The sequence below is a fragment of the Gambusia affinis genome, linkage group LG14, assembly GCF_019740435.1.
Source record: "Gambusia affinis linkage group LG14, SWU_Gaff_1.0, whole genome shotgun sequence".
NCBI lineage: Eukaryota > Metazoa > Chordata > Actinopteri > Cyprinodontiformes > Poeciliidae > Gambusia > Gambusia affinis.
In genome coordinates, this window is record NC_057881.1 from 26,901,163 (window position 1) to 27,183,575 (window position 282,413).

Consider the following 282,413-nt stretch of genomic DNA (forward strand, 5'->3'; position numbering starts at 1 on the left):
TAACTCCAGTACCAATGTTACACCCAATTTCAGCTACTTAATTATAAAACCCTAGAAAAAATAAGAAATTATAGATCATTTAAGCTCAAGTTCCTGCTGTCTTGACATCCTACCTACACATTTCTTATGAAAGTCCTCCCTGTCGTTGCAAATGATTGGATTAAATTGGATTAAACTACTCCCTCTTATCAGGCGTTTTCCCTCAGGCTTTAGAAACAGCAGTTATCAAACCACTGATCAAAAGAACCAAATGGACAACCTACTACTTCAAAATTACAGGTCAATCTCCAACCTCACATTCATCAGCAAAATGATTGAAAAAGGTGTTTAAAAAGTTTAAAAGTCCCTAACAGTAACCATCCACTTTGATGTCTTTCAGTCTGATTTTCATACTCGCCACAGTACCTTGTCAAAGTGTTCAATGGCATCCATATAAACACAGACTGTCGTAGGACCACAGTGCTGGTTCTGTTGGACCTCAGTGCAGATTTTGACACTGTTGACCACAACATATTCAGAGCTCGGACTCTCGGACAGGGTTGGACTCTCTAGGCCAGTACTCAACTGGTCTGAGTCTTACATAAAGAACTCAGATTTTTTTGTTTCTGTTGGGTAAATTGTATTATTGGTATTATCAATTATTTGTTGTTCATGTAGCCTTATAGTTATATCTTTAGAATGTTTTTACTTATATGCTTTTACTTCATTTTACTTCATTTTAATCTTAGTATAAAGAATGTTTCTGTGTGTTGAATAACTTTGATTCCTTCCTGAGGCCTTCCTGGGAGAAAGCAGCGACAACCACTTCCAGCAGAGTTTAGGGCCCGGCCGGAAACTCTGCTCTCCTTGACCTGTTAGATAGCAACAAAGCCGTCGCCGTGAAGACACAACTTGTTCTGCTCGACGCCGAGCCTGGGACAGAAGAATCTAGTGTGTAGATAACATGTGTCTAGATAGTGATTGTCATTAGCGCTGCAACTATGTGATGATTTGTTTTCCCCGCCCTTTGAGAGTTGCAGCGCCCAATGTGATAGGGATCCTAAATGCAATAAAAAGAGAGGAGCAGGCATATGTGATTTCAGAGCGGTAGGAGATTGTAACTGAAAGCACATCTCTGTCTGTTCTCCTCGCGAGTATACAGAATCCATCTCTCTTGTCTTTCTTGTGTTTAATTCATTTTGTCTTTAATAGGTGTTTGAACCTGACAGTCTCCTTAGACATTAAAAAACTAATGTCAGCAAGATCTGGAGAAACTCATCCATGTGTCTGTCTTTAGTTGTTTTGCAACAGGGTCGTTGCAGGTCTGATTAAAAAAATCTGTCTTCCAGCTGCAGCTGATCCAGAATGCTGCGACTCAAGTTCTCACTAAAACCAGAAAATTAGAGTACATCACCCAGTTCTGAAGTCCTTACACTAGTTCCATGTAGCTAAGAGAATAGACTTTAAAATATTGCTGGCAGTTTATAAATCACTGAGCAGCTCAGCACCACAATACATTAAAGATCTGCTGTTGTTGTATCAACCTTCCAGACCTCTGGTTCTGGTTCTGGTTCTGGTTACCAATCGCCTTAAGGGGAACCAGAATCAAACATGGAGAAGCAGCATTCAGCTGCATTCGTCACCACAAATCTGGAATAAACTTCCAGAAACTGCAAAATAGCTGAAACACTGAGTCTCTTTAAATATAGACCAAAAATCCATCCAGAGTTGTATCTGAAACATTATAAATGAAACATTAATAAACATTCTGATGTGTAACCATGGCACTTGACAAATTGTGATCCTTCTGTTGTTGACTCTGCTCTATGACTTTGTATTTTTGTGTTTTTATGGCATTAAGCACTTTGAACTGCCTTCTTGCTGAAAAGTGCTATAAAAATAAAATTTGATTTGATTTGAATATCAAGTAAATTTCAGACTGTGGAATTTGTAAAATGTAATATTAGATTTGTGATCAAACATATGGACTGTAAGGGCTGGTAACTTCTCCTTTTACCCTACAGACTGCAGAAACCTAAGTATGAAGATAAATGTAAAAATCTGCAGAGAGAAATAATCTTTTAGAAGTGATTCTGTTTCAGGTAAAATACAGGCTCTCGTGCAATCTCTTTATTTTTAATTAAAAATGTATGGCCTTATGTAAGTTGGCTGAGGGAGAGATTGAATTGCATAGAGGATTGCCTCATCTCTGCTTGGCCCTCCATTCTGCAGTCGTAGCTCTGGAGTAGATTCCAGACTGCTACCTTAAGGCGATTGGTAAACAAGTCAGTAATTCTGAAGAAATATTTTTTTAGGGGTGCGGGGGGTTAAGACTGCAGAGGCGTGCTATAGCTCCACTCATGAGATGTGGTAAGTTAAGATTCACAGAGTGTCCAAAGGATTTAGGTTAGGGATCAAAAAGTAGTAATATCAGCTTTAACCTGAAACTACAAAAAAGTGACTGAATTGTTGTTTTTGATATTTTGTTTCTACCTCATATATATTTCTTTTCATTCAGTGTGAATAGATCTTGCATGAGCCGTTGCTTAGTGTAGTCGTGTGAGAGAGCGCCCCCTGTATGCGGAAGCTATAAAAGTTGTCCAGGGTTCGAACCCAGACCTCAGTACTTTTGCCGCATGTCTCCTCCCTTTTAATTTCTCTCTACTTACAATTGTAAAAATGGAAAATATATCATAAAATCATAAAAAAATTAATCAATCAATCCTCAATGGATAGGAACATAGAAGATTTTAATTTAATAATAACACCTATTATATCAAATGCCTACTGGGCCTACATTGGTGTAGCCACAGTAGGTAGACTGTAATACTTGGTGGAAGTGGTGGAAAAAGTACTCAAACAATGTACTTAAGTAAAAGTACAAATAAACAGACAAAAATGTACTCTGGTAAAAGTAAAAGTACCACATTAACATTTTTACTTGAGTAAAATCTGTCTGAATAAAGTCTGAATTCAAACCCTGTAGGTCTTTTTATTTTCTTTTTATTGTAAGTCGTTCTTTCTGAATAGCATTAGTCAACCATTCTGTCATGTATTAGAAAGAATACAGTTACAAAGAAAAGTATTTATCCATGATTATACAAAATACAATGAAATGAAAATTTTAGCTATATAGATGAACTAAATAAATAATAGTTTACCACCTCATAATACTTTTCACACACCTTTTACCAGTGAAGCATGACTGGTCCATTTAAAAAATGAAAACCTTTGCTCTCTTCATGAGACTCATTAATTATTGGTCTCAATTGACTAAACATAATGAACAGCTTTTGATTCTTTCCATTGTTCATTTGGTCTGGGATTCATAAGCAAGAAAACTTAAAATAATTGTTTTGTATTTAATTTTTTAACAACTTGCATCTAGCCAGAGTTGTTGCTTTATAACTGGATGATTTATTTACAATACTTACTATATGCTGACCAAACTTTTTTTCCTTTTATTATTGTCATTAGCACTCATATCTTACAAAATAAATGGAACAAAAATGATTTCATAAAATGTATTTATTAGAATAACAAACACTCAGTTAATCAGCTGATGTGTTCAGGGAATCATGAGAAGATATTCCAATAATTTGGAATATCTTCTATTTTGATGAGGAGACAGTGAAGAAGTCGATGGCAGGTTAGGAGGAAGAAGAGGATCACTGGGAACTTCTGGGAAGCTGCATCCAAACCTGGAACTGTGGCCTCCTCCTGAAAAACTGTTTTCATTGTTTTATAGAAAACAATGAAAAATAAATAAAAAGATTCACACTGTACATACAAAAACCACACACACATACAAGCAGAAGTGAAACATGTTCTGTTTGATTATTAAGAGGTCCTGTCTTAAAATATTTTTCTTGCTATGACTTTACATACTAAAAAATTCCAAGGAAGGGAATATAAGTTAATTGTGGCAAAGTTTAAAAGATACTGGGGAGTATCAAAATCTCCAGAAAGTAATTGTATATTTTGATACAAGTATTAAATGACACATATTCAAATACAATAAACACTTACACGCTGGGCCACCTGCTGAGCCTGCAGCCGCCTAGCCCTGTTAGCAGAGCTATGCTGCTCTAAATATTCAGGTGTACATTTCAAAGAAGCCTCATTTTGGATGGACTGAGTGAGGATTACTTTCTCACCGGAAATCATCTTAAAACAACTTTTTGTGACAAATTAATAATGTACTCACCACTTACACTTCTTATTTTTACTGAGGATCTGGTCCGATATGATTTGTTTTTTGTTTTATTCTCCTCTGGGGCTCTTCTGTTTTGTGGAGTGAGTTTGCAAGTGGTTTTGCTATTTGCAGCATTTCTCCCCCTGGCTTCTTTGTCCTGTGATTGCAGTGCTTTATTTGTGATTCCAGCCCTTTTTGCTTGCATTTGTTTTGCTGATTGAAGGCTTTTGTTTTGCTTCTATTTGCTGTTATTCAACATTTTCCAGTTTGCAGCACTTTTCTGCGTCATTTGTTTTTTACATGTTTAATTTGTCTTGCAATTTGCTGTGCCTGTTTGCAGCTCATTTTGCCTCACATCTGTCAGCTGCTGTGCCATCCAGATCAAGCAATGACATTAAGCAAGTTCTTTTTCAGGGGCTCTGGTCAAAAAACAGCAACTTCCATTTTGTCAGAATGTAAAAGAAGAAAATTTATCCACATTTTAATGTCATCAAGACATACTTGAATATATAATTTGGTCAATTTAAAATGTCCTTATAATGTACACTTAAAGTATTTTTATAAACTTAAAAATGACCCAAATTAGTTAGAAGTATTTAATTAGTATACTTTCTATATTACATCAGTACACTACAATTACATGGTATTGATATACTTGTATTCAAGAATACATAAAAATGAAGTTATTGCTAAGGGGCAAAGAATGATGTAATAGCATTTAAATAATCTAGCCCAGTAAGTAGCTACTGGGTGGGCAGCTCCAGTCCTTGAGGACTTGTGTCCTGCAGCCTTTAAATGTATCTTTACTTAAACACAGTCAAATAATGAGGTCATTGGCAGGACTCTGAAGAACTTAACTGCACTTAGGGGGTGATCCGGTTATTTTATTGAAGTGTGTAGGACCAGGGATACGTCTAAGAGTTAAAGGATACGACCCTCGAGGACTGGGATTTCCTACCCCTGAGCTAGCCTATTAAAAACAAGGTAATTATCCAAAGGAGGTTTGTTCAGTCAGTTGAGTTTTCTGAGTTATCACAAATATTAACTGATTGTGTGGACCAAACCACACAATCAAATTATTTAAAGAAGTGTTCCCCTTCATTTGTATCCCTATTTTAGAAATCTACCTTTAGCAAATGAGCACATGCCACAAGATTTTAAAGTCTCTGTAGTTAAACCTTTAGAAACCTTCTCTCAATTAAGATGACAAAGTGAATTATAAACCGAGCGAATGATGGCAAGATGAAGCTTCCAGCCACACTGAGGCATTCCATCCAATTGTTCCACTCATGAGCCGATGCGCCGTGGTGCTTCGTTTGCTCTACTGGACAATATATGTAAAATAGGCCATGTGAAAACAACATGAAGCCTTTCAATGAATAAACAAGTAAATCAGGTTGGTTATTCTGATACATAAATTCTGATGATATTCTTAAGCTGTTTAACAGTTTAAGAATATCATCAGTTATATGTCAGAAGATATTGACAGATTCAACTTATGCAAAAACATACTTTTTAAAAAGTTATATACTACAGCTTTAACTCCAAGCAGTACTCTGAAGTACTCTGAAGTACTCTCATGTTTCTGGTGTCAGAGGAAACAAAGGAGATCCTGTGGGCTAGCTTATGACCCATTAGAACTTAAAAGTCATCATTGTTTTAAACGACCAATCAAATGAGATCACATGGACCTGCCCCAGGGCAGTCATACAATCTGCTAAACCTAGTGGTAGAAAAACAAATCATTATCCTGGCCAGCTCAGGATAATGACCACAAGAGGATTTACACTACAACTAGAACCTCCAACCACTATCTGATCTTACAACTGAAGAAACTCTTACTGTGGAACAGGAGCGAAAAAGTATCATCACTGATTCATTTATGCAGAGAGATGAGTATATGCATGAAAAATGTACACCAGGGACAGTTTTTGGACAGTTTTAATTGAGACATCGACACCACAGCTCTAATTTAAACTGATATCTGCCTTGACAGGGACACTGCTATTATTTTTTTAATCTCCTAATAACTAAATACTTAATATTAACAACACAGGCATAACCATTACATTGAAACCTGCTACATACACAGGGCAAGACAGTACTATTTACTGTTCTGTCAGATTGATCATATTGCTTGGTATACATTTAGGAGATTGATATAACACAAACACTGAAACATGAAAGGCAGCATGCTGGAGCTCATCCAGACACTAAGAATTACACAAGATCCAGGTGGACTTGTGATCTTCCTTTGAAATCAGAGGATGAGATCAAGGGCTGAGAAAGTAAAGGATGTCTGTGAGTGTGGTGACCACATAAACACAGACACACTCAGAATCAATTAAAAACCATTAATATTAATAATAAAAAAAATACTGATAGCACAAAAGTGGTCGTTTTTTTACGACTTGGGTCTTATTTAAAAACTTTGGATCTTAATAACAACGTTAATCACAGGATGAGGTACCATTTTATTTAATCACAGGATATATAAATGCTTAACACTGTTACTCATTTCCATCCAGTTTCCAACTTTAGCAGTAAACATTAGAGCTGGAGGTGTTGCACAATAGGTCAGATAGCATCCACAAAACCTCTAGGTCAGTGCTGTCAAACTCATTTTCATGTTGGGCCACATCAAAAATCTGAATATTCTTAAAGGGCCGGTTGTGTCAGAATGCATTGCTAAAACCAAAGAAACTGTTAAATTATCAATAAATAGATGTTCCTTCAAGATTTTGTGATTGTTGTTTTTTGTTTGTTTGGGGTTTTTTTTTTGCAATGACATTACAGATTTTGTGGTGCCAATTTAGAAACATTTGTAAGGAATTTTTATGATATTTGCTCTAATGTGTGCTCCTACAGGGGAGAGTGCTCCACCTGGGGACTCCCTTGTTCTGCTGGGGGACTTCAACTCTCACATGGGCAATGACAGTGAGACTGGAGGGGTGTGGTTGGGAGGGACTGCCCCCCCGATCTGAACTCGAGTGGGGTTCTGTTGGACTTCTGTGCTCGTCATGGATTGTCCATAACAAACACCATGTTCAAACATAAGGGTGTCCATATGTGCACTTGGCACCAGGACACCCTAGGCTGCAGTTCAATGATCGACTTTGTCATCGTTTCATCGGATCTGCAGCCGTATGTCTTGGACACTCGGGTGAAAAGAGGTGCGGAGCTGTTCACTGACCACTACCTGGTGGTGAGTTGGCCCCGCTGGTGGGGGAGGATACCGGTCAGACCTGGCAGGCCCAAACGTGTTGTGAGGGTCTGCTGGGAACGTCTGGCGTAATCCCCTGTGAGACGGAGCTTTAACTCCCATCTCCGGCAGAACTTCGAACACGTCCCGGGGAGGTGGGGACATGGAGTCTGAGTGGACCGTGTTCCATGCCTCCATTGTCGAGGCGGCTCATCTGAGCTGTGGCCGCAAGTTTGGTGCCTGTCGTGACGGCAACCCTCGAACCTGTTGGTGGACACCTTCGGTGAGGGAAGTTGTCAGGCTGAAGAAGGAGTCCTATCGGGCCTTTTTGACCTGTGGTACTCCGGAAACAGCTGATGGGTACCGGCGGGCGAAGCGGCATGCGGCTCGGGTGGTTGCTGAGGCAAAAACTCGGGCGTGGGAGGAGTTTGGAGAGGCCATGGAGAAAGACTTCCGTACGGCTTCGAGGCGATTCTGGTCCACCATCCGGCGTCTCAGGAGGGGGAAGCAGTACAGCACCAACACTGTCTATAGTGGGGATGGTGTGCTGCTGACCTCAATTCAGGATGTTGTGGGTCGGTGGGCAGAATACTTCGAAGACCTCCTCAATCCCACCAACATGCCTTCCATTGTGGAAGCTGAGCCTGGGGACTCTGGGTTGGGCTCTCCAATCTCTGGGGACGAGGTCACCGAGGTGGTCAAAAAGCTCCTCGGTGGCAGGGCCTTTGATACGGGCTGTCAGGTCCCTGTATGACCGGTGTCAGAGTCTGGTCCGCATTGCCGGCAGTAAGTCGGGCTCGTTTCCGGTGAGAGTTGGACTCCGCTAGGGCTGCCCTTTGTCACCGATTCTGTTCATTACTTTTATGGACAGAATTTCTAGGTGCAGCCAAGGTGTTGAGGGGATCCGTTTTGGTGGCCTTAGGATTGCATCTCTGCTTTTTGCGGATGATGTTCTCCTTTTGGCTTCATCGGCACGTGATCTGCAGCTCTCGCTGGAGCGGTTTGCAGCCGAGTCTGAAGCAGCTGGGATGGCGATCAGTGCCTCCAAATCCGAGGCCATGGGCCAAAAGGGTAGAGTGCCTTCTCCGGGTCAGGGGGGTGTCCTGCCCCAAGTTCAAGTATCTCAGGATCTTGTTCACGAATGAGGGAAGAAGGGAGCGGGAGATCGAAAGGCGGATTGGCGCAGCGTCTGCCGTCAAGTGGGCGCTGTACCTGACTGTCGTGGTGAAGAGAGAGCTGAGCCAAACAGCGAAGCTCTCGATTTACAGGTCGATCTACGTTCCCACCCTCATCTATGGTCATGAGCTTTGGGTCATGACCGAAAGAACGAGATCATGGATACAAGCGGCCGAAATGGGTTTTCTCCGTGGGGTGCCTGGGCTCATCCATCCATCCTCCCTGGATGGATGGATGGTGTTAAAAGTGACTTTTTGTTACTCGCCATATCAGTTACACACTATTGTGACATCAAGTAAGGCTGAGGCAGCTGTCACTTGAACTCTATGTTTCTGGACAATTTTGAGGAAATTTACAGCAAAATCTGAAATAAAAATGTGGAGAATCTGTTGATTTTGTGAGAATTTTGCAGATTTGTTAAAATCTGGAAGGATTGATTGATATAATTTGGAATCTAGAGGGCCATATGAAAAGCTATAGCGGGCCGGATTTGGCCCCTGGGCCCTGAGTTTGACACATATGACACATAAAGGAACTACTGTCCTTGAAAGGCATATAGAAAACAATTGCCCCTTCCAGTGACTGAATAGTAAAAGTCAACATCAGATTATGTCAAGTTACTTTAAAAAAAATCAAAAACAGAACTTTTTCACGTTTGTACAGGATGTAAAAACGTGAGCATTAACAGAGGTAAAAATACACCATTCATTCAGTAAAAACATACCTTCAGTGAAGTATGTTTGGTCAGGAGAGTTGTGTAGCTTCACTGATGTAAAAATAAAACAAAAGAGACATGTTTTATAAAGTGGCTCTCAAGGTCTACACACACATATTAAAATGTGTTTAAATAGTTTCTGCTTCAACAGTGTGAAATTTTAAGCCTGTAGACCCCTAATCAATCAGACTATTGCACTTTTTCATTATTTCAACTTTCCCTCCAAACTGATTTGTTTGTATTTTAATTGATTGGCTTAAGATAAATTACATGAGAAAGACATTCTTAAAAGTTCCATGATTAGTCAAACATGCTCGTTTAATTATATTGTAATTTTCCTATTAAATACAAAATTGCTGTTTGTGATATCAGACACAAATTCCAAAGGACCTAAGTGCATTTCTCTCCAGAAGACTGAGTCTTTTATACGAACAAAACTGGCACAGGCTCTAACAGGTGATTGTTACCTCCGCAAGCTAAAACCAAATGCCATGCTGACATTTTTTATCCACAAAGCACCTAAACCCTGCTGCCACCAGCTAGTGAGCTGATGATGATGGAAGAAACATCAGACGTGCAGCTCTGAAACCTATTTGAAATGTTACTATTACTGCTGTGGGTACCGAATGTGATACCACGGACTGACACCGGACTGAAGACCGGACCCTAAACAGCTGTTTAGAGTCCGGACACAGAACTACAGACACTGGGAGAAACATCAGAGACAAGCGGTCTCTTTTAGGGAGCTCTTTTAGATGATAACGGAGCAATTGCTACTGCTGCCGGTACTGAATGTGAAACCACAGACTGACATTAGACCAAAGATCGGATACAGAGTTATAAAACTACTTACTGGATCACAGTTACAACCGAGGTATGTGTCGTTCAGTGTTTCATTTATGAAGCTGAAGGTGGCAGAAGCAAAACACCAACTCTTTCCTCTTCCTCCATTTGCTCCTCCTCACCTTCATCTCTTGTGATTTCTACATTCCCACTGATTTCAATCTGCTTCAGTTCAATTTGAAAAGACTTAATGACATTACTCATCACTGTTTTGGTTGGACAGAGCTCTACCAAGTAACCAAGTAGACTTCATTTACCCAGACTGCATTGCAGTGTGAAAAATATGGTGATATATGTGTGACAATATTTGATTAAAATTTATAAAAACTAGTCAACCTGCAGTATTATTAGTGTGTTGTTTTTGCATGTAAAATAAATATTTCTCAAAAAAAGTCTATCGTTACAACTAATCATGGATCACTTTAAGAGCCACTTTTTCAGTTAACTGTACAATTTTCAAATCCATAGTTCAGCCAACTCACATGGACATGTTTAAATATGTCCACCTTTATTAGAAAATATTGAAAAAAGTTGGGTGCCAACCTCATCACTACACTCCCATGTTGTTCAAAGGTCAGCACTTAAAGGGAACGATAGCCAGTTATCACTCCCTTAAATGAGGGTCATACTGTTATATATATATATATATATATTATTCATCATATTGTTATATATATGACCTTGGAAGCTATGGGTTGATGCTGAGAAGACATCGGGGCTGAAAATCAGCAAAAAACAGGGAGCACGACTTATTGGTTGATGCAGGAAGTTGACAACTTAAATAGACTTCACAAATTGGTGAGGTATGTTTGACATGGAATTGACTGATTTTGTGTTAATTAGCAGCACAGGTTGCATTGCTGGCTTCAACCAGTTAGCAAACATTCCGTCATGCATTGAAGTGAATGCGATTTTAACATATTCACTTGTGGAAGATACTAACTTTTCTTTATTATTCATTATTATTGTGGATGTCATGGGGCAGAAAAAAATAAACACAGTCTTGCTGTCGGTTCAGTCCAGGAAGTGCCACAGGTTCTACATAGATAAAGGTGTGTAGAATGGCTGTGATGCCTGGGAGATTGGTGGAACTCTTATCCACATGATCCCAATACATGGACATACGGCGGATTGGGCGTGCTGAGGCATGAAAGACTCATTCCATCGATTCAGTTGCAGCGAATGTATTGGATGCCAGGTGACCTGAATATTGGACGCATACCCTAACGATGCACGGTGTGTCGCAATCTGACTGAGAGAGTTTGTGGGTCAAGGCCAGTGGTGATCCTGGTGGTGTGCCTGTGATGGGCAAAGGGGAAACCAACCCAGGTGATGCAGGAAGTTCGCCAGCCTACCCCGACTGGCGATGTGGTGAAAGCGTGGCTTTGGTGGCCCTAGAGGTCCAGGATGTCATTAATGGTTAGATTCAGTTATGAAAAATAATAAAAACAGAGTTGACACTTGCTCAAAACTTAGTCTTAAATTAAGTGTAAAATACTGAAGCACCAACATGCCTGAAGAAGCCAAGTCTTCTTTATGGTATAGACATGTCAGCTTATCATCCATCAACATCAAGAAGATGCTTTTCTTAGATCCCACCTTTTCCTGGATGTGTTGAAAATGATAAGTTTCACAAAGTGCAAGTTACAAGGAAACTATATTATGAGTGCATACTTAGAGGAGTAGCTCAAAGTTAAGTCAAAACATTGATGTCACAAGCTATTAGTACAGCATGCCATGTGAACTGGCAATAAGGGAGGACAAAAAGACACAACAATGGAATCAGAACTGATAGAAATATTTGCCAAACAAGAAAATAAGATCCAAGTTGTAGAAAAAGTTACAATTATTTTTGGACAAACAGCAGAACAACATTTCATTGACATTTAGTTTGCATATGTGGTCTGTTGTAACATGCATTGCATTTGTCATTAGAGACATAAGAAAAGATCTCCCATTTTATTTAGTAGTTCCATTTTTTGAGAGCTGTCAGCACTTTATGGCCTCATAAGCCCTGATAAATTGGTTCAGAAATGTTTATAGAGAAGTAACTCTACTGTGTGTCATTACTACCAGTGCACAATCTTTGTATGGGAGACAAGCCCATTCATTTGGCAAGAAATGGTAGTTTCTTGTTTTACTGCCAAACCAAACTGAAAAGGCAAGCAATATCTCCACTTTTCTTCAGCAGGCAGTTTGTGATGCTCCTCTTCTTTAAAAATGTAAAGCTTCAGCTACTTCTATCTAAATTAAAAAGTCATAGTTGCTCTTCAACACTGTACCCACAACAAAGCAATTTTTGAAAATTCTGCTGGTAAATAATTTAGTCTATATTGTATGACATCATTTATCTAAACCCAAATAATTTAAGACTAAAAATAGAAAAATATTTTATTTTATTATTTTTCAAGTGTTTTTAATCCAACACCTGTCACTGGAATGGCCCAGAGCCAAAACCCTTATCCCAGTAGGAACACTGATGCTCCAACTGGTTCAGGAGTTTGTCCACAGAGTCCTCTTTGTTCTCCAGTTTCAGGTACCGTCTCCCGTTTCCCAGTTCTAGTCGAGGCCAGCTTCCACCGGTTTGGTCCTCTTCTGCATCTGTCGTCTCTACGGGGATCCTCACACAACCCTGGGAACTTATTTCTTTTTTATTGATTTGGAGCTGATTTGTCTGAATGTTCTTCATGCGTGGGAAGTGTTCCTTCTCGAAGTGCAGTCCAATTTGGGTTTTGTAAGGCTTAGTCCTGTAGCTCATACTCTGACAACGCCTGTGTTGGGCAGCTGGAAAATCCACTTCTTCCAGCTTAAGGTTGGACATGGAGCTAGCAGACACAAGGCAGAAATTAAGCTTGAGGAGTGGGGCAGTCTGTAAACTGAAACAGTGTTTGCTCCACAGTTCTTCCCCTGTCTGCGAATTACCATCTACCTGGCAGTGATCACGTGACTTACACAAGGTTGAAGGGGGAGAGGGTACAGGCTCTGACTCTTTGTGATGAGTCAGAGCTTCTGTCTGCAGGTCTGTTTGCTGGTAGATGCCTTCCACATTGCCCTCCTCCGGATGCGAATCCCTGATGTAGGTGGTCTGCAGCAGGGGCTCAGAGCATGCCAGCTGCTGCAGACACATGATATTGAGATGAGCAGCAGGCAGACTGCTTACCCACTGATAGTGTTTGGTCATAGAGTTGGCTACTGCCAAGTCTCTGAGGCCTGCAGAGGGCACAGCTGCTGATACAGAGCAGATAACATTGCGCATCTGAGCTAGCAGCATCTGAGTCTCTCTATCTCTATTTTCATATAGGACAGTGTTTGCACATATCAGGATGAATAGTCCAACTCCCATGATTACTGGCCCCAGGAGCTTCATGCGGTCACCATGGAGGAGACTGACTGGAGAGAACAGCCCCTTGGTACCCAGGCTCCAACTGGATGGCTGTGGATCCGAAATGCTTTCTGGTTCTGTATCTTCTATTATGGATGACCTTGAAAACCGATAGGGCCAGTAACCAGCTACAGCCAGAGCAGTGCCAACAGCTACCACAATAACCCCCAGAACCAGGAATGCTCCAGGCATAGAACGGATGCGAAGCTTGCCTTGAATCATCCTGTCCTTCTTCATTCTGCCTCGTAGACAGAAACGCGGATTCCGTCTGCAGGGAGGAGATGGTGGTCTAAAACCTCGACACATCTCAGTCTTCATGGCACAGTTTGGTTCTGCTTAAACTCTGCCAGAAACCTGTGAGAAAAGTACATTTGAAGAATAAATGAAGCTATCACCTAATCTACCTGGCAGAACATAAAAATTAATTATAATAGAATTTATCTGAGTGTCTTTTCCAAACACAACTCTGGTGATAAGGATGCGAAATTGGATGAAAATATACACAGTATAGAAACATTTGATCATAATAATTAGGCTTACACCCTGTTCCAAATTATTTTGCAAGTGATATTTTCTCAGATTTTCTTAAATGTTCAATACAAATGATGGCCAGTATAATTTTCAAGTCATGAACTATTACATTATAAATCAAATTTTACTGAACAAAGCTCCCCATGAGAACAGTATTTTTTCAAAAAGAAACAACTCAATAGGTTCCAAATTATTTTGCACAGCAGATTTTCTAAACATTTTATGAATTATAAAGAACTGCAAATGGTCGTTCTTTGAATGTGCACCATTAAGTGGTCACATGTACTAAAATCCAAAACTATTTCAATCAAAAACATCTTAACAGACAGAGTTCCATGTTAACATAGGACTCTCTCTTTGATATCAGCGAATTCTTGATCCATTGAACTTGTGAGTTTGTTGAAAGTTTCTGCTGAAATTTCTCTGCAGGATGTCAGAATACCTTCCCAGAGCTGTTTTGATATGAACTGCATTCCACCCTCAGACCTTCCGCTTGAGGAAACGCCAAAGGTTCTCAATAGGGTTGAGGTCAGAGGAGGATGGTGACCACACCATGAGTTTCTCCCCTTTATACCCCTAACAGCCAATGACACTGTGGTATTCCTTGCAGCATGACATGGTGGATTGTCATGCATGAAGATTATTTTGCTACAGAAGGTACAGCTCTTCTTCATGAACCAGAAACATCTCTGGTTTCTGGTTCAAAATGCTATTTTCAGAAACATCACTTTTTTACAGATTTATCTTACTGCATAAAATGTATGATTTATAAATTGTTTTATGCTAGGAAAAGCAACATATATCACAAACTAATATAGGAATCCAGGAATATTTAGTGAAATGTATTGATTGATTTATTATAACCTATTATTAGAGTTCTTGCCAGAAAACTGAACAGATGAAGCTCATATTGGCGAGTTGTATCCAGGATCTTAATTTTTGTGTATGATCTGTATCTCCTGGTAATAGGTGCAGGTCAGAACATCAATAGACATTTGTAAATTTGGTAGATATTTGGTTTAAAAGTGATGGTTTCCTCTACATTTAGAATTCATTTTAGATAGTATTTGAAGTCTAAATAAACTTGGGTCATTTGAATTGCAAAATTTCATTTCTCTTTGGGAAAATATTTTTGATATGAACTGAATCTGGAGAAGCTGATAATATGCTTAACTGTTCTCCTATAAACAGATCATTTACTTTCAGATATGATTTTTTACCAAAACTATTACAGCATCTGAATGATATTTATGGACATGCTTTCAATCAGTTGGAGAAGGAAAAATATTTTCTGCAGTATATTTTGTTGAAGTGGAAAAAAAATTCATCAGTATGCTTTATATATTAATGCTAGAATTTTATCTCTTATAACCTTACTTGGGTAATGTAAACAGAAAAATAGCTCTGAAAAATGAGTTGAAAATTGGACTAGGTTCATACTATTAATCTTGTCAAAATGGAACAGCAGAAAAAGAGAAGAAACACTAAATGTTACACTTGGTTAGCCCATTTGATTGACCTTTACTTTTTAAACCGACATTAAAAATTTTGTAATATCCGCTTTTTACCTTTTACTTAGTTTTTAGATTAAATAAAACTTCCCCCTTCTCCATCTTTTTTTCTGCTATAGTTAATTTGTTTTAAAAGCTTTTTCCCATCTCACAACCTCAGGGACTTCCTTGTCGATCTTGAACTTGAGGTCACTAATTATTTTCAGGATGGTTTGTCAGTGGTAAGGAATAAAACATAATGGAAAAATGTCAAAATGTCATGCATTTACCAGTCCATTCATGGTTTCTTAAAAGCATAAATGGATTGAACACATACTTTTGTGGAGTATATAATGCCTTTGATTGTGTTGTTTGAGAAGTTAATCTAATCTTAGGTTTAAGTGATTTTTACATCATCACACTATGAGACTAAGGATATGTTTTAATTGCACTAATTGGTTCTCATCTACATTGATTATCAAAATCTGATTTTGACACTGCATGCCAATTTTCACTTAAAATGATTAAGGATGCATTCTGAGGTGCAACATTTTTTCAGAAGTATAACTTACTTAGGAAAAAATGTGTACAAAACATTGCATATTTTTTTTATAGTTCCATGACATTTAGATGCCCTTAGATTCTGACTGTAACATAAACATGTCTGTTGCAGCAGCGTTAATAAGATGATATATTTCACATCATACTGTTTATCTGAGCAGACAACTTTATACTATAAAGAATTGTCATGGGTGCTGAGCGCACTTGACAGTAACACGTCAAGAACACTTGAAAGCAGTGTCCAGACACTTTGACCCCCATTGAGCAGAATTGAGTGTGGCTTTATTTATTGTCTTCCCACTATGTGAGGCTGCTAATTAAAAGCCAGCTCGCTCCAAAGAAGCCACAAGTTGTGTTACATGACGGCAATAAATGTTTATGGAGAGCCCATTGTCTAACCTTGTTGGGTGGGATACGTCAATAAAACGTAATAATACTTATATATTTAGTTGTGTGCAATGCAAAAGCCTCATAAGCTTGCCTGAACGCCAGAGACGGCGATGCCGTAGGAACTAGCTTACTGCATAAAGTCCATAATGAAAAAATAGTCTACAGTTTCTTATTTGAAAGGACAAAATCGTTTTGTGTTTACCTTAGCGTTGACCAATCTTAGACTGTCGTACCGCGACGTGCAGTGCTAGGGTATCTCCTCGTGTTAGAGACCGAGCAGAATTTGACAGTCTGTCCGGGTTTGCACCATTCCCATACTTCTGCCTCCAGCAGCTCAATGATCACACCGACAATTCGGCATAATCCTCGGCAAGCGAGTTGATCTGACTGCAGTTCTTACTCTACTTGCTGATAAAAGAGGAATCTCTCTTCCTGAAATTATGATCGATTCAATTAGCAGCCGGACACTTGAGAAAACTTGGGTGCCCCTCTCCGATCTAAACTGACTGATAGCTTGTGGAATCCATCTAAATCAGGGGTCTCAGACTCGCGGCCCGCGGGCCAACTGCGGCCCTCGGGACGATAGTTTGTGGCCCCCACCTTAATATGAAAGTTTAATGTTAGTGTGGCCCGCGAGCAGTGATGTCAGTAACGCGTTAATTTGTAATGCGTTACTGACGTCAGACCACTTTTTTCAGTAACGAGTAATCTAATCCAGTAGTCAGACTACAGTTACTTATCAAAATCATTTTTGCGTTACTATCTTCTTTTGTTATTTAATCGTATTTCCTCTACTCGTCTTGTCGAGTGACCGACGTCTCTATGCGACAGAAATGTAAACAATGGAGGGAGATGCGCATTTTGTTGGTGGAAAAACTGACTATTTTGAGATTCTGCCGCCAAGTCCGATTATTATAAGCGGCTTTGGGCTTCATTTTTTAAAGTCGCTTGCCGATTTAATGAGTGGCGGGTTGCGCTTTTTGGGCTCGTTTTTGAACGTGAAGTTGCTCATTTGGGCTTGGAAATAAGCAGAGACTCATAATAAATCCCAGAATTTGTCCGTTATTAAGGTAGTTTTAGTCAGTCTCTCCTGTTCATCATTTCTCAGATGATCCGTCCGCTGTGTCTTTGTTAATGTCAAGTTAATGTATTACCACTGAATGACGTCGAGCCTAGCCCAGAAAACTACAAACATCGAGACCAATTTAAACAGCGCAATATAACGTGAAAACAGCCACGAATGAACGTGTCCGTAGTTTCCAATAATTATAATGGCAACTTAATTCTAATTATTAATACTAAGATAAGTGTCGCAAATCTGTGCAGCCATCTGAGCTGTGAGCTGCAGGAGGAGCTCTGTGCGCAGTGACACCAAATGCAGGGCCGTAACACAGAACCTGGAGGCTGGGGGGGAGGGAAGGGGGGGGGGCTTTAAAATCCTTCTTAGAGTTTTCCAGACAACAGTGGACCACACAAACTACTCACGTTTTTTATTTTTCTACAATCTCCTCTTCAGTTCAACCTTATCAGTGGAGACACATTGTTGATGTTACCATTATAAAATAGCTTACAAAAAAGTATTGGCAAAGCTCAATGTGATTTTCACAGGAGGCGGAGTGTTGTCAGCACCTGCTGAAAGTAACTAAAAAGTTACTTTTAGTGTAACTTAGTTACTTTCCAAATCAAGTAGTCAGTAATCTAACTAAGTTACTTTTTCAAGGAGTAATCAGTAGTTTGATTAAAGTTACTTTTTCAAAGTAACTATGCCAACACTGCCTGCGAGTTTGATATGATTGGCACTTTTCAGTGTTGTGTGCGGAGCTGAACTAACTTACCAATCACAGTGCTTCAAATGGAGCTCATTGACCCGCAGTGCCTCTCTGAACTCAAAGCCAAGTTCAGGGAGGTGAGTGGAAAAGCAGACAAGCTTGGGCAATTTTGAGAGAATTGCCACCCAGCTTCCTGAGCTTTCCCAAATGTTCAAGCGGACCATGTGTTTTTGGGAGCACATACTTGTCAGCTCTTCTCTACCTTGAACTTCAATAAGTCCAAGTACAGGTCCAGACTTACTGACGAGCATCTTCAAGCTCTACTTAGGGTCTCAACTGCCTCCTCCCTTAAGCCAAATGTGGCTCGGCTATGCGAGAGGAAGCGCTGCCAGACCTCTAGCAGTAAGAAGTAGGCAGAAGAAACAGTTTATAAACTGTTATATTCATAACAGTTTATGTTCAATGTTCCATTCATGTTCAGAAAGTTAAAGGTTAAAGAACTGTTAATACAGCCATTTGAATCTGAATTATAATAATTACATTTATCTAGTCTTCTATAGCTGCTGTGTTATTATTATATTTTATTTATTTATTACTGATTAATTTTTTTCTTATGAATTGTTAATTTATTTATTTTTTCATCTTATTTTGTGTTTAAAAAATAAAAATAAAGACATTTGATAACATTGGAATGTTTTTGTAAGAGCTTTTCTTGTGGAAAACCCGATGCGGCCCAGCCTCACCCAGACTCTACCTCCATCGGCCCCCAGGGAAATTGAGTTTGAGACCCCTGATCTAAATCAATGGCGATACATAAAGCCCAGGCTGAAGTCATTCCAACTGTTGCCCGTATTCCAAAACATCCTCATCAGTGTGAGAGTGAAGAAGGACAAAGCACCGTGTCTGCCAACTCGTTGTGCCCCACAGAGAGCTGCCCCTCCCGCTCTACTGAGTGCCTGCGGCCGTTGCCTGCATGATCCAGCAGTCAACTGAACAACATTCCTGATTCTGTGCACATTTTCGAAATAGGGTTTGCAGCATAACTCTCATTCAAAATGCAGCAAGCATTCTTAAAGCAGAACCTATCAGAACTGCTCTGCATTGTCACCCAAAAATGATTGATAAAGACTAAATGTGTTGAGAATTATAAGAAACAAATGAGAGACATAATTTATAAACTTGTGAAAAAAATGGGAATACATCGTCTAGCCAATAAGAAAATATTTTGGGTGAATACATCAAGAATTAAATTAATTAGTTAATGGTTAGGTATCAATTGTTCAGGACAGTGATAATCCTATTCAAATTAAACAAAATACGTTGAAATCAAACGAAAATTAAATGTAATAACTCAGCATGAATTTAGCATTTTTATGCAACAGGGTCTCATCTTCTGTAGTTGATTACTTAGCCATTACTTCCTCATTAACATAAGAAAATGTCTGGCAAAGACAGTACTTTTAAATTTATTCAGGTGGAAGCAAAATCTTTACTTTATAGTGTACTGATCTCATTTCATTAACTTATAAAATTCCAAAACCCAGCTGCTTTCAGTGTTGCTTACATTTCTAATAATGTGGCCAGTAACAAAGTACATCTGAATACTAAAGTATATTTTCTGGCAAATTTATTGATGTTGTGTTTTTATTGTTGATTCTATGTTGCATTGTATTTTGTGTTTGATTTGATGTAAAGCACTTTGAAATGCCTTGCTGCTGAAATGTGCTATACAAATAAAGTTTGATTGATTGATTAAGTATCTTTATTTCAGTGGGTTTTCCCCCCTTTTTGGAGAACTTACAACTTTCACCCTAATACATTTCAAAGACAAATGTTCTACTTTCGACTTCGCTACATTTCCTGTAAGCTTGTGGTTACTTGTTCCTTTTGGCTGCAGTCCGCTGTTGATTGTTTTCTTTACTAAAGTAGAACTGACCACATGCTACACTCCTCAGTCACAAGAAGCCTTTCTTAGAAACAAGTGGTATCCACAAATTCCCTACACATTAGCTCAGGACTTCAGGAAGATAAGTCAACATTAGGTACCATGTGAACCACGTGTCAAGCAAGGATGGGGATATGTCAGTCCCCAAAAAGGCATTATAAAAAGGGTGCCATCTGAAAATGTTGTTGTGGCCTTGAAAGAAATTTTGTCCTAGGGACATAATGAACAATAAGTTTTAATATAAACCTATTGCATCATTCTGTATACTTATTGCTAGGGAATCCTGGGATAAATGGGATTGATTTTGTAGAACAGTGTTTTACAGAAAGTCATGAACAATGCTATTTGCTTCCACCTAGTGGTAGAGGACAAGTGTTGCATAGTTCAAGTCTGAAGGGTTTAATATTTAAGGGTTTTATATGTTACATATGCTTTTAAATTCTTTCTTTTCACATGTAGCTGATTTATTTATGGTCTATATAAAGTAGAACTGATTTGGTCTGAATTCCTGGTTACTGTAGCTCCACAACCACAGCGCATTTACATCTGTTCTGACAGGAGGTTTTAGAGCAACTCATTTTTGTTGTTCTGTTTGTTTGTTTTTATTATTATTATTATTATTTTAATGTGAATGAGACATTTCATGCCAAGCTCCCTCCAGGTCGCGCAGTGTTCCCCTTCACCTCATTTGGCTATTTTTGTACTTTGAACTTGGACTACATCGCTGCAAGGGGAAAGTTATGAAGGGTTACCTGGACAGATTACCTGGAAGTCATAACCTTGTTTAGGAATCATAAAGAAAATGTTATAGGCAATAGAAAAAAAATGAACAGACTGGAAAAAAATATATACCCCCCCAAAATATAAAGATATGTGCAGGATCAGCATAGAATAAATGTTTTGTTTGGTTGGGTTTTTTTGGGGGGGTTTTTTTGTTGCATTTCTAGACACTTAAATGAACAAAAAAAAAAACTGCATTCAAGGACTAAAAAAGTTAATTTGGTCAATGAACTTCAAGGGTTTTGTTTCATACATTCTGGACCAAGGCAAGCCGTTAAAAAACTCAATTTTGTTGAGCTTGTACTTCTATCTTTTGTCTCTTCTGTTCAAAGGACATTCTCCCAGAAGCTGGCAGGTAAATTTGTATTGCTTACAAGGGAAAAATGAAACCTGGCAAAGAAAATGTGTGTGTGTGAGTGAGTGTGTGTGTGTGATGTTCTAGAAGAAAGTGTTTTAACATAAAAATGTACCAATATATTCCTTGTTCCTCTTGTTGCTCTAAAAATAACTTGGAATAACTTTTACATTTTCAGCAAATGTTTCAGTTCTGTAATTTATTGCATTAATATTGGTGACATACTATAGCAAATGTATGTTCACAATTCACAAACTCAATTCCCAACATGTAATCATTCTTTTGCTCAGACTTTATACCTATTGTTTAGCCTCCTGAATGTGTTCAATAAAATGCAGAGATGGTGACTGGTGAGATTAAGCTAATCTACTGAACTTTGGAGATTTCGCTCAACTCAGACCTTTTATGAATAAAAATCTATTTGTTTCCTCAGTGTTCTAGAAAATAAAACAAAAAGGAATTGAAAACAATGTCTTTTAGATAGAAATGGGGTCAGGCAGGTTTGAAACAATATAGTCTTGTTCTGCAGAGAACTCTGGAGGCTGCCAGTGGCAGTCAATGATGGCATCGTACAGTTCTTCACTGAGGTCAATAAAGCTTCTGTTAGTCTCCACTACGTCCACCACCAGGCTGGGATCTACAACACAAGCAACAAAGACCTGTGTTACAAACTGAACAGCCACCTCCCACTTCAGTTTTTATTACAAGTTAATGCATGTGACTAATATTAAAAGTTTAACGCATTAATATTGTATAGCGCAGAATAATCATATTAGATATTATTCTTTCTCCTGTGGGATAAAGGATAATTACCCAGTTAAAATTATCCTTTTGTACTTGTACTCCGTGCAACAATGCAAAGACAAATATTTGCTTAGTGACAAATTTCACTTAAAAACCCCCCCAACAAAACAGCAGTTAAGAGCGAGCATCCCCATATACAGAGGACACCTCCATGCAGCCATCCCAGCAAAGAATTTCATCCTCAGTTTCTTTGCAGCGTATCTTTTTCCTTTTTGCCAAATAAGGTCCACTTATGCCAAAACAGTTCTTAAAAAGAGAAAAACAAATTGATGGATGATTGGTTAAAACTAAGGCAGTATGTAGCCTAACTATTATCCTTCCATCAAATTACAACGATATTATAGTTAACATTTCTACAATACATTTAAACATGATGATCAATCACAGGATTGATGTATTAGTAATTTGGTTACATTTTTTAATTGATTGACAGCACTAGTTTTTATACAAAGCACTCAAAGTTATGAGAAGCAGCCATTTCTATTATTTCCTCAATATTAACCATATTGTCTTTTTTTTTATTTTTATGTAGAACAATACAGGAGCCAGAAAGAAGTTATCTCTTGCTGTTTTGCGGCAGCAACAATATTGTTTTGATATTCTTCTTGTGCCGTCATTAACATTTCTAAATCCACTGGCGAGAAGTATACACTGAGGGAGGATGCCAGTCAGACCTGGCAGGCCCAAATGTATTGTGAGGGTCTGTGGGGAACATCTGGCAGAGTCCCCTGTGAGACGGAGCTTTAACTCCCATCTCCAGAAGAGATGGGAGATATTCAGGGGTCCTAAAGAGGAGGGTCCGTTGGATAGTCGGATCTCGGATTCAGGAAGAGCAGTGTGGTTTTTGTCCTGGTTGTGAAACACTGGACCAGCTCTATACCTTCAGCTGGGTGTTGGGAGTTCACCAAACCAGTTTAGATGTCCTTTGTGGACTTGGAGAAGGTGTTCAACCATGTCCCGTGGGGAATCCTGTATGGGGTACTCCAAGAGTATGGGGTGCTCTTGGAGATCTGTGCTGTTAGGTCCCTACATGACCGGTGTCAAGAGTCTGGTTGGCACTGCCAGCATCAGGCTTGTTTTCAGTGAAAGTTGGACTCTGCCAAGGCTGCCCTTTGTCACCGATTCTGTTCATCGCTTTTGCGAACAGAATTTCAAAGTGCAGCCAACGTGTTGAGGGGATCCATTTTGGTGGCCTTAGGATTGCATCTCTGTTTTTTGCAGATCATGTGGCTTCATCGGGTCGCTGGAATTGATCACAGCTGAATGTGAAGTGGCCGGGATGAGGATCAGTGCCTCCAAGTCCAAGGTTATGGTCTTGAGCTGGTAAAGGACCCGGTCATCTCCGGGTCAGTGATGATGTCCTGCCCCAAGTGGAGGAATTCAAGTATCTCAGGATCTTGTTCGCAAATGAGGAAAGAATGGAGCGGGAGATTGACAGGCAGATTGATGCACGTCAGCAGTGAAGCGGGCGCTGCACTGGTCTGTCATGGTGAAGAAAGAGGCGAGTCAAAAAGCAAAGCTCTTTATTTACTGGTTGATGGACATTACTACTCTCATCTACGGAGGCCATGGATACAAGCGGCCAAAATGGGTTTTCTCCTTAGGGTGGCTGGGCTCTCCCTTAGAAATAGGGTGAGAAGCTCAGTCATGCAGGAGGGACTCAGAGAAAAGCCGCTGCTCTTTCACATCAAGAGGAACTAGTTGAGATGGCTCGGGCATCCTAACTAGACCCAGGACACGCTGGAGGGACTATGATTCTCAGCTGGTCTGGGAACGCCTTGAGATTCCCCAGAGGAGCTGGAACAAGTGGGTGGGGAGAGGGAAGTCTGGGCCTCCCTACTTGGGGTGCTATGCCTGCGACCCAACTCCGGATAAGTGGAAGAAGATGGATGAGAGAAGTATACACTTTTAGCCATGGTGAATTGTGTTGTCTGCCTTCCAATGATGAGGGGTTCTTGTGCTCACTCTTAACTCAGTCAAAACACTCTACAATACAAACACTTACCTTCAACTGCTTCTTCCTCTGGAACTGCTTCACTTTCCTGAAGCAAAAAAGGAGCAGAAAACATCAGAATGACTGCTGTCTATAAACAGTTGCTGTACAAGTTGCTTAGCACAGAGAGCTCACCTGTACTTGGGCATACTGTGAGTAATCATACTGAGGATAAGTGTAACCATACATTCCTGCAGTCTGATCATACCCCCATGAGGAGTAATACCCTGGATACGCTTGCTGCTGGTACTGGTCATACTGGTCGTAGCCATATCTGTATCCTGAGCTGGACTGCCATGACTGTTTGCTTTCTGACTGCTGTTGCTGCAGCTTGTTTCTTAAGCTGGGAGAGGGGGGGAAAAGGGCACACTGCTGAATTTCTCAGAAGGGCATTGATTCTACTCACATATTCATCTGCACACTGATGTGGCTCATTTGGAAATGACTCACTTATTAGCAGCCAGGCTTAGCCTCAGAGGTTTGCCCCCGAGTCCCACAGCACCCTGACACTCATCCAATGCCCGCTTCTGAAGCCGCTCATCTGGGAACTGAACAAAGCCACAGCCCCTGAAGTGAAATATAAGGGCAGAGTTCAGAATGTTATGAGGAAGGCACAGAGTTTACATGTTTCTTAATCAATCAATCAATTAAATTTTATTTGTATAGCACATTTCAGCAGCAAGGCATTTCAAAGTGCTTTACATCAAATCAAACACAAAAACACAATGCAACATAGAATCAACATTAAAAACAAAACATTAAGTCAGATTCCATCAATAAACTTGCAATTGATTACGTTTCAAATACAACTCTAAACTCTAAATTAACAACAAACATTTGCATGAGTCCTGACAAGAACCAATCAATCCTATACAATATGCTGAGCATGAGTATAATGAAGATTTTAGAGCAGTAACCTCAGACTGCACTCCTCAAGGGCCAGATGCCTTCCTTGGCCTACACTTGAATTAAATGGCTAAACTGCCTCACAAGGATGCAGTCAAGCTCTACGGAGCTTTACTAATGAGCTAATGTCAGAGCCAGTTGTGCTGAAGCAGAGACATCTAAAGGTTGTTGGACACTGGCCCTTGGCCCTTGGGGCCTGGAGTTTGTGACAATTTTTCTAGAGCAACCTGCGACACATTGCTCTGCCTCTCAATTATCAACTAGTCTCAGCTTCACTGATTTCTTTCCTTCCTATTCATACAGCACCATTTCACAACAAATATCTCACAGTAATGACACAAAAAACAAACAAAAAACAATAAGATATTTTTAAAGGGCTATCCATACAGGAGGTTACATCTCATTGTTAACTAGATTGCAAACATGTGGAGACAGCAGAAACTAAATTGCAAGGTCCCTGCAGCTGATGTTTGATTTGAATTGACACAACATAAAAACAGAATTAACTGAATTAACCTTTGAGAAAGAGATACCATCTATGGGTAAATAAAATATACATTCATCTACCGGCAGCTTCTTCAGTAGCTTTGTGTAGTTGGAATATATTATCATCTAACTTGCAGCACAGAAAAGAGGAAGCCCCAAGTCTTTCAGCAAATGAAGATAAATCATTATTTGCTCTACAGAGACTAACTTCCTCTAGGTGGAGATGCTACAGAGGGTGATTGGGTTCTCACTGTGAAAATGATCCTTTGAGTCTCAAAGTGAAAAACAAAGATTAATTAGTGGGTTTTCTTCAAATTGGACAACAGCTGCAACACTGTTCTGCACTGCATGTACATGTCAGCATTCATGAAAAACACAGTGACAAAAACCAAACCTGAAAATGTTACTTAAAGAATAATTCTATGGTCTTAAACCATTTCTGATTTATCTATTTAGGTTTTGAGACACAGAAGGCAGTATTTTCTCACAAACTTTGCAAAAAATAAGTGCAGTTTTGTAAAAATGAGTAGTAAGATGGATTGGCAGCAACATTTTTTGCACATAAATCAGTTCTGTGCCTCAGTCATACTTAGAGTTCCCCATGCTGTCAAGGACCACTTTCCCACCACGGCAGGACGGGTAACGGTTATAAAAGAACTCATAAAGCATCCCATCATCCACCTCTGGAGTCAGGTCTCCCACAAATAGAGAAAACATCTGACTGAAGGAGAGAAAAGGCAGCAAGACATCAGAAAGCATCCTCTGAGACTGATTCAATCTTTAAGTTTTTTGATACTTTAAATGGACTCACCCAGCCTCCTGTTTCCCAAATGTGGCTCTGTTCAACTTAAATCTTGTAGGCTACATCAAAGACATATAGCTACATTTTCAAAAGGATCTTCATCAAACAACACACAAAGGAAAATGTGTTCAGGAAAAACTTTTAATACCGGACTGGCTCCAGGCATGGATTTCCCATTTACTTTGCGCAGACATCTTTCAGCAGTGGCCTCATCCGACATCTCTACAAAACAGTAACCCAAAGCCCCCCTGGGAGATGGAGAACTGTTAAACGTGAAAATGAAAGCACTGCAAATGCTCTAGCTGGCTGTGGGCTCAACACTTACCCGGTCATCTTGTTCCGAATGATTCGCACATTCACCACCTGTTCCCCCATTGTGGAAAAGGCTCTGGTGATGAACTTCTCATCCATGTAAGTCTCAAGCTGAAGTGAAAAAAACCCAACAACAAATAAAACAGAAATGGATTCCAGAAATTAATGATTTAGTTTGCTGAGCACCATGTTCAAGTTCTGGTCTTTCACCACAACTTTCCATTTGGTCAGTTAAAAGAAGAGCTGGAACATACATTAATAATATTTATTGTTTGTGATAGGCATGCAGTCAATATCACTAGATATTGATCATGTGATCTGGTAGAATATTCTATATTAAGATATATGAAATAATCACTGAACATGCATTTATCTTCAGTCGTATTGATTATTGTAACAGCGTCTTCACAGGTCTGTCCAACAAATCAATCAAACAGCTGCAGCTGATCCAGAATGCTGCTGCTCGTGTTCTCACTAAAACTAGGAAGATAGAGCACATCATCCAGTTCTAAAGTCCCTCCACCGGCTCTGCAGCTCAGAGAATAGACTTTAAAATACTGTTAGTTTATAAATCACTGAGCGGCTTAGCACCACAATACATCAAAGATCTGCTGTTGTTGTACCAACCTTCTAGTAGGTTGCTGGCATCAACTAACTCACCCACTCTTTGGTTAACTAGCAACAACCTGTTGAGTAACTTGTGCAACGGCAGTTTGCCACCGTGCCTCATGACTGCTAAATAAACAAACAACAACAACAAACATGCTAGTGAAAACTGGATAAAACAGGGAAAGTTATGCCACCAGTTTGGCAGTATTTAAAATATTTAAAACAACAAAAAAATTAATTATTGATAGATAATTATCAACTGACTAATACAAAGAACTTATATTCTAATACGGTTTTCAGCTATATTGTCCAGCCCTAGTTAGAGGTAAATGAAACTGGTTCCAGTGTTTCTTACACATTCTGTACACTTATTAATGGGTTTACAGAAAAGACAAAAATGTAGAATAAAAAGTCGTAGTTGATTCCATTATAACAAAAATATTGAATTCTTCCAGTCTTAAGGGACAATTAGAAAGTTGTTTCACTTTTGGTGTAATATGTGGTATTATTATTTAACAACTGAACATTCTTTTCTTGTCAAAATCTAAAATTCTCCATTTTTACAAAAGATGTATTTTAAGTCTTGTCTTCCTTTTGTATACATATTAAAATAAAGATGTAGGAATTGTTCTGCAATTTACTTCTCAAACAAATCCTTTCAAAAATATAACAACACTACATATACTAGAAACAAATGAAGAATAACATATAAAAGTAATTCAAACATGGGTGAAAAGAAGTTCAACAAATATTTTTGGACCTATTTTGCAATTCCATCACAAGCAGAGTGGTGAAAACAGTTACCTAACACACACAGACACACAAAATAAAGAAAGCAAAAACAAAAGGATGCGAAAGCCTCACTAGAATGTAAAAAATACATTTCCTCAGTTTTTGTCTAATAAAAATGGAACGCAGTGTTCTGTGTGCCGAAGCGAACAAAATGCATATATGGGGTAATTTCATTCTCACTTAAAAAAATAAATAAAACATGGTTGGATCAGCAGATTAACTCCAAACAGATTTGATTAGTTTAAAGGTGATGGAGGTGTGTAGACAATCACACATATTTAAGCAGCTGCATAAAGGTGACTTGTGGAGCGCTTTGGCTCTGATGGAGAATATCACCAAGGGAAGGATTTAGAGGGAGCCTTTTATCATCTTGATCTGCTGGGAAATGTTGATGATGGTTTATTAGTGTTTAGATTAATCCAGACTGATTATCCTGGGGCTCTGAGCAGAATTTATAGAAGGAGCCGTGCGGTTCCGGTCCAGCTGCAGTCATCCTTCAGTGGAGCCACCAGCTTTGTGAATGCGCCTTTCTGGACAGAAATCATCTTTATTCTGTAAATGTACAACTTATGCACATGATTCAACTATTTATAATAAATGCCCATTTTACCCTCTAAAAGAACTCTCTGTCTTTAAACTCCAGCTGAACACTCTGCTGTTCAAACAGGCATTTGCACTCTCTCTTTTTTTTCTTATTATTTGGATTTTTTTTGTTTCTTTAAAATGTCTTATTTTTGTGAGGTTACCTGCTCCCTGAAAGCACCTTTTAAATAATAATAATAATAATAACTATTATTATTATAAATACTTGTACTGCTACAAACAAGGACGTTGCCATGATTATTGCTTCACGTGGAGGCAGACTTCCGGGTATTTAGACTAATTTACACATGTTTTTATGGAGGCGACAGGGCGGACCAGCAGCTGCGCTCAATATCCCGCAAACTTTGATGTATTAAGGAAAGGAGCGCGGCCACTGCGAGCGTACGGCTTTATACATCAGATTTTTTTTGTGCTCCGCACTTTTCTAAATTTTTCCGTACCCAAAGTTTTAGTGTGAAAACCGCGCACTCTTTTATGCATGAGGCTCCAGATGCTTCGGATTTGTCCTTGAGTGTTGATTTATGCGACGCAGCCAGGTATGCGGTGTTTTTTAATTTGTTTTAGATTGATTTGATGAGAGTGTTTTTATAAGCATTTAGTAATTTTTGTATTTTGTTTTTACATTTCTATCACTGCTTCCTCTTGTCCTTTAGAGTTTGATTTTCTTTGGATTGTTTATCTCCCCCTTAATATTAAGCGGACTAACAATTTTCCATTTATTTTGTTTGTATACAACAAACAAAATAAATGTTTGCTGGTATTTCTCCGTCTCGTCTTCGGGTCACTTCCCTGTCGCTTTAATCTTAAATGTCTGAGACCTGATCCTGTTTGGAGTGTGATCTTGTGATAGGTTTTATGTTAATTACAAATATAAATACTTAGAACTCTAAGATATTGTGTGTGCTTTTAAGTGATGTTCGCAGCAGAGAGCGTGCCAATTTGGGGAGCAGTAGGAGATTGTAACTGAAAACACATCTCTGTCTGTTCTCCTCGCGAGTACAAAGAATCTAACTCTCTTGTCTTTCCTGTGTTGTTTAATTTGTCTTTAATAGGTGTTTAAACCTGACATCTTGGGTTTGGATTGCATAAAATCTTTCTGCAGTGAACAGTGGTTTATGCGGGTTTGACCTCCTGAAGTGGTGTTTGAATTTGGGTCGAATGTTATCGGATTGACAACGAATGGATGAAGATAATGGGAAATCCCTTTATTTATGTAACAATAAATATGGTTAATTATTAACTTTATTCTTGTTGTTTATTACCCTTCGGTAACATTATTATTTATCTCTTTTTGGACACATATACACCATAAGGTATGTGATTTCAATTCCATTAAATATTTACTTATATGGAAATAAACACCGCTTGTTTCCTCTCTATCCACAACCTGATTTTCTTAGCGACGCGTATTGAGAGTACAGTGTCGCTGGATACGTTCAGAAACAGTGTGGTTGCATTACAGGATCTGACCCAAAAACACACACGAGGCTACAATTATTCTTAACAGGCAACTCACGCAACAGGTACTTGAAAGCCAATTCTAATATTTTCTGATTAATGCTGGTTACAAAAAGCAGAAACTATCCACTTAGGTGTACGTTGCAATTCATGAGTATAAATACATTTATTCTGATGAACCTGAAAGCGAATGGGATTGTATTGCTCACTGATTTGGTTATGGTCAAATGCGTTGTTTTCGAAGCGCCCTGAATGCTGTTATGTAGAAAGAATAGTTTCGAAACTATTTTTACGTGTGATATTACAAACATATGCCTCAACGATTTAAAACAGAGTTTTGGAAAGAGTTTCGATACACACGCAGTTTTTTTTTTCAAAAGGCACTGACGTAGCCACCTACAATTTAGAAACATCTGAGGTGCGCAGAGGTTTCAGCCAGTGAATTTCGCCACCAGTTAATCCATAACACCGGATGTGAACTATCTATAAAGAACAAACTTTAAACAGCGCTTTATATGGAAATAAACAGACAGTTTCCTCTCTAACCACAAGTGAAACAAGTGTGGGAGATATTCAATAGCGAAGTAGTTCAAGTTACCGCTAGTAAAATTATGCTAAGTTTCTATTGTCCGCACGGAACTCAAGCTGTGATAACTGCTAGATGCTACTGTTGTTTACACGGAAACAAAATAGAGCAGCTGTAAACTCACGTTCCCCATCCATAACGTGCTCATGATGCAATCCGCAGGAATTTCCCTCAGAACAAAGATTCTCAACTGGAATGCACACTGACGCTGAAATATAGACACTGCTAACACACAGCTCCACTCATACAAGACTTCTTCTTCTCGGCCTTTATTGGTTTAAAAAAAAAAAAAAAAAAAAGTTTGGTATGCCTTACCGCCACCTACTGGTATGAAATATCACTGAAAACGTCTTACGTTATACATGTATTATTGTACATGTATTATTATATATAAAAACCTTCTCACCCACCGCGCGTGGTCTTCTCTCTTTCTTCCTCTGAGCTCGGGTCCTCTACCAGGGGCCTGGGAGCTTGAGGGTTCAGTGCAGTATCTTGGCTGTGCCTAGGACTGCACATTTCTGGACTGAAATGTCTGATGTTGTTCCTGGGATCTGTTGTAGCCACTGCCCCAGTTTGGGGGTGACTGCCCCAAGGGCCCCGAGGGCCCCGATGACCACAGGCACCACTGTGGTCTTCACCTTCCGGGCCCTCTCCAGTTCCTCCCTTAGGCGCTGGTATTTCTCCAGTTTCTCATGCTCCTTTTTCCTGACGTTGCAGTCACTTGGTATTGCTACATCCACCACAACGGCTTTCCTCTGTTGTTTATCCACTACGACAATGTCCGGTTGGTTCGCCCTTACCATCTTATCTGTCTGGAACTGGAAGTCCCACAGGATCTTAGCTCGGGCATTCTCCACCACCTTTGGGGGTATTTCCCACTTTGATCTCGGGGGTTCCAGTCCATATTCTGCACAGATGTTTCTGTACACTATGCCTGCCACTTGGTTATGTCGTTCCATGTACTCTTTCCCTGCCAGTATCTTGCAACCTGCTGTTATGTGCTGGACTGTCTCAAGGGCCTCCTGGCACAACCTACACCTTGGGTCTCGTCTGGTGTGGTAGATCTGGGCCTCAATTGCTCTGTATATATATATATATAACTATATAGCTATATATATAACTATATATATAACTATATATATATATATATATATATATAACTATATAACTATATATATAACTATATATATATATATATATATATAACTATATAGCTATATATATAACTATATATATAACTATATATATAGCGCTGTATACATATATATGTATATATATATATAGCTATATATATATGCCCCCTTTAAGCAAAAAAATAGGGACATTAATAATAATGCACTGTAAAAATATATTTTTAAATACAATATATTTGTTCAAATGTGAAAGAAAACACATTAATCATGCTGGTTTAAACATCTGGCATGTTCTGACATATTTTATTTTTTTGTTTCTTGTGAAAGAACAAAAACTGAAACAATATTTAAGACATTCATCCTATGCTGTTGATTCCAACCAGCAATCTCATGCTAAAGACAAAGCAGCAGAAATGTGTTTTTTCTTTCCTCTTTGTAACGGTTCTAAATTAATTTTTATGAATCATATAGAGAAATTTTTAGAAATCTATTGGGTCTCCTTTTACACTATTACTGCTCAGTTTACTTCATGTTTCATATAAGTATTCAGAAAAAAACAGGACAAGAATACTTTATTTTAATATCACAAGTAAGCAATGTTTAAAATATAAATGAATAACCTCAGTTTTATGCAGGCAGCACAATTTATGGCTACGCAAATTAAGATAGTACTGAGGCCTTTGACAATATCAAATGTTCTCTTAATGAAACGTCATGGGAAGACTTTTACTCATATAGTAGGACCACATATTTATATTTCGCACACAATTTTGTAAATTTTGTTGCATTCAAAACTTTGTGTGTATACTTTATATAGTGTTGTTCTAAATGAAATACAGCAAATACATTTAAATATCTTCATGTTTGAGTCGCCACACCTTGGGGTGACAATTCAGGGTTAACAACATGATATCCCAGTAAAAGGTTTATAGCATTTCAACAGAAAATCCTACCCAAAAGGAATGAAACAGTAATGAATTACAAGAATTATTTGTTTTTATCAAAGGACAAACCAAGACAATTATAACAATCTAGTGAAACAAGAATTTTGGAATGATTAATAATGATTAATATAGGTACATAAATGTACAGAATGATTCACGGTTATGAACACATATTTGAAGAAGGTTGACTTCGTCATCAACAAACATTAGAAAAGCTAAAGTCTGGAGAACCACACAGAGGAGTTTACATCAGATCGGTGAAGATGAAGTAGTGGAGCACCTATTTGACTATGTCTCACCTCCCTCACACATACATATACACTTAGTCCATCTTTTCCTTGTGAACTAACTTCGGGGCGTCAACAAAATCTTGTCCGTTAAACAGGATGACAGTGGCTGTGATTGCACTGGCGCTCCCCCAGAACATTACATAAGCAAGAGTCTCTGTCCATGTGTCACCTAGAAGACAAACAGCATTTACATCAGCCATTTTCCGATGGAGGAGATTTCCTCAATAATGTTATTTGTTAATATTATTTTGTTTGTTGAAGTACTGCAGAGGGAATACGGTACATACTTCTTTTATGAAAACACAAAATTTTAAATAATTATCCAAAGTCTCAATTCAAAACACAATATAAGGACACAGTTAAAAATACCAATAAAGCCTTAGCAAAATCAAATCTCAGTTGGGTTGAAGACCAATGAGTAAAAATAACTTTTTAAAAGGATTTTAAAAGTGGACCGTTAAAGGTAGTGATGGTCTATCTGAAGTCAGGCTTTGAGGCTTGTACTGAGTAATAAGGGGGCGTGTCCGATGAAGCCCCGCTTCGAGGCTGGTGTCGTCTTGTTGAAAACCACGTGACTGACAAACGATGCCTCACATTACATGGGTCACGTGACTGCTTCAATTTGCGTGTCGGTTTTCAAAATAAAAGCGTGATGAGCCGCTGCTTGATCGCATCAGATTTGTATTAATGATTTTGATGATGTCACTCATCAAAATGTAATGTTTGTTACCAGTTTTCTCAATGGTTGATTATGGTATATTTTGTGACTTTATAATTATGTGTTTTTATTATGTAAATCATTTTGACACTGGATTGTTGCTGAAATGTGCTACACAAATAAACTTGATTGAAAAGGAGCCAGCAAGACGAAAAAAAATCTGACATCAAGGAATACTTGAGATGATTCACTCACAAGATTCTTAAATAACAATAATTAAACCTTTCACCTCTAAAATTCTCACCTTCTTGAAATTTCCACTATTTCTTTGTTCTGCAAAAATATATCAGTCTTACACAGCAGAAACAGACTTAAAGCTGTTGGAAAAGTAAAATCCTGGCTGATGAGTAAAAATATAAGGGATCACATCAGAGCCAACTAGGAATCCAAGAAAAAGAGAATTTTTGAAGAATTTAAATTTTTCAGGAAGCAAATCAAAACTGAAAGAAAACTGTCTGCCCCAACAAGCACTGCACTCCGAATGCACTAAAACAAACGTCTATTGTTCAATCAGTCGGTGACAAAAGAAAACAGTCACTGACCCTTAAATATGTCTGTCTGAGTGACAAGGCCACAGTTTCAGCAGCAGATGTCACTAGTGAGAAATGAATGACGCATTGAGTGATGAACTTTTGGGCAAAGCAATGGGCCGGGAAGCTTCATTGCTTCATGAGGCTTCATTTGGCCATCACTAGTTAAAGGGTCTGTCCAATGTGCAAAGATAGAGGGTTCCATATTTAAAAACACAAACAGAGAAGACTTTGTCCCCTCTAAGCTTCCATTTACAGGACATTCAGGTCTGCTAACCAGGAGCAGCTGGTCAGCAGACCTGAGTGACCGAGAGAGAGTGTAGCGGTGGAGAAGGTCTGTTAAATAAGGCAGGGAAAGGCTGTTTAAAATATTAAAAATAAACAAAAGGTAAGGCAAAACCCAGACAGCAAGAGATGGTAATTTTGAATTGTGGTCAAAAAGGTTAATTTTTGGTTAAGGTTGATGATTGACGGTGGATCAACCATCAAATAAACATCCAATTTTAGCCAATTAACTTGAAAAGATGTCATTGAATCAATGTTGTTTTATGATTGAATTATTATAATTGAAATACCAACGTCTCACCCAGTGTTTTTCAACACAGGTCCTAAAGGCACACTGCCCAGCAAATATTAGACATTCCCCTACATCAGCACACATGATTTCAGTTGATGGCTGATTAACAGAGTGTTGCAGTAATCTGAATGGGATGTGTTGAAGCAGAGGAACATCTAAAACATGCAGGTCAGTGTGCTTTGAGGACCAGGGTTGGGAAAACTGGTTATGTTGAATCAATGTATGCCTTTTTCCTCCTCAGTACATTTCTATACATTTTCTTCCCCGTCTGTAAATATTATTACTGACAGTGCATAATGTGTTGATACAAAAACATCTACAAGTCACTACAAGCGGTGGTGTGGTTCACCTCCCCCTTTTTATATTAGAGGTATGTCCCAACCACATAGCACCTTCGCAGCTGGCTTGTTTGCATCCTGCTTCTGAATTAAATTTTACTCTGAGAACTTCTGCAGTAGGTTTGGTGATTTTACTTTTTACTGTGTTTATTGAAAAATTACTACATTGTTTTGTGCCTATGCTGCAGGTCGATAAGCAAATGTGTATATATGTCAGCTAATATTAAGATAGATATTAATGAATAATCATTGGCATGTTCTTATTAATTTAACTGTGACCATACAAGTGGAACCATTGTATACAGTTTCTATGTCTGTTCTCAGACTCATAACCAGTACATTAATATTTCAAAGGTTTTCAAATGGCTTCATTGGGACGTGATCTGCAGCTCTCGCTGGAGCGGTTCGCAGCCGAGTGTGAAGCGCCTGGGAAGGCGATCAGTGCCTGCCGTCAAGCGGGCGCTGTACCTGACTGTCGTTGTGAAGAGAGAGCTGAGCCAAAAAGCGAAGCTCTCAATTTACCGGTCGATCTACGATCCCACCCTCATCTATGGTCATGAGCTTTGGGTCATGACCGAAAGAACGAGATCGCGGATACAAGTGGCCGAAATGGGTTTTCTCCGTAGGGTGTCTGAGCTCTCCCTTAGAGATAGGGTGAGAAGCTCAGTCATCCGGGAGGGACTCAGAGTAGAGCCGCTGCTCCTTCACGTCGAGAGGGGCCAGTTGAGGTGGCTCAGGCATCTGGTCAGGATGCCTCCTGGACGCCTCACTGGTGAGGTGTTCCGGGCACATCCCACCGGGAGGAGGCCCCGGGGAAGACCCAGAACACACTGGAGGGACTATGTCTCTCGGCTGGCCTGGGAACGCCTTGGGATTCCTCCAGAGGAGCTGGAAGAAGTGGCTGGGGAGAGGGAAGTCTGGGCCTCCCTTCTGAAGCTGCTACCCCCGCGACCCGACCCCGGATAAGCGAAAGAAGATGGATGGATGGATGGATGGAGGTTTTCAAATGTTTTTTCCTCTTTCTAACTGGCCCAAACCATCACCATCCTTACTCTTATTGTGTTTTTCAGCTGCTGCTCTGCAGTTTGACCCAAAGCTGACTGATGAGGACTACAGTAAAACTGGCTTCGTTATGCACCAGAACAGGAGGAAGGCATCAAGTATCCAAAGTGACACCAATCAGAGTCAAACTTGGATTACCCCAACTCATACCGTTTCCCTGGTTCATAGAGTACCAGGCTTAACCTCATAGATGCTGTTCTTCCATGGACAATAGAATTTTGTTCTGTCAGCCAAAAATTAGTCAAATATGTTTACATTTCTTACCAGTTTTCCTAAATAAATTGCAATATTAATGCCATGTTGTAAATTCTAAGTTTGTGTACACACCTTTTTGGAAATATGGTAATGTAAGATAATTTTGAACAAGATAATACCATACCAACACAATTGTGTGTTTAACACCAGTGAAGAAACTTTTAATGGTATGTTATGACGTAGACCAGGAGTGCCCAAAGTCGGCATCCTGCATGTTTTAGTTTTCTCCCTGCCTGTAATAATAACCTTTTCAGCAGGTCAATTTTCCTCTTAGACCCTCTAATGAGCCATTATTTGATCCAGGTGCATTAAACCAGAGGGAGAAATAAAACATGCAGGATGCCGGCCCTCGAGGACCCACTTTGCGCACCACTGATGTAGACCTATCAGACCAAAAAATGCACATGAATCAATATTGATTCTTTAACTTTGATTCAATACAAAATCAACACAAACGTGCATGCAGATCCAAATTCAGATGATGGTTGAATCAACATTGATATAGTGTTAGTTGTGGTTGAAACCCTAACGTTGATTCAACATGCAAGTTACCGACCACTTTCCAAATCATTCCAATGTCAGGCTTCAATGTGGATTCAATGTTTCTGTCTGACTATATTTCAATGTTTATTCACTCATTTTGCTATCTGGGATAGTCTCATCAAATGTCTTTGGTAATTCTGAGCTTCACTACTTTCACTATTACCACCATGTCTGTTTCTTTGGTGGTTTGATCCACCTAAGTGACACTTCAGCGTGTGTGGACCTGTCTTGCCATGGCGTGATGTCAATTTTCATCCCCAGTAATACAAGAGTATGAATGTTAAGCAGCAGGAACAAAATGACAGCAATGTTCACTTTGAGCTATTACTTACCAGCCAGAAGAAGAGAAACGATGCACATGGAGAATGCAACCAGCATGACGATGGGAAGCTTCAAAGACAAAATAGAACATTCAGTGTGTGAGAACACTCAGATTTTTTATTACTCCGTGAAAACACTGATGCACTCACTGTTAGGAACTTCCAGTCCTTCTTCATACGAAGAGGAGTGGGTCCCTCTGACTCATCAACAGCAAAGTTACCCAGGAAAAGGTCAATAGCATCCTAATGGGAAAAACAGCTGCTGGAGATATCCTTGTTTTTCTTTATGTATAAATCTATACTTAAGTTTTGACTCAAAAACACGTAGCATTTGTCTTAGGTGATAATTAACTTTTAAAATCTTTTTGGAAGAAAAGTGTTATACAAGGCATCTTTACTTTGATCCATAATAAATTGTGTCACAGAGGTACCTGTCTGAATCCATCTGAAAAGTTGTTTTTGTAGTAGCGAATCATGGAGTTCCAGCCATCCATCAGCAGTCCCCACCTGGTCCTCTTCCCTGTCCTGCTCAACAAATAACATTAAGGTCATATTCAATCAGTCTGAAGATGTTTCTGTTGACAGATGTTTGTTTTACCTCGTAAAGTCTGTTTTTAAAGCTCCAGTCCCAGCATACTGCACAGCGCATGCATTGGCATTGTCAGCCCAAGCTGTTAGAAAGCAAAAATAAAACACATGAGGACACACTAAAACTTTACAGGATGTACTAATCCCACAAAGCCTGCTGATAGTACAGCATGTATTGTCCTACCGTTTTTGTAGACTTTTTCAAACTCGGCCTGCTCTTCAATGCGCTGACCCACATTTAGAACTCCCATTCTCTGTTAAAGAGAGAAAAAGTATGGACTCAACCATTTACCATCACTACTGATTTATACAGAATTGGTTTTTCACACATTTAAGGACCAAACACATCCACAGCTTCATTTTTCCCCATTAAACTTAGATGCAGACCTATCACGACAATAAATTTTGCTAGGAAATAAATTGCCCCAGAAATGATTGAAATAAACAGTGATATTGTTGTTCTGAGACCATTTTAAAGTAATATAATAATAATAAAGCAAGAACACATTCTCAAAGACCAATAAATTCTAAATACTAAAGAACATTTAAACACTGGATGGAACTGGAATACATTTTCAATACCCCAAATAAGTCAACCAACAACAGAAACAAAAAATAAAATGAATTATGAAGTCTCTGTAAACAAAATTGTCCTTCACAAAGTGGCCCAAGTTGAGAGTAATGCACCAGACTGTTGTCATCCAGTTTTTGGTAGAAAGGGAGAGAGAAAAAACAATAAATTGTGCAAACGGCGATTATTGACCTTGTTTTAATTAATCATGTAATTAATTGATTTGCTGAAAACAAGTGCCCCTTTCACCAAGTTATTCTTTTTCTTAAAAAAAAAATTAAATAAAAGAAAGGTTAACATACCTGAAGCTGTGACTGAAGTGAGCGTCTGGCCAGCAGGCTCTGAATGACATTGGTCCTGTCTAGGCAGTCCATGCAATTACTTCTGAAAACTCCTCTCTGCTGGGTCAATATCTTTCCATCCGAGTTCACCATAAAGTAGCTAGACACACAAAAAATGCTCAGTACTCCTTCCAGTAGCCACCTTGAGGTAAACTACCAACAGGTGCTAGTCCAGCTACCTGTACTCATCTTGTGTCTCTGCGACAGCATCCACTAGGATCTGGAGACGGTCCCATCTCATGTGACTGCACTCTTTGTGAAAATCGAAGGCCAAGTAGCTAAGGATGTAATGTTAAAAGTTGAATGTTCATTTACAAATGCAGGTAATCTCATACTTCAAAAACAATAGGATAACTTTAATTGCTTCATTAGACATTCTGTTGACACTGAGTGACTATAAAATATGTACAAACAACAGTAGCTGTGTTTTCAACATGTAATAATTAATGTGCTGTCCTTGATTAAATAAATTTGACTTGAATTGAAAGTGAATGTAAAACTGAAAATGGTCGACACTTACTTGAGCATACCGTTGTTAAGACCAGAAGACATCTTGGCAAACTCCTCTTCCAGTGGCTTCTCTGACCCTTTTTGATTCACCTGGACAAGAGTCCAAATTGCCTTCAAATATGTACAGTTGGATCATTCCTAGCTCAGTGTTTAATAAAAGTTCCTCACCAGGTTCAGAACAGTTTGTTTTCCATAGATGAGTAGTTGTGAGTCAAAATGCCTCTGGAAACCATCCATCTGTGTACGGTGATCAAATGGTTAACATCAGATTCTGACTTCTATTCTAGTTGAAGCCTAAGAAATCAGGCATATGAGAGAATGGCAGCTCTTACGTGATTCATGGTTTTGCTGATTACAGGTTTAGGCTTGTACTTCAGATTGGGCCTCTGGCTCCAGTAAAACGGCATAGAGCCTCGTGTCTGTGGATGAAAGTACCTTGTAAAAAACTATTTATATGCAACACCTTTCATGAGACATTACAACAGTCAGAGAACAAGCCTACCTGAACAAAGGAAGCCTTTGCTCCCTCATACAGAACTATCTGCTCAGTCTCCACAAAGTTAGCAGCGTGGCCTTCAGAGTCAATACCTGTTGAGACAGAAACATTTGTCAAAGGATAGAGGAGAGGATAGAAAATGGAGTCCCTCCTTCCCATTGCTGCTCACCACAGCAGTGGTAGCAAAGATTCAGTTCTAGAAACAGTTAATTAATCATGTGATTAATTGATTTGCAGAAACAGTTCTAGCTAGTTTCTGCATTGGACTTCTACCTTCAGATCTGTTTCTTTGTTATTGTCTCTGCTTTTTTCTTTAAAATGTTATCGTCATCCAGGTTAGACACATCAAACAACTAACATTTTGTTCTTCTTGTCATGGACCACAATGTCTGGCCAGTCTGCAGCAAATAATTATTATGGTAATAATAATATCCAATAGATGGGAAGCTATGAACTTCAGCCATCAATATGAAGGCATAACTGCAAATATAGAGCCAATAAGGACCATCTAATACATATCCACAAGTAAACTAAAGCATAACAACTATTGCCATTTTTATTATTATTGATTAGTAGCTGATAAACCCGCTGGATTGATTGACAAATGCCAAGTCAATATGGCACCTACATTTAAACTCGGGCATTTCTGACAGGAACATATTGCCTTCCCTTTATTAGTCCAAATGTTTCACAGTTTAATCCTGCCAAGCAATGATTTTGCATGTTCACCTCTAACATAGTATCTCACACCAGCCCGGAAGCAGCTTCTCCTGGAGATGAGGATCCACTCAAAGATCTTCCCATTTATACGGCATGGCTTCATAACAATGACTGGAAGAAGAGGGTTAAAGAAAAGCTTGATCTCTGAGCTTCTGTTGGTCAGGTCATTTTTCAACAAAAACATTCAGGATTTTTGGGGCAAAGGATACATCCATGAATAACAGGTAGTGCAAATCTGTGAAGCTACAGAGAAACAGTGGTAGTTAGAAAATGTGAGTATAAAAGTGGTTAAGATGAGTGAAGCCATGTGACAGCAGTTACCTCAGGCTGTCCAGCAAGTTCTCTTAAAAGGTTACCATTCCAGACAAATCTCTGATCTGCCTGTAAACCACAAGAAACTAATTGTTAAACCATTCACCATTTAACACTTCTTTTATCCATCCATCCATCCATCCATTTCTGTTCACCCTTGTCCCTAATGTGGTCAGGAGGGTTGCTAGTTCCTCTCCAGCTACGTTCCGGACGAGAGGTGGGGTCACCCTGGACAGATCGCAGGTCAACACAGAGACATACAGGACACACAACCATTCACACACACACACACACACTCACACCTAGGGAGAATTTAGAGAGACCAGTTAATCTGACAGTCATGTTTTTGGACTGTGGGAGGAAGCCTGAGAACCCAGAGAGAACCCACCATGCACAGGGAGAACATGCAAACTCCATGCAGAAAGATCCCGGGCCGGGAATCGAACCCAGGACCTTCTTGCTGCAAGGCAACAGCTCTACCAACTGCGCCACTGTGCAGCCCCACTTCTTTTATGACATGCAAAAAAATATCAACCACCATTTCAAACCTTTTCCCACATGCACATTTAAAGAAAATATGACAACAAATTTTAACTTTAAACAACTGCAAGGGAAACATTTGTCAGTTTGGCCTCGACACCAGAGGCAGCAGTATCATTTCTGATGCTTTGATCTTAATTTCATTATCTTTGCCAGCTTCCACAAGAATCAACTTTTTTGCTGGCAAACTGTCTAAATACCTTATTTAGGGTTTAACCTTTATGTTTCTGTGCAAATTTTGACATTTTGGTGTAAATGTGTTTTGTTCCATGTTATTTTGCCTAAAACAGTCTCAGTGCTGGCTCTTTTGTTCAAACTGAAAGCACTGAATTTTCTTATTGTTTAAAACAGCACAGCAATTCGTCACTCACCCCTGTGTTCAGGTATAAAATCCTCCTACTCAAACACACACCACCTGAAGGTAAATTAGGAGTGGGAATAGGTGCGGTGAGCAGTGATTGATTGTAAACCCTGGGAGTGATATTAAGACCAGTTGCGGTTTCTGCTATTTGCAACATGGGCAGCCCCCCAACCCCTTGAACTTGCAGGGAGAGTTCACTGGGAAGTTGGAAAGGTGGTTCACTCAGGGTGCCAAACAGGCTAGGACCACCTCTGATTAAAATTAAATCTTTCCTAGAAAAGTACATTTTGGCTTTGCCTGCAAATCTGTCTGTACTTCTAGAAGTACCATCCCCCACAAACACAGATTTCTAAAATGTATTTTTGAAGTTAATTGGAAAACATATGTACATCTCTGGAGTTTGGAACAATATATTTAAAATATTAGTGTTGAATAATTTCTAATTGCATTTACCCTCCAAAACATTATGAAAAAAATCAGTTGGCAGTTCCATCTGACTGCTGCAAGTAAATGAATGAAATTAAATAGGCTTTACTCTGACACTTGATTTTGCCTTTGTTAGCTAATGTATGTGGGTCATTTTTTAAGCAGAATAGAAAATGTTAGGGGATGCACAGTGCACTGTAGCCTTGCAGCAAGAAGGTCCTGGGTTCGATTCCCGGTCCGTGGTCTTTCTACAAAGAGTTTGCATGTTCTTCCTGTGCATGCCGAGTTCTCTCCAGGTACTCCGGCTTCCTCCCACAGTCCGAAAACATGACTGTTAAATTAATTGGTTCTTCTAAAACAGGGGTGTCAAACTCCAGTCCTCGAGGGCCGCAGTCCTGCAACTTTTAGATGTGCCTCTGCTGCAGCACACCTGAATAGAATAATTAAGGCTCTGGAGAACTGGTCTACACAAGGTGGAGGTAATTAAACCATTTCATTCCAGTGTTTTGTACCTGTGGCACATCTAAAAACTGCAGGACACCGGCCCTCGAGGACTGGAGTTTGACACCCCTGTTCTAAAATCTCCTTACATGTGTGTGCATGGTTGTTTGTCCTGTCTGTCTCTATGAGATTGATTGGCAACCTGTCCAGGGTGACCCTGCCTCTCACCAGGAACGTGGCTGGAGAGGCATCAGCAACCCTCCCAACCCCATTAGAGACAAGGGTGAACAGAAAATGAATGGATGGATGGATGAACGAATGCTTATTAGCTTGCTCAGCAGATGAGAGTTTATCTGAAAAGCTTTTAAGCATAAAACAAGCAGAAATATTTTATGTTTAATACCATTGATGTTCCATTTTTAATAGTCATCATAGTGTGTTCATTTTCTCAGATGTTCTTGGAGCTGCCAAAACTCCAAATACCTCAGTATTCAAAGTAGGTAGATTTGATATAGTCATGTATGTCATAAATTTATTAAATTACTAAAAGGTAGGGCTGTACTGATTCCTTAAGTGATTCAAGTATTATTAAAATTCCTCAGGGCAAATTATCTGCCTTGAAGCTTTGTTAAATTATGTCTCATTATTTAGCGCACCATGGTACAGCCAGGTGATTGATTATGTTGCACAATGCTCTCACTTCCGCCTCTGAGCTGCTGCTATGCTGCAGCACTAAGGGCTGAGTGCTAGCAGCATAATATCTAATTTTTAAGTTGGTTCCGAGAGATTTTTTTGAAGGACATTAATGTCCGGATTAGTCGTTTTTTGGGGGAACAATAAGCATCCTTAAAGTGACCTTTCTCCTCCTGGAGAATATAGTATGATGATATGTCCTGTTTATATACAACACACAAAAATATAAAAATAATGCATTTCTAGTCAACCTATAAAAGCATTTTTAAATGAATTCAAATGCTTGACTTACTTTTAACAAAAATGTACAAGCCTTTAGTGCAAAAATTTGTAATAATCATTTACCCTCTCCAGCAGACTCATCTCCTGGAAGTCAGGACTGGTATTGGCCAGTCGCTGCAGCGTGTGTGTTAGGTCAAAATCAGTGCAGAAGTAGAATCCATCTGTATTCAGCACATTGCTAATCATAGCCAGGAAGGTCTTATTCTCCTGAGACTAAAGCAGAAAAACAAACATGGTTTCAGGATACACTTATGTACTCTGGGACAAGTACTAAAAAATAAATAAGAAATTTTTTTTTAATAAAAAATAAATTAATTAATTAAATCGTAAAAAATGTCTATCCACACCCATTTTGTTTGGGTCACAGAAGTAGCAGCAGTACACACATGTACAAACGTATACGCAAGTAAACGTACATACACGTTTTTATATATATATATATATATATATATACATACACATATATATATATATACACACACACACATATATATATATATACACACACACACATATATATATATATATATGATCATATGCATTTATGCATGATGTATATGATCATGCATCTTAACAGCATGATATACATGCTATACAAACAGCATGCATATCATGCTGTACAATACATGCGTTTTGATGAAACAAAAACAATTTTCTACACTTGCAGTTTTTCCAACTGCATAAATTTATATTATTGTCAAACCTTTGAGTCTAAAACAGGAGGTTGTTTTGGTAAACTACAAAAGGAACAATCTTGCTAACCTGGATCTCTGAGAGATGTAGCACCGTCTTCTTATAGGATATCACATCAAAGTCCACAGCCTTCCACACAGCATGCCCAAGGAGGTTGCCTACATTCCTCTTCCTGGTGATGACAATCAGGTACATCCCTGTGCAGTGAACGTTGTAAGTCAAATCGCAATCTTTTAGAAACTTTAAAGACATGCTAAACAGGACATTTTACGACATGCATACTGTAGTTATCATTAGTCACATACCTGCTACCAGACGAATAGTTCCCATGATCCCACAAATAGGTCTGGTGACAGCAGAGGGAGGAATATCATTTCTACCTATGAAACCGTGAACACAACAGGGAAGAAGTTGAAGAGAAATACATCTCCCTGTATATTATGTCCTTCTATTCCTTACTATTAAAAAATCGTTAACTGTTCACAGAATCACAGAGGTCTAGCCAAGAAGAGATGGCCAACAGCAGCTAATCATTAACTACATTCCCACCATAAAACATCCTGAAGCAATACTATAAAATCAGTGTGAGTACACTACAGATGTTCTACCTGTGAGGGTCATCTCGTTTGAAACCCGGTCAATGACCAGGACGGCATCAGCTCCTTCATCACAGGCCTCAATGAAGAACTTTTCAGGGGTTGTGTGCCTACAAAAACAAGTTGAAAATATTTGAAGACTTCAAATTCATCAAATGAAATGTACAAGATTCTCCAATATCCAACTATACAGTTTGGACAGGTTGGTAGACATTCACCTGCCCATAATTTACATTACATAAACCTATATAAATGTAATATGATCAAGAAAACACAATAATTAGATGGTCAGAAGCAAAAACAGAAATCGATAAACTGACATTTAGTCCTAGTCAGAAAGAACTTTCACATTCCCTTCTCTAAGCTTGTCTTCCATTTTATGTGAAGAAAAGGGGAATCAGCTCTGTTACCTTGGTAACAGAGGAGACCTGTTTTATCTAGATGTTTCTCTCCAGTGCTAGCCGCTACATCACAAAACCTTAAAACAGGTACAACACAGATTTATACAAAGTATAAACACAAGAGTCCATCTTGTTGATACAGTTGCATTTCCTCATAACTCATGTGATCCAGTTGACTTGAGTCTGAACTTCTTTTTAAATCACTGGCTCTGCTGCTGCCCCAAGAGATGACAGTAGAAGAGCTTACACTCAACAACAGACTTGTAGAAGACATGCGGAAAACCTTCATGGACCTTAGCTTCCTGTCTGCTCTGTTCTTTCTTAACCATGTCTTCACTGTTGAGTCTCCAGTTCAGATTGTTGTTGAAAAGAACACTGAGGTATTTATATTCCTCAACCACCTCCACTTCCATGAAAGAAAAAGGATTTAAAACAATGCTCTCCTTCATTTTGTTTACTTTCAAGATAATAGTTTATTAATAGCTCTTGCCTATTGTTGCTGACGTCACATAGGGTCGCCATCTTGGAGCTCATAACTCACTAAATACCAACTAGATTTTCAGGCTTTTTGCTGGAAACCCTATTCAGACAGCAGCCATCACAGCTACATGTACAAGGACATAATTTAAGTATTTTTCAATTGGATTGACACATGGTTGAACATATTTAAATATTCTTAATGGGGGAACAGAATATTCTGATAGTGATGTATGATGAGCATTTTACAAAGCACACTGCCACTCAATTTTTTATATTGCACAAAATAATACAAATATATATCAAAACAAAAACGGGAGATCTGGAAGGTATCTTACTTTGATAGTGTAAAAGAAATAAATATAAAAGAGTCTTTTACACCTGTGTATACTGGTGAATATTATATAATATTGTTTTATTTCACTCTTTTGTCAGGTAACCTAAATCACTGTTGGGGAATAATTAAAACTTTTTAAGATTTACGAAATCTCTATTAGGCTTCATTGCTGGAGCTGGACCCTGGTATACACCAAGCACTATAGCTAATATTAGCTGGCATTTCGCCAGTTGTGCTCCATGACCTTACATGACAAGCTATGACCCTAGAGTCTCACAAACTGTGGTCTGTCATATAGTCACTGATCCAAGTGATTGTTGAGGCCTCCTCCTGTGTCTTCTGAAGTTTCTCACAGAGCAGATCAGGCTGCATTGTGTTAGATTAGGGGTCCCCAAAGTGGGTCCTCGAGGGCCGGCATCCTGCATGTTTTAGTTCTCTCCCTGGTGGCACCAACAACCTTTTCAGCATGACAATATTCTTCTTAGGCCTTCTAATGAGCCATCATTTGATCCAGGTACGTTAAACCAGGGAGAGAACTAAAACATGCAGGAGGCCGGCCCTCGAGGACCCACTTTGGGGACCCCTGCTTTAGATACACTGGAGAAATCAAAGAACATGATCCTCACAGTATTGCCGGCTTTGTCCAGACAACAGTGGGTTTGTTGAAGAAGGTATATGATGGGGTCTTCAACTCCATAGCAATAATCAAACTGCAGGGGGTCTTGATATGTGCTTCTTTGCTTACTCAGGTGGGCCAACAGGAGTCTCTCCAGGACCTTCATGAAGTGGGATGTCAGGGCAACTGGTCTACAGTCAATAACTCAAAAATGACTTTTCTTCTATACTGGAGCCAAGCTGGATGTCTTCCACAGCAACGGAATCTACTGTGGGGTCAGGCTAAGGTTGAAGAGATCTTGCAGAATCCCACAGAACTACTCTGGAGCTTCAGGCCTTCAGAACTCTGGGGCTGACACCATCTGGACCTGCAGCCTTGTTCTGGTTGAGTCTCTCCAGCTGCCTCTTCACCTGACTTATACTTAATAATTGACAATAAATCTAATCTAATATAATATAATCTAGATACAGAAATGTGGGACGGGGAGGCAAAGGGACCAGCAACATGTCCTGATCTGGTTGAAGACAAACTTGTGGAAGCAGAAGAGTTCATGACTGAGGTGGAAGATGGAACAGCTGAGGTTCGACAGGAAAGCTGTGGGTCAGAGGAAGGTGGGATGTCCGTTTGTCTGGGGTCAGGAGAGGATGATGATGATAATGAGCTTGTTCCCCAACTAAATCTGTTGAAAAAAATGTGTTCAGCTCATTTGCTCTGTCCAAACATCTACCCATGCGATTCTCCCTTTGGTTGAAACCTGTGATGTGATCTTCATCCCTGCCCACACATCTTTTATATAATATTATTCTTGTGAGTTTATCCTCCAGCTTCTCCCTAAATACCTCATGATTGTGGTGATCTTCACTTTAAGCTGCTTGTGGATACTCTTCAATAGCTCCCCATCTTCCTGTGCACAGGCTTTTTTGTTTGTTTAACTGCTCAGTCAGATCATTGGTGACCCTAGGTTCCTAAATAGGGAAGCATCTCACTGTTCTGGTTTGAATGGTGTTGTCCACACAGAAGGTCACACGCCCAGTCAGTCATTGATGTCTTCTCCATGTGGCTGGCAAAGAGCAGCCCAGTCTGTAGCCTCCAAACAACCCTGCAGGACATCTTTAACTTTCTGTGACCACTTTTCATTACAGGTTGTCTGTGAATAAGAGGTTTATTTTCCGAGTAGAGTAAAATAAGGTTGTGATTTGATTTTCCCAGAGGAGGTCTTGATTACACATATGAGGAACTAGGTAATGCTTGTTTTTTGCAGTAAGTTTGCGGTCTCAAACGTTTTGGTGGTTCGCCACCAGAAGGATGTACCAGCAAGTGAAATTGGAGGCAAATTTTGTGTCAAAAGAACATGGGCCTCTTTGACTCCAGTGAGCTCACGGGGAAACAGGCTGAAATTGTATGCTGTACCAGAGCAGGTTATGAGTATTAGAAGTTTATTTCTAACTGACTGAAAGAAGCTCAACTTGACTAAAACAAGCTGCATATATGGCCAAACAGATGTAATTAAAGTTTTTAAGTCATATTAACTAATTTAAAGGCTGCGATTCATAGATTTTATCATCCCAAATGGGAAATCTTTTTTTCACAAACCAGCTCAATTCATTCTAAATAAACATGAACTCTCTTATGTTCAAGTTTGGTTACTGATGATTTGAGACTTAACAAGACTGACAAAAACGCCAGAAAATATATAACAAGTTCTGTTTTAATTTCCTGATCAAATTAAAAATCTGGTTTTTTAGTTGTTAAAGTAGATATGCCACTAAAGCTGAAAAACCAAAGCAGATTATGAGCTCATGTAATAATAGTCTGTCCATTCTGCTCATGAGCTAAACAATTCCTCATGAGTCTTTATTACGAGTAAAGGGCAGAGGTCCTAACCGATGGCTACTCAATTTATAGCAACCTTGAAGAACTTCTTCTTCACACAGAACAACAGTATGATCCCTTTCACAGAGACCTCAATTTCTATCATTTTGGCAAAAAGATGAGCTGAGCATGCCTGAACTGAGTTCAGGCATTCAGGGAGTGGTGGCAGCCAGAGGCTGAACAGCAAGAACTACTGAGGTTGAAGAACAAAAAAAAGTAGAGAATTATTGTGAAAGTTATTTGTTTGTCATAAAGAGACAAGACTTTGTCTCTATTTTGAATTGTTTAGCATTCATTCCATATAGTAGTGCTATATTGACTCTTAAGATGGTGAATGAAAAAGATGTCTGCCAAATTAGCAATGATAGGAGGAAAGGTCTGTCTAAATTCTTTTTTCTAATTATGAGAGAGTCCGGTAAGGTCATTCTGAAGACTACTGCTGAAGTGCAACTAAAGGTATCCCACTATCTGGTAAACTATGGGGTGCACCCATCTTTTCTTTCGACTGTGTACTAGACAATCACAGAAACCCGTTTCTCATCACTGTACAAATCAGGGGAACCAGAAAACATGGCTGAAAAGGTTTACTTTGTGTTTCTAACAATATCAGAATAAATTTTTTAAGACTTCCAAAATTAATACTTAATATTTTAATAAAAAAATTTTTTTTTGCTTTTTCAATTAGAAAAAGCAAATTGAAATAAAAACCATTGTGAGTTAATGATGAAAACAAGCAAGGCAGCCAACAGTGGAAATCCCTAAAGCAGTTACAGTAGCACAACTGCTCTTTGTTGGTCTTGCATAATATACACCAGTCTCCACAAGCATGCACTAAAATCGTCACAACACTCTCCTAAACCGAGAATTTCTCCAGAACCGGTTATTTCCAACCAACTGATAATTGATTATTTATTTAAAAGGGAGTAACATTTAGCTTTAAACTAGTGGCTACATCCTCCACACCATCTGTGACATGAGGTCCGACATTCAACTTCTTTAGGTTGCCTAACCCTAACCTACTGCAGAGGGCAGAAAATGAGGGATAACAGGTAGGACTGGATGACTCACACTGAATGGAGGTGTATACTACTAAAGGTGTGTCTTAAGAATAACACCTTTGTTTGGTCAAAAAAAAAAAACAAGGCTAACTGTCAACGGACAGTTACTCATAAAGCCTTTTGTTTTATGAGCGACGAGTGGGTATAGGCAAATCACGAAAGACAGCTTAACACAAACATTAAGCAAGAAGACACTCATTTCTTTTCGGTGTGATGAAGATTATGGACATGATTGATAGCAACTATGTACACCGCACACACCAAATGCTTTCATTAATCTCAGCCTTGTGTGTACTTTTCATTATAAATAAGTGAAATGCGAAGCTCAGATGACTCCTGCTCTGAATTTCGATCCTATCAGCAAACTTCAGACTGCCCTGCTGAACTTCTGCTTCAGTATTATCTTCGTTGGAAGCTCTTATCGTTGGAAGCTTCGTTTTTTTATTAAAGTCAGACTACAACAATAACTGCTACTAGGATAATTACCAAAGTTAAACGAAAATTACTTACAAATTGTATCTCTCATAGGCGGTCGCCATTTTCCTTCAGAATGGTTGACCTCAGTGACGACAGCATATATAGTTGCTTTCCTTTGTGTTGCCAGTTAAGTGTCTGAAAGCAGCTTTCCCGTCCAGCCCAGCACAACCTGGCATCCACACAAGGTGTGAGGATTTTTGGTATTTGTAGTTCAAAGCGACTAGAACCCTACAACTCATCATGGATCCAAGTGAGTTGCGGGATCCGCATGTTTAACACATGGTGGCACAAGGTTTACACGTATATGAGACTGCTATCTTTGACTTTGCTGCTTTTGACAAAAATGAACTGTGACTCCTTCATTATCATCAACCTCAGTTGTACTTCTTGTTAAATACTATACAAAAATGCAAGTTCAGTCATATACATCTGTATTATCTTCATGAAAGACTTGAACTGGTACTTCATGCTCGTTGTTTCATTCAATAATACAAAAGCTAGAGAAACTGTAAATTTTGTAAGAAATTGATTATGTTGTAGCCTCTTTTTGTTGGTTTTCATGTTGTCACTGCAAGTAAGGTCCTGCTGGTGGAGTCGGGCGTCCCCGTTTTCATGCCTATGGGCGTCACAAGGCTACGTGTTTTAATCTTACAAGTCGGCTGTTAAGAAGACGTAAAGTAGTAAATAAGAAACTAGATTAGGTTATGGCATTTATGTGACGTTTTATAGTTTTGAAGACCCCAATTACACAAAAGACAAAAAAAACTTGTTTAAAAAAAACAACAAAAAGACCCTGGCATTCCATAGGACACCTATGACTTTTGCTCTGAGAGGACCCTCGTATATAAACTTCTGACAGCCATGTTTTAGTCTCTGTCCTTTGGTGTGAGATAAGGGTATGTACGGAGAAGTTGTTCAAGCTTAAAGTCAAAGCAGAGTTCTAATCCTGTGTGATGCATTGCTTGTGTAAAACACAACAAGGACCTTCGTTCGGGTTTCTATTTCTTTTCACTGCTAGCTGAAAGAAAATTGCACCATGTGCACCGGCTTCGCGGTCCGAGCACGTGGGCTGGCAAGGACACAAGAAATGGAGGCTGACCAAATGGGGGTTAGTTGATAATCAGTTCATACAACCCGGCTGATTCTGAAGAACAAAGCAACAATCATGAGGTATTCCTAATAGTAGAGAACTTTATCCTTTATAAAACGTATTTTTCCATGTGTCTGTACGGAAAGCCTTGCTCACATCACTTCATGTCTATGGCATTAGTTAATTAGTTCTTAAACTGGATCGTTCACAAAGCCTCCAGTGAAGTAGAGCAAGCCTACTTCACTTAACGTCAACATAGATTCTAATTGAAACAACCTCCCCTTTGTGTTTCAGCTGATGATCCAATTGTTAAAAATGGCTTTACTTCAGATTGTAAAGCTAAATTTGTGCTATTTTGTTTTCAGAAAGTTTTCTATGTTTTATAGTACTCTTTTCAGTTATAAATCTGACTTTGTAAATAAAATGTGGGATTTGATGCGAATTTTTGTAGTTGCAAACTAAAATATCTAATCTGTCCCATATTTTCTACAGCATCAAGATGGATGCTGAGTGGCTGATGGTTAAGTCAGCAGTTATTAGTTGATGGTGAGTTATAATGAAATTTAACATCAGAAGGGCTGGGCAATAGTCATGCTGTTCATACTTATATCCTACATTACATCGATAGAATACCTTTTCTTTGTTGTTTTTTTTTTTTATTGCCCGTAGTTTGCAAGCATTTTGGGGGGGGTTTATCCTTCCTATTATGTTTTTGTGTCTGGAGAAAATCCATGTACACTCAAATTCTTGGTTTTGTTTTTCTAGTGAAAGCTACTTAAAGCTACAGAAAAACTATGGCTTTAAATGTTTGTTACAACTGTGACTTTGTCACGATCATATGGTATAAAACAAATAATTTGTTTTATAAATTAAGACAAACTTATACTATTTTTCAGTGTTTACCCTAGTATTAACAAAGTTGAGGTGTATTGTCATAATGCTACTCTGAACGTCTATATCTTAAACCTTGGAGCCTAAAGTCTTGTTCTCCCCTCTTTGTCAGGCATTTCAGCTGCAGTGTTTAATGAGAATCACATCTACTGATGTCATGTAAATTGCTCCTGTATGTTAGCCCACAGTTTCCAAGACTGCTTCCATAGTTACTGGAGAAAGGTCCTGTACAAATGTAACTTTACATTTGAATATATTGCCCAGCCCTACCACTGAATTATGGACTGTATTAAAATGCTGTAGTGATGAGTCATTAGACTAGAGTCTCTGATAACATGGTGATGCTATTTGAGATTGCACTGAATATGCATCCTGCAAACTTGCAATCCAAACTGATTTAGTAAAAATTTATACTAATTTATTATGATTATTTCAGGCACCTGTTTGGTGATGTAGCCATAGACGGAATGTCTTGCTTCAGGTAGGCCTGGAATCTACAAGCCTTTATTCTATTGGGTTAAGTGGAATGATGATCTTTAGACTAGAGTCTCTGAAAAAAAACATGAAGTTGTTTTCACAGTACACTGACCACATAACCACAGCTTAATTGCATGCTTTATCCATTAACTGCTTGTGTAGATCACTGTTGGCAATCTTTCAGCATGTGTTTACAATCAGCTTGCAGTTAATGGGCTAAAATACCTATTAAATCACTATAGTCCTTTTTAATTAGAATATATTTACCTATTTTAGTTTCTCCTTGTAGATCATCTGCTGTTGTCCATGGGGATGTTTAGGTAAGTATGTTAACATTAAAGTCTGTTTTAATAGTAGAATAAAATTACAACTTGTGTGGAGAACTTGTGTTCTCCTGTGCAGTCATGGTCACTTTTAGCTTTAAATTCTGATTAACTCAAATCAGAATTTAATGCATTGCTATATTTACGGCAATCAACATTTAATCAGTATTTACTGTAATAGACTTGACACCGAGGCCAGATTGCTCCCCCATGGGGAAGTAGAGCAAACCTCCGACAAACATGGTTATATGGTGAAGGTAGTGAAGCTCACCCATTTTGAAAAATATTGTGATCAACAAATTGTATGCATTCGATGGCATACAGATGAAGTCATGCAGACCTATGAATCAGGTATTCTGGAGCAGGGATGTGGCTAAAATATACAGGGCAGTGGCCTTTGATAACACTGCATTCATTCTGAGTAATACATTCAATTAAATATTTTTATATTTGAGTTTTTGTTTTACACTACAGAATTATACAGTGCTTTAAAAAATGGTTGAAGTAAATCACCTTTGTATGGGATGCAAAGCATCTATGAAACAGTGACTGCTCCATGGGTCTGATTGGTCAATGATGATGCACTTATTCGGTTCGACTGATGTTAACTGAAGTCTACTCGCAGCGCACTGAGACAATCAAGACCGCTGGAGTTTAGAGGAAACTGCTTGTTGAACATGTCTTTAGTCTCCTGACTGGCTGCAGAATAAGAATAGACATTAGCACACATTGATCAGTTTCAGTTCTTGTACAGAGGGATGTACTCAACCAAATAAGATTTCTTATTTTAAAGTGGGATTATAAGAATATTGTTTTTCAAAGTTGTAACTTCAGTTTCCAAACATCTCCAAGTAATACATTAACTTTAATGATTCTTGTCTTCTTGCAGGAAGTGAACTCTGAATGAAGCCTAAAGCTTCACTGATCGTCATTCTGGTTATATACAAACTAGAGGACTGTTTCACAAATCCAGGATAGCGGATTAAGCTGGGATTTCCTGGATATCCTGTATTAATTAAGCCTCAGTTAATTGAGGCTTAATTAATTGACCCCAACCCAGTGTTACAAGGGTTGGGGTGATTTATTTTGGGAAGCTTGCATGCTCCAGACCAGGCTGGCAGCCAGGCTTGGTTAAGCCTGGAACCTTTTCTGTTCAGTCAGCAGTCACAGCAATCAGAAACCAAGGAGTTTTGTCCATGATTCCGTTTTCTTATCTGCATGTACAGTTTTTTTGTTGTTGTTGTTTTTTTAATTACCCTGCATTAAAACACCTCTAATTCATTTTGGTATTCAATCAGGTACTGTTATTTTTACAGTATACCATTAGAAAACACAATTATCAATTTTAAAATGACCTATATGGACTCTGCATGGGTCAAACTGTGTTTCTGAAGAAACTTTCTAAAGACTGCTGTTCTATATGAAACAAAAATGTAAATGCCCCATGTCAAATATTGTTGCCATGTGGAGTTAACTGTAAATGAGCATTTGCTGACATTTTATTGTACAAAAGTAATATTTCTCCTGATTTTTTAATCCAACTTGCTGTCAGTGAGCATTACCCAGTTCATGGGTGGGGCATGTCCAGTGGGTGATCAGACAAAATGAGCAACAGCTGGATAATCCTTGGACTGGGTACAATAAAAGGCCACCCCAAAATGGAAAGTTTTGTCACAAGTCATAATGCCTCAGATGTCTCAAGTTATGCAGGAGCGTGACATTGGCATGTTGGATGTAGCGACTTCCACCAGAGCAGTAGCTGCATGGCTCAATGTCCATTATCGAACTATAGGCCGTTTAAGAGTTTGTTTCTAACAGACTGGCCCTCCTGCAAATCGACCTCATCACATGTCAGCCATGTGTAAAAACTCAGAACAAAAGCATCACAACTTAAAGGGGCAGTTAACTCCAGGTAAAATTAAAGACGATACTTCCCAGATATTGCATATTGTTATATTTTATTTTGGTCTGTATAAATATCTAGAATGTGGAACAAAACAGAGTAACATGAAGGAATTTGCTGTCAGTTCAACATGTTATAATATTGACTTTCTCTGTTAATTTATTAGGTTATAGTTTTTTTAATTTTTTTTATTTGTGAAAATCTCATGATTATAATGCGAATAATTGGGAAATACATATTTTAGGCTAGTTACGTATTCAATTGATCTGCTATTGTTCACTCTAGTAACAGCAATTTTTCTTTTGTATGATATACTTCAATTTCTCATGAATCTCAATAAAGATTTGTTTGTTTGGTGTGAGGTCTGGTGTACGCAGTTTATTTGGAGTAGCATTAATGGATCTGTGATTGATTTCTTTGGTCTCTTGAAGAAATCTGTTGACGCATATTCACCTAACCTTCAGGTGTCCAACCTGAAGGTTGTTTCACTTAGCTTAAGGTGAACTTTTTTTTAATCAACTTACTTAAATATATCAGAGTTAATGGTTTGTTATTCTTGAAGCAACAATTGTTTTTCAGTGTATGTTGATTGTATGTCAAATAAACACTACATGTCCACACCACACAGTGCATACTTTGCACAAGGCAAAGTATGTGTGAAATAAAGCCTGAGATAATTTAAAGTCTATATTTTTCTTTGTATGTGATTAGGAATATAGTTGATGCATTTACCTAAATATTCACAAACAAAGTTGAACAAAGGCAATATAGTAAACTACAAATGCAGTTATCTACTTGGGGCAGCAGAATCAGGGACTTAAAAAGACTCAACAGCCTGATAAAGAAGGCTTTTTGTGTTCTGGGGATTACTGCAGCCCCTGAAGATGATGATGCAAAGAAGAATTCTTCAAAAAATCAAGAAGATTATGGACAACTCTGACCCTTCTCTTCATGAGGCTGTCTTAGTAAAACTGTCTGTGAAAAACCTTTCCTGCCCACAGCCAACAAGACGGTCTGTGATGCGTTTTTAAGCTCCTGCGGGGTTGACAAAGATATTTCAGTCTAGGACGTCAGGTTAAAAGCGACTTCAATGCAACCTTTGGCTAAATTGTAATCTTTGCTTTTGCGGTTAAGGGTTTATATCTTCTGGATTTCATGCCACACAAGTCTTCCGGTGACTTTTATTTTGAAGGTTAATCTGTTGTGTCGCCTTTCTCCTGTAAGGCAGTAGACCTCTCTAGTTGGAAATGCGTGGCATCAGTCTTCTTCAGGTTGTCTATTTAGTTTCTCTTCAACTTCAGGCACTTTAAAACTACACGGCCCATATGTTAAGAATGTAACTGAGCTATCTGAGGGAAAACGTACAAGGGCAGCAGCAGATGTGATAAGCTAACCTGGCCGAAAAGGTAAGGATTTGGCGCTTTATAAACATATTAGCTACACTTAAAGAACATAAAAGCCTGAGGGGAAAAGGTTTAAGAGGAAATTTGACATAACATCGACATTTCTGGCTAAAACTTTCTTGCTAGTTGGTAATTATTAAGTCTTTTACGCCGCTAGCTTGGTAGCTCTGATGTTGACGTGGTACTAGACAACAAAACTATTAAAACTACAAATATTTCCTGTTTTTTTTTTCCCAGGTGTGAGATTCGGAGTAATGCCTTTCGGAATACCAGGAGTCCAGGAAGTTCGTCTCGAAACCCCCAAAATTGAACAGTAGCTGGGAATAAGCTTAGCTAGGTGTGATACTGACTTACTGAAAACAACCTGGAGAGCCCACAGTGTTATAAACATAGCAAAATGCTATGTTTATAACTGATGACTGATGGGTTTGTATAGGAGAGATACTGCTTGTCAAGGGCAGATTTAGCAATGTACAGAGGCCAAGTCGTCTCTTGAATTGCTGAACGGGTTCAACACGCCTTGCGGGTGTGTCTAGCCGGGATCGTTATTTTTGCCCTGGCTTGAATCTTCGAGGTTTATTGGCATTAGAGAAACTGCAGGGGGCGATTATCTCTCCAATTCGTTTTGGTTAAACTTTTAATAAGTAATGTCTTCTATAGTGGGAAGAGCGTGGGGGTGGGTGCGCTTCTGGGGTAATTGTACCTCACAAAATACCCCACCGTTGTGCCAAAAGCAGCATGCTAAAGGTAACTGGGGATCTTGGATGTGGGGAGGGTGGAGAAAAGGAAGTGACCAGAGTGCTCTAGGAGAGGAGTACTGGGAGGCACAGGAGAGATTGCAACCCATGGAAATAGAAGATCTTGGCTCAGGAAAACCAGAGACAGAGCTACAGGTGTCCAGTTGGTGGAGCAAATATCTCTCCACCTCATATCTGTGGTCAAGAAAAACTCCTCAAAGCAGCCTGAGACAAAGGAAAAGTGATGTTGATGGGGACTTTTCTGATTATGGAACCCCTCCCCCATCCCCCAATCCTTCTCAGCTGACCTCTCCATTCAGATTTTTCACAGATAGCTGGAATTTGGAGATTATACCAGAGCACTATGAGATTTGCTTCAACTTCCTTCGGCATTTGTTTGACCTATTTGTAGTTGCCTTCCTGTGGATTGTGTCCCCTCCTGCCAAACTGATCCTGGAGGTGTTTGGTGTCCAGGGAGCTCTGAGGCTGTGGTTTCATGGCATGGCCATGTTTTTTGTCTCAACAGCTGGAATGGCAGGATTGCTGTGGTTGATTCAGGAGTATCTCCCTCAGTTTGCTTTGATCTATGGCATCATACAAGCATTGGTGATCTCTGTCAGTGTACGACAAAGTGTAATCCTTGGAGTGGAAGAAGACAAAGAAAATATTCAGGAGGTGAAAGAGACTGGCGACACTGCAGACAATGGAGACAAGCTTTTGTCTAAGGAACTGCTGAAGACAAGCTTAGCTTAAGGTGAGCCTCTTCGGAAATGTTGAAATCCTGCCTAATAATAAATATTACCTATTGGTCTATTTTTAATACACAGAGTAAAACTGAAGCAGTACAACACTATAATTTCTTTCTCAAGAAATGTATATCACACCCTACTGTTTGCAGTGAGACTTACCAGTCAACTTCCAGTCATGACTCGTGTGACAAGCAACGTGTGTAGCAGCTAATGTCTGTAATGTCTTCATGTCATCAGACATGAAGACATTACAGGTGAAGGCAATAAAATTTAAAATAATATAAAAAAGTTGATTTATGTCAGCAATTCTGGTCAAAAAGTGAAACTTGGATGTTTGTTACACACAGACTGATATATTTCAATTGTTTATTTCTTTTAATGTTGATGTTTATAACTCACAACTAATGAAAAACATTCAGTATCTCAGAAAATGTGAATATTAAGACCAATACAAAAAATGGAATTTTAGAAAGCGGGCTGCACAGTGGTGCAGTTGGTAGAGCTGTTGCCTTGCAGCAAGAAGGTCCTGGGTTCGATTCCCGGCCCGGGATCTTTCTGCATGGAGTTTGCATGTTCTCCCTGTGCATGGTGGGTTCTCTCTGGGTTCTCCGGCTTCCTCCCACAGTCCAAAGACATGACTGTCAGGTTAATTGGTCTCTCTAAATTCTCCCTAGGTGTGTGTGTGTGTGTGTGTGAATGGTTGTGTGTCCTGCATGTCTCTGTGTTGACCTGCGATCTGTCCAGGGTGACTCTGCTTCTTGTCCGGAACATAGCTGGAGAAGAACCAGCAACCCTCCTGACCACATTAGGGACAAGGGTGAACAGAAAATGGATGGATGGAGGAAATTTTAGAAATATTGGCCAACTGAAAAGTATGAGCATGTACAACACTTAGCACTGAGTCGGGGCTCCTGGTCCCCAGATTAGTGCAGCAATTCAAGGATTCAAGGAGTTTTTATCACCTTTGCTTGTTTGTTGTACAAAATTCAGACTACACAAATAAAGAACGAAGTAATTTATGTGATATATGGATATGTCTATTAAAAGAAAGTCTGTATGTTGTAAATAATTTATAAGATGAAGCTCAATTAGTTGCAGCTTGAGTTCAGTAATCCGATGGGTAGAACTTGATCCTCAGCCTGGTGGAGCAGAGGAAGGGAGCAGCTGGAACAGTCAGTGTGCAGGATGGATGGAGTCCTTCATGAGGGCCCTCCTCCTGCATTGTGCTGTGTAGAGGGCCGAGGTGGAAGGAAGGTGCTCCTCACAGTCCTCTGTGCAGCCCTAACCGCCAGTCAGCAGAGTGAAGAGGAGCCCTACAGGGAGCCAGTGCTGAGGGTGATGGAGGAGGAGATGGTGTTGTGGATTCTGACAGATTGTTGGTCAGGAAGTCCAGAATCCAGCTCCCCAGTGTGGAACTTGGTCAGAGAGAAGAGAGCTTCTGTGCCAGGTTTGGTGGGAATGTTGTGTGACATGGAGCTGATCAGTCTGTGGCACTACTAAGGTGTTATGAGAGTCCAGGTTGCTTTGATGGTGACCTTCAGCTTTTCTGAATTGTTGGTTCTGGAGTATCACATCTTCCTCTTCACAATACCTCAGAGATTTTCCATGGGGTTAGGTCAGGTGAGTTTGCTAGCCAATTAAGAACAGGGATGCCATGGTCCTTGAACAAGGTACTGGTAACTTTGGCACTGTGTCACTGTGTGTCCAGGTGCCAAATCCTGTTGGAAAATTAAATCTGCATCTCCTAAAGTTGGTCAGCAGCAGGAAGCAAGAAGTGTTCTAAAACTTGCTGGTAGATGGCTGCATTGACCTTGGACTTCAGAAAACACAGTGGACCATCACCAGCAGATGACATGGCACCCTAAACCATCACTGACTGGAAACTTGAACTGGACCTCAAGCAACCTGAATTCTGTGCCTCTTCTCTCTTCCTCCAGACTCTGGAACCTTGATTTTCAAAGGAAATGCAAAATGTACTTTAATCAGAGAACATAACTTTGAATCATTCAGCAGTAGTCCAGTCTCTTGTTCAAGAGTGGCTCGACAAAAGGAATGTGACAACTGAAACCCATGTCTCTCAAATACCTGTGGTTCTTGAAGGACTGACTCCAGCTGCAGTCCACCCTTTGTGAATTTTCCCCATATTTTTAAATGTTGTTTTTTTTTTTTTTCCCCACAGTCCTCTCCAGGATTCGGTCATGTCCAGATTGCCTGTCCAAGGACTACACCTTTTCCTTCCCTTCACCTCTCTATGAATGTGTTTGTACACACTTGGCTTCTTTATCAATGACCTTTGAGTCTTGCCCTCTTGTGCAATATTTCAAAGGTCATCATTTGGACAACTGTCAGGTCAGCAGTTGTCCACATGATGGCGTAACCTACAGAACTGGACTGAAAGACAATTTAAAAGTGCTTGCGGGTGTTATCTGATTAGTTTGTGGCACCAGTGGGCTTCAATGTTGAACCTTTTCACAATATTCAGATTTTCTTAGATACTGAATTTGAAGTTTTCATTAGTTGTCAGTAATAATCATGAACACTAAAAGAAATTAAAAATGTAAATATATCTCTCTGTGTGTCGCGAATGAACAAATTTCACTTTTTGAATGGAATTACTGATTAAAATCAACTTTTTCATGATATTCTAATTTTATGACCAGCACCCGTGGAGTTAATAAAATGATAGAAACATATCAACTGTAGTTCTTGTTGCATCAGTTGTGCTCAGTGATGGATAAGAAAACGGAGAGAATTATGTCCAATTATTTTTCCAGATGCATGATTTTCTTTCACTTGATTGGTTTATACAGATGCTTTTGAGGTTTATCCCACTCCTATGTATTAGAAATGCATCATATTTGCATTATCACTGGGCAGAGTCTCTCTCATGGTGTAGCCCAGATCATTGGATATTTTCAAAGTATTTAAGTCACAACAGAAATTAGTAGAAAGTGTGGCCAAACACCCTAAGATGATCATCACTTTCTTACTGTTGAACTGTAACAGATGGTATTATTGAACTAAATTGAGCAAAAACGTTCAACAGAGTCAAATCAAGTTGCTTACCGTAGTACATCGAGGTACCACTTTACAAACATCTGTGGAAATATTAAACATAATTTATATTTATCTCATGTTTTCCCACTATAAAGAGCAATTGACAGTCTGTCAAGAATTTAAAGAATTGGATATTCTCTATAAGGTTTACAGAAAAGTGGTCATTTTAGTAACAATTGGTCTAGAAAACAAAGGAACAGCTAAGTAAGCCTTTATTAAAACAGAAGTTTTCTAAACTTCAGCTTCTAACATCCTTATTGATTTGTATAACATCTACAGCTCTTCAGTTGATCGTCTTCTAGCTGTTACCAGGTGGTGTGGTTCTAGTTAGGGAAGCTATTTTAAACCCAGACTCTACAAAGCACTGGTAGATTCATTTGTTGATTTATTTAATGTACCAAAAGCAACAAATGAATATGTAGAGAACTGAAGTCTGTCAGCGGTTGTAATCAGTTGTGGTTTCCTGATTTAAATGCTGAAAAGGATGTTCACTTTTCTACCTGTCTTGAACTCTTCTGGACTCTTTGCTGCAGTCTAATTGTGTTTTCATCCATGAAATTGATCTTTTCCACAGATGATGCAGGAATTCAGCTGATCAGCCTTTCTCCAAATGTTTGACTCCACAGACTGTCAGATTATACCACTAAATTCATTAGTTATAATCATAGTTCAGTTTGATTTAGTTTGGAGAAGTTGTTTCTCTTTGTTTTTGCCTTAAATAGTGTCTGTATTCTGCAAACATCTACTCATCCCCGTGAATGTTTAGAATCCAACCGTAAATGCTGAGAATGCTACTGTATGTCAAATAACAGTCAAGAAAATATCCAGGACTTGGTGGCTGTAATGGTATTTACATTTAATGTGTTGTCATTTACTATTCTCCTTGGCTCTCAAAAGTCTACTCCCACTGATTAAAATACCCATTATTGTGATGTAAAAATTCTGATCATGGTAAATCATTTAAATATTTTCCACATAATGATATATGTGCTGCACAGTTAAAGTGAACAATAAACAAATGTGTTAAAAGGAAATGTATAAAAGGTGCAATAACCCAGTTGCAGAAGTGTGTTTGTTCCACTCTTTTCTTTGCACAGTTAAATGCTTTGTTTCTTCTGCAAATTATGGCTTTAGCTAAAGGTGGAGAATGTTTAAAATAATTTGTCATTGTCTCACTTTACATCACAAAACCCTGCTGATGTAACAGGTTTGTAGACTTTTGAGAGCCACTGTGATGAACCAGCTGTAAGATTTGAAATTGAATCAAATTACAGGAAAATTCATAAGACACACAACATACACTCCAAATGTAAATCGTCACCTTGCCTCTTATTAATCTTACTTTCCCCCCAAGTGACATGCAATTAAGACGTTTTAGGATTGGTAAGCAGAGGATTTACTGAAGGTGAATTTGGGAAGCACTAACTGCATATTTAGTCTCACTACAAGTTGTAGTACTGAAAAATATAATGGTGCATCTAAAGTATGTAACTTTCATGAAAAATGTCATATATTTGTTGAAACTGTTACGACATAATGACAGTATGTATGAGATGAATAATCTGAAAGTATCGAGCTCTTCTGCCTTCTCCCAGTGTTTCCAACACCATTCTGCCAGAAACAAGCAATCAGAGCCTGGAGGAGGGTCTCTGTGCTGTCAATCACACATGTGCATGCAATGCTTTCTGCTACATCTTCCTCTCAAGAGGACAACCTGCCATGAATGCCAAGGCTTGTTGCATGGCCACCAATGACAGCAGATAAACAATTTTCCTTTAATGCTAAATTGTTTCTCCACCATTTGCACATTGAGTTGCACATACACTAGCATGGTTGACAGTGCTAAGACACTCCTCTTTCTGTTTTTGAACGAAAACAGTGCATTTCTTCAGATGCCAATAGCAGTACAGGAAGGAGGAGGCGGAGATCACAGATTATCTGTCTGCAAAAAAAAATGTTGTACATGTCGTGACAGTTAATGACGTACAATATTTTTTTTCTCATTTTAACAAAACAAAAAAAAATGTAAGTTACAAACTGCAGCTTTAAAAGTTTGTTTAACATAAGAGGACAATCCAGTTGAGCTTTAGTTTTGAACATCTTTTTGCTATTATTACACTCTGGTGTTGGAACTCTAACACTACACACTTCAAACTCGATTGTTTTCTTGTGATGTATTCTGTTGGACTGCGGTTTCATGTAAAGGTACCTTTGCTGTTGTGAATATCAGACTTTACTTCAGGAATTCAAAACCTCTGAGGCTTTTGGAGCATCCAGTACACACATTCCAAATCATACTGTTCATATTATCTAAATATGTCTTTTGCTTTCCATTGATTACATATTTGGATTATAATAACAATATAGATTATGTGAAAATACATGATTGGTTCATTGTTTTCCAAGCTACAGAAAAACTAGCTTTACCTGAAATAAATTCTGCTTTCTCAACATTTTAGAGGGTGCCTTGAACTTAATGTTTGAATATATTAAAGTATTGGTTCTTAAATGTTTCATTTTCATATGTTCATTCAAAACACGTTTTTACTGTTGAATGTTAAAGCAATTGTCTTTTTCAGAATTATTAAACTAACAAACAAGCAGCACACTAAATATTGTTGATTCTTCATGTTGACTCGAAGGCACCAAAATGGAAATTAATAAAATAATCTGGTTTTATGGCATGATTCCACTCAGCATTTTTTTTAGACTGAAGATATGGAATTATTTGGACCTGTGTTGATGCTTGTAAGACATTGAAGCCTGTCCAGTGAAAGTTATACATCATTGTTTTCAGGGCCAATAAGGCACAATAAAAACTAGAGTTCAATATTTTCCTGTGCACAAAAGTAATTGGATTAAATTGTTGTAATGTATGGTAGCAAACTATTGGCTATAGACTGTACCTTGAATTTCTGTTGGACTTTTTTTCTTAAATCACAAAAGGCTTGCTTATAGAAAGTGGATTTTTCATGTTCTGTAAATGTTTCTGAGTAAAACTGGAAGGAAAATTTAAAGTAAACCTATAAATTTGTCTCACAGATAAACCTTTGTAGCCTTTTCTCCACCTAAATTTCTCCTAACTGTTTCAGTACATTTAGGACATCCAACATCCTGTCTATGCTAACATTTTTTTATGTTGGCTTGTGGTTGTGAAACTTTTTTACAGTAAAAGATACTTTTACATGAGCACCTTGCAAGTGTGGATCACTATAGGGAGAGCCTCACTATTGGCTGCACTGTGAAGTTAACTGACGGACCTTAGTACAATATGTGCTTTATGTTGTTCTGTAATATCTGCATATGAAAGATGTGAATACTTGTAAATAAAGTCAATCTTTCTTTAGATTTACTTCTTTTCTGGTTTCTGAATTTCTGTTAATGAAATTATACACAATGTAGAAAAAATATATATTTCAGACCATTTTTTTGAAAATGGAAATGAAAATTTGTAGCTTTTAAAGATATATACTGCAGAAAAAAACCCTTCACAATACCTCAGAGATTTTCCATGGGGTTAGGTCAGGTGAGTTTGCTAGCCAATTAAGAACAGGGATGCCATGGTCCTTGAACAAGGTACTGGTAACTTTGGCACTGTGTCACTGTGTGTCCAGGTGCCAAATCCTGTTGGAAAATTAAATCTGCATCTCCTAAAGTTGGTCAGCAGCAGGAAGCAAGAAGTGTTCTAAAACTTGCTGGTAGATGGCTGCATTGACCTTGGACTTCAGAAAACACAGTGGACCATCACCAGCAGATGACATGGCACCCTAAACCATCACTGACTGGAAACTTGAACTGGACCTCAAGCAACCTGAATTCTGTGCCTCTTCTCTCTTCCTCCAGACTCTGGAACCTTGATTTTCAAAGGAAATGCAAAATGTACTTTAATCAGAGAACATAACTTTGAATCATTCAGCAGTAGTCCAGTCTCTTGTTCAAGAGTGGCTCGACAAAAGGAATGTGACAACTGAAACCCATGTCTCTCAAATACCTGTGGTTCTTGAAGGACTGACTCCAGCTGCAGTCCACCCTTTGTGAATTTTCCCCATATTTTTAAATGTTGTTTTTTTTGTTTTTTTTCCCACAGTCCTCTCCAGGATTCGGTCATGTCCAGATTGCCTGTCCAAGGACAACACCTTTTCCTTCCCTTCACCTCTCTATGAGTGTGTTTGGACACAGAGCTCTGTGAGCAGCCAGTCACGAGCTTTTGTGACTTGCCTTCTTGTGCCGGGTGTCAGTGGCCGTCTTTTGGACATTCAGTGGTCAGTTCAGCAGTCATCCTCACGATGACCTGAAAAACTAGACTGAGACCTTTTAAAGGCATTTAAGTGTGTTTCGGACTAATTAGATGTGTGGCACCAGGTATCTTCAATCTGCCCCTTTTCAAAATATTCTTATTTTCTGAGATACTGAATTAGGAGTTTTCATTAGTTGTCAGTTGTAATAACCAACATTAAAATAAACATTTGAAATGTATCAATCAGTGTAGTAAATATATTTTATATACAAGTTTCACTTTTTGAATGGAATTACTGACATAAGCCAACCTTTTATCTGATATTTTAATTTTATGACCAGCACCAGTATTTATGCAACCAGGTTATTTAAATTTTTTAATTTTATGTTTTTCTCCTTGAAAGATTTCAGTTTGTTTTTCTGTTTCTTTGTACCTTTTCCACATTAAAGGTGGAAAAATCTTGTGAAATTATTTGTCTTGCGGTAATTTTTTTACATCATGAAAACCTGGCGTTTGAACAAAGGTGTGTGGATTTTTTGTATTCACTGTATGTTGTAATGCTGACAAACAGGAGCACCTCAAAATGGTACACAACATTAGGTAGTTGAGTTCATTTATAGCATGAATGTGTTGATAGAATACAAGCCTACCACAAAACTGGTGGTTGATAGAATGTAGGTGTAGGTGAGGTGATCTTCACAATTCCTTTTCAGTACAGTGATGTTGTATTTAGGTAAACCAGAAAACAGAAATTATGCTGAATGTAAGTGAAAAGGTAAATACTTCTCTATATGCTATGAAATTATTTCAGCTCAGGAATGAACTTGTATTAAACCAGGAATAAACTAGACGAGTTCTTTTGGAACCATAAAAATGTAAACACTTAAGCCATGTTGATTGTGAGATTATTTTAGTTTTAATAAGTAAGTGCCTCTATAAAGAGTTCTATCTGCTGTATTTTTATCTTATGCAGAAGCTTTGTAACATTCATACTAAAAGTCAGAGGACTGAAACAATTTTATTATGGTTCATCATGTTTCACACCATTTGTGGATAAGTTGAAAATGTTTTACTTATGTCATGATACCAGAGGGAACACGTTGATACATACGTTGTAACTTTAATCACAGTTCAAAACTTGATTTCACATTATATCTCCTCCTTTATACTAACAATATATACAGGAAGGGGAGTTACCAGTACAAGAACAATGTATGTACTGAAGTCAGTTTGTAGCGATGGAACAGAAAGTGATATAAATGAGCTGACATAACTTCACATATCAAACTGAGGAAAGACGAAAATGATGAGTCATGACAATAGTCACAGCAGTCAGACCTTTCCTTCTGTTCTAAATGCAGAAATCTGTAAAAGAGTTCCACTAGTTCACTGACGGATCTCTGCTTGTTCAAGTCACAGTAATAAAACTCAGCACTAAAAACACAAGCAGAGTTTTTCTCTACTGCTTGTTGGTGGTAGAGAAATACTCTGATGGCAGCCTACAAGTTTGTCACTTTAGAAGTGAAACAAACACGACAGATACTTCCTGGTCAGCCATTCTTTATATTATTTGTAAACATCCAAACTCCTCCTCCCAATCTCTACTCAATTAAAATCCTGTTAAACTGGTGGACACAATGAGTTCTCCTCAGATTTAATCCAAACTCAATATGAATTTAATGACGATTACAGTTAGATTTTTATTGTTTAAATGTATTAGGTTAGACCTCCCTTCTTCATGCTAGTTTAAAACATTTTTTATATTTGAAAGAGATGAGCCATATACACTATGTTTAGTGAACTATTATCAACAAACTAAAACATACAAAGAATGGTTATTAGAATGCAAGCAAAATCAATCAGCTGCTCGTCTCAGTGATCCGTTCATCTGCATCTGATGAAATTGAGCCAAAATCACAACTCAAAGCCCAAACTGCATGTCCCTAAGAAACAGTTGGACTAAACAAAAGAAGTATTCAACTAATCGTCCTGCACCCAACTGAAACTAACATGAGCACTGGAGCTCAAGTTAAATTCCTTTTGAACTTTATTAGAAATACAATGACCACTAGTTGAGAATTGAAATCAAGACATACATTAAGAACGAGGGGTGAAAAAATGAAAAGAAACTCCCTGGATATTTCTGGATCGATGCATATCACAATTCAGAATTTCATAAATACAAAGCTTATGCCATGTTCAATAAAAACTGATTTACATAAAAAATAAAACACAAACATAAAAACTGATGTGTGCATTTGGTAGCTCTGTAAGCAGAGGTTATATGGCAGTAGCTTTTATCAGTTTATAATCACAGGAACATGCTTACAATCAAAAAGAAAAAAGATATTTTCAATCATTTTTCTCTCCCAAAAAACAATTTTAATAATTATTGCAAAACTAAAAAATAGATTGTCATCAGTTATGGGGAGGCCAGTGTTCCGGTTTGATTAAGTCCAACTTACCAACATAATTTAGATTTTCTGAAAGTTCTTCAGTTGCAGTTAGAAATTTACGCTTGCATTGAGTTGCTTGATGTCAATGGAAGTGTGTGTTTTTCAGTGCAGTGGTTGGATGGGAATAAAAAGCACCTTTATTTGAGTCAGGAGGTATTTTCCCCTCAGGTCTTGCTACTATGACAAATGTCCAATAAATTCTGATTTGAATAAGAAATGAATCAAGTAAATATTGTTAAACTAGATCATGCCTTGTGGAACAGTGAATACTTAAGATTTACATGTTGTGAGAGCACTAGAGACGAGTTTGACCAGGGGAAGGAAAACAAACCAACTGTTCTCATTGTCATCTTATGAACTTAAATGAACTGAAGATGTAAAATAACTGTATGTGTAGGTAAATATAAAGGGTTTTCTAAAAAACCCCAAAAATAAATTATTAAAACCTGACTTTTAATTATGTTTAATATGCTTTTATATTAGGTGGAGACAACAGAAGCCATCCTTGGTTTCAGTCAGAGAAACGGTAAATACTGCTTCACAATATTATAGATCTGTGTATGTCCACTCTCTTAAATTTCCCATACTTGCAAAAAGATAGTAAAGCAAATCCACATCAAAATATAATGGATTGCATGTATTAACCCAAGAAAAAAAACAGCATAAACTGAGACCAGCAAATAAACAGAATGATAATGCCATCAGTAGTGTACAATGGAGCATGCCGCCCGTCTATCTCACATCATGTTTGTTTCAGACACCTTGCAGTCAGAAAGTCCGATGAGCTGCTGGAGATTTGCAGCATGGCTCAATATTTTGCTGAAATGACAAAGTGAGTTTTTAGACCTGCATGGATCTTAATATAATAACTTTCCAGAAGTGTTAAACGTTGTTGTTAAATCTCTCAAAAAACATTTTTGCACTCAACTGCAGTTTTACAACAGTTTAATCAGTTAAAAGTAAATTACTTTTAACAGCGATTGAACGTTCTGTTTTCTAACATATTACAGTCAGAACAACTGCTTTACATAAAAGTTTGCCAGAATAACAAGTTTTCATCTCATTATCTCAATTTTTATCCACACAGATGATAACATTTGAGGCTAATGTATGTTTAAAAGCAGTGAAAATCTAACAAGAAAAGGAATGAAAAGAGAAAATACATTCTACCAGTGTATTCATGCAATGAAAATGCAGCAGCCACAGTTTTTGATGTGTGCCTTTTGTTGCTGCCAACATTGGTTTAAACTGAGCAAGTTTCAGGAATCTTGTCTTGGAGAGTGAAATCATAGAAACACAAACAATCCATTATCGAACATTTAATTACTTTGAGCTACTCATAAAATGAGCAGCTCATTTCAAACTACTGAGCTGCTGAGGGAAAGATGATTTAATAGTATCGCCCCACTCAGGATGCTCTCTGCTTTTGAACAGAGCAGCAGTAAGAGGTTGAAGCTGGACTCCAGCAGCTGGAACTTTCTGACTTCAGGTTTGTCTGTAGCTCTCTGAGGAAACTAAACTAAAACAACAGAGCAGTTTGTAATATGGAACCCTCCCAAACACACTTGGTGTTGCACGTTAATGGTTGTGTGTCCCTCCAGCACTTGGAGGTGCTCTGGTTCCTTCATCAGGACTCTGTCCGTGTCCTTTCCTGCCGTGGCCCAGGATGCAGTTGGCACTTCCGCACCCTTCGTCGTCATCATCTCCCTCACTTTCAGAAGATGACTCTCCAAACTGTCTCGGCTTTTCATAAATACAGCAACCTGGAACACAACATGCAGCTGGATCAGGATGGATATAAAAAACAACAATACCACCTTTTACAGCCAAGATGTGCTTATATAAACACTCAATAAGTGACAACTCTAGCATCACTACAACATAAATACCCCTCACCTTCTCCAAAAAGCCCCCCCAAGGTTGACAATTAATTTCTTGGGACAACATTCACTGTGGTATTGTTCTGATAAGCTTTTGCAACATCACAAGATTTATTTCCGTCTAGTGTTGCATTCATCTTTCACCATGGTCTTATATTGGTGATGGAAGAGTCTGACCACAATACAAAGCCTTCTCCAGCACATCCCAGAGATTCTCACTGGGTTAAGGTGTGAAGTCTGATGTTCCTGCTCCCTGAACCATTGCCTTCCTAGAACATGGTCCTGGCATCAGGCAGAAGAAAAGCCACCGATGGAACAACTAGGGCCTTCCTGATCTCCAGGTAGTCAGACAACCTCATAATGTTGCTGAAGCTGAACGTGACCAAGTGCAGTGACCCCAGAGCCCAGTGCTGCCTTCACAGGCTGCTACAGTAAACACTAGGGGTGATGGATCATCACTTCATCTGCCTCTCTTCTTACCCTGATGTACCAATGACTCTAGAAGACGGTCAATCTGAACTCAGACCTCATGACCTTCCTTCAATCTTTATGTTTCCTTGCAAGTTGAAGCCTTTTTCTCTAGTTAGTCTCACTGATTAGTGGCTTTTCCATGGCTGCACATGTTCAGATGATATCCTGGTTCTCCACATTTTTCTCATCACACATTAAACACATCAGTCAGAAGACCAGCAGCTTCTACAACCTTTATGCTGGCATTGCCCACAATCTGTATGCGTTTAGAGAATCAAATGCCAACATCTTCCTCTGACTAATCACTGAAATGACACCCCAGTGCACCCAGTAAAGGCTCCAGTTCTCATTTTACATCCTTAACTATAAATAAACTTTTTAAACCATAAAGATTTTGGATTTCTATTTCTTGCTATGACATGGTAAAAAGATGGAAATTATTGTCCTTTTAATGAAATATGTTCTTCAAATTCCTGTTTTTGCCATATTATTCCTGCCGGGTTGTCCTGGAGATCCTGCTCTGGGAGGGAGGGAGGGATGGATGGATGGATGGGAAAGCTGGCTTCAAAACAGAAACTCTAGATTATTTATGACTTTATTTTACCTAGATAACTGTAACACACTTTTCAAATGTATCAACAAATCCACCCAGAATATTACTAAAATTTGAAATTTCCTGTCCAGATATGGTACAAAAACAGTCAGTGCATTTGTTAATTACAAAGCAAGAACTTTATAATCCTTTACAACCAAGAAGTTTGATATATGTCATTTAAATATTTCCTAGATGTAACAAAATAAATCAAATAAAAATATTGAGTCTGTACATGGAAATATGTTAATCTGTTACTAGGCCATCAAATCCTTCATTTCTGCCAAATAACTCTTTGCTGTTTCCCATAAGCTATTTAAACTCACACTTGGAAGATCGTCTTCCCAGGTGCTCATTGTCAACTGTGTCACTGGACCACTCCACCTTCTTCTCAGTCTTCCTCTTCCTCAGCTTGATTGTCAAGCTTCGTCCTTCCTGTAAACAAGAGAAATAAACTTCCATAATAATGTCCAGTTACTCCAGTACTAATTTTTAAATCAGGCAACAAATTCAAACTAGAAACAATATTTTAATCAAAATGTTACTTTGGTAAGGAATAGTTGCTAGTTGTTTTTTTTTAATTACATAAGTCGATTTTAAATAGTTATTAAAAAGATATTCTAAAACGTTAATCACTTGGTAATATAACACTTCTTTCTAACTACCTAGATCAATCTGTGCAGTAATTTATCTGTAATTTTAACATACCTGTGTAATCTTATGTTGTGAATAGACTATCACACAATGACATTGAAAATACATTAATAAGGAGCAACAATGAGAAAGACCCTATTTTTATGAGCTGACCAATAGTAAAAAGTTATCTTTCGTTAGCAACAACAGTGCTTATAGGCCTCCCCTTCCTGGCGGTTCGGCTGAAAGGCGTGTGGACTGAGGTATCGCTAGCTGGATACCGATACCATTGGAGAATATTGTATCAGTACCAGAATTTTAGATCATGACCAGGGTAGTCATGAAATCCGTTCGAACAAATCCACAGAACCGCAGGAGCAACCTGTGAAGCTGCTCATGCCCACTATATTGCATAGTGACCTTCATTTATGGTCACTGGTTTTAATACGCATCTAGAGTTTAGTAATTAGGACTAACTAATAACGGCAGCATTAGGCTTCGTAAATTAATAAAGAGCGGCGATTTAATGGCTTCTTTTTTCACCTTCTAACATGAACACGGGCCTTGTTAGCAGTAATGGGTAGTTGGGTACATTACAAATTAATTACCCAGCAAAACAGCATTTGGCCCCGTTTTTGAGCATTTACCTGCTGTGGAGGCGGCGGTGTATTTGTCTGAACGGTCTCCGTTATCGTCTCACTGGATGTTCCGGGAACCTCCGCCATCCCTTTAGCTGCTCTGCTAACGCTACAGTTAGCTTATTTTAAGATCCAAACCACCTGGAATCCGGCCTTTGTGAGGTGAAAGTTGTAGTTATGGGGCAAGCTGAGAATGACCCTACTTGGTAACCTCACAAAATGTCAATTAAATTATTAATATAACCCCCAAGACTATGGATTTCTACAGATATACGCTTGAGACTACACAAATTATACCAAAAAAAATGAACCTGATTTGAACCGGATGTAGATTCTTCTTCTTGAAATTTCTTGGCGGTTGGCAAAAAAGCATTAGGTGAGTGTTACCGCCACTAACCGGTAAGGAGTGTGGACCACATGACAAAGACAAACAACAACAACAAAAAAACAACTACTTTATACAATTATACAACAACTTAAAATAAAATATATCCTGACATCCTCTGCTTCCTCAATCCTTCAGCAATAAATCAGCTATGTCAAATTTAATTTTTATATTACTAAGGTTCCTCATTAACTTGTTTCTCTGAATCCTTAATTCCTACAATGTAAAATAACATGTTCTATTCTGGATGTAGATTATTTTCACAAACGGAAATGTCAGAAATTCCTCTCTACCTAAGCAAACCACTGATTTATGTTTTAGTTGTTCAGTGTTTATCATTTACATCATTATTATTGCATTGTCTCATTATTGTTTTCAGAATACTTTTATATATGAGTAAATGTTTTATTATGAAGTACCTAGATAACTGTGGGCATCCTTATTCCTGAGAGGGTTTGTTTTTTTCAAAACTTTATCAATCAAAGTAAGCACAAACAAATATGGCAATTAGGATAGTGCAGATGTAGCAAGTGTCTAAAAAAGGTTACATAACTCTGTAGAGGACTAGCAGAGGCAAACTTTGAAATGGAAGCACAAAAGCAAAACTGATGTAAAAAAAAATAACAAACAAACTACAACAAAGAGATATCTATTTTAGGACAGCAATGCATCCACAACATGCATTGCTGTGATGTACTGGCGACCTGGCAACCTGACCAGAGTGTACCCCACCTCTTGCCTGTCCACAGTTGGAGACAGGCCCCCTCCCGATCTCAATGGAATAATGGTATAGGAAAATGGATGGATGGATTAACATGCAGTGGTGGGCAATTCCATTAATATTTCAGTCAGGTATTCATATGTTTCAACACATTTCAGAGACTTCAAATATAACTGGAAGTCAGATTAAAAAAGTGTTAAAACTGGGAGGATCTTAGCACTCTTTGTTTATGAATAACGAATTTTGCCAGACAAAATATCAGATTACAACAGAGTTGTATTGTTTTGCTTTTAGTAACACTCTAACAGTTACCACATCTCTAGAAATAGATGCAGGAAGTGCAATTTTCGGTTTGATCCGCCTTTCTAAGCAATTCCAAAATATTTTGGTTTGATTGCATTCATAGAAGACATGGTCTATTGTTTCAATGTCACTTTCACAGAATAAGCATTTATTGTAATTATATTAAAGCAACTTCTTAGTAGTTCTTTAGAGGGAAAATTGCATTTAAAATTTCAAGGTGTGTTTTTTTTAGCCTTTAGTTGTATGGGGAGTTTCATATATAGAGTTCTTTACCTTTCATTTGATTTTTTTGTTTCAAATTTGCAATAAATGTTTCATCCATCCATCCATCAATCCATTTTCTTTCACCCTTATCCCATTATATTTTTAATCTGAATAATAAATTGTTAAACAATCTGGAAAATTCACCTTTTGGGGAAAAATGATTTCTATTTTGCACAAAATTGTTCATACTTTAACATGCAGCCATTATCACCCATTAAGTGTATGCTTAAGGATGGAAAAGAGCAAATGTTATTTTCTATCCATTCTTTGTAAAATAATGACTTATTGTGAAGTAGTATGAATCTGTTATTCCATATGACAGCGGAGTGTGGCGAGTATTTATATACATGGAGCATTTTCTAGTATAGTCACACTTGTAAATATGTCACTATAAACAATTGACACATAAAAAAGTGTCACTTATTTATAACAATTATCATTCATAATAGTTGAATGGGCAATTTTTGTATACTGAAATCAGCTAGAAGTAGCAGTTTATAAAGTCATTTAACAAAACTATATATTTATTTGTTAAATATATAATTGAGAACACAATACCAAAATAATTGAGTACTCTTGAATCCATCCATTTCCTTACGCCCTTATCCCATTGGGGTCGGGAGAATTTTTGAATCTTAAGAGTTCTGATAAGGCACTCGAAGCCAATTACTTTCAGAACACTATCTCTAATTTCTTTGACCATGTGACCTGTGTAGTGTGCTCTGTTTCTCCAAATAAAGTTGAAGTTCATTTGATTGATAGTTTTACTTAATCCATTTACTTTATCCATCAAGTAAATGGATTAAGTCATCTCGACAAATTTTCCATTTTTAATGTGTACATTGGTCCTAAATTAGAAAGATTTACTTGGAGTCATAAGTTATATTTGGAATTGCATTCCATAATTTTATTTTCAAGAGTAAATTTTATTTCCATATCCTTATTACCATACATACATTCTCCTGTTGGTAAAATATGTTTTAACTCTCTTCCTTGTAATAATAATAAATCAGTTAGATCCCTTTTTCAAAAGGAGGTGACCTCTGTTTCTGGTGTTGTACCATAATGGAATCACTCTTATATTAATATGTCATGGAAATTTACATGGTTGCTGCCAAATCGCTTTCCTCTCACCCACAAGGTAAAGGAAGTGTCTTTTAAACTCGGAAATACTCAGTTAAAGTCTACCTAAAACGTTCAACTCTAGTATTGCTGTAAACTGTACTTTTGTGACCTTTGCCCAGAGTATATCACTCATTTGTTCTGGTAGTGTCCTGAAGTATTTTGACAACATTTTTGCAGCTATGTTGACTCAAAAAATATCATCAGGCTTCCAGTTATATTGTGAAAATGTCCTTTTTGGGTTTCAACAAAATTGAAAAATAAATCTGCAGGGTTTCTTCATAAAATTATTATTCCCTATTAATCAGCCAAATTTCACTTGCAGAAATGCTAATTTTTTCCAGAGAAAAGCAGATTTTTTTTTTTTTTTTTTTATTACTATCGAACTTAATCAGTATAATTACAATTCGACCTTCAACTAATCTAAAAGCAAAAATAATAATATGGGCTTGCACCCAACTTGGAATTATGGACGATTTATTGTTTTAATTTACTTTAACATGAGACTCTCTGGCACATATGTCACGATTTGTGCTATTATTTTCTTTGTGCAAGTTTATTGTGACTGTCTGTCCCTTAAAATTGATGACATTCCTGAGATAACCATCACCCATATTTTATATTATATTGATGGCCTTGATAGTAAAATATCTGACATGGTTAATATTATCTTTTTACTTGTTAAATATCACACACTGCTGTAAATGGAGAGGTTCTACTCCTTGTTTTGATTTTTTTTCTTAACCAATTTAAACTTTATTTCACCTCACTGAAACATTTGAAATCTGTTTCTGCAAGAAAAGTAACTGCCAGTATCTCAACTTTTCTTTTGTTTTAAAATCCTGCTCTATTATTATTCATTTGCCTTACTGTTTTATGTGCTTGTCTTTAGTCTTAGCCCCTTGTTTTTTGTTTAATTTTTCTACCTATGTTGCAATGTTCTTGCACCTCATCGAGACTTTGTATACAATTTGTTCAATAAAAAAAAAAAAAAGTTTATTGTGACTGTCACTTTCTTCTTCCTGTGTTTTAATATATGCTTCCCCTGCCAAAGTTCGTGAAAGAAATAAAGAAGTAATAATAAAATGGCACTTTCTGTCTATGGTTCCGGTTTGCGGCGGATGTTGCGGAAGATATTAACTGACGGACTTCCTTTCAGTCCGTCAGGTTAAAGCAGCCCGTCAATCTGAATCCGATGGCGTGAACTGACAGAGTTTATTAAATTTGCAATTAAAAGTATGAAGAAGAAGCCTTACGATATTGATTTATATTTAGTGCTACTCTTTCAGACGTTTTCTAAGGACGTTGAAGGGGTATTACAATAAGTCAGCTAAGTTAAAGGTAGTGTACTTTGAAAATACATGCATTCACGAAGTTAAATTTGTGACCTTAATTCCGTGTATATTAACTAAAAATTCTAACCTCTAAACAATGAAACTTACGTTAGAATTGATCAGGTTGTGCCTTTATATATATATATTTTTTTTTTATCTCTAGGGTGTTTCGTAGTTGAGGATGTGGACTAAAGGTCATTGTCCAAAGGCGAGGCTGGTAGTGAAGACAGCCACCAAACTGTGGTCCAGCAAGCCTCCAGAACCTTCTCGCCCTGTCTCTTCTGCTCAGCCGCGGCCACAAGTCCAAAAACGCAAACGCAGGCAAGAACGGGAAAAGACTATTCTGTCAGCTGAACATAATGTAAGCCGCGTAGACTAAGCACACAGACTGAACTACTAAAACGGAAACTTTATAAAGTGTGTCATTCCAGTCTATCAAATTTTTTAATAGTCAGAAAACTAACTTTAAGTGCATAAAATGCACAAGAGATTAAATTTAGTCAATGCTAATAGACAAGTTGCATCCAAATGATTTAACAGTTTGTGGAAGAACCCTTAGTGGCACTAATATGAGGAAACTGTACAGAGACAGCTACTCTCTAGTTAAGAGATGCTTGTTAGAGGTGTATGGACTTTTAGTTCACAGATAATTTGTCCAGTGGGGTTATTAAAGTATTCTGAATCTAAAATCTTGGTCATGTAATGGGTATTGAGAGCAGGACCCAAAATGCAGAAGGCACCAGGTAGGGAGGATCCAGGAATCAAGATGACCCAACTTTATTTTAACTTGGCAAGCTTCCACAATGCTGCAACTGAAAAACTTGACTGAAGGTTAAATTATTCACTTAAGGCAGGTGTATTGAATGGCAATTAGAAACAGGTGTGTGCCACACATAAAATTAGAAACAGGTGTGTGCCACACATAAATTTAAAAACATAGAGTAGGAGAAAAGTGCCACGACCTTGCAGTATCAGACTGGCACACTTGTGGGAAGTATGGGCACAGTCTTAATTATTTTCTTTCTAGGTGTAAAACAATAGACTTCAAATTGTCAAGAAATTACCTTATACCCCTTTTCAAAATACAGTTGCTTCTCGAATGTTATTGGTGGTTTCATTCCTTTGTAGCATTGTGTTATTGCAAAACTGACATACTCAAAAAACTCACATGCATACAAACCAGAAAAAATGAACTACTTTATAAAAGTATTTTCACTTGATAGTGATTAGTTAATTTAGAGTAAGATATCAGTGCTTTCTCTCACTGGGTGATTTCACTTTATCTGTCTGTCTGAATCTATCGATCTTATGTAACAAACTGACTTTATGTTGTCTTCTGTGTAGAGGCAAGGACCAGTTCGACAAGGGAACTAGCCCCTCTTTGTATCAATGATGTACACATCATTGATGGATACATGATTGCTACCAAAATATGATCACTATATCAGAAGAAACAGTGGCTGGTGAATACATGTTTTTGCTTTCAGAAAGTTGGAGATCAAACATTAAACTGGAGTGAAAAACAGAAAATAGTGTACACGACTCAAACACCTGCTGGGACAAAGAAAGGTGACTTTATGCACACATTGTATTAGTCTATGTAGTAATTTGTTCAGTTATTTGGGAATTTATGCGCTTGTTTTCAGATACCAGCTTGCCTTTCCCGTCTTCATACAGTCCAGATTATGTGGAGTCCTGCTGGTATCAGTGGTGGGAGAAAGAGGGATTTTTCAATCCTGACCAACATGTGAGAAATCTTCAAAAAAAAATTTTTTTTTAAATATTGATTCAGTTAAGTAAAGTGGTGACTTTTGGACGAGAAACATAATTTCTGTAAAATTTTTCATGTGCGTAATTAAAGGAAAAATTGTTGGGCATATGAGTGGTGAGGCAACAGGTAAGCTTGTGTAAGCTTACCTGTATGCAATCAGTTGGTTTGCAGTTGTATATTTTTTTTTGATAGTTTGTGGCCCTGTCGAGATGAAACATAAGATAAACAACCCAAAATTCTAGGTTTTACCTATTATTCCCAGGTGGCACAATCTAATATTTAACTTAGGTGTTGTTTTATTGTCCCTCCAAAATTGAAACCAGATGTTGACATACACAATATAGAAAAACAAGTCTGCATTTTTTTCACACTGTGATGTGAAATTAGCATAAACCTTTCCTGTTTAAATTAAATCGGATTACCAACATTTTTTTCTACTTGCACAATGGCGGATAATAAGAGATATTTTTTTTTATCTGAAAAGACATGTGCCAGCAAGGTGACCTACAGTTGATGTGGACCAAAATTCCTGCCTACTATTGTGAGAAGCCTGTGGAAGGGTATCCAAATACTAATGAAGTATATATAAACTTTTGACTTTAAAGAAAGTAATAAAAATTGCCTTAAAAATGATCTTCTACATTATTCTGGCATTTAACAAATAGATAAAAAATGGTAATCTTAACTGACTTAAACAGATAAATTTATTCTGATTTTACATCAGTTTGAAAAAAATTGTGTCTTTTTATATTGTATAACTTCTAGTTTCAACTGTATATTTGTAAATGTGCAAATTTGCTATTAACATGCCCAACAAATGGCTATCCATCCATCCATCCATTTTCTGTTCACCCTTGTCCCTAATGGGGTCAGGAGGGTTGCTGGTTCCTCTCCAGCTACATTCCGGGCGAGAGGCGGGGTCACCCTGGACAGGTCGCCAGTCTGTCGCAGGTCAACACAGAGACACACAGGACACACAACCATTCACACACACACTCACACCTAGGGAGAATTTAGAGAGACCAATTAACCTGACAGTCATGTTTTTGGACTGTGGGAGGAAGCCAGAGAACCCGGAGACAATCCACCATGAACAGGGAGAACATGCAAACTCCATGCAGAAAGACCCCGGGCCGGGAATCGAACCCAGGACCTTCTTGCTGCAAGGCAGCAGGTCTACCAAATGCGCCACTGTGCAGCCCCAAATGGCTAATAGGATATAAAATAATTATATAACAAACCTAAGTAGAGTACAAGATTGCACCAATTTTTGATCTATGCTCATAGTATCTTCAAACAATTTGCAGTTAGAAGTTAAAATTCCATTATACAACAAAGTAATTATCAGAAGTATTATTAACTGAGCCGGAAAAGGGTAGAGTGCCTTCTCCGGGTCAGGGGGGGTGTCCTGCCCCAAATGGAGGAGTTCAAGTATCTCGGGATCTTGTTCACGAATGGGGGAAGAAGGGAGCGGGAGATCGACAGGCGGATTGGTGCAGCGTCTGCCGTCAAGCGGGCGCTGTATCGGTCCATCGTGGTGAAGAGAGAGCTGAGCCAAAAAGGGAAGCTCTCGATTTACCGGTCGATCTACGTTCCCACCCTCATCTATGGTCATGAGCTTTGGGTCATGACCGAAAGAACGAGATCACGGATACAAGCGGCCGAAATGGGTTTTCTCCGTAGGGTGTCTGGGCTCTCCCTTAGAGATAGGGTGAGAAGCTCAGTCATCCGGGAGGGACTCAGAATAGAGCCGCTGCTCCTTCACGTCGAGAGGGGCCAGTTGAGGTGGCTCAGGCATCTGGTCAGGATGCCTCCTGGACGCCTCCCTGGTGAGGTGTTCCGGGCACGTCCCACCGGGAGGAGGCCCCGAGGAAGACCCAGGACACGCTGGAGGGACTATGTCTCTCGGCTGGCCTGGGAACGCCTTGGGATTCCTCCAGAGGAGCTGGTGGAAGTGGCTGGGGAGAGGGAAGTCTGGGCCTCCCTTCTGAAGCTGCTACCCCCGCGACCCGACCCCGGATAAGTGAAAGAAGATGGATGGATATTATTAACTGTGACTGGGTATTTAGGAAATGCATATGTAATTTCATTTTTCATATTGTGAAGTAACATCAAAAAACATCATATCCTTAATAGTCCCACCAGTACTCATTGATGTTATGTGACAATGATCATATAGACTAGAACAACAAAAAAGAGTTTTAGTGAAGAGTAAATAAAAACACAAGTCCATTTCATATATTTGCTGAGATTACTTTGAAAACTAAAAGCTCAATACCACCAAGAACAATCCAGATACCTCATAAATATAGTAAAACACACTCTGATAAATTACCCTTTTTTTTTCTTTTCAGCAAATCTGATTTTCCTTCCAAATATTGAGTCTATATGGGTTGACAACACAACATTCTTTTGTTAGGAAAAAAATAAGCCCTACATCATAACACTCACAAGGATGCCTGTTTTATATTTGGCATGTTACTGAACAAATTTTCACACTCACTCCTTGTTTATGACAAAAACAATTTTATGCAGCACTTTGCAAGCCCAATGGTTATAGGCAAGCATAATTAAACTTGAGATTCTTGTACTTTCTTTACACTACAAGTCTGTCTAAATGATATTGTGACAGTTTAGGTGCAACCTTAGGGTTTTTTTGAGTATACACATGGACAAAATTGTTGGTACCCCTCAGTTCATGAAAGAAAAACCCACTAATTCATGGACACATCTTGATTTAACATGTCCCTTTGGTCACATTATTTTCAGGGGTGCCATCATTTTTGTTCAACCCTGTTTCATGAGTTTATTTTTTTACGTAATTCTGTTGCAGCATGTTTGAAAAGCAATGTCTGACTTTCATTTGTTCATTTTCATAAAATCGTTATTCATTATTACCTTTGTCAGACCATTGGGTTTTTCTTTCATTAACCAACGAGTACCAACAGTTTTGTCCACGTGTGTAATTCAAATCAGTTCAGTAAGATTTTATTGTATCCACAGAGACACTACTAAGAAGCGTATGCCAATGATAAATTTAGGTTGTTCAGTCTCATCTCACAATAACAAATGATCCAAATATAATCTTACTCTGGATTAACTTTGTATTTTGGTGATATTGGAGATCTGGATTTCTGCCTGTTAATACATTCATTAATCTTTGTTATTGATTTCTATCTATGATGTATGTAAATTGGTCAGGAGAGATTGGCTCATCGTGTGGATCAGACGTTTTCTTTATGTATTCCTCCGCCAAACGTGACCGGTACTCTTCATCTGGGCCATGCTCTAACTGTAGCTGTACAGGACGCTCTGGTTCGATGGTAACAGTCAAAAACAAGCTTCATTAAGTCTCTGATCCTTAACATTTAGTCAAAAATATTTTTGAAATGTTTTCATTTTGTCATTTGCTAGGAGAAGGATGCAGGGTCACAGAGTCCTGTGGGTGCCTGGATGTGACCATGCAGGAATTGCAACTCAGGTATGACAACTTTGTCATCTTTTTTTGTCCTATGGCATAAGCCTGGGCGATGGACTGAAAATGATCCTACACTGAGATTTATGACAAAGACTGACATCATTTTATAGATAATTTTTGTGTTTTTTAAAAATGAAGAGTTGTTTTTGTCTTTTTTGACTGTAAATGTAGGATTTGCTCATGTTCCTTAAGACGCCGCGCTACTTGTGCAGTCTGTAGTCTCTACTCCATCCAATCTGTAACAAGAAGTAGACTCTGAGGCTGAGAAAATTGAGGAAATTTCAAATATATAAGTGACAGTAGTACTAGTATAAGCAAGACTCTATGTCTGCAGCCTGGAGACTTTCCATGTCTTAGCAGTTGTCGCATGGAGTTTGTCAGGTGACTTTAAGAATAGAATCAGAATTTGTCACTGATCATGTACATTGAGACAACATCCAACAACAAATATATACAATATAAAAACATAAATATGATGATATTTACAAAACCAACTAATACTTATATTTGGTATTTTGGTCATTCCTAGGAAAGGTCACCAATGTTTCATGTTTTCTCCAATTTTGGATAAAGCCTTCCATTGTGATTTGATTGAATCATAAAGCCTTAGAAATGTCTTGGCAACCTAAGACAAACTCATAGATATTATTGATTTTGTTTATGTGCTATTCTTTTTTCAATTGGAACATTGTGTTTCTGTTATGAGATCTCTTGGCGTACTTCAGTTTGTCCAATAAGTCATAGGTTGTATGATTTTCCCCAGATTTCTGCTGAGAGGGAATGAACAATATTCTTAGAAATAAACTGTTTGCTCTACCGTATATCTCTCCTTGTGCTTTCTAGGAGGCAGACAAAATTATCATGTGAGACACAATTACTAGGAAAACATAACAAGAGGCAATTGAAATCAAACTACATTTGAAATTTGGCTTGACATGACTCATCATATTCTAAACCTTGACCATGCTTACTATATCTTTGTTTGTTGAAACATTTGAAACATGTACTATATACTGCAGTGTTTTCTCACTCCAGTAAATGTTTTTTGTGCATTAGACAGTGGTGGAGAGAAGACTTCTGAGGGAGAAAGGGAAGCGCAGACAAGATTTTTCTAGAGAAGAATTTTTACAAGAAGTCTGGAAATGGAAAAATGAGTAAGTTTTATTTTTTTATATTTCTTCAAACCAATTTGGGGTAACACTTACTTTGAAGGGATGTGGATAAGTCTGACATGATTCTGTCATAAACATGACATAATATCTGTCATGAACATGGAGGCACTTCATGAATGTTTATGACTGTTATAATTAAAGGTACTTTTCCAATGGCAAGTCATGTTATAACTGGTTAATATCCGGTTCGGTTTTACCCCAGGTAGTGAGCTTTTCCATTACATAGTCTGTTCCTTGCTAATGCTGGCGTAACGTGACCGTGCAGCAACTGTGGTCAACTCTTTGCTGATGTTTGCAGTGACACAAAGGAGAACCTTGAGATTCTTTTTTTTTTTTTTTTTTTTTACTTTATTTATCAATTTTCACAGCATATTCTTTACAGCATTCAGGTTTTAAACAGCGCTGTCTTTCTTAACATACATAACCATTACACAAAACACACACAAAAAAAATAAATAAATAAAGTAAAAGCTTAAAAAACACATACACAAAAAAAAAAAAATAAAGACAAATGAAAACGCAAAAATCTGTTCATAGCTGACTAAAAGAATACAGCAGTAGTTTGTTTATGATAAGATACTCATCTTGAATGTTTCCATGTATTGTAAAAATGGCTGCCATGTTTTGATAAATGTAGCAGTTGAACCTGCCAGTGTTCACCTCATCTTTTCTAAATGCAAAAACCTCATGAGCTCTGAAAGCCACTGTTCATGTGTGGGTGGGGCCTTTTGTTTCCACCTCAAAAGTATCAAACGTCTCGCAATCAACGTAGCAAAAGCTGCTGTATTTGAATTATACTTGGAGAGGAAAATATTCGGGGGTATGATTCCAAAAACTGCAGTTAGAGCAGAAGGTTCAAATGTAACATTGTATATTTCTGAGAATGTATTGAATATAGATGTCCAATAGATGTGAAGTTTTGAACACGCCCAGAAAGCGTGAATAAGGGAGCCGACCTCTGACCTGCATCGGTTACATAAGGGATCAGTCTCTGGATAAAAGTTAGCTTTTCATTAGAGATATGCAACCGGTGCAGGACTTTGAACTGAAGGAGTCCATGTCTAGTGCATATTGAAGACAAGTGAACCCTGTGGAGAATGGATTGCCAGAGCTCATCTGTTAATGTAACTGCAAGATCTTTATCCCAACGCGACTTAATAATGGAGAGAGAAGGAGATTGTAGATCTAGCAGTATGGTATAGATCTTTTTAATCGCCCCCCTTTCATGGATGTTTATACCTATGATTTTATCCAGAGCTGTTTCTTCAGGCAGTTCAGGAAATGTGGGAAATCTATTTTTCACAAAATGCCGCAGTTGTAAATAGCGGAAAAAGTGTGTGTGCGGAATATTAAACTGTTCCATGAGTTGTGTGAACGAAGCAAAAATCCCATCAATGAAAAGGTGTTTAACTTTACTTAGTCCATTTCTTTTCCAAATTTTAAAGGCAGAATCAGACAGAGAAGGTGGGAACATATGATTTGAACAGATTGGAGTTTTAATCGACATAAAATGTTGTCCCAATTTTTTCCTACACTGCACCCAGATTCTCAGGGAATTATATAGCAGAGGGTTGCATTTATAGGTACAAACCTCTAACGGGAGAGCAGAGGTTAACAAAGCAGGTAAGCTAGTCTGGCCACAATTAGACGACTCAATCTGAAGCCAAGACGGGGTTTCTGTAGAAAAGTCACTCATCCAATATAACATGTTTTGTATATTTGCTGCCCAGTAATAAGACTGGAAATTTGGCAGAGCTAATCCGCCCAAAGGTCTAGGTCTCTGCATAAAATCTTTATGAATTCTGGGGGATTTACTATTCCAAATAAAAGCTGTTACGTGTTTATCTAGTGTCACAAAGAATTCCTTTGGGATGTAACATGGAATACACTGAAATAAATAAAGGAACTTGGGCAATATGTTCATTTTTATAGAGTTGACACGGCCCATTAACGATGGTGGCAGATCACTCCACCTCTGAAAATCTAGTTTAGTATTTTCAAGAAGTGGTACAAAATTTTTTTTAAAGAGATCTTTATATTTGCGAGTAACTTTGACCCCCAAATAGGTCACGTAATCTGATTTAACTTTAAAAGTAAACTTTACAAATGAAATCTTCCTGGCTTTAGAGTTTATACTAAATAATTCACTTTTATGTAAATTTAATTTATAACCCGAAATAGTGCCAAATTGTTAGAGTATGGTAAGAGCATGGGGAAGAGAGTCCAAAGGGTTTGATATATACAGCAGGAGGTCATCAGCATATAAAGATAATTTGTGCTCCTGATCAGCTCTGTAGATGCCCTTAACCTTATCTTCTGCTCGCAGCTTAATCGCCAACGGTTCAATTGCCAACGCAAATAAAAGAGGGGACAAAGGGCACCCCTGACTTGTTCCGCGATGGAGTGGGAAGTAACAGGAATATAATGAATTTGTTCGAACACACGCCATAGGTGAGGAGTAAAGTACCTGAATCCAAGAGATGAAATTAGGGCCAGATCCAAATTTATTTAATATGTAAAATAAGTAGTCCCACTCCACCCGATCAAAAGCCTTTTCAGCGTCAAGCGACACGGCGACTTCAGGGGTTGCAGTTGACTCCGTGTATAATATGTTAACAAATCTACGCAAGTTAAAAAAGCCATGCCTTCCCTTTACAAATCCTGTTTGATCAGAAGAAATAATATGAGGTAAACATCGTTCTAGTCTGTGAGCCAGGATCTTAGACAATATTTTTAAATCCACATTAAACAGCGATATTGGACGATATGATGAACATTCAGTTGGATCCTTATTTGGGTTTAATAACAGAGAAATAGTGGCTTGACGAAGCGTTGGGGGAGAGATTGCCAATTGAATGATTCAACAAACATGTTTCATAATAATGGAGACAAGCTATCTTTAAAGGTCTTGAAAAACTCAACTGGGTATCCGTCTGGTCCCGGAGATTTTGCATTCTGCATTGAGCCAATTGCAAATTTAATTTCTTCTACAGTAATCTGTTCCTCCAGTTGATCCCTAAATGTAGAGTCTAAAGTTGGGATCCTCATTTTTTCAAAAAATGTGTCAAACAAACCAGGCATTTTTAAAGACTCTGATTTATAAAGGTTAGAGTAAAACATTTTAAAACTCTCATTTATTTCTTGTGGATCTGTAGTAATCTGTCCAGATTGGGTTTTAATTTCAGGAATTAAGTGTGCAGTTTCAGATTTACGGAGCTGGTGTGCCAAAAGTCTAGACGCTTTCTCCCCATGCTCATACCACATACTCCTGGACTTAAGGATCATACGTTAAGACTGATCGGGAGAATTTAGATTAAACTCAGTTTGCAAGGTCAATCTTTGTTTATATAAATCTGGAGACAGAGTTATAGAGTGCTGTTTGTCTAATTGTGAAATCAGATCTGTCAATTCAGATAAACGTTTAACCTTTTGTTTTTTAATATGTGAGCAATAGGATATAATGTGACTGCGTAAAAATGCTTTCAAGCTTTCCCAAACTGTACTAAAAGCTATACCCGGTGAAATGTTTATTTTTAAGAAAAATTCAATTTGTTCCGAAACATATTGTACAAATTCTTTATCTGACAAAAGAAGAGGATTGAGTCACCAAGAATACACAGAACGTTTGTCTGGAAAACTAAGTTCCAAAATAAGTGGGCTATGATCAGATATAAGTATACTATCATATCTACAAGTTTTAATATTAGGAAGTAGTTTTTTATCTGCGAAAAAGTAATCTATGCGTGAATATGTTTGATGAACTGCAGAAAAAAAGGAATATTGTCGGGAATGTGGATATAAATATCTCCAAATATCTACAGCACCGTAATTCTGTAGAAAAGATTGTAAAACTATTGAAGACTTCAGGAGTGAAAAGTTTTTGGTCGAAGAGCGATCTAATACTGAGTCCATGACAGTGTTCATGTCTCCTCCAAGTATCAGTTGGTGAGTATCAATTAGAGGGAGGGAGTGAATCAAGGTATTGAAGAATTTAGAGTCATCAAAGTTAGGGGCATATATGTTTGCTAAAATAATAGGAGTGTTATAAAGTGACCCAGTCACAATTACTGGCCATTCGAGTCAGTCGAACCTTGAGATTCTTTTTCAGATGAACTCAGATAAACCCAGATATTTAATTCTGTTTGTATTGCTGGCCCAAACATAAGCTGCAAAACACGTCCCATATAAAACCCGCCGTCCTGTTCCTTGATGATGGTTTGACTGGTTAACTGCTAAGTCGGGATGTCATACAGCTAGCTGTTTATAACAAAGTGTTTGATGATATAACTTCTATGTCTGACACGGTTCAGGCATTGATGGACGCAAGGACTGAGCAGTGAATTCAGAACGTGTTTATTGAGGGATCGACTTTTTCACAGTCAGAAAGGCCAGAGTCAGAGCCAGCGACTCCAAATCCAGGTCAGGCAGTTCCTGACCTGTCTATCTGACCCTGTCACATCTCAGAGTCGGACAGATGAGGGATCAGAGCCAGGGAGTCCAAATCCAGGTCAGGCAGGTCCAGATCTCAGGGTCAGACGGAGGGTCAAAAGCCAGAAGGTCCAAATCCGATCAGAATCCAAGACAGCTAGCAATAGCTTAAATTATTGAAAGCTAACTTGTTTTAGGTAGGGGGCAAGATAAAGATTTCTTCATATTTTTGGCAGACTGCATGTAAGTTGGTGCTCTGCTGCCTCTGTCTGGTGGACATGTCAAGACTACAATTAAATAATGTCATGTTTCAAATGCAAAGTTCATAAGTGCTTTGTAGACATCTTGCTGGAATACTGTAGGATTAATTAGATGAAGAAAGTTATGACTAACAACAAATGACACAGTAATTTAATATAAACTCATAAAGTTACATGTCATAATATATATAGGACACAGAGGTTGCGCTCTAGACTGTTTTGTTATCCGTCATCTTGACAACATTTTAAAAAAATCAGTCAAATTCTATTTCTACCCGTCAAATTATAATAACATTAACATCAGCTATTTAGCCCCATTTTTATGTGCTTTAGTTAATATTCACCTAGTTGAACATCACAACCAGATCCCATCACACATAAAGCAGATAAACGCATCTAACGTTTTCTCCGTGGTGACAAAACCCACTGACTGTGGCCCCAATAACTTATAATAAATGAAATTAAATGATTCCGGTCTTGTCCAAAGCTAACCACATACTGGCATAATGTTAGCCTTATCTTGAAAAACATATTGGGATATGGAATACCCAGATCATGTAAAACACTCTACCTGGGATGCCTCACACACGATGTAATTCAAAAGGACGATGAATATCTGTTGAAAATATTACTTTCTGCATCAAGGAAAACCATCACAAAATTATGGTATAGACAAGACCCTCCTGCAGTGGAGCAGTGGCTGAGCATTGTGGAAGAGATTTTCATAATGGAGAAAATCACACATAGACTAAGACTGCAGGAGGACAAGTTTGATGTTAAATGGGAAAAATGGAGCGACTACAGACGCAAGGAGAATGCCACTCTTGTACCCAGCTAAATATGGACACGGTTGACCAACATTGTGTATGAAGTTGAATGTATTGATGCCTCTCCACTGTATGTGTTCAGAAATGTTCAATAAAAAATAAGTATAAAAAAAAAAAAAAAAAAAGAAATTAAATGATTCCACAAAGTACTTCACTCGCTGGGGTCTGAACACATAGTGCCTCACAAATTCCTTCTGGTCGCATCCGCAGAGAAATCAGCGGTAGTTCATCAGTCAGTTGGATCTGTCTGATCCAAACCGATCAATTGAACCTGTGCGCTTTTCTGATTTTTATTTATTTATTTATTTTATTTTTTTTGCGCGATTTCGCTTCTCCGAAACGGACAGATGTTATGTCTGCCGAGCTCCTGCTGAACGCCGCTCTCCTGATTGCGGGAGGGTAATGTGCACTGAGAAGGCTCCATTTTTAAAACCGCAGGATGAGTTACATTTAATTCGTCGCGTCTGCATAGATTGTGCAGCGCACTGCCCATGTTGAGTTCTAACTTCTGCACAGTTGTTTATTTCCTCAAGCTAAACTACCGGTTCCTCTGTTTAGACTATAAATGGATTAGCTCAACATTGCATTCTCTTTAGTTTTCTCTGATCTGTATGTACTGTAGACTGGAATTAAACGCGCTCTTTTTACTAAGACATTTTAAACAATGTCAACTTTGCATTAAAAGGGTCATTATTTACTGAATGACAGTTAATTGCAACAATCATAAACATTTATGAAGACTCCTTCATGTTTATGACAGTGTCATGTCACCTTTATTGCCATCCCTTCAAATAAAGTGTTATCTAATTTGGTTGAATGATGTGCTCAGTGTTTGCTTCAGTCTCCCTGACCTCTTCTCCTATGTCCCAGGAAAGGAGAAGAAATTTATCACCAGCTGAGGAGGCTTGGTGCTTCTCTGGACTGGAGCAGAGCCTGTTTCACTATGGATCCAGTGAGGCTTTTAATGACATATATTCCTACCCTGCAATATCACCCAGTGTTTAAAATGTTTGTGTGTAAAATTTACATCTGTTTGGCATTCTGAAGAAACGAAAATAGTAATAGCCTGTACTGTCAAATTGTCTTTAATGAAATAGTAAATAGGTGTCATACTACTTAATTGGCTACAAATTAATAGATTCTAGAAACTCAACAAATACACTTGTATTTCATTGTTGCAGGTCTGTGTGATACTACTTAGCAGTATGTCAAACATCATATGAAGCATCTCTAGTGCCACTTTCCATGTAGAAACCTAAGGCTGTTTCACGAAACTAGGGTAGCGGATTAAGAGGGGTTTTTTCTGGCTTAATTAAGCCTTGATTGGGTTTCATAAAAGCAGTAGCACATAAGTTACCCTGGCAATTTATTCTACGTAGCCAATCTGTTATAAACCAGGCTAACAGCCAGGCTTAGCTGGTGCCTTATCTGTTAAGTCAGCGGTAGCCTGTGTACTTTTTAAAGTCTAGTTAAAAAATTACAACACCTAGACTCTTCAAACCTGGAATAGGTTATTCTCAACTAGTAGACGAATATTTAAAACCAAGTGTGGGATTTGTGAAATTTTATGCGATTTGTGAAACTTCAATAGGGGTGACTTCAGCTCTCTTTGCATCTGGACCACATGAGAATTGAACTCCTCCTTCTCTGAAATGTCATTTATTTTTCAGTTTCAGCTTTTTGTTTTCTTTCAGAAAAGATGCTGTAGGTAGTGAAAAATTAGCTGAAATTGCCCTTTATTGAAGTTTCACAAATCACAATCTTGGTTTTAGATATTCTGCTATTAATTGACAATATTTCTAGTCCAGGTTTGAAGAGTCTAAGTGTAGTTTTTGAACTACAGCAGTTCTAGTGTGGTAAAGATACATAAAAAGTGCTGAGATTGCTCTTGCCCTCGATATTTTTTAACAAATGAGATAAAGATTTCACAAATCACAAGCCTGGTTTTAAATATTAGTTGACTATAATCAAGTCTAGATTTGAAGGGTCTAGGTTTTGGAATTATAGCAGTTTTAGTGTGGTCCAGGTACATAAAAAGTGGTGAAATCTCCTTCTATTGAAGATTCACAACTCACAAACTTGATTTTAAATATTACTATTTAAAATGCAGAATTATTACTTTTATGGGAAGTTATGCTGATTATTCTGGTCTATTACTATTAGATCAGAATAATCAGTTCAGGTTTGCAGAGCCTATATGTTATAGATTTTTAACTATAGTAGATAAAAGATGATGAAGGTAGTAAAAAACATTTAGTGGAATCACCCTTTACAGATTTTCCAAATTGGAAGCTGCAATCTGAAACCAATTTCAGCTTTGTATTGTAGCAGCAGTTTTCTTTTTATTTACTATGGTGTGCTTCAATTCCGCACCATGCAATAAAAGATTTTTGTATGGTGTTAGTGTAGCATCAGCAAATCTGTGATCAAACTCATGGTCTGCTGAAGAAATCTGTTGATGCACATTCACCTGAATTACTTTAAAGTGCATCTTCCACTTTCAATATTTGTTGAAACCTTTGTATCGTAACCGGTCTGGAATTCACATTTTTGGTTTCAAAATTTCCTTTATTTCTAAATAAAATATATTAGTACCTCCTCTACCTAGCCTGCTACTGCTCCACCTAAAAATGGCGCCCTTAGTGATGACCGTTAATGACGTAGATTGAGGTCGATTGAGGAGAACGTTCTTGTGCAGCTAAAAACAACAAATAAGACCTGGAGGAGTTGACCAATCCTTAGCATTAAATTGGTCACAAGTTTAAGATTGAAGGCTCACAGGTGAGCCAGAAGCCCCAACGGTTGACTACATAGTAAACAGAGATCATTTAAATGATAGAAGAGCAGATATTGGAATGGAAAGCAACATGCACACAGACCGGGAAATGCTAACTGCAGTGTTAACTTCTAAGAGAATTTTGGAAATGGATCTTTACATGTACAGATCTTTAGATATTTTTATGGGAATATATCTACCAACATAAGATAGATAAATAATAATCATACATACAAGTAGGCTAAAAAATATTAATATCTCTGGAAGATTTAACAACTCTTACTTTCTCCACCGACCTTCTTCCAGCTCAAAGTTTTGTTGTTTTCTCTGCTCTCCATCAGCGTTGTTCTTCAGCTCGCTGCCTCTGCTGTGTTATTGTGTTACTGCTGTGGATTTCAGTCTAATGTGGTCATTTCTTCTGGATCCCATCTAGTGTTCATTCAGGTCACTCTCTTTGTAAGCCTGTTGGTAGAAGTGGAAACTGCAGATTGCCATGTTAGTTGACATACTGTTGGTGGCAAAATCTTGCCTTCCCACCTGGATAAATCTCACCTAAGTAGTTATTTTTTTCCCTGTTGTTTTTGTCCCCTCACCATGTCCAGATCAATTGCAGCCTGACCAGCCAAACATAAACAGGTTTTAACCAACCCGAGAGAACAAAACCTCCTTGAGCTCAGGAATCAGACTGCAGCTGGTGGGCTCCATTCTCTGCTCTCTTCCAGTTACGTCACACAAACAGCGAGTTTAGTATTAGAGACCAAATGCAAAACACAAATTTGTAGTTTGGCCTCAGAAAATATTTTTCTACCATTTAAAAGAACCTTAAATATGCACTATAAGCTTGGCGCGACATAGCTGCACCTCCTGATCCTGGGTTGGCCTTTGTGAAACTGATAAAGCCAGGATGAACTGATGACACTATGTCAAGCCTGACTTTATGCCTTATCCTGGATTTTGTAATCTGACTTTTGTGTAACAGCCCTCTGCTAATGTTTGGACCAAAATACAAACAACTGCCATAATTAGCATTTTCACTTAAGATAAAGATTGAAATAATGGGAAAACAAAGGTATTCTCTGTATCAGGACAGAGTGATTTAAATGAAATCTTGCATGCTGCATGCTTAAACATTGGACTTCAAGAATGTGTTTTTGTCAGTTTTAGCATACGGGTTAGCTGGTTCATCCTATGTTGTGAAATATGGTAATTAAAATTTTACATAATTCATACTAAACCACATTACAATGTCACTAAAATTAGACCAAAATGGAAAAGTGGAAAAACTGAAGCATCCTCAAAGTGGTCCTTTCAGCATATGACATTGTCTTTTATTCCAAGTCTACAAAGATTACAAGTCCCCTGTTTCCACTTCCTGATTCACCAAAAGTTCCTCCAGAACTTCTTTGAGGCCAACCAAACATCTCTCTTCATAGCCTCTCTGAATTCTTCCCATATCCCAACTTAATACCAAGTGTTAAGGACTCGTGTTTCTTCACTCTTCGTCCAAGACATAATGCTACAGGTCTCATGATATTGTAATATCAGTCATCGACCTTTGGCCTATGGTGGCCTGCTACTAAGCCGTGAACCATGGTATTAAGTATTGATATCCCATGACAAACAACATTGACACACATGCCCATTATTAAGATACAACGTAGATTCAGTTCAGGTAGGCTGTTCTCTCTGATCTCACACCTCCATGTACCCCAATCATTGCCCACATAGACATCCAATTTCTTCAGAAGGACCACAGAATCCCTTTATGGCACAGCTTTCATAACACCATCTAGATCTGGTATTCTAAACTGCTGTTTGAAGAATCAGAGGGGTAGCATTCTATGTTCCAGGAAGCACCTTAAGCACCCAAGGATCAGAACACCAAGGTGCAGTGCACCTCCCACAAGTATATTGTCTCCTCCCACAAGTGGTGAATCCACAGGAAGGGGGATCCATGCCTGGTTCCTATGGGGAGTCCTGAAACCTGCATCCTCACGAGGGAACACTGTGTCTACAGGTATAACTTATCATAAGGGGTCTTTGGGCTGCACTTTGATTCCTTACCTAGGATTTAGGGTATGAAGCCCCAGACCACTTAGTGCTTAGGATCATTGTAACGCTCAAATCCCTCTACTATGATGAGGTTACTGTTTAGGAGCTGCACTCTGGTATGTTTTTTTCAGTAGTTCTGAGGAAGAGGATCCATTGGATAGTCAAACCTCTGATTCAAGAGAAACAGTGTGGTTTTCGTCCTGGCCATCGGACACTGAACAAACTTTATATTCTTAGCAGGGTCCTGGAGGGTGCATGATAGTTTACCCAACCAGTCTTCATATGTTAGGTTATGAAAAATATATTTCTTACATATTTGTTAAAACTGTTATTTTTTTGTGTCAGTGTGAGACGAGCTCTAGGTTTTCTGCTTTCTTCCACTGCTAACTACAGATAAACACCACTCAGCTTGTTTTTTTTCTTTTCAGATTTCAGAGTACTGCATATCTTCAGACAGCAATAGTAGCACTGGGAGGAGGTAGAAGAGCTTGATGTTTTCACATATTATCCGTCTCATACTGTTGCGACATAGTGGATATATAGATGTACATATTTATTTAACCTTTTTTTAACCAGTTAAATTAATTAAAAATAAATTCAAATTTTTTACAATATTGATGTTTTAATGTTCAGAAAACATTACACCATACAACAGAATATCATACAGAAGAATCAGAATACTTTTTATTGTTATTGTACAGAAGCATAAGAAAATGTCATTTCAGTACCACCCATCCAAAGAAGACAGAATCACTAAACAAAAACAGGAAAGACAGGTGCCTGGGGCCACAGACTGTCAGAGGCACTGCCATTTTCATTAAGTCAGAAAAGGAAAACATGAGGTTATGAGGAGGTGGGAAAAAAATCATGAGTCACACTCTATCCCTCTGATCTGGACAGTGTGTGAGGTTGCAAGGAAAAAAAAGACTCTTCACTAAAAAAGCTGTGATTCAGTCGCTGAATTGTTGTATCATGGTGATCCTTTCGACTTAGCTCTTGATTTACTGGCCAATCTACGTTCCTACCCTTATCTATAGTCATACTTGGGTAGTGACCAAAAGAATGGGATTGTGGATGCAAGTGCCTGAAAGGAGTTTTCTCCACAGGGCGTCTGGACTCTCCCTCAGAGATAGGGTGAGAAGCTCTGTCATTCGAGAGGGACTAAGCATAAAGCCACTGCTTCTCCCTTCAGAGAGGAACCGGTTAAAGTGGCTCAACACCTGGTTTGGATGGACACCACCCTTGTAAGGTGTTCCACTAGGAAGAGAATCAATAGAAGACGCAGGACACACTGGAGAGACTATGTTTTTCTGCTGGACTTAAAAACGCCCCGCTGTTCCCCTGGAGGAGCTGGCCCAAGTGGCTGGGAAGAGGGAAGCCTGGACTTCTGCTTAGACTGCTGCCTGAGACTAGACCCTGGATGAATAGAAGATGATGGCTGGATTTAATGAGGGAACCTAGTCTCCATCATTATTGACAGACTATTTTCATTGACAGTTTTTTCCTTCTTACTAATAACTGGTACTGATTTTTACTGTAAATTCAAATATCTTCTGAGGCTCTGCTGACTTCAATTCAATTGATTCAGTTGCTGTGTCATGGACAGGGTTGGTCTTTTTTTCAGTCAATTTACTGAGAGGTATTTGTTCTTCCTTGTGTAAGAAGTAGCAAACCCATTTACTACAGAAATTTCTATTTATGTTGTTTCAGTAACTACCAAATACAACATATTTCACATATTTATTTTTTTTTGTATGATTTCAGGGTTTTAGCGGAGCTGTAACTGAGGCTTTTGTCAGACTGTGTGATTCTGGTCTTATTTACCGCTCAGAGGGTTTGGTCAACTGGAGCTGTGCTCTTCAGTCTGCAATCTCTGACATAGAGGTAAGAAATTCCCTATATCAGACATTTTGCTCTGTCTTTATTTTGTCTAAGTTTTATGGTTTCAACTGGATGTTTTATAATATTAACTTCAAACCCAATTTTCCGAGTTTAAAAGATTTTTGAAATGCAGCTCATTTGTCATTGACTAACACTGTGAAAACGAACATTATTATTTCTTTCAGGTTGACAAATTCAGAATGCAGAATTATTACTTTTATGGGAAGTTATGCTGAACTGTGGAAACTGTGTAGTCTTTATGAAATGTAATTTTTTAAGGTAGCAGCAAGGAAAACAGACAAATTTATAATTTACATTCACAAGTTCACATATTTCATTTTGTTCATGTAGTGCACATTTTGAGTTAAGATTGAACACTATTGTAATTTTCTGTCCGAAGAGTAACTTTAAGTTTCTTAGGTGGAGACCAAGGATGTTTCTGGGCCAACCTTAATGTCTGTCCCTGGATATGAGAATAAGGTGGAATTTGGAACAATGTTCACCTTTGCATATACTGTTGAAGGCCATGGTGAGTATTGGTGGGTGGAGATGGCTGGTTTACCACTCAGAGGGTTTACACACACACACACATATAGCTGTGTGTGTGTGTATATATATGTGTGTGTGTGTGTGTGTGTATCAGATGGTGAAGTGGCAGTGTCCACGACTCGTCCTGAGACGATGCTTGGAGATGTGGCTGTAGCTGTTCACCCTGATGATCCTCGATATCAGGTGAGTACTTACAAGATGATATGAAGTTGTGTTGCTAAATACAGTATCATTGGTGTCTCTGCTGTGTGGACTATGCTTGCTCTCTCTCTCTCGAAATAACTGGATTTTCTTGTTACATTATGCAACAAAATAAAAGACCTTTGATTAAGCCTGGAATTCACGCATAACCACATTGAAAAACTCCGACATTCAATAATTCATTCCAAGACACAGCTAAACTTTAGCGGAAGATATGATCTTAGTTATTCAAGAAAACAAAACCATGAAAGAACTACATCATTTTTTTATGGTTGATCCACTGTCAATCGTCGACCTCAACCAATAATCAACCTTTTTGACCATAATTCAACGTTGAATTACCATTGTTTGCTATCTGGGGAGCATTATAAGAGGAAGCTAGAAAGGAAACTCCAGAAGGAAAACACCAGAAAGGCCTGGAGAGGGATGAGGAATATCACTGGGTACAGGTCAGCAGACAGTGGGGTGGTTTAGAGCATCATTGATAGAGCCGATGAACTCAAGCTGTTTTTAACAGATTTAACACTATGGCCCCTTCACCTCCCTCCCACATTCCTATCAATACTATTGGTGCTCTCCACCCACAGTTTGTGCGCCTCAGTCTCCCTCTTGCTCCTCATCCCCATGTGAGTTTCATCTTCACACCTCCTCTTCTACTCAGTGACCATGCTCCCATCCTTCAGCCAGCCACCTCTGAGGTAAACATCACCACTGATGGTGTTAGAAGATAATAGGTGTCACTCCACCCTGTCAAGGCTGCTGTGTTGTTGTGAGCCTGTGGGTGCTCAAAGCCTGTGTTATCCAGCTCTGTGGAGTCCTCCAGCATATCTTCAACATCAGCCTGCACCTACAGAAAGTCCCTTTAATGTGGAAAATATCCTGCATTGTTTCTGTGGCAAAGACCCTGTGATTCCAAGGACTACAGGCCTGTGGCACTGACCTCATGAAGTCCCTGGAGAGACTCGTCCTGGAGCAGCTCTGGCTTCTGGTCCAACCACCCCTTGCAGTTTGCCCACCAGCCCAAACTTGGAGCTTTGGATGCCCTCATCTTCCTGCTCACCCGTGTATACATTCACCTGGACCAGCCGGTGAGCACTGAGAGAATTATGTTTTTGACTTCCCCAGTGCATTCGACATTATTTGTCTGGCTCTACTGGGTGAGAAACTGACAGCGATGCAGATGGATTCCCCCTTGGCAGACCCCAGTTCGTGCACCTTAATGCTCTATACATCTGACTTCTGTTACACTGAGACCTGTCATCTCCAGAAGTTCTCAGATGACCTACCTGTGGTTAGTTGTATCCGTGAGGGTGATGAGGTTGGGTACAGGGCTGCTGTAGGCAACTTTGTCACATGGTGTGGGCTGAACCACCTGCAGCTCAATGTGACAAAGTCCAAGGAACGGGTGGTGGATATGAGGAGTAGGACCAAGACGCCAATGACTCCTGTTACCATCATGGTGGTCAGTGTGGACATTATGGAGAATTTTAAATATCTGGGTGTCCACATTAACAATAAACTGGACGCTACGCAGAGGAAGGGTCAAAATTGTCTCTACCTTCTGAGGCAGCTGAGGTCCTTCAACATCTGCCAGACCTTGCTCAGGGTGTTTTATGAATCTGTGGTTGCTACTGCCATCCTGTATGCTGTGGTGTGCTGGGGAAGCACCAACAGACTGAATAGACTGATTCACAAGGCCAGCGACATCGTTGGAGTGCAGTTGGACTCTCTGAAAGAGGTGTCAGAGACAAGGATCCTGTGCAAGATGCAGGTCATCTTGGATAATGAGTCTCATCCACTTCATAATGTGCTGGCTGGCTGCAGGAGCACCTTCACCTTCATCTTACTAAACCAAAGTGCACCATAGAGTGACACGGGAAATCATTTCTGCCCGTAGCCGTTAGACTTGCCCAATGCCCAAACTTGAGTAACTTAAATCACATTTTATATGCACTCATTTATAGATTTATAGATGAACATATTTGCATGTGCATGCTTATTTATTTATTTATTTATTTATTTATTTATTTATTTATTTATTTATTTATTTATTTATTTATTTATTTATTTATTTTCAGTCGTATTGAAATACTTGCATCACTTATTAATATTTAACACCTTGAGTGGAGTAGCTTGTCAACAAATAAGCAGTTTTCCCTTCGGAATCAATAAAGTATATTCTATTCTATTCTATTCTATTCCGGAAAATAAGCAACACAGTTTTTTTAATGATATATCTAATGGGTTCTAAATTACACAGCAATTAAATCTAACTTGGACTCTTAGTTCTTTCTTATTCTCCAAATTTGATTTGTCTAACAGAAATTTGATAAAACTGACATTAATTGAAAGCCACATTTTCACTTCCACTGTAATAGATAAAATAAAATTCAGATGACTTGCATCTATAGCATGCAGACATTGTTGTTAGACAATAACTGTTTTGCCTGATAATTGCTTGAAACCTTTCTGTATTCCCCCTTCACTGGACTCTCCAGGCTGGACCAGTCTGAACTCTGCCCCTGTTTCAGTCTTTTTACCATTTTGCCTGTTTTATATGTGTATTGAGTCCAAGCTAGGAGTTCCTAATCATTATTGACAAAGTGATTTAATGGACATCTTTCTCTCTGTTTTAGACTTTCCATGGACTAAGGTGTAAACATCCTTTCACCAACAGACTCATCCCCATCATCACAGATACAATGGTGGACATGGATATGGGAACAGGTACCAGTGTGCATTCATTCCAGCCCTGTTAGTCCGTTTCAATATGACTCTTGTTTGATTGTCTCTAAAGTCCAGTTTTTTGGGGGAGGTATGATTGTATAATTGAACTCTGATATGGACCAGAAAAACAAACTTAAAAACCTTGCTCTCAGTTTGGTTGAAGTGAAACCTGGCATGGTTCAAATGTATATATGTGGATGCAAGTGAACCAAAAAACAGTCCAAAGCAGGAAGCAAACTATAGCACAGGGCATTCTGGGTCAATAGAGCCAAAAATAAATACACAAATCTACCACTACAGAGAGAAATCATGGTTTCTTACCAGAGACAAAAGAGAAATCCAACAACTGCCAGATCTGATGCCACTCCATTTTAGTTTACATTTTGTGAAGAGGAAATTTGCAGTAGTTTTCCTGGTAGGTTTTTGTGTTGTTTCCTTCAGTAGTTTTGGTGCAGCGCCACCAAAGGTCAGGGGGTGAACAGGTTTTTCAATTAATTTGGACTGTTTGACTCAGTGCAATGTGAAAGCAAACCGCACCAGCTAAGAATGAAGCAGAGTTGCAATTTTGGTCCCCAATCAAACTGAGTCTACCAGGTGATAAAACACCCTAACAGTTTCATCAAACAAAGAGCATTAAACCACATGTATGCTTTTGTGGAATTATATCTGTTGTTTGTATTAACTTTGTAGGTGCTGTGAAGGTGACTCCTGCTCATGACTTTATGGACTTTCATCTGTCACAGAAGCATTCTCTGCCTCGCCCTTCAGTCATTAGAGGAGATGGGACTATGGAGCCACTGTGTGGACAGTGGTTGGAGGTGCAGGAAAATCAGTTTGCTAGATATGTATTGATACTAGTGTTGAGCATGTATGATTATTGTTCATTTCTTAGCTGTCTCAGTTTAAACATAATGACATGCTAAGACTTATAAAATGCTGAGTCACCTTTGGTTCATGCTTCCAAAGCAGTAGTGAACATCTCACTTTTATTTTTATTCTGTCACATATCACACATTGTTTCTTTTTGTTTCTTTAAAGGGTGTGAAGCGGTTCGATGCCAGGCAGCTGGTTGTGAATGGTCTTGTTGAAAAAAAACTTTTCAGAGGAAAGAAGAATCACACCATGACTTTACCCATCTGCAGGTAGTAGAAAAGACAGATCGCTCAACAAGTCTGAACATTTTCCTGAATTTATTACTCCTGACATGAAAGTTGGCCCTGAGACAGTGCTGTCTTATCTAAGTAGATCATCAAAAGCATTGGTGCCAAGCTGGTCCATGAGGGCTGGTGTGTCTCTTCGCTGAACCAAATATTGATGTTTTAATAGAAGGTCTTTGAAAAACATCACTACATGCTAAGGGAGGCAGTATAGCTAATTCTTTCAGTTGTCTTTAATCAGAGAGACAGAGCTGCAGGACGTCCCTCCCCTGAACTAAACACTGAGGATTAACAAGAGAATTATTTATTAGTGTCTTCCCTACAAATTTCGTATCACTGCTTTTGATCAAGTTAATTTGGGTCAGATGTTCTGGGTTTCTTTATACAAGCTTTTCGTAATTTTCCTAATAGTTCGCTGACTCATTTGTCCTGACAGAAGTGATGGAACTGGGTAGGTTTGTAGGATGCCTCACTCACACACACCTTCTCAGATCTGTACACAAGTCATAGAGATCAGGGCTTTGTGATGGTGGCGCTAAAACAGATTTTGTTGTCATTGTCACTTTGTAACCAGTTTGGCTGAATGCTGAGTTTGAATTTGTAAGCTTTAACTTCCTGGCTAATGTCTTTAGATACTGCTTCAATATTTCTCTGGCCTACAAGCGTCACCCTTATTCTACCAGATGTAACAATGGTCATTATGGAAAACACTTCCACTTTGGCTTCATCAGACCACAGGACATGTGTCCAAATATGAATCTGCCTTTTTTATGTTTCTTTTGAAGTAATGTCTTCTTCCTGGCAGAGTGACCTTTCAGCCTACTTGTTTCACTGTGGATGATGACTGTCTTCTCATCTTCAGCTAACATCTATACAAAGTCTTTGTTCTGGAGACAAATTGAACATTTTCTAAACTTGCTGCTCTTTGGGATGCAGAACCAATCTCCTTCCTAAGTGATATGATGGTTGGACATTCCCATCACATTTAAACTTACCATACTTGTAATTGCTTAAATACATATATGTGGTACCTTCAGGCATCTGGTTCTGAGGTTGAACCAGACTGTTGCAGCTCCATGATTCTCTTCCTGATATATTGGCTAATTTCTTCTGACTTTCCCATAGGGTGAAACAAAGCAGTGTATTACAGTCTGTTCTCTTCCAGTTGACTCAAACCTATCAGAAGTTTCCAAAGCCATGACATCATCATCTGTGCTTTCTGTCATTATTTAAAGAGATAGTAATCCCCCTGCCAGTAAACATCTGATTTTGAAGACTTTATTAGATAAATCTCTGACATATTATTTTTCTTCTTATGGTGAGATTTAGTAGATATTGCATTTGCAGCTGAACAAAAACAGGAGAAGCTTTATCAGATCTTAACAACTTCACTAATGTGATAATGTCCCTAACTTTTTTGCCTACTATTTCCTCTCCCCTGATTCTTAGTCGCTCAGGAGACATCATTGAACCACTTTTAAAAAAGCAGTGGTTTGTCCGTTGTGATACAATGGCTATGAAAGCTATAGAGGTAGGTTTGTGAATGTGAAATGCTGATAATTTACTAAGCCTCTGATGATTATGTTTATGATAATGAGGTCTTGTCATCATAATGTGAAAGTCTTTACAAACATTTTATATTCAAATATTAAAAAGAACAATTTGTATTTTAATGGCAGGCTGTAGAGGATGGCCAATTAGAAATCATTCCTCACTCCTACACCAAGACGTGGAAGAACTGGCTGTCCAGCATCAGGTCAGATATCCTGATTTTTAAGTTTGATGAACTTCAGTATACATTTGAAAAACATTAGGTCTGTATGCTGATGTACATGAAATGGTTCCACTCTGATGGTAACTGAACAATTGAACACCTTGCAACTGTTTGTTGGATATTTACACTACAGTGACTGGTGCATATCCAGGCAGCTTTGGTGGGGTCATCAGATCCCTGCTTACCAAGTACAGCTTCCCAATTCAACAACTAAAGAAGAGGTTGGTCTGTGATTTGTTATTTGTAAAAACGGCACTAATATATTGTAGGCATGATTTGGCCCACATACACACAGAGAAAACAACAGCTTTGTAAAAGCTGTTGTAATGTCTTTCTGTGTCAACAGTATAATCATTTGCCATATTTCTTGCCAGTGTCAGTCTGTCTCCTGCTGGAGTAACTGTTACTTTGTGGTAGGAGCTTTGGGTTTGGGGGAAGAGTGAAGAGGAGGCCCGACAAAGAGCTGCTGTAAAATATGGAGTGAACCCAGAACACATCACTTTGCGACAGGGTAACACCCTTCTACTTTCCTACTTTTTTAGCAACTTTGAATGAAGCATTGCATTCATTCCCAAAGTTTCAGTTTATCCCATGATTATTGAAGGCTTTTTCTTTTCATTACTTCCACTTCTTATGCCCCTTTTCTACTGAATTCAGCACCCCACCCCATTTTGTCTGTTTCCATTGTAAAAGCAACAGACAATGGAATGGTTTCACTCAGAAATAGGCCTATTCCTGGCCTCCCTTCACATGTAGGCCCATAGGACAGTCAGCACGGTTAGGCCAACACTTCTTGTGTCACACAACATAATCTATTGGGGGGATAGAAAAACGTCACTGCTTGGAAACAAGCATGACACATACTGACGCATCAGGTTTGTTGTGATATTTTTGCTTTAAGGTTCTGCTTGTTGTTCAGGAATTTTGTGCTGCATACCTTTGTTGTAGGGCATCACAATAGCAGATCAATATATAATCTAGATACTATTGTTGAGGGATGTGCTGTGGTGGCGCAGGGGTTAAGCACAACCCACATAAGGAGGCCTTAGTCCTCGACACGGCCGTCGCAGGTTCGATTCCCGGCCTGGCGACCTTTGCTGCATGTCTTCCCCCTTCTCTCATTACCCACTTTCCTGTCAATTAACTATCAAATAAAGGCCACTGAGCCAATAAAACCTTTTAAAAAAGATACTATTATTGAAAATGAATAATCTCACATTTTCTGACTGTTTTCTTTCTTTTTCATTACATCATGTCCTCTCAAATCTAAGATGGTTTTTAAAATCACAATAGATCAAAAGTTTCTGAAGTACACATACTAACCTGTCTTTCACCAACAACCATTTGTTAGAATTTTTTATTTTTTTTGTATAAATGCTGAAAATTAAGTCCAAACTTTTTGTCACATGGGCCAAAATCATCAAGTCAAAAGTACTCACTGGCCAAAAAAAATGTTAAAAACCACAAAAAAAGGAATTGTTTTTCACTGCTCAATAATGAGCTAAGCATACAATAATTATACTTAAACAAATAAAGAAGTCAACTTTTTTGTTATAAAGGGAAGTGTAAATCATTGTAGATCCATAACTTTGAGTTGTTCACATTCTTAAAAGATAATTCTTATGGGCTCAGTTTCAGTCTGTTTTCAGCAATACAAACACGATTTGGGTCACACTTGCTTGCTTTATCACCTGAAGTTTAACAAATTTATTAAATGGCATACAGCTGTTTCCTTAATCCTTAATGTTTTCACAATGGAATTAATCTCTGAATCAGATCCAGATGTTCTAGATACATGGTTCTCCTCAGCACTGTTTCCTTTCACCATGCTTGGCTGGCCAGAAAAGGTACTTCCTGTCCCACCACTCAACAGAATTAAACATACACTCCTGAAAAGTTTAGATCTCTTATGGAAATCCCACTTGTTAACAGACCCCTGACCTCCAGCGCTTCTACCCCAACTCTGTTCTGGAGACTGGCAGTGACCTTATCTTCTTTTGGGTTGCTAGGATGGTGATGTTGGGATCTGAACTGACTGGACAACTACCATTTAAACAGGTTGGTTTTGCAAGAATACAGAGTTACTCAAAGCAAACCTAGTATTAACTGTGACGGATGAGGCGAATTGACTGATTTGCTTTTATTTTCTTTCAGGTTCTGTTTCACTCCCTAGTAAGAGATAAATATGGCAGGAAGATGAGTAAATCTCTTGGAAATGTCATTGACCCATTAGATGTAATACATGGAGTCACTCTCAAGGTGAGTCACACGTTCCAGATTCTAGACAGACATTACTGTTAATATTACTCTTGTGTTTTTTTTCCTATATAGCTCCAGAAATGTGTGAATATGCTCAAGGAACTTAAGTGGTAAACTAGAATTTTGAAACTTGCTCCACACATATTGTCACATTGCCAGTCTTTCAATTGGTCATCATTCTTCCTTTTATCTTTTTCCTGGTCTGATCCAGTAAAATATAATATTTTCTATAAAAATGAGCCATGACAGCAATTTTATGCACTTCTGGGACTGTATTTTCTTTTCCCCTTGAGTGCTAATTTTGGAATTCTATTTAAATAAAAATGACCATGTAATGAGAAATACACACTGAGGAAAACGCAGTGCGTATTTCTCATTGTTATCAACATGATAACAATGATGTTATATTGAGTTTATCACAGAAAACAGGTCTTTATCATTTCTCTTACGGTGTTGTAATGTAAAACTCATCTCGCGTTTTGTTTTTGTTATAGAGACTTCAGGAAAAAGTGAAGGAAGGAAACCTAGATCCAAGGGAGCAACTAGTTGCTATGAAAGCACAGGTCCTATACTCTCCAGTCTGTTTGGTTGGCTGGGTACAGTCATTGCTTTTTCTTACTTGTTTGGTCTATCTGCTTCCCTACAGAGTAAAGACTATCCTAATGGAATACCCCAGTGTGGGACAGATGCTCTGAGATTTGCCCTTTGCTCCCACAAGATGCAGGGTAAGTTGCTCATCTCTTCTCAAGAGTCATCTATCACAATTAAGGTAGTGTTACAGAAGGAAAAAACTGTTTTGACTAGAGAGATAAAATTACATTTTAAGGAAATAGTGAAAACGTACTTTCACTGGCTGACAGGCAGGTTACGAATCTCTTCAGGTGAAGCAATGTATTTTGACTGTTGTTGGACTCTTCATCCAAAGATGATCATAAAATTTGACAGGATAACCTCAGTCCTAAGAAGTCATGTCCTTGAAAGCTCAGAGACACACTATGTGGATGTCAGTACACACGTTGTAGGTCGAACACACTCTTTCAATTCCCAATCCCTATCTATCGCTAAAAGGGTACTGCATTTATTTACCATAAAACTACTTCAGTAAACTTTCATTCAACTTTTACACCATTCAGGGCATTCATGAAACAGCGGCTATCAAACCTATTATTTATTCATTTGTTCCTTTAGAGATTTTGCATTTTGTAAAAAGAATGTTTCTTAAGTACACACCTTTCAAACTTCACATAGGTCACAAGAGATTGACTTTTACTAAGATTTAGTCTTTTAATATGTTTTGTCATTGTCCAGAACAAATGAGCTGAGGCTCTCTGCTCCTGGCTGCTACGGTGTTTCTTCTCTTGTCACCATTGCAACATTTTTCAATTCCAAGTGACAAGCAAGCACATACATGCACAGACAGGGTCATACAGTTAAGGGTCATACAGTCATCTTAAATTAGAGAAACATCTGCAGATTTTCTTTTCAAAGCCTCCCTGTCACTTATTGACAACCATCTTCTCTGTAGAAATGGCTCAGGAGTGCACAACAAGACATGTGGGAAATTCTTATCCCCAGATAAAATATAGAACTCTGACAGTGCAGACAGAAAAACCTCATGTGTAAATAAAAAGTCTGTTGGCATTGGCATACAATGTCATACATCTGGATTTTATTTGTGCTAATGTAGTTTTCTTAATTTCAGCTCTGATTGGTTCAAAGACACAACATGACTCCATGTTGTTTTAAAAAGATTAGCCACCTGTGTGTCTTTAATTTGGGAATTTTGGAACAGTTTTCTGAAATATTTTTTTCATTGTTCATTTTCATTCTTTTGAATTGTGGATGTCTTTACATTTTGAAACTATGATTTAATGTATACTATATAGCTTACATTTATGCAAACCTGCATTAAAAATAGTTGTAGTTTCTTTTTCGACAAAATATTGTTTCTTTTGTTTTTCAGAACTGTTTATCGGTTTTAAAAGTAGACTAAACTGTATTCATCTTGGTGTAAGGATAACTTGGTGCACAAATGTCCATTTACATGAAACTATTAACACGAGGAGGGAGGACCTACACAAAATAAAGTTTGTGCTCTCTTAATGACTAATAAATACATTTGTCTGTTTCTTTATTAGGTGAAGACATTAGTTTGTCCATATCTCAAGTTCTTGGCTTCAGACACTTCTGTAATAAAATGTGGCAGACCCTGAGATTCACATTGGGAGTTGTTGGTGATAACACAACACCTGTGGGAACACTTGAAGGGGTATGATGATTTCTAAATTTTGTGTTTATGTCACCTAATGTCAATTATAGTTCCTGTTTTCCTCTCCCTTGTGCTTGGTTACTGAAAATTACTAAAAACATATGATATTGACCGGAGCAACAACAATTCAGTCCTGTTGTGGTGTGTCTATGTCAAACTCTATGGCTAAACCATATTCAGAGATGAGTAAAATCCTGTTAGAAAAACATTTACGGTAATTTATTCCAACAATCAGACGGCAGTGTCTATCATTTTGCACAGTTTCCAGTGTGGTAATCTGTTGATCAATACTTTGTTTACCAAGCAAAAGGTTTTTCATTGGCAAAAGACTACGAAAGAGACTGGTGTGTGTATTCATGTTTTGGAATATTTTTTGGTTTCTAATATGTAAATATTGCATTATTTGCATATTGAAATATGTAAACTTCAAAATGGATTTGAGACTTGTTCTTCAAGATACTGAATATATGGAGACATTTTAAGACGATGCTTTCAACTGTGCAGCGGTTTTAGAGAGAACCTAACAATTTGAAATTGAATTTAGTCTTAAATGTTTGTTAGTCTGATTCTGGTTTCTAGCTAATAACATTAGTTATTGAAGCATCTGTTTAACACAAATACCAGATGAACATACTTTAAATTTGTTTGACACATTTTTGACTGGCTTCCAGAAACAGTTATTCTTAATTGTTACTGTAACAGTTATCAAGCATTTTCACCACATAGTTTGAGAACATCTCTCAGCTCATATTTAGTGTGGTGTTCTATTTTACATAAAACCTCCTATGCTAGGTAATAGAAATTAGGAAGAGCTTCAAAAAATGTAGAATTTCTGAAAATGGCTTCTAAAATGTTCAACCAATTATGTACTGCTGAATTTAAACTAGACAATAAGTTTTCATGCACATATTTTCTCTTTCTTGTGACGTGTGTGTGCGTGTGTGTGTGTGTGTGTGTGTGTGGGCGTGTGTGGGCGTGTGTGTGCTGGATTTTTTGCAGGTCACTCATGAATACTTTTGTAATTCCTTGTTACCTTCTAATTCTCATCCCTCCATCTTTCCAGTGTCAATTAATGGAAAAGGTTTTCCATTGGTGTTCCATTCCATTCATAGACACTGAATGGATAAAAGTCAACTGGGAGTGAGATGGAGCTGATAATAACCCTTGTGCTAACATCGCCTTTAGAACGTTTCTCTTTTTTCTTCTTTTAGACAACTCCTCTGAACAGCATGGAGCGGTGGATCTGTTCCAGACTCTACAGCACAATTGTACAATGTGAGCAGGCGTTTGAAGCTTATGAGCTGCACATAGTCACATCTGCTCTCTACTCTTTCTGGGTGCACAACCTGTGTGATGTTTACATGGTAAGGAGCCAATATTCATATTGTCTGTTTTATTATGATTATCAGAAACAGGTGAATGGAAATGACTTTTACTATATGTGAGGTACAATTTACCCTGTTATTTGAGCATTGCAGAGCTAAATACAGGGTATGGTTAATGAAGGCATATTTATATTTTTGATGTTCAAGCCTGGTAGAACATTTCAGCTTCTGTTTCCACCCACCCACCCATTCACTCATTCATCCCTTCCTTCTTCCCTCCCTCCACTTGGGGAAGGGCATCCTCCTTGACCCGGAGAAGGCACTCAGATTTGGAGGTAGTGATTCTTACCCCAGCTGCTTCACGCTCGACTGCAAACTGCTCCAATGAAAGCTGTAGATCTCGACCCAAACGGATCCCCTCAACACTTTGATTGCACCTAGAAATTCTGTCCATAAAAGTAACGAACAGAATCGGTGGCAGTCGAAGTCTCACCACAAACGAGCCCAACTTACTGCCGGCAATGCGGACCGGACTCTAACACCAATCCTACAGAAACCTAACAGCCCATATCAAAGGGCCTGGTACACTATACTCCCAGAGCACCCTCCCCAGTGTTCCCTGAGGGACATGGTGAAATACCTTCTCCAAGTCCACAAAGCACATGTAGACTAAGGTTAGACAAACTCCCATGCTCCCTCCAGGACCCTGCTCAGGGTGTAGAGCTGGTCCAGTGTTCCATGACCAGGACAAAAACCACACTGCTCTTCCCAAACCGACGTTCGACTATCCGCTGGAACCTCCTCTTCAGGACTGCTAAATAGACATTGCCAAGTAGGCTGAAGAGTGTGACCACTCTGCTTCTGTTTCCAAACAGGGTAACATCGACCAATTACAGATGTGTGTGCTTAGATTGTAAAAGACAGATTGATAACTAATATTGTTATGATTGTTGATGATTAATGCTGCTATACCATTTTTGCTTTCGCTAAAAATGGTATAGCAAGCATGTCTACACATTGTTTCAGAATGACAATGTAATCTTTGTCATTTCTGTGTTTCTGTCCTGAAGGAATATGTAAAGCCAGTGCTGCTGAAGCAGAATGAGGGAGTTGAGGTCCTGACAGACAAAGACCACAGCAGCAGCACGAAGCAGGTGGCCAGCACTGTTCTCTATCACTGTGTGTCTTTGTCTCTTGCTCTGCTCTCTCCCTTCATGCCCTTCATCACTGAAGAATTGTGGCAGAGACTGCAACCATTCAGACCCGGAGCCATGGCCCAAACCAGCTTGTGTTTGCAACCCTACCCCCAATCCACTCAGCTGGTAAAACTTTAATTATTATTCTTGCCTCAAAATCAATACTTACATTTTAAATGGTTCACATAATATATTTATGGTTGCAATAGAGTTTATCTCTGCAGCCTCAGAGGATGCAGTTCTTGTAACAGTTTAAGTCAGTGCTTTCAAGAAAAGAACATTATCTTTTAAATGTAATGTAAATGTAAATGCCAATGGCTGGAGATCTTGCTGATTGTAATGTCAGACATCTGGTAACACCTGGTTTAATAAAGAAGGACAACTTGCTTTGATGTGCATATACTGCACATGAGGTAAACCCAAAATTATTCATATCACTGGCAGATTTAAGTTTAAATAATGCCTTCATTTTACCAACATGTTTCTTCTTGGCTAGAGGTTATATTACAACGTTTTGGAGTGTTTCAACCAAAATACCAAAATTCATATAATTGAGAATCTGTGGACAGAGCTAAAGATTAGGGTGATGGCAAGGAAGACTTGGAGCTCATCATCAAAGATAAAACATTCAAATACTCATTAACCCACCGGTGGGTCCGTCGGGTTCTAGAGGTTAATGGCCCTTGTGATCCATCAGTGCAGAAAGGGTTAAAGCATGCGAAACGCTGCTCAGTAAGCTTTGACTGCTGTAATGCCAGTGAGTAATTTGATTATTGTGTCATTTCCAACATGGCATTCTTTAATAAAGCGCAAAAAAGAAAAAAAAAATTACTTTTGAGAAATGTATCATTTCCTATGAAAAATAAACTTTTTGGTTGAAAGAAAATAATTACAAATTTAAATTTGCCATTGGTGTGAATACTTTTGGACTTAGCTGTGCAGCTGAAATTTGATATTTACTTAAACTGCATAAAAAGTCTCACTGTCTGATATTAAATCAGGTTAAACCTTTTCTGTTTAGGATTAATACGGTCAAATCATTTATATTTTCTTTTTAGAAAATATAAATGATTTTATTAATCCTAAACAGAAAAGGATTGATACTCAGGCTTTTGCCTGAGTAATGAGAAAGCAGAATTTGTTTTTGTTACATTCTTCAAATGTAGAAGTTTAAATTAACTTTGATTTCTATACCTCCAATCTACGGGTGCACCGATTTATCGGCCAGCCGATTTATTGGTGCCAATTTCCTTAATTTTGGGAGATTGGTGATTGGCTGATCTTATCCACATGTGATCTTATCCACTGATGTTATCAACCTCTGCAAAGGTCTAATAACAACCACTGTGCTTTTCTTTTCTCATGCTGGAGAGGTTTGACTGACTAGGTCATGTCTGCACATTTACAGTTAACAAAAGTCACCCCATTATTGCCAATTCAGCAACTTTCTTGATATATTGAGCAACATTTCAGACAGAAAAATGGTATCGACCCAAATCAGAATCAGTAAGTTAGGCATTTTAAAAGATTAGTAATCGGCAATCGGCCAGAAAACTGCAATTAGTGCACCCCAACGTCAAACAGCCTGAATGATGACATCATGGCTTTATTTGCTGCTGAAAGGCTATTTCCCAGACCTGTCAATGTATTTTAAGGTATTTGGTGGATTGAACTTGTGTAGCACTTTTCTAGTCATACCACCGTTTTCACAATCTCACACGCAAAATGCATCTTGGCCTTTGGTGCCTTGCTCAGGGGTAAATCAACACCTGAGAAAGAAGGAAGCGGGAATCAAAGCCACAACTTTCTGATTGCAAAATGACTATACACCACATGAGCCACAACTTCTCCACACTTGCACACCTTAAACAGTGCTTTGAAAATGATGAACATCTGATACTCAAGTATAAACACCATTGGGATTTATTGCTATTTCAGGCCACTGTAAAAATATTTATTACTGTACTCTAAAAACTATGTAGATATGATCCAGTCATAAAATTTAAATACATTTATTCAGATACTATGAAAATGCATTGTATGTAAACAGAACTTTGGAGGAAGTTAAAAAGTCAAAAGAAATCTAAAAATATCTAAATGCATTATTTTGGTTTTTAGCAAGCAATAATTTTGGTAATCCTTACCAATCCTTATCCAAGAAAGGTTTAATTTGATCTGCTGTTATGCAGTGAGACAAAATGTCTTTCTACAGTGTATGTAAATATGCAGTTCAACTGTGTTCTTATTTGTTTAACTTCTCCATGTTGCCAGGCTCACTGGTATTTTCCGGAGGAGGAAAAAGATTTCCTGCTGGTTCAGAATGTTATCCGAGTAGCACGTTCTCTGCGAGCCCAGTGTGGCCTAACTACAGAAAAACCTGTCAGTAAGTCAACAGATTAATGATCATGTAACAATGACATGTCTGTGGTTGATTACTTGCATTCTTCTACATGTAAACCTTGGTATGTTTTAATTCAAGCCCTTCCTGAAAAAGAGTAAAAAACAGTAGCTAATATATCTACATGTTGTTTATACATGGTTTCAGTGTGGGCAGTGTGTTCACCAAGCCAGGCCCAGACACTTCTTCGCTTTGGCTCAGCTGTTTGGACTTTAAGTCGAATCTTAAGGCTTCAGATTTACTGTCCAGATCAAGATGGTCACCTTCTCTCCGTCCACTCCACTCCTCCACCTACTGGATGCCTCGTTGCTGTGGTGGACCACACATGTCAGCTACACCTTCACATCCAAGTGTGTATCATACTCATTCTGATATATCTTATATTATATAAACTTTATTAAAGCTACAGCAATCACGCCCTTTATGATGGCCGAACAGCTTTTTGCATGTTTGAGCTGGTATTTTGATTATTTATCTTGGATGCTGAACTCCAAGTCTTAAGAGTTTGGAAAACCTCCTTGCAATCACCTTAATCTTTATCTCCATCTATCTGATTCAAGCAAGGACATTAATATTAACCCCAGGCAGAATAAACATGTTGGTAAAATTCAAAGCTACTTCAATCCTAACTTTTGCATTAGTATGAACAATTTCAGGGCTACTCATATGCAGCTTTGGTAAAAAGACAAAATACCCAATTTGTAAAGAGGATTAACTACCTTAGCAATAGAACAGAGAGGAGGATAGAGCTGAAGGTCAGAGAGGTCAGACCAAGATAGTGACCAGTGCAGTTGTTGTGTGATATTGACCTTTTGCACATGACATGACCAAAAGAAAATTCATAAAAAAACAGAAATCCAAAATACAGCAGTCTGGATCCAAACCTCAGACTCATCTCCTTTGTCTAAAGTACCATCAGACTCAAGAACTATCTGCCACCAAGTTACTTAAACTGGCTCTTTTTAAATATCTGCTTGCTATCTGATAAAGCCCTATTAGTTAATGGCTTCGTCACTCAGCATAATATTGATGTTATGTTTCTGACAGAAATATGGTTGAATGACAATAATGAATCACCTGTACTAATCGAATCAGCGCCTCCTAATTACAATATATTTAGTGAGATTAGAAAACATAAAAGAGGAGGGGTGGCCTCCATATTTATGAACTTCATAAATTCTAAGAAAATCTTTGTAGGTCATTTGAACTCTTTTGGAGATCTGGGAGTTAAAGTAAAAAGCCATAAACGAACTCTGACATTAACTCTGTACAAAACTAGATAGATAGATAGATAGATAGATAGATAGATAGATAGATAGATAGATAGATAGATAGATAGATAGATAGATAGATAGATAGATAGATAGATAGATAGATAGATAGATAGATAGATAGATAGATAGATAGATAGATAGATAGATAGATAGATAGATAGATAGATAGATAGATAGATAGATAGATAGATAGATAGATAGATAGATAGATAGATAGATAGATAGATTGATTGATTGATTGATTGATTGATTGATTGATTGATTGATTCTAATTTCAAATATTATTGATTCCAGTGCTCCCATTAAAGGGAAGGTTATGTCTGGTAGAAAAAAGTCTGCGTGGAGAAATGCGTAAACAGATCTGCGAGACCACTTTGCCATAGGGCAAAGAATCTATAATAATCTATAGAATTGTAGATTATGGAATCTATAATTATATAAAGAAAGACTGCGTAGCTATCACTCAACACTACAACATGCAAGGGTAACATTCTTTACAGAAATCATAAACAAAAATATTAACGATGCTTGAGCTTCATTAATGTTTGCAACAGTTTACAGGCTCACAAATTTTCCTGACTAAACTACCTGACCTGCAATCAACCAAGGCCTGCAATAAATTTGCCAACTTATTTGCAGAGAACATTTTAAAAATCAAAGGTAGAAAAAATGGCTCGATTTCAACTACGGGCTGCACAGTGGCGCAGTTGGTAGAGCTGTTGCCTTGCAGCAAGAAGGTCCTGGGTTCGATTCCCGGCCCGGGGTCTTTCTGCATGGAGTTTGCATGTTCTCCCTGTACATGCGTGGGTTCTCTCCGGGTTCTCCGGCTTCCTCCCACAGTCCAAAACCATGACTGTCAGGTTAACTGGTCTCTCTAAATTCTCCCTAGGTGTGAGTGTGTGTGCGCATGGTTGTTTGTCTTGTATGTCTTTGTGTTGCCCTGTGACAGACTGGCGACCTGTCCAGGGTGAACCCGCCTCTCGCCCGGAACGCAGCTGGAGATTGGCACCAGCAACCCTCCCGACCCCATTAGGGAAGAAGGGTGTAAGAAAATGGATGGATGGATGGATGGATTTCAACTACTTGACCATAGAAGCCTAGAAAAAATTATAAATTAATTAAACTCAAGTTCCATTTCTTATGAAAGTCCTCCCTGTCGTTGCAAATGATTGGATTAAATTGGATTAAACTACTCCCTCTTATCAGGCGTTTTCCCCCAGGCTTTAGAAACAGCAGTTATCAAACCACTGATCAAAAGAACCAAATGGACAACCTACTACTTCAAAATTACAGGTCAATCTCCAACCTCACATTCATCAGCAAAATGATTGAAAAAGGTGTTTAAAAAGTTTAAAAGTCCCTAACAGTAACCATCCACTTTGATGTCTTTCAGTCTGATTTTCATACTCGCCACAGTACCTTGTCAAAGTGTTCAATGGCATCCATATAAACACAGACTGTCGTAGGACCACAGTGCTGGTTCTGTTGGACCTCAGTGCAGATTTTGACACTGTTGACCACAACATATTAGAGTTTGAATCTTACATAAAGAACAGAGATTTTGTTGTTTCAATAGGAAACTTCTCATCAAAGCAGACAGAAGTCATATGTGGGATATCAAAGTTTCTATCTTAGAACCCCTCTTATTTAATATCTATATGCTCCCGCTAGCTAAGGTTAAACAGGAGATAGGATTAGCTACCATAACTATGCAGATGACGCATACATTACATTAGATCTACATTATGGTGTCAGCAGGTGACTCCAAATCCAATCTATCACTGAATAAATGCTTAGAACAGATTAATGTGTGGATGTGCCATAACTTTCTCCAGCTGAACATAAACAAAACTGAAGTTATTATCCTTGGATCTAAAGAGGAACAATCTAGACTCAATGTACAATTTCAGTTATTACAACTAAAAACCAGCAATAAAGCCTGAAATCTGAGTGTAGTGAAGAACTCTGACCTGAATGTTCATAGCCACATAAAGACAGTTACAAAGTCGGCTTTTTATCATCTGAAGAACATTTCCAGGATTAGAGAACTAATGTCTCAGCAAGAACTAGAGAAACTCATCCATGTGTTTATCTTTTATCAGATTGATTACTGCAACAGTGTCTTCACAATGACTACATTTTGGTTAATCTTAGCATTGTTGCTAATTTTCAGCATCTGTACCACTGATTCGTGTCAGATTAGAATGCTGGGTTCCAACAGACAGGCACACTTTGGCGGGCCCCTTTTAAATTTGTTAGGAAATTTTCTAGGTGGACTCCATTCATCCATCCATTATCATACACCCTTATTGCTAATAGGGTTGCGAGGGATAGTGCCTATCTCTAGCTGTCATCGGGCAAGAGGCGGGGTCATCCTAGACTGGTCACCAGTCCATTTTAGGACAACCAGTCATGCATTTACACACCCACATGTAAGGAGAATTTAGAGAGCTTAATAAACCTGAACCCTCATGTTTTTGGACTGTGGCAGGATAAATGACAATATGATATATACCCACCCCTCTCTATTACCATATGTCTAACAGAGATTATCTGATTGATAGTTTTTCTTTCTTTCTTTCTTTTTTTTTTTTAGAGTGGAGTTGACATTAAGCAACAGATCCGGCATCTCTCTCAGCAGAAAGATAAGCTTCTTCCGAAGCTGGAAGAAAGTCTTTGCAAACTTCAGTCTTCCTACAATCACACTAAGACTCCAGCACATATCAGACAACGGATGGAAAGTAAGGTGAGCACTGGACAAAAAAAAATCCACTTTATCTAAATTGGGTATTTTTCTTTCTGTCTTAATAAGATTTGCCTAAGGTAGTTCTACAGAACAGAAGAAATGGACAAATAAAATGTTAGATGTTAGAATTAACTGTTAATATCTTATTGGTTAAGATATCAACCAATAAGATATTAACCAATAAGATATTTATTGAATGTGGTCTGTGGAAGAACCACAGTGCTGGTTCGGTTGGTCGGTTGGACATTAGTTCAGCTTTTGACACTGTTGACCATGACATTACTGAAACTCCTTTATTTCAATAGGAAACTTCAAAGTGGACAGAAGTCACATCTGAGGTCTCCCAAGGTTCAATTTTAGGACCTTGCTTATTCAAAATCTATATGTTCCCATTAGCTCAGGTTCAACAGGAGATAAGATTAGCTACCATAACTATACAGATGATACACAGCTCTTTATTACGATGTCACTAAGTGACTCTGAACACATCCATGCTCCAAAGAGATGCTAAAAACAGATAAATGTGTAGATGTGCCATAACGTTCTCCAGCTGAAAAAAAACAAAACTAAATTTATTATATGTTTATATGTAAAATAAAACAATAGTTTTTCATTTTTTTAAAAAAAAAAGGTAAATTTTTGTGACAAAAAAAATTACTATTTACATTTGAGTGAGATTTTCCAAACATTGTACTATTTATTTGTATATTTGTGTGTATGTGTGTGTTACCTGTATTAGGATAAATATGGTTGTTTAATCTTCTAAGTTTGAATAGTAAAAGATTAAAATTATTTTAAAAAACATTGGTTTTAGTGATACTGATGTTAAATAACAGTGAATGGAGGCAGCATTCAGTGTACTTAGGTGAGTTCTGGTGCTTCGATATTTATTGCCCACAGAAAGGTTTTGCATGGCCGCCATACATTTTCAAGAAGAAGGTTATTAGTTTCTGAACATTTACTGTTACGTCACGTTCATTTTTATACATCTCGAGTTGTGGGTAAAACTTTGCACCACACATTTTTTGTGCGAACGCAAAAATGTACGCACAAAAGTGCGTACATTTTTCACACCTATTTTTTTTTTTTGTCAATTTCTTGACATCTAAAACCCTAGACATTAAAAGTATTTTGTTTTCTATCATGTGGACATGTCTGTTCTTGAGTTGTGATTGTGAGAATAGTTAATTTTATGTATGTTCTATCACCTTGTCTGTTCAGGTTTCAGTTTTGAAGCAGGAATTAAAGACCATTGAAGATCAGATAAAAGTTCTACAGGAGAAACAGTCGATGGGATAACTACAGCTGAAGGCCATACTGGAACCTTGGAGACATCAGAGCTTGTCTATTTATTGATATATACAAGCTCTGACATCTTGCATCTAAAATGCAAGATGTTTAAAGCATTTTGCATTTTAGTACTGCATAACGTAGCAAGAAAATTATGGGTTTGTACAATTATAATGTGATACTGTGTAAAAAAAAAAAACTGCTCTCATGCTTAGGAACTTACTATAAGTTGTAAATAAATATAAACATCCAATCCATTCCAGAAGATATAGTAAGTGTTTGTCATTCTTCATTGTAATTACATTCTTCACTGTCAGCTATTGCAGCTGGTGGATGAGCCTGAACATGGCCTTTATGCAGAGATGGAAAGTAACTAATTACTTTTTCTCACATCACTGTGGAGAAGTCAAATTTGTCTGTGCTTTGCAATTTTTAAAGTTTACAAAACCTGAACTTTTACTTTTACTAAAGTTTTTGTATAAAATATTTTAGTCTGTTACATTGAAATCATATATTAATGGGTACAAATAAAATAAAAAATAAAACTCCAGAAAAAACAGCACTGATCCTTCTGCTAGGTTAGTTAGATTTCATGCTGATGCATCAACTTACTAAGTGCTTAAATCAAAGATGTTAAAGAAGCATGCTGCGATGATCAGCTGTAGAGAATCGTAAGGACAGTTGGATTTTGATTTAGAAACAAACAATTTTATGAGGGAACACCTAAACAAAACAATGCAACTCCAAATCAGTCACATCTTTGTGAAATGAATGTCACCAGATAGGTAGTAAAACATTTTTTTGAATCATTTTAACTTGCTGCTGTGCAAATTGAACACATAACAGGTGGAAATGACGGGCAGTAAGCAAGACAGCCTATATAAAAGAGGGATTTTGCAAGTGGTGACAAAAGATCATTTCTCTGTTCTCATCCTTTCTGGTTGGACTTTTAGTAGCATTTTCATTTTGGCATCATGAGGCGTTTTTTACAGCCCACTGAAGTTGCTCAAGTAGTACAACTAATCCAAGATGGACCTCTATGCGAGCGGTGGTGCTTCCAGCAGCAGGACCTTGTCCTTCGTGCAAAGAGGAACAGGGGGTCCACTGCCAGGGCCCTACAAAATGATGTGCATGTTTGTACTCAAACTGTCAGAAACAGACTCCGTGAGGGTGGTATGGGGCCCTGACGTCCACATATAGGGCCTGTGCTTACAGCCCAACAAGATGCAAGACGAATGGCATTTGTTAGGGAGCATCAAAATTGGCAGATTCGCCATTGGCACCCTTCTCTTCACGGATGAAAGCAGGTTCACTCTGAGCACATGTGACAGTGCTGACACTGTAGAGAATATTATGCTGCCTGCAGCATCCTCCAGCATGACCGGTTTGGTGGTGGGTCAGTCATGGTATGGGGAGGCATTTCTTTGGATAGCTGCTCAGCTCTCTGTGTGCTAGCCAGAGGTGCCCTGACTGCCATAAGGTACAGGTGACATCCTCAGACCCAGTGTGAGACCATTTGCTGATGCAATGGGCCCTGGGTTATTTCTTATGCATGACAGTGCTAGATCTCATGTAGCTGAAGTGTGTCAGCAGTTCCTGTAAGATGATGGAATTGATGTTATGAACTGACCTTCCCGTTCCCTAGACCTCAATCCAACTGAGCACGCCTGGGACATCTTGTTTCAGTCCATCCACCAGTGCCACCTTACACCACAGACTGTCCAGGAGCTAAATGATGTTCTAAACCAGGTCTGGGAAGAAATCCATCAGAACATCTGGAGCATGCCCAGGCATTGTCGGGAGGTTATACAGACACATGGAGGCCACAAACACTACCGAGTCTCATTTGGACTTGTCTTGAGGACTATTCAGTAATATTGAATCATATTATTTTCCACTTTCACATTGAGTATGAATCCAGATCTCCATGATGTAATAATTTATGATTTACATTGATTTTTTTTTTGTTCACAATCAATTTCACAAAGTTTTTCAACTCGAGAATGTTCGAGTTCTAGGATGTGTTATGTTAGAGTTTAATTTTGAGTTTTTCTTGTTTGTTTTGGCCTTTTTAAGGATTCATCCATTCGGAACTACTCGGGTGAATTCGGTACTAAACTAGTCATCAATCCGGAAGTGTAGTTTCGGCTCGTAAGAACCGAAAGATGCTGTCGCCCTACATCAGCGACAGGCGCCTGTGAAAGAGCATTTGGATAGAAAAGCAAAGGAACCGGTGCAAGAGAGAACGGGAAACATTTATTTAATATATCTAAATTGTTGCATTGCGTCCTTTTTGGATTTTAAACACAGTAGCAGTAGAGCGTCAGTCCCTGAGCAGACACTTTAGTAGCAACAGTTCTGGGAAGAGGAACCAAGAACCCCGGGCAATAATGGTGTTGGGCTATGAAGGTGCGAGTGACCTGAAAGCTTTCGTGATATGTGGTGTACAGATACAGATATGGTACAGATATGTGGTGTGATTGGAAGGCAGACGTTGGGAAGGGGCGGTTCAACTCATTGATAGCTAGCTAAACAGCTAGCCTCTTGGTGCTTCAGCTGAATGAGCCGTAGGTCGAGCTCCAGAATCCTCTAACAACAAGCCAGATGGAAGTGGGATGAGTTTGCTGCATTCATGTCTTCAGCTTGAACAGGTTTAGTGGAAGAAAATTCTGCTTCCCTGTTCTGTGCTACTTATCAAGCTAACAGCAAGTGAGGTTTGACGAGCCTGACAAATCTGCTGAAAAGAGCGCTGCAGTCAATGTGTGTTTGACTGAACCATGTGATAGTCCCAGTTCTATATGTGAGGCTAACAAGCGGATGGACTGCTCAGAGTAAAGGTACATAAATGGAGCAAACAAAGTGAGCAACATCGGTCGTCAGTACTAATCACCCAGGACTGTTAGTGAGCGACTAGCTGGAACTCAGCTGTGGGATCCAACCGGTCAGGTCCACGTTGTTGTCTGAAGGAAGGAGGAGCGGACTGGAGACAACAGTGTCAGCTGGTACAGTTTGAGTGAGGAGTAATGATCCTACCCCGTTCACGGTTGTCTTCTGTTTTGTGCGAAGTATTATTAACATCTGGAGAGAGATGTCCTACACAGTTCAGGTATGCTAGCTATTATTTCGTAGCTGTAAACTTGACGTCTTCATTCGCTTAGCGCTTTTATTTGACGCATTAGTTCCTGCTCACCTTAAGAGGTTTTGACGTGGTTTTGCCTTCAAATTGCTCAGATGCTCTGTTGCTAAACAAAGTTGTTCTTTGCTACATGTGGTTTTAGACTGATTTTCACCCAACGATTCAATTTGGCAGTTCGTGTTAAGAAATTAGATGTAGATGGGTCTAAGCAATATGCAGTCAACTGTAATGTATGGAAAGGTGCAAGAGAAATCTGCTCTCTGGTCCGTCAGCTTCTATAGACGCCTTTTGCTACATTAGATAGAAATTATTTACTCGATTGTTTCTCCGTGAAAAAGTAGAAGCTCCCACCAGAATTGCCCTTTTCTATGCTTAAAGGACACAATTTAAGCATAAGCTTCTCTTTGCATGTCCGTATAATTTCTGTTACAAAGACAATATGAAAAAAGGACTGGTTAACCATGTAATTGATGTGAATTTGGGGGAAATCGTCATGTTTAACAGATCAAACTCTGAATTGTTAAATTTATCTACAGAAAATAAGTTGTGGTTGTGAAGAAGTGACAATGATGGTTTACTAGAGCACAGATAATTTAATTGGTCCTATCACAGAAGCAGGACACAGAGAGTTGTCATATTCTGATTGCAGTAATTATTCTTGTCTAACCCCCTAACCCCTCTGTACAAGATTATTGCTGTCCTATATTTGTCAACAGTAATAGGTTTAGGTGTATCTAATGCTGAGAGGCTTTCTGTGGTAGTCAGTCTAACCTGTTCCTCCACTCACTTAAATCATTTTAGGTAAAAGCAGATTTGAGTCAGGACTGTTCTACATGCTTTGCTTTGAGTCTTCTTGCTGGAGTTGTGCTACAAAAGGAAAAATTAATTTAAAAAAAGAATTGTGCCCTTTCTCTTCAGCATTATCACATAAAAAAAAAACACAAAAAAAACCTTTGTTATGTATGTCTTGGATGTTATGTAGAGTTAGAAAGCCTAATGTGCCATGTCCTAAATTTGTTATTTTTTCAGTGATAATTTAGGGGTGGGGGTTGATTTAATGATCTACTGGTCAGTGTTCCATGTTGCATAGAATCTGTTCTTATAAACTGTTATTTAACAGCTGAACTTTCTAGTTTTGGGAAAAAATCTTCAAATTTCACAGCTGTTAATAGCACATAGCAGAGAGCTCTTTGTTGAAATAATAGAATTGTAAAACTACTTTCAAATGGACAATTCTTTGTGGTATAAGTATTTTTACCCATCAGCTGGTTGTAAAACTTGGAGAAGTACAAACAAAATGGGAAGAATGTTAAAGGTGACTTCCAAGTAAACCAAGTGTGCTATCATGTCATATCAAAAATGTGCAACAAGAAACAAAAGCCAGAAGAGTGGAAACAGGAGCAACAATGTTTGATCAGCTAAAGAAGGAAAACCACCTTGAAAAAAGAAAGGATGGCTCCAGTGGACGAGAAAGCAGATATCAGCTGTTGCTGATTAAATGAAATAGGGATTCTGTGATGAATCTGTATTAATCAGGAGGAACTGACTCATCTGCATTGGTCAAAGCAGACTATTAATCGTCATTAATTTGGACAATAATATCCTGAAGAGGTACAACAGATGATTAGTTCTGGCATTTTTTTTATTGTAGTGTCTCTGATGGGGAATAAAAGCAATCTCTTGTATTTTCTTCCTTATTTTATTATTTAAATATGAGAATGGTTTTTTTTTTGAGTGGAGGCAGTGGCAGCATCATGTTCTGGAATGTTTTTGCTGCAGGAGGAACTGGTGCATGAGGAAAGAATATTCGATTCTCAACCACAGGCAAATTGCTTCATTTACTCTATCCTCGTCCTTTTTCTTTTGAAATTACTGGTGAATGAAGGCCACTAATGCCTAATCATTAAAAGAAAAATATATCCATATTAAGTATTCCGATTTGTGCAGTTTAATGGCTAGCTGATATTATTTGCAAGACGCGAGTTTGGCTCCCACTGTGTGTCATTAGATGTTCAATCTTTAGAACATTTGGTCCAGTGTTTCAACTGGCCAGGACTCTTTGTGCTTCGACTTTGCTTGTTCTTCCCATGCATGTGTGGATTCTCTGAGAACTCCCACTTCCTCCAGGGTGTAACCTTCCCCTGAGGGATGCATTTATTGATGACAAAATGTTAAGTTTTTACATTCAAAACATAGTTACTGATCAGATCATAAAAACAAAAGGACACAATTTAGAACCGGTTATTGTTTTTAGTGATCGGTTATTGTCAAATATTAAAATGTGATATGAACTGTCCTCTTCCTGTTCTGTTTTTCAGGATGATGGGGAGCAGATAACCTCTACTTTTTGACATTTCTTCAACGTCAATGAACCCACCTTCCCTTTTTTCTGAAAGCCATCTCAATTTTCCTCTCATTCAATGAGCTCTTCAGGATTTCATGGATTGCAGGAACTCCAGAGAAACATCATGCAAGTTTGTTTTAATTTGGCCTTCTGTCCTCCTGATACACTCCTGACAAATAATAAAAAAGAATGAAATGAAAACCATGTGAGCAGAAATATTATCCCTATTTGTGTAGTATTGTAACCTTGGGTTGTTGAACTTCTATTCTGTTGTCATTGGAGATTCCCTACCAACATCATCCGTTTTGTCTGGTTTGTAGGCCATGGTTCGCAAGAAAAGTTCTTTCATATTATGTGGTGCTTTCCTGTTTGTTGCTTGGAATGCGTTGCTTCTGCTTTATCTTTGGGGTCGACCTCCCATTGGCCGTCTTGGAGATGGTGGAGGAGTCGAACCGGGGGGAAAGGAGGAGTGGGGTGCTGGAAGGGGTCAAATGGGCCAAATCAACCTTGCAGAAGAGATGATTCGGCTGGCAGAAGAAGTTGAAGTTCATCTTGATACCCAGAAAAAGCTACTGAAGCAGATTGAAATTCACAGAGAAGTGTGGGCTCGGCAGAAGGATCTTGGGAAAAGGGAAACTGGTTCTAATATCAAAGAAGCAGGAGACCAACAGCAGCCTCAGAAAACTCTAAGACCTCTCAGAAACAGTGTGGATGCTGGGGACCAAACTAATACACAGAGGCCTGCTCATAAGGTAGCACCAAGCTTACCTTTAGAAGAGCCTAGTGAGAAAATCAGAAACATTAAAGTGACAACTCCCATTCCCAGCCCAGAATTCATTATTCCCATCCTGGTTATTGCTTGTGACAGAGTCACAGTGAAGCGGAGCCTTGACCGACTCATATCGTACCGTCCTTCCGCAGAACTATATCCAATCATTGTTAGTCAAGACTGTGGCCATGCAGACACAGCTCGCGTGATTGGTTCATATGGAGATCAAGTGACGCATATAAAACAACCAGACCTTGCTGACATCAAGGTCAGGCCAGAGCACAGGAAGTTCCAGGGCTACTACAAAATCGCCAGACATTATCGATGGGCACTCAACCAAGTGTTCAACACCTTCTCCCAGTCTACAGTGGTCATAGTGGAGGATGACTTGGAGGTGAGCATTTTGACATATTTTCTCATAACCTACAGGTGTGGTACAGTAGACGTTATGTTTGAATGATTCAACTCTGCAACATGCTGCACAGGCACGGTTGGAAAAAATACTTCAAGCTACTTCTGTACAACTTTAATGTTACTGACCAAATTGAAGCCCAAGCAATGCATGTATCAATTATTGGGAGTTACTGAAAATGTCCCACATAGTTGAAGTGTACCTAACTAATATAAATATAAAGTTAATGCCATAGTAATTATGATCCTTGAAGAAAATCTCAGAATTTAACTGAATGTAAAAGAAGAACTAGTGTTGCTTTAGAATTACTGAGGTTAAACAAACGCCTTTGCTGGTTGTTTTTATCTGTTTGTACAGCATTCTTAAACTGAGAAAGCTAATATGCATCTCTTCTCCTATTCAGGTGGCACCAGACTTCTTTGAATATTTCCAGGCCCTGTATCCCATTTTACGCTCTGACCCCAGCCTATGGTGCGTTTCTGCTTGGAATGATAACGGTAGAGACGCTTTGGTTGATCCTTCCAAAGCTGAGCTCCTTTACAGAACAGACTTCTTTCCTGGTCTGGGGTGGATGCTGCTGAAGGAGTTGTGGGATGAACTAGAACCAAAATGGCCTTCAGCTTTCTGGGATGACTGGATGCGTCAACCTGAACAGCGCAAAAACCGCTCCTGTATAAGACCTGAAATCTCCCGGACTATTACCTTTGGCAGGAAAGGGGTCAGTTTAGGTCAATTTTTTGACCAATACCTGCGCTATATTAGGCTAAACACTGAGTTTGTGCCTTTCACCAAACAGGATTTGTCTTTTTTGCTAAAGGAGAAGTATGATGAAATCTTTGTTCAAGAGGTTTATAGCGCCACCTTGGTGAAGATTGAAGATCTTCAGCACGGGGGTAATTTAAAAGGACCTGGACCGTACAGGGTGCAGTACTCCAGCAGAGATAGTTTTAAAGTCTTTGCTCGAAATTTGGGGGTGATGGATGACTTAAAATCTGGAGTTCCTCGCACAGGTTACAGAGGAGTAGTCAGCTTCTTACACCGTGGCCGAAGGGTCTTTTTGGCCCCACCAGAGGGCTGGACGCAGTATGACATCAGCTGGAGCTGAGAGTCACCCAAAGTGTACAGTACAGTTTGTTAAAGACTAATGCTCTCCGAGACCAAAGAATATTTGACACATTGAGGGCAACACAAATGGGACTGCTCATCACTGAATAAGGTGGTGATCCTTTTCCATAAGGGAAAACCTTTAGGGGAAAAAACACTAAACTGGTTTAAAAACACTTACTGGCAATGTGCCTTGCTTTTTGGACCCTGTTTGTTCTTGTGTTCAGTTCTAAACTTCAGCAGGACTTACCAATAATATTTGCAGTAGTTGCAGGTAGAAGGAAGAGGTCAGCGAAAATAATTCTTGATGTGGGAAGAGGCACGAGAGCTAAATTCAAAGGTCAGCATTTGGAAAAGGAAAATACCTGAAATGACTTCTATTTTCTTTATTTTTTTCTCTTGAAAGAATGATCCAATTCAGACTTTGGGAGTCCTTGGCACTAACTATAATTGTAAAAATATATATATATATATATATATATATATATATATATATATATTTAAAATCAAATGGAATAACTCAGCAAGGTTTTAGGTTATAAAAAAAATCTGTGTTGAGCAAAGCTACTTTTCCTTTTGAAGTCCACTAGTTTACACTACTTGTATCCAGACATAAAGGAATGTGCTAAAGAAGCAGTAACACTAATCACATCTGGCAGCAGTAAATTGGGACTAAAAATACTCAACAGGCCTACATTGCACTCTACTGGAATTCTACACACGAGGCAAGCAGTACTTTAAAATGTGACTATTGAAAACACTAAGGCATCACCTGTGATGAGTATGTCTGACCAAAATTGTGTTAATTTTCTCAGATTACAGTATAAAAACAACACTGTAATATAAAGTATCTGATCCTATTTCAGGCCTACACATTCACATATTGAGCTAGTGAGTAGTTCCAAATTTTTCAAATGGACATTTTATTTGTTCTCAGCCTGTTACCAGTTTCTATAGGAGACTGCTAATAAACCCTTATTTCAATCAGGTATGTAGAAGCAGGAAAAGATCTGAAAGATCCAGGACCAGGGGTCTTACCAGCTCCTGAGAATCAGCCCTGATTCTTAGCACAAACTCCCAAACATTTATAAAATGTTTTCCCGCTTCAACAAGCATGACTTCAGTTTGTGATGGATTAGGAGATTTCTTTAAGATCTGATGAGAAGCTTGTTTTAATATGTTTGTGTTGGAGCTGGGAAACTTAAAGAACACAAAGGACACTAATGCAGTAACCTAAGCAGCAGTGTTGAGATCTACTGGAATGGATACTTATGCCATAAAAATTACAAGAATTTTTTTTTTTCAAATGTATTTCACTTGACCAGCAGGATGTTCTTGGTGCAGTAAAAATCTATTTCAAACCACTGAGATGGACAATTAGGAGTTATTTGTTGAAATGAAATACCATATTAGATCAGGAGTGTCACTGGATGAATAAATGAAATGAGGTGCTGGAAATAAGTTTTTAAGTGGATGTCCTGAATTGATTTCTTAAAACTGCACATGAGACTGAACCAAGGTGGATCAGATCATCCTGATGATGTGATCAGGATCATGTACATCCTGGTCAGGATGTACATGTACATGAATTAAAATTTCCTGGAATGGGATGAATTTTAACAATGACATCTAAACTCTGATTTTTGCTGTTTTATGTAAATCCAACAAATGTTATGTTTGTCCTGCAGCAAACTGGAGATTATTATCACTGTACTGTAATTAACTTTGGGTTATTAGAGTACCATTTCTGTACAGTGATGTGAAAAACCACTGCCGGAACTGTTTATAACTTTATTACAGAATAAATTAAATCAAATATTTTGATATTTGTGTACTTACTGAAGAAGTCTCATCTAATTAATATTACCAAACTTAATGTTCTGTTTTTGTCATATTCATATGTTATCACGGTAATAAATATACAAAAGATCAGATTTATTCCACATAAATGCAGATGAGCAGAAGCTCACTTTCAAGCAGTCGGAGCAAAGCTAGCAGGGAGTCACTTAAGTTTTAAAACAACTTTTTCAATAATTTTGCTGATGAATGGGAGGTAGGAGATTGACCTGTAATTTTGAAGTAGTGATTTGTCCAGATTGCTCTTTTTTTTATCAATGGTTTAGTAACTCGTGGTTAGTGGTTGGATGGAGCCATTTATTATCCAACTGTGTTTACTATATTTACTCTTTTTAAATCATAATAACAGAAACTACCCAAGTGACCCTGGTCAAAAGTTGACATACCCCAGTTCCTCATATCAGGTTTTGATCCCTTTAACATCAATGACAGTTTGGAGTCTCTTGTGGTTGTTGTGGGTGAGGTTGTTTATTTACTCTTGACGGTAAAACTGCCCCTTCTTGGCAAATAGCTTCCAGTGTCTGTAAACTCCTGTGTTGCATGAACTGCAGTTCAGTTCAGTTTTATGCATGCAGCGCCAATTCACAACAAATGTCCTCTCAAGGCACTTTACAAAAAAAAAAAAAAAAAAATTATTATGCCATTAATTATGCCATTTCATTCCAGTGTTTTGTACCTGTGGCACATCTAAAAACTGCAGGACAGCGACTGGAGGACTGGCGCTTGTTCTGCTGGGGGACTTCAACTCTCACATGGGCAATGACAGTGAGACCTGGAGGGGTGTGGCTGGGAGGAACGGCCCCCCTGATCTGAACTCGAGTGGTGTTCTGTTGTTGGACTTCTGTGCTCGTCATGGATTGTCCATAACGAACACCATGTTCAAACATAAGGGTGTCCATATGTGCACTTGACACCAGGACACCCTAGGCCGCAGTTCAATGATCGACTTTGTCATTGTTTCATCGGATCTGCAGCCGTATGTCTTGGACACTCGGGTGAAGAGTGTCAGAGATTGCGGAGCTGTCCACTGACCACTACCTGGTGGTGAGTTGGCCCCGCTGGTGGGGGAGGATGCCAGTCAGACCTGGCAGGCCCAAACGTGTTGTGAGGGTCTGCTGGGAACGTCTGGCGTAATCCCCTGTGAGACGGAGCTTTAACTCCCATCTCCGGCAGAACTTCGAACACGTCCCGGGGAGGTGGGGGACATGGAGTCTGAGTGGACCGTGTTCCATGCCTCCATTGTCGAGGCGGCTCATCTGAGCTGTGGCCGCAAGTTTGGTGCCTGTCGTGACGGCAACCCTCGAACCTGTTGGTGGACACCTTCGGTGAGGGAAGTTGTCAGGCTGAAGGAGTCCTATCTGGCCTTTTTGGCCTGTGGGACTCCGGAAACAGCTGATGGGTACCGGCGGGCGAAGCGGCATGCGGCTCGGGTGGTTGCTGAGGCAAAAACTTGGGCGTGGGAGGAGTTTGGAGAGGCCATGGAGAAAGACTTCCGTACGGCTTCGAGGCGATTCTGGTCCACCATCCGGCGTCTTAGGAGGGGGAAGCAGTACAGCACCAACACTGTCTATAGTGGGGATGGTGTGCTGCTGACCTCAACTCAGGACGTTGTGGGCCGGTGGGCAGAATACTTCGAAGACCTCCTCAATGCCACCAACATGCCTTCTATTGTGGAAGCTGAGCCTGGGGACTCTGGGTTGGGCTCTCCAATCTCTGGGGTCGAGGTCGCCGAGGTGGTCAAAAAGCTCCTCAGGGGCAGGGCCCTGGGGGTGGATGAGATCCACCCAGAGTTCCTTAAGGCTCTGGATGTTGTAGTGTTGCGTTGGCTAACGCGACTCTTCAATATCGCATATACATCGGGGGCAGTTCCCCTGGATTGGCAGACCGGGGTGGTGATCCCCCTGTTCAAAAAGGGGGACCGGAGGGTGTGCTCCAATGACAGGGGGCCTCAAATTCAGGAAGAGCAGTGTGGTTTTCGTCCTGGTCGTGGAACACTGGATCAGCTCTACACCCTCAGCAGGGTCCTGGAGGGTTCTGGGAGTTCGCCCAACCAGTCTACATGTCTTTTGTGGACTTGGAGAAGGCGTTCGACCGTGTCCCTTGGGGAGCTTTGTGGGGGGTTCTCCGGGAGTATGGGGTACCGGGTTCCTTTATACGGGCTGTCAGGTCCCTGTATGACCGGTGTCAGAGTCTGGTCCGCAATGTCGGCAGTAAGTCGGGCTCGTTTCCGGTGAGAGTTGGACTCCGCCAGGGCTGCCCTTTGTCACTGATTCTGTTCATTACTTTTATGGACAGAATTTCTAGGTGCAGCCAAGGTGTTGAGGGGATCCGTTTTGGTGGCCTTAGAATTGCATCTCTGCTTTTTGCGGATGATGTGGTCCTTTTGGCTTCATCGGGACGTGATCTTCAGCTCTCGCTGGAGCGGTTTGCAGCCGAGTGTGAAGCGGCTGGGATGAGGATTAGTGCCTCCAAATCCGAGGCCATGGTCTTGAGCCGGAAAAGGGTAGAGTGCCTTCTCCGGGTCAGGGGGGGTGTCCTGCCCCAAGTGGAGGAGTTCAAGTATCTCGGGATCTTGTTCACGAATGAGGGAAGAAGGGAGCGGGAGATCAACAGGCGGATTGGCGCAGCGTCTGCCGTCAAGCGGGCGCTGTACCGGTCCATCGTGGTGAAGAGAGAGCTGAGCCAAAAAGCGAAGCTCTCAATTTACCGGTCGATCTACTTTCCCACCCTCATCTATAGTCATGAGCTTTGGGTCATGACCGAAAGAACGAGAACGGCTGAAACGGGTTTTCTCCGTAGGGTGTCTGGGCTCTCCCTTAGAGATAGGGTGAGAAGCTCAGTCATCCGGGAGGGATTCAGAGTAGAGCCGCTGCTCCTTCCCATCGAGAGGGGCCAGTTGAGGTGGCTCGGGCATCTGGTCAGGATGCCTCCTGGACGCCTCCCTGGTGAGGATTTCTGGGCACGTCCCACCGGGAGGAGGCCCCGGGGAAGACCCAGGACACGCTGGAGGGACTATGTCTCTCAGCTGGCCTGGGAACGCCTTGGGATTCCTCCGGAGGAGCTGGAGGAAGTGGCTGGGGAGAGGGAAGTCTGGGCCTCCCTTCTGAAGCTGCTACCCCCGCGACCCCACCCCGGATAAGCGGAAGAAAATGGATGGATGGATGGATGGATGCTTTGTACCTGTGGCACATCTAAAAACTGCAGGACAGCGACTGGAGTACTGGCTTTTGAGACCCCTGATGTAGACAGTCACCTGCAATGTATGGCTGACTTTACAGCAATCCCTCATACCGAGCATGCATGGTGTGACAGTGGGAAGGAAACTCCCTCCTTTAACAGAAAGAACCCCAAGGGTGTAATGTTTCATCCTATTTGAGGATTGCTTTGAATATGACCACATATCTGAATAAATGATACAAGTTGACCAGGAGAAAACCCCTGTAGAAAAACAGTTTGAAAACAACTTAAAACCAGTTGTTTTCTCTTTTTTTTTCCTCTTAGTGTATGTCAGCTGTCACACGCAGACCCGTTGCCATGGCAACCGACACACAACAGATCCAGGTGCCCACAGAGTAGAGATTGTGTTCAAGTGTGTCAGAAATTAACATTAAAAAACACAAAAACTTTTCCCACACCAAAAGTACGTAAAAACACACACACAAAAAAACATTCACTCCTTTACAGTTTCATGTTTTTTGAATTTTCAGGCTTGATGTTTATTTTTGTGATCACTAATAAGTGATAGCCTGAACACTAGCAATGGTTGATTATCTAAGAAACACCTGCTCCAATGATAAAATGGCAGAAAGTAGATGTGTGGGTCGCCTTGTTTTTGTGTTAACTGAACTGAAACACACTGAACTGCTCGGCACAAGTAGATATTAAGGTTGTCAAAGTAGTTAAGCCACTGAGGAGTAGTTAGTCTTCTCCCCACTTTCTTTAGACATTTTTTTAAGTTAAAACTTTTTACTGACCTGTGAAATGTGGATCCTTTGGACCTTACCTTGCTGTCATAGCGTTGACAGTTAATAGTAAAACATTGTGTCTCTTTTTCAGATTCTTTGTTTGTGCCATTTTCCAGGTTGCCAATATTCCCAAAGTAATAGTGCATGTGGTGCACTGCTGCACACATTAAGTCACTGATATAGATCACTGAGTGGACTTGCCATTTACATTTTACATAGGAATTTTAAAAAGTTTGTTCACTGGCTGTTAATGTTTGAGCACAATGTCCACAAATAGATCCAGGCATATTAAGGTAGAAAGGTGTAATAAATATTGGTGGGAACTGTCTCTGTCAGGCCGAAACAGGTGTAGGCGTGTCCACACCAGTCCTTCAGAAAGTTATGCCTATGAAGAAACCTCCACCAGAACCAGAATCTGGCTTAGTACAAGCAGCCATCTGCCACGATGGATTGGAGATTTGAGAAGGCAGAGCAGAATGGATTAGATTATACTGCAATGTTGAGCTCTCCCCAGAGTGGCTCAATGATGTTGAGGTCAGAAGACTGAGATGGCCTTTCCAGAACCTTCACTTTGTTCTTCTGTAGCCGGTTACAAGTCAACTTGGCCTTGTGTTTTGGGTCATTGTCATTCCTACACATAAATGTGTTGGAACTTCCATGTACATTCAATGTGCCGCTTCTGGGCTCCTGAGTGCAAATTTTCTTCCAGTATTTTCTAATGACATTTCTACTATAATTTTTGATTGTATTTCCTGTACCTTAGTAGCTCTCACATTCCCAAACCATCAGAGGTCCACTACCATTCTTCACAGTAGGTGCACTTTTCATTGTTTACTCCTTTGCATTTGTAACTTTTATGGTTGTGGTCAAACAGATTAATTTGGTCTCATCACTCCAAGTAACTTTGCTCCAGAAATCTTGAGGCTTTTCTCTGTGGTGTTTTTGCATATTGTAAACAGGATACATTTTTATAGCAATGACTTTCTTCTGGCAACTCGGCAATGCAACCAATTTTTTTCCAAGTAGCTCCTTAGTATGCATCTTGAAATGGCTACACCACTTTTTTTCAGTGAATCCTTTATTTCAGCTGAAGTTATTTGTGGGTTTTTCTTTTCCTCTTGAAGCTGTTCACTTCTTAAATAGAATTTGAACACTGCTGATTGGTATTCTCAGTTCCTTGGATGTCTTTTTATATCCCTTTTCTGATTTATACAGTTCAGTTACATTTTCCCTTTTGTTACCCCATGACTCAGAAACATCAGCATTGAATGAAAGATGCAGTAGCCAAGAAAATCACTGATCTTTTTTACAAACACATTACAAGTGTAGGACGATGAAGCCTGTCCCAGGATTGAGGACACCTGGTACCTAATTACCTCCTAATGGATGTGGAGCATAAAGGGAGACGGCAGGCAGACAGATAGATGCTCTATTAATCCCATGTGGGGAAATTGTTTTTGTTACAGCAGCTACAAGTGAAGTTATTCAATGTATGCATAAGGCTTCAATTCAGAGCAGTGTGTCTTTACCGTACATGTTAGACTGGCTTCTGTCTTGGGTTTGTATAGCAAGCAGCCATACACAACAAAGGGCAGTTCAGGAAAATCTAAGTTGTTGTTTTTTGTTGTTGTTGTTTGTTCTTTTTTTGAGGCGTTCCGAGAAAGATTGGGATATATACGAGTTTCTTGAAGTGGAAAAGATCATCTCTGTTCTGCAAAGTCAGCAGAGACTTCTGCTTCCTCATTGATTAGTTGCTTCCTTTTCTACATCCTGTTTCACAAACATGTTCAGGAAGGCTCACAAAAGTGCTAAATTTGCCTGTTTCAGGTCACACGGTCCTAACCAGTGACTTGGCAAATAATTTAAACAAAAGATTGGGAGGATCAGTTCCTTGTGCAAACAATTCAATGTCAACACACCAAAAAACAAATGCAGCAGAGTATTTCTTCCTTTGCAAGCACATCTATATATACATAATGTTTAGATGCAATATTTATTGCCAATTGTTTCAGAAAGTGAAGAGGTCTCTATAGAGATTCATTTCACATTTTAAATTGTTCTTTGCCGTTTTAATGATTATGGTATTTAAGTAAATAAAAAAAACCCAAAGATACAGTTTCTCAGAGAATTACATGATTACATTAGAGCAGTAGTCTCAAGCTGCATTCCTCGAGATCCAGAGTCCTGCAACATTATAGAGGCTAAGCCAAAGCTTGAAGCCCCTGAGGTGGTACACCGGGGTAAAGTTGACACGCCAATCACTTTTTCTTTTGCAGGTAATCCATTTATTATCTTGACTTGGCAATCATAGACTTATTTCCTTTGTACAAGTCATTCCTCTAACATGTTGCATACATATTCTCAGTGATCCACACAGCATTTAGTTCCCTCACGGTATCATTGCATCACGTCGTTTTATTGTGTTGCGGTCAAAACTGTTTCCCCCTTTCGGGTGGAACACACCTGCCCTCATTAACACCAGGTACTACCTAAATAGACAGCTGACAGATCATGTGACCCGAACATTTGGAATACAGAAAGTCATAATCTGCTCCTACAAACATTTTAATAAGTCCCTTGTTCTATATTAAATGATGAAACTGCTTCACTAGTATTACTAGTATACTAGTATTATTCTGCAGAGCTTTGCTAATGGGCTGCTGAAGCAGAGAGATAATTAAAGGTTGCAGGAGACAGTCCCGTTCTGTGTGTGTGCTCAGAGAACCAGCTGGGGAGAAGAAACTCTGTTGGTCAAGGCTGGTTTCTATAAATAGTAATCTCCAGCTCTAAAATGAAGGCAGAAGCCTGAACTGTTTGTGTCCAGGATGTGTGGGGTCTGCAGTGATTTCAGTTGCCCCTTTTCCTGAACTTTGACCTGTACAAGTCCTGGATGTAGGATAAGTCAGCACTGATAATCGGCCTCTATCCCACCATTTGCCAAAAGCTAAGGAATTTTACTTTAGGATGTTTTCTGTACTGATATTTTTCCTGTGACATATCATTGCATCAATCAAACAAATTATGTTCCACCCTAATAAGCAGACCAGCACACACAGTGCTGCTTGAAAGTTTGTGAACTAGTTGAGTAGTTTAGATTTTTCATTTTTTTAACCATAATTCTCTTATTTTCTCATTACCAGTTTTTGTATACGAGATGTCAGGTTTATGTTCATTGATTCCTTTTGCTTATTTTGAGGGAAATGTGTGAATTGCAAGCAGACTAAATGAAACTTGGAATCAGAGCATCTGCAAAAATTAATCAACCACAGCTCCACTGGTAAAGACAATCAGGTAAAAGACTCAGGTGATACACATTTGAGTGCTCGAGTAATCAGTTAAGCAGACCAATCAAATGAGACATCTTTGAGAAAGGTTTTGAGGTGCACTGGTTAAAAGGGGAGGAAACCAACCAAACCACTGTTGTGTCAAGGCATAAAGACCAGATCAACAATGCTGAGAGAAAAGGAGACATCTGAGGACATCAGGAAGAAGGCGGTGACCGCCCATCGGTCTGGGGAAAGCTATAAGATCATCGCCAAAAGATTCCAGCTTCATCCATCAACTGTGAGACAAATCATTTACAAATGGAGGGCACTCTGCCGCTTCTTTGCCCAGAAGTGGACGGCCATCAAAACTTACACAAAGAAGCACCAGAAAAATAATAATGCAGGTAAAGGCCAACCCACGCATCACCTTCAAAGAGTTGCAGACTCTCTGTCAGCGTCTGGGGTAAATGTGCATGCACCTACGATCAGGTGAAATATCAATAGACATGACATTCATGGGAGAGTTGCTAGAAGGAAGCCTCTGCTCTCAAGAAAGAACAAATCTGCACGTTTAAAATTTGCCAAAGAGCACTTGGACAAACCAGAGGCTTTCTGAAAGTCCATTCTCTGGACGGATGAGTCCAAAATTGAATTACTTGGCTACAATCACAGGCGCCATGTTTGGATAAAAGTAAACATTAAAGAGAAGACCCTCCTCCCAACAGTGACGCATGGTGGTGGAACTGTGAAAGTCTGGTCCTGCTTTTCTGCCTCCGGACCTGGACGACTCCATATAATACAGGGAACCATCAATTCCCAGGAATATCAACAAATTGTTGACCAGAATCTCCTGCCATCAGTCAGGGAGTTGAAGCTGGGATGGAAATGGATTATGCAACAAGACAACGACCCAAAGCATTCCAGCAAAAATACCAAAGAATGGCTTAAGAGAAAGAAGATTGGCACTCTGGATTGGCCCAGTCAAAGTCCAGATTTCAATCCTATAGAAATGCTGTGTCAAGATCTGAAAGGGGCAGTACATGCCAGATGCCCCTCTAACCTCACTCAACTGGTAGCGTTCTGCAAGCAGTGGACAAAAATCCCAAAAAGCAGATGTGAGACACTCGTTTGTGGTTACAGAAGACGTCTAGTTGAAGTAATGGCTGCAACAGGAGCTGCCACAAGGTTTAACTGGAAGAGTTCACATACTTTTGCACTTGGCAGATTTTCTGTTTTCTGACAGATAAAATAAATAAAAAAACATATATATTTTTTTCTTTGTTTCCCTTATTTGGAAGGTCTGCTTTACAATTTGAGATTTGGATGTTCATTTCACATGCTTATTATAATTTTTCTTTAGAAAACAATGACCATGTTTGGGTGGTTCTCAAATTTTCAAGCTGTATAAGGACCCCCTGCAGTTTGCTTATCAAATTGGAGTTGATGATGCCATCATACACCTTCTTCAGCAAACCTCACTGTCATCTGGACAAAGCAGGCAGCACCATGAAGATCATGCTCTTTGATTTCTCCAGTGTATCTAACACAATGCAGCCTGATCTGCTCTGTGAGAAACTCCAGAAGACACAAGAGAAGGCCTCAACAATCGCCTCGATCTATATATGACTACCTAACAAACAGACCACAGTTTGTGAGACTGAAGGACTGAGTGTCTAACCAGGTGGTCGGCAACACAGGAGCACCACAGGGAACTGTACTCTCACTATTCCTTTTCACTATGTACTCTTCAGACTTCCAGCATAAATCCGACTTTTGTCATCTACAGAAATACTCTGATCACTTATCTAATTTCCTTAATGTCAGGTTTCCTCATGTCTCAGGACTCTTTAAAAAGGTATTATGATTGGTGCTCTTGGATTAATTAAATATATATATATTTCCTAGATGTAATTATTATTTTTTGAATGAATACATTTCAATTCCATGAATCTAAAACTATACTTCAGATATAACTTTATCATTTTGTGCATTAGTTCTTAAAAAGAAGCTGTAAAACTCTAACTATATATCATACTTTTTTAATTTGTAAATTTCAAGTAAATTTTCTTATTTATGTGACACTTTAGGCCAGTTAAAGATGGGAAAAACTTTAGAGTAACTGCAATATTGCAAACCAGAAGAGGGCAGTAATGCGATAAGTAAGGGATGCCAGCCGGTATTAAACGCCGAAGAAGAAGACGTCCGGCATGTGAAAACAAAAACTTCTGATTGTGCGTGGCTGCTGAGTGTAAAAGGTAAGTTTTACAAATTTATAGCAAAGTCACAGAGAGAACACCTGTCACCTTCTCGTGTTATACATCTCCTAAAGAGATAATGTTGCAAACTTCAGTCTGAATGAAAATGTACCACGAACGGTACCATAACATTAGATTAGCAGACATTTTCCGGTGTTTTTTTTTCGGATTGGGAAACGAAACGGCGATCTGTAATTATTGTCGATCAGTTAAACAGTGGAACATGTCTTATTAGAATGTAATAAATATTTAGAGGAACGTCAGCATTTAAAGTCGGTTAAACAGAGAAGAAAAGTATTTTCTATAATCAATCTATTAGATGTGTCAAAATCTATTCGAAATCAGTTAAATAAAAAAAAAAAAACGGTTGTTTAATCGTATTAAACATTAAACATATGTATGCAGACGCTCACACACACGTTTGATGTATGTTTTGATAAATTCCCTCAGACCATCATTTATGATCACACTGCAGTCCGGTAGGTGGTGGTAAATGCACTTTAAGTTGGTTTGCCATCCGCTAATAAAATACAGTAGCAGTAGTTGTAGCAGTAGAATACTTTCAGTGGTTCAACAGCAGAACATAACTTGAATCTCAGCTGTTAAGTTGTGTTTTCTGGAAACGTTGGCCTTCTTGTGACTGAACAAACGTTCTCCTGTTCTGTAAACCCAGAGCTCTGCTTCTGTTCCGTAGATTAATGGAAACAGTTACTTGCATTGCCTTTCCAAAGAAAGACATGTCTCGTTCTGCTGGTGACCCAAACTTCTGTCAAGAATGCGGGAATGTTCTCCCGCTCCCCGGAATATCTGACACAGTCCGATGCCCTCGCTGCTCCTTCAGCATCCCTGTAACAGGTACTGTCCTCCTGATTCTGACCAACTACATTCTATCTATCCATACATCCGTCTCTCTCTCTCTATATATATATAGATCTATATAGATAGATCTATACATATAGAAAGAGAGAGAGAGAAATAGACTTGATTTTGCTTCCTTGTGTTCATTACCCAGACTTCTCTGGCCTGGAAGTGTGTTCAACTGTGGTGTTTAACCCTGAGCAGCAGTCATTAGTGGCTCTAAAGGATGATGATGGCTCAGAGCTGAAGGGACCCGTGGTAAGACCAGCCTGTTCATAGAGCTCCTTGTGGTGCTAACGGTTGGAGATCGTTAATAATGAGATGTTCTGCTATCTTCCAGATTGACAGACGATGTGGTCGCTGCAATAAAGAAGGGATGATTTACCACACTAGGCAGATGAGATCTGCAGATGAAGGACAAACTGTGTTCTTCACCTGTGTAAACTGCAGGTGACTTCAAAAGACCTTTACATTTCTATACAGCTGTGATGAATTTCCTCAGTTTCTATCTTTATGTTTTAGGTATCAAGAGAAGGAAGACTCCTGACAGAATTGTTCCAAGTTCAAGATTGTTGTCAACCAGACTCAACAAACTCTACTTTTCATGTATGACTTGTTTGTGGTGGAAATAAAGTTTGCAGTTAGTTAACATTGACATGTTGTTTCCTAAATTGTTTTAAATACAAACATTTAGTAAAGATGGTCAACTAATATAAACAAAGATGTAGAGATGTACAGATATAAAGATTTGCGGCAATTTCAACATCTTATAATAATATTGCTGTTATGGCTGATAACCATTATTTGCCAGTATTACATAGTTTTCCCGACTATACAGAATCTAAGACTATATTTTTCTCTTTTTTCTTCAGTCAAACCCAAAATAAATTTGTAAAGCAGTTGCCTTTCTTTAAATAATGAAAATATGCAAAGCCTCTTTAAAGGGGCTTTGGATCATTGTAGATCCAAAGCACATTCTCTTCCTAAGTAAAGTTAATTTATAAAGGGCTTTTCACAGACATAAAATCACAAAGCGCTTTACAATAGAAATCAACCTTAAAACCATACAAAACATAAAGCCAACATAAGAAGCACAATAAAATCAAGAGATAAAAACCTGGGGAAAATGCTTTCAGCTGCTTTTTAAAACCTTCTACAGAGTCAGCAAACTGGAGCTGCAAGGGCCAGCTTTTCCACAGCCATGGGGGCCACCAGCTGAAAGGCCGGTCCCCTTTAGGTTTTAACCGTGTTCCTGGAACAACCAAGAAATTCAGAGTTTGAGAACGAAGACCAAGAGCAGCAGAATGTTTAGTTAACAGATGACAAAGATAATCAGGAGCCTGGCCATGTAATGGTCTGTAGGTCAGCACAAGAACAAAATTCTAAAATCAACTGAGCCAACTAGTTAGAAGAGGAGTGATGACATAATTTACTGGATTTGGTGAGAAGTCTGGCTGCTGCGTTTTGTATTGACTGCAAACGTGAAATTGAGGATTTATCCAGGCAGTTAAAAGGGCATTACAGTAGTCCAGATGAGATGACATGAAAGCATAAATGATTTTCTCTAGGTCAATTCTGGAGACCATTTGTCTAATTTTAGAAATGTTTCTTAAACGAAAGAATGTGCCTTAATGTGTGAGTGAAGCCTAACGATCAATCAAATGTGACACCTCAATTTTTTACTTTTGATTTCACTAGCAGGCAGAAGGATGCAGTTGTTTGACTGATATCTTGATGGAAGTGACTGGGAGCAATAATCATAGTTTCTGTCTTACTGGTGTTTAGAACCAGAAAGTTACTGGAGAGCCAGTCACTGATACAGGACAAACAGTGGACAAGGATAGCCAACCTGTCCAGTTGATGTGGTCTAAATGAAAAACACAATTGAATGTTGTCCACGTAAATGTGATAGGAGATATCTGAATAGGACTAAATAATGCCAGCAAGTGGACTATTATAAAAGGAATAGAAAAGTGGACCCAAAACTGAACCTTGTGGCACCCCACAAGTTAAATGGACTGAACTTAGATGGAGCTTTTCCAGTCATTTTGACCACTCAAAGCACTTTACACTAGAGTCACATTCACACACACATTTGTACACCAATACACAGATTGATAGGCAATTAGGGGTTAAGTGCCTTGCCCAGAGGCACATAGACATGTGGCAGGAGGAAGCTGGAATTGAACCTACAACCTTCCGATTGCAAGACAACTACTCTACCATACAGCCACAGTCGCCCTTAATAAAATGAAGGGGAGGCATAGTCAGAGGAAAACCTGTCAGTCTAAATGCAGAATGTAAATATGATGGGAGCCAGTCCAAAGCTAAGCCAGAGATGCCAGTCGGGACCTTTAGCCTGTTTAACAGGATTGCATGGTGGACAGGATCAAAGGCTGCACTGAGATCTTCTAAAACCAGCACTGACTATTTTCCCTCATCAGCAGCCATTAACAGATCATTACGGACTTTTACTAAAGCAATTTCAGTGAATGAAAATATTTAACCTCTAGAACCCGACGGACCCACCGGTGGGTCCAGCTGCCATGTGACCTCGGCTCGCTTAGGGTGTAAGAGGTTAATTGTTGCAGGAACAAAAAATCTGCTATTACACTTCTGCCAATGTTACAAATAGATTGACCTTCTATGATCTATATTTCATCTATAGGTTTATTTCTTGTCTAATTATTTTTAGTTACTCTAGTTTAATTATGTTTAGTTTGCAGGACTGCTAGATTCATTTTCTAGTCCCCTAGACCAGTGTTTCCCAACCCTGGTCCTCAAGGCACACTGTCCTACATGTTTTAGAGGTTTCCCTGCTTTAATGGGCCTGATTCAACTGATTGCAGTTCAACAAACGCCTGTTAATCAGTCATCAATTGAAATCAGCTGCACTGAAGCAAGGAAATACCTTAAACATGCAGGGCAGTGTGCCTTGAGGACCAGGGTTGGGAAACACTGCCCTAGACTGTGTCACTGGCCCCATGTGCCCACCCTCCTATTTCTCTCTCAGTCTCTTTTTCTTTCTCTCAGTTTGCCTTCTGCTCTCTCCCCTCACATCTGCAACCAGCATTCACGCTCTAAGTACTCGATCTCACCTTTTTCATACTTTCCTCACTCCTTCTGTTTCTTCCCTGGTTTTGCCACAATCTACTTGTGTCTTATTTTTGTTTGACTCTGGGTTCCTGTATTTTTGTAAGTTTGTTTTCTCAGCATTCTTTATTAAATCTTCAAAATCATCTGCTGCCTTTACGTATGTGCATTTGGGTCCACTTTAAAAATAAAACATGTAACATGACAATTATATTGGGGGAGACATTTTGTACTGAACTGCGAGCTCAAGGAAAACAATTTTTTCCATAGTGTTTAAATAGACACATATTTATTGCTTACATGTAATATTCATGTCTTAGTTTGCCATCCGCCAATAAAATACAAAAGAAGAATATTCATATCTTAAATGTCGTCTCGTTAACTGTAAGCGGGAAATCAACAGACAAGCTAGAAAGCATCAATGCTGTAGGTGGCGGTAATGCACCTTTAAGAGGGTTACAAACCGCCAAAGAGCAGAAGAGGAGTGATGTTGAGGTGGATGGTGGATCGGAGAGCAGGGCGCGGCAAAAAGAAAACGCATATCGGAGTTGGAAAAGGCGGATTTGGCATAAACTGGTATGTGAATAGTTTGGTTGGAAATGGAGACAGGAAATGAGGAAGACATGGATTATGAAGGGTGGACGCCAGTGGGGAGAGGAAGAGGGAGAGGACGGGAAAGACATAAAATAGATGAAGGAAAGAGTATTAGTGATATTCAAAAAAATAAACGAGAACTGGAAGGAAGTAGTTCAGAAGAAGAAAGGATAGTTAGGAAGAAAGTTGTGAGGGAGGAAGTTAAAATAATATTAAAACTTAAGAATGAAGAACAGAATAACATCAGCCCCATTGTGGTGTCAAGAGAAGTAAAAAAGAAAATCGGAGATGTTGAAATGGTGAAGATATTGAGAGATGGAAATTTATTGGTAGTTTGTAAAAATGAAGAACAAAAAAATAAGGCTTTAAATGTGGATAATATATGTAAAAAAAAATGTGTTGGAGAAAAAAATAGTAGGCGAAAATAAAAAAAAAACTAGAGGAGTGATTTATGGGATCCTCTAGAGGAAGATCTTGATAAAATTAAGAAGAATATTACAGGAGGAAAAGTGAATAACTTGAAGAGGTTGTCAAGAACAATAAATGGAGAAAGAGTAGGAAGTTTGTCAATTCTCATTGAATTTGAAGAGAAAGATTTGCCACAAAACATCAAAATAGGATATCTCAGTTTTCAGGTCAGACCATATATCCCTCCACCACTTCGTTGCTTCAAATGCCAAAGGTATGGACACATAGCAGCAGTTTGTAAAGGGAAGCAGAGATGTCCAAAATGTGGTGAAGATCACAAAATAGAGGAATGTAAAGAAGAAGCACAAGAAAAATGTTGTAACTGTGGAGGGCAACATAGAGTTGCGTATGGAGGATGTGAGGTGAGGAAGAAGGCAAAAGAAATCATTCAGATTAAAACAATTAAAAACATTAGTTATGCAGAAGCTGTTAAAAATGTGAAGGAACAGACAACAAGAAAGAGTGAACAAACAGTGAACCAAATCCCACAGCAAAGCAAAGTGCAATTAGAAGAAAATATCACAGTGTCAGTAGAAAAATTAATATTATTTGTAGCATATGTTATCAACTGCACTGACCAAGCCAAGCATAAAACTGAGAAAATCAAAATAATAGTGAGAGGAGCAGAAAAATATTTGGGGTTTAAAGAGGGATCATGGGAGAACATAAACAAAAAGCTGGAGGGGGATGGGAGACCAGGACCACCAGCTGAAAATAATTAATGTTAATATTACAATGGAATGCAAGAAGTTTAATTGCTAACGGACAGGAACTTAAAGGTTATGTTGATAGTCTTGAGGAAAAACCAGAAATTATTTGTGTTCAGGAAACATGGTTAAAAACAACATTAGATTTAGTGATTAAGGGATATAATAGAAGAAGAGATCGACAGGAGGGAGGGGGAGGAGGATGTGCAATATTTATAAAACAAGGGATACAATATCAGGTATTAGGGAAGGGAAAGAACTTGAATATATAATAATTGATATATGGGAACAAGAAAGTAAATTTAAAATAATAAATTTTTATAATCCATGCAAAACATTATCAATTGAAATAATGGAGGAGTTAATGGCATATTTGGAAGGGAAAGTAATTTGGTGTGGGGATTTTAATGCAAATAGTACATTATGTGGTAAAAGTAATGATAAAAATGGAAAAGTTATAGAAGAATTAATGGAAATGAAAAATCTTGTATGTATTAATGATGGGAGGGGAACAAGAATCAATGTAAGAACAGGGATGGAATCAGTTATTGATTTAACAATTGTTTCAAATGTTTTAGCTGGTATTTGTGAGTGGTTCATTGATAAAAATACAACAATAGGTAGTGATCATTATCCCATTGTAGTTAAGGTAGGATTAAATCTAAATAAGAATATAAAGGTAAATAAAAAACTGAATTTTAATAAAGCAGACTGGATTAAATTTAGGTACTTGAGTCAAATAAACTTAGAGAAAGTAGATATGACAAGGGACATAAATGATGTCAATTTAGAAATTAGCAAAATAATTATGGAAGCAGCAGATAATTCAATAAAGAAAACAGGATGTAGAAATGATAAGAAAATGATGCCATGGTGGACAGATGAATGTAAAAAAGCAATAAAGTTAAGAAATAAAGCATTTAAGGTATTAAAAGGGAACCCTATTTATAAGAATTTAATTGATTATAAAAGAAAGCAAACAATGGTAAGAAGAACTATTAAGAACGCAAAAAGAGATTATTGGAGGAATTTCTGTAGTACAATAGGGAGAGAAACCAAAATAGAAAAAATATGGAAAATAATTAAAAGAATGTATGGCATAAAGAAAGAGTTTGAATACCCTATATTAAAAATGGATAATATAAATATAGTAAGAGATGAAGATAAAGCTGAAACATTGGCAAGAACATTAAGTAAAGTTCATAGTTCAAATAATATAAGTGAAGAGGGAAGGAAAGGGAGAGAAAATACAAAACTTAAATATAAAGAGTTATTAGAGAATGTTGAAGAAACAAATAATTTGTTAAATGTTGAGTTCACAAAAACTGAATTGAATTCTGCACTCAGGAAGACAAAAAATACAGCACCAGGTAAAGATCAGATTTGTTATAGAATGATAAGACAACTTAGTGAAAAATCAAAAGATATATTATTGCAATTATATAATAAAATTTGGGAGGAAGGAAAATTACCAATGAATTGGAAGGAATCAGTTATAATACCAATAGCAAAACCAGGAAAAGAAAATTCAAACCCAGGAAATTACAGACCAATAGCTTTAACATCCAATTTATGTAAAAATAATGGAAAGAATGATTAACAATAGGATGGTTTATTATTTAAATAGTAAAGGAGATATATCAAAATATCAAAGTGGGTTTCGAAAAGGGAGGAGCACTAATGACCCAACGTTATGTTTAGAACATGAAATTAGAAGAGCACAAGTAAATAAAGAAAGTGTGGTGGCAGAATTTTTTGATATAGAAAAATCATACGATATGATGTGGGTGGAGGGATTATTGATTAAACTATATATGTTGGATATTAAAGGAAAATTATTTAAATGGATTAAAGACTTTTTAACAAATAGAAAAATACAAGTGAGAATAGGAGAAGTGTATTCAGAAAAATATAAAGTAGAAAATGGAACTCCGCAAGGAAGCATTATAAGTCCTTTACTGCTCTTAATTATGATAAATGACGTGTTTAATGGGATTGGAAAAGAAATAGGATGTTCATTATTTGCAGATGATGGAGCTGTTTGGAAAAGAGGGAAAAATGTAGATCATATTGTAAAGAAAGTACAAAAAGTTATTATTGAAATAGAAAAATGGGCGTTGCCATGGGGATTCAAGTTTTCAGTTGAAAAAACAAAAGTAATGATATTCACAAAAAAATAAACAAGGAAATAAAATTAAAATTATATAATCAAGAATTAGAACAAGTAAAGTGTATAAAATTTTTAGGAATATGGTTTGATGAAAAACTAAAATGGAATATACATATTCAAAAAGTGGTTGATAAGTGTAAGAAAATCTTAAATATTTTAAGATGCTTGGCTGGCAGTGACTGGGGAGCAGATAGAAAATCACTGAAACAGATTTATACTGGAATGATAAGATCTAACATAGACTTTGGTTGCATAGTTTACAGTTCAGCAGCTAAAACACATCTGAATAAATTAGACATAATTCAACATCAGGCATTAAGATTATGTACTGGAGCATTTAAAACCACACCAACAGCTGCAATAGAAGTAGAAATGGGAGAAATGCCATTAAACTTAAGAAGAACAAAACTAGAAATAAATTACTGGTTAAATTTACAAAGCAATAAAATTGATCATCCAACTCGGGAAATTTTAGGTCCATGTTGGGAAAAAGAAAAGAAAGAAATGAGGAGTTTTGGATGGAATATTGGAAATAAAACAAAAGAATTTAAGATTAATAGTTTAGAAATAAGTCAAACACCAATGTCAATAATACCACCATGGATTTTACCAGAAGCAAATGTAGACATGTCAATAATAGAAAAGAAACAAGATAAATCATACACGGTAGATAGATATTCAGTACAGATACATATAAACAAATATTACAAATATATTCAAATTTATACAGATGCGTCAAAGATAAATGGGAAGATAGGAGTAGCTTTTGTGGTGCCAGAATTCGATGTAAAAATAGGAAAACGGAGCACAGATGGGTTATCAGTTTACACAGGAGAAATGTTGGCAATATTGTTAGCTTTACAATGGATAGAAGAAATAAAACCATTAAAAACAGTGATATGTTCAGATTCAAGCTCAGCATTATTAAGTTTAAAAATTTTTCAATCAGATAGTACGATGGATATATTATTAGAAATATTTTATACATTGTATAGAATACAGAATATGGGGCTGATAGTTGTATTTGTATGGATTCCAGCGCATATAGGGGTAGAAGGAAATGAGAGGGCAGATAAAATGGCAAAAAGGGCAATTCATAATAATATTAGTTTTAAAGTTAAAACAAGTAAATATGAGGGAAAGAGTATGGTTAAAGAAAAACTGATGGAAAAATGGCAAAAAAGGTGGGATGAAGAAAAAACAGGAAGATGGTTTTATAAAATACAGAAGAGAGTAGGAGAGAAAAGAAATGGAAGAAGAAATAGAAAGGAGGGAAGGGTGATAACAAGATTAAGATTTGGGCATACAGGACTTAATTATACACTTTTTAAAATACAAAAGCATATTAATGGAAAATGTGATTACTGTGACAGATATGAAACGATAGAACATGTTATGTTAGAATGCCATAAGTATGAAAGAGAAAGAAGGTGTATGAGAAGAGAGTTTGAATGTATTAAGGAAAAGATTAATTTGATAGATATTTTGAGGAAGAATTCGGGGAGTAAACATATACAAATAATTATTAAATATTTAAAGAAAACTAAATTATTTCAAAGAATATGATTAAAATAGGTGTGTGTGTGAATGGGTGCATGATCTAGGGGGGTGGATTATAAAGATATGTATAAAAATGGATGAGGGTATGTAGGTATATATAAATAGGAAATTTATTTATTTAATTTATCTATTAATAGTATGTGTAGGAGTATACAAGTATTTATATAAATTGATAGTCCATCTCGAACCACACTCCATACCAGTAGGTGGCGGTAATGCTACTTAAAGTTTGTTGCCAACCGCCAATAAAATCAAGAAGAAGAAGAAGAAGAAGAAAGAGCAGAAGAAGTAAAAGGAAAAAGGAGACGGTGACCATGTTATTTTGTTCAAAGTAAATTTCTATAACGAAGAGTTTGTCGTCCTGTCTTATTCTCCTTCACGTTTCGTTGCCAAATAACCGTGAAGATTTTTTTTTATTTTTTTGACAAGGTTGTGTTTCTCGTCCGATCCAGACGTTTGGTGGACAGGGTCATCCTGTCGTAAATTTTCTACAGAATATATATGTTCTGATTATACTAATGCAAGGAAGATAGAGAAGCTGTTAATAGATTTTAGAGGTGAGTAGGTGTGTAAAGATGTCTAGCAGCATGTAGTTGTGATTGTTGAAATATTTCGGTTCTGTGGCAGATGATGAAGCTGCGGGTCCAGCTGCAGTGTAAGAATCTCCATGAATACTTAAGAGAACTGAATCCTGAGATACTGGACAGACTGTATAACCACCCAGCAACATGTCTGGCTGTCTACAGGTATGTACCACCCTGTGTTGGACTTGTATTCTGTATACCCAGCCTCTGCCTGTGATATTAATTCTAAGATTTTCTGTTTCCAGGGAACTTCCCTCACTAGCTAAGAACTATGTGATGCGCATGTTGTTCCTGGATCAGCCTCTCCCCCAGGCAGCTGTGGCACTTTGGGTACAAAAAAATAGTCAGAGGTGAGCGAGTCCCTTATCTTACATTAGTAAAAGTGTTACCACACAAAGAGCATCTCTACTCTTTGCAAACTAAACTGACTCCATATTTATAATTTCTAAAATGATATACTGTTTATTTTTTATTTTTTTTACTGTTTAGGGTTAAAGTAGACTATATTTGAACTGTTTTGGGTTGGTTAGGACCCAGTATATTTTATATGCTCAGAATACAGAACTAAATGTACACCAATGGTATTTTACCTTTAAACGTTTTCAGAAAGCTCAGAGAATGATGATGGTGTGATGGCTTTGTAACTGATAACCATATTTAAAATATTTGATCCAACACTTGTGTGACATAATAAATAAAAAAATATATATAATCAAGCAGACTTGTGGGCCTCTACAAGTCTGCTTTACAGAACTTGGGTACAAATTCTTGGAGATGTGATCTTCATCTGTTCAAACAAGTATAATATGGGAACATAAAGTTATCATCCTGGAGATTGGTTCTGTGTCCTGGAGATAAACATGCTCTGCGAATCAACCCCATTCAGACAGACTCTACTAAAGGACTGATTAGCCCTCGTTGTGGTTAAGAATTAAATTCAACTTTCCTATTTGTTTGTATTTCAATTTTCCCTTAATGAATGAAACCATGATGTGAAAACCTTTTTTATTTGCTTAGGTATTTCTTGTCTTTGTTGGTTGATCAGAAACATTCAAGTGTAAAAATCATAAACAGAAATCTGTGAAGAGGTAAAAGCTTTTTCACAACACTGTACCTGTTGGAGATCATTTTTTCTACCTTTTCTCTTCTTCCAAGTGTACATTTTTAAATGATCAATTAACAATTAGTCCAAAGTCGTTGAAATGTATTAACATTGTTTATTTTTATTCATATGTAGACAAATGGAGAAGTTTTAATTTTGTAAAACTTGTCCTTGTGATTGTGGAAATAATAAGATGACTCTGGGAACCTAAAGCCTTTCTATCACCCTCTCAGCAGAACAAAGATTGTCTGATTGTGTTTCTCACTGGTTCTAGTTGAACTGACTGTATTTATTTGTTATTTTACGTGTTCCTGCAGGGATCATGATGACTGTGTCGCAGTGCTGACCGGTCTTCGCCTTTGGCACAGTCAGCACCTTCAAGGTGGGCTTCAAGGATACATTTTAAATCCAGTGTTCAAAGACAACCTGGGAACAGCATTGCTTGGAGGGTATGTCTGCTTTTGAAAAAGCATCATTATTTTTATGGTCTCATTCATTCTTTGTACTCCAGACTGAGTGATGAAGGCACATTGTCACTGCATCTCCCAGGCTAAAAACAGATTTGTTATGTTAGACATTTACACTAAAAATGACCCTGATTTACCTTGAGCTGCACAGTGGAGATTGTCTTAAACATTTTGGATTAGTGAAATTTTCAAATGATTATGTTTCAGTTATCTTAGTTTAATCTTCTCTGCAGGTCATATTCTCTGGTAACATGTTTTACCTTATAAAAGAGGAAGCCTCTGTCATTCTGTGCGGTTGCCTGGTGTGTTTGGAATGTTTTTTACAACATGTTGCTGTATGGCACGATGGACCTCACTGGTAAAAAATTGGTTTAACTTTAGGCATAGAAATATTTGCCTACAGTTTGCTACATAAATATGTAGCAGAATTTTAAGAGAATTAAAATTGGGATGCAGCTTATTTAAAATAACTGACTCACAAGTCAATCTTTAAATACATGATGTATTTGACTGTGGAGAAAAACTCTTCAATTATCATAAAGTTACCACCTTTATGTCCTCTCCAAAGTAGCTGCAACAAGATGGTTTCTAAACATTTTAATGGCTTTTTAATAAGTTTTTCTATAAGTCATGACCTTTTTATTTCAACATACAAGACTTGCATTACAAGTTGCATATGCTATCTCATCACAAAACCCTTTAGAAGTTAATCTCAGATTTATCAAGCTGTCATTTGACATTATGTTTTTGATTTCTTTTCTGCTCTTGGTGTAAAAATATGTAAAAAGAGATAAAACTTTCTCCACTGAGGTGAGAGTTTTACTTTGACTCTCCGAACATTAAATCAAATGCATTTGTACAATCACAATGTCAACAGTTTGTACTCACAGAAAAAAAAAGTTACTGCACAGGGGCTGAATGGCTTCTTACAGATGGTTGAGCTGCCTTGAGGAAACTTGCAGCACCTCAAGAGAAGACAACTGTCTGCTTTTTTATTTTATTTTTTAAACTAGTTTTCATTAAATTTTTTTATTGTTGATTAACTTCCACTGGGCTCGTTCCATCCGGAGGGGATGTTGGGGCCGGCAGGCTCTCCATGGACTATGGAGAGAAGCTGTGAATGTTACCAACGTTAACAGAATCAAGGAGGATTGGGAGTTCTGCAGGCCAGGCTGACCGGCTCTATCGACATCATGGTGACGGCACCAGAGCATAGAGCCAGACAGAGAGCCAGAAACACATTTACTTCCACAGATCATAATTCTGTCTGTTCTTATTTGTTTTGACTGTTTATAAATGCCCTACACAGAACTGTACCATCGATTTTATTGTACTGCTTACTGTGAAATGACAATTAAGTGACCTTTACTTTACAGTAGATTGACAGGAACGTGGGTAATGAGTGAGAGAAGACATGCAGCAAAGGTCAACGGGCCAGGACTCGAACCTGTGACAAGGACTGAGGCCTCCATACGTGGGTCTACCCACTGCACCACCGCCGCATCCCTAGTCTGATATAATTGAGGCCTTCTTATAAAACTTTGCTCAATATGTACATTTTAAATGTGCAATTGAATGACAATAAATTCTCACCCCAAAAATTGAATCGGTGTTTTCAGCAAAGATAAGATGACAGTCCAGAAACAAGCTTTGATATTTTAAATTTGCCACAGTTTCAGCTGGTGAAACTGGCTCCACTTTGAAATCATAAGGATGGATTCCTTGAACATGTTTAGTTCTTTATCTGGGCTGCATTAATATCTAGCTCGCTTTGACAACACCATGTCTGCAGGGTCTTTGTGTGAGAGAAATGGCTTCATCTATCAGCTTATATTTCTTTTGTAATCCAACCAATGTCATATTATGTAAAAAAATAAAAAAAAAATAATAAAGAATCTCTCTTATTCTACCAGAACTTGACTGGCTAAGGCTATGGGCTTCAAAATATTCGAATTGTTCTGCTCTGTTAAATGACAGGATGGTGTTCTGCTCCTCAGAGGTGCACAGTGGGCCGACGAGGGGAGCAGCCTGGGGCCTGACCGCCATGCACGCGACATTGAGAGCCTGGACCGCTACGCTATGGAACGCTGGGAAGTGATCCTGCAGTTCATGGTGGGTTCACCTAGTGCTGTTAGTCGAGACCTGTCTGAGCTACTGATTCAAGCCGGCCTCATGAGAAGGTACAGACAAATCCAGCTCACTTAATGCTTTACCAAGTATGAACATATAAAGAAAAATACCTGAGTTAATTGTAAATCACATGGTAACCAATTTAATTTCTCAATTACTGTGGAATTTCAGCATAACTTTTGTTATTGCCATATTGCCTGTTCAGGTTTCTCTGGAAGATGATGCCAATATAATATCATTGCATTTGCTTTATTTGATTTGCAATTTTAATAAGCAGTGACAAGAAAACAGGCAAAAGTAATAGAAGGGCCCTTCTGTTACCACAAACAGGCCAGAATACTGAAAGTATTGAAAGCCTAGATGTCACTTCAACATTTAAAGAAACTAATAGAGATTTCTAATTTGAGCTTATTGTAAAAATCCCTTCCAGGGAATGCTGAAGATCAGTGGCCGTTAAGTTTTTCATATCTTATCTCCACTGCGCTGCTGGACATTTAACTGGATTGAAAATCTATGCATAACCCGGGAACAAAAATTACTTACTCATAATACAAACCATCAATAATTGAAACGGTAGTGTTTAAAACAGCTTTTCTGGCGTAATCTTCATAACAGAAAATATCAGCATCCATCAGTCAAATCTTCAAAAAACATCTCTATAACATTAATGAGTTTGGTGTATTTTAACAAAATAATTGGCTGAACAAATCCCATGAAGAATGTAAGTGTGTTGTTGTTGTTGTTGTTGTTTCAGTCGCAGATTTCAAGATCAAATTATTGCATTTATTTAAGGAAAAAGGTTCATTGCTACAGTGGGAAAGGTTAATATCAAGCTGTAGTTGGCCACCCATATCCTCACTTGTTCTAGAATAAACTCTCAACATTTAGTTTAGTGACTCACTCTGTTCAGTAAATTGCTGTCTGAGCGGACGCTAACACAAGATTGTCAACTGGACAGACCTTTCATACAGAAAGGTCATGTTGAAGGTCAAGACAAAGAACTGTTTCTCATCTTGCTCTCTCTGTTCCTTTCAATATAAGTGAGGCTGGGGAAGCACCGTACATCACTTCCGCTGGTTTTCAGTTCCTCCTTCTGGACACAGCCTCTCAGCTTTGGTACTTCACTTTGCAGTACCTGAAAACTGCTCAGGTAATGTTTAGTATTCAGGTTATAGTTATAGTTATGTTGTTGTACTCTATTCTGAGGGATTTCTAACCATAAACATTGCAAAGTAAAGTTCCAAATGTATTTTTATTGTATTACATTACTGCCTTGTTTACTCTCATCCAAGTTCAAATCCATAAGGTGGAAAATGCAACATGCTCTGTCCTGTAAGAAAAATCTGAAGAAATAATAAAAAATGGTAGAATTGGCTAAGTACTTCAACCTTTTTAGTTTTACTGCAAAAAGCAATTTGGATAATTCTCTTTTTCTCTTCTATATGAACTTCCATTTTTACTGTTTTCTTGTTTTTGTCTTGCAGTCTAGAGGGATGGACCTCGTGGAGATCTTATCCTTCTTGTTCCAGCTCAGTTTTTCTACTTTGGGGAGAGTGAGTGGAAACTTTTTTTGCTTGGATTCTCATGTTTAGTGTCTTTTTATTAAAGCAACTGTTTGTTGGCCTGCAGCACCACAGTAGTAGCAGGCTGTAGAGGCATTAGTCAAACTCACCGTCCTGCAGGAACTGAACACTCTGATCAGCCTCCCTGTGTCCTGGTATTTCCAGACTGATGTTTGTCTTGTTATTCACCATGTACTGCCGGTGCTTCAGGATTACTCAGTGGAGGGGATGAGCGAGTCTTTGCTAACTTTCCTGCAGCATCTTCGGGAGTTTGGACTGGTGTTTCAGAGGAAGGTGAGATCTCTTAATTCACCAGCTCTTTATTTTCTTTTTCCAGTTTAACCCAATAATGCAGAAAGGAGAAAGAAAATATCAGATGAGGTGTCATCGTTTTAATTAACTGCATAATTACATATTTACAAGTCATATATTGCCGTGAATGTAATGATCATTTTCTACATTCACAATGAGAAATTGGTAGTGTTTGCAGTTGGTAAATTGTTTTCAGGTGACATGAAAGAAAAGAAATAATTGTAATCTGTCTGTAGTAGTGTAAAAACTATTTTTAGAATATAATTCCTCCACCTTGTATATTCAGAGGAAGTCCCGGCGGTACTATCCCACCAGACTGGCAATTACTTTGGCTGCTGGAGTAACTACCAGCTCCGACTCTCCCTCCTCCACCAACACTGCTTCCATTCCTGGAACTAAAGATGCTGGCTTCATTGTTGTGGAAACCAATTATCGTCTCTACGCCTACACAGGTATGACTGAACAAAATTTGTATAGGATGGTTGGTTAAAAAAGGCCACCTCATTCCGGAATGCATTTTTTCTTCTTTTGTTTTATAGTGCACTGGCATATGTAGCAATCAATTCAGTTTATTTATATAGCACCAACTCATAACATCATCATCTGCCACTTTACAAAAAATCATTTAAATTCACCATTACATATATTCAAACTGATTATAAACAGTCACACAATCTGAAGTGAATAAAGTTCTGGACTTTCTGTTGATTTCACAACAACATGTTCCATGTCATAGAAATCCAGTTTATTCACCCAACACTTTTGCCACGGCTGTTCTTTTTAGCCTAATTCCTTTTTAATTTAAGACTTCTCAACTGAACATATTGAAGATGTCACACCACTGATATGGAAGCAATAAGTACAGACCTTTAGTGACACAGCTGTGGCTGTTGGATTAAAATCATCATTTCTCCTCTGATCCTGAGCCTTCTGCGTTCACCACCACTTCATGACAGAAATATATTCTCTCTTGCTTTTGTTTTTCAGATTCAGAGCTTCAGATTGCTCTGGTGGCTCTTTTCAGTGAAATGTTGTATCGTTTTCCCAACGTGGTGGTCGCTCAGCTTACAAGAGAATCCGTTCAGCAGGCCATTGCTAATGGAATTACCGCTCAGCAGGTGTGTGGACTGTCAGGCAGACCTGCACAGTAACGACTCAGGGAAGTGAAATTAAACTGAAGAGACGCAGAACCAAACCAAAAGCCCTTCAGTGCTCCATATTCTCACCTTTTTACTTACTACTTGCCAGTTGTTCTCCAGAGAGTAAGGTAAATTTATTTATTAAGCACATTTTCAGCAACAATGCAGTTCATAGTACTTGTTCTATTGGGATAATCTGGTAATGCACCCACTAATAGATTGAATTCTATTCCGTTTTTAATGTACTAATAAACTAAATACATAGGAAGTAAAATTTTGTGTTGCATATGAATTATGTACTTGATAATAGGTTTTAAAAAAATTTTTTTAAATGATGCATTTAGAAGTTTCCTACATATTATCAGGTTATCACTTATGTTTCTATAAGAAAATAGACCTACACACAGATTGTGACAAAACACTAATGATTTTTAATTAGTTGATTATTTAAGATTATCCTAATCCAAAAGAAATAGAGGCTGTACTAAACAAAAGATACCTATAATGTTTAGGTTTGTGAACCATCCTGCCCAACGTGTGGCTCTGTGTCTGCACCGATAAAGTTTATGTTTATGTTCATCAGTTAGGCAGTGCATTAGTCGACCTATGGTTCCCACAGCAACATGGTTTTATTTTTTTATTCTTGTTATTATTATTATTATTATTATTATTATTATTATTATTGCGGTGACACGATGCATCAAACTGTGCTATATCAAATGCTTGCCGTACAGAGATCAGAAAAACTCGTCCCATTGAGCTCAGGCAACCAAAAAGGTCTCTTTGGTGTTCATTAAAAATTCAATAGACACAAAATGGAAGAGATACTAAAGCCACATAAATTAAATCTAAATCAAATTTAGCAGCATTGGTATCTTCAATAAACAAATGTTAAATTTCTATATCTGTGTTAAAATGTTATCATTTATGGGGCCCCTGAAGGCCGGGGGCCTTAAGCACCTACTGACTTAAGTTGGATTTAGCAGAAGTGCAAATAATTAATATTTTTTTAAAAAGTACTGTTAGATTTGCTGTTTTTAAGACTGTAGTTGTGGGATTAAATTTATTGGTGATGTTATCTGGTAATATTTTACATTTCCTGCCTACTTAACATCTTTTAATACAAAACACATTGGGCCACCAGTGGACCGCCTCGGGGCCCGACCGCAGGGCCCGACCGCAGGGCCCGACCGCAGGGCCCGACCGCAGGGCTTAACAAGTTTTCTTTGGGAAACCCTGCTTAGAAAATTGGGATTTCTTTCCTTTCCATTTTTAATAAATTTGCAAAATATCTGAATATTTTTCCACATTGGAGGGGCATTTTTCTATTTTTCAAAATTGTATTTTTGCATATTATGGAATATGTAGTTAATTATTTTTAGTTTAAAATAAAAAAATATATGTATAATTTATATACCAGGAATAAAACATGCAGCTGTACATGACAACTTTTGTACCATGTTATTTGGACATTGTGTTTTATTAGATCATCCACTTTCTAAGGACCAGAGCTCACCCTGTCCTGCTCACACAGGTATTGTTGGCTCACTCTTAAAGATAGAAATGATGTCCTGCTCACAGTTTAAGGCACCACACAGGCCCTTTATTTTGCATGCATGTGTTTCAGACCCCAGTGCTGCCTCCAACTATAACAGACCAGATCAGACTGTGGGAGCTCGAGAGAGATCGGCTGCAATTCACAGAGGGTGAGTGTGAGACCTGTCTGAGCCCAGGGAACTGTTAGACAAAATAGAACTATTCTTTACTGTCCCACACTGGGGAAAATTCAGTGGAACAGCAGCAAAGTGACAGATAATCAAAGCATGTAGAGCAAGACAAATAGGGTATACCGCCATAAAAACAAAGAAGAAACTGGATTACAGTTCTGGACTGAACTGAACTACTGCTATTGCAGATAGAATTAGCTAGTTATCAAAGTAGTATAGTAGAGGCAGTAGTGTTATGGTCGCTGCAGCTGCAGATCCCGCACCGCCGTTACTTGGTTGCACAAAGTTCCAAGTTCACCTCACTGCAGCAAACAGTAAGGGGCAGGGCCAGACCACATGGCTGACCAATACCATATTTGGAAATGAGAACCGTTGCACTCTGGCCTTGTTGAAATTCTGTTCCTCTCCTGGGGACCTTGGAGTATGTCCCACAGTAGAGGTTGTGTACAAGACAATTGTTGAGCGTTTTTTAACTTTTCAACTCTCCACCCCTAACCCTAACCCATAAAAAACAAACTTTTAAGAATATTTTCAAGGCAGGTGAAATAAATCTACCCTTAACAGTATATTTTGTTCATTTCTTTTTAATGGGGAAACTTGCAAACTCGGCATCAACATCTATTTCTCCAACTGTATGCTGACTCCTAAGTTCTTGTAAGAGAATAAGGGATGGTATTGAGTTCATAACCTGGACACAACTAGCGAAAAATGTTTTTTTTTCTTTCTGTTTTTTTTCTCTTTCAGGAGTACTCTACAATCAGTTCCTGTCCCAAGCAGACTTTGAGGTGCTGCGAGACAGAGCTCAGGTTGGAACGTACTTTCTGACAAATAAGGCCACCATGTTTCAGCTTGAAAAACACTCAGCAGCTGTCAAGTGTTCTCTGGGTATTTAGTCAACTGTCACAAATGGGGGAATTTTTCTGCCATAATTCGAGAGCACACATTTTCAGTCTGAAAACAGGATTACATGTCTTTCTTTTCAAAACTTTAATACTTTGATTACATTTCCATTTAAGGAAATTAAATTATATTTATCTAGATATTTATATTTAGATAAATATATAATTTTAGATAGATATCATGTCGTAACTATGTTGTAACCTGGTTGATCAGAAGGCTGTTAGCGATCAGTAGCACACTGCTGGCGGATGTTTAGTGTACTTTGGAGCAGAAAGCTGAGGTTGTTGTTTCTCTCTTCTCCAGTGGGTGGCGCAGGTTGCTACAATTATTAGTAGCGACACAGGAACACCTGCTAGAAGGAAACAAACTCACCCAGTGCAACACTTTCATTTTATTGGTTGAGAGGTTGCCAGTTGACGCTGCATTTTTGTTCCAAAAGCAAGCAGAAAATGTTTCGTAAGCAAGCAGAGTTCTGCAAGAGTATGAGAGGTTTTGAGAAGAAAGATATGAATGTCTTATATTTTCAAAATGAAAATGTAGGCCTGTCGCGATAAACGAGAAATCGATTAATCGTACGATAAATTAAAACTATCTACGTCATTTTAATTATCGCCGTTATCGTCTCTTCCAGCCTTTTTCTCTTTCTGTTGATGACACTGAATGAAAAAAGGTTCAACTCCGGTGCTCTCCACTGACCCTCCCTTCCTCATTTCCTCAGTGTAATGTCCAGTTCACACTACACCATCTTAGAGCTGTCGGCCGATTGTCGGACAACTTTCAAAACCTGAGAGATCACACATTAGCCAACAAAAATCCTAGGTATAACGGTTCCATCTGGTTGTGGTGTCCAACAATGGGCACAAAATAATGGCTACAAGTTCAGTTAACTAATTTTAAAACCAGTCATTAATCAATGCTTTACTACAATCTACCTGCAGTGCATGTGGCTCTAGTGTCAGCGTAACGTCCTGACTGAATGAAACTCATTATAAACTATTTATTTCACGTTAAGGAAGAACAGCTGAAAAGTTACCGGGTTCATCAACTGTGTAACAATTTCACTCCAACTCCTCCCTTCATCATTTATATATTCTTTACACCAAATGTTTTATAAACATTAATGTTGTTTCCACATATCATCTCCAATGTCCTCTGGACTTCAGGTTGTGCTGTATCAGCTGTTTGGGATTCCCCTCTGTAATTTCCCCTCAGAAAGCAGGAGGAGAATCCAGCTTTCTGATTGGCTACCTGTCACATTCAACAGGCTGCGTTAAGCTCCCAGTGGAGAAAACCCCTGATTTAGATCTGAGCGCCACAACGATCTACCGTAACACACCACACACTACAGGATGATCACAAGAGACAATGTTAGTACGATCATAAGTTGAAAATGTAGGTGTGAACTAATGTGTAGTGTGAACTATTGCATCAGGTAGTCGATGTTCCATCTTCTCTATTTAAATCTAATGATTACTGAATAGCAATATGGTAAACAGACTTCTTAATCTGCACTCTTTTGGTTGAATGCAGTATTTATTTACACTTTGGCTTTATGTTATTTCGTTTTTATTCAAGTATATTATGTTAATGGAAACTGAGAATCAATTTTATTTTTATTTTTGGTTGTTTTGTTTATTTTGTTTATCAGTTCCAGTGTTAATTGTTCTTTTTAAAATAAAGTGTATCTATCTTTGGCAGGAAATCGCATGCATTATTATGTCATTTCCATTAAATCAGTGTAAAAAGGTCTTCAAACAATACTATCGTCTATCGCAATAGTTTTTTGAGACAATTAATCGTTCAGCAAAATTTGCTATCGTGACAGGCCTATGAAAATGTAAGCACTAGTATTAAAAGGTTGAGAACAAAAGACATGTCATCCTGCTTTCAGACTGAAAGTGTGTGCTCTCAAATAATGGCAGAAAAATCCCCCCATAGTCACAGACCAACATACTGTTTCCAAGGAGTTATTCCAATCTCAAAACGTAGCTGAAGCTACACAGAAATGGTTTGAGGACAGCAAGGTGGATATTCTGAAATGGCCCAGTCAAAGCCCAGACCTGACTGCAATAGAAAAAATGGCTGTCAGTTTCATTATATGGTAGAAATTAATTTTCATTTTGACATTAAGGGCTTGCTGTAAATTTTTCATAAAACCATTTCATAATCAATTTGATTGAATGTGATTGATTTGTAACATCCTGCCTTTCTGCTGTTCTGATGCCGTTTGATCAAGCTGTCATTGTGCAGGGCTTGGGCTGTCTGGTGTGGCAGGATGTGGCTCACAGGGTGATGGTGGTGACATCCCAAGGACACAGCGAGGTCAAGAGGTTCTGGAAACGACAGAGGTCTCACATATAGCCAGAGGAAGCTGCTGACCGAGCAGTGACCCTGTTTACTACTGTCAGTTTGGAATCTTGTACATTCTCACATGTTTTTTTTAATTAAATAAACTTATCATATTTGTTGATTTATTTTTGTGGATTTCTGTTGTAGGAATTTTGTACTATTATTAAATCGTGCCTCTATTTGAAAAAGGAAACCTCTGGCCATTTCAAAACTATATTCCAATCATGTTAAACAAAACCTGGCACTTGTGATGCAAAAGCAAATTATTGTCATTAGCAGTTTTACAATTGATCTTACTAAGATTTAGATTAATCTAGTATTAGTCTGATTAGATTAAGAATGTAAAACATTCATAGTTTTATTTAAAAAATGAAGTTCACATTTATTACACACAGTAATGTGGCTGGAGTGGCATGGACACATCAACTGGACAATACCTCATAGATTCTCTTTGGGGTTTGCTGGCTAACCAAACACAGGAACACCATGGTCACTGTGTAGCAAAAAATCAAATCAGCATCTCCATCCAGCTGGTCAGCAGAGGGAAGCATGAAGTGCTCTGAAATGTCTTAGGACAGCTGCATTGACTTCAGAAATCCCAGTAGGCCAGAACCACTAGATAAAATGTCACCCAGTCATCAGGAACTGTGGAGACTCTTGGATCACTGAGTAACATTCCAGTTCATTTCTACTTGGACTTGATGTTCTGTTTTTGAAAATGTTTTTCAATTTGTAGTTGTGTTTTGTAATTTGTTGATGTGGTTTGCACTTCAGGACCACCTTAGCCGTTAGCTCTATGCCCTCAACATAGAGCTAACGGAGCAATTCTATTGTGTTGATGAGAATTTTGGTTCTTCTTACAGAGCTGACTCTGGTGGCTCAGCTTCTTTATGAGCCTAAGAACTCTTTCAGGTTTTCATTTGTCATCCGCAGCCCCATATTTTACTATGATTTGACAAATATCAATGTTTTGCATAATAAATCTTTTTGTATTCATTGTTCCCTACATGAGGCTTATATATTCTTGATTATATGTATTTGTTTTGTTACATAAGCACACATTCTTACTTTTTTAATCAAAATGTTAATTAACAAAGACAAATGAGCAAGGCACCACAACCAAATCTACAGAACATGTTGATATGACTATCATCAGCCTAATGGCATAGTTGCCTAAACACTTAGGCAACTATGCCATTAGGCTGATGATATAGCTTTAATTTTCTCTTACAGGTGTCAATTCTATTTATGATTTTTGTAAAGGTAATTTTATTTATTCAGCAACAAGTCAATACAAAATGCTTTTTGTGATGCACACTCATTGCTGAGAGACATACTATATATACGTATGTATGTATATGTATGTGTGTATATATATATATATATGAGTGTGTGTGTAGTATACTTTGTATACTGTACATATGCATATGTAAATATATGTATGTGTATATATATATATATATCTATATAGATATGTATCTATATAGATATATATATATATATATAGATAGATATATGTAGCCTGCAACACCCCCTCCCCCACCCTACAGATATAATGTTCTTTTAAAGAATTGTTGGAAAAAGAAATTCAGGATTCAGGAGAGTCATCATTTTGGGTTTCATCCGTGTTTGGAGGTTTCCCTCTAGCTGTGTCAAAAGCAGCCTTAAGTTGAAGGTATATATGTAAAATGAATCCATAGCACTTACTGAAAACTATTTTGACCCAGCTGCTCAAAACACCAAGCGTACACAGAGCAGCATATAATTTTGCTTGAAATGTACGGACACAGGTGGAAATATTTGTTTTGGTTGTGTCTAAGGCAATCCTGGTTCTTCTTGTGGTCTGATTTAAAAAATATGCATGATATCTCTCAATTGACTGAAATACTTCAGCAACAAATGTGAAGGACACATCGAAACCAACCTGGCAGCCTTGTACTATTGCCAGACTGAAGTCAGAACTTAGCTCAAGGACTCTGTCAAGTAAATGAACTCGTTCATCTTGTAGCCTAAAGAACATCAATTCAATTCCATCGCTGACTGCTTGGAAAATTTCCATGAAGTTTGTTAGGGCAATGTTAGCATAAGCAGTGAGTCTTGCTCTGACAGTGTTGAAGGCAGCATCTGTTCTGTCTCTGACTCTGCTTAAGAACTGTACCACTCTGTTTTGAATGCTTGAATATCTTTCTTCAATGTCATTGAAAATGATCCTTAAGTAAGAAATGAATGATGTAGCAATCTCAGAACCAAGGTGACAGATTCTCTCAACTACAAAAGAAAAATATTCTTTTACTGCAGCAGAGATGTTCCATTCAAGCAACTCATTTCTGATTCTCATTTGAGCTGTGTTTAAAAAACTTGCAAATTTGATCCTTGTTGTTTGAAATCTGGCCACAATAATGTTTCTTGCTTGGTTTAAAAATTGGGACATTTCTTTGCAAGCTTTGCCAAAAATACTTTCAATGTCTTTGAAAATCTTCCATGGCCATTTTAAGTTCTGAGCAGGAGGTTCTGGTTCAGTTTGATCCTTGGACATTTGCTGGTCGTCATCATCATTTTGAGACTCATCTAGACAAACAGCAACACACATAAAGTTAGAAAAAAGCGTGGACATCAGATTCTCTTGTTTCACATTTTCCTTTTGTGTAACTGTGAGTCTGTCAGTTTGCTCATCCCTGTGCTTTGTGGTCTTTGCTGTAGTTTGTTGGTCCTTCTGTTTTCCTGAATTTTTGTTTACTTCACAAGAAGATGAATTAATCACCACCACATCATCTGTTGATGAACTACTTCCATCCCTTGGTTTGACACTAGTACCCATTATTTTTTTATTCCCACTATTTATTTCTTTGTAAGTTTGAGAAGTGATAGGGCATGTAGCAGTCTGGTTTGGACTTGTCCTGGTTCCTTGTTGAGAAATGAACTCTCCAGTCACAACCAATAACAGAGGACATGCCTGCTTCTGTCTGAATCGAAACCGGTTCCAGTTTGGTTTCATGAAATCTGCCAAGGAGACTGGAGGCAAATTGAGCTCAAAAGTATTAAGTTCAGTTTGTGTCAAAGGTGATCTAGTTTCAGATCCTATATGTCCTCTTTTCGGATTCTCTATGCCAGTCATTGGCCCTCCTGGGCCAAATCTTCTGGTTTTCTCCACTAAGCCCACCCTGGTCATTATGGAGCAGGTATCCTGCTGCATGTTAGGACAGAAAGAGGTCAATCCTCCAATTTTCTGCTGAACCCCATAATTCTTTAAGGCACTGAAGTCAGTGTTGAGTTTTAGATTGGACTCAGTGGTCTTGTAAAATCCCAGTCCAGCTCCAGGTAAGTAACTCATTTTTTCAGATCTTTGGCTTAAATTCACCCCAGGAATCCTTTCTGGAGCAAAGAAAATTATCTTAAATATTTCAAAGTAAATGTACCCGAGTTGCTCACTTGGTGAAGAAGTTGATGCAAATGATGCCAACTGCAATAACAAATTAGAGTTGACGTCATACTGTAAAGCCGCTCACGTATCTAGCCACGTCACAGCCTAATTTGAGTAGGTGTTAGAAGGCAGCTGACGTTAGCGATCCGCCCATTTTCTCGGCGCTTCTGATCGATTTGTCGACTCACACACTCATGTCAAGATTGTAACTAAGTTTAATCGAAAGCCGTTGTTAAAAAGCAACTATGAAAAAAAAACCCTCTATAAATAAATAAACATGGTCTGATGTGTGGTTCTTACACTGTTTCGTGTTTTATTTTTAATCGGCGAGAGAATCAGTCTTTTTCCAACTTTTGTCACGTTCACTTTAGTCGGTCAAATAAAAGTCAATCACTAAACACTGTTTTCCAACGCAATGTTTGCATTTATACATTTTAATTGTTTATATAAAAGGATGGAAGCTAGCTGATAGCAGGACTCGAAAATAGACTTCCTGAAAGGAGAGAGTGTGGAGTTTCTGGAAAATCCCTTTCCAACATATGTCACACTAAAATATTCCAGATTACTGAAAGATATTTCTAGTTGGTATTTTCTCCATTAATGTTGTTTATTGATCTAAAATATGTTCTAGCATTTGCCTTAAAATATTTTTCTGATTCTGAGATACATGAGAACATCATCCATGCCTATCCCCAGCTAACGTTCCGGGCGAGAGGCGGGGTCACCCTGGACAGGTCGCCAGTCTGTCGCAGCATAATTTCTCTCTTCTAAGAAAATAAAAATGCTTCTAGAAACATCAAAGAGGAACATAATATTTCAGCTCACACCCTGTAATGTTTGTTATGAGACAGGGGTTAACCAATCTTCTTGAAACATACGTGGCTCAAACATAATATCACACATAACTATCACTGATAATTTGTAAACATTTGCTCTACCTTCAGCACTCTGAAATAATTTGTTCCCCCTCCTTATCATGGGAGCTCTTTTTTTTTCCTCACAAACACCTTAACTGTGTTTATTCCTCTCTTCAGGAACAACAAATCTTGTGGATTTGGAAACAGTTATTAACCAAAGTTATGAAGGGGGAAGCAAATATTTCAGCTGTCTGACATAATTTGTTCCCCCATAACATCCCTTACAAAAAAATTCCATGATCACACATGTGTGATCATCACACATCATGTGATGATGGGTTTGGCCATCACAAGTGTAATGGATGTTGCATCTAGTGACTTTTGAGACTTTGGTTCTTTCCTTCCCATTGTCACCTTTTATGGTGGGCTTCCCACAAATGTCTGAGGAAGCCACCTCAGGCGCACACAGAAATTAATAATAAATCTTGACACAGATTTATTATTAATAATAATAATAACCCTACCCTAACCCTACCCTAACCCTCTTGACACAGATTTATTATTATTAATAAATCTGTGTCAAGATTTATTAAGGTAATCTGTCAGATTACCTTTGACAGATTACCTTTCTGTCAAAGGTAATCTGATTTCACATCCTATATTTTCTCTTTTCTGATTGTCTATGCCTGGCTACCTATTTGTACTGACTAACTGTATTCATTATTTTTCTTTAGACCAAGACAGTTATTATTTGTCAGGCTAAATGAATGTGACAAAAGTTGGAAAAAGACTGATTCTCTTGGCAATTAAAAAAACCAAAACACAAAACCATATAAGATCCCACACAAGACCAGGTTTATTTATTTATTTATTTCAGAGTTTTGTCGGGGGGTTTTAACAGCAACTGTTGATATAATGTTGTGAGTTGTTTTACTGAGAAATCAATCAGAAGTGCCGTGAAAATGATTGGATCCACCTCTCTGGCTGCATTGTGTGCTCCCGGCACAAGGGAAAATTGATCTGGCAGTCACCATGACTACCAGCCAGTGGCTCTAACCTCCATCACCATGAAATGCTTTGAGAAACAGGTTCAGAGTCACATCGCTTCTCGTCTGCCACCCAAACTCGACCCCCACCAATTGACAAAAAGACTAGTAACATCATTTCAGGGCTGGCACAAGCCTCCATGGGCCCCTAAGCAAAATTTGGTTTTGGGGCCCTCTAGTTCTGCTAATAATGTGGATTGCTGCAGTCAACAGTCAGATTATTAGATCATTCATACACCTACTATAAACCTACTGCATATCTGACAGTGATGTTTACATTATATTCAATATATATCAGAATTGGCAGGTCAGAAGTTTTAATTATTGTTGTCAAATGTTATCAAACACGTTTTGAAGACAAAAAAAACTTCATTTTATTCGGAGCCAACCATGAGAATCATGACATTGTTTGTTTGTTGTATTACACGTTTTTACCAATTTTGTTATCGAGTTTGAGTTTGTTTGCAAAAGACAACTGATCACAGTGCTTTTAAAGTTAAATGTGTCTTATATGCAATTTTACAAGACCACTGAGTCCAAGCGATAAACAGGTGAGAACAAGACTACTACTGCAAAGTCTAATCATCAGAGTTTGTAATCTTTGCAAACAAATTTATTCAAGTTTTTTTCACCACAAAACCATAATATATAACAGGATTTAGTCAACAGAAAAACACACAAAAATAAGAGAAAAAAGAATAAATACTTAAATAAATAAAATAATAATAAATAAATATGTCTACACATCATTGCCAGGCTGTAGTGAAACAACTAGTTAGCAGCAAAAACACACAACATAAGTGATACAAAAATGGCATGTCTTAATAAATAGTTCTGTAGCCCGGATTACAGATCAACATATCAGACATTATTTCTTTAATAAGCCTTTTCATCAATCACTGATTGATCTGTAAATGTAAAACTTACAAATCATAAGTTTCTTTTGGTTCTATGCAACAGGGTCAGTTCTACTCTGCCACCACATGTATGTTCATGTCATAATTTACTGCCCTCTTCAAGCTCTCTTTACAAGGCAAAGACACCAAAATAAGTCTTCCCTGCATCTTCCTCAAGTTTCTCAAGCATCTTTTCTTCCATAACCGTCTTCAGTCTGTCCCCACTCTTTAAGTCGAATACTGCTCCCATATATACTGCAGAGAACCGGCTTCCAGCTGAGTCTGGATCCTTACTGGCTGTACCCTGGCACACAGTACGAACTGAATGCAAGAGGGTCCGATAGGACCTCTCATCATTAGAGCCAAATGATCTGGACCAGCGTTTCACTGTGTGACTCAGGTGGATCATGCGATTGGAAGTAAGGTCATCAGCATTGCTGCTGCAGCTCACTCTGAACGACGCCTGGCTGTAAACAAAGTAGAGGCCATCATGAGGAATCAAAATCTCATTGTCTTTTAGTTGTAGACCTTCAGAGTGTGCCTGGTTCACTTTGTTCATCCACTTCACTGACGTATTTATGGTGGGGTCGTGTTCTCCTGTTTAAAACACAGGCATGAAAATGAACATGAATATCAGATAATTGCACTTATAATATGCTCCTGTAGACAGTGAAAAACTACCAAAGGTAAATCTAATTATGAAGAAAAAACCCATAATATGTCCTTCTGTATCTTTTACATAAATAAACAAGCAGAATTATACATATTGTTCGCCTCTGGTTTTAATGGAGCTGTAGATTACACTTTGCAGTTTGTTCTTACCAGGGCTGGGCCCCTGCCCTTGACCTGGAGGGACAGGGGCCCACTGAGCAAAACACCTTACAACAAAATAACAACAACCCATATTAATCAAGAATCTAATATTTATTTGGATCATATTATGTCACTGTCATGTGGGGACAATCAAAGCAAATTTGATCTATGTTTTCCCTGACTGGTGTAATGCTGCTGACTGTGTGGATCTGAGACAGACCATGGGAGAGAAGGTTGCTGGTTATGAAGCATGTTATGAAACTAGCAAATTTACTGCTTTTTTATTTAATAGACCCTAATAATATTTGACTGTTTAATCTTCATTGCAACTTTGCTGCAGGCTGCTTTAAAGATCAAAAAAGGTCAGAAGGGTTAAATCTACATAATTCTCTAAGTAAGTATCTCTGAGAGATCTAGAATTGTAAGGTTGAGAGAAATTATTGTCATTAGATTTTGTCTTTCAACAAGATCTTGAGAAACATCCATGCATTTAAGTTTAGCTGATTTCTGTTACAGTGTCTTCATAAGTCGACCTAAAAAAAAAAAATCTATCAAAGGTCTGCTTACAGTCTGGGGCCCCTATAAATGCTTGAATTGTAACACAGACCATAGATCTAAAACTTTAGCATTTCTCTGTTGAGAATGATAATGCTATTAATTTTTATTTAATGGTTTTGGCAGAGAAAAAAAAACTACATTTAGGAATTAATTAGGAACCTAATCCTAAGTACAAAAAAATCATATTGATAGATTGAATAATGTGCTACCATGGCTACAATCTGATATAATCTTTAAGCTTCATGTTTGAGCTCAGCTTGTTCACAAATACATTAGGTAAATAAGGAGCAGTAGCTGTAATAAGCGCCACAGAGACTCTTTTGGTTGCCTGGGCTTCATGGGTATATTTTTTAGGATCTCTCAGCAGCAGTGCAAACTGTGAACCCGCGTGGTAATAACGTTAGATTAAAGTGAAGCAGAGAACTAAAAGGTGCCTTCGGATTCGAGGTGACGGCCATGTTACCGTTTCTCTACATCAGGATATCTGATTCTGACCCACAGCAGTGAGACTGCCTCAGGCTGCCTGGAGTGAACCAAATGGTCCAGCACTGGAGCAGAATGATCAAATTAAAGTCAGAAGTTTTCTCTGCAGCTGAACCATCTCTGTTTTTAGGGGTGAGGAGGATTTTGTGTGGACAATTATGAAAATAAATCAAAACTTCAACATCAACATTATTTACAAACAAGTGTATGTTGAAAAAAAAAATTCTTGCCCATAATCTGACAGAGGGCACAGGCCCCCTCCCTCATCCTGACCTGGTGTCATAACGACGTGGAGGCAGAGGAACTGAGAATCCATTCAGAGTCATTATCAGACCAAAGGCAGCCAGAGTCATTTGTTTAGCTATATTGCTATGTTTAGCTAAATACTATTGTCCAGATAAAAAAGTAAGAATAAAAAAATACATTATTGAAGAGAAAACTTTTGTTTTCTTTTCAATAATGTATTTATTTTTTTATTACACTGCTGCTGAGAGATCATAAAAAATATACCCATATTTTTATAAAACAAAACAAAAAACCCCAAAAAGGGCACTTAGGGTATCAAGAGTAAAAGCAGCAGGGGATCAACCTCCTCCAGCCCCCCCCCACCTGCAGGTGCCTGGTTCTTACCTTCTAGATGAATGGCTGCCCTACTGTTTGAAATTTGTCTTAAGGCGTGATGAAAGGCTGTAAAATCAGAGGAAAAAATGTCAACCCTCTTCTGGATGCAAAATAGCATTTTTCTGGGACATTGTCCCTTTAAGGAACAAATCTCTACATAACAAAATAATACATAAAAGTTCAGGTATATAATATTTACTTGTAAAACACAGATTAGACAATAGATGCTGTTGTTAACTACAACTTCATAAAAGTTCAATGTGTCAAAGAATTAAGGAGAAGTACCCACCAGAGCTTCCCTCGTCTGATCCTGCACTCTGTGTCAGAAGACAGAGAAAGAGACACTGTTAGTTTTGGTGGGATCATATGATGTAGTAACTATTTGTTGCAGATCTCTGACCCTTTTTGAAGACAACACTCACCTTGACACAAGCGTTAGAGAAGAGGAAAACAGCACCACCAGTAGCAAGGCAGAGAGTGAAAGCCATCAGGACCAAGGTACGTCTGGATACTTGAAATGTTTTGACTCTCGTGGATGTCTGATCACTTGTCCCTGTGCTGGGATCTGCATCCAGTAATACCTTGAATTCACTCTCCATTATTCTGAGTAAGTTCTTGCTTCCAATCCAAGTCAAACTGTAAATGTATGGTGAGAGGACTCCTCTTCTTCTTCTTAACTGACATTGTGAGACTCTCTATTAAAAGCTTCTTTTGGTGGAAACTCCAGTGATGTCATTCATTGTGAATAAGTGGGGAGCTGATAAGGAAGAGACCTAGAACCTGGGAGGCTCATGTGGACCAGAACACGCCTACACAAACCTCTGACTGAGTTATACCCAAACCACACACACAGACCTGTGTCGCAACCATTTTAGACACACACAATTAGCAGAATCTAACACTTACTCTTTCTCTTACACACACACATTGTCATCAACAGGTGTTTAAAAACATCACAAAAACTTTGTGTCTGCATAAATTCTATCACAGTGGTAAAAATGAACTTTCTGATGTTCTATTCAGAGAGAAATATGTCACTTCCCCAGTTTAAAATAGACAGAGCTCAATGTAAAGCTGTGACGCATGTAGTATAGAGCCTTCCTTTAATTCAGAGACCTGAATAGCTCCTCCAGATAATGCAACAACATTTTAGTTACCACTGTTTATCATACGGATATTGAGAAAATAAAGACCTCAGCATTTCAACTTATGTAATATGTATACAGTATACAAGTTGTGTGTGTGTGTGTGTGTGTGTGTGTGTGTGCGTGTGTGTGTGTGTGCATGGGTGTGTGTGTGTAAACGGTGTTTCCCCCTTCACACACACAGTGAACAAGTACTTTCTATAGTAGGAAATACTTTTATCTATTGCATGAAGCACTTGTTCCCCGTGTGTGAAGGGGAAACACCCTGAGAACTGTTGTATAGAAACCCAGTGAAGTCACTCTTTCATGAAGACGTGTGGATAGTCTCAGGTACTTGTGATCACAGAACAATTTAAGTTTAATTTGTGCTTAATGTTGTCTTTTATATTCCATCAGTATCACATTGAAATGGCACAAAATAACTATGATATTATCAATCAAAATATTTTTTATAATTGACCAAAAAGGTTCTCAAATGTGTCATAATTCTTCTCAGCATATTGAGGGATCAGAGCAGCTTTAAGAAAAGGGATATTAAATATGAAGTAACAGCTCATCAGTCCACCTGTCATGTTCAACAAAAGTGGAAAGTTGTGCTTCATTTTATGAGCAATTATTTTACTATTTACCATAAATAAATAATACCTTAAATATTTTGTGAGGTGAGCAATTAGATTTTAATGTGTAACAGGCAAACGGTGAATAAAATGACTACATTGTGAAAGGTTAACTTAAGGCTACAGGCTAAAGTTTCTCAACTATGAGCAAAACTTAGTTCTTATCATTGGTCTGGTCAGCTGTTGAGTTTAAATATTTGACAGAAAACATCATGAATGTATCATAGTCAGATGAGTATGAATCTTTCATATTCACAGGAGTGAGTGTTTTGGAAGGTAGGACCAATTTTTTCTACATTTATGGTCCCATGGTTGTGCTTTTTTTAAATATATAAATCCACTTATGGAGACATTATAAGATAAAATGTTTACATGAAGAATAAGAATTTGTATTTTGCTGATCTTTTTTATTATCACTGGCAATTGTCAAGACTTTGATCAATTTGATAATTGATAATTGATCAATTTGATCTTTCATGAGGCCTGCCTCTGTCCTGAGATACTTAACAATATAGATAATATGTCAAGATCTAAAGAAGAGAGTTCCTGACAGTTGTCACTCACAGGTTCTCTGGTCAGCTTCATGTCTACACGTCAGAGTCATTTTCAGTAAAACATGGAATACCAAACTGTTAACTGACAGGGACTGCATGGCTCTCAAAACAGATTTAGAATAAAATAAATATATGGATAAAAGTAACAGACATTGGAAATAATTCTAGTAAAACACATTGAATCCATGACAACTGTCTGGAGAATGATTACAAATCTTACTGACTACAGGGTGAACTGTTATCCTACAGCCATACTTCAGTCAGTATTTTAGACAATTTACCCTTAGTGGAAATGATAATAAAATAGTGATTGCTACATGAAAAGCTACAAAAGCTTTGCTGTTACAGGAAGAATAACATTTTACATGCAACAAAGATTCAAGTGACCATATTATTAAACTTTCTATAAGTTAATGAGAAAAAAGAAACCAAGAATCAAATGACATTGCAAAAGTCCCCATCAGTGGACAGAAATTTTACCAAATAACTCAGAACCGCAATAAAACAGCTGATGACTGCTTGCACAACTTTAAAAGTTTAGGCACAATGAGCTGTGTAAATATGATTGCACAATCCAGAGATTTACATCCGTCATTTTATAATGCAGGACTCAGAGCAGGAACAGTGATACACAGCAAGGAAAGAAAAAACATATTGGGAAGAAATTAGTCAGGACGGACAGACCTGACAGAACTGGAGAGGATCTCCAATTCCAGGTGTGGAAAAACTTGTTACGTCATTCTCAAAAAAACTCATGGCTGTACCAGCTCAAAAGGGAGCTTCTACTCAATACTGACCCTCATTACTCAGGGTCAGTATTGACTGAAGGTCAGTACTGATCCTTTGCTCAAATTTGCAAAGTATTGATCCTTGCAAATTTCTACATTTTCATTTTTTCTGTCAAGATGGGATGCTGAGTCTATATTCATGGAAAATAATGTGAAAATTTTTGATCTTAATAAATGTCTGCAATGAAAAAAGAGTAGTAACATAATGTTTTTTTTAAATAAATACATTAAAGAGTAAATGTATCAAACTGTTTTGTAGAACAGTTGCTGTTATTTCATTGTTGAAATTATTCCAAATTTCCACTGTTTAAAATTGATTTTGGGCAGCATCATGCTGGTTTTAGGTGTGGTTGAAATTAGTGTGTGTCGGCACGCAGCGGCGCAACCGGAGAGGAAGACGCACACTGTCACTTTTGTGCAGCGGGGGATATGACTTGATTAAATGTTTAAAACAAGTTAAAAAAAAAAGAAAAGAAAATAGATAAAATAGCAATCAAAGTTTGTCCTAGCGCCGCACCCAGGAAACGCCACCCGGTGCAAGAGGATGCCACCAAGGGGGAAGAAAGACTCTTCCGGTGAGATCAAGACATCCATCCATCCATCCATCCATCCATCCATCCATCCATCCATCCATCCATCCATCCATCCATCCATCCATCCATCCATCCATCCATCCATCCATCCATCCATCCATCCATCCATCCATCCATCCATCCATCCATCCATCCATCCATCCATCCATCCATCCATCCATCCATCCATCCATCCATCCATCCGTCTTCTTTCGTTTATCCGGGGTCGGGTCGTGGGGGTAGCAGCTTCAGAAGGGAGGCCCAGACTTCCCTCTCCCCAGCCACTTCTTCCAGCTCCTCTGGAGGAATCCCAAGGTGTTCCCAGGCCAGCCGAGAGACATAGTCCCTCCAGTGTGTTCTGGGTCTTCCCCGGGGTCTCCTCCCGGTGGGACGTGCCTGGAACACCTCACCAGGGAGGCGTCCAGGAGGCATCCTGACCAGATGCCCGAGCCACCTCAACTGGCCCCTCTTGACATGAAGGAGCAGTGGCTCTACTCTGAGCATCTCAGTCATCCGGGATCAGGACTTTACTTTTCTATTTGGGGATTTTTGGTGGTACCACTCCTTTTTCTTATTTTTTCATTTTTTTTTATTTTTTGTGAGGGCGGAGGGATTGACGTTTTGGATTTTTCATTTTGGATTGGGCCTTTGGATTAAAACGGGGAAATACTTTCCAGGACTTTGTTTTGTTTTTTGAGGATATGAAACTCCTTTGTGGACATTTTTCTCTTTAAAAATGAACGGGAAATTTTGGACATTTAATTGTTTAGGTTTTTTTGCTGATATAAACTGAGTGATTTAAATCTAACCTATAATTAATTTTTGAGGGATTTTTGGTTACCGATCTATTTATCAGAATAACTATTATTATTTTTTAGTATTGTGATTTTTTTAATAAATCATTGTTGCTAAAAATCAACACATTTTATAGTGTGTTGCACCAACATATTTACCTGTTGGTGCAACAGGTAAATATGTTGCACCAAATTAAGCGGTGCAACATATTTACCTGTTTTCTGTGATAGATCCCCCTTGAGTATATTGTGAGTTCTGCTTTTAATCAATCTGAATTTTAGAGTGAAAAATTAAATGGATCTGAATAAGCCTGTAATTCTTTCCCATTGATGAAAAAAAACATTTTTCTTTTCTTCAAAGAATACCAATGGCTTTATCAAAATGCTGTAAACTGGAGCCACACACACCGCCCACATAATACCAACTGATTTTAAGCTTTAAAATATATATATTGGAGTGATTCATACATGAAAGTTGCAGTAAAATGGAGCTTTTTGAGAAGATGTGTAGGAAGTCCATCAAAATGAGCCATAAAACACTAGTATTCCATTATTGTATGAATTCAAATGTCACTGTAAGAATGAGTAAACCGACTTTTCCAGTGATGTGCCCCCCTCCTACTGATGTAAGTAGGAGGGGGATACCTGAGAGCAACACAGGAAGGATGTGAAAGAGATGTGTTATTTCCAGAATCTGCCCATCTTGTGGTCTCAGTTCACTTTCAAACACAGCTTCTTCCTTATTTTAAATTAGGATTTAAGCTGATCTGATAAAAAAAATCCCTTTCAGTTGTGCCACATCATGTTGCTTTTTGCTGTTTCTAAAAATGGTACAAGTAAAGTCCCACCATCTAAAAAAGAGACCTGACACGCTCCCCAGAGTCACACAGGAAATTGCAGCACATTTTCTCTTCTTCTCATCTTCCTCTTCACAAAAACAATTCACAGCTTAACTGCAAATCATCTCAGGACACCTTATATTGACTAAAAAGGGAATCTTTTTGTGAAGAAGAAGATAAAAAGAAGTGAGAATGTGCTGTTACATCTTGTGTGGCCCTGGGGAGAGGATCAAAATTAAAATCTAAATTCACGCAAACTTCCATTGATCTATTGTCCATCCCCACTTATTCTTGCAACTAATGACTATTTAGAGTAGACAATCCATTTTAACAGTTATGATGTTGAGCACACATGGACATGCAAACACTATCCAGGAAGACCACAAGCCAGATGTCAACTCAGGACTTTCTTGCTGCAAGGCAACAGTTCTATCAAATGGACAACCATACAGCCCATTAGGTAAACTTGTCTTTTAGTATTTGTTGTAGACTCCACCTGCACAGTGGGGCTTTCATTAGCCTTGTTGCCTTGCGGGAAGAAGGTCCTGGATTAGAATATTCATATGCATTTTTCTGTAGAGTTTATCTGTTGAAACATACTTTTCCGTTTCACTGTTTAGTATCCTAATCAGTTAGGATCCGAACTGATCCTGAAATCCCTGGTGGCATTTTTTCCAGTGTTATTTTGGCAATCCACCCTCAGCTGTTGCCGATAATGCATGTGATGTCATCAGTTCTGTTGTTGCACCCTAATGCATTTGTGGCAATATCTGTTGACTTTAATCATGCCTCACACTCTTCAACACTGCCAACTTTTCACCAGTTTGTCAGCTGCTCCACCAGAGAAAACAAGACTTTGGATTTGTTTTTTGCTAATGTCAAGGATGCATATGTCTACAAACTAAGACCTCCTCTTGGGAAATCCGATCATAATCTTAGTTTTTCCTGCTCTGAAAACAAACCTCTGGAGAAGCGTCAACCTGTTAGAAAGATGGCTGTTAGGAAATGGTCACAGAACACATTTGGTGGACAGAACCACCAGAACAGTGAGATGCTTCCCAATTAACAAACCCTGGATCACTATAGGAACTGTTAAGTAAGAAAAAAGAGCTTTTAGGGAATGGATTATATATGTATTAGTAGGTTTATAATACCAGATAAATAATGGCAGATAAGATTTACAGATTGCATATGTGTGTGAGGAAAACAGTCTGTGGTGTGTGTGTGTGTGTGTGTGTGTGTGTGTGTGTGTGTGTGTGTGTGTGTGTGTGTGTGTGTGTGTGTGTGTGTGTGTGTGTGTGTGTGTGAGGATAGTCCATATGTTATTGTTGTATGAGAGGATAGGGGAGTACAGTCCTTATAGTTTATGTTTTATGTCAGGAGACGTTCAAAAGCGTAACAGCTGTGGGAAAGAAGCTGTTCCGGTGCCTGGTGGTTCTGGTCCGTAGGCTTCTGTAACGCCTCCCAGAGGGCAGGAGGGAAATCAGTGTGTGTGCTAGGTGAGTGAAGTCCTTTGTGATTTTCCCGGCCCTTTTCATACACGTTTCCTGTAGATGTCCTTGATGGCAGGGAGCGGTGCCCTAGTGATATACTGGGCAGTTTTCACCACCCTTTGCAGTGCCTTCCGGTCGGAGACAGAGCAGTTCCTGTACCAAGCTGTAATACAGTTGGTGAGGATGCTCTCAATGGTGCAGCGGTAGAAGTTCATGAGGATCTCTAAGGACAGGTCAGTGGATGTAGGTCAGCGTTCCTCCTGAAGTCCACGATAAGCTCCTTGGTCTTCTCGGTGTTCAGCTGCAGGTTGTTTTTGTTGCACCACTCAGCCAGACGGTTTACCTTCTCTCTGTAAGCGGCCTCATCCTTATCTCTGATGAGGCTGATCACCGTGTCTGCAAACTTGATGATGGCGTTAGAGCTATGGACAGGTCTGCAATCATAGGTGAAGAGGGAGTAGAGGAAGGGACTCATCACACAGCCTTGTGGCACTCCGGTGTTTATGATAATGGTGGATGAGAAGTGATTGTCCAGCCGGACATGTTTAGGTCGACTGGTCAGGAAGTTGAGCAACCAGTGGCACATGAGTGAACTGATGCCGAGGTCTGTGAGTTTGGTAATGAGTTGTGATGGGATGATAGTGTTGAATGCTGAACTAAAATCTAAGAACAGCAGTCTGGCGTAAGTGTTCTTGCTGTCCAGGTGAGAAAGGACAGAGTGCAGCGCTATGGAGACTGCATCCTCTGTGCTCCTGTTCTGCCTGTATGCAAATTGCTGGGGGTCTAGTGTGGGAGGGAGACAGGATCTGAGGTGTGCTAGGACCAGCCACTCAAAGCACTTGGTAATGATGGGGGTAAGGGCTACCAGGCGGTAGTCATTGAGTCTGGTTGGGTTGGGATTCTTGGGGATTGGGACGATGGAGGTAGGTTTGAAGCAGGTCGGTACAACGCAGAGCAGGGACAGGTTGAAGATGTCCGTCAGCACTCCTGCCAGCTCCCCAGAGCACGTTCTGAGGACACGTACAGGTATGCCATCAGGACCCGCAGCCTTGTGGGATTTAAACCAATCTTATAAGAAAATAAACTAAGCAGAAACTGCAAAAATTAAGCATAGATAAATATTCAAGCACAGAAAAAAACAAAAACCTCATAAACTCCCAAGATGACACATTTCTTTTGTTTTGCTTTGCTTATGCAACTCTGGGTCTTGAGAAACAGGAATTCAAATGTAGGAAGTGTTTGAATGAAACTCTGAGGTATAGTAGGTAAGAATGGTTCTTTGATCCTACACCCTCATTGGTCAGAGTGACGTTGCCCTTTTTATTCAGGTTAAGGGATTTTACATTTTATCCATTGTACTCATTGCCAATGATAATTCAGGGGAATCAGTCATGAATCATTTACCATGAAACAATGTCAACCACATAAAAGGAGACAAAGAAAGTTTTCAGGTCAGTGTAGACTTCTGTGCAGGTAAGGAAAACCCCATGTGTTTCCTGCAAGATTTTATTCTCTTTGAAATGATAAAGAGCAAAAAATATATAATTCTGATCAGAACCATAAGGAGACAGCAGCTTCATAAGGCAGATAATTATTAGTGTGATGACACTAATAAACAATAATTATACATCTGATCTCAGCCTTCTCACAGAATTATAAATTTGGCAGTCAAACTTCTCTCCATAGTATCAATCTTTTTCACCCACAAGATACCAGATGAGATATCAGGGCTAATAATGGTCCAGATGACAGTGAATCATTTGTTGACTTCCTTACACAGGAAGTAAACTGGCTTCAAGGAATTCAAATGACATAGAACTCAGTTATGTCAACTCCGAAGACATCAGTCCAATATACTTAAATCTTAATATGATTAGTAATGAAACAGAAGTCAGTTTGATCTAATATATATTTCATCAATGTCTAAGTCATGAGAAAAAGACAAAATTGACAATTTGTATGTTTATTTCCACAAACTCTTTTCACGTGTAGTAGGACTTGATAAAAGAATGCCTGAGAAACTTTCAGGGTTTTGTTCAAACTACACATGAATGCTTGTGTAAACCAGCACAAATGGTTTGGAGAGACTTTTTGAAGATTTCTCTTCAAAGGTCATAAGGCTTCTTCAGTCTTTGTATATCAGAAGCTGACTGCTGTCAAGAAATGTGTTATACTTTCCAATATATAACAAAAGCTGAAAAATAATAAAATAATGATTCAATGAGGTCTTAATGGTTATATTTACCCCCCCCACCCTCCCAATCTACTAAAACTGCATAGATGTCTCTGTTATCTCTTGACAGCAAACACTGAATTGTCCTTTCTCAGTTCCAGAATTTTGTGTGAAACAGAAATAATTTAATTTACAGTAAAAAAGAGCAAGAATCTCTTAATCTGATCTCTGTAAAACTATGTATTAACAACAATTATCCATCCATCCATTCCTGTTCACCCTTGTCTCTAATGGGGTTGGGAGGGTTGCTGGTGCCTCTCCAGCTACGTTCCGGGCGAGAGGCGGGGTCACCCTGGACAGGTCACCAGTCTGGCCCAGGACTGAAAACAACTAATTATATATATATATATGTATATATATATATATAAAAAATTCCCTTCTCACCCACCGCGGGTGGTGATTCTTCTTCCTCTTAGCTCGGGTCCTCTACCAGAGGCCTGGGAGCTTGAGGGTTCTGCGCAGTATCTTGGCTGTGCCTAGGACTGCACATTTCTGGACTGAGATGTCTGATGTTGTTCCTGGGATCTGTTGTAGCCACTATATATATATATATATATATATATAGATATATAGATAGATATATATATATATATATATATATATAGATATATAGATAGATAGATAGATAGATAGATAGATAGATAGATAGATAGATAGATAGATAGATAGATAGATAGATAGATAGATAGATAGATAGATAGATAGATAGATAGATAGATAGATAGATAGATAGATATTTCAGTAATCCCCCTTACCCCATATGTATTTGAAAAAGTAGGATGTGATGCTTTTGGACTTAAAAGAAAGTACCAGCATTGTGCAGCCAATTGTATAATAAGGTAACACAGGATTTCTGTTAGAGCTCCAATCCTTTACCTGTTTGGTAAGACTGTGAGTAGGAAAGTGAGAGGTGGGGTGATTCTGTTGTTTCTGTGATCTACATGAAACAAGACAACAGGAAACTCTGATATCAGTGGTTTCCTGTTTCATTCTGAAGTAAACCGTGGAGCTTTTACATTTTCATTTTCCACATTAGTTGAGTATCTGACCCAAAACTTTGTCATAGATTTTTTTTTCTACACATGCATTTATAATTACAGAAAACAGCATGTTAATTATGTTAGAATGTTTTTACATTAGAACAGATGCAGATTGTTGTACAGTCGGCTTTAAAAGAGAAAGAAAGAATCCTGTTTAGGACATTGCTCCCATTCAAAAGTGATGGACTTTAATATCCAGCAAAGACTGACAGTTTAAAGGGCCTAAGAAATGATCTCATTGTTTCAAATGTAACTTCTAACATTATTCAGTATTTCTTTTGTGACAGCAAAAATTCAAAACTATGTAATGCAATCACACTCTCCCCAATCTTTGGTTCAAGCTGTTCTCTGATCAGGCTTCCCGCTGCTGCAGATACGTCTAGCAATGATGTATTAGTTTAAATGTTCAAGGACCTGTTGCTGTCCTGCACCAAAGTATGAAACACATTTTAATCACTGTCAGTATTAGCCATAATTTAAACTTTGATGTCCTTTTTCAGTCTTCTGCCATTACCTGTATATTACCTGTATATTTAAAGCAGTTCATTGTCAGATCCTGAATTGTTTTGGGCTTGATTCCTGTTTTGCCTTATTGTTGCGCAGACCTGCTCGTGGGTTCAGATGTGGGTGGATGAACACACACATTTGTGTGTCACTCTGCAGCAACTTCTCAGCAGGTGAAATAAATCTGGTCCAATCTACACAGGTAGAGGGTGCTGAGGAATCCACAGAGCATTTGGCTGGTTCTGCAACAGAGCTGAGGAAGCCAAAGCAGCAATTCATGGGAAAAGGACTTGGATTAAACAAGGACTACCAGTAAGATGTGGTGATGGCCAAATGAAGCCTCATGAAGAAATGAAGTAGTGATGGTGAGATGAAGCCTCATGAGGCATTGAACCATTTGAGCCAACTGGTTCGAGAAAGGGTTCATTTCTTGAAGCTGCATGTGCTCACGAAACCACCTACTGGCCAGGTGTATAATCACAGCCAGCTGTATCTTAACACGTGTGATGAATTGAATTTTTGTCTATTATGGTTCTTGGGAATGTCTTCACAAAAGGTGTAGGACGAAATCATTTGTCTACATAAATTATGTATACACATATGTGTATAATAAAATATTGTTTGAATGTATTCTCTGTGTGTAATTATTCCCAAAATAGTAGTGTCATGTGATATGGCATGTTGTGTAATAATGTTTTTCTGTGACTCTAAAAAAATGGCATGAGCTTAATCAGGCAGAGGACAGTGAAAGTGCTTGTGGAAGGGTTAGGGAGAATATATATATATATATATATAAACACTACAACTTTCCCCACCCATAAGGCAGTTTCACTAGGAAGTCATAGGAAAGCACGGGCCACCGCACATCGTCCACAACTCCTCGTCCTCTGGTTGTACCCAAGGGAGAGAGAGAGAGAGAGAGAGAGAGAGAGAGAGAGAGAATGGGGGGAAATAGATACAGAGAGAAAGAAAGAGACTCAGAGACAAATATATATAAAAATATATATACATATATAGAGACAGAGAAAGAGATAGATACATACAGACAGAAAACGAGAGAGAAAAAGAGAGGAAAAAAAGAGACAAAGAGAGAGAGAAAGAGATATATAGAGATAGAGAGAAATAAAAAAATAAATATATATATATACAGAGAGAAAGAGAAAGAGAGAGAGAGAGAGAGAGGGAGACACAGAGAAAGAGAAAATCCTATCCTGTCCCACAGCTATCTTAAAAATCCTAAAATAAAAATTAAGAACTTTAAAACAAACTAACCAATCCTATTTGTAATAGTGAGATTATTAGTAAAAAGCTCAAATTAAATAAATAACCCAATGTAAGTCCTGAAATAATAAAGTGTAAAACCATTAAATATAAATCCCAGAAAAATAAATAAATAAATAAATAAATAAATAAATAAATAAATAAATAAATAAATAAATAAATAAATAAATAAATAAATACATAAATACATAAATATATAAAGGGGGAAGGGGAAAAAAATTCATTTAGATCAATACCTTGCTTATTCCAGAGCAAATCTGCTTATGATGTGTGTGATGATGGTATTGGAGTTCAAGGTAACTCAAGTTAAATCAAGTGGTGAAAACTCACGTATCCTTAATATTAGAATTAAAATTAAAATTTAAAATAGGATTATATATATATATATATATATATATATATATATATATATATATATATATATATATATATATATATATATATATATATATATATATATATATATATATATATATATATATATATATATATATATATTTCTCTCCCTCTCTATATATCTCTTTCTTTCTCTCTCTCGTCTGTATTTTTCTCTGTTTCGCTCTGTCTCTCTGTATATATCTATTTTTTATTTTTCTGTTTCCCTCTATCTCTAGACCTATATCTTTCTCTCTCTCTCTCTCTCTCTTTGCCTCTGTCTTTTTTTCTCTCCCTCTTTCTGTATATGTGTCCCTCTGTCTCTTTGTCTCTCTCTCTCTCTCTATCTATATATATATATATATATATATATATATATATATATATATATATATATATATATATAAACACTACAACTTCCCACAACTCCTCGTCCTCTGGTCGTACCCAAGGGAGAGAGAGAGAGAGAGAGAGAGAGAGAGAGAGAGAGAGAGAGAGAGAGAGAGAGAGAGGGTGGGGGGAACAGATACAGAAAGAAAGAGACTCAGAGACAAATATATATATATATATATATATATATATTCTCCCTACCTGTCTCAAACTAAATAACCATTATCCGAACTCTGCTATCCAAACTATCAAAACTCTATCCACTCTCTCAACTGACCTCAACTCGCCTACAACAACCCACATTTTGAATGGAGCCTGTGGGGTTTCTAAAGCTGTCAAACCCCGCGCCAAAATCTGAGCCACTTCCCGAAGCAGTCACGTGGGCAGCGAGGCTTCGGACGTCATCGTTTTCGGCTCCCCCCCTAAATGAAGCAAGCTTCGATACGCGCTTTACAGAAACGCCCCCTCCATTACTGACACACGCCTCGAAGCCTCGGCACATCACGTAACATCACTACTATGAAGCTTCCCGGCCCATTGCTTTGCCCAAAAGTTCATCACTCAATGCGTCATTCATTTCTCACTAGTGACATCTGCTGTTGAAACTGTGGCCTTGTCACTCAGACAGACATATTTAAAAACAATTAGTAAATGCAATATTGTCACAAAGTTTTTGTCAAACTCACGTTTAGTAACAGGAGAGTCAATTAAATCCTATTGAACTAATCTTTTTTAGTTTTATTAAAATAATTTGTCAATTGTGATATATGTTTACTGTCAGTGACTGTTTTCTTTTGTCACCGACTGATTGAACAATAGACGTTTGTTTTAGTGCATTCGGAGTGCAGTGCTTGTTGGGGCAGACAGTTTTCTTTCAGTTTTGATTTGCTTCCTGAAAAATTTAAATTCTTCAAAAATTCTCTTTTTCTTGGATTCCTAGTTGGCTCTGATCTGATCCCTTATATTTTTACTCATCAGCCAGGATTTTACTTTTCCAACAGCTTTAAGTCTGTTTCTGCTGTGTAAGACTGATATATTTTTGCAGAACAAAGAAATAGCAAAATTTAAGAAGGTGAGAATTTTAGAGGTGAAAGGTTTAATTATTGTTATTTAAGAATCTTGTGAGTGAATCATCTCAAGTATTCCTTGATGCCAGATTTTTTTTCGTCTTGCTGGCTCCTTTTCAATCAAGTTTATTTGTGTAGCACATTTCAGCAACAATCCAGTGTCAAAATGATTTACATAATAAAAACACAATTATAAAGTCACAAAATATACCATAATCAACCATTGAGAAAACTGGTAACAAACGTTACATTTTGATGAGTGACATCATCAAAATCATTAATACACATGAACTATAAAAGGTTCCTTTTATTTCGGCCACTTATGAAGACAAATACTGATGCGATCAAGCAGCGGCTCATCACGCTTTTATTTTGAAAACCGACACGCAAAATGAAGCAGTCACATGACCCATGCAATGCCAGGCCTCGTTTGTTGCCAGTCACGTGGTTTTCAACAAGACACAAGTCTCGAAGCGGGGCTTCATCGGACACGCCCCCTTATTACTCAGTACAAGCCTCGAAGCCTGGCTTCAAATAGACCATCACTAGTAAGATGTTCACTGGACTCAGTTGAAAAGTAATTTGACTTTGGTTTTGCATTTGATATAAAGAAATGTAGAATTTATTGAAGGAATACTTTGCACTGCTAGTTTTTATTTTATTTATTTATTTATTTATTTATTTTATTTTTTTACAGTTTGGCTCTATTAAATGCATATTTAAGATATTCAATGTAACAACTTATGTCCTGAGGAACAAAAAAAATTAATTCTAAAATGTTTGGATTTGTTTGATTCAACCAAACACAGAATTCAATCATTTATATTTGAATTCATGGTTAAAATTGTGAAAGAAATGTATGTCCAATGTTCAAAATGGAATTGGTCATTAAGATAAATTATTAACTTTAGACCAAATGTCTAAAATGTATGTTAAAAATTTTTGTATGTCTTTTTTTCACCTCTTGGTGGCTGGTGAAAATAAAAAAGATTGAGTGAAATCCTGAAGGCTCTTCATGTCTTCCTTTTCAAGTGTGGGAAGCCATGAAATGATAGAACACTTGACACTTGTAGTCCAAGTCTTTGATTAGATCACCTTTGTTTGTGTTTCACTTTAGTCCTTTCTAAGTTACTCTAGTCATGTGTAGCTATTTGTTAGTGTTAAATTCATTTTCCTATTTCCCCTATTTGTGTACTCCTCTTACCCCTTTGAGATTAATCACAAGTAATCCCGATGACTAACTTTTTAAGATTTAAATATAAATATACACCCAGTTATGCAAACCCGTCCTGCTGCACTCCAACCAATTAAAATGCAAGTAATTATCAGATTTGTTTTTGTAGCAGAAAGTAGGTAATTATAATGGATAAAATGATTCTGTGTCCTTCTTCCATCTATTTTATCTGCTCATATGAACACTGCTGCACAGTTACATAACCACAATATTTAAGACTGGCGACAGTTTGTTGCACAGAAGGGAAAAGGGTGAACTACAACATAATAGTAAAGTCTCAGTACTCGACAGTAAATAGGGGAAACTTGCCCCATACAGGTTTGGTACAGGTAGTATTGAACAGTGGTTCTTGACCTTTTTTACCTTGAAGCCCAATATTTCCTGTCCAAAGTGACCCAGGGCCCATTAACTATCTCTTGCTTTACCAAATGGACCTGACTTTTGTTCCATATAAAAATCCAATTCCTGTATGGTTTACCTTCAAAAACATAAAATATAATTACATCATAGTATGACAATCACAAGGAGATTTATTTATCATTTGTATGCAAACCTGCACAAAAAACAACTTTCTGAACAGGCCAGCAATTCATGGAATGGATTAAACTGCAACAAGAGTAAAATTAAAGGCTTGTATTAGGCCTATAAACATCGTGCCACGACATATCAGAAAAATTATAGAAAAAACACATTTCTGAGTGTGAAAAGTCAAAATCTTTTGACTTTTCACACTCATAAATTTGTATATGTTTTCTAGGAACTTTTTTGCAACAATGGATGTATTTATATCATTGGAGCTCACTGAAATAATATGACCATCCTTGCTACATTAACAACAAGGCTTCAAGTTCTCTTTACAGTTTGTAATGTCACGGTTTGTTCAGGAACTTTAGTCTTAGTTTATGTTTTAGTTTTAGGTGCACTGGCACTTTTCTTTGTGAGGTTTGTTGATTTTAGTTGAACCAAATGGCTGTGAAACTCAGCAATGTGTGCTTTTAATTCTGTGACCAGATCATTTTGGGAAGCAGGTTGAACTACTTTTTGGGGTTTCAGTTTTGTCAGTTGACTTTATTTGGGGTCATGTCAGTGAGATTGTCTTGCATTGTGGGCTCAGAGAGGTCAGAGGTTACAGCAATAGTGTTGGAAGCTACTTTTGATCTGACAGCAGCAAGCTGTTTGTTCATTCTGCTGTCTTTTGGGATTATCTTTATCTTTAGCTTTTTGTTTTTTGAGCTGAAGCATTATCCCAACACTGAAGGCAGACGCAGGAAGTGTCAAGTCTGCTTCACAAGGGATAGCATCACTTCTGCTCAAAGCTTTAGAGAGGAGTTTGCTGAAAGCTGAGCAAAGTATTGAAATCCGCCTCATGACTAGGATAACACAGTTTGCCTGGAAACTGTCTCAAACAAAAAGAGGAACTTATCTGTGAAACAAGAGCTTTATTTTGAGCCGTATCCTTTACAATCACTTTTTGCACCACACTGCCCTGTGGCAGGTTGGAGGACAGATTAGGTTGAGGTTGGTAGACTGAGTCAGAGTCAGAGTTGCTTAGAGTAGTTTAAGACTATTCTAAACTTTCACTTTGAAAAAGTTGGTAATTTTCTTGTGTTGGTCTGGCTACTGGGTTCATTAGGTCATTTTGTGTCGCAGGGCTGCCTGTGACTGATTGAGAGCATTTGGACAGATGCTCATGGAGAACAGCTTCATAAGATTCCCCACCTAATTTGGCAGTTTTTTGCAGTTCACAGAAAAATCAGTTGGTGGAAGAGTCTATGACATCGGATACATACTCACTTGACAGGGCTTTGATCTGATAAGAGATCAGGTAATCAAAACAATTTAGTCTTGGTGTAAACAATCCAACTCTTTGACGACTGCGAAAACTGTGCAGTGTCTTTGACTTATTTAACACAGAATACAAAATCCAGCAATAATCAGAATACAAATGAAGCAAACCAAAGAAAAAGGTTTTGAAAAACTATTCACCTATTTGGGATTTTTTGGGAGAATATAATTAATAACTTAGCCAGTTAGGTTTACTCTTTTCTTTTTCTTTTTTTTAATAATAGCATTTTGCAATGGAGCCATTTTTTGTATTTTTTGTAAAAAATAAAAAGACCAACTCATTTATACACTAAAACCCTAAAACTGACATCGTAACTTACTCTTTTAGTTTAATTTGCTTCCACCTTGTGGGAACTTTGAGGCCTACAATGTAGGATCAAGAACATTAAACCATAATGTGTGTGTGTGTGTGAGAGAGAGAGAGAGAGAGGGGTGGCGGGGGAAGGAGCGTGTGTGTCCTTTGTGTGACGGCCCTTTGTAAAATAAGGCTCCTTTGTCAAAATATACTAAAAAAACGGCTATTCTGAAATATTTCGTTGACAGTGCGCCTGTAAGTAAGAAGAGACAAAAGGCCATTGTGTTGGCATGAAATGGATGCATCATTTTCTTGATTTTCGACCGTTTGCCAAATTGTGCCCCCAACATTACAAAAAACCACACACACACACACACACACACACACACACACACACACACACACACACACACACACACACACACATATATATATATATATATATATATATATATATATATATATATATATATATATATATATATATATATCTATATATATATATACATATAATATATATATGTATATATATATAGTGTTGATTCAAATGTTTATCGGGTCCTGTGCGGGACCTTAGTTTTTAAAACATTCTAAATTAAAATGAACTAAGAATCAATCACCGCCTGGGTTGCTATCCTCTTCCTGTTGACCATTTACCGTAAATCCAGAACTTTCTGCTCCTTTACAATTTTTAGGAGAATTGCTAAGAAATAAGTACATTTTATAAAACTTTGTATTACTTTGTATGCATGGTAATAACTACATTATGTATTGCTCTGACGCCCCTTTGGAGATGTTGACTGCAAGTCTTTGAAAAAGTAGAACAAGGACTGTGCTTTCAATAACTAACGGCTTATTACGGTAATACTGGGAGTGACGGTGTGCCTTAGCGACACAATGAAGTAGCGGTGTAAATAACCCCTGTAGAGGAAACAACATTATTTAGTTTCTTGTAGAGTTAGAAATTACAATCTTGAACGGTTGTGTTGTTTCAGTTTCGACACGTTAAGCGGTGAATATCTTTGAAGTAACTCGCTAAATTGTTTAGTGGTTGCTTAGTGAGACTGAAACCTCTCAGCTAGCTAACCTCCTTCAGCCTTGCACTCTCGTATATCACAGCTATCAGCAAGTCTGCGCCATGGAGTTTCCTTTTGACATTAATCAGTTATTCTCTGAGAGGATCTCCATTCTGGACCAGAATCTTGTTGCAAGTCGCCAATCTAAAGAAAAGTAGGTTAAAACATGACGATGTGTTTACGCAAATAACTGCTCCGTTTATCTGTGCTGCTCACTTGGCTTCAGGAAATCACTGTTGAATCACCTTTTAAAGTCTGGACTTTAGTCAGCAGTTCTTGAAGAGCTCAGAAATTTGACCATTAAAATCTATCTGTCTGTTTACTTATCCATCCATCCAGCCATCTATTCATCCCTCCAGGTTTATTTAATATAGCACATTTCAGTAGCAAGGCAGTTCAAACTGCTTTACATAATAAAATAATAACTACAAGTTAAAAAGAAACCACCATACAGGCAACAATAGAAGAAACATAATATTTTTTAATGAGTGCCATCACCAAAATCATACACATCAAATATGTTGGTCAAGGTTGTTTTTTTTTATTGTGGTTCAAAAGCAACTCCTAAGAGGTCGGGTTTTGTCTTGATTTAAAGAAACCAAGTGCTCCAGCTGTTTTGCAGTTTTCTGGAAGTTTATTCTAGATTTGTGGTGCACAGAAGCTGAATCCTGCTTCTTTATGTTTGTTTTACTGTGTGGAACTTCACAGGCCAGATCTTCGGGTCAAAATTGCAACAGTTCTTGATGAACTTGGGAAAGCCTCAGCAAAGGTGAGTTCTTGTGGGGTTTTTTTCCCCCACCAGGGGGTCTTTTGTGGGCTCTGGTGTCCCTTATATGACAGTAGGCTGACAGGAAAGCGGGAGAGAGAGGGGGGAAGACATGTGGTCCGGGAATCGAACCCGCTACGGCGGCGTCGAGAACTCAAGGCCTCCAAATGTGGGTCGCGCTGTCCCCTACACCACCACAGCACACCCGAGTTCTTGTTTTTTTGTGTGAGGGGGTTGTTTGAGGGTTGATGTTCTTTGATTGGATAAAAGGACCTTCTGATGAACAAATATCTCTCTAATTGCTTACAAAAATGATTTTCCACATCACATATTGACAACAGATTCACTGCTGCTAGGTGTTTGGTATCACTGCATTCACCATGCTCTACATGGACTAAGGAAAGCAAAGTTTATGGACATTTTTGAATGTAATCATATTTATTCTTTGGTACTACTACAGGCACAAGACCTCCCAGCTCCTATAACAAGTGCTTCCAAGCTGCAGTTCCAGAAGCATCAACTGTACCTGATGAAGGATGGAGAGAGCAGCCGGTAAACCCCATGTCCTTGCTTTCACTCATTTTCCACTATTGCTTCATGGACTAACGTGTTCATAACATTTAAATTGAATGTGTTTTTTTCTCACTCATTTTTTTTCTTCCAAATCTTGCAGTCTGAACAAAGCATTAGAACATATTTCTATTTTTCGTATTAGAACTGGTAGAATTTATTTAAATTAGTTACATTGACTCCCTGGGAATAATCTCAACAGTCTCAGGATTCAGGTGAAGCTTTTCCAAGAGCTTAATATTTTCTTGCTTCGTCCATCCCAATGGGATAAAGCAGAACATTCCTCAGAAGATTCATTATAATATCTTGGCTTTCCTAGTTGGAAAAATATACATTTCATAAATACTATTTACAGTTCTGATATTCTGAAGAACAATTATCAGAATATTGCAAAAGGAGAAAGCACTCCTTGGAAATAATTTTTGGCAGGGTGCGATCAGGTGTCATGACTTCATGCTCTGCAGATTGATGATGTATTTGGTCAGCTAGAACAGTTGGCTACTTATGATATGTGTGTGTAATATGTTGTAAAAAGATGTTAATTACATTAAAAGAGCTCTCTCTCATGTATTCTACACACAGAGGACGGGGTGTGGTTGTGGGATTTCTGAAGGTTGGCTACAAGAAGTTATTTCTGCTTGTGAGTCTGTAACTGTATTTTGACTCAGTTATTCATTTTCTAATTCCAAATCACAGTTCTTTAACTCTTATTTGTTTTAGGATCGAAATGGTGTGCACATCGAAGTAGAGCCACTGTGTGTTTTGGATTTCTACATTGCAGAAAACTTACAGCGACATGGCTATGGGCTAGAACTATTCAATTTTATGTTACAGGTAAAGCTTTTTGATATTTTACCATAAAAATCAGGTAATAAAATATGAATAAGAGTTGTAATGATGCAGGTGAGCCAGCAGGGGGATCAACAGGTCTTATTCTGTATCCTAATTAGCAGTTGGCTGTTGTTCCAGACTTATTTAAAATAGACATGGTTAGGTGGTCAAATGTTGGTCAAACAAAATCACTTTCAACAGGAATGAGAAAAAGAAAGAGTCCCAACGAGAGGGTTACACCGAAGGGGACACTGACAGAAATGCAAACAGTTTCACTTTATGAAGTGCAAGAAAAGTTTATCATCTTGTTTAGTAAAATCATTTTGCTGGTTGGATAGTGTGTATGTTCTTTTTCCAGCTGAAGTAGAACATACACACTAACTATTGCTGTCTCATGCATATATACTGTAACTAAATACTTAAACCTTTTTGTGTACTGCAACTGACTCACACAGTGTTGAATTGCATGTATTCTCATGAGTTGGACTTGGACTGTTTACTGTTTGCCATTTATATTTTATGTGGAAGACTTAACTTCACACTACAGTGGTGGTCACCAAACGGACCACAGTTTGGATCACTGACTGAATGTTTTTCAACTGTGTACCATTTACCACCCTAACAGTAGTAAATTTTGTTTTGCACATACTTTGGAGACTTTCTAACCTTTGCAGATCTTATGGTAATACAGCTGAAGTCTGTGGTACTCATTCCTCTGCACCTGGAAGGTTACCTCTAGATGTCATAGGAAAAATAATGTAGATTACCGTAGAGCACCATCTGTACTGTCAAGCATAGGGGGGGCAGAATCATAATGTGTGGTATTTTGTTGCATGAGGGACTGGGTTCTTTACAAAATAAATGCAGAAATATTAAAGGCGCATCTCAAGAAAAAGGCTAGAAAATGAAAGCTTTGATCAATGGTTAACGACGTCAAGGATACAACCAAGCTAAGTGGTATGGAAAGAGGCATAAGGGTAACAAGGTAAAATGTCTTGGGGTTGGTCATCACAAAGCCTTGATCTCTGTGCAGTAGGAACTGAAAAGACGTGAGCTAACAAGCAGGCCTACAAACCCGACTCAGTTCCACCAGTTCTGTCAGGAAGAACAGACCAGAACTCTATAAAACTGCGTGGAGCAGCTTGTGGAAGTATATCTAAAATGTTTGACCTAAATCATGCATTTTTTACACAGTTTTACCAAGAACTACATGTAAACTTCTGAAAAAAAATAGATATCCCTCTGATTATTATTGTAGAATAGTTTTCTGCTACAGACTAACTGTTATTGTCCAATTTTTCTTTGCTGTAGCATCAGAACGTGGAGCCAGTGTTGTTGGCATATGACAGACCGTCCACCAAATTGCTGGCATTCCTGGCTAAGCATTACAATCTAAGGCAGAGCGTTCCTCAGGTAAGACATGTCATGTCTGTCCTGTGAATATCTCTTTTATGGTTTTATTTTTCTCTGACAACCACAGAAGATAAAATATAGGTCACTTCCACAAGATTTTTAAAAATCTTTATTCCACATTAAGTCCTTAACTCTCTCCTCTTCTTCCATTTTTAAAGCTTCTGTTTTATTAGGCAGAGCAGCAAAAGTGTTGGAAAGGTCTATTATATCTGAAGAAATTCTTCTTATTCTTTTTCCACCCAAAATTGTTCATAGGTTATTGGAATAGTCATATCTCCCTGATACATTATCCAATCTGCACCAATATTTTTGTACATCATTGCTCAACACATTGGCACATTAATGTCCTGCCCATCCATCCAGAGCACAACAGACCAGTACAGTGCCCACATCACTGCAGATGCCTCATCACTCTGCTTATCGATGGACTTGGGGGACGATCTTGTCCACAACCTGGAGAAACACTCTACTAGTTTCCAGCTTTCCATGACCACGTTCTGAGATGCAGGAGATACTGGATTTGCATCCAGACTCCTTCACACTCAGCAGCAAACTGCTCCAGGAGATCACAGTCTGATCTGAGACCCAATCACTCCAACTTACTAGCATAGTGGGAAGACTTAGAAGATTCCTGCTCATTGAATTAAGATGGTACATTTTCCTTTATTGTCCTCAGAAATTTCCTTCACTCAGTAAGTCACTGAACATAACAGCACAGATATAGCCTGGCAGAACCCCATAAACTAGAAAGCCAATCAAGTAAATAAATCTATTTCTGAAACTTACAGTTAAGTTCAACTAATTTGTTAATCTGATCTAGTTTACATGCTGTGAACATGCTTCTGTGAGGTGTTTTGTTGTGCGACAGCTGCTGGAAGCCCCATTAAATGTGTCCTGTGATATAAATGTGCTGGTCTCAGAATGAACATTGTCATTGTTTGATGTCACATTTTTATCACTGTGTGCAGGTCAATAACTTTGTTGCCTTTGAGGACTTCTTCTACAAAAGAGCAGGTAATTTTTAACCGTTTTATTTTTTTATGGCACTTGTTACATTTTGCTCATGAGCAGAGCCATCTTTGCTTTCAATTTTTCCTCTGTCTGTATATCTTTGTTTCAATGTACTCTATTCTTCTTCTTCTGATTATTATTATTATTATTATTATTATTATTATTATTATTATTATTATTATTATTATTATTATCATTATTATTATTATTATTATTATTATTATTATTATCATTATTATTATTATTATTATTATTATTATTATTAAATGTACCTTTGTTCACCACATTAAAATAAACTTTTTTTTCCTTTTTCCATTCTGCTAATGTAAGACAGTCTTTATTTGGTGACAGCTCAAAATGTATGTTTGCTTTAATTTCAGTTCCAAAAAATAAAAATAAAAATTTGAACCTAGTTTCTAGGTACAATTTAGTTTTTTTCTTACAGATTAAAGAACATGCAGCTTTTTAGGAGGAGCTTATTCATTTTCTCATGTTCCTCTGCCTCATCATGTTGTTTCCTTTCTTCCCTTATACTTAGCTAAATTTAAAAAAAAAATTTATTTGCACTTTGTATCAAGAACAAAAAAATAACTTGAGTAGAATAAGTGTAATACACAGTTGCCCAGAATTTCTTTTTTCATGTAACATCTGCGTTGTACATCTCAGAAGCTTCTTTTACTGCTGGGGTTTGACTTAAGTATAAAGATGCCAATGGCACTTAATGAAATTGGGCAGATGGAACAACGTCTTCAATAGTAATAGTAATAATAATATACATGTTACTTACAATGCACTTCACATGTTAATGTCAAAGTGCTAGAAAATATCTGTCTGGTTTTTAACTGGCCAATTTATTAATTTTAATCTTTTTGCTTTGCTAGTAAGAGTGAAACTTAATTTATAAAAAAAGAAGGTGTTGCCTTCGATCCAGAGCTGAGTGCACTTTATGTTTTTTTACAGTGTCCCAGTTGAGAAGAGTAAAAAAGCCTGATGGAGAGATTAAGCCTTATTCTTTAATGGAAAGAGAAGGTAAACCATCATTTTAGTTATCTATAAGTTTTGGCTGAAAAGCTCAGTTTATCATTGAAGATCTCTTGAATACTGCAGCTACACTCCATTCCATTTCCTCATTGCTACTGAATCATGCATGTGTAAAGCTGTAGCTATATATATATATATATATATATATATATATATATATATATATATATATATATATATATATATATATATATATATATATATATATATATATATATATATATATATATATATATATATATATATATATATATATATATATATATATATATATATATATATATATATATATATATATATATATATATATGTATGTATTTATAAAACATAAAATATATATGTTGATAAATACTGTTTTTCACTGAAGGGGTCCCTCTATAAGAAAAAATTTCATTTATATTTGAGAACACTACTTTGTGCAGTTAAAACAAGTTTGCATTGTTCAGTGCTTTTTAATAAGATTGGACCTTACCAAGCTCCGCCCACAACCGACCCACGTGACCGCAAGTCTCACAAGCAAAGCCTTGTTGCTCATTGTTTCTATGTAAACATGACTCCATTAGTGCATCATTTCTACCGGATTTTCACAATATATCAGCTACTACAATGGACAGAGGAACTAACAAGTTCATGTCATCATCTGGGAGGAGGTTACTGTAAACCTGAGGCCAGCAGGTGTCAATCAGTTATGGTAGATCTGAAATTTGGTTTGATGACCTCAATATGAGAAGCTACAGACTGATAGGAGGAACCAAAGAGCTCTTTTAAGGTAAAGAAGCCATTTGTTTGTTAAAATTTTACGAAATATGTTTGTTCTATTTGATGTTTATTGTGAATGACGTAAACTCACAAACAAATTAGATAATTAGTCCAACGTTTAGAAACTACAGCGGCTGTAATGAGCCACAGCAAAGGTAAACAAAGGTAAAATAACCCAAACAGGTGATCAACTCAAAACCACTCGTACCTTTTTACTCTCGATCTCTTTGTAGTTTAAACACAACTGTTACCATGGCAACCGCCTGCGCCCCGCAAGACGAGCAAAGATTACGTTAAAAACATAACATTCAGTCCGATACGATATCAAGTTTATTGGGGCCTGCCCCATAGCAATGCATAAGGAGAGCAGTGAAGCAAGTCAGTCACTGCCTCCATGCATTGCATGGCAGGCACCTATTGTTCTACACTCAATAGAATGTCTCTTTATATCTTTATTTTTCTTCCGCCACCGTTAATGCGGCTCGTACCGCTGCGAGCCCACCCACAAAAGTGGTATCAAAACATGCGGCTCGATCCCGGCAGGGGTGCTGTTATTTTTATAAGGAATCGGACTTAGATGGCGACGTAAAAAGTGAAAAACGAGTGTTGAGGAAGACTTTTACTAAGTTAGCTTAATTTGGAAAAAGCTTGGCTCTCTTCCTTATGGTCCCGGTTACCTGGCTCTTCCGGCAGGGCGGCGTGTGGCAGCAGGAACGATGCGTGATGACGTCACAGAATTACAAAGTTTAATCTCACAACAAGCAACGTATGAGTTAACAAGAAAACTGCAGAGTTACAGAGACATACATTCTTTACCTGAGACAAAAGAATTCAAAGACAAAGGGATAATGACAGAGAAAGAAAAGGCAAAGACATGTCTTTGGAGAAGGCTGAATGCCAAAACGGCAGGAAATAACAGCGATCTAAATTATTATTATCGTGTTCAATCTCTTTATAGTGAAGGCGTTTCTCTCCTTGTTAATGTATTCATTGCACTCTGGTTCGACCAACCAGGAGCTCCCCTGGACACTCAGAGGAACTTAGACCTTCCCTTAATTTCACGCCAGAGATCAAAGGCCATTTGGTCTCTAGAAGAACAATGGAGCAAGCAGCTGCATCCTAGTCTTCTGGCTCTAACAGATACCTGTGAAATTCGGAGTGCCTCCCGGCCAAATTAAGTAATTTAGTTTAAGGAAAGATTATCTTCACAAACCTAATTCTGGTCTACTGCATTCAGCATTTTCCAAGATTTAAGTCCTTGCTTTATCACATAAAATCCTGAACAGTTTTCTAATACTAAACAACACATTTTCATTGAAACAATTTCCATTTGGTTCAGATATTATCATAGACAGTACAATTTTCAAATACATTCAGCATTCACCCTTCTAAACTTAGATAATGCACTTTGATTAAAACTTGCTATTAATACTTAGAAAACTGTTAGTGATCTCAACATTCTATGTTGCATTTTAGTTTAAACCATGTCAGATGTGGTTCTGGGAAACCTTTGATGCTCTGTGAGCCATACAGGCTTCTGCCCTGCAATAGATGCTAATTTCGTGGCTTCCTGAGCCCTGATAACAATACTAAAAGATCTCCTTTGATCTGCATCTAGTTCCTGACCTTTGACATTTACTCTGGTGGATAATTTCCTGTAAATTCTTCACAGAATATCTGTTCAAAACTAAGAAATTTATACAACATAGAATGTTCAAGATACCTTTTACATATGACATAAAATTAACTGTTAAGAAATTTGTTCAAAATCAGACTGTTCAATATACCTTTTACACCTGGGGTAAGATTAGCTGTATTAAGCACTAAAAATAATAATTTTCCGTAACAGTCCCCCTTTTGAGGTCTATTAATTATAGACCTCACAAATAAATTGATTAAGCCTTCTAATAGAGGAACCAAACCTATATAGTACACTAAACTATATATCAGTAGCCAAATTATATCACAGTCCCCCTTTTTAAATAGAGCCTCCCAGCTCCACAACTCACTCATCAGCAAGACCACAAAAAACATCTGATAAAGGGGATGAAGGAGGTGGGCCACTGCGTCTCTTCTCACTGAAACTGTAATAAGACTTACACTGCCCATCCATGTGTCTGAAGCCGAACTCCATCATCCGAACCTGTCAAATGGAAACCTGTGCCAACCCACAATATCAATACTTACCCGTTGAACCACAAAATTTCAACCAATCAAATCTAAGAGTAAAACATACCTATGGGTTTAAAAATATGACAAATCATAAAACTCCATAATCACCATAGAACGAAAACACAGTACAAACAACAGCTCAAAGCATAAAATGCAACAACCATAAACACATAAAATTACAAAACACTTTCTTTTACAAGAAAATATCCTTCTATAGTCCTTGGAAAAATATTAATTCTTTGTCAAGAAATGACCAAAAATATGCGCAAAAAAAAACGAAAGTTCGCAATAAACGAGAAAACGCAAGAAAAAATATGTGAAGCTGATGATGATCCTCTTGCATCCTTATCCGTCGTGAACCTGTTTCCCTTCTTAGTTCTACAGCTCAGGTGACTAACTGAGCGTCCGTTGCTCTACTGAAAATCGGATTATTATGCCTCATTTCAGTGAGATTCTTTTAAAAAAACAAAAGATGAAAACTCCTTCTCCCCATGGAAGGACATCGGAACAGAGAAAATAAAATCTCCTTTTCCGAGCCCTGTAAACCTCGAATTTCAGGAAGACGAAGTGGCCACGACAGAAACCCTGCTACACTTCTTCTTGGGACAGTAGACCCACGTCTGCTTCTGGCCGTGCCTGGCTGTGCTCCTCAACTGAAGCTTGATGCTGCAGGTCCTCCTGTATCACTCGGAACGCGCGTTGTGGCTCCTCGGCTGCCGTGCACTGACTCCAATGGAACCAGGTGTCACCTTTCCCTTGTAGACGAACAGCATGGGATGTCCTCTCCACAACGCAGTGTGGTCCGGTGAAGCGAGGTTCAGACCGCTTCCATTCGATGAGCTCCAGGGGCACCCAGTCGAGTCCAGGAACAGGTCTCGAGCCTGGACGTTCCTGTCACGTCTGATATTATGCAAATTCCACTCCCAGGACCTGTAACTCATTAAAGCAGTCGTTATGCGACAAATGTGCAGATTCACCTTTTCATCCTGGTACGGGCCGGCGGTCCATGTAACTTCCGTCGGTTTCGAAGCTCAAATGGAGAAAAACCCTGTTGAATGGTTACTAGACAGACAGGCATCGAAGTAATAGGCAAAACATCTACTCAATTTAATTCTTATGCGCACATAGTTCAGTCAATTTCTTTGATAATTTAATTCAGTCTCCCTTGCCTTGTAATTGGGGACGATATATAATTAGTTTGCCAGTTTTATTTCGCAATTTATATTCTGTTCTAATCACACATATTCATACCATATATTCACAGACAGACGATAACACAACAAACAGAACATGAAACATTTAGTCTAGTCATGGTCAGTCACAAAACCGTCAGTCTTTTCACATCGTATTCTTCTTTGTTCAAATTTATTCAATCAAGAATTACGAAAGCTACAAGAATTCTCCAAATGTGTAGCATTAAATGTTTTACTATTTTATAAATTTAGTCTCCAAGATTTTAATTAACATGTGCATTCTAAAAGATATTTCTCAAAAGTTATATTAGAACCCAATTAATAATTTCCTTTTTGTCAAAACTTCTCACCAATTTCAATAACTGCATATTCAATATTGTGTCTCAGAGTTAAATTCTAGTTTATATATTCAATTAAGATGCAACAAATACTTCAACGTTCCACAAAACACTGCTATTTAACTCCATAATTATCATCAATTAGAGGTTTAAATTTAATTATAAACCAATTCCTTCAATCAGAAAAACCCTTTAAATGTCCACTTATTTGCAAAACTTAATAGTGTAAGGACCTTTTTCTTCTCATTTTATTTTATTTTCAGGATAATTTAATAATTGTCACAGTTAACCTTTTATCTTTATAATTTTGTTTTGTCCAAATTCTCTGCCCCTTTTCTGAAAGATAAACTTTCAGAACAAATAGATTAATTATTTGTAGTATGATTTTAACCTATAAGATTACTCAATTTCCCAGAACATTTCACATTCCAGTTATTAATGATTTTAATAAGTAGAATTTCATCATGTATTAGCTCCTTTGGAAACTTCAACGTTTAAACAGTTACTTCATAGTTCTACTCATCTTTAACTTTTCCCAACATTCAGGGTAATCCGAGCGTCCTTAGAGATTTTATTAAAACATCAAACCATGGATTTGAATATTTAGCTAGAAAATGCCCTTAGAAAGACCACACCACCAAAGTATTATTTGTATTTATGTAAAATATTTTAAGAAATATATTTTCTCTTACCACCTTTTCCTAGAAAATTTAATTAATGTTTGTCAAAGCCTGTTTACCAATCAAACTCAGCACTTTGATGCTGAAAAATCTACATTTAATATATTCCATATTATTTCATTACTCACTTTATATTAACTTTTTTTTAAATAATTCACTCTACAGAATTCTCTGAATCTAAGACACCAAAGCTTCAAGCAACTCTCCTTATCTCTAGAGTCAGATGGGCCATAAAACTACTTGACACCTCCTTCATGAATTTTCCTCACCTTGTAGAAGGAACTTTTATGGCAGGAAAGAAAGCTAATTAGGATTCCAAGAGAAAAACTCCCAATTCTTCTGCTACTTCATCAGGATTTTTGCACTTATATCATACAACATGTGTTATAGTTTCATCTAATTTCAATTTCAACTTATAAATCTTCTTGGGGTGCCTCTTGTTGTTTCACTACTAAAGTTGTGACATATATTCTGATATTTTGTCAGGAGCTACTTTAGGTGATGGGGGAGAGAATGATTTGCATTCCAGCTGCCTGTTATTTCCTGCTGAGCTATTTGTCTCTTCTCCATAGGATCTAGTATTGTGCTCGCATATTAGAGAATTCTCCTCTCACCCCCCTGAAACACAACCAGATTAACAATCGGTTGTGTTACAGAAACATCCAAACAAAATTGGCAAGATGATCACACACCCCCCTGCCACCATGTCTAGAAGGTTGAACATGCACCGTAATCGCAGAGTCCACAGCCAAACACAGCATGCTGCATATGTCTGTAAAAGAGGAGAAAGAGATCAGGAACAACAATAGAACTTCAAGGAAGCGTTTTACCACGCCCCTTAACTTCCAAAGAAATATGTGGAACTGCATCATCATGCATTATAAACCGAAACGATTAAACATACGTCAGAATACTACAGCAGCAACACCCCCTTTTGTCACACAAATGCAACCATTCAGTCTGGCCTTGGTCATAAAACAGAGTGACATGAGGAAGAACAGAAGCCGGCCCACATGGGACAAGCGCTTCGGGTCCAGGTTGGCCAAAGCAGAAAACAGGACAGGATACAAGTTTAAAACACTTATCTGCAAACGACACCTCTCTGTCCCACTTCTCCGTCCTCCCCCCGAGTCCGGCGTCACTGAGGTGCAATCCTCCCCCCTTTCTCTGAACTCTCCGCAGTCACATGTAACTGGCTCTGATGTCGGACCTTGAGTTTTCCAGAATGTCCCTCTGTCAATGTCCAAACAGTTAGACAGCATCAAACAGTTCAGTTCGTTGGCTTCATCTTAGAAGCACATCATTTTCCGTCTCCACGCTGATGTCAGGGGGTTGGTCAGCGGAGGTTGTACGAGTTCAATTGCACCCAAACAGGAATCTAGTGTCAGTCCAATGTCCAGCAGGACACCATGCAGGAATTTTCTGAATCGCAGTTCACAGGCATCGGAACTGTAAGACCAGCAGCGCATCAGTGACTGAAGGTGATAGAACTCTTCTCTGTCTCCTTGAGTGCTGTCATCAGCTAGTGATGTGGAGGGAACATCATGTCGACCATGGCAAGACTGGTTTGAGTTGAGGTCAGGGGTCAGATGCACCGCAGCAAGTCTCAGACAGAGGAAAAGGAAAGAAGCAAACAGGAGTTAATTAGTTAGCTTTTACATAAAAACACCCGTCTCTGCTTCGCAAGCCTCGCACTCCCATCAAGCAGACGCTCTCCTTCCTTCCTCACCCCACGCTGGAAGAGCAGGCTGCCAACATGGAGTTGCACACTTTTTTAACCCAGGATGCGTCACTGCAGCAGGAGTCCAACCGAAGCCTCAGTAATTGTCCAAGAAAATCATTATTCTACTTCTCCACCTCTCTCTCCTCAACCTGAGAAATCTGCTAATCATGGAACAAATGCAACCCCCATCTTATATAATCACAGCATTTCAACCTATGTACTCAGCATGGCAGCGACATAGGAAGGAACATCTATTCAAAACAGGGCCTGGCGGAAATATTCCGACATTAATGTCGCACCAGTGCCACAGAAGGTTATTCGTTCCCCATTAACCAAAAAGGATTATTTCAGGCGCAATGTTATTCATTTACAGCAAATCTTAAAAATTTAGCAAAAACCTATAAATTTTGACCTCAGTCATTTCATTAAATTTGGGGTCAATTTGACATTATATAAGCCTAGTGCACTCGAAGCCAAATCCAATTTTACTCGTGTGGTGTTTCTCAGGACAAATTCCAACCAAATGTGTCAGGGTTTCGATGTAATCTCATTTTATTTTTCAAGTCACTAATTTATTCATACAAATTATTTATTCAATTTATTTTGTATTTAGTCAGCTAGTAATTTGACAATACAGCATAACCACAATCCTCTATGTCCGCATAGTCATAGTTTATTCTTCATTTATATTTCAAGTCGTAGTTCTACCAATCAGAGAACGTTAGAACCCATAATTTATTTTCAGCACGTTCAAATGTTATATTTTATCAGAATTCCATCTTGCAATAACCTTTCAATCTTTACAGTGCAGTTCAGTCTTACTGCTAATGAATTGATTTGAATAAACAATTTAGTGTAGTTCATGAACAACCTAGGGTATTTCAAAAACTGTAATTTTCGCACCTCGAAACAGCAGTGAAAGAAAACGTTCCGAAGAGTAATTATTGCTTCAATTCAGTTTGAACCCCGACAACCAGCGGCGGACAGAAGGAGCTGACCTATAACGCTCGCCTAGCGGAGAATCTTACTCCCTAGGACTTTAAACAGGTCGAAAGACCCGACTGCCAGCAGGTTTGGAGCGCGTCGCTCTCCTTCCGCCAGCTGCGGTTGTATGGGAATCCCTTTAACCACAGCTAGTTCGAAACAGACACACAAAATGAAATCCAAACACTTATCAGCAGTATAAGTTCAACCCGTCAGCAGACCCCACGGCCCAACGTGAATTTCAAATCATCCGCCTGCCCAGCAAGCGAATTCAGACCAAACTGTCGATCGTAAAGCTAATTAAGTGAGCAATCTGTTTTCGCAGAGTTTTCCCACGAAGCCAGACCATAGGAACGGCTAATATCATTTTGCAACTCAGAGTCCATAATAGCTGCACAACAAAATGCAGCAAAAATCAACACAAATCAGCATCGTTCCACCCAGACCAAACAGAACAGGCAGCGCTTGACAAACACAGCGGGCCACACACACAAACAGCACATACACACACACACGCAGAGCTCAGCAGGGACACGCCACACTGAACAGCAGCTTAGGTCCGAAATCACCACGGACAAACACAGAAAACACAAAACACACTGACAGACAAATTGAAAAGATAAAGAGGAAAAGAGAAAGAGAAAAAGAAAACTCAGGCGCCGGCAACAAGAATGTATTATTTTCCAAATCACACTATGAGTCCATTAAAAGGCGATTCAGCCTATTTTATACTATAAGTCCTTAAAAGGTGATCCAACCTATTCTATACTATAAGTCCTTAAAAGGTGATTCAACCCATGTTATACTATAAGTCCACTGGAGACGAGTCTAAATCTCCGGGCCGATTCAGGCCCAAACTACGTAATACACAACTTTCACAATTCTTTTCGGAGGCCCAGTCATTGATCCCCCAGGAAAAATTCACAGAAAACCTAGCCTTAAAAACAACAGAGGTAACGTTGGTCCAACTGCTTGGATCAGCCACGATCCACTGTAATGTGTATTTAATCCAAATCCATAAACAACAGACTCAATTTAGAGGTATCCCCACACGTCTGCAGTTTCCAATTCTATGAAGTCATACACAGAAAACAGCCGGCAACACGCGGCACTCAAAACAGAAACAATTAAAGTCTCTTACCAGATCGAAGCGTTCGGGCCGAACCGGGCCAGCGCGCGACACAGCCGCCCTGGAAGACTCCAGAACCTAACGAGCCCCCAAATGTTGAGGAAGACTTTTACTAAGTTAGCTTAATTTGGAAAAAGCTTGGCTCTCTTCCTTATGGTCCCGGTTACCTGGCTCTTCCGGCAGGGCGGCGTGTGGCAGCAGGAACGATGCGTGATGACGTCACAGAATTACAAAGTTTAATCTCACAACAAGCAACGTATGAGTTAACAAGAAAACTGCAGAGTTACAGAGACATACATTCTTTACCTGAGACAAAAGAATTCAAAGACAAAGGGATAATGACAGAGAAAGAAAAGGCAAAGACATGTCTTTGGAGAAGGCTGAATGCCAAAACGGCAGGAAATAACAGCGATCTAAATTATTATTATCGTGTTCAATCTCTTTATAGTGAAGGCGTTTCTCTCCTTGTTAATGTATTCATTAAGGCGTACCCCTGGTTCGACCAACCAGGAGCTCCCCTGGACACTCAGAGGAACTTAGACCTTCCCTTAATTTCACGCCAGAGATCAAAGGCCATTTGGTCTCTAGAAGAACAATGGAGCAAGCAGCTGCATCCTAGTCTTCTGGCTCTAACAGATACCTGTGAAATTCGGAGTGCCTCCCGGCCAAATTAAGTAATTTAGTTTAAGGAAAGATTATCTTCACAAACCTAATTCTGGTCTACTGCATTCAGCATTTTCCAAGATTTAAGTCCTTGCTTTATCACATAAAATCCTGAACAGTTTTCTAATACTAAACAACACATTTTCATTGAAACAATTTCCATTTGGTTCAGATATTATCATAGACAGTACAATTTTCAAATACATTCAGCATTCACCCTTCTAAACTTAGATAATGCACTTTGATTAAAACTTGCTATTAATACTTAGAAAACTGTTAGTGATCTCAACATTCTATGTTGCATTTTAGTTTAAACCATGTCAGATGTGGTTCTGGGAAACCTTTGATGCTCTGTGAGCCATACAGGCTTCTGCCCTGCAATAGATGCTAATTTCGTGGCTTCCTGAGCCCTGATAACAATACTAAAAGATCTCCTTTGATCTGCATCTAGTTCCTGACCTTTGACATTTACTCTGGTGGATAATTTCCTGTAAATTCTTCACAGAATATCTGTTCAAAACTAAGAAATTTATACAACATAGAATGTTCAAGATACCTTTTACATATGACATAAAATTAACTGTTAAGAAATTTGTTCAAAATCAGACTGTTCAATATACCTTTTACACCTGGGGTAAGATTAGCTGTATTAAGCACTAAAAATAATAATTTTCCGTAACACGAGCAAAATTTCCAACTGCCGAAACGCAGAGCATAACTGACACCAACTGCCGCTTTTTAGAGTGAGAATTTAAGCAGATTTTTGACCCGAAAGCGATTTTGAAATCGCCGTCACGCCCACAAGTATTGCCCGATTGGTATCAATCTCGGTCATGACATTGCATGCCTGCTCCGGTAAAATGTGTTCGATATTTCTCTAGCGCTTACGGTTTTCTGTCAAGGTGCTTCAGAGTGAAATCATGTGCCAGGATAACTGACGCTCTCCCAGGTTCACTTCCATGTATTTCTGAAAATTTTCTGAGCCCTGCACACACTATTCTTTGTCTCATCACTGTAATTACTGTGAATGAGGTAAAAATATGAATCGCAGGACTATCGGAGACGACAATAAGCCTTCTTATACGCTTCAAACGGTTTTCAAATATGTATTACGGTTCCTGAACGGCAAAGGTTTGTTCTGAGTGCTTTTTCCATATTAATTGGCTGGGTGTCTCACAAAGATAGAATTTTTTTCCCCCTTTCTGTCTCACACACACATGACAGTTAGCAGCTGATCCATTACCATAGCAACGGAACACATGGGGCCAGAGCAGCTGATTTATGGGAGGACACTCTGGAATGAGCTGGCCTTTAGAGCTACTTGTGTTTTGGGCATTTTATAACTGATTTTAACAAACCATTGTTACACACAGGATTAGTGTGTAATTTTTAAATAAAGCTTAATCGAAATTTCCCAATAAAAGCCCCAATGTCTCTGTCAGGTGAGTGCAGCGCCGTAAGGCGCTGCAATAATATCAGCCTATATTATCTTTTCCTCTCAGGTTATGGCACTGGCATGCACAGCAAGCCAGTGCAATGGCATTAACCTTTGACCTAATGATATTAAATAGGACTATCAGAACACCATATCTGTAGTTCTAACTAACACTAATATGTTTCTGCATTATCTGTTTTTCTCAAGTTAGGCAGTTCATTAAGATGAGACTTTTACCTTAAATAAGCTATTTGCTATTTTTCTTACTTATTAGTTATTTTAAATATACTGAATGGAGTAAGACAATTACAGACAACATTCAAATGATACCCCACATGCTATTGGCAGCATTTACGTAAGGAGATGTTCGGCCTGCTTTGATCAGAAAAACTAACTGCTTAAAACTATTAGGATTCCATCTCTCCCTGTGTTTCATTCTCATGACAGTTGAGCTGCTCTTTAGAACTACAAAGACTGAAGGTTAGAACTACAACATGGTGGAACTGTCAGTTACTACAGAAGAGATCTGCGCTGGCCTTTAGAACTACTTGTGTTTTGAGCATTATAGAACCAATTCAACACAATCACTGTTACACATGGGATGAGTTTGGCCCTTCCAAATGAAGCTTAACACAAATTTCAAAATAAAAGCCTTGGCAATTTTTACATCATGTATTTGCTCTTTTTGGCTTTATGTGACTGGTTTATCCAAAGCACTCTTACACACTGGATTAGTGTGGGCATTTATAATGAAGCTTTCTGCAAATTTCAAAATAAAAGCCTCAATATGACCCTTTGACCTAATGATAATAAATAGGACAACAAAAATGCCATATCTGTAGTTTTAACTGACACTCGGTTAAAACAGAGCTTCCATTTAGAACTACTGTCTGTTTAGGCCAGTAAATAAGGGATTTAACCCAAACATTGTTAGGCATTGGATTAGTGTGGGCATTTAATATGAAGCTTATCTTTATTTTTCAAAATAAAAGCCTTCATATTGCCCTCAGGTTAATTCATCGCCATAAGGCGATGCAATAATATTAGAATGCTTTATATTCTTCTCTCAGGTTACGGAACTGCCTTGCGCAGCAAGGCAGTTCGTTAGCATTAGCCTTTTAGCTTAAATAAGCTATTACCTATTTTTCTATTACCTTGAATATTTTTACATCAAGTAATTGCTTTCAAGAGCATATGACTGATTTAATCCAATGACTCTTATACATTGAATGACTGTGGCCCTTTGATATGAAAATTAACAAGAATTTCAAAATAAAAGCCTTGACAATTTTTACATCATGTAATTGCTCTTTTAGGCTTTATGTGACTGGTTTATCTAAACCACTCTTACACATTGGATTAGTGTGGGCATTTATTATTAAGCTTACTGAAAATTTCAAAATAAAAGCCTCAATATGCCCCTCTGAATAGTGCACCGCCGCAGGCGGTGCAATGATATCATTCTGCATTATCTTTTTCTCTCAGGTTAGGGAACTGCCTTGCACAGCAACCCTTTTAGCTTTAATAAGCTATTACCCATTTTTCAGACTAACTAGCCATGTTTAGTATACTTAATGGAGTAAGTAAATGAGAGTAAACATTCTAATGCTACTGAAAGTATTTATGCTTACATTAGCATATTTGCTCATTTTAGCTAATACACTTACTTTATCATACTGAATGTTGCACGTCCAGCTTACTTAACATTCTTGTGATTCTCCACATGCTAATGATTACATTGCAGCTTTCTTTAGCATTGATGCAAATTTTTAGCATCAGAACGCTGGTTCCAAACCGACGGGCACACTTTGGCAGGCCCCAGTTAAATTTCTTCAGGAATTTTCTAGTTTCTCGATTATTAATCAGCGCTTCCCTGAACACAGCGATGTTGATTGACTAGCTGTACTTGGTGCTAGAGTGGCTAACACGAGTAACAGTTTAGTCCAAAGCTTTTTCTGCTAAAATCAAATCTTCAGTGTGTGTCAGATACAGTACACGTTGCATATTGATCTGTTTAGCTAACTTAGACCATGTAGCAGACAAGCTACAAGGTGTAGAAGTTGTATCAGTGCTGCTATTATGCTGTACTTAGCTAACGAGAAGCGTGTGTTTGTGAGACGGCCAATCACGTGACCACGTAGAATGGACATCAGCCAATGAAAAGAGGCCCCTCTGGTAAGGTCCATTGAAGGTGTATTGTGACCTTATACTACCTGACAGAGTAACTTATAAAATCAAATTGATATTGGCTATATCAGCAGGTTAAAACTTGGTGATGATCCAGTAAAGTATGCTCCCATCTTATTGCTCATGTTGATATTCAATGTGTTGCTGCATTTGCCCTGTGAAAGCAGCAACAATGTTTGTCTTTTACACCTTTTCTATTTATTCATGAACAACAACTGTGGAAATCCTTTTTTGGCTTTTAACTTGAGTTTAGATTATTTATTTGCCATGAAACTTAAATAGCTACTCTTTCACTGGTTTTCCAAGTTCTTCATAATTTTCTTCATAATATATATATATATATATATATATATATATATATATATATATATATATATATATATATATATATTGCTTAAATTTATAAGCTTACATGTATAATTATGTTTTGTTCTTTTTCCAGCGGTACGCCAAGAGCAGAGGTCACTTCCTTGGCCATTTGCTGCTCCCCAGTCTCCTCACCACTCAGTATCTTCCCAGTGCTCCCAGTCTCCCAGTGCTGGCTCCTCTCCCAGGAGGGTGCTTCCATGTGTCACACATCCAGCGTTTGCTGGAGACAGCAGGGAGCAGAGCCCTCATTCACCTCTGATGGACTGTTGCAGGACAAGACGTAGCAAGTAAGAGATGAATGCACACAATTACTCTGTTCCACATTATCTGTTTATGTGCCATTAATTTATTGATGTATTACTATGGCTCAAAATAAGATGAAGTTGCTTTTACACCTTCACACATAGTACTGCATTGTTTCAGAAAGCAAATGAATAGATCAATAAAACAGTGAGTAAAACGTGATTTTATTAAAGGTTGATGCTGCAATGATTGCAATAAAATTCTGTTTTCATGTGGGCATAGCTTTCATAATCTCTGCATACATACTGTAAAGACAACATCTGGACAGATGTTGCAGTCACATTTGAATGTGAAAAGTTAGGAGTAAGAAGCAGCAAATACAGCAATAACTCTGATTCTTTTTGTAAGGAGAAATATTGATTCCATTCAGTTTAAAAACTATAGGCAAACTATAGACAGAGGCGGACCTAGCCTGTGTGTGTCCCTCTCCTTCCCCTACCCCGTTACACAAAATTGTTGACCAGGGACATTTTGACATTCAGATTCTCCAGTTGTACATGGTCTTGCTTTTTTAAAAAGTTTGATAAAAATATTGAGGGAGAGGTAAGTAGTTCAGTTATCTGACTTTGACAACCTTAACATGTAGATATGATGTGAAATTCTGTTTCGGTTCAGTTGCAAAATAAAAAAAGCGATGACCTGTAGAGCAGGTCTTGAAATGAACTGATCAACCGCCATGGTGTTAGATTAGCTAATCTACCAGCTGGATCATCAAGTCTTAAAACATTATACCGTAACAGACTGAATGTTCTGTTCTTTGTGTGGAAAATGTTTTGAGTTTTTTTTTTTTTTTGTGGCACTGTTGTCAGTTGCCAGTGAATCATTTGAAACACTTTTTTTGTGTTGAGAATCTCACAGACTGAGCAGTCTTGATTAAATGTTACTGATTCAGTTAATAAACTAAACTTGAAAATTGTTTTGAAACTTAAAACAATAAAATGAACTTCTTTAAGCTGTTTGGATAATTGGGTCATTGAATGGTGGAGCCAGTACATTTAAATTACTAAATATTGTCAGATTCGCAGTCGTATTTAAATTTGAGCGAGTGTGGCATGAAGACATTCATTATCCCTCGGTGGGGGCTTGACAGGAAAAAGTGCAAAGCCCTGACTGTAACATAATGACAAATGTTTTTTCTTGCTGATCTAGAAAAGAGATTGAATTCTTGCTGCGTATGCAGAGGCTTTATGAGGTTGGGAACATTACAAGTGTATTTGTTTTTGGGTCACACATTATGGATGCGAGGCCACTGACTCAATGCTCTAACAGAGACTCATACAGTGAAGAGTCATTGCTGGAAAACATGCACCAATCGAACTGATCCAAACAGATACCTGTTTCATAATGAACAAGGCTTTATATGTTAAATACGTAGCTAAACGGAACTGGATTTGCCAGTTTAGTGTTTTTGATGATTAGGATTTAGAATGTGACGTTATGGGCGTCTGGATTAATCCTGATTGCGTGTAAAAAACTTCTTGGTTTGGATTTGAAGATGGAAACAATTCCTCCCATTAATGTGGTTTTCCTCTAGTCCACTATGCAGATCTGCATTGAGACTGGTCACTGATCACCTTGTTTGTCATAATTGATAATTGATTAGTAATAGTGTATCTCTCTCTCTCTCTTGTCTTCTATGGTTTTTTTGTTCACCCATTCTACATAATTTGTTCTTTTTAACACCTTTTCCATGTCTGTCTGGTAATTCATCTACAGTTCCCTCAGTAGATCTCAGCTGGGTTTTAATTAACCCTGGAACTGATGTTTGTTTCCAACAACCGCTCCACTGTCTTAGCTTGATCTTGATGCTGTTTTTTTCCTGATTAGGAATAGAAAAGCTGCTGGTTTTAGAATAAGGATATGACTCACACCTGAGTAGAATGGCAAATTCCCAAATTGATTTCAGTAGTAAGTTTAGCACAGTGAACCAGCTCTGCTTGTCTTTTTTAACCCATTAAATTCTAAGATAGGATTTTGGTTTTAACTCAAATGCACATTAACTTGTATCAATGAAATAAAATCATTTTTTTCAGATTGCTTCTTCTTTTTAGCCTTAAAAGTTGCTGTCTGCTTCTTGAGGATTAATTCTCTGAGGTAACAAGTTCAGGAAAGAAAGCCTGATTCATCACTTACTTGTTGTCCCAAAGAAATCTGATCACTCTCTGCAGCAAGACAAAACTAGACCCTGAAGTTTTAAATCTAGGCTCCTCTTCCCCTCCTCTACTAAATCCTTTACACCCCAAACAGCTGGCTTAGTACAATCCATATGTGGAACAAGCTGGACATGGTGCCAATCATACAGACATAGTTGTTTATTAGGACCTTCTTTTCTGCGGCAAGACATACAAAATGAATCATTTTGTATAAACCCTGTCCAGGTTTAATTATGAACATCACAACCAAACTCCAGTAACCTCAGCATCTCTGAAATGACAAAGATCAATGTTCCATAGTTATATACAAAACACATATCTTGTCTGAACTCTGGAGAGACTTCCGTTTACCACCCCATAGAAATCATTCGCAGGACTACTGAAAAGTGTGATCACAACTGGAGCCACTTTTAATGATCTTTTTAAAGGACTTCTAACCCTGTCACTGCCATGCAACTTTGAAGGAGTGTGTCATCAGAGACGTCCAAAGTTCTCAGGGTAAATTCTCATAAGATCATAAAAGTAACCAGACCCATCTGTGTGTGTGTGTGTGTGTGTGTGTGTATATATATAAAAAATAATTGCCTGAGCTTATGTTTGAACCTTTGTTTTCTTTCAGTTTTATACATCTGAATTATTTTTTCTTGGCTTCCCCCATCTCTTGGTTCACTTGCTTTTCCTCGCTTTTTGTCACCATTTCTGTTCCGTTTGTATCATTGGTTTCTGTGCACTTTTCTCCAGTAGCGAAAAGGGTTTAGTTGCCAGATCCAGCCTGTACAGTCGACACATGGGCATCAGACATGCTGGACTCCTGGACAGAAACTCAGGTAAAATTTGATTAGCCATTTGAAATGTTCAGTGTAAACAGTTTTACTTATAGGAGATTTTATGTCATTAAATCCAGGTTTTCAGGTTACCATAGTCATGAATAGTTTGGATACAATAACTCAATGAGTAAATAGATTAGGATTTCTTTCAACTTTATGCAGAAAGGACAGACGTCATTGTCTTTGGTCCAGAATCAGTGATAATTTTTCTGGATGAGACCAAAAACAACACAGCCTGTAAAGACCTGTGTGTCTTCAGAGACACACAATTTTTATCTTTGAAAAAGAGATTTAGTAGAATAGCATCCCTTTGCTGCACCATCTGGCAATTTTCCCTCACCTAAATGTCATTGGGGACGTTTTAGGACTTGAGGTTTCCAAAAACGTATCTTCTGGAAACCCTTGCCTCAAGCGTTCCTCAGCAAATTTGTGAAGCTAACAAAAAGAACTGAATCTCTTTTCCTATTTTTTGTTTTGGGAATTTTGGGTTAACCTTTTGAATACTTGAACCCTGATTGAGTTTAAATGTTTCAGTAACTGATCATGTGTCTAAAAAATGTAAAACATTTTTGAATTGAATTGTTGGAAGTATAGCTTGTACATTTACATGAAATGTAAATTCTTGTAACATTTTTTGGGCCTTTAGATTTTGAGGCTGGAAGGTGTGAAGTGTTTTTGTAACTAATATTTATTAAGTTAGTTTATTTTCATCCTAGCAACTTTGCACATTAGAGTCACTCTTAATGACTCCCTGTGTGGAAAAAGAAAATTACATGTATAATGTGTAATGGACATACTGGTGGTTTTCTATGGGGTACCAATTCTGACATAATTAAAAGTAGAAGCATACAGTTAATACATATATGTTGTTTGTCCTTTCTCTCACACACACGTTTTTATCAAGAAATATATGTCTTCTTTTGTGTTGTCCTTATACCACACAAAAACTTTTGCCCTTTTTACATTGCCTCATTTTACTTTACTTTTCCTTATGCATTTCTGTCTCATTATGCAAATGAGGAGGGCGGGGTCTTAAAGCTTCGACTTCTGCATTCATTCAAACTATGAAAAACCTAACGGTCAACCTTTGAGTCCATGAAACTGAAACACGTGTTCTATCTGAGCGTCCACACAAAACATAAACAAGTTATATAGTGTGAAGTGTGAAGTTATATATATAGGAGTTATAGCATTATTTTCTAATAAAGTTGCTAAGCTTCAGCTCACTGATAAACTGCTGGCCACCTCTGTTGATGCCAAGTATAGTTTAATGCTAACCAACCAACAGGTACCGCTCTGCTCATTTGCATAATGAGGCTGAAATGCATAAGGAAAAGTTAAAAAAAGAGATGAGGCAATGTAAAAAGAACAAATGCTTGTATAAACTTATATAAGTTGTCAGAATTGGTCCTCCAGAGTTTTTAGCCTTCTGATGTGTGAATACCCACTGCCTCCAGGTCGGACACCAATGGGAGATCAGACATGTGCACTGGGCTGGAAAAACGAACACAGGTTGGCAAGTATTCACCACTGAGTGGACATTTACTGCACTTTACAGCTCTGACTGTTGTCTAGATAAAGACAGTAAATCAGACTGAGTGACTAAACCTGTGTGCAAAGAAAGTGTATGTGGCAAAAATATGTTAACAGAAAAAGACTGCCATTTGTGTGTGGAATAAGTTTGGACTCTTATAGCTAAAGACAGGTATAAGGACGGACAGTGTTGTTGATGATGATGAATACTTTATTGATCCTCAAGGGGAAATTCAAGGTCCCAGCAGCTCAAGACATTACACACAACATACACTACAATTCACACAATATACCACAAAAACACTAAATCACCAAATTAACACAATTAAACTCTGGTTTAGACCCTTCCTATTATTTGCAGTCAATGATAAATTCAGGTCTTGTGTCGGCGGCTAAGCTTGGGCTGCTATCACCTTGCTGACATTGGTGACATTGACTGCAGCAAACAGATCTGCATCTGTGGCACTCCAGTCATAACAAAACGTAAATAAGCTAAGGCTACAACTCAAGCTCCTGATGGAATGTTTGTGTCTTGCTCTTGGCATGTCTCTGCCTGCCTTCAAGGCCAGACACTGACACACCCTTCAGTTGGCTGAGAGCTTAAAGGAGCATTCCACACATCTCCCATCATTACAATAAGGTTATTAAATACAGAATTTGTAAAAGTGACTTTACTGACATTTATGCTGCGGCACTTATCTAATTAAAGTTGTCAGATGGAAATATTCAAACATCTTGCTTGTTTTCCCTCAGCCCTCATGATCCCAGTATTGTCTCTCTGTTGAGCAGAGCCCAGCCTGGCCTGCCAGCGCCACCTGGACCCCGGAGTGATGATGTTTACAGCCTGACTACCACAGATGGCACAAAGAAGCACCTGGATTCAGCCGCCGAGTCCCATGCAACATCAGACGAGACTAAAGTGTTGGACAATAAACAGAGCTCATCTAAAGGCAACCACAAACTTCTAGAGAAAGATAACACCAGAAAACAGCCAGACTGGTCATGGGCAGTGGGAGGAAACTACTCCACTGCACAGTGGGTCAAGCAGAATCAAGTTTACAGAAGCACCCGCCCTTGGTGATCAGGAACATCTAACATGGATGACCAAGATAAACGCAGTAACCATACATGGATGAGCCGGACTGTGGTATTAAATCAAGCAGATTGTTCCAAACCAATGTTTCTGAGTCGGTTGTTGAGTGTGGAGTGCAGGTTTTAATTAACCCTGTGACAACTGAACAGCCACACTTCAGTGAAGCCAAAATACTTGAGTCAGATGTTTGTTGTTTTTGGAACTCCACAGTTTCCAATAACTTGTGACATCAAGGGCAAAAATGCACTAAATCCACTGGTCAGTGGTGCCACGTTAGGGTTCCATGGTAGCACACTTAGTAGCCCTGTTGCTTAGGAGCAAGAAGGTCCTGAGTTCAAATCCCTGCTTTTCTTTCTGCATGGAGTTTGCATGTTCTCCTCTTACATGTGTGGGTTCTCTCCGGGTACCCCGGTTTCCTCCCACAGTTCATAAACAGAACCAGTATGCTGGAATAGAAAACTCTTTATTGAATTAATGTGTACCAGCAGCAAGCTAAAGGTAAATAGAAGTATGCCAATTCACACTTCTACTGGCACACTTCTTCTGATTTAAAAAAAAATTAATTTATGATTTACACTAACTGCTGCTTCTGAATTCTCTGTAACTGTGAATTTGGGTGTGTATGATTATATGCCTGTGATGTGGTCAGGTAGCACCAGTCTGTCACTGTGTGTAATAATTAGTGAATGATTCAGGTGTGAAGTCCTTTGGAATTATCACTTTACTTTCGCCTCATGCCAGTAACCCCTGACCTCTGGATGGTACCTCATCAGCTAGTGTTAAAGTAAACAGCTTTCTCCAATGCTTTGGAGTCAGTGAGTCAGGTATAGTTGGTAAATCTTTATTAGGATTGTTAGTGTGAATTTGATTCCCAATTCTTTTCGTTATTAATACAAAACCGCAATATTTGTATTGTTAGGTTCCAGTAAAGAGTGAGACGTGATGATGACAATGAAACAAGCCAAACCTGTATCTATCAGCAACACGTCATAATGACAACCATCCTTTGTTCTGGGTGAACTCACCCTGTAACTTTACTTTCGAAGTATGAAGAACTGCTGCTTATCTCCTGTCAACATCTGGCTGTCTATACTTGCAGCACTTTACTGATGCATTTCTTTATGTTGACTCATTCTGCTGGGGTTATTAAACTTCTGACCTGTCCAAACAAATTCTTTTTTTAATAAAAGCCACTACCATGCACATTAGCATACGTTGTTCAACAGTATTATCTGCTTGATATAAACATAAAAGTCAATATAACACTGAGCAGCTTGACACTGTTTTCCCCCAGGAGTTTAAAGGAGGAAACCTTTAAACCTTGGAAACAGAAACTAGATGAAAACAATGTAAATGTAAAAATCTAAATGTTAGCTGAGGTCAGAGACTGATATAAAAATTAAAGGTGCATGCCACACCAACAGGACTGAATTACTTTGTTTTCAGATATTAATGAGCTTCTTCAGCAATTTCTTGCTTATTAATATTTCCTCTTTCTTATCAGTGGTGCTCACTATACTTGTCCACCTTTTGGAGTTACGTGTTTTTCTTTAAGACTGAGCTAATTTGAAGTCTGAGTGGAAACATTCAGGTTTCTCAAGTTTCCTATTTCAGCAGCGCTGACAGAACTTTAACCTTTTCAACAGCTCATTCCTGCTTGGCTTGTTTTTTTCTTTCCAGTAAGCAGAGAACAAAACCCAGGAAGTGCTCAATGATCCATAGAGCTATTCACAGAAGACTTAATGTTTAGAAACAACTGCAGAACATTCAGTTCATGTTCCACTAATCGCAGGAAAATGGCTTGGTGACATTTCCTCCCTGAAAAATGAGCAATTTAGTCCTTCAGTCAAGAAACTGCAGTAAGATTAAGTGTATATACATATACTCATACATACTTTATAGTGCCGTATTTATACATTTTGACTAAAATGTCTTTTTACAATCTAACCACTTTTGCACCGATACGGTAACACTGCTCGTTCATTTTGTTTCAGCACTTCCAGCCCTATAACACTCACAACTTTGATTCAACTCTAAAGATCTACAAATTTATACCAACAGCCAGTGACAGCTGTGTTTTGTCTTTTTGATCTGTGCCTATCTTTTTCTAGGATATCGTTATGTGCAGGTTATTTATGAGATCTAAATGGTATACAATTAAAATTGAAAAGCTAAAAGACTAAAACTGTTAACTTTTAGTTTGTTTTCTTTACTAATGCATTAATTGGAAGGCAATTCATAAAGCAACTGCATAATCTCTGCATCTTGCCTCATTGCTCAGATCACAAAGGTCATAAACCAAACCTCACACCCACCTAAAAACATTTAGTTTTATTGAATGAGCATTCAGTTTTAATGGAAGTCCAGTACATCCATCTCTGATTGTGACAACAGTGATTAATCAACATGGACATTTACAGTTATAGTATAATACAGTCATCTGAGGACTTGATAAAGGTGAGGCTCTCCTTTAGCTGTGTTGTTGACTGGATCCCAGCTATTTGCTACTATTTTCTTAGAGTTGGGCAAACCAGGTTTTGCCCAACTGAGGCAGGCTGAGATGGATCTGAGCCTGAGATGGAGCTTATTGATTCATTTCAGGCTCAGACAAAAAAGGGATTTTTTTAGTGTCCTATACTCAGGAGTAGTGGAGATCACAGAGCCTCTCAGAACGTCAGGTTTGTGAGGCTTCTATTCATCATCCTTTAGCAGAGATTGGTAGATGTTTGACTCCAGGAAACGTGGGTAAGAATCTGTGTCCAGCAAAGAGTAGATGCGTTTCTGTGCTAGGAGTAGAGAGCTGCGAGAAGGAGCCTGTAGCAGTTGGAGAGTCAAATCTCGAGTTTTACTATCCAGATTTACCTGCAAGAGAACAAACAGAGTAAATTCGTGCTCCTTGGTTTAAATGGCATCTTCACCTGCTAACAAATTCCCTCACGGGTTTAGAAGAACAACTGAGTCCATAAGAATAAAAAAAATGTTATTAAATTCCACTCTTTGGTCATAAAGAAGCTTTACAGCTGCAGCTTCCTGAGGAGGCAGTGTGGAGGCAGTGAGGAAGCAGTGTGAAGGCAGTGTGAAGGCAGTGAGGAGGCAGTTTGGTGGCAGTGAGAAGGCATTGTGGTGGAGGGGGAGGCAGTGAGGAGGCAGTGAGGAGGCAGTGAGGAGGCAGTGTGGAGGCAGTGAGGAGGCAGTTTGGTGGAGGGGGAGGCAGTGTGGAGGCAGTGAGAAAGCATTGTGGAGGCAGTGAGGAGGCAGTGTGAAGGCAGTGTGGAGGCAGTGTGGAGGCAGTGTGAAGGCAGTGTGGTGGCAGTGTGAAGGCAGTGAGGAGACAGTTTGGTGGCAGTGAGAAGGCATTGTGGTGGAGGGGGAGGCAGTGTGGAGGCAGTGAGGAGGCATTGTGGAGGCAGTGAGAAAGCATTGTGGAGGCAGTGTGAAGGCAGTGAGGAGGCATTGTGGAGGCAGTGAGAAAGCATTGTGGAGGCAGTGTGAAGGCAGTGAGGAGGCATTGTGGAGGCAGTGTGGAGGCAGTGAGGAGGCAGTGTGAAGGCAGTGTGGAGGCAGTTTGGTGGCAGTGAGAAGGCATTGTGGTGGAGGGGGAGGCAGTGAGGAGGCAGTGTGAAGGCAGTGTGGAGGCAGTGAGGAGGCAGTTTGGTGGAGGGGGAGGCAGTGTGGAGGCAGTGAGAAAGCATTGTGGAGGCAGTGAGGAGGCATTGTGGAGGCAGTGAGGAGGCAGTGTGAAGGCAGTGTGGTGGCAGTGTGAAGGCAGTGAGGAGACAGTTTGGTGGCAGTGAGAAGGCATTGTGGTGGAGGGGGAGGCAGTGTGGAGGCAGTGAGGAGGCAGTGTGAAGGCAGTGTGGTGGCAGTGTGGAGGCAGTGAGGAGGCATTGTGGAGGCAGTGAGAAAGCATTGTGGAGGCAGTGTGAAGGCAGTGAGGAGGCAGTGTGAAGGCAGTGTGGAGGCAGTGAGGAGGCAGTGTGAAGGCAGTGTGGTGGCAGTGTGAAGGCAGTGAGGAGGCAGTTTGGTGGCAGTGAGAAGGCATTGTGGTGGAGGGGGAGGCAGTGAGGAGGCAGTGTGAAGGCAGTGTGGAGGCAGTGAGGAGGCAGTTTGGTGGAGGTGGAGGCAGTGTGGAGGCAGTGAGAAAGCATTGTGGAGGCAGTGTGAAGGCAGTGAGGAGGCATTGTGGAGGCAGTGTGGAGGCAGTGTGAAGGCAGTGAGGAGGCAGTGTGAAGGCAGTGTGGTGGCAGTGTGAAGGCAGTGAGGAGACAGTTTGGTGGCAGTGAGAAGGCATTGTGGTGGAGGGGGAGGCAGTGTGGAGGCAGTGTGAAGGCAGTGTGGTGGCAGTGTGAAGGCAGTGAGGAGGCAGTTTGGTGGCAGTGAGAAGGCATTGTGGTGGAGGGGGAGGCAGTGAGGAGGCAGTGTGAAGGCAGTGTGGAGGCAGTGAGGAGGCAGTTTGGTGGAGGGGGAGGCAGTGTGGAGGCAGTGTGAAGGCAGAGAGGAGGCATTGTGGAGGCAGTGAGGAGGCAGCGAGGAGGCAGTGTGAAGGCAGTGTGGTGGCAGTGAGGAGACAGATTGGTGGCAGTGAGAAGGCATTGTGGTGGAGGGGGAGGCAGTGTGGAGGCAGTGAGGAGGCAGTGTGAAAGCAGGGGTGTGGCAGTGTGGAGGCAGTGAGGAGGCAGTGAGAAAGCATTGTGGAGGCAGTGTGAAGGCAGTGAGGAGGCATTGTGGAGGCAGTGTGAAGGCAGTGAGGAGGCATTGTGGAGGCAGTGTGAAGGCAGTGAGGAGGCATTGTGGAGGCAGTGTGGAGGCAGTGTGAAGGCAGTGTGGTGGCAGTGTGAAGGCAGTGAGGAGACAGTTTGGTGGCAGTGAGAAGGCATTGTGGAGGCAGTGAGGAGGCAGTGTGGAGGCAGTGTGGAGGCAGTGGAGGCAGTGTGAGGCAGTAGGCAGTGGCAGTGTGGAGGCAGTGTGAAGGCAGTGAGGTTGTGGAGGCAGTGAGGAGGCATTGTGGAGGCAGTGTGAAGGCAGTGAGGAGGCATTGTGGAGGCAGTGTGGAGGCAGTGAGGAGGCATTGTGGAGGCAGTGAGAAGGCATTGTGGAGGCAGTGAGAAGGCATTGTGGATGCAGTGTGGTGGCAGTGTGAAGGCAGTGTGGAGGCAGTGAGGAGGCATTGTGGTGGAGGGGGAGGCAGTGTGGAAGCAGTGTGGAGGCAGTGAGAAGGCATTGTGGAGGCAGTGAGGAGGCATTGTGGAGGCAGTGAGAAGGCATTGTGGATGCAGTGTGGAGGCATTGTGGAGGCTGTGTGAAGGCAGTTTGGTGGCAGTGTGGAGGCATTGTGGTGGCAGTGTGAAGGCAGTGAGAAGGCATTGTGGAGGCAGTGAGAAGGCATTGTGGATGCAGTGTGGTGGCAGTGTGAAGGCATTGTGGAGGCAGTTTGGTGGCAGTGAGGAGGCATTGTGGTGGAGGGGGAGGCAGTGTGGAAGCAGTGTGGAGGCAGTGAGAAGGCATTGTGGAGGCAGTGAGGAGGCATTGTGGAGGCAGTGAGAAGGCATTGTGGATGCAATGTGGTGGCTGTGTGAAGGCATTGTGGAGGCTGTGTGAAGGCAGTTTGGTGGCAGTGTGGAGGCATTGTGGTGGCAGTGTGAAGGCAGTGAGAAGGCATTGTGGAGGCAGTGAGAAGGCATTGTGGATGCAGTGTGGTGGTAGTGTGGAGGCAGTGTGAAGGCAGTGTGGTGGCAGTGTGAAGGCAGTGTGGAGGCATTGTGGAGGCAGTGAGAAGGCAGTGTGGAGGCAGTGAGAAGGCATTGTGGAGGCAGTGTGGTGGTAGTGTGAAGGCAGTGTGGAGGCAGTGTGAAGGCAGTGTGAAGGCAGTGTGGTGGTAGTGTGAAGGCATTGTGGATGCAGTGAGAAGGCATTGTAGATGCAGTGTGGAGGCAGTGTGAAGGCATTGTGGAGGCAGTGAGAAGGCAGTGTGGAGGCAGTGAGAAGGCATTGTGGAGGCAGTGAGAAGGCATTGTGGAGGCAGTGTGGAGGCAGTGAGAAGGCATTGTGGAGGCAGTGAGAAGGCATTGTGGAGGCAGTGAGAAGGCAGTGTGGAGGCATTGTGGATGCAGTGAGAAGGCATTGTGGATGCAATGTGGAGGCAGTGTGGTGGTAGTGTGGAGGCAGTGTGAAGGCAGTGTGGTGGCAGTGTGGTGGCAGTGTGGTACCTCTCGCGGAGAGCCAGTTTGAATGTAGGTGGCACAGATGTGTTTAGCTCTTCTCTGCAGAGTGAAGTTGTTGGATGAGCGTCTGTACTGTTCACAGTCCAGGTAGAACTGTAGATTCTCCTCACTGAATTCAGAACGCAGGAATGCTCCAAACACTGAAACACCAGCTAGCGGCAGGAGAAGAAACATAAGTGGGCCTCAGCTCATGTAACCTCCAGTAGAAACATGTACTAGAGACAATCAAAGTCAACCGGATAAAACCCAGACTGTCTATGAAGAGAGATTTTAATTGAGCAGAATAATGCAGGAAGATGATGGGCAGACTACAACTATGCTGACTTGGTATTAGTTTTATAAAATGTAAAAAAGACAACCAAAAAAGACATAGAAATGTTTGTGACTGTAATGTAACAAAATGTGAAAGATCAAAGAGAATAGGGCGCATACTGGCCAAAGTGGCTGAAGGTTTTAGTATAGTAACATGCTTGTGATGGAACAAAATGATTTTTTTTAGAAATTAAGGTTGGTTCAACCTAAAGTTTCACTGCAACTCAAAGCATTAACTCAGTCAAATCTGCTCTGATTCACTGACCTGCTTTCCTCCAAGCACAACAAATATTACTTTAATGGATTTATTTCACACATATGGGTAATACTAAAACATGAAAAATCAAGTTGTAGAATATTTCTTTACATGCAAAAGAAAATAACAGATAACAGCAAAGTAAAATCAGGATGTTTTCCCCTTTAATCACAATGATCAGAAGGTTTTTCACAGAGGTAAGACAGAAGGTCCAGGTCTATAAAATGCTAAAAATTCTCTTTTAAGCAATAAATTTAACCAAACCTGTGTTTAGATTTAAATGAAGATGCTAATATTTAAAAAGTACAAAACAAGCCCAGGTTGGTAAATGTTTGCAAAAAATGAAGATGTTATGTGGGTAAATAAATGAACACGTATGTTCAATGAAAAAGAAGATGTGACAGACGTGGTAACAGTTTTACGGAGCCCCGTAGGGGACATGGGGGAAATTTTTTCTTTTGAGTTACCTAGCAAAACTTCTGCATTTCCTCGCAATAAGCAAATATTGCTTATTGCAATATTGCTGGTCTATTTTGTCACAAATGTCAATTTAAAATTTCAAATATACACACATTCAAAGAGCCTCATTGAAAATGTGTTTATTCTTAACTCTTTGGTGCTAAAAACTGATTGAAAATCAAATTTATTCACTGCATGTTTATGTCTGTTTTTGTAAGGATGAGATGGAACTGCACATGTAAGCAGCCATTTAAACCATTCAGACGACCAACACAAAAAAGACACAATCAGAACTGTCAGGTAACTAAGGTAAGGCAAAAGAAAAAATATTTTCCATGTTCCCTAATCAATCAATCAATCAAACTTTATTTGTATAGCACATTTCAGCAGCAAGGCATTTCAAAGTGCTTTACATCAAATCAAACACAAAAACACAATGCAACATAGAATCAACAACAAAAACACATCAAGTCAGATTCCGTCAATAAACTTGCAATTGATTACGTTTCAAATACAACTCTAAACAAGTTGGTTTTTAGTTGAGATTTAAAGGAAGCCAGTGTTTCAGCTGTTTTACAGTTTTCTGGAAGTTTGTTCCAGATTTGTGGTGCATAGATGCTGAATGCTGCTTCTCCTCATTTGGTTCTGGTTCTGGGGATGCAGAGCAGAACCAGAACCAGAAGACCTGAGAGTTCTGGAAGGTTGATACAACAACAGCAAATCTTTAATGTATTGTGGTGCTAAACCATTCAGTGATTTATAAACTAACAACAGTATTTTAAAGTCTATTCTTTGAGCTACAGGGAGCCACAGGGGAGGAACTTTAAAACTGCTGGTATGTGCTCCATCTTCCTGGTTTTAGTGAGAACACGAGCAGCAGCATTCTGGAACAGCTGCAGCTGTTCGATTGATTTGTTGGACAGACCTGTGAAGACGCTGTTACAGTAATCAATGTGACTAAAGATAAACGCATGGATGAGTTTCTCTAGATCTGGCTGAGACATTAGTCCTTTAATCCTGGAAATGTTCTTCAGGTGATAGAAGGCCGACTTTGTAACTGTCTTTATGTGGCTCTGAATGTTCAGGTCAGAGTCCATCACTACTCCCAGGTTTCGGGCTGATCGCTGATTTTTAGTTGTAATAACTGAAGCTGTGCACTGACTCTAGATCTATAACTCTAGATCTATAACTCTAGATCGTTCCTCTTTAGGTCCAAAAATAATAACTTCAGTTTTGTTTTTGTTCAGCTGGAGGAAGTTTTGGCAGATCCACACATTTATCTGTTCTAAGCATCTGTTCAGTGATTGGATGGGGTTAAAGGTCACCTGCTGACATCATAATGTAGAGCTGTGTGTCATCTGCATAGTTATGGTAGCTGATATTATTTCCTGTTATAACCTGAGCTAGTGGGAGCATATAAATATTAAATAAGAGGGGTCCTAGGATTGAACCTTGGGGTACCCCACATGTGACCTTTGACCTCTTTGATGAGAAGTTTCCAATTGAAATAAAGAAATCCCTGTTCTTTATGTAAGATTCAAACCAGTTAAGCACTGGACCGGAGAGTCCGACCCAACTCTCCAGTCCATTCAGTAATATTTCATGGTCAACAGTGTCAAAAGCTGCACTGAGGTCCAACAGAACCAGCACTGTGGTTCTCCCACAGTCCGTATTTATATGGATATCATTGAACACTTTGACTAGGCCAGTTTCTGTGCTGTGGTGAGACCGGAAACCAGATTGGAAGGAGTCAAAGCAGTTGGTTATCGTTAGGAAGCTACTTAACTGTTTACACACAACTTTTTCAATAACTTTGCTGATGAATGGGAGGTCAGAGGTCAGAGATCGGCCTGTAATTCTGCAGTAGTGATTTGTCTAGATTGTTCTTTTTTATCAGTGGTTTGATTACTGCTGTTCTCTAAGCCTGGGGGAAAACGCCTGATGAGAGTGATGAATTACTATTTGGATCAGATCAGTAGCAACAACAGGCAGAACTTTCTTAAAGAAATGTGAGGGTAGAACATCCAGACAGCAGGAACTGGAGCTGAGTTGACTCATAATTTCCTCTAGGGTTTTATAATTAAGTAGTTGAAATTGGGTCATTTTCCCTGTATTTGTTTTGTTTGGGCTCAGTGTTGGTACTGACTTTATAGTGGATGTGCAGATTAATCCTCTGATATTTTTTAATTTTCTCTGAAAAGAAACTGGAAAACTGGTTGCAGGCGGCAATAGACTGAAATTCAGGTGGTAACGTGATAGGAGGGTTTGTGAGTTGCAAATAAAGCTGGAGCATTGTTAATGTTTTTGTTTATGACATCTGCAAAGAAAGCCTGTCTTGCATGTTTGAGTGTTAAATGATAGTAACGTAGTTTTTCTTTATAGATGTCATAATGAACGTGAAGCTGAGTTTTACACCATTTTCGTTCTACCCTACGGCAGAGTTGTCTTGCAGATCTAACTGTTTGTGCACCTTAGGGGCTTCCATAAGGTGCAAAAATCACCTTTAAACTCGCCTGTAAAGTATTTTGTAAACAACCCGTTTGAGTTGTTTACTATAACAACAGAAAGACCTATACTGAACTCTGAAAAAAATGATCAGAGTTCAGTATATGCCTAATTAATCCCTAACTAGTTAGACAAAATTCACCTTTTAGCAAAAACTGTCAGAGATTTAAAAAAACTACACAGATGGGTCCACCATCTGTGTAGTTTACACAACACATTCAATTGTACATTTTTCTCACAGTTCTGACCCATTCCTTCCAGCAACTCTGCAGTGCTGCCACCTTACTCTGGTACAAACTGACCCAGGCAAACATCCAATGGCAGCTTTATCTATCAAGAGTGAAGCAGCCAAATGACCAGTGGTCTCTGTGCATCTTCTGCACCAGCAGAAAAGGAAATATCAGCTTAAAACAGGAGAATGTTAATAAAGAGGTGGACACAGACTGAAGGTGACAGTCAGAGCTAGAAGCAACTTTGGAGAGGGATGCATTAATTTATGAGTGCTGGATCACCTGATAGTGATGAGACCTAATTAAGACAATGAAAATACTGTCATGGCTTGTATTTCTTAGAAAGAATCCACTCAAGCTATTGAGTTTTCCAGATTATTGTGTATCAATTTGGAAATTTTAGGATCACTAAAATCTTAGTTTTAGTGATCCTAGAAGCATGCGTATTCGTCCTTGAAGCTTCAGGCTGCATATCACCTTCTATGGTCGGTTTGTCTGAAATCTAATCTCTTGTGCTGAACAGAGCATCTGAATCCTAGTCTAGACCCAAACAGCTCCTTGACTCCTGTGTAAAACAGCCGGCTGTGGCCACCTTTGTCTGGTTTGGCCTTTTCCTGCAGCGTGTGTTCTTGTTTATCATGTAGCTCTTAACTTAAGGGAATCTTGAGCAGATAACAGCAACAACTTTGTTATCATTCAAAAGATTTCACAGGTTTTCAGAATTAAACTAGTTTTGCAAGTCTGCCTAGATCCTCGTCGCCTGCTAGAGCCAGTAATGTGTTTGGAACTTACTTTGACTGGACAGCAGAGTGTTCAAAGACTCGGTCCAACTTTTCAGCAAATCGTGACTGATCCCCCCCTTGCTCTGGTGGCCCACCTGACTCCACTGGCGCATAAAATGCATACGAGACCTCCTCTCTGTCGCACTGTGATCCAGGGTAAGCAAGGGATTCAGACAGACAAGCATAGATCAAGCAAAAGACAAGTAGCAATACAAGAAATTGCTTCACAATAAAAGTGACATTCAGATTACAGATAATGTTAATTATCAGCAGGCGAGAAGAAAAGTGAAGCAAGGTTCTCACCTGTTTTTCTCTTCTGCATTATACAAGTTTGAGTTTGATGAATGTGGACTCTGAAACAAAACCCATACAATTATTTGAAAATCTTTTGCCACTTCCAAAAGAAACTTTTACAAAGTTTCACAGTGAATTTGTTTGTGAAGTTTTTACATACAGAACAAAAATAGACAATAATATAGAAATAGCCTTTGCTGTTCTACAAATGGGAAATACAACTGGAACAGCAACAACTGATATAAAGGTTCACACAAAAATGTTCCAATAATGTACCTAATGTGTTGAACATTGACAAAGACAAACTATTTACAACCCAGTTTTTCCCAAAAACAGATGTGCAATAACAGCAGAGTAAGAACAGAGCAGATGATTGTGTAAATGGCAGCATGTATGTAGACACATTGCACATTTCCTCACTTCAGCGCTCTAAACTAGTCCACTGATCAAGATTAATTAGTTCAAGACTAAGTCAGTATGCAGATTTGACCATTTGCACAGTTGACATACTGATTCATCCAAAAGTGAATATTTTTAAATTGTGTAGTAAATATGGATATTTGAACACTCAATGTATCATTTTAATGAAGCCCTTTTAGGGGAATATGGAAGTCTAAATGGTCACTGCTAACAAATCTTTGCCCAAAGATTTATGTAGGACCATCACAATAACAAATTTTACTAGATGATAAATTGTCCCAGAGGTTATTGCCATAAACGATAATATTGGTTTAAGACCATTTTCAAGCAATATAATGCTTTTGCCTTATATTTTAATGCCATTATGGTAATGGCATAATAATGCAAAAAGACTTTCTCAAAGATCAATAAAGTTTAAATTCTAATGAACATCTAATACTGGAACTGGAAGACATTTAAATATCCAAATAAACCAAACAACAGAAATAACAAATGAATTATGAACTCAAGACTGTCCTTTAGAAAAGGCCTAGCTGAGACCAAAGCACCAGACTGAAGACTTTTGTCATCCAGTTTTTGGTAGAAAGAGAAAAATAATCAAGCAAATGGAAATTATTAAGCTCATTTTAATTTATCATGTGATTCACTGATTTATTTATTTTGACGGGCCTGTACAATAAATAAATCAACTCTTCAAAAGCATTAAGTTACTTGATGCGTTTCCATCATGAGACCCCCAGTCTCTGCCTGCCAACCAGCCCACAGAGAGACCAGCTGGGCCACAGTCGGGTCATTAACTGGCCAAAGGTCTGAAATACGTCAGTAAATCTAGAACTGAATGTCTACAAAAGAAAATAATCAAAGTGTTTCTACATCCCAGTTAAAGTCCAGACCTTAACCAGATTGAAATGTTATAGTATTTCAATCTGGTTCACACATGTGGAAGAGTGAGCCAAGATTCCTTCACAACATAATGAGATTAATAGATCAGATAGGAAACCACTAAAAATTATTCATAACTAATCTGAGTCTGCTTAGTTCTCATAGAGTAATTATAGTTTTGCTCTGCTGAACAGAAAGCTCATAAAACGGAAGCCCTGGTTTTATTTCAGTGAGTCCAACACACTGACCTAATCTGTACAGCTTTGCTGTTGCCATGTTGTCCAACAGTTTTCATACGTTTCCAGTTAAAAGGCTTATAGAAAAGTCATAATTTTTTACATTCCTCTCTGCATTTACATCTTAATCCTGAAAGTCACTTAGTTAGCCATCTCTCATAAAGTTTGTGGTTTTCTTTGGTGAAGCTTTCTGTTTCTTTTAGAGGAAACATCTGTGATAACTCGTTTTTCCTCTCCCCTGTTCTGTGTGCTTGGTTAAAACAACAATTTTGATTACTAACCATTTGGTAAATAGCACTTTAACTAGTCCGAATGGTTAATGGGCTGAACTTAGATAGTGCTTTTCCAGTTAGTCTGACCACTCAAGGCGCTTCACACTTGAGCTACCCATTCAAATTCACAAACACACACACATTTACACACCGATAGGATTGCTAAGCAATTCGGAGTTACTTGCCTTGACATGTGACAGGAGGCACCTAGAACCTTCTTATTAGAAGATGACCACGGTACCAACTGAGCTACAGTGGCCCCTGTGAAGTCACAGCACATTCATCATTCACACGCTGATGCATCTTCATTCATATCAGCATAAAGCCTTTTTATGGCCATAGTTAGAGGCTAGTTTTTAAAACTGAGTTCCAGTAAAACCTAAACATAAAACTACAAGGCAGTGCCACTAGTTTGTATCAGAATGAAATGGTTGGTGTTACTAGACCTGACACAATAAATAATCAATCAATTAATTGCATAATCAATCATTTCTACTTTCATGATTTATTGTTTCTCTTTCCTCTCTCTCTCTCTCTCTCTATTAACCAGAAGATAAAAGTCTTCATTCTGGTGCTTTGGTCTGAACTAGGCCCTTTTTCTTGAAGAACAACTTTGTTTATAGAGACTTCATAATTCATTTTACTTGTTATTTTTAATATTTAAATGTTTTCCAGTTCCAGTGTTAAATGTTCATTAGAATTTTAATTATTGATCTTTGACAATGTGTTCTTGCATTACAATGCCATTACCATTACGTTACTTCAACAATATTATCCTTTATCACAATAACTTCTGGGACAGTTTATCATCCATCAAAATGTGTTACCACGACAGGCCTGGCTCTTACACAGTGATAGGAGATGTTAGTGAGTGGAAATGTAGTAAAGATCCTACCTTATCAAAGAAACTCTTGAGGTGTAGCTTAGCAGCTGAGAGTCTGGCCCTGTGATGGTGTTTTTCCTGGGACTTTGAGGAGAATTGGTTGGAGGAAACTGACAGAGACGTTTCATGTTGGCCTTCTCTTTCCCCACCATCCATGACGTGCTCTGCCACTGCAGCCAGCTGACTGTCACTGTAAGCCCTGCAGCTTTCGTTGATCGCACACACTTCGAGGTGGTCCATCTCTTGCTTCCCGAACTCAGTCAGGTTCTTGACACTGACGCTCTGCTCTCTGATCAGCTCCTTCCTCCTAACTTCACTGGGTGTCTGCGTCGGCTCCTGAATGCTGGGAATTGAGCGAGCTGACCCTGCGTCTAGTTCATCATTTTTCAAATGAGGTGTGCATGTGACCGACATCATCTTGCTCCCATATTCTGACTTCTGCTGCGACAGTTTATTCCATTGTGAGGTATCAAGATCCAGAAGGGATCCTTCAGAGCTGAATCTACGCATGTTTCTCTTTATGACAGGAATCCTAAAACCGTCAGACAGAAGTGCTGTAAAAAGACAAAAGACATGAATAAAATCCATGAAACATAAGGTGAGGCACCTTCTGATATTGCTGAAAAAAATCAGCATTGAAACTTGTCAAAACTTATAATTAGTTCATTTAAATTGGTTCTTTAGTGCTCCCTCTTTCTCATGAACATACATCATAATATAGCGTCATAGTAAAAACAAATTACTGAGCTTAAAGGGGTGAAAAAGCAAAAGAGCAAAGATCATTTTGAAAAATCCTTTAGAACTAAAAGTACATAAAAATAAAATATTGTGAAAGAAATCAATATTTTTAGCCCCATTTAAAAAGTGAAATTCATAATTACACAGATTCACTTCACAGACAAAATATTTCATGCTTTTGATTTAGACAAATTTTGATTATCCCTTACAGATAATAAAGCTCCAAAATTCTGCATCTTAGACAAATACAATATTGTGAAAAACATAAAGGACATTTATAGAAAGTTGAGTGGAAGAAAAATATACGGTAGGAAGAGGCACACCAGCAATGGGGCTTACTACAACCTTCAGAGCATTGTCTGGCAAAATACTGAGGCTGGATTCAGAACATAGAACCACAACACACAGACGAGTTCTACACAGAACCGCCGCCGCATTGAAGCAATAAGTTCTGCTAAAGGAGCCCCAGCTAAGCAACGAGTCCATAGATATAAATAATGTTTTCAGAAGCTTGATATTTCTTTTTAGAATATTCTTTTTTATTGTTCTTATGTAATATTAAAATTTTATAAAAGACTTTTGGGTTTTCTTTATCAATAAGCTAAATTACAAGAAACAGAAGCTTGAAATATTTCACTGTGTGTGGTTTGGAATCATCACGCACAATGAAATATTTCAAGCTTCTCCTGTGCATATAACATGCAAGTTTCACTTTCTGACATCATGACAAAAAATATTGAATTGTTTTACATAACAATTTTTGTTTTACAAAACAACAATTTTAGATGTATCTGTAGAACCAACCACCATTTAATTTCAAAGTAGCAAAGTTGGAATAGATTTTCTGTTATTTAGCTGGTAAAACACAGGCATCAAGTAGAACCACGGAAAAGTTAAACAGCTGATCATCTTAGAACTTAATGCGTGAGGTCTGAAGTGTGAGAAAAAGATCAATTTTTATCATTTCCTCTAATGTGTTTCCAGTGAGTGAGTGCAGCAGCAGCATACAGCTGGCCTCTGGGTCAACATACCAGCTACCATAGAAGCCCAGAGGTTCTGGTCCAGAGACTCACAGAGTACTGTCAGCACTCCTAAAACCACTCTAACATTCAGAGTATTTCTGCACACTGTTTCTTTGTGGCACTTCTTGAAATATTGCTGAACGAAATGATTCTATTTTACTATACTCCTTCTTTAGAAGGTAACCAAGTTCGCTGCAGTTCCTTATCCAGGAGGCAGACACTGTTTACTTTACAGAGTATCTATAAGGATACAGTTTAACACTGAAAATAAACTTCATCACTTAACCCAGGAGTCTGTCTGTCATCTCTCCTGACTTTATCAAACATCAAACCAAGTCTTGGTGTCAAAGGCTTTTTCAGTCATCTTCTTCTGGGGTTGCAACCAATTAAACTTCTTTCTTCAGTTCATTTAATCAAGATAGGAATACTGGATGGATATATATATATATCCATATATCCAATACTGACTGACTGGATGGATGGATGGATAGATAGATTTTATCTTGCAAAGCCAGGATGTTCAGTAGTTTAATTGCAGTGGTGTTGCTACCTCTGGTAGATTCCACTGACTAAATACTGAATGCTTATTTTTATTTTTTGCAATAATGAAAAATTACCGCCGTGCCGCATGAAATCTCGTACAAACGCCGTCTATTGCCTTGCTGGATGGAAAATGATGCGGAGTCAGGGAATCAGGCACGGCAGCAGCAAACAAACTCTGAGGAGGCTTGAATAGTGTTTATCATCATTAGCTTATATGGTTATCATTATTTTTACTTTACAAAAACATGTGTGAACCTTCGACCAACGTAGTTATGATGAAGGAAAAACCTTTTAACCCTTAACATATTAGGTCGCAGCTGATATTTAGAATCTCGTTTACTTTAACCAAAGTTTGCTGCTGTTGGCAGAACTTCTGTAAAGCTCCCGATTAAAGGGGACAATGAGAGTTCTAGTCAGCTCCAGTCTTTGACTTTTCCTGGAACACCTGAACACGGTAAGAAAGCCACTTTCTGAAACAAAGCTTCAATTTAGTTAGCAGTCAGCACAGCAGTCAGCACAGCTCTGGAAAAACCAGCATTTAGACTTGAACCGTATCTGCCTCTTTTAGGTCAATGCTTCACAATCACTCACGAACCTCAGAGTTGATTTACCTTCTTGTGTAGCAGATTAGTAAACTTCACTGCGAGTAGTTTTGACGTAAGGCTGCGAACAGGGACGCGGTTTGAAAATCTCCAAGAAGAAAGAAACCTGCTGCTTCCTCCTCTTCCTTCAGAAACCGTTTCCTCTCCTCACTGACGGCAGGACAGCAGGTTCTCCAAGTGTTCCTTGTGACACTAAATGCTCCTCCTTCACTCGTCAAGCCTGCTGCCACCACACCTTCACCTCTGTCTCAACTTGTCCGTCGTCTCTCTCCCATTCACACACGACTAAAATGTACTGTTAGATAAAGTGTGTGCAAGTATTAGTAACTAGCCATGCTGACAGAAACACACTCAGGCACAATTTAGACTTCTGCTGATGTCATCTGGGTAGAGAGGAAAGTGGTTTAAAACATTTGAGACGACACAGCGGCGCTAAGTGGCTCACACTGTCTTCAACACGTGGGGGCGCTGTTACACCAGTGAAGTGCTAAAACACCTTTCGATTCAGAGGCTCCTCAGATTTCATTTGGAGATAATGAATACCTACGATGAACAAATCTAAATAACTGTTTTGTTTTTACGTAAAGACTGTGTGGGTTCTAACAAGCCCCATAGCTGAATATTGATAGATCTATTATTTTAACACGAATTATTAAACCTCCATTAGTTCTGTTACATGCTGACTGCATAAAAGATACGACTCCTTGAAATCCATGTAAGAGATTATTCTGATCTTTGTAAAATGTTTTTGTGTGAACTTGTCAAATCTGAAGTACATTTTATTTCGTCTTTATGCAGCATGTTTACTGTGCTGTTCTGCTTCGCTTGACCTATGTTACTGTTATCTCAAGAAGTTTTGAATAAAGTTTATAAGAAAAATACTCTCGAAGGTGAAGGCCAACAGAGAGCCAGTTTTCCAATTCCAAAAACAAACAAACAAAAAGTTTTCCAGTTCCACTTCCCACTTCTGAAGTCACATGGTCCCACCCACCGCTGTGATGTTTCACAGTAAGTTCCTTTGACACAACCTGACTCTGGGGGCGCTAATCCACTTGCATCCCTCTGTGGACTGAAGGATTTGGCTGAAGAAGTAAACGGCTTGTAACGTCTACTGGTGAGTGAGGATGGACAGGTGCATCATAAATAACCACTGCAATACAGACTGAGTGTTTGGTTTTCTCATCTCATTGTTATCTAACTTTGCGTTAAATAGTGATAGTCATCATTATCTGAGATCTTACATTTTATATGTAAAGCTTAGATGTAGCCTTAAAAACTCACCTGGTTTCTTGTCTTCATAAACCATTGATTTTGTTCAGATATGTGGTAGAGTAAGTTAACAGTTTCTTTACATTCTTGTCTTGTTTATTGATAACCGTCTTTATGTTTACAGTGCCTGTCTACACACACTTTGAAACAGGGCCGTGCAGAGACCTTTGGAGGGGCAGGGGCTCAAATTTAAAAAAGGGGCACATTGAACAAAAACACTGTACAACAACATAGCAACAACCCATATTAATCAATAATCTAACTGGATCCTACTACATCATTGCCATCACATGGGGAAATCCAAAGTAAATATAATCTAAAATTTCCCCAACAGGTATAATGTTTCTGTTTCTGCTGCTGACAGTCCTGGAGGGCTGAGTTGATTTGAAACTAGCTGTTAGACAGATCAGAGGAGAGAAGGTCTCTGGTTATGAAGTTATGAAAAAAGCAAAATTGCTGCCATTTTATTAATTAAGCCCCAATGAGATCTATTTAACCTCTAGAACAACCTGGATGCAGAGTGATTTATAGATCCAAAAAGCTCAAAGGGGTTAACCCCTAACCCTACCCTAACCCTATAAGACTGGAATATCAAGATAAAGAAAACTCAGTAGCTGCTGGTAGGGGCCATTTAGGGGCCTCCAGACACTCAGGAGCCCTAGAAATGGTTTAATTGTAACACAGACCATAGATCTAAACCTGTAGCATTATTTATAGAGAATGACAATGTTATTATATTTTATTTAATGCATTCAGCTGAGAAAAATAAATAATACATTCAGGATTTAATTAGGAAGTTTACTTTGTAAAAATTTAAAGAATTATATTGATAGTTTGATTGTTGTGTTACCATGGCTACAATATGGTGTAATCTTTGTGTTTGAATTGGGTTTGTTCACAAATACATCACAGCAAATAACTAATAATCAGTGATTGATTTTAAACTCGGCCAATAAATCTGGTCTCCCTCTCACAGATTCACCTTATCAATATTTAAACATGTTAGTGATGCTGAGGTTCTTAATAGGACGGGTTCTGCGGGGATGGGGAGTTCTGTCTAAGGCCCTATATTACCTTGGGCCGGTGTTATGCCGAGAATTGCATCCCGTCGCGGGAGTGCGCATCGCAATTCTCGGCAGGCATGTGTTTCTCGGCATAACACCGGGCATTTAGCAGCCTGATTAAATTAAAGTCAGAAGTTTTCTCTGCAGCTGAAGCATTTCTGTGTTTAGGGGAGCCTCTCTGTGTTTAGGGGAGCCTCTCCCCTAAACACAGGGGAGCCTCTCCCCTGTGTTTAACCCTAACCCTTTTGCTAATCTTCTCTGTATTAGAAGATTAGCAAAAGGGTTGCTAATCTAGTAAACATTTCTATAAAATGTTCTATAAAACATTTTATAGAAATGTTTTATAGAAACATTTCTATAAAATGTTCTATAAAACATTTTATAGAAATGTTTTATAGAAACATTTCTATAAAATGTTTCTATAAAAACATTTTATAGAAATGTTTTTATAGAAAAAACATTTCTATAAAAAAATGTTTTATAGAAACATTTTTATAGAAAAATGTTTCTATAAAATAGAAACATTTTATAATATGTTTCTATTATAAAAATATAAATAGAAACAGTTTTTCTAACGTCAACATCAGACCTACGTTTTTATTCACAAACCAGTGTATGGAAAAAAAATATTCTTGCCCATAATTTGATAACCCTCCGCCCCCTCCTCCCCCTTACCATGGACTCGATGTCTGAACAACATGGAGGCTCTGAGAGTCTTTATTAGACTGAGGGCAGTCAGACTAGTTTGTTTTTTTACTAAATTATTTTATTTAGCTAAATATTATTGCTGAGGGGCACAAACAGGCCTTCTGACATACAGATTAAAAAGAAAAAAATTTAAAGACTTTAAAAAACAAACAAAAAAAAACAAAAAAAAAACTCAAAGGGCACTAGGGCATCAAGGATAAAAAGGGCAGGGGCTCAAGCTCCCTTTCCCCCCCCCTCTGCACGTGCCTGCTTTGATAGGGGAACTTCCATCCATCCATCCATTTCTGTTCACCCTTGTCCCTAATGGGGTCGGGAGGGTTGCTGGTTCCTCTCCAGCTGCGTTCTGGGTGAGAGGCGGGGTCACCCTGGACAGGTCACCAGTTTGTCGCAGGGCAACACAAAGACAGACAGGACACACAACCATTCACACACACACTCACACCTAGGGAGAATTTAGAGAGACCAATTAACCCGACAGTCATGTTTTGGACTGTGGGAGGAAGCCGGAGAACCCAGAGAGAACCCACCATGCACAGGGAGAACATGCAAACTCCATGCAGAAAGACCCCGGGCCGGGAATCGAACCCAGGACCTTCTTGCTGCAAGGCAACAGCTCTACCAAATGCGCCACTGTGCTGAAAGGGGAAGTTGTTTTACAGAATCAGAATTTAAACAAAGTAACATTGAGTAATTATTGTCCACAAAACAGGTCTTGCAGATTTACCTTGTTTGGGACAGAACTCAAATGTCCAAGTCTGTGGGCTCTCTCAATTGTCCTCAACTTTGTAAACAATAGCACGCTTTTATTTTTACAACATTTTTATCTTTACCCATGTAAAAAGTACAGTACAGTGATCATACAACTCATCTTCAGTGTTCGGCATAAAACTCCTAAGGATGGAGTGAGTTAGTTTTGAAGGTGATTACAAAGTTACAGTCAGGAAACCAGTCAAGAGTTTCTGAAAGGAGGACCAGGCCAAAATTCACCTGACATGAAACCCTTAAGTGAGAATCCCATTTCATCTCTTCCATCCCCTCCTTAGCTCCAAACCCCAAGTTTCTACTGGTGAACCAGATGTTTTGGAGGAGTAGTGGGAGTAGTTAGAGCCCTGGAAAAGGTGGGCTTCTCAGAGGCTAAACAGGACCTGTGTTTGCAAAATGCCAGCACTTTCTCAGATAAAATGTTTTAAATGTTAAAATAACCACTGTCACAAATAAGATGTTCCAGATGATATTATGGCCTGTCTCAAATATTGTTAGTCCAATAACATAGCAAAGCTCAACCTTTTCATTGTAAATATTGTACCATTCCACTATTTTTCTTCTCAAACAGCAAAACGATATTGCTGCAAGAACAAAACGGGACATAGACGTGTCCTACTTACAGTTTGATGTACCCTGATGAAGCACTACAACTGTAAAACATTGTACCAAGTATACAAGATTTTGAAATACTCTTGACATTTCATTTTGTAAATATCTTAAACATTTCTTGACATGGGATTCAAACCTTACAATTTGGACTTGGAATCAAACACTACCATCTATTTACCTTTTATTTTCCAAAAGCTCAATAGTGGTTTCAGTTCTGGGAATTTCATCATCGTGGAAGATGTGGGTTGAAGTCGGGGCGGCTGCGTGACAAAAGTTACAGTCAGGAAACCAGTCATTGTAGGGTGAGAGAATACTCTGAACAGTTTCCCAGTCCATATAAAGTATGATTCCACAAGTTGACTAAACATTTATGCAATATATTATTTGGCTGTTTTGGTAAATATTATGCTCATCTTCAAACAAAGAAACCCTCATTTAAAAAAAAAAAAAAAGCACTTCATTTCTTTGTGAGAAATCTTACTCATTTGGCAAGGAATTTAATATTTCCCCACTGCAAGAATTTTGCTTTCAACGTATTGACAGAAATTCAACATCACCTTAGATTTTTCTTTGATATGCTCTGTATAAATCCTCCCAAGTACATCCAAGACAGGAATCATGTTAATCAAGCAAGTTTATTCTTCCAGCCAGGAATCACATTAGAGTTTACTCTAGAACATGCAGAGCTGAACACATCTGGACCTGAACATTTAATACTGCAGGTTACTGATGAACCACAGCTGTGAAATTCCAGCAGTCACAAAAACCAATAATAAATAGACCGACCTGTTTGTCCAAAGACTGTCAAATAAGTTCTTTTTAAGTAATGTTAAGAACCAACCAGAAAGTGTCAAAGAGTTGAACATTTATGAGTGCATTTTATTTATTTGTATACTTTTAATGTAGGTTAAAGGAAGTGAAGGAATACATCTATTAACCACAAACTGCTTCTACAGTCGAAGCACAAAATAATTTATATTGTAAAGATATGTGCATTGCTAAACATATTTACTAAGATAATATCACTTTTATCGACACAGCAGTAAAGGCTTGGAAACTGGGGCCGTCTTGGCCACAGCACTGATCCATATCAAAATTTTATTTCCACACAACTTCAACTCATATTTGGACTGCTGTTGTACCAGCTCGTAGGCTGAATGCGGTGAAGATGCCATTTGTTAAATAATTAACTAAAAATACTTCACACAAAATATGCGTTTTCTGATAGCTGTTAGAAACTAGCCACTAAGTTGCTGTGCTCACTGAAACGATCCAGACAGAATGTGTAAGGACAGGTCCATCCACATGGACTGCAGGCCGATTAGGAAATATCAGATGATTTAGCAAATTAAACAGCGCTGTCCAAACATGCGACTTCTTCTCAGGCCAGAGCTTGATGTTCAGAAATCTACTATTCTAAATTTCCATAACTTCTAGAGAGCCAATTGAAAATCAGAAAGCTAAACAAAGACTCTAGCTGTGATGAGTTTTGTTGTCATAAGAAAAAAAATAAAACATTTCCAAGCAGCAATAGGAACACAAAACTGGTGGCAGCAATTTCAACCACACAGTTCAAAATGTATCCATTTATATTTTATTACCGTTTATGCTAGCTTGATGTTTTGATTACTTAAATGATAAAAATCAGCTTTTAAGAAGGGACAAAATAATCACTTTGCAATTATCTTCAAACAAAAGAGAAGTCATCTACAATGAATAATATTCATTTGGACATCAGTTAGTGGAGAATACTCAACATTCCTTTATTACTCTATACTCATGGCAAGTGGAAAATTTGTTGTGAAGCTGCTTAGCTAATCTTTATCATGTAAACATTTATTCCTAAGCTTCAAATAGAGAAATTTTTGAAATCGATGTTTTTAATGGTTATGAAAGAACGGCAGCTTTTCTAGTAGAACAACATTTGGCAGCGGAGTAGTAACTGACAACCCTGTGATGTCTGAACCCAAAAACCAAGGAAGAGTTTAAGTAGATGGCAGAACTGAAACAGAGAGAAACTATGACTGTTTATCCAACACAGACACAGCAAGAATCAAACATATCTGTAGTTTCATTTTAAGCTGGACTATAGAGGTGAGGGTGAATGGACATTTTCAGGATCAAACATTCATTTCACTGACTTATTTTTCTACTGTCAATTTTTGCTCTGTCGCAATGAGGAAAGGATGGGGGGGAGAAGGTTGAGAGCAGGTCTATGTTCTTGCACTCCCAGAGCCACTAGAGCCCCCGCTAGGAGGGACGTTACTCTGGGAAGGACAGGGGGCTGCGCCGGCATCACCTGGAACAGGAGAGGAGAGGAGGCCACAAAACAATTACAGGATCTGCTCCACAGAAAGCACTGGAGTCATTTCATTTCAACTATCCTTTCACTAACTAAACGCCAGTTTAGTTAGTGAAACGCCACAAATTATAGACTACTTATTCTTATTAAACATGGGGACCCAATATTTAATCTTGTACTTTTTTTGTTAAAGTTAAGCAAAATGATAAGAATAATTACCCATACAATTTGGCTTTATTTAAATATGTTTTATGTGAAGATATTAAGTCTACATCTTGCACTAAAAAAAAAAAAAATATCTAGGTGAAAAGATGTGTTGGTAGTTCCTTTCTTGCCATAACACCCAGCAGAGGATATTGCTGGAATTCAGAGATGTTATGCAGAAGGACTCTGGGAAGATCTGACCAAAAGATCATTTCCCCCTCTGCCCCTGGCTGGGGCCACCAGCTCAGAAACAGGATATGAGGTAGTGAAAGGAGAGCTGCTGTGTCCTCCACTGTGGGTGAACATGTCCTTTCTGAGAGCAGACTGCCTTGAAACTCTGACACCACAGACTGGTCTCAGGGCGTTGCAGAATGATCAGCGTAATGAAAGGGCATGTTGTACAAACTGTTATTGATCCAGAACATTCAGTGGTTGATTCTTGGATCAGACACTTGGGATTATTGTGATTTTACCTAAAGTACTGAACTATTTAACATCTGGACAGATCTCTTTAAAAAAATGCAACTAGTTCTAATTAGTTCACCTGTAAAGGTTAGGGTGCATTATGAAATATTTTCAGAAAGCCAAGTATTCCTAACATTTTGTGGCGCTTCACTCTGGGACCTGATTTGAATCTGAATATTTAAAGGCCTTTTAAAAGAAACCAATAACTCACCTTTTCAACTTTGTGACAATGAATGAGTCCATCGTGTCCAATGTAAAAAGTTGAAAATGCATCATATGACCTAGAAGAGATGATATTAAGAATGAGTGTTTAGAAAGCCAAAAGTTCTTCAAACATTAAATCTGACCAGATGAGGTATTGAATTCAGCATGATATCAGAACGCTTCTAAGCATGTTATGTTCTGAGAAGAACTGCTATGTAAAGAGATAAGTTTGATGCCCCTTCAGAGTAAAAGACTTCCATGACTAAAGGAACTAGTTTGGTTTCTCAGGCATAACAGGATTTTCCCCAGTGCAATACAAGCCTGGCAGGCCGTCTGCACTGATACAGTTTATGGATGTGTTTTTAGATGGTGTGTTAGTGGACTGGTGGTTAAGGTTGTGGAGGAGCTTATTCTTTTTATTATTATTACTGTGATGACACAATGCTTCAAACTGGGCCATATCAAGTGCTTTGTCTACTTATAGGCAGACAGAGCGTGGAGATCAAAAAATTTAATTAAATCTCCCTGTTAGTTCCTCTGTATCCAGTTCAGTGGATTTAGTTCATCATACAGGGCCGGTCTAAGGTTGTATGAGACCTTGAGCAGAATTTGACACTTTCTGCCAAGAACATCAGCACCACAAACACCATTTCAACATAAATGTATTAAATTCTAGGAGAAGAGGGTAGCTTAATTGGCCAACTTAAAAACAATCAGTTATAATTGTAATTTACCAAGCTGTATTTGTGAATAAACAGAGCTCAAACACCCAGATTAAACTCAGCATCAGAGTGAGCAATCTTCATTGTTTATGTTACCATAGCTACAATGAATTTTTACAAAGTAAATTTGTCAACTCCTTAGAATCTTAAATTTAAATCGTAAACAATTTTAAATCTTTTAATTTATCCCATTCACTCAAATTTAACAGCATTGTCATTCTGAATGAACAAATGTTAAAAATTCAATATCTGTGGTCTGTGTTAAAACGTTAGCATTTATGGGGGCCTTAAGCAGCTGCTGACTCAATCTGGATTTAACAAAAGTGCCAATAATTGATATTTATTTTAATTGTATTGTTTTATTTGTCGTTTTTAAGACTCTATAGCTGTGGGTTTAAATATTGTCAGCATTGTCTTTGAGTAACCCAGTAATGTTTAACATTTCCTGTCATCTTAACATCTTTTTATACAAAAATACAGTGGACCACCAGGCTTAGCAAGTTTTCTGGGGGAAACCCTGCAACACCTGGTAAGGGTATCAGAAATGCTTGTTCAGGTGCATTACTGAATCTGCTGTCAAGCCATTAGGAATTTGCCAAAGGAAATTGATTCTGTAGGCAGTTTATTATTGCAAATGATAGTTGTCTATAATCTTGATGTGAAACATTTAAAAACCAGTTATGAAACTACACTGGCTGATACTGCAGTAATAACCATGAGTCACCAGTGTGCGCTCTCATAACAACAAGCCAACAAGTGAAGGCTTTGCAAAGTAAAAGTAGTGAACTATTATCTAGTCTGAATGAACCGTGTTACCTGTATAGGTGGGATTTGTCTTTGCGGTAGAAACGCAGTAGAACAGAATGAAAGGGAAGGCCCTTGATCCTCCAGCGAGCCTTGATGGTCCCATCCTCCATGTGCTTGGTGAGCTTCAGCACATCCAGCCGGGCCTCAGTGTAGTAGCACAAGGACAGGAAGCGCCACAGGGTCAGTGTGAATCGGTACCCCATAAGACCTCTACAATCACAGAATGAGCAAAAATCTACTGCTGCTGTTGGGAGCATATTTCATTGAGAGTATCCCGCCGGAACATGCAGTCACCTGGTCTTCATGTTTAGCAAGCCATTGATAAATTCCACATCATTCGAGTACATGGTGTAGTCGTGGTTTGTCATAAAGAAATTTGGAAGCTGCAAAAAAGAAAAAGAACACAATTAGAACACAATTCATAGCAATCTGACACAGCATACCTGCAGCTTTCCCCATGGGACAATTAAGATGCTGAAAATGATAAGGAGATACCAAACCTTCACTCTAGTAGACCATCTGTTCATTACATTGTAGCAGATTAAAATGGCAATTCTGAAAGTGATACTAGTATAAAGTTCCAGATGACCTCTGATTCACAAAACTTCAGAACCAACTACCTTGTCAAAGGAAGGAATGAATGAAGGTGAGAAGGAAGGAAGTTCTTGACATTCATCAAGTCAATGTCAACACTGAAAGGGGGAAGGAAGCCGATGTGCTGTGTGGTACAGCGATCTGCAACTTTACAGCCCAAAGAGCCTTTTTTTACTTTACTGTCACGACAGTCAATTAAAACTCCCCTAGAGGCACAAATTTCACACGACTTAAAAAAAACAAACAAAAATTTTTTTAATTTTAGATAAAAATATCTATCTACTAAGGGACATTTGTCAACTTTTTTTTCATATATTTAGGATTAAAAAATATAGAAAAAACAGAATGGATTCTGTGGGACAGAAAATGTAAAAAAAAAAGCACAAAGTCCAAGAAAATTGGATCTAAAAAACAAAATCCGATATCCCCAGTACTTTTAGTGTTATTCTTTGTGAAAATTCAAGATAAATATTACAGAAATAAACAGATGTGGTTCCCAGGTCAAGTAGTTTGGAATTCAATTGAAAGATTATTCCTATTGATGTATGAAATCTCACAGATTATGCATCAATTGCATCCCTAAAATATAGTTTTACAAAACATAGCAGTCCAGAAGTCTTTTTAACTTTAACTGAAAAACCTGAAGTTAATAGAGTACAATAGCTGCTTGAAACCTGAAAGTTACAGGACTGAGTCCAGTTTCCCCCAGTCACATGCTGATGTTCCACTGGGCAAGGCACTTAACCCCAGACTTCTGCTGAGGCGCATGTTGGTGTGTAGATGGTGCAGGAGTATGTTTCTACTGGTGGGTGCTTACTGTTGATGGGTGAATGACTGGATTGGATACCACATGACCTTCCTGTGTCACATATGCAGCATTATTTGCATTGAGTCAGGAAATAACACAATCACAGAAAGAATCAGCAAAAGGGATGCAATGTTTTACTGTTAATTGTAAGCATTATGACAACTACATCACAAGGTCCAAGAGGATCTCATTTCAAAGTTTAGTAAAAAGTCTTAATTTAAATAAATGTCAGTTTCCATGGCAACGGGTTTGTGAGGAGTAAAGTAAAGCAAGAAAAAAGAAGAAATTGAGTAGTTCTGAGTTGTTCTTCACCTGTTTTTGCCATGCATTGCAGCCGCTGTAATTTATATCAAGGGAGAATACACATTTTACCTTTCAATCTGCAATTTTTGAAGCTTTAATTTACTAAACCATAATTGATAGAAATTGGATAATAAATAAGGACATTACAACCACTTCTTTGATAGATTCATGCTCATTCTGTATGGTTTGTGGAAATAACTTAATGGATAGTAATGTCACTAGCTTTTAGGTGCTGTCCAACACAGTAATCTGGAGCATGTTGATGGTGCTCACCATACTTGCAAGACTTCTTGTTGTGGTTATTAACAAATCAATAAAAAGTGCAGGTTACCTGTCACACCTGGGTGCTTGGTAATCGCTATTTGTGCTCCAATCCCAAAGTAAACATGGAATCTGCTCCTATGGTTGTGTGTTTATAAGATGTGAACAATGGAAAGTTGGGACAGATGTATAATAACTCACCTCTAGCCTGAGCCTTTCATACATCAGGCCCAGTTTCTCCTCTTCCTCTCTGTCTCCGTCCCCCAGCACCTGTCCAGAGCCCAGCGGGCTGCACAGACACACAGAGGACAGTGGCAGCAGGAGCAGCTCCGTCCTGTTCAGTCCATGATTCTGGCAGGATTTCATCAATCCACCAACACCCAGGTGTGTGCTTGGACAACAAAAACAGTAAAACTGGGAGCCATACATAAATGGCACCAAACAATCCTCTCTTTCCAGCAGGTTAGTGAAGCAGCTAAAGTCTCTCTGAATAACGTCTGTTCCTGCCATCTGGACATTGTCAATGCTGATGTCGTCCTCCCTGCTGCCGTCCACAGTGGTCAATTCAAAGGGAAACGCTGCATCTCTGCCGGGATTCTCCAAAGTAATCACATCTTCAGGCTGAAGTTTCAGCAGTGTGTGCAGACTGTTCAGTCTCTCCTGTGGCACAAGCACACACACGCTGTGAGACTCCTCCCAGTCCTCCTCGTAGCAGCAGTCTCTCTGCTGGCTGGCGTGGTGCAGCGGGTGGTGCAGCAGCGGCTGCCTTGGCTTCTGATACCTCAGGCTGTTGGGTGGGGGCAGAGCCCAAGCTGCACTGCTTAGTGGACACGGCTGACACATCCACTGCCAGTGGAAGACCTACGATGGAGCATTGAACACTTAACACACCATTTATGCAAGGTTTCCTTTACACAAACTTTCATGTGCTGATATAAACACCTGACATTTTGACAGGCTAACCAAAGATAAATATTTTCTACACATAAACTCTCTGTGGGCTTATGCTTTCCTGCTCTTCCTCATTCCACCACCAACTGTCCTCGTCTTCTCTCCTCTGACCTGAAGATGCGCCTCACACATCACTAGCGGTTTATTTTACAACCTCGGTGTCCTTTCCCACTCATCTAGGTTTCACCAGCTCCCAGCTGGTCCAAGATTGTTTTGCCACATGCTCCTATTACTTTAAAATTCCAGATCATTTCCAGTGGCAATTCAGACAAAAAACAGCAACAATTTTAGTTTTCAGCCTTTCGGCCAGAAAACTGCAGTTGTTGCACAACTAATTTCAAGTATTTAGTTTTCATCATTTTGATTATAAGGTACATAATATCTGTGTGGTTAATGAAATAAGACACATTGATAAAAAGTGACTGATAACCAACACCTGGAGGTGGCAGTATTTCTTCCACTACTCTGCTGCCTCAGCCTAGTGCTGATGTACATTTTGAACATTTCCATTTATTTCTGAATATATTCACTCGGTTACAAAAAACATGAAGGGGTGCCAGTGATAGTGAGCAGGACTGTAGATGCCAAATGTATAGTGATCTTAGAATCCATCAGATTACCTGGCTGAGACTTCGGCTCCATCTTTGAACAGGCCTCCTTCTGCTCTGGCTGCAGAGACAACCCATCCAGAGGGCCACCCCTCCTCTGCTCACAGCCATCGAGTCAGGGGTCACCAGCTGAACATCAGAGACCACTGCAAAGCAGGGAGCCCAAAGAGCTGCCAGCTGTCCTGAAGCTGAATCTAAGGGCAGAGAAGAGTCAGATTTCCACACCACTGTCTGCACTTTTCAGGGTTGTGTCTACTGCTAAACCACGGCAAGAGTACACAACTATATGATGGCAATGTTATCCTCATGATTATTTAAAAAACCTAACATTAGAAAAAGGATAAGGAATTGCTCTTTATCAGTCTTCCTCATTTTCTAACTTATGGTAAGAAAACCATGTTCAGTGAAAAGACAAACAGTTCCTCTAACGTAAATTTCCTTTAGCTTGAGATCTCAGTCAACCTGTATATCAATGTCAAATTTATTTATAAAGCGTTTTTAAAATAGCTGAAGCTGTACCAATATGCTGTACAGAAGTCAACAAATATACTGTTTCTAATAAAATAAATGATCAAATAACTACAATAAATAACAAGCGGAATTGAATAAAAATTAGTATAAAGATGCACCTTAAACCATTTAAGCCTTGAGCATACCTAATATAAAAAGGCAGATTATTCCATAGATTGGAACCCATAATAGAAAAAATGCAATCCCCTTTATTTTAGGGCAGGGGTGGACAACTCCAGGCCTCGAGGGCCGGTCTCCTGCAACTTTTAGATGCATCTCTACTTCAACACACCCGAGTCAAATAATGAGGTCATTAGCAGAACTCTGGAGAACCTGACTGCACTTGGGACAGTGCTTCTCAATTCCAGTCCTCAGGTCCCCCAGACCCCCTTGCCCTACATCAGGGGTGTCAAACTCCAGTCCTCAAGGGCCAGTGTCCTGCAACTTTTAGATTTGCCTCTGCTGCACCACACCTGTATAGAATAATTAGATCATTAGCAAGGCTCTAGAGAACTGATCTACACAAGGAGGAGGTAATTAAGCCATTTCATTTGGGCATTTTGTACCTGTGGCACATCTAAAAACTGCAGGACAGCGGCCCTTGAGGACTGGAGTTTGACACCCCTGCCCTACATGTTTTAGGTGTTTCCCTTCTGCCACACACCTGGATTGAATCTGTGGGTGATTAACAGGCTTCTGCAGCACTTGATGCCTGCAGAACAGGTAATGCCATCATTTGGATTAGCTGCTCTGAAATAGGGGTACATCTAAAACATGCAGAGCAGGGGGTCTGAGGACTGGAGTTGAGAAGCACTGGACCAGGGAGACATCCATGAGTTGCAGGACACCGGCCTTCAAGGACCAGATTGCCCACCCCTGCTCTAGAGTCTGGGCCAAGAGATATCCAGGAAATTTTGATTACCTGGCCTTAAAAATCTTATTGGGAGTATGTAGGTGTCACAATTTGTAAATAAGGAGGACCTAAGAAATTTAAAGTTTTAAAAAACCTGCAGTAAAATTTTGAAAACAGTCTTGAGAGGGTACCAGAAGCCAATGTAGGGAAGCCAGGACTGGTAAAATGTGAAAAAGCCTCTAACTGAAGACTGTTGCTGTATGACAGTTTTATGACCATCATAACATAAAAAACTCAGAATTTGTTTAAAAAAAAAAAATGTTGCCATGACTACACATAGCAACTATATGAAAGTAAAAAAGAGAACAAGAATTCTTGCAATTATAAAACAAAATAGAATTGCTCAAAGAGCAAGACCTCAAGCAAAAAAATTGAAATCTACATAATGAACAAGTCAGAACTACAGTAATAGAGCAACAATTGAAAGGAATAGGAAGAACATAATGGAAAAATTAAAAGATTAGGGCTAATCCTGCCAAACCTATGACCATTTTTGGGTTTAGCTGTATATTGCTGAATACTGATACATTCTAAATTCCAGCGTCCAAATTCTAAAACCTCCCCCCTCCCTATCTTTTGTTTTGAAATTTAGAAACTTAACAGCCTTAATTTGAATTTCAGATGTTTTACAAGAGCTTAATATTATTTATAAAAATTAATGCATATTATCTGTTAAACCTACTAAGTCCTAAATGCAGTGTATTAAAGGAAAACAACATATTGGTCGCATATGAAGTGTTTAACACACCTGCACATGGCAGCTGTTGGTGTATAAAAATTCAACATGAACTCAGGTTAAATAAGAAGTCACCGTATTTTCCTTAGATGTGTATATCTGGTTAAATATTTGGAGAAACAAAAACATAATAACCATGCTGTTATAGAGTAGTCAACTGTGACAGTCAATGACGAACAGCGGCAGCTAGCTTCGTGCTAAGCTAAGGAAGCAGCAGAGTCTCTAAGTCCGGCTTACTGACCTCCTGCTCTCCTCCTACCACGAACGGAAAGCTGCTCACATTCGTCTCAAGGGTTTTGTTCTTAACCACAGAACTACAGCAGCAGTAGGACGGATGAGACAGCAAAAGGCTACGTAATCCAGGTAACTTTAACAAATGTCACTCCCCCGAGTATGTCCTTGCACTACGTAACGTAACGACGATGCTTTCGCTGATGTAGGAAATTTGCAAATTCTTCTTCTGTCTCTTTAACCTCTTTGGAGTGACGTTCGGTGCTGCCACCAACAGGGGACTGAACTTACTGCAAATATCCAAGCCTCAAAGCACCAATAACAACATTAGAACTTCCTGTGCTGTTTTTATTAGATGACTGATCTTACTGTTCGTTGCACATGCAGATTAGGTGGGTGTAGGAGGCAGAAGCAGCTTGATCCCCTGCCCCTTTTAGTCTTGATGCCCCTAGTACAGGGGTCTCAAACTCCAGTCCTCTAGTTGCTTTCTTGCAGTTTTTAGATGTGCCACAAGTACAAGACACTGGAATGAAATGGCTTGACTACCTCCTCCTTGTGTAGATCAGTTCTCCAGAGCCTTAATGACTTAATTATTCTATTCAGGTGTGTTGCAGCAGAGGCTCATGTAAAAGTTGCAGGACTGCGGATCTCCAGGACTGGAGTTTGAGACCCCTGCCCTAGTGCCTTTTTTTTTTTTCCAATTTTTATTTAATCTGTGTGTCAGTAGGCCTGCTTGTGCCCCTCAACAATAGTATTTACCATGGATGAATAAAGAAACCAACAATAAGTGTATTAAGAGACTAATATTTTCATTTCAGGTAGCATTACTGTGTTATTGTGGGGCAATTTCAAGTTAGGTGGTCCATGAGTGTTTGTTACATGGGTTAAGTTGTCAGCTTGAAAAAGTTGGTGAAATACCAGTTTACACCAGACAGGAAGTTGGCCATCTTGCATAGAAGTTCAGATTTTGACCACATTTTGGCAGTGTACGGCCTCCACATCTGATCAAACTCCTCAAGGGCAGTGTTTCTCAATTATTTTCTGAATGTCCCTCCTTGGGATCATGATATTTTTCTACTATTGCAAATCTGATAATATTTAATGATTTATCTATACAAACCACTGGCTCCATTGTATGACCTGATTATCAAAACAGCTGTTTTATTGTTCCAAGTCTCAAAATCCCTTCTCTATAACATCAGCTGTCTCTGGTCCTCACTTATCTCCACCATCATTATGCCATAGGTCTTGATCATCTCCAGACTTGATTTTTGCAATGTGCTGCTCTGTTTCCTTCATAGACTTTAACTGGTTCTGAACCACTGAGTTAAAAATTCCCTTGTTAACCTTCAAAGTTCTCCATAACCTAGCCCTTCCTTATCTTACTAATCCCTTTCACCTTGCACCCTTCGCTTCTCTTTTGACTCTCTTCTTTCTAAGCCGTCTGTCCATCTGTCCACCATAGAACTCAGGTCTTTCAGCTATTCTCTGCTACCCAACTCTGGAATAAAATGAATCTCCGAACGACATCATCTTTGCCCACTTTCAATTTCCTCCTCAAATCTCACTGGGACTATCAACCCTACATTACCTTCCCACAGGTCACAGTACTAACACTCATTTGTAACCTTTGCTCACAATGTGCTGTTAATGTTGTCAGCAACATAAAGGTGCTTATAAATAAACACCTTACTTATATGGTGCTTATTTGTAAAGCACCTTATATGTAAAGGTGCTTTATTTATGGGCTGCCCAACTCTTGGAAAGCTTACAAAACCTTCCAGCTTTTATAAGCTGAAAGGTGCTTATAAATAAAAAGTATAATTCTCATTTAAATGCCCTCAGTCATGTAAGATACTATAGGAGGCTATCTTATGCTCTTCTGGGGTCTGTTTGTTTGGGTGCACAAACCTTTTGCTAGTTGTGAATTGTATGTTTACTGCAGCTTCAGGTGCAACTGAAAACAGTTCTACATCGGGGAAGGCACTGATGTAAAAGTAACATGAAGCAGTTGTTCAAGGTAAGGTCACATTTGTTTGCTGTGTGCTTAGTGATATACTGAACATGTGTTGTGAATTTGTAAGGTTAGATTTGTGATGTTGTGTAAGCAACCTGTTTAAAGCTGGAAGGTTTTACCCTCTATACCTGATAAAACAAACAGATGGACAGGAAAGGAGCATTTTGTTGCTAGGAATACAGAGATGCAGTCTTCCCAAATGACCTGACTATTGCCAAGATAGCAGCTAATGGGACAGAAATGGATCGATAAGGGATGTAGTAATGTCAAAAACTATTGCTTCCATAAGACAGGTGGCAATTCCAAATGGATGGAGAGAGAAAGGGGACTGCTTGGTGGGGCCGCTTGAGAAAGTAACTTCATCCTAGCACCGTTTTGAGTTGGAAATTAAGCTTTTCAACCTACCATTTTTTTTCCCAAAATAAAACCCCCCCCAGAACACTTCATTCTAAACTTTTTCTAAAAGGCACATGACCTAAATTCAATCACACCCATAGGACTTCATAAGGCAGAAAATAAATGTATGGTAAAAAGGTAAATTATATGTATTTGTGTAGTGCTTTATCAAGTCCAGAGGACCCCAGAGTGATTCACACTACATTTTTAGTCATTCACCCATTTAAACACATTCACATGCGGATGGTGGCAAGCTATGAGATAGTAGCCACATGCTGCCCAGGTAGCACCATAACCCAGTGCTACCGGGATCTCTGACCCCCACCAGCAGACAAAAACATAATAAGGTAGGGGGAAGTGTCTTGCCCAAGGTCACAACAACAGATAATATTAATTTTTAATGTAAATGTACTTACAAATGCACTTACAAATGGAGAGTTGCTGGGACGGAGGAGACTGGGAAGGGCTCGATAGAAGGTGTCCAGAGGTATCCGTCACTGGATGTGTTAAATACTTTTAATCAGATTACAGCAGCTATGGTCATTGGGCTCCTTCCCTTACCAACATGTCGCCCGTGTTGACGCGTCGCTGAAAATTCTAAGGTCACGTGTTTCTGCCGACTGCGTTTGGCGACCCGATATTGCATCATTGAGTTATCAGGCCGCAGTACATGTGAGACTAGCTGAGCTTATTTGATATCAACGTCAAAATTCACAGTTAAATTAATAACATGCCTAAAAAAGCGAAAGAAGAAACAGAATGGGTCGACACTGATGTCGCTCCAGGGGCAGGTGAGAAAACTGACTGTGTGAAGTTGGGTAAAGGATATATAGCATTCCAGCTAGCAAGATGTGAGCCAAAGAAAACTCGGTTGATTTATTGTAATTGCAGACTGTAGCAGACTGTCATTCATGTTAGCAGACAAGCAGTTTTAAAACGACCGTTCTAACTCCAATACCGGATATGTTTTCTTGTAACTTTTGGCCCAAGTCCAGTTAAGGTGATTTCAATGCAGTTAATTTATTCTGTCTAAAAACTCTGCTACTACTATAAAAGTGTTGCATAATAACAGACAAAACCTTCAGATAGTACACTCGACTTTCATTTATTCCAGTGGCTCCGTTTTACTTTTTAACAAATATAAATTACATTGCGATTATGACACTGGTTTGGTTTTATGTGTTGATGAGTTTATCATGTGGCAGTTTCAGATAATAAGCTCTACAGCCGGTCTTAAGAAAGCCCAAAGCTGTAGTGGTGAGGGTAACGATGTATTAAGAATATAATACATTATGCATTCTATAAGACTGAAATTCTGTCATCAGTTTGTATCTTCTACTCCTGGATCCATGGGTTCTTTCTGGGTACTCCAACTTCTTCCCTCAGTCCCAAACTGAAATGTCAGGTTACGTGGCCACTTTAAATTACCCTCACAATGTGTGTATTGTTGGCTGTCATGAGTACTTCTGTGGTGCCCCGTGGAGATAAATGCTTTTTACAAATTACGAAGATTGAACAGAATTGAATTTAAATGGGGTGATACATTCTTACAAAACGAATATTATTTAAATGACTAACTACCTAAAACTACATTACACTATGCATGCATCTTATAGTTAGATCTTCAATACTTTGCCTACACCTCCCCCAAAACACCACACACACACACACACGCACACACACACACACACACACAATATCACATTTTTATACTTCAGAAAACCTTTTCGCTGGTTGTTTTATTCACCAAAATCATTATTTTTTTATTACTACTTGTATATTTATTATTATTATTTCTGTGACTACAAAGAACTTTCTTTGAATACCCAGCCTGAAGACCTGTTGATTTATTTTGAGTATTTTAAATGTCTTCCAGTTCCAGTATTGTATTTAGTATGTGGGACGAAAAAATAAAGACAACACAACTACATTTGTCAGCCTTATGAAGCACACTGATGGTCACTGGGAAAGTTTGGCAACTATAAGGGGATTCTCTGATTTCTTGAATTTCAAAGAGTGTAATTTTATCTCAAATCGTCCCACAGAAAAAACAGTTAAAAAAGGAAAGAAAGACAAAAAGGGGAAAAAGAGTGTAAGTAGAACTTTATTCCTCAAAAATCTCATAATAGATCTTCTGCTTTGAAAATGAGCAGTGTCTTATTTACTGTCTTGTGAATGTTTCTCCAGTTTTTTGAAGAGCTCTCAACTGAAAGCAAACCTGAAAAGGTCGATGAGGCTGCTGGGAAAGACAATCAAACAAAACAGGTAATTAACTGGAACACAAAACAATGTAATTATGTGTGGTGGAGGGAGGGTATTGTTTCCATGACAACTAGGCACATGTTTTATTTTTTTTGTGATGAAGAAAATGCTTTGTTTTTTAATCTAGATGAGCCATTCTCAATCCCATCTGTCATAGTTAGCCTCAGTGCTGTCTGACCAAAAGAACCAGGCTGGCCAAGCTAACAGTGCGGATGAACAGTGGTTTCTCTGTCACCATTACTGAGGCAAACAGCACCCCCTGGTGTTTACTGTCTGAATATTCACAATCTGTCAATTTTGGAACTACTTTTTTTAGCCCCAGAAAAAAAAAGAACGACGGAAAGGAAAGGGAGTGGATGTGGGTGAGAAAGATGATGAGGATGTCATGCTGACCTTGAAAAATCTCTCAGTGCAAGGAAGTGATGAGGAAGTTGAACCAGGTATGATGTTTTCCTTTGATGATTCCCATCAGGGTAGCTACGTTCTCCCAACTAAACATTTATTTGCTTTACTTGCGTTTGTTTCCACAGGCATCACAGCCAGCAAAGGAAACAAGAAAACGGTTTGTCTCTTAGGAACAGTGTGTGTTGTTTCTTATGAAGTGAGTGTGTGTGTGACCCTTTTCTTGACACCGAAGCCTGGTCCCCACAAGGGGAAACACTGTATTTGGGTCAGGGGCCAGATGTAGTACTAAGGTGTGACTTGAGCTTTGGTTAGGGTTAGATACGTAATGGTTAGGGATATTATAAGGGTAAAGTATAGGCTGTAGAAATGAATGGAAGTCAATGGAAAGCCCCCACAAAGATAGCTATGCAAACATGTGTATGTGTGTGTGTGTGTGTCTGGCTTCCTGTGCAGTGTTTAGCATGGTCCTGATATGTTTCTCTTGTCTTTTCTAGACTGGAAACATCTTTGCTGCTCTGAGCCAGAGTGATGATGAACCAGATCTGGATGAAGATGATGATAAACCTGTAGTGAAGGTACATTACTAGAGCTCAAACATAAGTGTGTTGAAGTTCTTGCACAGAGTTAGGGCTTTCCAGGGGCGGGCGGCATTCGGCCTGTGGTTACTGTGAGGTTGTCATGGTTATCTTGCCTCTTCAGTGTCACATGAAGGACTTGGACTGCAGACTGGAGTTTAGTGTAAACTAAAAGAAAAAAGCCTCTCTTTATGTACTTTTGTGTTGCAATTGAACTCTACAGAAAGGAAAAACAAAAGCAGCTGAGCAACAACGGAACATAGCTGATAATAAGGATGACGATGAGGAAGATGATGAAGGAAGTGACAGTATGATGGTATGCTGCGCCTCCACAGCTCCTCTGCCACCTGCCTTGTTCTCTTTGTGATTGTGTGTCTCTCTGCTATTGCCAGCAGAGCGCTGAGGATGTCATTGCACAACAGGCCAAGGAGGCAGCAGATGACCCGTTTGCTAACCTGAGTAAAAAGGAGAAGAAGAAAAAAAAAAAACAGGTAATTACTATGTATCACCTTTCTTTTACTCCAAATATATATCTATTGTAGCTAAATGTTATTTAAGGTGCAGATGCTCAATCTACACACCAGTACTCCTCAGAAGAGTTGTTTATAAGAAAAGGAGGTGCAGTAATACTTAGCAGTTAGTAAAACTGTTTGCAGCCCTAACAGATGTGTGTTTGATGTAATTTTTCTAATTTCACCAACATTATTAAATCAAGTTCAATAAATATGGATATTTCTGTATTTTGTTTTTACTTTTATTATCTTTGACTAATATTTAAATTAGCTTGATGTTCTGGGACACTAAACTGTGACAAACATGCAAAAAACCCCACAAAAAACAAATCAGGAGGTGGGGTGGGGGTACTTTTTCATATCACTGTTTCAAAACAACTCCAAAGAGATTTCTACATTATTTACAGTCAAATTTTAACAATTTCATTCAAAAATCCCTAAATGACAACATTGACCATTTTCATGTGGTTTTATTTTGTATCAAGCTTCTATTGCTTTACTAAATTTTGATCTCTTAACTCTAGTGAAACATTGCTGCAATTAGAAACTTGCAGCTTCCATATTTGTGTTGATGTGCTTGTCCAGATGGAATATGAGCGTCAGGTGGCAAGTGTCCGAGCTCAAAACGCGTTGGAAGGAGATTTCTCCGTATCTCAGGCTGAACTGTCCTCCAGGCAGGCGATGCTGGAGAATGCCTCAGATATTAAGGTAACATGTTCACCTTAGTAACTTGTTGGCTTAGCTTTCTCTTGTACTTTCCAAAAAAACACAAGAAAACGAAGACCGAAGAAACTTCTGCAGGGTAATTGTAGTCTATTCTAAAATTCCTACCAGCTTTTTTTTGCATGCTAAACTTGTGTGTACAGCAGAAGCAGTTGTTGAAGATTGTTGTGTGTCTTTCAGCTGGAGAAGTTCAGCATATCTGCTCATGGCAAGGAGCTTTTTGTCAATGCTGACCTTCTGATTGTGGCAGGAAGAAGATATGGTTTAGTTGGACCAAATGGGTAAATACTTTATTTCCTGCTATTTGATGTGAAAAAATAGACATTCTGATCAATAGAATAGAAAATGTTATTTTATTGTCAATCAGTGACCAAACATGTTAAAGAATTGTACTGTTATTGAGTTTCAACTCAATAACAGTACAATTCTTTAACTGTTATTGACCATAACAGTTAAAGACACTGTGACTATATCTAATATAGTTGATTAGGGCTGTTGTAAACAAATATTTTAGTAATTGAGTAATCCATCGATTAGTCTAAACGAACTAAAATAAAACATTGGTAAATCTAACATAACATCAGTATTACTATTGCATATCTACATCAGGCCAATTTTTCACAGTTGAACTTCCCTAACAATAACTTTTCTGTAGTTTAGAAAATTAACTCATAACAATAATAGCTCACTTTCCAAGTTAACCTGAAGAAAAGGTTCACACATTGTTTTTTTAGTTGTATTTACCCAGAATGCCCTGCACTGCAGTCCACTTTCTGTCCACTTGCAACAACATTTCACCCAAAAAGTTAGAAAAATGTTGAACATTTTCTTATTGAGGAAACTTCTGAGGCCCTTTTTCGTCTCTACTATAATGAGTTCTTTTCTAATTTGTTTCCTTAAATGCTGCATGTTTAGTTTATTGCTGAATATCTAAAATAATTATGGAGCTAATGTGTTTAAAGCTGAAAACAGTGAAACTCATGGTTGATCACTAAGGGTTTTTATTGTTATATTTTGTAGGATTTCTACACTGATTATGTCAGGTTTTCATGTGTTAACCTGTCATTAGGGTCCTGTGTGTTAAGATTCAGTCAGTTCTCTCATTCAGGACTGTCTTGTTTTCATTTTGTCTTCTAGCAAAGGAAAGACCACCTTACTAAAACACATAGCAAACAGAGCTCTCAGTATCCCCCCCAACATTGACGTGTTGCTGTGTGAACAGGGTAAGTGAACTTTCGAGGTTTTTCTCCTTCCTGAAGCCGTGTGGCGCCCGCTGACTGTGTGTGTGTCACGGATAGAGGTGATAGCTGATGACACCCCGGCAGTGCAAGCTGTGCTGAAAGCTGACACTCGCCGCCTGAAGCTCCTTGAGGAGGAGAAGATGCTCCAGGCTCGTCTGGAGAAGGGAGAGGACAGCGTGGCCCAGAGGCTGGAGAAGGTGAGCCTGACGTCTGGGCTGCTTTTCTCACTACTGAGCCTCACAGTAACACTGTTGCTGCCTCAGCACTCGCACCACAGCGCTTCACTGACCTTCTGCTGTCGCTCTGGCTGCAGCTGAGTCCACACTGCACCACATCAATGTGCAGTGTGGACTGTGTGAATACAGAACTGTGTATAAGAGAAAGCTGGAAGAAAAACTCAAAAATAACAATGCTAGAGAGGTTGGTGGATGCAGACTAAGACCCTCTCCAGTTTGCAAACCAGCCCTACTTAGGAGTGGATAATGCAATTATACAGTATACTTGCTGCAGAGGGATTATTCCTCTCTTGACAGACCTGACGCCATTATCCGCATCCTTTTCTTTGACTTTTCATCAGCCTTCAACACTATCCAGCCAGGATTACTACAGGAGAAGCAGGCTAAAATGGAGATAGATGCATCACTTATCATCTGGATCATCGATTATCTGACAGCCAGACCTCAGAAAGTGAGATTACAGAGCTGCAAATCAGACCGTCTAACACAGGGGTGTCCAAACTTTTTTTAGTGAGGGCCAAATACAGAAAAATAAACAAAGGGCCGGTGACATATTGACACATGAAGACTGTGTGTATATCTAACTCACCGATAATGTGAGTAACATTGCACTCTGTGGGAGGCTTGACTTCAGGGAAATGTGCAGCATTAAAGCCTTGTAGTTGTGTCTCAAACACGTGGAGCTTTAGCAGAAGGCTTTCATGTGCCATACAGGTGAGGCACCAGCTGTTCTTTGCCTTGTAGGTTTTTGTTCAGTGTATTCAGATGATGCATAAGATCTAGTAAAAATGCCAGGTCTGCCAGCCACAGAGGATCACTTAGTTCATGAAGAGGTCGGCCCTTCTCTTTTCAAAGTTGGTCGATTTCTGATCTCAGCTATTAAAACCAGTGCAGCACAGAGCCGCGGCTGAGCCAGCGCACATCAGTGGTAGAGTACATCCCTGTATTCAGCGTCCACGTCAGAAAGAACTGTAACCAAATTCACTGTGGTTACAGTCCTATAGCTCGAATTATGTTGACAGTTTTTATAATATTGTTAATCACTTTGCCCAGCTGGACAGTCTTGGCACACAGGGCTTCTTGGTGGATTATGCAGTGCATCCTAACAGGCTCACCTCCGCTCTCTTTTACCTTGGCGCACACCAACAATACCGTTCCTTTGCGCTCGCCCGTCATGGCTGGAGCTCCATCCGTTGTTACTCCACAGAGCTTGTCCCACTTAAGCCCCATCTTTTCAACTGCCTCTGACGCAGCTTCAAAAGTATCTTTTCCTGTCGTTGTGCCTTTTAGGCTCATCGTATCAAGCAGCTCCTCCGTACAGCAAAAAATATAATCTACTCCCCACAAAAAATTTAACAGTTGCGTGGTATCTGGCATGTGCTCTCATTGCATGCTATTGAGTAAAATTCAAAAGCACAAGCTTTGTCTCTCAGCTGAAGTTTCAAGTGGGCTGACAAGTCCTCGATTCTCTGCACCACTGTATTTCTGGATAAGCTCACATTGTTGAATTCAGGCACTTTTTCTGTCCACATTATTTCTGTGACTTTGATGAAGCACTGCTTTCTGAAATCACCGTCTGAAAACGGTTTTCCTTGCTGGGCAATAAGTTTAGCGACTTCATAACTTGCTGTTGTGGCGTTTTCCTGTAAAAATTAACTTCTGTTGAGCTTGCAGGCTAGCTGCCATTTGCTTGACTTTCTGTGTTTGTTCAGCACCAGTGTGTAGCTCTGCTGTTTGGTCTCATAGAGACATTACACTCTTTCATCACAGCAACATCTTCGTTGCAAATCAAACAGACACACTTTCCTTTGATTTCTTTGAAAAAATAATAATTTTCCCACCATGTTTGAAATCTCCTACACTCACTTGCTATTTTGTGTTTCTTCAGTGCTGACATTTCTGGTGACTCCCGGTAAAAGTTTTTCTTCACTTAATTTCGTTTCTGTGGCTGGCTCCATCTAGTGTTGAAATTGAAAAGTGCAACAGAGTTGAGCTGAAGCTGCTTGTGCGGGCCATATTCAATTATATTTTCAGAATTTGCTGCGGGCCAATAAAAAATGGACTGCTGGCCATAGTTTGGACACCCCTGGTCTAACATATAACATCGGAGCCCCCCAGGGAACTATGCTGTCTCCCTTTCTATTACATAGAGTACTTAAAGTCCGCACCTACACTGCGGACTTTAAGTACTGTTCCAAACTGTGCCACCTGCAAAAGTACTCAGAGGACACGGCTGTCGTGGGGTTTGTGGAAGGGGGATGGGAGGTGGAATACAGGACATTGGTGGATAATTTTGTGACGGTGCGAAGAAAACCAACTTCTGCTTAATGTAAACACGACCAAGGAAATGGTTATCAGTTTCTGCATCAAGACCATATATTTGCTCCCAATCTCCATCTCATGGGCAGATATGAAGCAGGTTTGGACTACAAACACTGAGGTGCTTTACAAAAAGGCCAGGAGCAGACTCTATTTTCTACGGAAGCTCACGTCTTTCAACATCTGCAGTAGGATGCTCTTGGTGTTCCATCAGCCATCAGTGGCTAGTTCCTTCTTCAATGCAGTGGTGTGCTGGGGTGCTGCAATGAAGGTGAAAGACTCAAATAGACTTAACAAACTGATAAGAAACGCTGAGTCAGTTATAGGATCAAGCTGGCTTCATTGGAAGAAATGATGAGAGACAGAATACTGAAGAAGATCAGAGATCAGAAGATCAGAGCTGTCAAGGATAACTCCTTCCATTCCCCCTACAGCCTGGTGGACAGCCTGAGGAGCAGACAGAGCCGAAGATTATTGCAGCCCAGATGTGCTAAAGAACGCTGCAGCAAGTCCTTTGTCCCTGAAGGACTTTGTGTCCTTTGACTGTTAAAAACAGTCCTGCTCTGTTTTTAACTCGAGGCTATCAGACTGTATAATCCATACATAGTCTCTAGAGCTGTGCGTTTTAAATGTTGATTTGATATTTATATATTTAATGTACTGAGCAATATGTGTGTCCTTAGGACTATCATTATATGCTCATTGTTATTTATTATTGTTGTTATTATGTTCAATGTTGGGACGAACTAAATTTCCCCTATTTAGGGGATCAATAAAGTACTATTATTATTATTATTAGGCCCGAGCAGCAAAGCGCTGCGAAGGCCTATTGTTTTTGTACTGTTTATTATTATTATTTTCCCTCCAAATGAATTGCCTTTTTGGAGGCTTTATCATATTCAAAAACTCACCAAATTTGGCGGACGCATAGAGACTGTTTAAAATTTACGTATTTTAAGGTCGACGCAAAAATCTAAAAAAAAATGGCTCAACAGCGCCAACTAGCAATTTTCAAAGGACCCTTTGCTATTCACTTACTTCGTCGTAGAGACTTGAAATTTGGTACAGTTGTAGAGCTCCCCAAGATGCTCAGAATTTACCATTATTGTTATAGTCCAACTATCACAGGAAGTCGGCCATTTTGGTTGGAAGGTCACATTTTGACCCCATTTTGGCCGTTTACAGCATTGGTATTTGATCGAACTCCTCCTAGGGATTTTGATTGATCGGCTTCAAACTTGGTGAGTCTGATCAGAAGGCATGGGCGATTCAAAGTTATCAAAATGGTGAGTTTTTGAGCATGTTGAAGGGGGGTTAGCAGGGGTCAAAGTTCACCGACTCGCCACGAAACTCCAAACAGTTATAACTCCTACACTAAAACTGTCAGAGGAACCAAACTTTCAGTGATTGATCATCATGGGTTCACCTAAAATACCCTGTGGTCAAATGATGACATTACTAAGGCCACGCCCCCTGAGAACAGGAAGTGTCATGTTTTACTCTGATCGGTCGCTATCTTACACCTTTGAACTAATCAACTGGAAACTTTTTCCAGAGAAAGAAGACATGTGGGTGTATTTTGGATTCCAGCCCGACCGGCCGATGGGCGCAGGTGGGCGTGGCGTGGCGTCCTCTAATTCGATTGGCTCTGAATTCCACAGTTTTGAGCAAAGCTTCTCCAAACTCACTAGGATGGATCTTTATCCACCCCCCGACAGGAATCCATAATAAAATTTGGTGGGCGTGGCTTAATTTCTTTATGGCGCCCACTAGAAAATTTAAAATGATCAGCCCCAAGCCATGCTATAACCTATAATTACGAAACTTCTTACACATCTGTATATTGTCCTGATGTACAAAAAAGTCTCCTGGAGCCATGGTCTCAACCCAACAGGAAGTCGGCCATTTTGGAATGAAGTTCCAAAATTGACCCCATTTTGATGTTTACAGCCTTCAGATTTGATCGAACTCCTCCTACAGTTTTTCAGATACAGACTTCAAAATCGCTCAGCACACACTTGAGGCATCAAAGGTGAAAAGTTATCAAAGGAATTCTCGTACGTCAAAGTATGTGGCTATGTGTCAAACTTTGACTATTTGCCGTGAAACATAAAACTCTTATAACTCCTACACTAAAACTGTCAGAGGAAGCAAACTTTCAGTGATTGATCATCATGGGTTGACCTAAAATACCCTGTGGTCAAATGATGACATCACTAAGGCCACGCCCCCTCAGAACAGGAAGTGTCATGTTTTACTGGGAACGGTCACTATCTTACACCTTTGAACTAATCAACTTGAAACTTTTTCCATAGACAGAAAACATGTTGCTGTATTGAAGATTCCAGCCCCGACCGGCTTGGATGGAGCAGGTGGGCGTGGCGGCGTCCCAAAGTGACCTCTAACGCCGCTGTCATTCGTTTGGCTCTGATTTCCACAGTTTTGGGCCGAGCTGTTCCAAACTCACTAGGATGGATCCTTATCCACCCCCTGAAAGAAATCCATAATAAAATTTGGTGGGCGTGGCCTGATGTATTTATGGCGCCCCCTAGAAAATTTTAAATGATCAGCCCCAAGCCATGCTTTAACCTAGAATTACGAAACTTGGTACATATGTGTATTCTTTCAGGACGAACAAAAAAGTCTCTTGGAGCCATGTTCTAAATTCAACAGGTTTTCTGTTAATTTTGATTTAAGTTCACTGTTTAGAAAAAAATATGAGTAATTCCCTTTAAGGCCTCTTGGTGTCACTGTTACTCCACACATGAATGTGGTAGCCTTTAAAGAGCTCAAATGTTTTAAAATGTAATTTGACTCCACTGCGCCCCCTAAGTGAATCCATCAGCTATATCTCCGTAAATGGACCGATCGATCTGCACCAGATTTTTGTGAGTCGTCGGGAGCGCTGCCGAACGCATTCACGTGTCTTCTGGTGGGCGATAGGGCGGGGAAGGTTCGCGACGGCTCCCGCTGCGGCGAGCTGGCGCCGGCTCTAGAAACGGTGCGAGAGCTTCCGCGGCGGCTGGAACTCCGCGGTGGCCAGTGAGCCGGAGCAGCGCTTGCTGCGAGGGCCGCACGAGGCTGCTTGCAGCTTTAATTATTATTATTATTATTATTATTATTATTATTATTATTATCATTATTATCATTATTATTATTATTATTATCATTATCAGCACAGAATGAGGGCACACACACAGGCTTTTCGTAGAGAACTACTGGAAGTCCTAAGCAAATGTCATCAGCAACTCTATCAGACAGTTCAAGTGGGATTAAACCTGTCATTTTACTCCACTGACACAGAAAGCTGCATTGAAACAAGATAACATTCTGCCACTGATGAATGTTATCAGTGGCAGAGAAGGTCTTGTATCCATCTTGTAAGAGAAGGTCTGAGTGTCCACCAGCTGTGAACATGCAGATTTCAAAGACAAAGAGCTTTTAATGAAAGCTGTTATCTCTCTGTGTAGAGAAATAACACAGATCCAACTAGACGGCTCTGATGATTAAAATCATTTCTTTTCTGCGGCTGTACTTTAGGTTTTTATGGGATTATTTATGAGCATTTAAAGAGCATGGTGGTTAAAAAGTGACAAATGTTCCTTGCTTCTCCTCCTGGCCAGGTGTATGAAGAGCTGAGGGTGATTGGAGCTGCAGCAGCGGAGGCCAAGGCCAGGCGGATCCTGGCTGGTCTGTCATTTACCCCTGAGATGCAGAACAGAGCCACCAAGCGTTTCTCAGGAGGATGGAGGATGAGAGTTTCCCTTGCTAGGTATGCTCTAATCTAGGGGTGGGCATTATTGTGTTGCATTGTGGGCATTTATCAAAATCATGATAACAATTTTGATTAATGAATTAATGAAAAAATTTATGTTTACATAGCCCCCAAAAACATTTGTACTGTCGGGATTGTTATCTTTATGGTCTTCTTCACCGTTAGTTCATAGAGAATGTTAACAAATATCAATAAATTTGCAAATATGATTAAATCCAGCTAGTGTGTCCAGTCTAGTGATAGAAATCACACTTCTTGAGGTGACTGGTGTCTTAAAGAATTGTTATGTATTCACAGTCATGCTATTGTCAAGTTTAGCGTTATCACAATAGTACCACAAAATATTGCAATAAAACTTTTAGCTCTATATCGCCACTCTGATCCTGCACATCATGCTGCTCTGTTTTTAACTCCTGTTAATGTGTGTGTGTGTGTGTGTGTGTGTGTGTGTGCAGAGCCCTGTTCATGGAGCCTACCCTGCTGATGCTGGATGAGCCCACCAACCACCTGGACCTGAACGCTGTCATCTGGCTGAACAAGTACTGAAGCTTTCATTCATTTCAGATAGTAACACTCAGACTATCGACAGGTAGCCAAAGTCTTCATATCCCTTGAACAAGCACTCATTTTTAGAGTTTTTTTCTATGTCATAGCAGTGAAGTGGAAGAATAGGGAATATGTACTCAAATGCAAAGCCAACTCCCTACTGGGATTCAGCACATTCTCTATACTTTTGGGAGAAAAAATGGAAAGCTCTCTATCTTTTCTTGTTTTTGTTCCCCAAAACATCTGGAGTGTGATGTGCCTTTAAATGAAGCCCCCTGGTGTGAATACTTGAATGAATAAGTGACTGAACATCTGTGTTCGAGTCCTGTCACAGGTTCTCAAATCAGTGTATTTTTGTGCTTTGATTTTATTGATTTGGACCATTCCATTGCACCTTTGGCTGTACATTTTTGATGGGTCAAACATAGGCTTGTCGCGATAAACGATAAATCAATTAATCGTACAATAAATTCAAACTATCGATGTAATTTTAATTATCGCTTTTATCGTCTCTTCCAGCCGTTTTCTCTTTTTGTTGATGACACTGAATGAAAAAAGGTTCAACTCCGCTGCTCTCCACTGACCCTCCCTTCCTCATTTCCTTAGTGTAATGCCCAGCGCACACTAGACCATCTTAGAGCTGTCTGTTGATTGTCGGCCCATTTTCAAAACCTGAGAGATCACACATTAGCCGACAGAAATCCTAGGTATAACGGTTCGATCGGGTTCCATCGTGCTGTGTGGTGTCCAACAATGGGCACAAAATAATGGCTACAAGTTCAGTTAACTAATTTTAAAACCAGGCATTAATCAATGCTTTACTACAATCTACCTGCAGTGCATGTGGCTCTAGTGTCAGCGTAACGTCCTGACTGAATGAAACTCATTATAAACTATTTATGTCACCTTAACGAAGAACAGCTGAAAAGTTACCGGGTTCATCAACTGCGTAACAATTTCGCTCCAACTCCTCCCCTCGTCATTTCTATATTCTTTACACCAAATGTTTATAAACATTGATGTTGTTTCCACATATCATCTCCAATGTCCGCTGGACTTGGGTTGCGCCGTGTCAGCTGTTTCGGATTCCCCTCTGTAATTTCCCCTCAGAAAGCAGGAGGAGAATCCGGCTTTCTGATTGGCTACCTGTCACATTCAACAGGCTGCGTTAAGCTCCCAGTCGGGGGAAACCCCTGATTTAGATCTGAGCGCCACAACGATCTACCATAACACACCACACACTACAGGATGATCGGTTATGAAATCACAAGCGACAATCTTAGAACATCAACGTTCTAAGATTGTCGTAAGGTAGGTGTGAACTAACATGTAGTGTGAACTATTGCATCAGGTAGTCGATGTGCCCATCTTCTCTATTTAAATCTAATAATTACTAAAGGGCAATATGGTAAACAGACTTCATAATCTGCACTCTTTTGGTTGAATGCAGTATTTATTTACACTTTGGTGGTTTTATTCAAGTACATTTTTGTTAATGGAGGCTGAGAATCCATTTTATTTTTGTTTTTGGCTGCACAGTGGCGCAGTTGGTAGAGCTGTTGCCTTGCAGCAAGAAGGTCCTGGGTTCGATTCCCGGCCCAGGGTCTTTCTGCATGGAGTTTACATGTTCTCCCTGTGCATGGTGGGTTCTCTCTGGGTTCTCCGGCTTCCTCCCACAGTCCAAAAACATGACTGTCAGGTTAATTGGTCTCTCTAAATTCTCCCTAGGTTGTGTGTGTGTGAATGGTTGTGTGTCCTGTATGTCTCTGTGTTGCCCTGCGACAGACTGGCGACCTGTCCAGGGTGACCCCGCCTCTCGCCCAGAACATAGCTGGAGAGGAACCAGCAACCCTCCTGACCCCATTAGGGACAAGGGTGAACAGAAAATGAATGGATGTTTTGTTTATTTTATCAGTCCCAGTGTTAAGTGTTCTTTTGAAAATAAAGTGTATCTATCTTTGGCAGGAAATCGAATGCATTATTATGTCATTTCCATTAAATCAGTGTACAAAGGTCTTCAAATAATATTATCGTTTATCGCAATAATTTTTGAGACAATTAATTGCCCAGCAAAATTTGCTAAACAACTACTTTAAATTGCCCAGTCAAAGAAACTAGAAGTAAAACAGCCAAGGTAAAATAAATAACAGACTGAAACTTGCCAAAACAACAGGTTGACTGCTTTGGTCAAACATGTAACACTAAACGGCAACAAACCGTTGGTTCAAATGGTTCAGAAAGTGCTACTAGGAATTCTAAATATAATATAAAATAAAAAGTAAAGCATGATGTCACTTAACACATAGTATTAAACTGAATAGATCTGCCCTTATGGAATGTTAATAGTCATTGATACCCAATCTAGAATTTGTTTTTTAAATGTCAGGAGTGATGCAGATATTGGTATCAGATCAGTGCATCTCAGGTTCCTCTGAGTTTTAAAATAGTCTGAATACAAAGACCATTTTTGTTTTGAATATTTTTGAAGCTTAGTATTTTGCTCCCGTTTCAACATTATGTTCCACTTTCTGTTGATCTGTCACATAAAATCCCATTAAAATACATTATAGTTGTAAAATCACTAAATGTGAGAAGCTCAGAGGGCGTGTATATTTTTGCATGGCACTTGCTGTTTGGGGATTATTAATATAGATTTAAATCAATCAATAAATCAAAATTTTCTCTGAGGAAATAGGGCAATATTTTTCTGTATAATTGATCTACTGTAAAAATGTTTTGCATATTTAGTTCTGATTAGCTTCCCAATGTGATGTTTTTTTTCTCTGACTTTTTGTTCTCTGAATGGTATGAAAACTTTTGATTTTTTTTCCCTGTAAATCAACTTACAGCTACCTTCAAAGCTGGAAGAAGACTCTCCTCATAGTGTCCCATGACCAGAGTTTTCTCGACGATGTGTGTACTGATATTATCCACCTAGACAACCAAAAACTCTACTATTATAGAGGAAACTATTGTAAGTATCACACATGCTTTCTGCTATATTAGTTTGTTGTTTTTATCTGAAAGCTCCTGAATGTGTAGTGAGTACACATTCAGGACTGAGCATTAAAATGTTTCAGTGCTGAAACATTTTAATGCTGCTCCTTCATTATCATTGAATGTTGTGATAAACTGATGTCCTGGAGCTGCTGTAGGACTGCAGTACTCTGCAGAAACAAAGAAAATGTTTCGAAAACCGGAGAAGGTTTTTGGTAGGGGTGTTGAGTAATTTCATTAAATGAACACCTGGCAAAAAATACATCCCTCAAATATTTGATTCCCTCTGTGTTTTAAGTGACCTTCAAGAAAATGTACGTGCAGAAGCAGAAGGAGCTGCAGAAGCAGTATGACAAACAGGAGAAGAAACTCAAAGAGCTGAAGGCTGGAGGCAAGTCCACCAAGCAGGCTGTGAGTATGGCTGTCTTCCCACACTGTGACACAAAATCACATGTGTATGTGCAGTGCAAATTACAACAAAATAGAATCTCCAGTGATTTCCTCACCACATAGTAGACAGTTAGTGCATTGCAATGTAACACCATGGAGGAACACTGAAGGTTTTTCTCATTTCACTACCTGTAATAGTACCGTTTTTAAAAGCCTGACCTGCTGATAACAATTTTGGCTGATACGTTTTAAATCTGCCTGAAGCGTTGCTAAATATAGTGACAAAGTGGCTAAGTTGGCAATAGTTGGGGGATTATTGTTAACCATGCTCATTCAGACTGATTTCAATGTTTCAGGAGAAGCAGACTAAGGACGCCCTGACAAGGAAGCAGCAAAAGGGCAAAAAGAAGGGACCTCAGGAGGAGGAGAGCCTGGAGGCCCCAGAGCTGCTCAAGAGGCCAAAGGAGTACACTGTGAAGTTCACCTTCCCAAACCCTCCTCCACTCTCTCCACCCATCCTGGGCCTGCACAGTAAGATCTGCTGTGACCTGCACACTTCTCTACATCCTGCTGGAGTCTTCAGTTTGGATAAAATACAGTTATATAGCCAGTAAACATGAAATTATTGGACTAATCATGAGCTGCTAGTAGAATGTCAAAGGACTATAACCTTAACAAGAAATACAATGATTTCAAGACATCAACATACAAATTTTACTCAAAATGATCAACCAGATTCAGTTGCTTTTAATTAAAAGTAGACACTGTTACATTTATGCTGCTAAAATAATATTGATTAAAACCAATATAATAACGTCTGACATTTATTTATTGTTATTAATATGAACACAGTTGAACATGGCATCGCCACCCCAAGAACTACTACAGAACAACACAAAGACCTCAGAGGAAAACATGAGCGCAACTTCCTTCTTCACAAAATGTAAACAAAAACGGAGTATCATCAGATTTTAGTGTTTTTTTGTCTTTGGTGAAATATCTCAAGCCATTTCTCCCTCTGGCTCTAGACTCGCAGTGCAGGATCCAGAAAGCCCTGCACTGCATAAACGTCTCATCTTGGAGCGCTCAACCGCTCCAGTCATTGTATGTTTGGCAGGCGCATTGAAGTATCAGTGCTTTTAATCAATCATAACACGCTTCTTCTTTTTCTTTTTCTTTTTACTGGAAACCTTATTCAAACAGCTATCAAAGTTATATACACAAGAAATATTTTTTAAAAGTATTTTTGAATTGTATATAAGCATATTTAAATATTCTTAGTGGGAAAAACAGAATAGTATAGGAATAGAATATTCTGATATTGAAGTATGATGAGCATTTTGCAAAGCACACAGCTGTTCATAATTTTTTTAATATATTATGTAGTAATATCAATACATGTTTATATAAATTCCACTACCAGTTCGCTTGCATCCTCTTATGTATTTGAACCATGGCAGAGTTCACGTGAACCGAACCCAGGCGGACCACAGTTTGCTTTTTTGGTCTGCATTGGAGTTCGATTACACATTCACACCTCCCAAACCAACCAGACCTTCTACTAGAGTTAGATTAAGCAGAAGGCCCCCTGGTGGCCTTAGTGGCAAGACACAAAATTGTAAGAGTTTTGAAACATTGTATTTTTTAAAAAGCATAAAAACATGACCTTTCAAAAATAATCAGCCTTAACTAGGCTGCTAGGCCCTAACTAGGTCTAGCAGGGCTTTATATTGGCTTTTTTTTCTTTTCTTACATCTTAAGAATATTATTTTATGCTAAATATTTTTAATCCAGCACAAAACTTTGTGCTGGATTAAAAACAAAAAAATTAGAAACAAAAAAATTAGAAACAAAAAAATCATAAATCTACAAACCTTTTGTAAGGAATTTAAACATACAAACAAAATAAGTTTATTTATGTGTGCTTACATATCATGTCTGTTGATATTTGTGTGACTAGTTTTTACTGTATACAGGTGTTGACTTTGGCTATGAGGGTCAGAAGCCTCTCTTCAAAAACGTGGACTTTGGCATTGACATGGACTCCAGGAGTGAGTGTCCAAATCCTACAGTAAATGGTTCATACTCATATTGAGATATTTGTGCTAATTATGGCTACATTGAGCATTATAAAGGCTGGGAACTTTATATAAATTACCACTTTGTTTATAATGTTGACATTATGGCAGTTTTTCTTCTGTTATTTACTTTTCCCAACATTTCTCCATTAGTCTGCATTGTGGGGCCCAATGGTGTTGGGAAGAGTACTCTGCTGCTGCTGCTCACAGGAAAATTAAATCCTGTAAGACCACATAGATGAAATTCCTCATTTAAATTATTGTTCTATATACAGCTATCTTAACAGAAGACTTGTTCTTTTACAGATTAAGGGTGAAATGAGAAAGAATCACCGCTTGGTGAGTAACTTCAGCGAAGTGGGTTACCCAAAATTCATTTCTGCAGGCGACCTTTTCAATTACAAGCAATTACATGGCAATTTTGTCACTATAAAAAAAAAAAAAATACAGGGCACACATTAGTAACAAAAAAGTTTGATATATGATAAACTGAGCAGAAAAATGAAGGGATAAAAAAGAAGAGTCACAAATTAACGGTGAGGAAAGTGAACAGAAAATGTTTCAAATGGTAGACGAATTTCAGATCTTCAATGAATCTATTAAAATATTGGAATAAAGATTGGGCTTTTGTGTTGTTGCAGAGTTTAAGCACTTTCATAAATAAACTTACTTCATTTTGAAAATATAAAAAATTGAGGTGAAGTTTAGAAAGCTTTATTTGTGAATAAAAATTTAGGATTAAATTGTTAATATCATAATTTAACTCTTCATCCCCTGTGAGAAGACCAAATTTTATTATATTAAAACTTGAAAGCAGAATAGATCTCTTGTACAAGATCCAGTTTGGAAAATCTTTCTAAAAGTATTAATGAAGTTGCATTTGAAAAAATATGTTGTCTCAAAATCTTAGCCACAAAACGCACAGGAACTGATATGTATATTTAATTTTTATTTCATTTTATTTCTTGTGGCAAGGCAAAACTTCATACATAATTATGAAGTTAATTAATTTTTTTTTTGCTTAGGCATTTTTTTGCACAAATGCCTAAGTTGTGACCAGCCTGCCATTCTGGATGTCAAAGTTGCAACACAGAGGTGTACTGTTTCAATTCTGAAATGTTTTCATGCTTGTAATCTGCACACTCAAACGCTTATCTACACTTTGATTGAGTACGGTACATAATTCATAGATCGTTGTAGGATGCACTGTAAGTATTGGGATTATGCCAATATGCAGATTTAAGCTGGTAGGCTTGAGGAAGGGAACTTGTTCACAGGTCAAAGGCCACTTGTCACCAGACACCAGACCACTATGAGTTAACGTACATGTTTTTGCTCTGTGGAAAGAACCAAGTTATGTCTGAGAAAAGGGAACATTTCTGGTGAACAATATGCAAGCCGCAAGAAAAATACATCCCTCCACTTGAATTTTAACATATCTGTTAAGCCTGGAGGTGCGACAGTCAGTTAAAGCTTGGTGTAGATGCAGATAGAAGACTATTCATTTGATGTATTGTTCTGATCATATTTTAAATGTCCTGAAGTATAAATGTTTTTGTTGGTGTTAATGTCCTTGTGTTTCTTGCTTGTGTCCCATCTCCCGATGCCTTCATGTTTTTGTCTCCAACAGAAAGTGGGCTTCTTTAATCAGCAGTATGCTGATCAACTGAACATGGAAGAGACGGCAACAGAGTATCTTATGAGAAACTTCAACCTGCCCTACCAGGATAGCAGAAAGTGCTTGGGACGCTTTGGCCTTGAAAGTCATGCACACACCATTCAGATCTCCAAACTCTCTGGTATGGACCTAAACATCTGCCACATGGCTGTTTGTTTCAGAGAAGCCATTTTTAATCCCCTTTGCATTTTCTCCCAACAGGCGGCCAGAAAGCCAGAGTTGTGTTTTCAGAGTTGGCTTGTCGTCAGCCAGATGTGCTTATCTTGGTAAGAGCTGCTTCCTGCCTAGTCATCAAAGTATCAATGGCCCTATTGAAATCTACCATTAACACATGGCCTAGTTCAAGCAGTGATGAGAGGAGAACTTAAAGTGAGACTCATTTGAATCTACTCTGAGTTATTAGATGAAATTCCACTCAGACGATATTATGGGCCAAATTCACTTTGCTTCCAAAAGACTTAATAAGTATATTTATACAGTCAGGGTGCATAAGATGTAGCAGGGGAAGACTTGAACCTGTAAAACTGGATTATATCATGATAAAAAATCCACACAAAGTTCAGTCTTAGGAATCCTGCCCCCGTTACCTCCCACTAGTGTATTTACTGTGTCTGTTATGTAACTTCCTAAAGTGTATGATCATTTTAATCATTCCCTCAACTAATCTCAGACAGGTCCTTTTCATTCAGTCAGAGTATTACTGGCAAATATTGCATTTACATGGATGCAATATTTGCCAATCACAATCAGAAAATCAAAACACTTCGCCAATTAGTGCAGTGTTTTGCACTATTTGGTGCAAAACACCAATTAGTGTTTTGCACCAAATGGTGGCAGCTTTTAGGAAAACACTGGAACTTAATTTAACAAATACTTGAATTTTGTAATAAAGAATTAATTAACTCCATCCATCCATCTTGTTCCGCGTATCCGGGGTCGGGTCGCGGGGGTAGCAGCTTCAGAAGGGAGGCCCAGACTTCCCTCTCCCCAGCCACTTCTTCCAGCTCCTCTGGAGGAATCCCAAGGCGTTCCCAGGCCAGCCGAGAGACATAGTCCCTCCAGCGTGTCCTGGGTCTTCCCCGGGGCCTCCTCCCGGTGGGACGTGCCCGGAACACCTCACCAGGGAGGCGTCCAGGAGGCACCCTGACCAGATGCCCGAGCCACCTCAACTGGCTCCTCTCGACGTGAAGGAGTAGCGGCTCTACTCTGAGTTCCTCCCGGATGACTGAGCTTCTCACCCTATCTCTAAGGGAGAGCCCAGACACCCTACAGAGAAAACCCATTTCGGCTGCCTGTATCCGTGATCTCGTTCTTTCGGTCATGACCCAAAGCTCATGACCATAGATGAGGGTGAGAACGTAGATTGACCGGTAAATCAAGAGCTTCGCTTTTTGGCTCAGCTCTCTCTTCACCACGACGGACCGGTACAGCGCCCGCTTGACGGCAGACGCTGCACCAGTCCGCCTGTCGATCTCCCGCTCCCTACTTCCCTCATTCGTGAACAAGATTCCGAGATACTTGAACTCCTCCACTTGGGGCAGGACACCCCCGCTGACCCGGAGAAGGCACTCTACCCTTTTCCGGATCAAGACCATGGCTTCGGATTTGGAGGCATTGATCCTCATCCCAGCCGCTTCACACTCGGCTGCGGACCGCTCCAGCGAGAGCTGCAGATCACCTGATGAAGCCAAAAGGACCACATCATCCACAAAAAGCAGAGATGTGATCCTAAGGCCACCAAAACGGATCCCCTCAACACCTTGGCTGCACCTAGAAATTCTGTCCATAAAAGTAATGAACAGAATCGGTGACAAAGGGCAGCCCTGCGGAGTCCAACTCTCACCGGAAACAAGCCCGACTTACTGCCGACAATGCGGACCAGAATCTGACACCGGTCATACAGGGACCTGACAGCAGGTATCAAGGAGCCCGGTACCCCATACTCCCGGAGAACCAACCACAGGGCTCCCTGAGGGACACAGTCCAAACTCCTCCCACGCCCGAGTTTTTGCCTCAGCAACCACCCGAGCCGCTTCGCCCGCCGGTACCCATCAGCTGTTTCCGGAGTCCCACAGGCCAAAAAGGCCAGATAGGACTCCTTCTTCAGCCTGACAGCTTCCCTCACCGAAGGTGTCCACCAACGGGTTCGAGGGTTGCCGCCACGACAACCACCGACAACCTTGCAGCTACAGCTCCGATAGGCTGCCTCGACAATGGAGGCATGGAACACGGTCCACTCAGACTCCATGTCCCCACCTCCCCTGGGACGTGTTCGAAGTTCTGCCGGAGATAGGAGTTAAAGCTCCGTCTCACAGGGGATTCCGCCAGACGTTCCCAGCAGACCCTCACAAAACGTTTGGGCCTGCCAGGTCTGACTGGCATCCTCCCCCACCAGCGGAGTCAACTCACCACCAGGTAGTGGTCAGTGAACAGCTCCGCACCTCTTTTCACCCGAGTGTCCAAGAGATATGGCTGCAGATCCGATGAAACGATGACAAAGTCGATCATCGAACTGCGGCCTAAGGTGTCCTGGTGCCAAGTGCACATATGGACACCCTTATGCTTGAACATGGTGTTCATTATGGACAATCAATGATGAGCACAGAAGTCCAACAACAGAACACCACTCGAGTTCAGATCGGGGGGGCCGTTCCTCCCAACCACGCCCCTCCAGGCCTCACTGTCATTGCCCACGTGAGCGTTGAAGTCCCCCAGCAGAACAAGGGAGTCCCCAGAAGGAGCACTCTCCAGTACCCCCTCTAGGGACTCCAAAAAGGATGGGTAATCTGAACTGTCGGTCGGCCGTAAGTACAAATGACAGTCAGGACCCGTCCCCCCACCCGTAGGCAGAGCGAGGCTACCCTCTCGATCACCGGGGTAAACCCCAACGTACAGGTGCCGAGATGGGGAGCAACAAGTATGCCCACTCCTGCCCGACGCCTCTCACCTTGGGCAACTCCAGAGTAGAAGTATATCCACCCCCTCTCAAGGAGACTGGTTCCAGAACCAGAGCCATGCATCGAGGTGAGACCGACTATTTCTAGCCGGAACTTCTCAGCCTCACACACACTAGCTCCGGCTCCTTCCCCACCAGAGAGGTGACATTCCTCGTCCCAAGAGCTAGCTTCCGCAACCGATGATCGGACCGCCAGGGTCCCCTCCCTCGGCCGCCACCCATCACACATTGCACCCGGCCCCGTTGGCCCCTCTCACAGGTGGTGGGCCTATGGGAGGGGGGACCTATGTTTCCTCTTCGGGCTGAGCCCGGCCGGGCTCCATGGGTAAAAGCCCGGCCACCAGACACTCGCCATCGTGCCCCACCTCCAGGCCTGGCTCCAGAGTGGGGCATCGGTGACCCGCTTCCGGGCGAGGGAACGCCGAGTCCAAAGTTTGCATTCATCATAGGGGTCTTCGGGCTGCACTTTGTCTCGTCCCTCACCTAGGACCTGTCTTCCTTGGGTGACCCTACCAGGGGCTTGAAGCCCCAGACAGCAGAGCTCCCAGGATCATTGGGGCACTCAAACCCTTCCACCACGATAAGGTGGCAGCCCAAGGAGAGCTAATGTACAAAAAATATTAACTAATGTACAAAAAATATTCATTTTAATTGCATGTTTTCTTTGCATTTTTAAGACTTTGTAGTTAACGTATTGTAAATGTCATCTAATAAACAAATAATTGTCATATTTTCAATTTATTGCCACCTTTTAACACAAAACCCCAGAGGAGCCATTCTGGTTGCTGGTGGAGCGCCTTACCACAGCGTCAGCAGCTTGTCTGGGGGAAATCCTGCATGTGACCCCCAACCTCAGCCAATCACTTAGGATGATGTGGAAGGGGCTGTAGTCAGTGGGAGGAGCTTGTCTTTATTTTGGGACATTTTGCATTTTTACTTGATGCCCCAAAGACATCCTGAGCCTCGCCACCTGAACTGATGGTATCCACACCTGAATTTATTCATCTTTAGGACTTTTTTTTGGTTGTAGTTTTGAATGAAGTCAAATATTATTTGTATTTTTTTTTAGGATGAACCTACTAATAATTTGGACATTGAGTCAATAGACGCCTTGTCAGAGGCCATCAATGAATACAAAGGAGGTGAGTAAAATGATTTATTTTAAAATCTGTGAGGACTTGGGAAAGTAAGCAGTCTCTGCATGAGAGCAGCGATAGCTTGTGCTACGCCGCATTGATGCAGAATTCATACAGCAGGAACCCCAACCAGGCCGAGTGCAGGCCTTCAAACATTTCACTCTGAGTGATGAGTTTGAGTTTCACTTTCTGAAATGAGTGACATATTTCTGAGATGTACCTGTTGATGTTTTTATGGCTCTGTGTCCATTTAATTTACTATTCTAATATCCTGTAGTCCAGGGAAAATACAAACAGCATGCTAAAAAGCTGCAGTGTGCAACTTTTACAAAAATGTTTTTACATATTAAGTCTGTCACCATTTCATAACAGTATGAGACAGATAAAAAAAAAATCAAGCTCCTGCTTCATGATCCACTATTGCCATCGACAGTGCTAAAACCCCCTCGTGGCTCTGACTGGCTCTTTTCAACCAATCAGAGCCACGAGGGGGTTTTAGCACTGTCGATCAACCTATTGTACTAAATGTGCTGGTGGCATTAAAACAATTTATTGTTCCAGGAAAACCGTTTATCTGCTGTATTGGCCATGCTAACAAGCCTGAGCATTCATGGCAGTCTCTGCTGTGGTGAACCAGCTGTAGTGCAGCAGAAAGCAAGGGGGAGGGTGGGAGCAGCGCGTACATGAGTCTGTTTGACAGCACCAACACCCTCCAACTGGCTCTGTTTGGTTGTTTCTGATGGTGCAGAGTATTGATCAGATGACAGCAGGATCATAGGGGGAAGGCAGAGAAGCTTGATTTTTTTTCAGATTACCGTATCTGAATTATACTCTGATCCTGTGAGCAGCTGTGATCATTGTGAGCCATGACGCGCGACTCATCACGGAGACTCAGTGCCAGCTGTGGGTGGTGGAGGACTGCACCGTCAACCAGATCGAGGGAGACTTTGACGACTACAAGAGGGAAGTGTTGGAGGCCCTTGGAGAAACCATGGTCAATAAGGTCAATCCATGATCACTTCCAGAGGAGAGCCCGACTATGGATTGTTTACAATCATATACATCAGAACATTTGGAATATCAGTCATTCCTCCTGCTTCATCTGAGCAGGAAGATTAAATATCTTTAACTATGATCTGTCAAAACTTAATAAAAGAATCTTCCACTTGCATTTTAGTCATTTTATTTATTTAAAGTTGTGAACTTCAGTAGAATGTTCAGGCATGTTGAAGACTATGGTAGATTTTAAGCATTTTTCACAACTCTAGTGTTTTAAATAAGCCTTGTATATCTTCTTCACTTGATCCACTTTCTTATCATCAGGCAATATTTCTCCGTACCATTTATACCAGGGTTCACTAGGACTGAGGAAAGGTGTAGGTGATGTGAGCCCAACAGCATCATGAGTGTTGGAGTAATCCTCTCCTGAAAAATTCACATGTGGAATCTGAAAACAAAGTAAACCTGAAAGGAGAAATATTTGGTTAAGTTTTTCTGTTGTTTTCACACATTTGAGTTTAAGTTGATTTTTGGTAACTTTCAATTTCTAATGATACTGCAGTAGAAACTTAATAACAGTAGGTTAGCTGATGTTGCTTATTCAAACCCTATTATTTTCTCTAACTGCATAGAAAACTGTTTCTACTTGACTTTTATTCTGTGATTGAGGCTACAACTTCATGTAATCTGCAAACTGCTGAACTTGATATATGTGAAGTTTTGCCATCTGTAACCAAGAAAAACATTCATTTAAGTCTGTTTATTTATAAAGCTGTTTCATAAGAAAAGGTGTCTGAAGGGAACTATGCAAGGCATAAAACTGATCCAATTTATTAACAGAAAAATATTGCCATGTCGATCCAAATATCAAAATATTGACATTTATAAGCGTTCTGTGGGGTCTAACAGCACAATCCCATCATGTGAGCCTGTAAGAAAACCAGTGACTTCACCAGAGCAGTTTCAGTTGCTCTGAATCTTTTCAGAGCTCAGAGAGCTCATCGAGTAATCCCATGTTGATTACTACTGCTTTTCAACATTTCTATGTTGTACCAAAGCAAATAAGGCTGAAAATTGAATTTGGTGCTGAAAATTCACATATTGTCCGTTTTTCACTTCTCTCGCTGAGATAAAGCGTTTTTGGTCACTAACATTCAAAACTTGTGAAACTCAAAATTTTGACTTGGTTCCAGCTTCAAACAACCAGATCTACTGCTTCTCAGCATTTCTATGCTGTACCAAAGCAAGCAAATAAATAAAAATTTAAAATTGTGGTCTAAGAGCATTTACCAGAAGAAACATTATTAACACAGTGTTAATAATTTGGTTGGTTAGCATGTGGGGCCTCATTTTATATTTCATAACTGCAAGTAGCAGCAGACCATAATCAGCCTGCTTTTTGCTTCAGGATGGTAGGACCAAATGGCATTTTCTGAGATGTGTAATGGGAACAAAACATTATTGTGATCTGAAATGTGTATGGAAAGTATATGGGACGTGTTTGGACAGCTGGATCACATGCGGAAATGTACACATGTACTGTAAATCTGTAATGTAGAGTTGCATTGTGGGATTTTTATCGGCTGGAGGCAAACGTTCACAGGCAGAGGGCGGGTCAACAATGACTTTCACCAGGTAAGTACTTTTGAAAAAATATTGCAGTTTTGTCTACAAAAATATATTTTATGTGGTTATATTGAGCTTGTTTGCTAACTTCGGTTATTTCTCAGTTAACACAAGTGTGCAACAGAAGTGCTTTTAGTTCACCTAGATCAGGGGTCACCAACACGGTGCCCGCGGGCCCCCGGTCGCCCGAGGGGACCTTGTCAGTCGCCTGTGGAGCAAGTTCTAAAAACAGCCATTGTCATAAGGGAGCACTGCCAAAGAAATTATTTAATTTGAAAATGGAGAAATAGCTCCTACATTCATGAAGTCTTGTTTAAAGTTTGCCACAAGCCACCTGGGAAACACAGCAAACATGGAAGAAGGAGCTCTTGTCAGATAAAACTAAAATCCAACCTTTTGGCCACAATGCAAAGCGATACGTTTGGCATAAAAGCAACACCGCTCATCACCCTGAACACACCATCCCCACTGTCAAACATGGTAGTGGTAGCATCATGGTTTGGGCCTGCTTTTCTTGAGCAGGGAAGATGGATGGAGCCAAATGCAGATATTCACAGATCACAGCAAAGTGATCCAACAGGGTGACATTTGTTACACTCTTACTGATAACCAGATCCAGTGTGTGACCTCTAGTTTATGGTGCTTGTTTGACATGTTGTGATTGTCTTGCCACACAACTTCAAGTCTTCATCAGATACCCAAGTTCTGAAGTTTTTTCTTGACTTGCTTAATACCAACATATTTGCTGGCTTTCAATAATATTTCTCTAGCAACATTTACCTGGTGGGTGTATCCTCACTGTTGCTATTGTGATGATCTTAGTAATGTGTAATGTATCTCCATTAGCGCTGGGGTCGGATGGACTGGAGCATTCATCACTTTGAGTATCGTGTTGGAGAGGCTGAGATACAAAGGCGTGGTTGACATCTTTCAGACAGTCGAGATTCTCCAAACTCAAACATGATTCAGACAGAGGTATTGCTTTGTTAAATTCCTGGTGCCATTACCAATTACATGTCAACAATAGTGAAAATGTTATGGTATCATTTATAAGGAAACTAAGATCACTTCCATTTCATGGAAGGTGGGACAAAATACAGTGCATCTGGAAAATATTCACAGCACTTCACTTTTTTCACCTTTTTTCATGTTACAGCTTCATTCAAAATTGTATTAAATAATCTTTCCTCACAATTCTACACAGAATAACATTTTGCTATGATGATTACAAATTTTTTGAAAATAAAAGAAACAGTAAATCATATTTATGTAAGTATTCACACACTTTGATCCACATTTGGCAGCAATTCTAGCTTGAAATCTTTTTAAATATGATGCCATGAGCTTAGCTCACCTATATTTAGACATTTTTCTGTTCAGTTCTCCTGTAGCTCCATCAGATTGGATGGAGACATCTGTCAGCTATTTTCAGATCTTTGCAGAGATATCCAGTCAGATTCAAGTCTGGATTCTGGATTGGCCAAAATTGATTTTTAAAATACTAAAAATAGTAGAGAAGCTGGTCCCAGACCAGCCCTGAGCCAAGTGTCTTGATTTTTGGCTTGCTTCTTACTTGTGCCTCTCATGGTCTTCAAACCATGACCATGAGATTATATGTAAACAACTGATAGAACACATTTTAGTTTTCCCAAACTTGTAAGATGGTTGATAGGCAGGTTTATGTGTATATCTATACGTGAGTCCAGAGTTTTTAACACACTTTTGCTTTGAGCAGTGATGTTCTTTCCTGCAGTGGGCTGAACATCCTCAGGTTAAAGAAATAAAATCTTGATAGATCAGTCAGGTAGAACAAACCGTAGACCACTTTTGTTTCACATCAAGGTAAATTCATTTTTTTTATTTATTTAGCACGTTTTCAGCAACAAGGCAGTTCAAATTGCTTTCCATTAATTTGAAGGAAATAAAACAATAAACCAAAGGAAAGGGCAAAAAAAAAAAAAAGTATAAATTAGATGTTACTAAATGTTGAGTGGCTTTTCTCAACGGTGCAGTACCGCCCCCCAGAGGGCGTTCAGAGGACCGCAGGGTCAGTTCAGCGTCACACCAGCTGATGATGCTGTGATTCATTTGTCTGTTTTCTCATTTTCAAGTATTTTATGTTTTATTGAGGATTTTTGTACATGTGTTTTGGCAGTGCTGTGATCATATCAAAGCAGCAACTTATATGAAAACGTGTTTTATTGTCCGTCAAAACACAACGGAATAATTACTAAAATCATGATACCCTCAGAACAATTAATCCAGGGGTGTCAAGCTCCAGTCCTCAAGGGCCGCTGTCCTGCAGTTTTTAGATGTTCCACAGGTACAAAACACTGGAATGAAATGGCTTAATTAACTCCTCCTTGTGTAGACCAGTTCTCCAAAGCCTTGCTAATGACCTAATTATTCTATTCAGGTGTGGTGCAGCGGAGGCACATCTAAAAGTTGCAGGACAGCGGCCCTCGAGGACTGCAGTTGGACACCCCTGAATTAATCCATCCATCCATCCATTTTCTAAACACCCTTCATCCCTAATGGGGTCGGGAGGGTTGCTGGTGCCAATCTCCAGCTGCGTTCTGGGTGGCAGGCAGGGTTCACCCTGGACAGGTCGCCAGTCAGTCGCAGGTCAACACAGAGACATACAAGACAAACAACCATGCACAAACACACTCACACCTAGGGAGAATTTAGAGAAACCAATTAACCTAACAGTCATGTTTTTGGACTGTGGGAGGAAGCCAGAGAACCCGGAGAGAACCCACGCATGCACAGGGAGAACATACAAACTCAATGCAGAAAGACCCCGGGCCGGGAATCGAACCCAGGACCGTCTTGCTGCAAGGCAACAGCTCTACCAACTGCGCCACTGTGCAGCCCTCACAATTAATCCATTTAAATAATAAAAAAATATCCATCCATGAACGCCGACAGACGGCGTTAATTTTATACAGTTAACAGGTTCTTTGAGTGGCCCAGTATGCAACGGTGGTATCTGCACTTTTAAATTTTAATAATCAGATTTACTGGGATTTTTTTTCCATTGTTTTAAATGTCAATCGGCTTTTCCCTATCGAGTCGCTCCCCGACAGCTCTGCACCGTAGGGGGTAAAAGAAAGGAAATGACGCGAACGTTTCCTGTGAAACTGGACGTAGAATGGAGCAACGAAGACGATTCAATAAACATTTCAATAAATCAATGTTTATGAGGAATTTTATTAAGAGAAGTTACTCATTAAAGCTTCTTTATTTAGAGCCTTAAATGTTTGTAAAGGTGTAACAGAGATTAGATCAGTCAGACTGAACAAAACTCGAATAGAAGCAACATTTAAATTTTAGTTTGACTTCTCAATAGTTTGTTTACTGAGAATAAAACATGTTTGATGTGCATTATCAGTCATTTTTTGGTCCTGCAGCTTGTTAAAAAGCTTTTAATCCACTTTTTACCTTACATTTCACTGTAACTTTCCCGACCCCAAAATTGCTCTTAAGAAATGTTCCTGCTTATTGTTCCCCCGATAATGATTATGAGTGGCAAATCTGATAAATCACTTGATGATTAAGTGGTGCAACAGGTGAATGACATGATGAGTCAAGATTACTGGTGGTGAGCACCAATAAAAAGGATAAAAAGGATTTTACAGACCATAACAGTAAGGAACTTATCATTTATTTATGTTGTAATTAGATTTTATTTTATATATTTATTTCTTCAATTTTTCATGTCAGTCTTAATGTCATGAGGCTAAAGTCACTCCATGACACTTTCAATTTCACTCGTTAGGATTTAAGAACCAGCTTTGTTCTTTGTAATTTCAGTCTAGTAAAAGTATTAATCTGTAAATCAATAGACAGCTCTGCATAAAGATATAATCCATGTTTCTGTCCCATATTTGCAGGTAATATTGGTGAGGTTTGTCCCCCTCAGGCCATAGTTGGTGGCGATATTTCCACACCAGTCCTTCAGGAAGCCCATATTTCTATGGCATTAAAATGATCTGAAACGTTTGTTTTGCCACTGAAAGTTCTGGTTTACACATTAATACCATGTGGGTGGAATTTTATGGATGATACTCTGATTTCCCATTCTCCTGAGAACAAGAATATTTTCCCACTCCGATTGGCTGCTGTTAGGCCTACCAATTTTAAGTTGAATGTTCATTCATTTTTTGTAGATGCCTGTAAAATATTTTCTATTCACATTGCTTTTTTGTTTTCTGGGAAGTTAGTTTTGATGATAAAAACAGAAACAACCATAAAAATCAAAATATCAACTATAATGATAATAATATTATTAATAAAATATTGGCAGCTATTTTCAACTTTAGCAGAAATATTATTTGTGTTGTTGGGACCGCCCCATAAGAGTTTAGTTTTCTTTTCAGCAAAACATTTTGATTTTCGCTTGCTGTTTCTTTTATCGGCCACTAGATGGAGGCATTGCCATGCCGGGTGACATCTGGCTGTTGTCAGAAGCTATTTTCAACTTAAGCATTGTTTCTGTTGCATAAAGATCGCCCAAATCAAGCATACTGAGGTTTATGGATTAGAGTTGAGAAAATGTAGCATATTAAGACGTCAAATTATTTTTGCAAGATACTGTAAGGGCATTTCACTATCCATATCTGGAGTAGTGAGGGAAAATTTACCTGCATAATTATTCTGATTATAGAGGGACAGTTTGATATTTGGATGTGTTTTGCAATAAAGCCCAGCCATGCAACACATTACAGCAAAGTGTGGAGATTTGGAAGCGACCTCCCACTTGGTTCATCAAATTGGCTGTGCTGAGCAGCCTCTTTGCTAGAGCTGCTATGCAGCTCAATTTATTTCCTCTCCTTACTGTTCCACCTACTGTTTATTTATTTCTGTCTGTTAATTTTTTTCAGGATTAGGGATAAAGGATCAAATCCTATTTTCACATTTGAACTAGCAAAAAACTCCAAAACTGAAAGTGGTAGCGGGATCCAACTTGGAACATTCTGTGGAAGTTGCCCCAAACACCCTCCAAGTTTGATGAGTATTTCCTTGAATTACCCTAAACTTCACTCAAAATAACTTAAAAACTATAAGTTCCCATCTGACCAAACTTAAGAGTGTATACTCCTTCAAACCCTCTGCAGGTGCCCACCATGTTTGGCGGTCCTAGCCCTCTTCCATAGACTCTCATTAATTTTTCAGCCTATTCAAAGTCTGGCTAGGAATTTCTTATCAAGTTGGAACTTAATCCTAACCTCGGTGGTCTCTTACCTTAACTGTCGTGGAAAAAATACTATTTCCAAGGTAAAATGTTCAGGTAAAAATCACTCAGTCAGGTTTATTCATATATTGTGCACAATACAGAGATCCTGTAGGACAATCAGTAATGAAGCGGCTCTGGATTAAACCTCGCCAAGCTCTGCCAGGCAGAGACAACACATGAGTTTTATACCAAAGATAAAGAATTAACAACAAAGGGAGTCTGGTTCTGATGCAGCTGTAGAAAACAATTTCCAACCTTCTACATGAAACCCAAATAGTTCTTTTGGTGAGAGTTCATAAGCATTTCATATGACTTGACTAGCAGATGTGACCTTATTGTAATTTTTCCATGACATTAACTTTACTAGATTTTATTCCATTGTGAGGGTTTTATATAGATCAGCCAGAGAGATGTAAAAGAATTTCAAAAAATAATCTTAATTTATTACAAAAAATTTCCAAAAATAATTCCAAAATGACAAATTGTTCCCAAACTGAGGTCAACATAACAAAGTATAACTCAGGTGGTAACAAAACAAATTCAAGAACAAACTGACCTCACAAACAAGACATGAGGGGGACTTAAATAATGGCTGATCAGAGCACTGCTAACACACAAGGGGGTAACTAAACACACAAGAACCTAACAAATACTGGTCAGAATATTATTAAATCTGTAAATTAAATAGATATCAAATTTAAACTAACTTTCAAAGAGAAGAAACATTAAATAAATGGTCAAAATAAACTATAAACCAAATGTCCCTTCCCCTGTTGAACAAATGGACCGGCCCTCTGAGGAAGTTTGACAGCCATGAATGGACCTCAGTCAGCTGGAGCTCATCTGTCATTTTCAGGAGCAGGTCCAGAGGAAACTATTCTGTCTGTGTGACAGCAGAGACAGCTGCCACATCAATGTTTCTTTGTTTTTCATCTAATTTTTTTTAAAATAAATCATAGCTCAGCTTTAAACCTAACCCTTATCTCTGAGCCTCTGTTAAATGAACGATTTTGATCTTAATGCTTTTCTAATTGCTGGAAGTAGGTTTTAAAAGTCTGCTCTTTTAACCGTGTTTTATTCCTTTTGATTTCTCTTCAGACTCTTTCTAAGACAGAAATCACAGCTCAGCTTTAAAATCTTCTCTGATTTTCTGTTGGTTGAAGGATGTGTACCTTGATGCTGCTGTGCTCACTGGGAATTGGCTTTAAAACTCATTTTTTAAAATTTATTTTCTATTTTTACTTTTACTTAAACTCAGTTTTTTGGAAAGATATCACAGTTCAGCTTTAAAATGTCATCTTTTTCTAAGTCAGAATGTCAAATTTCCAGGTGCCAGAAATGTGTGTTAACACCATTCTGAATGTCAGAAATGGACTTTAAAATCTCTCTCATCATTACCCAGAATGCATTGCATGGTGGGGCATCAAATTTTAGCTTCTAGTTCACCTGTTCTTGCTGGAATCCCTAGGAAACCCTACCCATTGCGATCAGCATGAACTCCTCTGTCAAACTAGATTACTGATGATTTTGGAGAAATCAGCACCATGACTCAGAATGGGATTTACATTATTGAACGGCTGCCTGCTGCAAGCTTCAGCACAGAAGATCTCCCTGCTGGCTGCTTTGGGTAAATTTCCTCACCTTGTGAATGTGGTCATGCAGTCTTCTTAAACCACATATTCTGAGCATTCTAGAGGTCTTGCGGTGTATGATGGCACTAGAATGGCTCTTTCCTCTCATTTCAGGGGTGATGGTTTGAATCCCAGCAGGTATATGGAGACCTGGAAGGCAGCAGCTTGTCGCTGGTTCAGATTCCACTTCCTTGGGAGGATTGCTAATTAGTGACACCTTGCTATGGCTTCTTTTGCTCCTCCTTCTGGTCGGCACTAGGGTACGGGGTCTATAACAACCTGGTGGAGATCTACTGGTGTGCATTTCACTCTGCACAGGTTAACTAAGGTGAGTCAGTGTATTTGCAGATTGCCAGCATTCAACGCAGACCAGACCAAACAAGAATCAACGGAGAACGCTTCTGCTTCCTGGGCATGCTAGTTCCACCTTGCGGTGTTAACGGATAGCGTGTTTTTGAAACCAGGGGCCCGGTACGTATCAGCCTTCCCAGGTTCCGCCTATAGGAACAGCACGTGGGAAAGGTGACTCTAGGACTCGGGAGTCTTAAATGCAGTCCAGTCTTCTATGAGGAATAGCCTCACACACACAGCAACATACACACCAACTGGCATTCTGTCTTCAATTCTACAGCTCCTCCACTTCTAACTGCGAAAGGAATGTTATTTTCAGAAAATCTTTAGCTTAAAGCTCTGCTAAATAGCTTTAACCTCCTAAGACCTGAGCTCTACCATGGCATGTATTATTAAATCCTCTTTTATTTTTGCAATCATTAGCTCCCAATCATCCCAAATATAAAATTATTTTCACATGATGTAGCTGCTCAGAATAATTATGTCCACATATCAGGACATTTATTTTAAATGTAAAAAAGACAACATAGTAACAATTGATCAATGAAATCTAAAACTTTGGTTTCTCTTCACATTAGCATTATTTCTGAGTTTAAAGACAAAATGCTACACAGTAGTTGAGACTGTTTCCACAATGTAACCCATTGAATATACTGCTAATAGGTATGGGAAGACACAATTTCCTTATAAAGTAAGATCCCTCAAAGTAAATCCCATTGTTGCTGTTCTAAACAGTTAATTTGAGACATTTAATTCAGATACCAAATCTACTTCAACTTAAGTATAAGCATGATCCCATAAGGGGAAAATGATTTGTAAACGGTTTTACAACAATTGCAACCTGCCTGTAAGCAGAGCACCCTGCAAACAAAACTGCACTCAAATTTTTTCTGATTTTCTTTTACTCTGCACCACATTGCATTCTTCAAGTTTACTGTGTTTTGCATATTGCATTAGCCCTTTCATGGACTGAGACATGGAGCAATACCTTCACTGGGTACTTTTTCCATTGGAGTAAAATCTCTGGTTCTCACTCTGAAAAGTCAGTTGCCATAAAGCTAAGCCAAGACAATTTTTGCTGCTTACATGCAAAAAGGTGAATGATACACTTGGTGCCACACAGAGGTCTTTGCAGTACCAATAGCAAGCTATTTTTTTAAATCCAAATCTGTAATTATTACCCTCAATTTCCATTTTTGTGGTAGCAACTCATTATAAGCTCAATTGCAGCCATCTTGGAGTTGGGTATATATGGACAATACTGGGTTGTGAAATTCATATATTTAAGTTTTTACATCTTTTTGAGGTTTCTTCTGCCTCTCTTGCAATAACAGTAGACATCATCAGTAGTACCAAAAAATAATTTAACCTTGCAAATATTTCAACACTCACTGTAACTTGTGTTAATGCTCTCCCAACCATTTTCATTCATTTATTTGGTAGCTTCATCAAACTAATTACCTACATCCATTTTATTGTAATGAATTCCACAAATCTGGAAGATGTAAAGATCCAATCTCAGTAAACCTTGGCTATAAAGTCTAGATAGATGACCTTTCACCAAGCCTTCCAAAGGCTACTCTAACATATAGTAAACTATAGAAACAAGCCAAAATATTACTTCATTCTCACATTTTTGATAAGAGAGTAAGAGTAATGGTTGTTGTTTATATACAAGTGAGTGTAGTTTCATGAATCCTCTAGTAAATAATGGTAAATGGTTGTGAACAATCAATGTAAATAAAATTTTTTAAGGAAGCATACCACTGTGCAAAACCTAACATTTAGGGTTAAGAACATTTAGGGTTAAGAACATTTAGGGTTAAGAACATTTAGGGTTAAGAACATTTAGGGTTAAGAACATTTAGGGTTAAGAACATTTAGGGTTAAGAACATTTAGGGTTAAGAACATTTAGGGTTAAGAACATTTAGGGTTAAGAACATTTAGGGTTAAGAACATTTAGGGTTAAGAACATTTAGGGTTAAGAACATTTAGGGTTAAGAACATTTAGGGTTAAGAACATTTAGGGTTAAGAACATTTAGGGTTAAGAACATTTAGGGTTAAGAACATTTAGGGTTAAGAACATTTAGGGTTAAGAACATTTAGGGTTAAGAACATTTAGGGTTAAGAACATTTAGGGTTAAGAACATTTAGGGTTAAGAACATTTAGGGTTAAGAACATTTAGGGTTAAGAACATTTAGGGTTAAGAACATTTAGGGTTAAGAACATTTAGGGTTAAGAACATTTAGGGTTAAGAACATTTAGGGTTAAGAACATTTAGGGTTAAGAACATTTAGGGTTAAGAACATTTAGGGTTAAGAACATTTAGGGTTAAGAACATTTAGGGTTAAGAACATTTAGGGTTAAGAACATTTAGGGTTAAGAACATTTAGGGTTAAGAACATTTAGGGTTAAGAACATTTAGGTTGTAGAACATTTAGGGTTAAGAACATTTAGGGTTAAGAACATTTAGGGTTAAGAACATTTAGGGTTAAGAACATTTAGGGTTAAGAACATTTAGGGTTAAGAACATTTAGGGTTAAGAACATTTAGGGTTAAGAACATTTAGGGTTAAGAACATTTAGGGTTAAGAACATTTAGGGTTAAGAACATTTAGGGTTAAGAACATTTAGGGTTAAGAACATTTAGGGTTAAGAACATTTAGGGTTAAGAACATTTAGGGTAAGGGTTAGGGTTAGGGTAAGGGTTAGGGTTAGGGTTAGGGTTAGGGTTAGGGTTAGGGTAGGGTTAGGGTTAGGGTTAGGGTTAGGGTTAGGGTTAGGGGTTAGGGTTAGGGTTAGGGTTAGGGTTAGGGTTAGGGTTAGGGTAGGGTTAGGGTTAGGGTTAGGGTTAGGGTTAGGGTTAGGGTTAGGGTTAGGGTTAGGGTTAGGGTTAGGGTTAGGGTTAGGGTTGTTAGGTTGGGGGGTTGGGGGGTTTGGGTTAGGGTTAGGGTTAGGGTTAGGGTTAGGGTTAGGGTAGGGTTAGGGTAAGGGTTAGGGTTAGGGTTAGGGTTAGGGTTAGGGGTTAGGGTAAGGGTAAGGGTTAGGGGTTAGGGTTGGGGTTAGGTTAGGGTTAGGGTTGGGGTTAGGGTTAGGGTTAGGGTTGGGGTTAGGGTTAGGGGTTAGGGTTAGGGTTAGGGGTTAGGGTTAGGGTTAGGGTTAGGGTTAGGGTTAGGATAAGGGATGTGGTTTGAACCTTGTTTGAACCGCTCTCTTACGCCCATAATCCGGCCTACGGTCATCTTGGTTCATCCAAGGTAATGCGCTCTCACTCGAGATCATACAGCTAGCCTGAATGACTGGACCCTGTCTTATAGGTGTTTATGTGCAATGGTTAACAAGTAACCTGATCTGTGATGTGCTGTGTAAGTGCAAAGTGGATGCCTGTTTAGTGGGACCAGCCCAAACTAAACCATGAGTGTATTGTCATGTGCTGTATAGAGAAAAAGAATACAAACTAATAATAATACTACATAATAACAAACAAAAGAAATATATTAATAATAAAATAAAAAATAATAATCATAAATAAAATAAGTAATTGGTTAGGATTTAAAACTAAATATATATTAAGTTTCAAATAAAATAAGAAAATTTATGGTATAGAGTCCACAATTATATTGTGGTAAAAGGCCAAATTCAATTGGTTAGGTTTAGAATAAGAGTTATAGTGAGTTCCAATATTGATTGGTTGTGTTTTAAGGTCAAAGGTCATGATGAATTTCAAACATAAGTTAATTAGTTATATTTAGAGGATTGGGGTATGGTGAGGTACAAAAATTCAAGTTTCATTAAATTTGGAGTCCATAGTAAGAGTGGATTTTCAAGTCTAATTTAATTGGTTAAGTTAAAATACAAGGTAGTGACGAGTTTCCAAATGCTTACCTGGTAACCTTAAAGGAACTGGATCATAATGGCAATTATAAATCCAAATTAAATGGTTAATTATGTAGTTAAAGGGTATGGTAAGCTTTTCACTTTTAGATTAGTAAATTAGATTTAGAGTCAGCAATTCCTCAAATTGTCTGTTTGGTGGGATCACAACAAAATCACCCATGAGTGTATTATCCTGTGTTAAATAGAGAAAAGGAATAAAAAATAATAAATCAAAAATAGTGAATAATAGCAAACAAAAAACAAAAATAATTTTTGTGTCAGAATTTAGAGCTAAAAAATTTTTTAAAAAATACTATTAAAGATACAACTAAAACTAAAGAAGGTTTAGGATTAGAATCCACAGTTCCCCTGTGATACAAAACCAAACTCAATTGGTTAGGTTTAGAATAAAGGTAAGAGTGAATTCCCAAATTGATTAGTTGTGTTTTAAGGTCAAGGGTCATAATGAGTCTCAAACCTAAGTTAATTGGTTAGCATTAGAGGATTGGGTGGTGTTGAAGTTCAAAGGCTTCAAATTCCATTAAATTTAAAATTAATAGTAAAAGCGGATTCTAAGGAGTAGATTAATTGGTTAGGTTAAGAATCAAGGTTATGATGTGTTTCTAAGTTTTCAACTAAAAGTGTTAAAGGATCCAGGTCTTAGTAAGGTTTAAAATTACCAATTAATTAATTAAATTATGTATTTAAAGGATATGGTGGGGTTTTTTATTTTCTGATTACCTAAACATATTTAGAGTCATAATTTCTTAAGAAAAGGGCCAAACTTAATTGGATTTAATAAAGGTTTTAGTGAATTATCCACTTAATTGGGTGTGTTTTTATGGAGCAAGGGACATAATAAGTTAATTGGTTAGGTTTTGAGTCAACAGGTGTGGTGAAATTAAGGATCTAAATTATTGAGTTCTGGCCATTACAGTTTTAGGCCTAGGAAGTTTTTATTGTTTGAATGTAATTGGTTAGATTTAGTATCAGGCGTTTGATGGATTTCAGGTTCAAACTGTTATGTATTAAGGTCAAGGGTCATATAGCATAAGTAAGTATTTCTAAAATAATTAGTTACATATTAAGGCTAAAAATTATAGTGAAGTTAAAAATTCAATCTATAAATTATATTCAGAGTCAACCTTTATATCAAGGTTGAAGATCTAATTTAAATAGTTAAGTCTTAGAAAGTTAAGTTTTAGAATAAAATTTATAATGAGTTTCAAAATTAATTGATTGTCTTTTAAGGTCAAAGGTCATAATGAACTTCTCAGATACAAGGTAAATTGGTTAATTTTAGAGTCAGAAAAAACCTAAAAAAGTTCAAGATCCTAATCAACTCGGTTTGAAGTGAACAGTTAAAGCGAGTCTTAAGGCCTAGTTTAATTGGTTAAGTTCAAAATAGGAGGTTATGAAGAGTTTAAAATATCAGTTAGCCATGTTTTCGGACCAAGATCATGAGGTTCAACATATTACTTAGTTAGTTAGATTATGTGGTTGGAGGACCTGGTAAGTTTTGTACTTTTCTATTAATTAATTAGATTTCAAGTCAACAATTTTTCTCCAAAATTCACTATCAAAATTAATTGTGTTTAATACAGATTATAGTGAGTTTCAAAATTAATTGGTTGTGTTTTAGATCTAGGGTATATACTGAGCTTTAAAAATACGAGTTTATGAATTAAATTTGGAGTCAAAAGGTGTGATAAAGTAAAAATACCCAATTACTCAAGTTTAATATTAAAAATATAAACAAGGTTTCAGGCTTCCCTTAATTGGTTAGTTTTAGTATCAAAGATTATGATGGATTTAAACGTTTAACTAGTTATGTATTAGGGTCAGGTGTCATAGAGAATAAATAATAAATCAATAAAACCATTTTAATCATTAATTAGTAGACTTTAAAGTTGCGGATTTTAGTAGAATTAAGAATTACAGCTAAAAGTTTCATTCAGAGTCCAAACTTATATCGAGATTGAAGATCTGGTTTAATGGTTAGGTTTAAAGTAAAGGTTCTGAAAAGGTTCCAACATTAATTAATTGTGTTTAAAGGTCAAAGGTCAAATTGGGGTTAATAATTATAGTAAATTTTAATTCTAGTTTTGATTAGTAAGATTTCAACTCAGAGGTTGTGTTGATCTTACAAGTTTCCTTAATTAAGATTTCCATCAATCATTCTAATGAGGTTCAATATCTAACTTAGTTGATTAAATTTCGTGTAAAGTATTGGTGAAAGTCTATATTCAATTAGTTCC

The 282,413-nt window shown here is 38.8% G+C and overlaps 13 protein-coding genes, 2 long non-coding RNA genes and 1 other non-coding gene across 29 annotated transcripts; 9 read left to right on the forward strand and 7 right to left on the reverse strand.

Annotated features, from left to right (window-relative positions):
* Positions 1-11,892: 11,892 nt before the first annotated feature.
* On the reverse strand, positions 11,893-16,990 carry tmem200b (transmembrane protein 200B). The gene is made up of 2 exons (XM_044139185.1): positions 16,667-16,990; positions 11,893-13,846 (listed from the first exon to the last, which is right to left on the reverse strand). The coding sequence occupies exon 2, from the start codon at positions 13,808-13,810 to the stop codon at positions 12,542-12,544; it is 1,269 nt and encodes a 422-aa protein (XP_043995120.1). The 5' UTR covers positions 13,811-13,846; positions 16,667-16,990; the 3' UTR covers positions 11,893-12,541.
* A 4,507-nt stretch (positions 16,991-21,497) lies between these two features.
* Positions 21,498-30,972, reverse strand: LOC122843989 (tRNA selenocysteine 1-associated protein 1-like). Of its 2 annotated transcripts, none has more exons than XM_044139187.1 (9): positions 30,789-30,972; positions 26,630-26,727; positions 26,453-26,552; positions 26,314-26,363; positions 26,092-26,223; positions 24,561-24,677; positions 24,246-24,453; positions 24,123-24,159; positions 21,498-21,950 (listed from the first exon to the last, which is right to left on the reverse strand). In XM_044139187.1, the coding sequence occupies exons 1-9, from the start codon at positions 30,810-30,812 to the stop codon at positions 21,790-21,792; spliced, it is 927 nt and encodes a 308-aa protein (XP_043995122.1). In that variant the 5' UTR covers positions 30,813-30,972; the 3' UTR covers positions 21,498-21,789. The 2 variants fall into 2 exon arrangements, with proteins under 2 accessions (XP_043995122.1, XP_043995121.1); XM_044139186.1 differs by having other exon boundaries at positions 26,453-26,567; positions 30,789-30,934.
* Positions 30,973-32,068: 1,096 nt separating this feature from the next.
* sacm1la (SAC1 like phosphatidylinositide phosphatase a) lies at positions 32,069-50,795 on the reverse strand. The gene is made up of 20 exons (XM_044139174.1): positions 50,216-50,795; positions 44,957-45,054; positions 44,654-44,728; positions 44,418-44,545; positions 43,719-43,868; positions 40,922-40,981; positions 40,810-40,843; positions 40,610-40,711; positions 39,887-39,972; positions 39,717-39,803; positions 39,553-39,621; positions 39,395-39,474; positions 39,054-39,152; positions 38,836-38,974; positions 38,147-38,216; positions 37,973-38,045; positions 37,806-37,899; positions 37,525-37,617; positions 37,387-37,444; positions 32,069-33,200 (listed from the first exon to the last, which is right to left on the reverse strand). Exons 1-20 carry the CDS (start codon positions 50,242-50,244, stop codon positions 33,064-33,066), a joined length of 1,761 nt encoding a protein of 586 aa, XP_043995109.1. The 5' UTR covers positions 50,245-50,795; the 3' UTR covers positions 32,069-33,063.
* Positions 50,796-50,930: 135 nt separating this feature from the next.
* On the forward strand, positions 50,931-55,227 carry LOC122843993. Its single transcript, XR_006372807.1, has 5 exons — positions 50,931-51,352; positions 51,765-51,818; positions 52,600-52,644; positions 52,930-52,960; positions 53,853-55,227. It is a non-coding gene; the product is annotated as an uncharacterized LOC122843993 (long non-coding RNA).
* LOC122844293 lies at positions 52,686-52,754 on the forward strand. Its single transcript, XR_006372856.1, has one exon. It is a non-coding gene; the product is annotated as a small nucleolar RNA SNORD52 (small nucleolar RNA).
* A 691-nt stretch (positions 55,228-55,918) lies between the features above and the next one.
* LOC122843994 lies at positions 55,919-64,164 on the forward strand. The gene is made up of 3 exons (XR_006372808.1): positions 55,919-56,272; positions 56,507-57,760; positions 61,387-64,164. It is a non-coding gene; the product is annotated as an uncharacterized LOC122843994 (long non-coding RNA).
* On the reverse strand, positions 59,776-72,248 carry ppp1r11 (protein phosphatase 1, regulatory (inhibitor) subunit 11). The gene is made up of 4 exons (XM_044139190.1): positions 71,729-72,248; positions 70,775-70,883; positions 64,966-69,268; positions 59,776-60,000 (listed from the first exon to the last, which is right to left on the reverse strand). The coding sequence occupies exons 1-3, from the start codon at positions 71,804-71,806 to the stop codon at positions 69,084-69,086; spliced, it is 372 nt and encodes a 123-aa protein (XP_043995125.1). The 5' UTR covers positions 71,807-72,248; the 3' UTR covers positions 59,776-60,000; positions 64,966-69,083.
* A 3,416-nt stretch (positions 72,249-75,664) lies between these two features.
* Positions 75,665-115,923, forward strand: vars2 (valyl-tRNA synthetase 2, mitochondrial). The gene is made up of 30 exons (XM_044139160.1): positions 75,665-75,855; positions 76,012-76,209; positions 77,336-77,417; positions 77,495-77,595; positions 80,821-80,942; positions 81,034-81,100; positions 82,154-82,251; positions 88,655-88,736; positions 94,377-94,496; positions 94,914-95,022; positions 95,137-95,225; positions 97,880-97,970; positions 98,661-98,788; positions 99,009-99,112; positions 100,577-100,658; positions 100,807-100,883; positions 101,035-101,122; positions 101,319-101,412; positions 102,678-102,748; positions 102,834-102,959; positions 103,056-103,160; positions 103,655-103,723; positions 103,807-103,885; positions 105,299-105,429; positions 106,641-106,793; positions 107,825-108,076; positions 110,222-110,333; positions 110,496-110,698; positions 114,219-114,368; positions 115,590-115,923. The coding sequence occupies exons 2-30, from the start codon at positions 76,030-76,032 to the stop codon at positions 115,665-115,667; spliced, it is 3,243 nt and encodes a 1,080-aa protein (XP_043995095.1). The 5' UTR covers positions 75,665-75,855; positions 76,012-76,029; the 3' UTR covers positions 115,668-115,923.
* A 1,848-nt stretch (positions 115,924-117,771) lies between these two features.
* mgat1b (alpha-1,3-mannosyl-glycoprotein 2-beta-N-acetylglucosaminyltransferase b) lies at positions 117,772-124,519 on the forward strand. 4 transcript variants are annotated; one of them, XM_044139176.1, is made up of 3 exons: positions 117,772-118,067; positions 121,113-122,301; positions 122,723-124,519. In XM_044139176.1, the coding sequence occupies exons 2-3, from the start codon at positions 121,462-121,464 to the stop codon at positions 123,422-123,424; spliced, it is 1,542 nt and encodes a 513-aa protein (XP_043995111.1). In that variant the 5' UTR covers positions 117,772-118,067; positions 121,113-121,461; the 3' UTR covers positions 123,425-124,519. The 4 variants fall into 4 exon arrangements, with proteins under 4 accessions (XP_043995111.1, XP_043995110.1, XP_043995112.1 ...); XM_044139175.1 differs by lacking the exon at positions 117,772-118,067 and adding an exon at positions 118,076-118,764; XM_044139177.1 differs by lacking the exon at positions 117,772-118,067 and adding an exon at positions 118,076-118,660.
* A 10,140-nt stretch (positions 124,520-134,659) lies between these two features.
* On the forward strand, positions 134,660-136,279 carry polr1h (RNA polymerase I subunit H). Of its 2 annotated transcripts, none has more exons than XM_044139188.1 (5): positions 134,660-134,766; positions 135,461-135,621; positions 135,779-135,882; positions 135,965-136,074; positions 136,147-136,279. In XM_044139188.1, the coding sequence occupies exons 2-5, from the start codon at positions 135,465-135,467 to the stop codon at positions 136,169-136,171; spliced, it is 396 nt and encodes a 131-aa protein (XP_043995123.1). In that variant the 5' UTR covers positions 134,660-134,766; positions 135,461-135,464; the 3' UTR covers positions 136,172-136,279. The 2 variants fall into 2 exon arrangements, with proteins under 2 accessions (XP_043995123.1, XP_043995124.1); XM_044139189.1 differs by having other exon boundaries at positions 134,687-134,766; positions 135,440-135,621.
* Positions 136,280-139,183: 2,904 nt separating this feature from the next.
* Positions 139,184-157,494, forward strand: gtf2h4 (general transcription factor IIH, polypeptide 4). 5 transcript variants are annotated; one of them, XM_044139183.1, is made up of 15 exons: positions 139,189-139,293; positions 144,669-144,773; positions 144,844-144,962; positions 145,046-145,150; positions 146,220-146,351; positions 148,367-148,549; positions 149,541-149,649; positions 149,984-150,052; positions 150,272-150,355; positions 150,660-150,825; positions 151,361-151,491; positions 152,999-153,046; positions 153,140-153,218; positions 153,984-154,045; positions 156,390-157,494. In XM_044139183.1, the coding sequence occupies exons 3-15, from the start codon at positions 144,844-144,846 to the stop codon at positions 156,498-156,500; spliced, it is 1,398 nt and encodes a 465-aa protein (XP_043995118.1). In that variant the 5' UTR covers positions 139,189-139,293; positions 144,669-144,773; the 3' UTR covers positions 156,501-157,494. The 5 variants fall into 5 exon arrangements, with proteins under 5 accessions (XP_043995114.1, XP_043995118.1, XP_043995117.1 ...); XM_044139182.1 differs by lacking the exon at positions 139,189-139,293 and adding an exon at positions 144,423-144,547 and having other exon boundaries at positions 144,646-144,773; XM_044139180.1 differs by lacking the exon at positions 139,189-139,293 and adding an exon at positions 144,434-144,547.
* Positions 157,495-162,265: 4,771 nt separating this feature from the next.
* Positions 162,266-165,851, reverse strand: tnfa (tumor necrosis factor a (TNF superfamily, member 2)). Its single transcript, XM_044139191.1, has 4 exons — positions 165,606-165,851; positions 165,473-165,500; positions 165,193-165,249; positions 162,266-163,305 (listed from the first exon to the last, which is right to left on the reverse strand). The coding sequence occupies exons 1-4, from the start codon at positions 165,780-165,782 to the stop codon at positions 162,839-162,841; spliced, it is 729 nt and encodes a 242-aa protein (XP_043995126.1). The 5' UTR covers positions 165,783-165,851; the 3' UTR covers positions 162,266-162,838.
* Positions 165,852-183,109: 17,258 nt separating this feature from the next.
* atat1 (alpha tubulin acetyltransferase 1) lies at positions 183,110-209,706 on the forward strand. Of its 2 annotated transcripts, XM_044139193.1 has the most exons (12): positions 183,111-183,479; positions 184,034-184,094; positions 184,552-184,643; positions 185,244-185,301; positions 185,382-185,495; positions 186,804-186,905; positions 187,874-187,919; positions 188,877-188,945; positions 202,663-202,876; positions 205,787-205,872; positions 207,330-207,384; positions 208,195-209,706. In XM_044139193.1, the coding sequence occupies exons 1-12, from the start codon at positions 183,388-183,390 to the stop codon at positions 208,484-208,486; spliced, it is 1,281 nt and encodes a 426-aa protein (XP_043995128.1). In that variant the 5' UTR covers positions 183,111-183,387; the 3' UTR covers positions 208,487-209,706. The 2 variants fall into 2 exon arrangements, with proteins under 2 accessions (XP_043995129.1, XP_043995128.1); XM_044139194.1 differs by lacking the exons at positions 205,787-205,872; positions 207,330-207,384; positions 208,195-209,706 and adding an exon at positions 204,609-205,382 and having other exon boundaries at positions 183,110-183,479.
* A 1,108-nt stretch (positions 209,707-210,814) lies between these two features.
* si:ch211-152p11.4 (regulator of G-protein signaling 1) lies at positions 210,815-225,628 on the reverse strand. The gene is made up of 6 exons (XM_044139195.1): positions 225,165-225,628; positions 222,263-222,804; positions 219,567-219,616; positions 219,274-219,407; positions 214,705-214,871; positions 210,815-211,360 (listed from the first exon to the last, which is right to left on the reverse strand). The coding sequence occupies exons 2-6, from the start codon at positions 222,758-222,760 to the stop codon at positions 211,190-211,192; spliced, it is 1,020 nt and encodes a 339-aa protein (XP_043995130.1). The 5' UTR covers positions 222,761-222,804; positions 225,165-225,628; the 3' UTR covers positions 210,815-211,189.
* Positions 225,629-230,186: 4,558 nt separating this feature from the next.
* Positions 230,187-243,054, reverse strand: lg14h6orf136 (linkage group 14 C6orf136 homolog). 3 transcript variants are annotated; one of them, XM_044139200.1, is made up of 7 exons: positions 243,031-243,054; positions 237,812-237,993; positions 236,442-237,101; positions 234,569-234,657; positions 234,284-234,484; positions 232,753-232,822; positions 230,187-231,869 (listed from the first exon to the last, which is right to left on the reverse strand). In XM_044139200.1, the coding sequence occupies exons 2-7, from the start codon at positions 237,908-237,910 to the stop codon at positions 231,726-231,728; spliced, it is 1,263 nt and encodes a 420-aa protein (XP_043995135.1). In that variant the 5' UTR covers positions 237,911-237,993; positions 243,031-243,054; the 3' UTR covers positions 230,187-231,725. The 3 variants fall into 3 exon arrangements, with proteins under 3 accessions (XP_043995135.1, XP_043995133.1, XP_043995134.1); XM_044139198.1 differs by lacking the exon at positions 243,031-243,054 and adding an exon at positions 240,200-240,723; XM_044139199.1 differs by lacking the exon at positions 243,031-243,054 and adding an exon at positions 240,559-240,719.
* Positions 243,055-243,220: 166 nt separating this feature from the next.
* On the forward strand, positions 243,221-267,602 carry abcf1 (ATP-binding cassette, sub-family F (GCN20), member 1). Of its 2 annotated transcripts, none has more exons than XM_044139196.1 (24): positions 243,221-243,393; positions 244,648-244,694; positions 244,790-244,867; positions 245,181-245,304; positions 245,395-245,426; positions 245,764-245,844; positions 246,068-246,160; positions 246,237-246,335; positions 246,942-247,064; positions 247,260-247,360; positions 248,217-248,302; positions 248,378-248,517; positions 254,499-254,647; positions 255,106-255,189; positions 258,046-258,170; positions 258,492-258,604; positions 258,940-259,114; positions 260,560-260,634; positions 260,815-260,885; positions 260,968-261,000; positions 262,292-262,460; positions 262,541-262,605; positions 266,365-266,437; positions 267,280-267,602. In XM_044139196.1, exons 1-24 carry the CDS (start codon positions 243,333-243,335, stop codon positions 267,444-267,446), a joined length of 2,364 nt encoding a protein of 787 aa, XP_043995131.1. In that variant the 5' UTR covers positions 243,221-243,332; the 3' UTR covers positions 267,447-267,602. The 2 variants fall into 2 exon arrangements, with proteins under 2 accessions (XP_043995131.1, XP_043995132.1); XM_044139197.1 differs by having other exon boundaries at positions 246,240-246,335.
* The last annotated feature ends 14,811 nt before the right edge of the window (positions 267,603-282,413 follow it).

Coding starts and splice junctions, on each gene's coding strand:
- sacm1la (XM_044139174.1), bottom strand. CDS start 50,244: ATGGCGACCGCCTATGAGAGATACAATTT. Junction 40,982..43,718: donor AGATGAGTCTGCTGGAGAGG/GTAAATGATTAT, acceptor TGTGGTTTACAG/GCAGATCAGAGATTTGTCTG. Junction 37,900..37,972: donor TTAAAAACAGACTTTACGAG/GTAAAACAAACA, acceptor TTTGTTGAGCAG/GACAGGGAAGAGGACCAGGT.
- si:ch211-152p11.4 (XM_044139195.1), bottom strand. CDS start 222,760: ATGCGTAGATTCAGCTCTGAAGGATCCCTTCTGGATCTTGATACCTCA. Junction 219,408..219,566: donor AATGCAGAAGAGAAAAACAG/GTGAGAACCTTG, acceptor CCTGGATCACAG/TGCGACAGAGAGGAGGTCTC. Junction 214,872..219,273: donor CACTCTGCTGTCCAGTCAAA/GTAAGTTCCAAA, acceptor TCCTGCCGCTAG/CTGGTGTTTCAGTGTTTGGA.
- tmem200b (XM_044139185.1), bottom strand. CDS start 13,810: ATGAAGACTGAGATGTGTCGAGGTTTTAGACCACCATCTCCTCCCTGC.
- mgat1b (XM_044139176.1), top strand. CDS start 121,462: ATGGTTCGCAAGAAAAGTTCTTTCATATTATGTGGTGCTTTCCTGTTT. Junction 122,302..122,722: donor TAGTGGAGGATGACTTGGAG/GTGAGCATTTTG, acceptor TCTCCTATTCAG/GTGGCACCAGACTTCTTTGA.
- LOC122843989 (XM_044139186.1), bottom strand. CDS start 30,812: ATGAGCACGTTATGGATGGGGAAC. Junction 26,364..26,452: donor CCATGCCTGGAGCCAGTCCG/GTATTAAAAGTT, acceptor TCTTTGATGTAG/CCTACAAGATTTAAGTTGAA. Junction 24,160..24,245: donor CACAGTATGCCCAAGTACAG/GTGAGCTCTCTG, acceptor TTTTTGCTTCAG/GAAAGTGAAGCAGTTCCAGA.
- polr1h (XM_044139188.1), top strand. CDS start 135,465: ATGGAAACAGTTACTTGCATTGCCTTTCCAAAGAAAGACATGTCTCGT. Junction 135,622..135,778: donor CTTCAGCATCCCTGTAACAG/GTACTGTCCTCC, acceptor TTCATTACCCAG/ACTTCTCTGGCCTGGAAGTG. Junction 136,075..136,146: donor TTCACCTGTGTAAACTGCAG/GTGACTTCAAAA, acceptor TTTATGTTTTAG/GTATCAAGAGAAGGAAGACT.
- lg14h6orf136 (XM_044139200.1), bottom strand. CDS start 237,910: ATGGCTGTGAGCAGAGGAGGGGTGGCCCTCTGGATGGGTTGTCTCTGC. Junction 232,823..234,283: donor GACAAATCCCACCTATACAG/GTAACACGGTTC, acceptor CATCTCTTCTAG/GTCATATGATGCATTTTCAA. Junction 231,870..232,752: donor ATTGTCACAAAGTTGAAAAG/GTGAGTTATTGG, acceptor CTCCTGTTCCAG/GTGATGCCGGCGCAGCCCCC.
- atat1 (XM_044139193.1), top strand. CDS start 183,388: ATGGAGTTTCCTTTTGACATTAATCAGTTATTCTCTGAGAGGATCTCC. Junction 186,906..187,873: donor TAAGGCAGAGCGTTCCTCAG/GTAAGACATGTC, acceptor CACTGTGTGCAG/GTCAATAACTTTGTTGCCTT. Junction 202,877..205,786: donor TGCAGGACAAGACGTAGCAA/GTAAGAGATGAA, acceptor ACTTTTCTCCAG/TAGCGAAAAGGGTTTAGTTG.
- tnfa (XM_044139191.1), bottom strand. CDS start 165,782: ATGGAGAGTGAATTCAAGGTATTACTGGATGCAGATCCCAGCACAGGG. Junction 165,501..165,605: donor TCTCTAACGCTTGTGTCAAG/GTGAGTGTTGTC, acceptor CTTCTGACACAG/AGTGCAGGATCAGACGAGGG. Junction 165,250..165,472: donor ATCAGACGAGGGAAGCTCTG/GTGGGTACTTCT, acceptor CTGATTTTACAG/CCTTTCATCACGCCTTAAGA.
- gtf2h4 (XM_044139179.1), top strand. CDS start 144,844: ATGATGAAGCTGCGGGTCCAGCTGCAGTGTAAGAATCTCCATGAATAC. Junction 150,826..151,360: donor TCGTCTCTACGCCTACACAG/GTATGACTGAAC, acceptor TTTGTTTTTCAG/ATTCAGAGCTTCAGATTGCT. Junction 153,219..153,983: donor TCGGCTGCAATTCACAGAGG/GTGAGTGTGAGA, acceptor TTTCTCTTTCAG/GAGTACTCTACAATCAGTTC.
- vars2 (XM_044139160.1), top strand. CDS start 76,030: ATGTGGACTAAAGGTCATTGTCCAAAGGCGAGGCTGGTAGTGAAGACA. Junction 95,023..95,136: donor ATATACTGTTGAAGGCCATG/GTGAGTATTGGT, acceptor TGTGTGTATCAG/ATGGTGAAGTGGCAGTGTCC. Junction 103,724..103,806: donor TAGTTGCTATGAAAGCACAG/GTCCTATACTCT, acceptor GCTTCCCTACAG/AGTAAAGACTATCCTAATGG.
- ppp1r11 (XM_044139190.1), bottom strand. CDS start 71,806: ATGGCGGAGGTTCCCGGAACATCCAGTGAGACGATAACGGAGACCGTT. Junction 70,884..71,728: donor CACCGCCGCCTCCACAGCAG/GTAAATGCTCAA, acceptor TCTTGTTTACAG/GAAGGACGAAGCTTGACAAT. Junction 69,269..70,774: donor GGGAAGACGATCTTCCAAGT/GTGAGTTTAAAT, acceptor GTTGTGTTCCAG/GTTGCTGTATTTATGAAAAG.
- abcf1 (XM_044139196.1), top strand. CDS start 243,333: ATGCCTAAAAAAGCGAAAGAAGAAACAGAATGGGTCGACACTGATGTC. Junction 248,518..254,498: donor TGGCCCAGAGGCTGGAGAAG/GTGAGCCTGACG, acceptor CCTCCTGGCCAG/GTGTATGAAGAGCTGAGGGT. Junction 260,635..260,814: donor CATTGACATGGACTCCAGGA/GTGAGTGTCCAA, acceptor TTTCTCCATTAG/TCTGCATTGTGGGGCCCAAT.